The sequence below is a fragment of the Bufo bufo genome, chromosome 8, assembly GCF_905171765.1.
Source record: "Bufo bufo chromosome 8, aBufBuf1.1, whole genome shotgun sequence".
Taxonomy (NCBI): domain Eukaryota; kingdom Metazoa; phylum Chordata; class Amphibia; order Anura; family Bufonidae; genus Bufo; species Bufo bufo.
In genome coordinates, this window is record NC_053396.1 from 7,521,524 (window position 1) to 7,809,881 (window position 288,358).

The following is a 288,358-nucleotide window of genomic DNA, read 5'->3' on the forward strand; positions in this document are numbered from 1 at the left end:
ACAGTGAGGTCACACACCGAGGGGGGGGCCCGCGGATCTCCCATCGGTGAGGGGCCCCACCATCCTAAAGGAAACCATATAATTCTAACTCAGCATTCAATCCTGCTGGTAGGAGAGTATTAAATTCAAAAATATGCCTAGACTCAATTCTTGACACTCTTTTGATATGGTTTCCACCCCTCCAATCAATTTCGACCTTTTCTAGAGCTGTAAAGGTTAAACCTTTTGGGTCCTGATTGTGTGTGGATTTAAAGTGGTTAGATAGTGTGTGTTTTTCCTAACCCTTTTTAATATTGGAGACATGTTCCGCTATGCGTACCTTCAGTAGTCTTTTGGTCCTGCCCACATATTGCCTTTTACAGGGGCATTGTATTATATAGATTACGCTATTAGAATTGCATGTGAGGAAATCTTTTATCGTGTGTTGGTGAGCATTGGTGGCGGATTTAACTGATAGTGTTTTTTTAGGAAAAGAGGTGATTTTGCAACCCATACATTTCCCACATCTAAAAAAAAACAGTGGTGTTGGTCCATTTTTGTATTGATTGTGCTACGTTTTTCTTATTTTTAGGAATTGATGGTGCTACTAATAGGCCCAAATTTGGAGCCTTGGTGAACGTGAATTGGGGATAGTGCGGTATTAAGTGTCCTATTGTTTTGTCCTTACCAATATAGTGCCAGTGTTTGTTAATGATATATCTCACTTTTTTTGTGTTGTGTGTTAAACGGTAAGATTATCCTCATATTGTCGCCATTATTTGGTTTATCTATTTTTGTGTTAGTATCGAAAAAAGTTTTCCGATCTAGTTGGCGTACTGTATTCAATGCTGTATCTAAAAACTCTGTGGGATACTGTTTTTTGAGGAATTGGTCCTTCATTATTTTTGCTTTGAGCAGTTCCTCTTTATTCGTCTAAAGTGTCCTGTGGGTATATTTAGTAACCACTGTGGTAAATCACAGCTATTGTATAAAATATAACTATTTTTTGCGGTCGGTTTGTGGTATGTATTACAGATTAATTTATCGTTCTCTACTTTAATTTCTAGGTCCAGGAATTCTACCATCGTTTGGCTCGTCTTTGCTGTAAAACGTAAGTTAAATTTATTTTGATTAATCTCTTCCAGAAACTTGTCTAGGGATTCCTGGTTATTCTTCCATATAAATAGAATATCATCAATATACCTTTTCCAGAGCACCAGGTCTGTCCCCAGCTTGGGGTCAATGACCTCCTGTTCCCAATTTGCCATAAATAGGTTGGCATAGCTGGGGGCGAACCTGGTGCCCATCGCCGTACTGCATATCTGTAAGTATATATCAGAATTATACCAAAAATAATTATGATTCAAAATATATTGTTTCGCTGTCTGTAAATATTCTATCTGTTCCTCAGGTAGTTGGTTGGCTCTTTTCAATTGTTGTCCCATAGCTTCTATCCCCTGTCTGTGGTCTATTATAGTATATAAGGACTGTACGTCCAGTGTTCCTATAATCCACTTACAGTCATATTTAAGGTTTTCTACTATTTGTATTATCGCCGTTGTATCTTTTATATAAGATCTTATGATTTTGACTGTAGGTTGCAACAACTTATCTATATAGTGGGACAAGTTTGCGGTCAATGACCCTATTCCCGATATTATCGGTCATCCCGGTGGGTTAATAGGGTCCTTGTGTAGCTTTGGGAGACAGTAGAACACCGGTAGTCTACATTGACTCTCGGTGATATACTGGAATTCTTGGTTAGATAAGGTGCCTGTTTTTTGTCCTTCTTCCCATAGAGTAACTAACTCTCTGTGGTATTCTACTGTGGGGTCAGCACGTAATTTTTTATACGTAATTGTATCTGTTAGCAGCCTTATGCATTCCTTATTATAATTTTTGGTATCCCATACCACTATAGCTCCCCCTTTGTCCGCCGGACGTATTGTTATGTTCTGATCTTTCTGTAATTGTTTTATTGCTTGTATTTCTGCCCTGGACAAATTGTTGTCTCTATTATTGTTTACTTTTATTTTTCTAATGTCATATTCGACTGCTTGCCTAAAGGTACTGAGTTCTTCACTAATTTCCTGTCTTGGATATTTAGTTGATTTGGTTTTAACATCAGTATGGATGTATTTCCTTCCTCCTAATGGGTTAACTTCATTCATTACCGGATTTTTTTTTTTTAAAAATTTTTTTAGGCAGAGCTCCCTAATATATTTCTCTACACCTATCAGAGTATCAAATTTATTTAGTTGATTGGATGGTGCGAACTTAAGTCCTTTGTTTAATAGCTTTGTTTGTGGTGCAGTAAGGAGAGTAGTGCTTAAATTGACAATCGCATCCGGTTCTTCTAATTGTAATGCGTGTTGTGTTTTCTTTTGTTTACCTCCTCTACGTGGTTTCTTTTTTCGTGTCTTTGTGGCTTGTGTTGGTGTCTTTGCCCGTTTTGGGCTTCTCGATATCGTGCTGTGTCCCGTGATTGTGGTGTATTGTACTGTTGATGTGTCTTGTGATAGTGATGGTCCCGACTGCTGTCTCGGTGTCTTAAGTTGTATCGGTGACTCTCTCTGTGTTACATATGGTGATTTTCTCGGTGTTCTTTGTCGTGACCTCACTTTGTGGTAAGGAGGGGTCTGATCTAAAAAATGATTTTCAGTAAATATTTCAAATCTGTTGGAGGTTGGTATAATAAAGTCACTCTGATCCCTGCTGTGTGTCGGTTCTATTTCCACAGTCTCTAATGTTTGCAAGCTATTAGTCATCCTTTGTCTTTTAGGTTCTTTTTTGGTGTTTTGGATTTTTTTAACTTTTTTCGTAATTATGTCATACTCTAATTTGTCAATATTTTTACATATTCGTTCCTGCCATGTCTTATATTAATCATTTTTTGGTAAATTTCCGATAACTACTTTCATTTCCTCTATTTGAACTGTTACTTGATCCAAAATTTGGGATCTTCTTTTTATGATCATCTCCATTAAATTAATGGATTGTGCTCGTAAAAAGCTTTCCCATTCCTTTTCAAAATCTTCATTATACAGGTCACAAGCTGGGGTTTTAGATAGTAGCAGCCCTGTCGGTATTTTACCTTGTGCAATATATTGCCTCAGGGCTCTAATCTCCCAGCGTTGTTTTAATTGCTTGTGCAGCAAGCGTTCTAGATCTTTGAATACATCCGCCATTGACTTTTCATATGGCGGGTTTGAGTAACCTTCCCCATTATCATCAAATGTGAAGGATTCAACTTTAAGGCGTTTGTTCTCCATGTGGCTCCAAATGTCCATTGTTGTACAAGAGGGAGCTCGCTCTCAATGGGTGAAAAGGTTGTATTGGAAAATAGTGTTTAGAGAGGGCGCACTTCCTGGACAATGATAGGAGTGGGTGCACCTACAAGGAAGATTACACCCAATCTTCGGAAAAAAATGCATATATGAACGAGTAGTAGGGCAGACCTACACTTGGACACACATAACAGTATCCCACAGAGTTTTTAGATACAGCATTGAATACAGTACGCCAACTAGATCGGAAAACTTTTTTCGATACTAACACAAAAATAGATAAACCAAATAATGGCGACAATAGGAGGATAATCTTACCGTTTAACACACAACACAAAAAAAGTGAGATATATCATTAACAAACACTGGCACTATATTGGTAAGGACAAAACAATAGGACACTTAATACCGCACTATCCCCAATTCACGTTCACCAAGGCTCCAAATTTGGGCCTATTAGTAGCACCATCAATTCCTAAAAATAAGAAAGACGTAGCACAATCAATACAAAAATGGACCAACACCACTGTTTTTTTTAGATGTGGGAAATGTATGGGTTGCAAAATCACCTCTTTTCCTAAAAAAACACTATCAGTTAAATCCGCCACCAATGCTCACCAACACACGATAAAAGATTTCCTCACATGCAATTCTAATAGCGTAATCTATATAATACAATGCCCCTGTAAAAGGCAATATGTGGGCAGGACCAAAAGACTACTGAAGGTACGCATAGCGGAACATGTCTCCAATATTAAAAAGGGTTATGAAAAACACACACTATCTAACCACTTTAAATCCACACACAATCAGGACCCAAAAGGTTTAACCTTTACCGCTCTAGAAAAGGTCGAAATTGATTGGAGGGGTGGAAACCATATCAAAAGAGTGTCAAGAATTGAGTCTAGGCATATTTTTGAATTTAATACTCTCCTACCAGCAGGATTGAATGCTGAGTTAGAATTATATGGTTTCCTTTAGGATGGTGGGGCCCCTCACCGATGGGAGATCCGCGGGCCCCCCCTCTGTGTGTGACCTCACTGTCCTCCCTTTTCTACTTCACATAATTCAAGAAGGCGATGAAATTTATCTAAATGATCAAACAAAAGCAAAGAATATATTTATAATTTTAATAATTTTATAAAATTCTCAATTTTATAATTTTTTAGTATTATATGTACATCTATCTGTTCATCCTAATTAGATTCCATAATATTTACAAAGAATACAAACATTTTCTTGTCCTGATGTGTGTATATATATATATAGAAAAACGCAATATTACTGCAAGGGTTAAACCGCTTGGAATCAAAAATAACAGTAAAAACCACAATAATGATAGAGAATAATGATCATTAAACAGCTCAGCCAAATGCCCCTATGTACACATATAGCAAAATACAAGATTGTCTGTAGGGGTTAAAATTGTTTGGGATAAAAGGCGGACATAGATCCATATTCCTTACATGCTCTATTGACTCCATTTTTTGTTCACTCCGGTTATTCTTTATATTAATTAGCATATTACAAAATAAGATTGAATACGAGGTCAGACTAAGGCGGCTTTCACACCTGCGTTCGGGGCTCCGTTTGAAGGGGCTCGCGGGCGGCCCCGAACACATCCATCCTGCCCTAATGCATTCTGAGTGGACGCGGATCAGTCTGGCAGCGTTCGGCCTCCGCTCCGCTCAGCGGGCAAGCTGCGTTCGGGTGTCCGCCTGGCCGTGCGGAGGCAAGCGGATCCGTCCGGACTTGCAGTGTGAGTCGGCGGGGACGGATCCGTTTGAAGATGACACAATATGGCTCAATCTTCGGGCGGGTCCGTCCCCCGTTGGCTTTCGGTGTAAGGTCTGGACGGATCGGTCTGAAGCTACTTTCACACTTGGAATTTTTTCTACGATATAATACAGACGGATCCGCTCTGAACGGATCCCAAGTCTGCATTATAGGAGCGGATCCGTCTGAGCAGACATCAGACGGACCCGCTCCGAGCGCTAGTGTGAAAGTAGCCTGATCCATATTCTCTTTACATGATCTAATACAAAGAAAACCGCATAGAGAGCACCGTTACTGTTTTTTAATTAGTAAGGGATAACAAGGATGAATGTATTCAGAACATTCAGCGGAGTATATTTCCGCCCATTTTATAGAGCGCATATAGACAGATAGAAATATGTTTGCTATAATAGCATTGCGAATGGTCAGAAAATTCCACTCCATGTTTGAATTACATCTGAATTAACTTGCACCTGGATAGCTGGATATAAAAGGGAACACTAGCCACCGAGGAAGGAGTCGTAGCCAACTCCGAAACGCGTTTGGTAAAAGAGGATCCCATGAAACTGAATATATAACCGGAGTATCGAAGCGCTTTATACCAACTATAAGGAGAGGGATCGCTATCTGACAACATCGGCAGGAGAAAATCTAAGACCGATGGCCGCAGTAAAAACCGGTCTGCTGTTTAATCCGAGCACCTGGGAGGAATCTCCACCTACAAACTCCTAACTGCAGCACTGACCAAAGATCCCTGGATCCATCACTGCCTGCAAGCGGAACATACGTGGGACGCCACGCTAACCGCAATCCAGCCGGCACAACCCTGAGTAAAAAACTATCGCTGAACTAGTGCATATATAAAGTGAGCCAAACAAAAGGAATATCAGTGACAAGACCATATACTCCTGTGAACTTTACCTTGTAATTCCTGAATACTACGAACTATCCTAAAGAGCTGAACATTCCTGACTGGCTATAATACAAGCATTATTTCATAGACAAACACAATTGGAAGGATCTATCCTTCTCTGTCTACATCAGGCTCCCTTTTTTCAGGACTACATTCAAGTGTGTGATTCAGTGGACATTTTTATAGATTTTATTCATTTTTATGAGAATTTATAGCATGCAAATATCTGTTTAATTATATTTTACGTCTTATTATACATATGTGTTATTGCACACAGTGCTTGTTTGAATAAATAGTATTTAGTAAATCTCCTATGTGTGTCCAAGTGTAGGTCTGCCCTACTACTCCTTCATATATACATTTTTTTTTTTGAAAATTGGGTGTAATCTTCCTTGTAGGTGCACCCACTCTTATCATTGTCCAGGAGGTGAGCCCTCTCTCTAAACACTATTTTTGAATGATCCTTAAACCTGACCATGTGACCGTGCCCTTAGGAACGAAAGTAAAAAATTACATTTAGAGTCCATTCACACGTCAGTATTTTTCTTTTTTAAATTTCCGTCCCGTTTTTTGTGGATCCGTGTTTCCGCAAATACCTTAATTTTTTACCAATTGTACATCCGAATCCGTTCAGTTTTTCTGCAAAAAGGAATACATGTTGTAGGGTACTAAAAAATAATTTTTTTTATATCCTGTTGCAAAACGGATTCACAATTGCGGATGACATATTGATGCATTCCGCATGTCATCCGCATTTTTGCGGACCCGTTGACTACAATGGGACCACGGACTGTATTTTGCGGACAAAAGTAGGACAAGCTCTATAGTTTTTTTGGCGAATCCGCATAACGGAACGAAACGGATGCGGACAGCACACTGCGTGCTGTCCACATGTTTTGGGGGGCCATTAAAATGAATGGGTCCGCATTCCGTTCCGCAAATTTGCGAATTACAAAATACTGACGTGTGAATGGGCCCTTAACATGAAATACGACCCTGAGAATGGGTTCTGCCTGCTCAGGCTGAGGGGACCTTGGAGTTGCCTTCTGACCAAATAAAAAATACATTTTTACTGCCCTGAATGAGGAGTTTTACAGGTTAAAGAGCAGGAGCTCTGATGATTGACAGGTTCTGCCACACCCCAGTTCTAACCTTAAGGAGTGGATCGTAAAAGGAGAGACTGTATTACGGACACATAACTCTTCTCCTCTTTTCCAAATCCACTCTTAGTTTTGGCTTCCGAAACTGCATCAGAAAACCCGAACGCGTGACCGTACCGTCCCGGCACTTCCAAAAGCTGTGTACTAAAGCGGAAACATCTAGACAAAAGAGCTGCCATGGCCGCGGAGAAACGTAAGTAATATAATAATCACAAGGAATGGATACAAAATAACCAAAACATGTGTAATGGCAATTCAAAAATATACGTTTGCTACTTTTACCTTCCCAGAAAAGTTTTGTCACCTATTACCATAAATGTGTGTATTTCTTAATATTTACAGTATATTCTTAGGAATCTAATTAATTACATTATTGCATTTTTGAATTTGCATATGGATTATTGTTATTTATTATAGTTCTTTTTTAATTGTTTATATGCTGTATGTCATTATTTTAGCTTAAAGGAAAAAAATAACTGCCCCCATTCATGAATCCTTAACCCCTTAACGTTTTATCTTTTTATTGGGCATAGCCGTATGACAGCTTGTTTTTTGCAGGACGAGTTGTATTTTTTATGGCGCCCTTTTATGCTTTTCAGTTAGGTCCATATATATTTGGACAGTGACAACATTTTTCTAATCTTTGTTCTGTACATCACCACAATGGATTTAGAACAAAACATTTCAGACGCAGGTGAAGTTCAGACTTTCAGCTTTAATTCAGTGGGGACAAAGTGATTGCATAAAAATGTGAGGAACTAAAGCATTTTCTAAACTCAATCCCTTCATTTCGGGGTCTCAAAAGTAATTGGCCAAATTAAATAATAAACAGTAGATTTTGCAGCTCCTAACAGTGCAGCAATTTCTCGGATGGGTTTTTTCTGTTTTCGCAGATGAAGGATGAGTTGTTTCACCTGCATGGAGACCTCCTGTGACCGCATGTTTACTTCTCCGCAAAATCTTTAAAATGCACGCACCACAAATCAACTCCAGGCCTTTTATGTCCTTAATTGAGAATTAAATAATGAAGGGATGGCCCGCTCCTGCCCATGAAACAGCCTTTGAGTCAATTGTCCGATTACTTTTGGTCCCTTTAAAAACAGGGTGCCCCATGTAAAGGAGCTGAAACACCCCAACCCTTCATCCAATTTTAATGTGGATACCCTTAGTGGCGTCGCTACAGGGGGGCGAGGGGGGGCAATTCTTTGCCTCCCCGCTGATTCCCCCCAAAGCAGGCCGGTGAATACTAATGAGCACTTCCATTTAGTGATGTCCGGTTCATGAACGAATCGTTCTTTTGAATCGATTCAGTTCACTAAACCGGAGGAGTCGATTCCTCTGACTGAGCTGATCCGTGTGAAATATCTCAGTCAGATAGCAGAGCAGAGAGACGCTGCAGCAGGGAGGGAGGAGTGTAATCTGATCCTAGAGTGGAAGCTGCTTCTGCCAGCCCCTCCCCTCCCCGCCCACCAACCAATCAGAGCTGAGGCAAGCACTAGCAGCCCTGAGTCACACTGTACAGGAGGGAGTCTAAGAATCGAATGAGTCTACAGGTTAAAAGAATCTAAAGCTCCGACTTAGGGCTCTTTCACACTTGCGTTCTTTTCTTCCGGCATAGAGTTCCGTCGTCGGGGCTCTATGCCGGAAGAATCCTGATCAGGATTATCCTAATGCATTCTGAATGGAGAGAAATCCGTTCAGGATGCATCAGGATGTCTTCAGTTCAGGACCGGAACGTTTTTTGGCCGGAGAAAATACTGCAGCATGCTGCGCTTTTTGCTCCAGTCAAAAATCCTGAACACTTGCCGCAAGGCCGGATCCGGAATTAATGCCCATTGAAAGGCATTAATCCGGATCTGGCCTTAAGCTAAACGTCGTTTCGGCGCATTACCGGATCCGACATTTAGCTTTTTCTGAATGGTTACCATGGCTGCCAGGACGCTAAAGTCCTGTTTGCCATGGTAAAGTGTAGTGGGGAGCGGGGGAGCAGTATACTTACCGTCCATGCGGCTCCCCGGGCGCTCCAGAGTGACATCAGGGCGCCCCACGCTCATGGATGACGTGATCACATGGATCACGTCATCCATGCGCATGGGGCGCTCTGACGTCATTCTGGAGCGCCCCGGGAGCCGGACGGTAAGTATACTGCTCCCCCGCGCCCCGCTCCTACTATGGCAACCAGGACTTTAATAGCGTCCTCGCTGCCATAGTAACACTGAAAGCATTTTGAAGACGGATCCGTCTTCAAATGCTTTCAGTTCACTTGCGGCGTTACGGATCCGGCGGGCACCTCCGGCAAATGGAGTACACGCCGGATCCGGACAACGCAAGTGTGAAAGAGGCCTTAGAGACTCATTCGATTCTTTGAGTTAAAAGAACCGTCAGTCACTCGAACAGTTTACACTGAGGCTGATGACCAGGCTGCAGCAGTGATAAGGTTAAGGGACAGACGGGCAGTCAGCAGAGAGATGAGAGAAGTGACAGGACACAGAGTTTAGATTACAGGTTGAATTAACCCTTTAGGATTCAGCAGCTATATAAATAAGGGTGGGTTCACACTAGTTATTTTCCTGTGTGGACTATTTTATTATCAGCCAGTGTTACTGTTCACTCAGCACATACAGTTTTCCCTGTGGATTCACTTCCCTTGGTTGTACTGTCAGACGGTCACTGTGGGTGACAATGCATTCTGTCCTGAGTCCTGTCCGCTTCCCTTCCTCACTCAGTCAGAGCTCAGACCAAGTGCCAAAAGCCGACTCAGCGAGTCAGCAAGTGAATTGAAGCATCCACGCATGCGCACCGCCTAAGCTCTTCGGCGCATGCGCACCGCGTCTCAGCTCAGCAGTCAGTAGACTCAGCGAGTGAACCGAAGATTCGATTCATGAACCGATTCATGTGAAAGACCCGAACTTCCCATCTCTACTTCCATTAAGGAAGCGCTCATTAGTACCGAAGGACCAGGAAGTGGTGAACGCTCTGTACTTACCACTTCCTGGTCCTCGGCTGTCGGCTGTGCAGGGCTGCGCTCTGTGACCTGTCGACTGAGGAGAGAGAAAATTGCAGGCGGGAGCAGGAGGAGAGGTAAGTGGTTTTTTATTTTATAAAAAATGTGGCTGCTGGGGGCATAATGGGGGCTAATTAGAGGCATATGGGGGCTAATTAGAGGCATATGGGGGCTAATGAGGCATATGGGGGCTAATGAGGCACATGGGGGCTAATTAGAGGCATATGGGGGCTAATGAGGCATATGGGGGTTAATTAGAGGCATATGGGGGCTAATTAGAGGCATATGGGGGCTAATTAGAGGCATATGGGGGCTAATTAGAGGCATATGGGGCTAATGAGGCATATGGGGGCTAATTAGAGGCATATGGGGCTAATGAGGCATATGGGGGCTAATGAGGCATATGGGGGCTAATGAGGCATATGGGGCTAATTAGAGGCATATGGGGGCTAATGAGGCATATGGGGACTAATGAGGCATATGGGGGCTAATTAGAGACACAATGGGGGCTAATTAGACATATGGGGGCTAATGAGGCATATGGGGGCTAATGAGGCATATGGGGCTAATTAGAGGCATATGGGGGCTAATGAGGCATATGGGGGCTAATGAGGCATATGGGGGCTAATGAGGCATATGGGGGCTAATGAGGCATATGGGGGCTAATTAGAGGCATATGGGGGCTAATGAGGCATATGGGGGCTAATGAGGCATATGGGGGCTAATGAGGCATATGGGGGCTAATTAGAGACATAATGTGAGCTAATGAGGCATAATGGCTTATAATGGGGGCTAATTAGGCATATGGGGGCTAATGAGGCATATGGGGGCTAATAAGAAGCATAATGGGGGCTAATGAGGCATAATGGCTTATAATGGGGGCTAATGAGGCATAATGGCTTATAATGGGGGCTAATGAGGCATAAGGGCTTATAATGGGGGCTAATGAGGCATAAGGGCTTATAATGGGGGCTGATATGGGAGTGACGAGAGGCATAATGAGGGCTAATGAGAGGCATAATAACAGTGTGTCTTCCACAGATGCCCCTAAAACAGTACGCCTGCGCACTGACGAGAGACAGAAAGAAGGGGAAAGAATCCGCGGAAGCAAGCAGACGACTGAACAGCTTCTTTGGTAAGGAAATTGTTTTATTATAAATGTAAACCTGCAGATCGCAATTCTCTCGTATTTTGTAATCTTATTTATATATACTTATTTTGTTTTTGCCCCCCCATTTGACTGTGGTATCTTTGTGCCCCCCCTATATATTGTTCCTCGAGTCGCCACTGGATACCCTCAAATGAAAGCTAAAAGTCGGGACTTTATGTCCATGTCCATTATATTTATATAATTATAACTTGAATATGTTTTAGTAAACAAGTAACAAAAATAAAAATAATTGTCAGTGTCCAAATATATATGGACATAACTGTATATAACGTTATTGATTAACTGTTTTTTGAAAGGGAGAGGGGTAAAAAAAATAGCAATACCGCCATAAGTTGTTAACTATGCAGTAGAAATGACCTGATTTCTTTATTCTCCGGATCAGTATGAGGACAGCAATAACAGTATTTTTTATGTTTTATATTTCCACAGTAAAAAAACTTTTGTGTGGGGGCTCGTTTTTTCTGGGACGACTTACAGTTTTTATTGGTGCCATTTTGTGTTACCGTTTTTAAGGAGGAACAAGAAAAACGATAAAACAGAACCCTTATTTTTCATGATAAGGCATTGTTCAAAGAAAAAAAAAGTTTTATGTTTTCACTTTAAGGTTTTTGGGTGCTGATGGAGAGACAGCCTCCTCCCTCTCTAAAACACTTGGGTGTCATTACGTTCTCAGACAACTGCCCCCCTCACTAAAGGGTTAAAGATAATGTTTCCTTAGCAAAGTCCCTTTATATTAAGAAACAAATGTAAAGCTGCTGTAACACTGCCCAATATTCAGGCCGATTATCGGGAATGAACATTCTTGCAAAAGCTCCTTCCGAATAATAATTAAAGGTGCCGCGGATCACCCGATGAACCAGCGAAACACTCAGGTGAACTCATCAGAAGCGCGGATGGTTCCTGGGCAGAACAGCGATCTGCTACCAAGGTGCAATCATTTTCTATGGAGATGAGTGAAAGCAGCAGCGATCCCTCGTCCTCATACTGTGCGGGTGATCACAGCATGTAATGAAGAGCAGACTGTCCGGAAGTGGGTGCCCCAAAAAAACGGAAGTTACTACATGTGCATTCCGTTTCCGTATGTCCGTATTTCTGTTCCGCAAAAAAAGATAGAACATGTCCTATTATTGTCCGCATTACGGACACGGATAGTACTGTTCTATTAGGGGCCAGCTGTTCCAGTCTGCTAAATACAGAATGCACAAGGATGTCATCCGTATTTTTTGCGGATACATTTTTTGCAGACCGCAAAATACATACGGTCGTGTGCAAGAGGCTTTAGTCTGACTTGGACCCGAACTCTGACTTCTCACATTTTATGACTAGTTCAATAGCATATTACACTGAAAATCTGTTATACTATACACAGGGACTAATATTTTATAGCTCAAGTGTGAAATGTCCTCCCAGTGTCCACATCATTGACATTTTATTCCATATTGTTCTCTTAGTAACAACCACAAGTCAGAAGAAGATTCTTATGTGTGTACTTTCTGTGATAACAATTGTATTAATCTTCACCATGACCAGGTGAGTGAAACCTGAAAAACCAGAGCAATCGCTTCACTGCTAATATTAATACAAATGCTATAGTTACATATATATAAGAATATAACTACTATAATACTGCTCCTATGTACAAGAATATAACTACTATAATACTGCTCCTATGTACAAGAATATAACTACTATAATACTGCTCCTATGTACAAGAATATAACTACTATAATACTGCTCCTATGTACAAGAATATAACTACTATAATACTGCTCCTATGTACAGGAATATAACTACTATAATACTGCTCCTATGTACAAGAATATAACTGCTATAATACTGCTCCTATGTACAAGAATATAACTACTATAATACTGCTCCTATGTACAAGAATATAACTACTATAATACTGCTCCTATGTACAAGAATATAACTACTATAATACTGCTCCTATGTACAAGAATATAACTACTATAATACTGCTCCTATGTACAAGAATATAACTACTATAATACTGCCTCCTATGTACAAGAATATAACTATTATAATACTGCCTCCTATGTACAAGAATATAACTACTATAATACTGCTCCTATGTACAAGAGTATAACTACTATAATACTGCTCCTATGTACAGGAAAATATCTGCTATAATACTGCTCCTATGTACAAGAATATAACTACTATAATACTACCTCCTATGTACAAGAATATAACTACTATAATACTGCTCCTATGTACAAGAATATAACTATTATAATACTGCTCCTATGTACAAGAATATAACTACTATAATACTGCTCCTATGTACAAGAATATAACTACTATATTACTGCTCCTATGTACAAGAATATAACTACTATAATACTGCTCCTATGTACAAGAATATAACTACTATAATACTGCTCCTATGTACAAGAATATAACTACTATAATAATGCTCCTATGTACAAGAATATAACTACTATAATACTGCTCCTATGTACAAGAATATAACTACTATAATACTGCCTCCTATGTACAAGAATATAACTACTATAATACTGGTCCTATGTACAGGAATATAACTACTATAATACTGCTCCTATGTACAAGAATATAACTACTATAATACTGCCTCCTATGTACAAGAATATAACTACTATAATACTGCTCCTATATACAAGAATATAACTACTATAATACTGCCTCCTATGTACAAGAATATAACTACTATAATACTGCTCCTATGTACAAGAAAATAAGTATTTCATTGTATAAGATGCAGTATGTATGGGACAACACATCATCTAGGGAGAAGTAATGACTCCACTGTTTCACCGTTTAGGGGACATATGGACATTAGGGATTGGCGCACAATCACTATATTTTCCTGCAATCAAAATGAGTGAGTACATTTGTATATAAATTCTTGCACTGCAAGCATTGTTTTTACACTATGATTTACACTGCAGCTGTGCTTTTTCAGAATGTCTGCTTTTTACAAGCTGAAGAGCTGGGGATTGTATTTTACAATGACTGAAGACCATAATTGTGGGATTTTACTTGTTTATGACGTAAAGTCATGATTTTATGAAGGACACGGAGGCGAGTGTTGCTTAACTCTTTCTTTACTGGAAAACAGCAGCAAAGAAGACAATCAGAAAACATTTCTTCAATACAGATAGTAGCCCCTCCCCCTAGTCCCCTCATATAGGGACCTCCTCCACATCTCAACTCCCTCTTTCTTTGGTAACGGAACTGCAAGCCGAAACTGGAACGCCAAAATTCAAGAAGATGAAAACCGGCGTGACTTCAACCGATCCAGAACACGGAATGATCCCCAAACGAAATCCTGGTAGGATGCAACAACACAGGGGAACGATCCTCCACAGATTGCTGGGACCTGAAATCAACCTGGAAAGAAAATAAATAAAAATAGCAAGGAGCCGAGGAAGAAAACTCCAAACAGTAGTACTGATACACTAAAATGCAAGGGTTAATGTAAAAATACAACAATATACATAGCATTCCGAAAACGCCAAAATCCACGGGGAGGGTGAAAAAAAAAAAGGGTGGGACAATACTCGCCTCCGTGTCCTTTATAAAATCATGACTTTACGTCATAAACTTGTAAAATCCCACAATTTTATTTCAGGACACGGAGGCTCCTATTGCTAGTTCAAAGCCGATTCACTATAGATGAAAATATATGCGGACTCGGTCTGAAATAGAACTCCCTGAAAGTAGACGCTCGAGACCAGTCTGCCAGTCTCATGACGTCCTCCAATTTAGCCCCCGACAATGTCAGGGACGTGGCCGAAGCTCCTCGAACCGAATGGGCCGTGAAAATGGAGGTGTCGATACCGGACAAGGAAAGGATCCATTTCACCCAACGTGACAAGGTGACACTGGTGCCCGGAAGGTGAGGACGGCGAAACGAAATGAACAATTGCGAGTGAGACGCAGGACGTAGAGGTGAGGTCTGAGCCTCGTATTCCTTGAGGCATGACACCGGACAAAGGATCAAAGATTCCGGAAAAGCCGGATAATCCACCGACCTAATATTGGTTTTAGTGCGACGTGAGATATTAAAGGTCAAGCCTTCCGGGGTGAACGTCGTAGTCCAACACCCTTTTACAGGAGACGAGACACAATAGGGTAACCAACTTGGCTGACAGCTGACGTAAGGACAGCTCCTGATTGACCGGCCAGGTTGACAGAAAAGATAAGACTGTAGAAACATCCCAAGAACTCGAGAAACGAGGACGGGTGAGGCGCGATCCCCTAAGCAGGCGACACACGAGGGGATGGCGCCCAGCCGGGCAGCCCTCAAACCCCCTATGGCCGGACGAGATGGCAGACCTAAAAACATTAATAGTACGATAGGCCTTACCATCCTTATACAAGGAAGAAAGAAAAAAGATAATGTTATTTACAGAAGTCGTAACGGGATCCAGGTTCCTAAGCATGCACCAATCAGACCATGATTGCCATGCAGACTTGTAAGCCCTTCTGGTTCCGGGGGCCCATGCGCTCTCCAGAAGGAATCTAGCCGTCTCCGAAACCTCTGAGAGTTGACCGGAACTCCCAAAATCCTGGAAAGGCATCAGGCGCAAAGAGTCGGAGACCACCAGAGGGTGTGGATGACCTAACGGTCCCTGTAACAGGGTCTCCAACTGAGGCAATAACAGGGGGCTGTCCACCAACAACTCCAGGAGTTGCGGGAACCAAGATTGTGTCCTCCAAAAAGGGATCACTAAAACCATGTCCGCCAACTGGTGACGCACCATGGCAAGAACCCGTGGTATCAGGGAAAAAGGTGGAAAAGCGTACGTCAGGTCCGTCGACCACTGTTGAAGGAACGCATCCACCGCCTCCGCGGATGGGTCCGGCCTCCAACTGAAGTACCTAGGTAGCTGGGCATTCCATCGAGACACGAAGAGGTCGATGGAGAATGGACCCCAAAGGGACAATACAGAGGCGAAGGCTCCCTCGTCCAATTTCCAGTCGCTGGAGTCGGACATGAAGCGAGAACTCCAATCGGCCTGAGTATTCTGGAGCCCTGGTAGGTATTCCGCCACCACCGACACGTTGTTGGAAAGGCAAAAATTCCAAAACTCCTTGGCCAGATGGGTTAACATCCTGAATCGGGGACCTCCCATGGAGTTGATATATCGCACAGCCGAAACGTTGTCCATCCGAAGACGAACACACGCCCTGGCCCTGCCCTTGGCGAAACTGCGGATCGCAAAGGATCCCGCCAGGAGCTCCAGTGCGTTGATGTGCAGACTTGATTCGGATGCTGCCCAAGGGCCTCCAGTGGATACCCCTTCGCAATGGGCACCCCATCCCAGGAGGCTGACTCCACCACCAGATCCGGACGAGGGCCGAAAATGGCTCTGCCATTCCAGGCCGAGAGATTGGCAATCCACCAAACCAACTCGTCTCGAATGTCCGAGTCCAAAAGAATCAAGTCCGCATAAGTTGCCCCCGCCTGCAGGTGGGCAATCTTTAGGCGCTGTAAGGCCCGATAATGCAGCGTCCATACAACGCCTGAATGGAGGATGATAAAAGACCTATCACCCTGGCCAGCTGGCGAAGAGACACCCGAGGCAAAGACAAAGTGCAGCGTAATTCCTTTCGAATCGCACGCACCTTCACTGGGGGAAGGCTGAGGGTCAAGGACTCTGAGTCCACCAGGAAACCCAGGAACTCCATGGTCCTGGACGGGACCAGGCAGGATTTTTCCCGGTTGATAATGAAACCCAAGTTGGTCAGGAGGGACATTGTCAGGCGGAGGTGATTCTGAATGGTGGAGTAATCCCTGGCCATGATCAAAATGTCGTCCAGATAGACTATGAGCCTCACCCCCCGACTGCGGAGCCAGGACATGACAGGTAGTAGTAGCTTGGTGAAGCACCATGGAGCGGATGGTAGGCCAAAGGGAAGACACGTGAAGCGCTATAGGGCGTCCCGCCAACGGAACTGTAATAGGTCCCTTGAGGCTGGAGCAATCGGAACCGTGAGGTATGCATCCTTCAGGTCTAGTTTCACTAGCCAGTCGTGAGGGAGGAGCATATCCCGAAGGAGGTGGATGCCCTCCATCTTGAAGTGACGGTATCTGACGAAGGAATTTAAGGCCTTTAGATTTATTACTGGCCTGAATTGACCCCCTTTTTTCTCTACGAGGAATATGTTGCTGATCACCCCCAGCGGGGGCTGGGAAGCTGGCTCTATGGCCCCTTTTTGGAACAGTTCGTTTAATTCCTCGTCTATGAGGGATTGGGCAGTCCGTGCCGTACAAGTGAGCGGCGGAGTCACCATGGAATACGGGGTCGACACTAGCTCTATGTGAAAACCCTGGATCGTGGACAGAATCCACGGATCCGAGGTGATTGAGGCCCACACATGCGAAAAGAACCAGAGTCTGCCCCCTACCCACCGATCCGAAAAAGGGGGAAACGGTTGACTTACCAAATGGACGTCGAAGGTTCGACTGTCCTCGATATGATCTACCCCGTCCAAAGGAGCCTCGTGATGGGAAGAAGGACGGAGGTTGTCTCGGATCCTGACCGGAGATCCGGAAGGATGAAGGGCCTCGTCCCGAACCTCGGAACTGGAAGGTCGCACGGCCGGCCAGACGGCCCCTAGTACTGCCGGCCCTGGAGGAAACCCGGCTATTAAAAACCCTGCGTATAGAGGTTCGCGCCTTATCAAGGGCAGTAAATGTCCCTACGAATTTCCCCAGCTCCTTAATAAAGGGGTCACCGAACAGGAGCCCCTGGGCGTCTCTGGCCGACTCAGTAAGGGCCATGTTGGCCAATTTGGGTTCCATCTTTATTAGGATGGCCTTCCTGCGTTCAATAGATGTGGAGGAGGTCCCTATATGAGGGGACTAAGGGGAGGGGCTACTATCTGTATTGAAGAAATGTTTTCTGATTGTCTTCTTTGCTGCTGTTTTCCAGTAAAGAAAGAGTTAAGCAATATGAGCCTCCGTGTCCTGAAATAAAATTTTAGGGTTTGACCCTTTGTGGTTCTCGTGATTTCTGATATTTGGGAGAAGGGGGGGGGGGGGTAGGCCACAATTTTTTTATTTCCTTCCATTCTCAAAATGTCTTATTTTTATGTCACAGGGAAAACAAATCATTGATCTCCAGTCACCTGCCGGAACCTATGATTGACAGGTGAGATGATGACTACTCCTAAGGTTGCATTCACACGATCGTATGTATTTTGCGGATCAGCAAAAAATATGGAAGACAGCTGTGTGACGTCTGTTTTTTTTTTCTTTTTTTTTTGCGGATCCATTATAACAATGCTATTTCCAGAACTGCAGAACAGGTATACGGATGCGCACAGCGCGCGGTGTGCTGTCCACATTTTTTGCTGACCCATGGAAATAAATAGGTCCACATCTAATCCGCAAAAACTGCGGATCAGATGCGGACCAAAAATATGGTCATGTAACTGAGGCCGATCTGCGTGGATGTAGAGTTACAGCAGCTCTGTCTGCTCCCTGCACTCATCTGTATGAGACATGCAGGAAGACAACAGAAAGTGACAGCCAGGATAACACTAAAGCCAATGGAGGAGCAGAAATTAAGAGAAAAATCACCACAAGGTGGCGCTGTCACTAAAACCAATCACGTAAGCACACGTTTTAGGCCAATGCTGGTCCCGTCCTCGATTAGAAACACACAAGTGGGAGCGTATATATACTGTATGTGTGTGTGTATATATATATATATATATATATATATATATATATATATACATACATACACTCACCTAAAGAATTATTAGTGCCCCCATACTAATACGGTGTTGGACCCCCTTTTGCCTTCAGAACTGCCTTAATTCTACGTGGCATTGATTCCACAAGGTGCTGATAGCATTCTTTAGAAATGTTGGCCCATATTGATAGGATAGCATCTTGCAGTTGATGGAGATTTGAGGGATGCACATCCAGGGCACAAAGCTCCCGTTCCACCACATCCCAAAGGTTGAGATCTGGTGACTGTGGGGCCATTTTAGTACAGTGAACTCATTGTCATGTTCAAGAAACCAATGTGAAATGATTGGAGCTTTGTGACATGGGGCATTATCCTGCTGGAAGTAGCCATCAGAGGATGGATACATGTTCTCATTCTGTTTACGCCAAATTCGGACTCTACCATTTGAAGGTCTCAACAGAAATCGCGACTCATCAGACCAGGCAACATTTTTCCAGTCTTCAACAGTCCAATTTTGGTGAGCTCGTGCAAATTGTAGCCTCTTTTTCCTATTTGTAGTGGAGATGAGTGGTACCCGGTGGGGTCTTCTGCTGTTGTAGCCCATCCGCCTCAAGGTTGTGCGTGTTGTGGCTTCACAAATGCTTTGCTGCAGACCTCGGTTGTAACGAGTGGTTATTTCAGTCAACGTTGCTCTTCTATCAGCTGGAATCAGTCGGCCCATTCTCCTCTGACCTCTAGCATCCACAAGGCATTTTTGCCCACAGGACGGCCGCATACTGGATGTTTTTCCCTTTTCACACCATTCTTTGTAAACCCTAGAAATGGTTGTGGGTGAAAATCCCAGTAACTGAGCAGATTGTGAAATACTCAGACCGGCCCGTCTGCCACCAACAACCATGCCACGCTCAGAATTGCTTAAATCACCTTTCTTTCCCATTCTGACATTCAGTTTGGAGTTCAGGAGATTGTCTTGACCAGGAACACCCCCCTAAATGCATTGAAGCAACTGCCATGTGATTGGTTGACTAGAGAATCGCATTAATGAGAAATAGAACAGGTGTTCCTAATAATTCTTTAGGTGAGTGTATATGTACAGACATTTCTCTTTTCTACATAAATATGACAAAATTGTTTTGTTTAATGGATGTAAATGTTCACAAGTATAAAAGCCATATCTAACCAGTAAGTGGCGCTGGTGTACATGATCCTGTAATATTATTTCCTGCAGTAGGTGGCGCTGGTGTACATGATCCTGTGATATTATTTCCAGCAGTAGGTGGCGCTGGTGTACATGATCCTGTGATATTATATCCAGCAGTAGGTGGCGCTGGTGTACATGATCCTGTGATATTATTTCCTGCAGTAGGTGGCGCTGGTGTACATGATCCTGTGATATTATTTCCAGTAGTAGGTGGTGCTGGTGTACATGATCCTGTGATATTATTTCCAGTAGTAGGTGGCGCTGGTGTACATGATCCTGTGATATTATTTCCAGTAGTAGGTGGCGCTGGTGTACATGATCCTGTGATATTATTTCCAGCACTAGGTGGCGCTGGTGCTCACTGGTAGGATAAGAATTAGTTTTCCTTTTGCTATAGGTCGGTATCCACCATGCAGTGAAGCTGTTCAGCCACAAGATGTCAGCAGTGAGCTGAATGGACCTTTCCATAGAGTTACTGTGCGGGGGAATATGGGGTCACTTCTCATGAACTTACCGCTCATTGGGGGTGATTTCGGAGACTGTCTATGGACAGATAATTGGTTTGAGTTACAGAAGAGAATATTTGGGGGGGGGGAGGGGTTAAAGTCTTATATCCGATAAACCTCTGTCTTTATGAGAACTTCACTTCTGTCGTTTGCTGAGGTTAAGATGTGATCGATCGGAGGGACGGTGATCGGATTTTACACAGATGTGTTTGAGGGATCGTCTTTAATCTGATGTCGAGGTAGAGTTTGGTTGACGACAACTTGTGATCCACAGCAAGCGTCTATGAGACAGAGGACGTAACTGGACCGAGCGAATGATGGGGTGTAATATGGACCTCCTCTCCTGCGGTGTTTACTGGATTCAATATACAGGCCCTGAGGATTGCTGACAGTCTCCAGATATCATGATGGTTTTCTCTGGGGAGGGGGGTGAAGAGATGTTTCAGAGTTGGGGCCTTTCTATAGGTGACGTTCAGTAGACTGTGGATCCCTTTAAGAATATTTCTGATGGTTCCCTGTGGATTTAAAGAGAAGGTTCTGCTGTTTGTTGGGTTCTCGTCCTTTTTTTTTTTTCTGTTTCCAATGGTTCTTTACTGAACCCATCCCTAATAAATGACTCCTAAGCTCATGACAAAGCATCACTTTCACTATTAAAGCAGACAAAATCCCCACACCAATACCAAGGCTAAAAGATTGTAGGGAAATACTGCGGTTATTGTCCAGAACTGCAGACAGCAAAACTCAAAAACTACCAGTGATCCTCACCCCTCTGGTTGGAAAGAAGCTAATGCCACCCCTAGGTGTTCACCAGAGCCTGCTGCATGGACTTGGCTTCTAGGGACCCAGGTTACATCTGTGGTATAAGATAGCAAAAAACTAGTGGGAGCTCGCTGGTAGTAGACTAACCAGACTGACCAGGAAGGTACAAAAAAGTATTGGACAATCAGGGTCAAAACCAAGAGAGACAGATACAACTGGACAAGTAGACAAGGAGTAAATCCAGAGACAAGCCAAAAGTCAGTTCACCAGGAGAATTAATAGAAGGCAAGTCAGCAGACTAAGGGTTATTCCAGAAACAAGTGAAAAGTCAGCTCAGCAGGAATTCTAATGCTGGAGCTGAGAGAGGCACAAATGACAGAAGCCAAGACACATACGTAATCACAGGCAATGACACAGAATGATTGCCTGGTGTAAATCCTCTGCCCAGCCTTATGATTGGACACCAAGTTGGAGCAATGTTTTACGTATAAAATCCGATCTCCGTCCTTCCAACGTTCTCATAGAGCGGTTTATCGGATATACGACTCCAAACTCTACGGCTCCAGGTCTGAATCCGATCTCAGAGAACATTCATACAACCATGTCCATAGCGGACACTGGAAATTGTGCGATAGTTCCATCCACAACCCACCAAATACAACTTTTATGTTTTGTCCATATAAAAAATTTTATATTTCAAAAAAACTACAATGAAATATATTCTCCATTTCAACCAAAACCAATGACCTGTCCATGCCCAGACAGTCTCCGGAATCGCCCCTCCCCCCAGTGAGCAATAAGTTAATGAGAAGTGACCCCATATTCCCCTGTGCTGTAACTCTATGGAAAGGTCCATTCAGCTCACAGCTGACATCTTGTGGCTGAACAGCTTCACTACATGGTGGATACAGACCTATAGCAAAAGGAAAACTAATTCTTATCCTACCAGTGAGCACCAGCGCCACCTACTACTGGAAATAATATCACAAGATCATGTACACCAGCGCCACCTACTGCTGGAAATAATATCACAAGATCATGTACACCAGCGCCACCTACTGCCACAAATAATATCACAGGATCATGTACACCAGTGCCACCTATTGCTGGAAATAATATCACAGGATCATGTACAGTCGTGGCCAAAAGTTTTGAGAATGACACAAATATTAGTTTTCACAAAGTTTGCTGCTAAACTGCTTTTAGATCTTTGTGTCAGTTGTTTCTGTGATGTAGTGAAATATAATTACACGCACTTCATACGTTTCAAAGGCTTTTATCGACAATTACATGACATTTATGCAAAGAGTCAGTATTTGCAGTTTTGGCCCTTCTTTTTCAGGACCTCTGCAATCCGACTGGGCATGCTCTCAATCACCTTCTGGACCAATTCCTGACTGATACAACCCATTCTTTCATCATCACTTCTTGGAGTTTGTCAGAATTAGAGGGTTTTTGTTTGTCCACCCGCCTCTTGAGGATTGACCACAAATTCTCAATGGGATTAAGATCTGGGGAGTTTCCAGGCTTAAGATCTGGGGAGTTTCCAGGCCATGGACCCAAAATGTCAACGTTTTGGTCCCCGAGCCACTTGGTTATCACTTTTGCCTTATGGCACGGTGCTCCATCGTGCTGGAAAATGCATTGTTCTTCACCAAACTGTTGTTGGATTGTTGGAAGAAGTTGCTGTTGGAGGGTGTTTTGGTGCCATTCTTTATTCATGGCTGTGTTTTTGGGCAAAATTGTGAGTGAGCCCACTCCCTTGGATGAGAAGCAACCCCACAGATGACTGGTCTCAGGATGCTTTACTGTTGGCATGACACAGGACTGATGGTAGCGCTCACCTTTTCTTCTCCGGACAAGCCTTTTTCCAGATGCCCCAAACAATCGGAAAGAGGCTTCATTGGAGAATATGACTTTGCCCCAGTCCTCAGCAGTCCATTCACCATACTTTCTGCAGAAGATCAATCTGTCCCTGATGGGTTTTTTTTTGGAGAGAAGTGGCTTCTTTGCTGCCCTTCTTGACACCAGGCCATCTTCCAAGTGGCTTCTTTTCTGCCCTTCTTGACACCAGGCCATCTTCCAGAAGTCTTGGCCTCACTGTGCGTGCAGATGCGCTCACACCTGCCTGCTGCCATTCCTGAGCAAGCTCTGCACTGGTGGCACTCCGATCCCGCAGCTGAATCCTCTTTAGGAGACGATCCTGGCGCTTGCTGGACTTTCTTGGACGCCCTGAAGCCTTCTTAACAAGAATTGAACCTCTTTCCTTGAAGTTCTTGATGATCCTATAAATTGTTGATGGAGGTGCAATCTTAGTAGCCACAATATCCTTGCCTGTGAAGCCATTTTTATGCAATGCAATGATGGCTGCACGCGTTTCTTTGCAGGTCACCATGGTTAACAATGGAAGAACAATGATTTCAAGCATCACCCTCCTTTTAACATGTCCAGTCTGCCATTTTAACCCAATCAGCCTGACATAATGATCTCCAGCCTTGTGCTCGTCAACATTCTCACCTGAGTTAACAAGACGATTACTGAAATGATCTCAGCAGGTCCTTTAATGACAGCAATGAAATGCAGTGGAAAGGTTTTTTTGGGATTAAGTTAATTTTCATGGCAAAGAAGGACTATGCAATTCATCTGATCACTCTTCATAACATTCTGGAGTATATGCAAATTGCTATTATAAAAACGTAAGCAGCAACTTTTCCAATTTCCAATATTTATGTAATTCTCAAAACTTTTGGCCACGACTGTACACCAGCGCCACCCACTGCTGGAAATAATATCACAGGATCATGTACACCAGCGCCACCTGCTGGTTAGATATGGCTTTTACATTTACATCTATTAATCTGCAGGCCAGCAGAAGAGATCTGAAAGACAAGCACAAGCCGTGGCCTGCAGCACGGAGTGAGCCTGAGCAACTGGCGCCCGGACTCGGAGCGCAGTTTTAACATGTAGACCGATCAAATACAATGAAATAATACTGCTGACGTCTTCTCTGTTACCAGGATGCTGTACGAGAAACCAGAAGCCATGAAGCCTCCGTAAGTTACTCCAAGGTGCTTAGAGCAGTGGCGTACATAGAGAAGTAAGGGCCCCATAGCAAGGATCAAACCAGGCCCCCACACACAGGACCACGTAAACCCCTTTCAATGACCCTTGGACCATTTTTTCCACTGCCTCATTTGCTAAAAGTTGTTCCTTTAGAGGGTAGAGTCCTGACCGAGATTTCACCTCCAGTAGAAGAGGAGATAATCCCAACTAAGACTGGGCCCTCTCTTGCATTTAGGCCCCATAGCAGTCGCATGGTCTGCCGCTATGGTAGTTACACCCCTGGCTGATAATCATAGTAATTGATTTCAGTGGGAACGGTGGATACAGGCATAAGAGGTTCATACAGGTCCCATAGGGGCAACAGGCTTAGTGGGTACAGTCCTTACAGTCGGCACCAGAAGAGGTAGAATTTAGTGCAGGTTCCTGTCCAAAGAGAACGCCTTGTCGTTGGTGGACAGGCACAAATACGTAATTTTGTACTAAATGTATTTGCCAAGAATCTCACAGTTACGGCTCGTGTACACGACCGTTGTTGGACTGTTTGTGCACCTTATCACGGATGCAGACCCGTTCACTTGAATCTACGGAGTGCTTCCGTGGTTTTCTGTCCGTGCCTCCATGTTCTATTTTTTTGTGCTGCGGACAGATCAAGGTTCCATTCAAGTTGAATCCGCATGGATGGTGCCAGTGCATTGGGGACTGCAATTTGTGGTCCCCAATGCACGGAATGGACGGCACACGTTAGTTTGCCGGAGCCCTTATAATGAAGCTGTAGCATTAGTACCTTTTCTCTAGTGGGTATGGCTATTGTATTTACTTTATTATTTGTCTTTTTATTACGTTATTCTATCAAAAAATTATAGTACAAAGCATTAAAAACATTAAAATCTTCAAAAAATGAAACAATGCGGCCCTCACTCCAAAGCCTGTGTATTTTATGGATTTATGGACAAAGTAAGGATTTTATGGTGAGCGACGCATTGTTTCATCGTTTGATGATTGGACTGTGAAGTATTTGAACCAGAGCACCACTTATCCACTGCTTGTCGTCTCTGAACAAGTGCCATAGAGTTCAATGGTATCACAGTGATCTGAGCAGAGGAAGGGAGTGCCGACATATGTAATTTATTGAACAAAAACCATAAAAAATTTGACATTTTTAGGATGAAACAATTTGGTACAACAAACTACTTTTGTAACATTTTGGTAACGGCGGGAGATTACATATTATTTCTAGATAAGAGTTTAGCTGCATTTCCCATGAAAATGTAAATCTGGAGGTTGAAAAGGGAAGAGGGAGCAATTGTCTAGAGAGCGAGACCACCCGATCTCCGGGCTTTATTACTTGTGGAAGACACGGCCAAACACAAACTGGAATAACACTTTCATCTACTTGGAAAAAAAGACCCACTGGGTGTAATGATTAATGCTCTTCTCTCTTCCAGACGGACAGATGTTCTCAGTCTGACTCCATGGCTAGCGCCGATTGTATGGAATAGACTCTACAATATAGACATACTCAACGCACAATTCCACAAGAGAGGAGTTCGCATTGGACTGACTGTGTTTGCTATTAGAAAGTAAGGAAATGCAGACAATTCACACTCATTCTATATAGTATAACTACTATAATACTGCTCCTATGTACAAGAATATAACTACTATAATACTGCTCCTATGTACAAGAATATAACTACTATAATACTGCTCCTATGTACAAGAATATAACTACTATAATACTGCTCCTATGTACAAGAATATAACTACTATAATACTGCTCCTATGTACAAGAATATAACTACTATAATACTGCTCCTATGTACAAGAATATAACTACTATAATACTGCTTCTATGTGCAAGAATATAACTACTATAATACTGCCTCTTATGTACAAGAATATAACTGCTATAATACTGCTCCTATGTACAAGAATATAACTACTATAATACTGCCTCCTATGTACAAGAATATAACTACTATAATACTGCCTCCTATGTACAAGAATATAACTACTATAATACTGCTCCTATGCACAAGAATATAACTACTATAATACTGCTCCTGTGTACAAGAATATAACTACTATAATACTGCTCCTATGTACAAGAATATGACTACTATACACTGCGTGCAGAATTATTAGGCAAATGAGTATTTTGACCACATCATCCTCTTTATGCATGTTGTCTTACTCTAAGCTGTATAGGCTCGAAAGCCTACTACCAATTAAGCATATTAGGTGATGTGCATCTCTGTAATGAGAAGGGGTGTGGTCTAATGACATCAACACCCTATATTAGGTGTGCATAATTATTAGGCAACTTCCTTTCCTTTGGCAAAATGGGTCAATAGAAGGACTTGACAGGCTCAGAAAAGTCTAAAATAGTGAGATATCTTGCAGAGGGATGCAGCACTCTTAAAATTGCAAAGCTTCTGAAGCGTGATCATCGAACAATCAAGCGTTTCATTCAAAATAGTCAACAGGGTCGCAAGAAGCGTGTGGAAAAACCAAGGCGCAAAATAACTGCCCATGAACTGAGAAAAGTCAAGCGTGCAGCTGCCAAGATGCCACTTGCCACCAGTTTGGCCATATTTCAGAGCTGCAACATCACTGGAGGGCCCAAAAGCACAAGGTGTGCAATACTCAGAGACATGGCCAAGGTAAGAAAGGCTGAAAGACGACCACCACTGAACAAGACACACAAGCTGAAACGTCAAGACTGGGCCAAGAAATATCTCAAGACTGATTTTTCTAAGGTTTTATGGACTGATGAAATGAGAGTGAGTCTTGATGGGCCAGATGGATGGGCCCGTGGCTGGATTGGTAAAGGGCAGAGAGCTCCAGTCCGACTCAGACGCCAGCAAGGTGGAGGTGGAGTACTGGTTTGGGCTGGTATCATCAAAGATGAGCTTGTGGGGCCTTTTCGGGTTGAGGATGGAGTCAAGCTCAACTTCCAGTCCTACTGCCAGTTTCTGGAAGACACCTTCTTCAAGCAGTGGTACAGGAAGAAGTCTGCATCCTTCAAGAAAAACATGATTTTCATGCAGGACAATGCTCCATCACACGCGTCCAAGTACTCCACAGCGTGGCTGGCAAGAAAGGGTATAAAAGAAGAAAATCTAATGACATGGCCTCCTTGTTCACCTGATCTGAACCCCATTGAGAACCTGTGGTCCATCATCAAATGTGAGATTTACAAGGAGGGAAAACAGTACACCTCTCTGAACAGTGTCTGGGAGGCTGTGGTTGCTGCTGCACGCAATGTTGATGGTGAACAGATCAAAACACTGACAGAATCCATGGATGGCAGGCTTTTGAGTGTCCTTGCAAAGAAAGGTGGCTATATTGGTCACTGATTTGTTTTTGTTTTGTTTTTGAATGTCAGAAATGTATATTTGTGAATGTTGAGATGTTATATTGGTTTCACTGGTAAAAATAAATAATTGAAATGGGTATATATTTGTTTTTTGTTAAGTTGCCTAATAATTATGCACAGTAATAGTCACCTGCACACACAGATATCCCCCTAAAATAGCTAAAACTAAAAACAAACTAAAAACTACTTCCAAAAATATTCAGCTTTGATATCAATGAGTTTTTTGGGTTCATTGAGAACATGGTTGTTGTTCAATAATAAAATTAATCCTCAAAAATACAACTTGCCTAATAATTCTGCACTCCCTGTAATACTGCTCCTATGTACAAGAATATAACTGCTATAATACTGCCTACTATGTACAAGAATATATCTACTATAATACTGCCTCCTATGTACAAGAATATAACTACTATAATACTGCCTCCTATGTACAAGAATATAACTACTATAATACTGCTCCTATATACAAGAATATAACTACTATAATACTGCTCCTATGTACAAGAATATAACTACTATAATACTGCTCCTATGTACAAGAATATAACTACTATTATACTGCCTCCTATGTACAAGAATATAACTACTATAATACTGCCTCCTATGTACAAGAATATAACTATTATAATACCGCCTCCTATGTACAAGAATATAACTACTATAATACTGCCTCCTATGTACAAGAATATAACTACTATAATACTGCCTCCTATGTACAAGAATATAACTACTATAATACTGCTCCTATGTACAAGGATATAACTACTATAATACTGCCTCCTATGTACAAGAATATAACTACTATAATACCGCCTCCTATGTACAAGAATATAACTACTATAATGCCGCCTCCTATGTACAAGAATATAACTACTATAATACTGCTCCCTATGTACAAGAATATAACTACTATAATACTGCTCCTATGTACAAGAATATAACTACTATAATACTGCCTCCTATGTACAAGAATATAACTACTATAATACTGCCTCCTATGTACAAGAATATAACTACTATAATACTGCCTCCTATGTACAAGAATATAACTATTATAATACCGCCTCCTATGTACAAGAATATAACTACTATAATACTGCCTCCTATGTACAAGAATATAACTACTATAATACTGCTTCCTATGTACAAGAATATAACTACTATAATACTGCTCCTATGTACAAGAATATAACTACTAAAATACTGCTCCTATGTACAGGAATATAACTGCTATAATACTGATTGGTTTTCTTTATAAACCACATGTTTTCTGACCATTTTTTCGGTTCTCTTTTTTAGATACACCCGGTATATTGAACATTTTCTGGACACATCTGAGAAGTTTTTCATGACTGGACATCGGGTCACTTATTATGTAATGACCGACCAGCCCGCTGCCATCCCCAACATTACACTGGGTGAAAAGAGAAATCTGGTTGTCCTGGAGGTCCCGGCCTACAAAAGATGGCAGGACATCACCATGAGGAGGATGCAGATTATTCGGGACTACATCCATGATCGGTTCGTCAATGAGGTGGACTATCTGGTGTGTTTAGATGTGGACATGGAGTTCAAAGACCAGGTTGGGGTTGAGATCCTCAGTGATGTTTATGGCGTCATCCATCCGGGTTTTTTCACATCGTCTCGCAAGGAGTTCACCAATGAAAGGCGACCTCAGTCTGCAGGTTACATCCCTGAAGATGAGGGCGATTTCTATTACACGGGGTGCCATTTTGGGGGCACAGTGGAAGAGATCTACAAGTTGACCAATCATTGCCACCACGCCATGCTGGCCGATAAAGATATAAACATAGAAGCTCGTTGGCATGATGAGAGTTATCTCAACAGATATTTCCTGTATTACAAACCCACCAAGGTCCTGTCTCCAGAGTATTCCTGGAACTACTACTACGGAAACCCAGCCGTGGTGGAGAAGAAGAGATTTATTGATTTGCCTAAGGATTATGCCAAAGTACGTGACAACCCATGACGCTCCACACAGCGGATTGGAGGTTGAGGTTTTTTATGCAATATCTCTAATTCTTCCATAGTTCTCATCCTCCCACATATTAGCTTAGACCTCTTTTTGTTCTTGAGTTCTCGTATCTCGAGAATCTTCCATGTTACTCCTCATGGATGATCCTTGAACCTGTCTGTACAGATCCTGCTGCCATTCCTATGAGGCTTATTACAATGTCCATGCTATGACTTGTAGAATAGTTTCTGAATTGAGACATTGTATTTACTATATTGACTTTCTGTTGTAAAATTTGTGTACATTTTTATATTTTTTTTTGCATGGCCACTCGTAATTTTTGTAAGTGTGATGCTGAGATATCACCCACACCAAGGAGCCCGAGCCAAAAAAGGGGTATTCTGACTAAACAGTAACATTCAACTGGTTTAATATGGTCAGTTTACCTTTACAATTTGGCGCCGAAGGTCAGCTGCGACCCTCTGCATTCACCGCTGTCATTTAAGAATCTTCTAGCAAAATGTGACTGCAGCAACCAAGCTGAGCCAGCACTATGACTATGGTGGCAAATGTAGAGAATACACAGCCTTTTTAATGTCTTCTCGCATCTTTAAGCACGCTCAGCCTGCAGGACCTGCCCCCATGAGCACGGCAAAGGGAGGGTGTTAAAAAAATATGGATCCCAGCCATGTATCGCCTTCATAAACTGCAATCAATAGCGATCGTGCTGTCGTCTAATGGACACTGGCTCCCTATAAATCACCAGCCCATCATTAGGTCTGGTTCTTAAAGGCATAGGTCTAAAAACTCTGTTTACTTCCAGGACTGATGGGCTTATACAAGTTGATTAAAATATGCACAATGTACTGTAGTGATAAGCTCCTCCCTCTGTCCTGTTCTGTAATGCAGTGATAATAAGCTCCTGCCTCTGGGCTGTCCTGTAGTGCAGTGATAATAAGCTCCTCCCTCTGTCCTGTTCTGTAATGCTGTGATAATAAGCTCCTCCGTCTGGGCTGTCCTGTAGTGCTGTGATAATAAGCTCCTCCCTCTGGGCAGTCCTATAGTGCAGTGATAATAAGCTCCTCCCTCTGTCCTGTTCTGTAATGCTGTGATAATAAGCTCCTCCGTCTGGGCTGTCCTGTAGTGCTGTGATAATAAGCTTACCAGGCACGCCCCGCTCTGAAGAGGGGAGGGTGTCTGGTTCATAGGAAAAAGTCAGACATTTATGGAAACACCACCGAAATGGTTCGGGAACAGCATGAGGAGGATGTCTGGATGCATCTTGGACTCCCAGGTCGCTATTGGGAACGATGTTGTCCGAGTAGTACGCCATATTTACAGACTGACAATAATACGTACAAAACCGAAGATGAAATCGATTTTAGAGGAAAAATTGTTAGGAAATATTCTTTCCTATATATTTACTTGTATATAAAGTGCAAGTGCTGCCAAAAATTACAAGGAACCGGCACTCCAATGCACCATTTATTACACATAACGGAGGGCATCATACACCCTTGAAAAATTATGATTGATGGCCTGCTGGTGACACTCTAAAACATTAGGAGCAAGGGCCTGCTGGTGACCCTCTAAAACGTTACAGGCGAGGGCCTGCTACTGATCTGACCATCTAAAACTTTAGGGGTGAGGGTCTGCTACAGAGCTGACTCTCTAAAACATTAGGGGCGAGTGCCTGCTGCTGAGCTGACCATTGAAAAAATTATGGGCGAGTCCCTGCTGCTTAGCTAACCATTGAAAAAATTATGAGCGAGGGCTTGCTGGTGAGCTGACCCTCAAAAACATTATATGCGAGGGCCTGCAGGGGAGCTGACCGTCTAAAAGATTGTAGGTGAGGGCCTACTGGTGAGCTGACCGTCTAAAAGATTGTAGGTGAGGGCCTGCTGGTGAGCTGACCCTGTAAAACATTATGGCTGAGGGCCTGCTGGTGAGCTGACCCTGTAAAACATTATATGCGAGGTCCTGCAGGTGAGCTGACCCTCGAAAAGATTGTAGGTGAGGGCCTACTGGTGAGCTGACCCTGTAAAACATTATGGTTGAGGGCCTGCTAGTGCGCTGACCCTCAAAAACATTACATGCGAGGGCCTGCAGGTGAGCTGACCCTCTAACAGATTGTAGTTGAGGGCCTGCTCGTGAGCTGACCCTCTAAAACAGAGGTGGCCAACCTTATGGACACAAAGCCAGAAAAAAAAAAAGGAGCCACAAGCTATACATCGCGCAGTTGTGATTTTTTTTTTCTGTTATGGCTTTCACCGCATATGAAATATTTTTTAATATTTAAATAGTTGACACTTTTGTGGGCATGGCGATATGTAATATGTATATTTTTTATTGTTTGTAAATTTTATATGTAAAATTGGGAAAGGGAGCGATTTAAACTTTTAGTATTTTTTTTTTTTTTTTTTTTTTTTTTTTTTTTTTACTATTAGCCCCCTTAGGGGCTAGAACCCTTGTCCTATTCACCCTAATAGAGCTCTATTAGGTTGAATAGGACTTTACACTCTCCCTGCTGCTCTGTGCATAGTGCACACAGCAGCAGAAGCTTATTATGGCAGCCAGGACTTTAGTAGCGTCCTGGCTGCCATGGTAACAGATCGGAGCCCCAGGATTGCACTGCTGGGGCTCTGATCGAAACTGCCACCAATGAAGAGGGGGGAGGGGACCCTGTGGCCACTGCCACCAATGATACTAATACTTGGGGGGGCACTGCGCCACCAATAGTTAGAATTTATAATAGGGGGGGGGGGGGGCACTGCGCCACCAATGAATGTAATTAACACATTAATTCAAGTATAGGAAGCAGCGTGTGTCGGCGGCGATATCACATACCCGGCACCCGGCCTAAATAAAAGGGTACACCTGAGGGGTTAATTTCCGCAGTTCGGCGGATCACATGCCCTGTTATTGAGGCCGGGTGCCGGGTATGTGATACCGCTGCCGGCACACGCTGCTTCCTATACTTGAATTGTGGTCGGATCGGCTATCAGAAAGGTGAACCTATCTAACCCTATCTACAACAAGCAGTAGAGTTATGCCATGACTGCCGTGGTAGGGCAGCCTAAAGTGGGCCACCCAAATGTGAAGTGACTGTAAGATGGTGTGGGTGGGTGAAATCAGCTGAATCAGCGTCAGCCTGGGCCCACAGGTGCCTATAAATAGCCTAGTAATCAGCCAGCCTGGGCCCACAGGTACGTGTAATTAGCCTAGTAATCAGCCAGCCTGGGCCCACAGGTACCTATAAATAGCTAAGTAATCAGCCAGCCTGGGCCCACAGGTACGTATGAATAGCCTTGTAATCAGCCTCCCCTCCCACAAATGCAGCAATATCTTGCTTATACTTAATTACATTCATTGGTGGTGCAGTGGCCACAGCCGCTCCCCTTCTCCTCCCTGTGTAACAGTCCTACAGGCTCACCTGAGTCAGAGGACCGCTGGCTGGAGGTAGGAGTGGAGCCCAGTGGCAAGGACCGCAGGCAGGTAGTAGGTGCAGGAAGTCTGGCAGAGGCGTAGTCGGTAGGCAGGCGGTGGGTCAGGGCAGGCGGCAGTAAGCGTAGTCAGACAATCCGGATGGCAACGGTGGTAGCAGTTCAGTAGGTAGGGACAAGCAGAAGAGTAGTCGGTAGGCAATTCCTGGTCAGCAGTGGACTTTCAATAGTAACAAGAGCAGCAGATGAGGAGAAGCTTGATCAAGGCTCAGGAGCTCAATAATCAGCAAACTGGAGTGCAAGGGGCTGGACTTATATAGAGAAGTACCAGGTGTGGGGAATCAAGGGTAATGAGCAAGGCTTGGCAAGACTGAGGTTAACTAATAGGCTTCAGGGAGGAATGTCCGGAGAGGACGGTAGCCTAGTAAGCAGGGCTACCGCCTGGGATGTGGCTGGTCACGGGTTCGAATCCCGACAGTACTCCCCCCCCCCCCCTTCCAAGGTGACCTCTGGGCACCGCAGGGGCAGGCTTACTGGGGTGCCGTTGGTGGAACTCTTTTACCAGTCTGGGGGCGTGGACATTTTCTTCTCGCTCCCAGGAGTTATCCTCAGGAGGGTAACCCTCCCACCCAATTAGGTATCGTAGTCTTCCCCGGTGGATCCTGGAGTCGAGAATCTTTGCGACAACGTATTCTTCTTCACCCTGTACCCTCACGGGTGGTGGAGGGGGAGAGTGGCGGCCTGTGAAGGTGTTCTCCACGTATGGCTTGAGGAGAGAGCAATGGAAAACAGGGTGCACCCTAATGGAGTCCGGAAGGTCGAGCCGGAACGTGACCTCGTTGATTTGTGCGGTGACCCGAAACGGACCCATGTATCTTTGGGCCAACTTTTTGGAGGGGACCTTCAATCTGAGGTTCCTGGTGGACAGCCACACCTTGTCTCCCACATGGAAGCCCGGGGTGGGTTTGCGACGTCTGTCTGCTCCCTGTTTAAAACGCCTCTGGGCGAGCTGGAGGTTGTCTATAATGTTCTTTTGTGCCTCCTGTAGGGTTGTTAGGCGTTCGGCCACTGCTGGGAGGGTGGAGGCGACGGGCAGGTGGGGAATGAACACCGGGTGCGAGCCTGTGTTAGCAAAGAAAGGGCTGTGCTTGGTTGAGCTATGCTCAGCATTGTTGTAGGCGAACTCGGCCGTGGGGAGATGGTCAAGCCAGTCATCCTGCAGGTGGGAGCTGAAACAGCGTAGGTACTGCTCTAGGGTCTGATTAGTTCTCTCAGTCTGCCCGTTTGACTGAGGGTGGAAAGCGGAGGATAGGTTCACTTTAACCCCGAGCGCCAGGCAGAAGTTCTTCCAGAACTTTGATGCAAATTGTACGCCTCGGTCGGAGACCACGTCGTCCGGGATCCCATGCAGCCTGAAGACCTCTCTGAGAATTAGATCGGCCGTCTGTTTGGCTGTGGGTAGGCCTTTGTAGGGGATGAAATGGGCCATCTTGGTGAGACGGTCGACCACGACCAGGATGGTGTTCATCCCTTTTGAAGGAGGAAGGTCTACCACAAAGTCCATGGAGATCGAGCCCCAGGGGCGGGAGGGGTTGTAACAGACCCACGGGAGAGGAACGAGGAGTCTTATTGCGGGCACAGACCGTGCACGAGGAGATGTACCTCTTGATGTCCTCCTTGTATGTTGGCCACCAGAAAGAGCGGGAGAGAAGCTCCTGGGTCTTTCTTGTGCCAAAATGACCGGCCACCTTGGAGTCATGGTTGAGTTTGAGCACTTCGAGCCGTGCGATTTCTGGTACATATAGTTGTAGGTCCTGATGAAACCAATGACCGTTCTTAAACGTAAGGCTGACATTGCCTGTGGGGTGGGAGAGGAAGGGGCCATTTTCATATCCTTCTTTGATTGTGCCCAGGAGTTCTTTAGAGTAGGTGGCCCCTACGACCCTTCTCTCGGGTAAGATGTTATTTTGGCCCTTGTTACTCTGTGAGGGCTCGGAAAACATTCTGGAGAGGGCGTCAGCCTTGCCGTTTTTTGATCCAGGGCGATAGGTGATGAGATAGTTGAAGCGGGAAAAGAATAGGCTCCATCTGGCCTGTCTGGCTGAGAGTCTCTTAGCGCTGCGGATGAACTCGAGGTTCTTGTGGTCAGTTAGTACGATTATGGGGTTGGTGGCTCCCTCCAGCAGGTGTCTCCACTCGGAGAAGGCATCCTTGATCGCCAGTAGTTCTTTGTTCCCGATGTCATAGTTCTTCTCGGAGGGGGACATCTGGCGGGAGAAATATGCGCACGGGTGTAATAGCATGCTCTCCCCTGTCCGTTGTGACAAAACTGCCCCCACTGCAGAGTCTGATGCATCCACTTCGACTGTAAATGGGAGCTCGGGGTTCGGGTGGATTAGGATTGGGGCAGAAGTGAAGAGGAGTTTCAACTTGGTGAAGGCCTCCTGGGCCTCGGGTGTCCAGGAGAAGGGGACTGCCTTCTTGGTGAGTTGGGTGATTGGTGCTATGACCTTGGAGAAGTTCCGGATAAACTTCCGATAGAAGTTGGCGAAGCCAATGAATCTTTGTATCTCCTTCTCGTTTTTCGGAACGGGCCAGTTCATCACAGCTTGGACCTTCCCCGGGTCAATACTTAGGCCCTCTGGGGAGATGATGTATCCGAGGAACTGAGTGGTGGTTCGCTCAAACTCGCATTTCTCTAGCTTGATATAGAGAGAGTTCTGTCTAAGTCTCTGCAGTACCCTGCGGACGTGTTCGCGGTGCTGCTCGAGGTCTTCAGAGAAGATCAAGATGTCGTTCAGGTAAACGACTACAAACAGATCCAGCATGTCCCTGAGGACGTCGTTAATGAAGTGCTGGAAGGTGGCGGGAGCATTGCAGAGTCCGAAAGGCATGACCAGGTACTCGAAATGACCATAACGTGTCCGGAAGGCGGTCTTCCATTCGTCCCCAGGGTGGATTCGGACGAGGTTGTAGGCCCCTCGAAGGTCGAGTTTGGTGAAGATCTTCGCTTACCGGAGTCTCTCAAGGAGTTCGGAAATCAGTGGGAGCGGGTACCGTTTTTTTACGGTTATGTCATTAAGCTTTCTGTAGTCTATGCAGGGACGCAGGGAGGAGTCTTTTTTCTCTACGAAGAAAAAGGGGGCTCCCGCGGGGGAGGTGGAGGGCCGGATGAACCCCTTCCTCAGGTCCTCGTCCAGGTACTCTTTCAGAGCCTTGAGTTCAGGCTCTGAGAGGGAGTAGATACTGCCAAAGGGTATTTCGGCCCCGGGCAACAGTTCTATAGGGCAGTCGTAGGGTCGGTGTGGTGGCAGCTTGTCTGCGTTTTTCTTGTCGCAGACATCCTGGAACTCGCGGTATTGAGGGGGTAGCAGATCCTTGACGGATAGTTTAGAGATGGTGGTGTCTTCGGGTGGAAGGACGGGTTTGTGGGAGCAATTTAGCGTGCAGAACTCGGATGGGAATCGTATGCAGCGGGTTTCCCAGTCCACCAAGGGGTTGTGGGTGGCCAACCATGGGATGCCCAAGATCACTGGGAACTTCGGGGAAGCGATCAGAGAGAAGTGGATCTTTTCACGGTGATCTGGTTCTATGAGGAGTTGTAGTTCGGTGGTCTCGTGAGTGGCCGGCCCCGAGGAGAGTGGGGATCCGTCGACGGTTTCCAAGGTCAACGGGGGCTGCCTTGATTGTCCGTGGAATGTTCTTTTCGCGGGCGAAGGTTAGGTCCATGAAGTTGCCTCCCGCCCCGGAGTCTAACATCGCTGAACAGGGGAGTTGTCGCCCCTCAATGTCGATGAGGATGGGGATGATGAAGTGGGATCCATGAGCCGCCGTGTTGTTATTTTCAGGGGCTGCTGGCGGGGTTGGAGTTTGTGGTTGCTCCTTTAGCTCCGTGACGGCAATAGTCTTTCGGATCTTATGAGGACATTTGATGGCAAAATGACCCGGCTCCCCACAGTAGAGGCAGAGGTTTTCGGCCAGCCTTCTCTCCTTCTCAGCTGTGGATAGAGACCTACGTAGAGCGTCGACCTGCATAGGTTCAGTTACTGACTGGGGGTCACGCTGGGCGGTGGAAGAGAAGGAGTAACTGGGTCTGTGGTCTGAGGACCAGAGTCTTTCTTTCTTCCTCTCAGAGAGTCTTTGATCTATCCGGATGCATAACTGAATGAAGTCATCCAGATCGTCCGGGGCCTCAACTCTGGCGAGTTCGTCCTTTATTAATTCTGACAGGCCTCGCCGGAATTGGCTCCTCTGTGCCGCTGGCTTCTAGGTGGTGTCCGTGACCCAACGGCGAAACTCGGCGGTGTATTCGGCGACGGAGCGTCTCCCTTGCCGCAGACCATGTAGTCGCGCCTCGGCTGTCGCACAGCGGTTGGGGTCATCGAAGACTTGGCTCATGGCGGTGATGAAGTTGTTTAGGTTGTCCAGGAGCTGACTGTTAGTCTCCACGTATGGTGATGCCCATTCTAATGCTTCATCCGTCAGGAGATTGACCACGAATAGCACCTTCTTTTTCTCGGTGGTGAAGGGGGCCGGGTACATCTGAAAATAGATGCGGCATTGGTTTAGAAACCCCCGATACTGGCGTCTGTCGCCGCTGAATCTTGATGGGAGTGGCATGCGGGTGTCTACGGGCGCGCCGCGGACGTCCAGGAGTTGCCTCTGTAGTTCAATAATCTCCCTCTGTTGGCTTTGGACTACGCCTTGGAGCTGGGCAAATTTCTCCTGATATGTAGTACCAAATTCTTGAAGTTCGGAGACCTGCTTACGCAGAGTGGCCATTGCGGACTCCATAGTTTTGGCTGATTATTCTGTAACAGTCCTACAGGCTCACCTGAGTCAGAGGACCGCTGGCTGGAGGTAGGAGTGGAGCCCAGTGGCAAGGACCGCAGGCAGGTAGTAGGTGCAGGAAGTCTGGCAGAGGCGTAGTCGGTAGGCAGGCGGTGGGTCAGGGCAGGCGGCAGTAAGCGTAGTCAGACAATCCGGATGGCAACGGTGGTAGCAGTTCAGTAGGTAGGGACAAGCAGAAGAGTAGTCGGTAGGCAATTCCTGGTCAGCAGTGGACTTTCAATAGTAACAAGAGCAGCAGATGAGGAGAAGCTTGATCAAGGCTCAGGAGCTCAATAATCAGCAAACTGGAGTGCAAGGGGCTGGACTTATATAGGGAAGTACCAGGTGTGGGGAATCAAGGGTAATGAGCAAGGCTTGGCAAGACTGAGGTTAACTAATAGGCTTCAGGGAGGAATGTCCAGAGAGGACGGTAGCCTAGTAAGCAGGGCTACTGCCTGGGATGTGGCTGGTCACGGGTTCGAATCCCGACACCCTGCTATCCCTATTGGTGGCAGCGGCAGCTGCATCACAGTGGAGAGGGAGGGACTCCCTCCTTCTCCACTGTGCTAGTGAAGAGAACATGGTAGGCGCTGAGAGCGGCACATGCCATGTTCTCTATTAGGCTGCGCAGCTGCTTCCCATCTCCACTGCAAGAGCCGGACTTGAAGCGGCAAAGAGACGCATGAGGCTCTAGAGCCGTAGGTTGGCCACCCCTGATCTATAACGTTATATGCAAGGCCCAGCAGGTGAGCTGACCCTCTAGAACATTATATGCAAGGCCCTGCAGGTGAGCTGACCTTGTAAAAGATTGTAGGTGAGGGCCTGCTGGTGAGCTGACCCTCTAAAAGATTGTAGGCGAGGGCCTGCTTTTGAGCTGACCCCGTAAAACATTATGGTTGAGGGCCTGCTGGTGAGCTGACCTTCTAAAACATTAAATGCAAAGGCCTGCTGGTGAGCTGACACTCTAGAAAATTATATGCGAGGGCCTGCAGGTGAGCTGACACTCTGCAACATTAAGAGCGAGGGAAGACTAATAAGCATCATGTTGATATGATGGAAGAGGAGGAGGAGGATGAGAAAAGGAAGATAGAACCATATACCCTTTTTTTGTGCCCACAGAGGCACTAAATATCCGCTCTTTAGGTGAGTGTATATAGCTGGGTGTCATCAGCAGAGCAGTGGTATGTTTAGACCGTGTTTTTGGATGATTTTCCCAAGTGGCAGCATGTATATGGTAAGCAACAAAGGGGATAGGACTGAGCCCCTGGGCACACCATATTTTAGTGGTACAGGGTTGGACTGGAAAGGCCCCAAGGCTACCCTTTGAGTTCGGCCAGCCAGGAAGGAGGAGAACCATTGGAGGACTAAACCATCAATGCCACAGTACTCTTGCAGTTTGTTGAGCAAGATTTCATGATCAATTGTATCAAAAGCCGCTGAGAGATCAAGCAGTACCAGGATGGAACACTCGCCTCTGTCTCCGGCCATGAGCAGGTCGTTGCAAATCCGGACTTGAGCTGTTTCACAGCTGTGGTGCTTCTTGAAGCCAGATTGTAGGGGGTCAAAGATGTTGTTCATTGAGAGCCTGGCTTTAAGTTGGAGATATGCAGCCTTCTCAATAACTTTTCCCAAAAAGGGAAGGTTGGAGACCGGTCTGTAGTTGCTCGGAATATCCGGATCTAGGGATGGTTTCTGATGATTGCTTCTTTCAGACAGGTAGGAAACTTCCCCGCTTGCAAGGAGCAGTTGACTATCTTATGGAATGATGGCATGAACAGATCAGGGCATTTCAACATGAACTGTGTGGGGCCAGGGTCCAGGTCGCAGGTAGTCTGGCAAAGGTTTAGAAGGATGTTTTAGATGGCTTCTTCGGTAATTACCTTAAAGTCAGACCATGGCAGTAGGTTGTTGTGGCATCCATTATGAGGCTCTGCATAGGTTTTCGGTGTTGTAGATTTGATAGCAGACCGAATAGATGAGACTTTGTGAAGAAGAGGGCAAATTTCTCACATAGGTCCTTAGAGGATGTGATGTTGGGATTCCGGCACGATGGATTGCATAGACTGTCAACTATGCGGAATAGCTGGGCTGGTTTGTTGGCTGCTTTTGCAATTTCCTGTAATGGAAAAGAGGACTTTTTCTTGTTGATCATTGCCTGATAATTCTTTTGGTGACGAATTAGGGAGTGTTTATCCTTTGAGCGCTGGTGTTTGCGCCATTGTCGTTCTAGTCTGCGTCCCTCTTTCTTTAGCTCCTTTAAGGAGTTGTCGAACAATCGCACATGATGTAATGGGGTGGAGCGTTTGATGCGTAGGGGAGCAATAAAGTCAAAGGCAGATGATACAAGGCAGTTATATTTATGGACCATGGGGTCGAGGTCTAAGCTGTGTTCTATTAGTCCATCCAGGTTTAGGTTGTGCTGAAGATGTTGGGGAGATAGACCTTTCAAAGAACGGTATTTTGTGAGATCTTTTACTTGGCATTTTACAGCTGGTTCTGCAAGGGAAAAGTGGATAGTGTGACGGTCTGACCAAACTACAGGATTTATTTCCATCTTGGATATAGATAGTCCTGAATGAAATATGAGGTCCAAGGCATGGCCTCTCTTGTGTGTAGGGAGGTGAACGGCTTGAGAGAAGCCCAGTTCATTCATGGTGAGAAGTAGATCACTCCCTACACTATCTTTCCCTTCCTAAGCACAGCTCTCCCTGACTAACACTGAGCCGAACACGTTTCATCGGCATCCGATGACACGTTCCGGCCAGCCAATCACTTTAATATCAGTAACCAAAATGGCTACGGCATTACAGTGAGGGCAGTACTTACCTGCATGTTTATTGGCTGCTTAGCAGCCAACAAACGTGCGGGGAGGAGACTCGAGCATATCGCTCGAGCACCGCTATGTGCCGAGCATCGAGATGCTCGAGCTGAACTGGTGTTCGGCCGAGCATGCTCAATCAACATTATTAATAAGCTCCTCCCTCTGGGCTGCTCTGTAGTACAGTAATAAATGCCTGCCTCTGGGCTGTTAGGGAGTACAGTAATGAGCTCCCCCCTCTGGGCTGTCCTGTTGTACATTGATAATAAGCTCCTCCCTCTGGGCCATTCTGTAGTGCAGTAATTAGAACAGTCCAGAGGGAGGAGCTTATCACTGCACTACAGAATGGCCCAGAGGGGGAAGCTTATTACTGTACTCCACAACAGCCCAGAGGGAAGAACTTATTATCACTACACTTTAGAACAGTCCAGAGGGAGGAGCTTAAGTGTAGTGATAATAAGCTCTTCCCTCTGGGCTGATGTGGAGTACAGTAATAAGCTTCCCCCTCTGGGCTGTCCTGTAGTACACTAATAATAAGCTCCTCCCTCTGGGCAGTTCTGTAGTGCAGTGATAAGCTCCCCCCTCTGGACTATTCTATAGTGCAGTGATAATAAGCTCCTCCCTCTGGGCTGTCATGAAGTGCAGTGATAATAAGCTCCTCCTCTCCTTCCTGTAATTTGATCCTGGCCTCTGCAGCTCTCTCTCTCCTTTGGCTTAGTGTTGCGTCTCTTCTTCTTTGCTGGGGGGTCGGGGGTGTTGTGTGGGTCTTGTGTATTTCTTCTGCCAATGTTACAGGTGTCCATGCGTAATAATCAATAAGAAGTCGTGATGAGGGCAGACATAATTGAAACGATCTAGAATTGCCTGCTGTCACGGAGGTATTGGAGGAAGGTTCTGGACCTGATCCACTTATTTGTCTGCATATCTACCAAGAAGCAATGTACTAAAGTGCAGACTCTTGTGTATTGCATCTGTGTCCAAACTTGTTAAGGGGAAGACATGAGTGATAATTTATCACCATTTCATCTGGGTCCAAAATCCACCTTGAAATGTCAATTTTTGTCCTTTTAACTGCATAGGGTGAAATCTGTAGCAAAGTCCAAATGCTACAAAAGTGAAGCTTAGTCGACCTCTGACCCCATGAAGCTCAGACTGTCATGCCCCACTCTGACGATGTGCGGAGGTCAGCCAGGATTGCAGCACGAGTCTAGTATTTGTTTTGATGCTGTGCTGGATCCGCCTCGCATCAGGTGCACTGGGTGGAGTCATTAGTTTAAATAGTCTCCAGCTAAAGTGCTCTGAGCGGATTATACTCATCATTGTGGTCTTGGAAGCTAGGAAGGAAGGTTGGCTGTTTGTTCCTGCTCTCAGCAGATAAGTGTCTTTTCTTGTTTGGTTGTTTATGTCATCTTACCCGTCCAGGTTCTGTGCGAGCTGGCAGCTCCTTTCTCCCCACTTCACCATCTCAGGGAGTTCAGGGTTCTGTTAGTATATGCTGGTGGACACAGAAAATCTACCATCAAGATTTGTCTGTGGGCTGAGCATTGTAGGGAAAGAGGTCAGGGATAAATTAGGAGGTGACCCTTTCCCTGTCTCTCGTCCAGAGCCTGGTTGGTGTGTTATCTGTTAACTGTGCACGTCCGCCGTGACATTATAATCCGCCATACTGTGACTGCCATTGCTCAGCGCTTTTGTGATGGCGTCAATTGATGCACTGGTTGACCGCATGCAGGGTTTGTCCCTGGAGGTTGCGGATCTACGTAGTACGGTCACACAGTGTCAGAGGGTGTTGGCTTCAGGTACAAGTCAAATTGTTGGGGAGCCTAAAGTCGCTCTTCCGGAGAAATTTGCAGGGGGTACTGATGATTTTTTTCGTTTCAAGGAATCATGTAAGTTGTACTTTCGTTTGTGCCCATTTTTATCAGGTAATGAGGATCAGAGGGTGGGTATCGTCATGTCTTTGCTGAAAGGGGACGCGCAATCCTGGGCTTTTTCCCTGCCGCCCGGTTCTCTGGCTCTCCGGTCGGTGGAGGAATTTTTTAAAGCCCTGGGATTGATTTACGATGACCCAGATCGAGTTTCGATGGCAGAGTCAAAATTACGTAACTTACTACAGGGTAAACATACTGCTGAGGTTTACTGCACAGAGTTTAGGAGGTGGGCTACTGAGTCGGGGTGGAACGATCCCGCGTTACGTAGCCAGTTTTGTCAGGGGTTATCTAAAAGGTTGAAGGATGCTCTGGCTTTTCATGAATACCCTGATACTTTGGAAAATGCAATGTCTTTGGCGATACGTTTGGATAGACGTATCAGAGAGAGGGGTAAGGGTCACTCTGTGCAGGGGATTCCTCCCGCGTGTAGTTTTGTTCCACCAGCTGCCCAGGGAGATATTGCTTGTTATTCTGGCCTAGGAGAGGAACCCATGCAGTTAGGTCAGATATCTTTCCATTCGGATAGTAGAGACTTTCTTAAAGCGCACAATTTATGTTTCTTTTGTGGAAAGAGGGGTCATTTTGTTTTTTCTTGTCCGTATGTTGAACCACAGGGGAAAGTGATAAAGAAAAAAGAAAAAGAAAAAAAAAAACTCCCTCACACTTGGTAGTATGAATGGTGTGGTAGAGCAGACTGGTATGCAAGTTCCCTGCAGTTCCCGTTTTCTCCTTTCAGCTATGGTGGCGCTAGAGTCTCGAAATGTGTTTGTTGAGGTTTTTCTTGATTGTGGTGCTGGGGTAAATTTAATTGACTTTCTGTTTCTTGAGGGTTTGGGACTAAGTATTTGCACGTTAGAGAACGAGATACGTGTTTTTGCCATTGATTCTTCCCCTCTTTCTCAAGGGAGCCTTACTCACGTTGTTCATGATATTCATTTAAGGGTGGGTGATTCACATGCTGAGATTATTTCCTGTTTCGTCATGAAGGATTTGCCAGCTCCAATAGTTTTGGGGTTGCCATGGTTGTATAAACATAACCCAACTATAGACTGGCAGGCGAGACAAATCATTGGTTGGAGCAAGTTTTGTTCGGATAATTGTCTTGTCACATCTATTTCTGAAGTGTCCGTTACGGCCTTGCCTCAGTATCTCTCAGATTTTTCGGACGTGAGGGTGGGGCTCAGGAATTGCCCCCTCATCGTGACTAAGATTGTCCTGTGAATCGCATTCCGGGGGCTAAGTTGCCTAAGTCTCGGATCTACAACCTCTCTCAACCCGAGAGAGAGGTCATGCGAAAGTATGTCGCCGAGAGTTTGGCAAAGGGTCATATTAGACCATCTAAGTCTCCAGTGGCTGTAGGTTTGTTCTTCGTGAAGAAGAAAGATGGATCACTGAGACCGTGTTTGGATTTCCGGGAGCTGAATCGTATTACAGTCCGGGATCCATATCCCCTGCCTTTGATCTCTGATCTTTTTGATCAGATTGTTGGAGCCAAGGTGTTCTCCAAGTTGGATTTGAGAGGAGCATACAATCTGATCAGGATCAAGGAGGGGGATGAGTGGAAAACGGCCTTCAATACGCACGAGGGTCATTTTGAGAACCTGGTAATGCCTTTTGGGTTGACGAATGCGCCAGCGGTATTTCAGCGATTCGTCAATGATATTTTTCATCATTTGGTGGGGAGGTTCGTAGTAGTCTACCTTGATAACATTTTAATTTATTCTCCTGATCTGAAGACCCATCAGGATCATGTGAGACAGGTTTTGACGATCCTGCGGGAGAATAAGTTATACGCCAAATTGGAGAAATGTTTATTTGCAGTGCAAGAGCTTCCATTTTTGGGATACATGCTTTCTGATTCTGGTTTTCGTATGGACCCCGAAAAGGTCCGGGCGGTTCTGGAGTGGGACCGACCGGAGAATCAGAAAGCTTTGATGCGATTTTTGGGGTTTACGAACTATTATAGAAAATTTATTTTGAATTATTCCACGCTAGTCAAACCTCTTACTGATATGACCAAGAAGGGCGCTGATGTCTCTGTCTGGTCGGATGAGGCATTGCAGGCCTTTTCGGCTATTAAAGGAGCGTTTTGCGTCTGCTCCCATTCTGGTGCAGCCAGATGTATCTCAGCCATTCGTGGTCGAGGTCGATGCATCAGAGGTGGGGGTTGGGGCGGTGCTTTCGCAGGGTCCTTCTCCTGGCAAGTGGGTCCCGTGTGCCTTCTTCTCCAGGAAGCTCTCGGTCGCTGAGAGGAATTATGATGTTGGAGATAGGGAGTTGTTGGCGATCAAGTTGACCTTTGAAGAATGGCGTCACTGGTTAGAGGGGGCTTCTCACCCCGTTACTGTGTATACAGACCATAAGAATTTGGCTTACCTGCAATCTGCCAAGCGTCTGAGCCCTAGACAGGCCAGATGGTCATTGTTTTTTACCAGGTTCAATTTCGTGGTTATCTTTCGCCCAGGGGTCAAGAACGTCAAGGCAGATGCCTTATCTCGCAGCTTCCCTGGGGGAGGTGATTCAGAAGATCCAGCGCCGATTTTGGAGGATGGAGTGGTGGTCTCTGCTCTGTACCCTGAATTGGAGATGGAGGTGTTGGGAGCTCAGGAGGGGGCTCCTGGTTCGTGTCCCCCAGGGAGGTTGTTTGTTCCTAAGGGCCTACGATACAAGGTGTTCAAGGAACATCACGATACTGTTCTCGCTGGACATCCTGATGGTAAGTCCACCTGTGATCTGGTGTCCCGGAGGTTCTGGTGGCCAGGTTTGCGTAAGTGTATTGAGAATTACGTGGCAGCTTGTGAAACCTGCGCTCGGTCTAAGGTTGCTCATACTCGACCGCCTGGTTCACTTCTTCCATTGTCTATTCCATCTCGTCCTTGGACACATTTGTCCATGGACTTTATTACGGACCTACCGAGTTCCTCCGGGAGAACAGTGATTTTGGTGGTAGTCGATCGTTTCAGTAAAATGGCTCACTTTATACCACTAACAAGTCTGCCTAACGCTAAGACTCTTGCGCAGATTTTTGTGGATAATATTGTTAAATTGCACGGTATTCCTTCAGGTATCGTCTCTGATAGGGGCACGCAGTTTGTCTCCAGGTTTTGGAGGGCGTTCTGCTCTCGACTTGGCATTCAACTTTCTTTCTCGTCGGCTTTTCATCCACAGTCGAATGGTCAGACGGAGCGTACCAATCAAAACCTGGAGACCTACTTGAGGTGCTTTGTAGCTGAGAATCAGGAGGACTGGTCCTCATTCTTGCCCTTAGCAGAATTTGCATTGAATAACCGTAGGCAGGAGTCCACGGGTAAGTCGCCATTTTTTGGCGCATACGGTTTCCATCCTCAGTTTGGTACCTTTTCTGGGTCTGGTTCCTCCGGGATGCCAGAGGAGGAGAGATTCTCTTCTGCCTTATCCTCTATCTGGCGGGGGATTCAAGGGAATTTGGAGAGGATGGGTGAGAGGTATAAACGAATGGCTGACAGGAGACGTGTGACTGGTCCGGACCTGTGTGTGGGTGATTTGGTGTGGTTGTCCACTAGGAATATCAAGTTGAGAATGCCATCTTGGAAACTGGGTCCAAGATTTGTTGGTCCATATAAGATTTCTGCTGTGATCAATCCTGTGGCATTTCGACTTGATCTGCCGCAGACTTGGAGGATCCACAATGTCTTCCACAAGTCTTTACTAAAAAAATATGTTAAACCGGTGGTACCATTGCCTCCTCCTCCTGTTCTGGTCTAGGCAAACTTGGAGTTCAAGATCTCCAGGATTCTCAACTCAAGAGTTCTGCGGGGTTCCCTCCAGTACCTGGTTCACTGGAGGGGGTACGGTCCTGAGGAGAGGATGTGGGTTCCGGCATCAGATGTCAACGCCAGCCGTCTGGTGAGGGCCTTTCATAGGTCCCATCCGGAGAAGGTTGGTCCGGGGTGTCCGGAGGTCACCCGTAGAAGGGGGGGGGTAATGTCATGCCCCACTCTGACGATGTGCGGAGGTCAGCCAGGATTGCAGCACGAGTCTAGTTTTTGTTTTGATGCTGTGCTGGATCCGCCTCGCATCAGGTGCACTGGGTGGAGTCATTAGTTTAAATAGTCTCCAGCTAAAGTGCTCTGAGCGGATTATACTCATCATTGTGGTCTTGGAAGCTAGGAAGGAAGGTTGGCTGTTTGTTCCTGCTCTCAGCAGATAAGTGTCTTTTCTTGTTTGGTTGTTTATGTCATCTTACCCGTCCAGGTTCTGTGCGAGCTGGCAGCTCCTTTCTCCCCACTTCACCATCTCAGGGAGTTCAGGGTTCTGTTAGTATATGCTGGTGGACAAAGCAAATCTACCATCAAGATTTGTCTGTGGGCTGAGCATTGTAGGGAAAGAGGTCAGGGATAAATTAGGAGGTGACCCTTTCCCTGTCTCTCGTCCAGAGCCTGGTTGGTGTGTTATCTGTTAACTGTGCATGTCCGCCGTGACACAGACAAAGTCACATATCTTTATAATTTAAATGTGCATCAAAAAATCTAAATCTTGCTTCATCCTGTATCAAGACCCCTCATGGAGTCGTCTTCAGAGGCAAAGTCCATCAACTTTTCCACTGAGTGGAATAAAATAATCATGTACACTGAGTTATTAAACTTCTTATTAAGTGATATTTTAATCTGATTTTCCTAAATGTTCGATGCAAGTGACAGTATAAGGTTCAAGTCATCAACCATCAGAGTATAAATCACATTTTATTGAACAAACTTCCCAATGATAACAGGATGTTTTTCACAAATTAAAAAGCACAAAATGCACTGTTCCTAATTATTCTGCACAACAAGAGTTTCGAGACATTTTATAGGTTGTAAAGAACTGAAAATAGTAATTTCTTGAATTTGCAGCTTTAAGAGGTCACATTTACTTAAATCAAAAGGCATTTCATTCAAAAACATCTTTACAGGCCAAGTTCCATACTCACATAGGACCCTTCTCTGATATCACCTTCGCAATTCTTACATCCATTGACCTTGTAAGTTTTTGGAGAGTTTCTGCTTGAGAATAGCCTCCATGTGGTTTTGATGTGAACTGCCTCCTACCCTCGTAGATATTTTGCTTGAGGAAACTCCAAAGGTTCTCAATAGGGCTGAGGTCAGGGATGATGGCCACACCATGGGTTTCTCTCCTTTTATGCCCATAGCAGCCAGTGTGTCGCGGATGGTGTTGCAGAAAGCTGGAACTTATAAATAAACATCCGACTGCCTTGATCACAAACTAAGGAGCATATGGGTGAGCCCTATAAAACCCCTAGAGCTCTCCCTGACTGCTATGCCCATGCAAAGGTCTTTATGGTAGACGATTGCATGCCCACGTACCTTATACTGTGTGACACCTGAAAACCCTATAATAGTGAGGGGACACGACCACCGGCTCCCTGCAATTAATACGGACGGAGTCAGGGTCACCTAGAATCAAGCCAGCAAGGAAACACAAATAAAGTAAAAGGACTTATCTGAGCAATCAGCAGTAGCAGCCTCCAGCAGTGAGCAACTCATCCAGGAAGAAGTATAAACCGCAAAGTGAGGCAGTATGGGAGGGAATATAAAGGGAGACAATTAGTGTAAATAGGTGACAGCTGGGAGAAGGAAAGGAGATGACAAAGTGAAACCAAAACAAAGAACCTCATGCAAGAGGTAGAGAAGAACGTCTAACAGACCTTCTCACAGAACTGGCGGTGACAGTACCCCTCCCTCTACGGGTGGACTCTGGACACTCAGAGCCCACCTTCTCAGGATGAGTCCTATGGAAAGCCCTGATGAGACGAGTGACCTTAATTTATGCCACTGGGACCCACATCCTCTCCTCAGGACCATAACCCTCCCAATGAACGAGGTACTGGAGAGAACCGCGGATAATGCGAGAATCCACAATCCTAGAGACCTGAAATTCAAGATTACCATCCACAACAATCGGAGGAGGAGGCAAAGAGGAAGGTACAGTGGGTTGGACATAAGGTTTTAATAGGGACCTGTGAAAAACATTATGGATCTTCCAAGTCTGAGGAAGATCAAGAGGGAAGGCAAAGGGATTGATGACGGACAAGATCTTGTAAGGCCCAATAAACTTAGGACCCAACTTCCAGGAGGGAACCTTCAGTTTGATATTCTTTGTAGACAACCACACCAGATCACCCACATTCAGGTCCGGACCAGGCACACGTCTCTTTTCCGCCACACGCTTATATATCTCTCACTCATCCTCTTCAGATTACCCTGAATCTTTTGCCAAATAAATGACAAAGACGAGGAAAATCTCTCCTCATCAGGTAAACCAGAAGACCCCTCTCCAGAGAATGTCCCAAACTGCGGATGAAACCCATATGCACCAAAAAATGGTGACTTATCAGAGGACTCCTGGCGACGGTTATTTAAAGCAAACTCTGCAAGGGACAAAAAAGAACACCAATCCTCCTGATTCTCCGCCACAAAACAGCGCAGATATGTCTCCAGATTCTGATTGATGCGTTCGGTCTGACCATTCGACTGCGGGTGAAAAGCAGAAGAGAACGACAACCGAACCCCCAAGCGAGAACAGAAGGCCTTCCAGAATCTGGAAACAAATTGCGTTCCCCTATCAGAAATGATGTCTGAAGGAATGCCATGCAATTTAACAATGTGATCAACAAACGCTTGCGCCAGCGTCTTAGCATTGGGAAACCCAGGAAAGGGAATGAAATGCGCCATTTTGCTAAAACGGTCCACTACTACCAGAATCACAGTCTTCCCCCCCCCGTTATAAAGTCCATGGACAGATGCGTCCAAGGACGGGAAGGAATGGGTAACGGGAGGAGAGAACCCGATGGCCGTGAATGAGGGACCTTGGCACGAGCACAGGTCTCGCAGGCTGCCACAAAACCCTCAACCGTCTTACGAAGAGCCGGCCACCAGAATCTCCAAGCAATGAGATCCACTGTGGCTCTACTCCCCGGGTGCCCAGCAAGGACAGTATCGTGGTGCTCCTTAAAAACCTTGTGTCGTAAAGCGAGAGGCACAAACCACCTCCCAGGGGGACAAAGATCAGGAGCCTCTGCCTGGGCTGCCTGAACCTCTGCCTCCAAATCAGGATAAAGAGCGGTGACGACCACCCTTTCAGCCAAAATGGGACCCGGGTCTTCAAAGTTCCCCCCTCCCGGAAAACAACGTGACAGGGCATCCGCCTTCACATTTTTAACCCCAGGGCGGAATGTAACAACAAAATTAAACCTAGAAAAGAACAAAGACCATCTGGCCTGTCTCGGGTTCAGGCGCTTGGCCGATTCCAAGTAGGCCAGATTCTTATTGTCTGTAAACACGGTAATAGGGTGTCTGGCTCCCTCTAACCAATGGCGCCATTCCTCAAAAGCTAATTTGATGGCCAACAACTCCCTATCTCCCACATCGTAATTTCTCTCTGCAGAGGAGAGTTTCCTTGAGAAAAAGGCACACGGTCGCCATTTGGCCGGAGAGGGACCCTGAGATAAGACCGCACCCACACCCACCTCAGAAGCGTCCACCTCAACAATAAAAGGTAGAGAGACATCAGGTTGTACCAAAATGGGAGCGGAAGCAAAACTCTCTTTGATACTAGAAAAGGCTTTAAGAGCATCTACCGACCACAAAGAAAAATCCACCCCCTTTTTAGTCATATCAGTGAGTGGCTTAACAACAGAGGAATAATTCAAAATTAACTTTCTGTAATAATTGGCAAAACCCCAAAACCGCATCAGCGCCTTCTGATTCTCAGGAAGCTCCCAATCAAGCACAGCGCGGACCTTCTCAGGGTCCATGCGGAAATCAGAAGCGGAGAGAAGAAAACCAAGAAATTGAATCTCCGGAACCGCAAACACACATTTCTCCAGTTTAGCGTACAATTTATTATCCCGCAGAATCAGCAAGACCTGACATAGGTGGTCCCGATGAGTCTTGAAATCATGAGAAAAAGACTAAATGTCATCTAGATACACCAGTATAAACTTCCCCATTAAATGATAAAAAATGCTGTTCACAAAATGTTGGAAGACGAACCAAAGGGCATAACCAAATTCTCGAAATGACCCTCAGGGGTATTGAAGGCCGTCTTCCATTCGTCCCCTTCCCTGACCCTGACCAGGTTGTATGCCCCTCTTAAATCCAACTTAGAAAAAACCTTAGCCCCAACAATCTGGTTAAACAGGTGCGGGATCAGAGGAAGCGGATATGGGTCACAAATCGTGATACGGTTCAGCTCCCTGAAATCCAGACAAGGTCTTATGGGGGCTCTAAAGGGGCCTTTATTCTTATTGGCACATTATGGGGGCATTATGGCATCTGGTGGCACTAAGGGGGCATTTTTTTACTGGCACATTATGGTAGGCACTATAGGGGAGAGCGGCACTATGTGGGAGTGGAGCACTATTGGGGCATATGGTGGCACTTAGAAGGGGCATTTTTTACTGGCATATTATGGGGGACACTATGGGGAAGGGGGAGAGGAGCACTATGAGGGCATTTACTGTGGCACTATATAGGGGTATTTTATACTGGCATACATTATGGGGACATTAGCTCAGCAGCTGGCACTAAGCGGGGGTATTTCATGTACTGTCATATTGTAGGGAGAATTATTAGTACTAGGAGGTATTATGCGGAGCTTTGCTAATACTGGGGGGCTATGAGGAACATGATTACTAGTATGGGCACTATAGGGGCATTATTACTACTAAGTGTGCTCTGGCAGAGAATTATTTCTATTTTGGGGAGCCCTGTTACTTTGGGGGGCACCCTGCCACAGTATCAGCTTAGCACAATAATTTTTGGGGGACATTATCTTTATACTAATAGTGTCTGGGCGCAGTTATTCTTTTAGAGCACTGTGTGCCAATAATTGTTGAGGGGGGCACTATCTGTGTGGTAGTAGTATTTCCAGGGGGACTGTTTCTGCAGTATAGTATTGGGGGTACTATCTGTGTGGTAGTAGTATTTCCAGGGGGACTGTTTCTGCAGTATAGTATTGGGGGTGGCAGGAAAGAGTGTTCAGAAGATGTGAAGATGATGGAAATGTGGGAAACTAATGTCTGTTTGTCAATCTCTGCAGAGACGAGAGATGGCTGAAAAATCATCATGGCGGTCTGGTCTGAATGGAGAAGATGAGGAAAGAGAACGTCTACAACAAAGGTGACATCACTGGATGTAAGAGGTATGTGGCGCTATGTAGGAGAGGAGATGCTCCGTCTCCTCCTCCTGCCATTTGCAGAAGGAGGATTCAGAGCTGGGTGAGGACGGTCAAGGGGGGCAGCAGGCCACGGGCGGGTGGCAGATGGTGGGGGGAACCACAGGCCTTGGGCAGGATCTGGGGAGGGAGGAGAGCGGAGGAGCTTCCTGGCTGTCGCCGGCTGTCTATTGTATAATGTGAAGCAGGCAGTGCAGCCAGGACAGACCCCCCCCCCCTCTCCGTATGATGTGTAGAGACAGGCCGCAACTATAGAATGTCAGCTGTACAGTGTTTGTTGGGAGTGGCCTATTATATGTAGGAGGGGCTTTTAATAATGGGCGGGGCCAATTTTCCTGCAGAGCTTTTAGAATCGCCAAGTAAAAGAATCAGCGCAACACACTACACCCCTTCCCTGCATTTTTAAATATAAAGGGGGCTTTGAAAAATTGAAATAGCACAGCGCACTACACATGCCACATTTTTTTGCCTTTCGGACCCCCCCTAAACAAAATTCCTGGGTGCTCCCCTGATGACATGAAGACTGATTCTCTGCTGACATGAAGCCTGAATCTCTGCTATGGGACCTCTCTCCTCTGTCTGGGTGCCTGGGCCTAAATATGTTCCAGTTTTGGCTGATGTCAAGCCTGATTCTCTGCTATGGGACCTCTCTCCAATTGATATTGGTTAATTTTTATTTATTTTATTTTTATTTTAATTCATTTCCCTATCCACATTTGTTTGCAGGGGATTTAACTACATTTTGCTGCCTTTTGCAGCCCTCTAGCCCTTTCCTGGGCTGTTTTACAGCCTTTTTAGTGCCGAAAAGTTCGGGTCCCTATTGACTTCAATGGGGTTCGGGTTCAGGACGAAGTTCGGGTCGGGTTCGGATCCCGAACCCTAACATTTCCGGGAAGTTCGGCCGAACTTCTCGAACCCGAACATCCAGGTGTTCGCTCAACTCTAAATATAACTACTATAATACTGCCTCCTATGTACAAGACTATAACTACTATAATACTGCCTCCTATGTACAAGAATATAACTACTATAATACTGCTCCTATGTACAAGAATATAACTACTATAATACTGCTCCTATATACAAGAATATAACTACTATAATACTGCCTCCTATGTACAAGATAATAACTACTATAATACTGCTCCTCTGTACAAGAATATAACTACTATAATACTGCCTCCTATGTACAAGAATATAACTACTATAATACTGCTCCTATGTACAAGAATATAACTACTATAATACTGCTCCTATGTACATGAATATAACTACTATAATACTGCTCCTATGTACAAGAATATAACTACTATAATACTGCTCCTATGTACAAGAATATAACTACTATAATACTGCTCCTGTGTACAAGAATATAATACTGCTCCTATGTACAAGAATATAACTACTATAATACTGCCTCCTATGTACAAGAATATAACTACTATAATACTGCTCCTATGTACAAGAATATAACTACTATAATACTGCCTCCTATGTTCAAGAATATAACTGCTATAATACTGCTCCTATGTACAAGAATATAACTACTATAATACTGCTCCTATGTACAAGAATATAACTATTATAATACTGCCTCCTATGTACAAGAATATAACTACTATAATACTGCCTCCTATGTACAAGAATATAACTACTATAATACTGCCTCCTATGTACAAGAATATAACTGCTATAATACTGCCCCTATGTACAAGAATATAACTACTATAATACTGCTCCTATGTACAAGAATATAACTGCTATAATACTGCTCCTATGTACAAGAATATAACTACTATAATACTGCCTCCTATGTACAAGAATATAACTGCTATAATACTGCTCCTATGTACAAGAATATAACTACTATAATACTGCTCCTATGTACAAGAATATAACTATTATAATACTGCCTCCTATGTACAAGAATATAACTACTATAATACTGCCTCCTATGTACAAGAATATAACTACTATAATACTGCCTCCTATGTACAAGAATATAACTGCTATAATACTGCCCCTATGTACAAGAATATAACTACTATAATACTGCTCCTATGTACAAGAATATAACTGCTATAATACTGCCCCTATGTACAAGAATATAACTACTATAATACTGCTCCTATGTACAAGAATATAACTACTATAATACTGCTCCTATGTACAAGAATATAACTACTATAATACTGCTCCTATGTACAAGAATATAACTACTATAATACTGCTCCTATGTACAAGAATATAACTACTATTAAACTGCTCCTATGTGCAAGAATATAACTACTATAATACTGCTCCTATGTACAAGAATATAACTACTATAATACTGCTCCTATGTACAAGAATATAACTACTATAATACTGCTCCTATGTACAAGAATATAACTGCTATAATACTGCTCCTATGTACAAGAATATAACTACTATAATACTGCTCCTATGTACAAGAATATAACTACTATAATACTGCTCCTGTGTACAAGAATATAATACTGCTCCTATGTACAAGAATATAACTACTATAATACTGCCTCCTATGTACAAGAATATAACTACTATAATACTGCTCCTATGTACAAGAATATAACTACTATAATACTGCCTCCTATGTACAAGAATATAACTGCTATAATACTGCTCCTATGTACAAGAATATAACTACTATAATACTGCTCCTATGTACAAGAATATAACTATTATAATACTGCCTCCTATGTACAAGAATATAACTACTATAATACTGCCTCCTATGTACAAGAATATAACTACTATAATACTGCCTCCTATGTACAAGAATATAACTGCTATAATACTGCCCCTATGTACAAGAATATAACTACTATAATACTGCTCCTATGTACAAGAATATAACTGCTATAATACTGCCCCTATGTACAAGAATATAACTACTATAATACTGCTCCTATGTACAAGAATATAACTGCTATAATACTGCCCCCTATGTACAAGAATATAACTACTATAATACTGCTTCTATGTACAAGACTATAACTGCTATAATACTGCTCCTATGTACAAGAATATAACTACTATAATACTGCTCCTATGTACAAGAATATAACTACTATAATACTGCTCCTATGTACAAGAATATAACTACTATAATACTGCTCCCTATGTACAAGAATATAACTACTATAATACTGCCTCCTATGTACAAGAATATAACTACTATAATACTGCTCCTATGTACAAGAATATAACTACTATAATACTGCTCCTATGTACAAGAATATAACTACTATAATACTGCTCCTATGTACAAGACTATAACTGCTATAATACTGCTCCTATGTACAAGAATATAACTACTATAATACTGCTCCTATGTACAAGAATATAACTACTATAATACTGCTCCTATGTACAAGAATATAACTACTATAATACTGCTCCTATGTACAAGAATATAACTACTATAATACTGCTCCTATGTACAAGAATATAACTACTATAATACTGCTCCTATGTACAAGTATATAACTACTATAATACTGCTCCTATGTACAAGAATATAACTACTATAATACTGCTCCTATGTACAAGAATATAACTACTATAATACTGCTCCTATGTACAAGAATATAACTACTATAATACTGCCCCCTATGTACAAGAATATAACTACTATAATACTGCCCCCTATGTACAAGAATATAACTACTATAATACTGCTCCTATGTACAAGAATATAACTACTATAATACTGCTCCTATGTACAAGAATATAACTACTATAATACTGCTCCTATGTACAAGAATATAACTGCTATAATACTGCTCCTATGTACAAGAATATAACTACTATAATACTGCTCCTATGTACAAGAATATAACTACTATAATACTGCTCCTATGTACAAGAATATAACTACTATAATACTGCTCCTATGTACAAGAATATAACTGCTATAATACTGCCCCCTATGTACAAGAATATAACTACTATGGGGGCGGAGCCTGGCTGTGTAGCTGAATGGCTGCTAGTTTCTGAGCTCCTCAACCTTGCTGGTGTTTTAACCCCTATAATCAGCTTACAGCACCGCTCTAATGGGCAAAGTGGGTAAAGATAGATCCAAGGATCCAGCAGATCCCACTCCAGTTCGGTCCAGACAACCAGATATGGACCAATTTCTAAGTAAACAGCCGAAGCTCCGGTCGGCTGAGACACCTAAGATGGCTCCGGCTCAGCTATCTGACATGGAGGAGGATTCAGATGCCGGGAGTGTCTCTGATGCTTCAACCTGCAAATCGCGCAGACAGGGGAGATCCTTCACTAAAGCTGCACTTCTTGAAGTGCTTAATTCAGCATTAGCCCCTATAAAAAAGGATCTTTCTGAAATCAAGGAAGACCTGAGGAATATGGGGTGTCGGGTGTCTGACCTGGAGAGCACACAGGAAGCTGCTCTGCAGAGAGAGGAGAAGTCATACAATGTAATCCGATCCCACACCGACCTGCTAAATGAGGCTCTCCTAAGAATTGAGGATCAGGAGAATCGCAGCCGCAGGAGGAACCTGAGGATTCGCGGCCTCCCGGAATCGATTGCCAGTGAGGCGCTTGATAAAGTTGCTCGCAAAATATTCGCGAATATTCTGGGTGCCGAAAAATCGGATTTGGATAATAATCGAGCGCATACATAGAGCGCTTAGGCCCAAACCAAAAGCTTCAGATTCTCCTCGCGATGTAATTTGCGGCCTCCTCAGCTATGTCGATACAGCCGCACTGATGAGAGCCAGCAGAGAAGCGGAGCAGCTACAGCATGAAGGTACGCCAGTCCTGTTTTTCCAAGATCTGGCCCCATCCACACTGGCTAAAAGGCGTATTCTTCGCCCACTCCTGGACGCCCTTAAAGCTGCTGCCACTCCATTCAGATGGCTGTACCCTTTTGGCATTGCGGTCCTTAAAAACGGACGCCAAATCACTATCCGCTCGCCGACGGATCTACAGGCTAGCTGGTCCCAGCTTGGGTTAACCCCTATCAAGATACCCTCGTGGATGCCGGCGGATCTAGAAGACCCACCCTTACCGCCACCCCATGCGGGTGAATGGCGCTCCGTCCGCACAAGAAAAGGGCCCAAAACCAGGGCTGAAAATTCTGCTCAAGCTCCGACCTGAATATAGGACCGTGAAGAGGTTCTCTGCGTTTCCTGTTCCAGTTCCACTCTGAGTATACGGGACTCTGTGCCTTATTGTCTGTTTATTGTTTAGTAATGGATCCCTCTTCTTCCAGGCTTTTATGGTTATTACCATGGTCTGGTCATTTCCCACTCCCTGCTCTCACCTTAGTTTGCAGGGGTTAACCCGGCTTTACCTACGGGTCACCCTTCCCCTTTTGATGGTCAGTCATTGGCCCTCTTTAGCTCTGCGGGACCCCCCACCTGACAGACCCCGGCTGGTAGCCGTGATGAGAAAGGGTCGCCTCACAGTCAGGTGCTCAGTGGAGCTTCTGTTACAAGCTTTGTTTGCACTATTGTTATGTTCATTAACCGTTTGTCTCCCCTCCTTCCCTCTTGTGTCTCCCCCTCCCCATTGTAGTCAGATGTCATTTAGAGTCTACGTAGATGCTGATTGTTTTCTCTCACTTACAGAATGTCGTCCGTTGTGATATCTTCCCTGAACGCCCGGGGAATGAACGAGCCTTGCAAACGGTCCCAAATCCTGGCCCTTTTACAAAGGGATAAAGTGTCTATAGCATTCTTCCAGGAAACCCACTTCAGAGAGGGTAAGACCCCCAAATTGCCCCCCAAAAGGTTTTCCCAATGGTTCCACAGCACGTATAGTTCGGCTAGCAGGGGTGTCAGCATAGCGATCCACAAGCAGCTCCCCTTCAAGCATTCTGCCGTCTCCTCGGACCCTGAGGGTCGTTACCTGTTTGTTAAGGGCACTATCGCTGACACTCCTGTTACCCTGGCAACTGTATATGCTCCCAACAGAGGGCAGGTTGCTTGGCTCGTTCAGACCCTTGGCTTGTTATCCACCTTTAAGGAAGGTATGGTGATTCTAGGCGGCGACTTCAATGTCACCCTGGAGCCTTCCATAGATTCCTCAAATGGGAAGTCCGCCATTACACATGTGAAGCTACGACGTCTCAAACTCGCCTTACATAGGCTTGGTGTAATAGATATTTGGCGCACCACAAACCCCTCTAGTAAGGATTACACCTTCTACTCAGCTGCTAAATCCTCCTACCATAGACTTGACTATCTATTCCTGTCTAAAACCCATGCTAATAGGGCTACCCGATCCCACATAGGGAACATCACCCTGTCTGACCATGCCCCTGTATTCCTGAGTGTTTCTCTGCGGGACCTCCCAAAGAGGGAATGGAATTGGCGTATTAATGACACCATTATCTCTGACCCCTCCCATGTTGTCCTCTACCATAACTGAATTTTTCACACTTAACCCCCTAGGCCCGGACGCGCCCTCCCCCTCCATCACTTGGGAGACCCACAAGGCGGTTCTGAGAGGTGAGCTGATAGCTCTAGGGGCTCATATTAAAAAGCAGCAGAACCAAGCAGTGGCGGCCCTCCTCTCCCAGATACAGGCGCTAGAAATAACGCACAAAAACTCGCAGGCCCTTAGACGTGCCTCGGACCTCTCGGAGGCTCGCACAAAGCTTAAGAATTTGCTGAATGTCACGTCAGCCAAACTACTTTTACGGGCCAAATTTCGGTCATATGCCCATGGAGATAAAGGGAATAGGCTAATGTCCGCCTTAGTTAAAAAACAGAAAGCCGATTCCTTTATCGCAGCTGTAAAGGATGCCAAAGGTACGTTACATAAAAGCACCCCAGACATAGCAGATTCCTTCTGTGCCTTCTATAGGGACCTATATAACTTAGAGCCACCAAACCAACTCTCGCCAGCCCAAATAGGGGAAGCGACTGAGAAATTCCTCTCCTCCCTCCTGCTGCCTACTATCACCCCATCACAGTCGGCCCAGCTCCTATCCCCTATCACAGACTCTGAATTCAGCAAGGTCCTCTCCTCCATACCTTCCGGGAAAAGCCCAGGCCCTGACGGCTTTACCATCTCCTACTACAAAACCTTTAAGCACATCCTGATCCCACATTTTAACATCCTTTGTAATTACTTGCTCCAAGGGGGCTCCCTCCCCCCACAATCGCTATCGGCCCATATCACAGTAATTCACAAAGAAAATAAGGACCCCCTAAACTGCGGGAGCTACCGCCCTATTTCGCTGATGTGAAATGGTGGGCTAAGATTTTGGCCCATCGGATCCAGTCGGTTCTCCCTGACATTATTAATAGGGAACAGGTGGGATTCGTCACTGGCAGACAGGGGAGTGAAAACACGGTCCGCGTCATACACTTAATCACGCATGCTCGGCGGAATTCTATACCGCTAGCCCTTCTCAGTACAGATGCAGAGAAGGCCTTTGACAGGATCAACTGGCATTTTATGTCTCAGGCACTGTCAAAATTTGGCCTTCCGGACCAGTTCATCCAGTCCATCTTCTCACTCTATTCGCTCCCCTCTGCCAGGATTCGGATCAATGGCACACTCTCTCCAACCTTCCCCATTACCAATGGGACGAGACAAGGCTGCCCACTATCACCGGCCCTCTTTGTTATTGTTATGGAGACACTGCTGGCTAAAATTAGGCAAGATCCGGACATACAAGGGATCACCTTGGGATCTCATACTCACTTGACAGCTGCCTTCGCAGACGATCTCTTAGTCATCACGTCCAATCCCACGACCTCATTTCCCAGGCTCCAAGCTCTTTTTGAGGAATATGGTTTGGTCTCTAATTTCAAGATCAATTATGGTAAGTCACAGGCCCTAAATATTTCCTGCTCAGCCACTTCCATAGAAATGATCAAACGCTCCACGGCATTCTCGTGGGCCCCCAAGTCAATCCCATTTTTGGGCACCCATATATCAGCGAATCCTGAGGACCTTTACGAGCTTAATCAAGCCCCTTTACTTAGATCCATTAGAGCACACCTGCAATCCCTAAAACTCCCGTTCATTTCGTGGATTGGAAGGAAGAATTATATTAAAGCCTTCATTGTCCCTAGACTACTTTACTTCATTCAAACACTACCTATTTGGCTACCCCATTCCTTCTTTGTGGAGGTCCGCAGAATCTTCTCAGCATTTGTATGGTCGGGTAAGTCCCCCAGAATAGCATACACCACCCTCACTCGGGAGAAAAGATTGGGAGGTTTCGGCCTGCCAGACATATACCTTTACTATAAAGCGTCAATGCTAAGCAGAGCTCTAAGCCTCCTCTCCTGGCGCCCTCTCAACCTTGTCTCCCAATTGGAGTGTGATATGCTCACCTATAAAGATAAGCTGGTCTTATGGGGTTTGCGGAAAAGTACTGCTAATAACATTTATGCCTCGCCTTTGTGGAAGGGCTTACTGTTAGAGTGGTCCAAACTATATCAGGCCTCAGTCCTTAAGTTCCCTAGTATGAATATCCCCCTGCACCTGCTTCAGGCCCATATCCACTCCACCACCACTGCACCATCAGGAATTTGGGCCCTACTATCTAGCTTAAGGTTACAAGATATTATATCTGAGTCTGGTGCTTTAAATTGGAGTGATGTTTTCGCTCTTCCAAAGGTCCAAAAGGCTTCCTTTTTGGCAGTTATGGCCTTTAAAAAGGACCTAAAGCTTATTGAAAAGGTCCCACGACCCACAAATGATCCCTCATGGATGGAGGGGAAGATTTCAGTAGGCCAACGCCCGCGGAAGCCTCTCTCCACATTATACAAGGAGCTGCTCTCCTCCGCCCCTCCAGATCTGTGGTTTCTCTCAGCTTGGGAGAAGGAGTTATCCATAACTTTGTCAGAACCTGAGAAAGCTTTTATCCTCACACACTCACACGGATTCAACCGTTGCATTAAGATACAAGCTAACTCCTACAAATTGCTCACAAGATGGTATAAAACACCAGAATATCTTCATAAGATCAATTCTGATATCCCCGACCGTTGCTGGAGGTGCGGGGGAGATGTTGGTTCTCTTTCTCATATATGGTGGAATTGTGAAAAGATCCGGCCTTTCTGGATAGAGATCGAAACTATTATAAATAAGACCTGTAAAAACCAGGTTAGAATAGACGCAAAACTCCTAATGTTATGGTGTCCTAATGACACGCTGACCCCCTCAAGGTTAAATCTACCGACTATGCTTATAACAGCAGCTCGCCTATTGATTCCATTGTTATGGAGAAATGATTCTCCTCCATCCCTCTTGATGTGGACCGAGAAGGTGGATCAGCTTTACCGGTTTGAAGAGCTTGCACACTGGGAGACTCACTCTAGAGCAAAGTTTATCAAAACATGGTCCCCTTGGAAGCATTATCGTAACTTCTAGATTCACACGAAGCATATGATAGACATCTATTACCCCCCCCCCTTACCTCCTTTTCCCCCTCCCCTCTTCCCATGTCTTGTCTTTACTTTTCCGTATTAATTACTTTTATGCACATGTTAATGTGTTATTGAGTCATGTCGCCACTGCACTTGAATTGATGCGCTTAGTGAATAAGCATTTGTCCAGCTGCGCCTGGTATTTAAGTGATTGAATTGTCACATGACTATTTGCGTTTTCTTCAATAAAAAGAAATTTGATTAAGAATATAACTACTATAATACTGCTCCTATGTACAAGAATATAACTACTATAATACTGCTCCTATGTACAAGAATATAACTACTATAATACTGCTCCTATGTACAAGAATATAACTACTATAATACTGCCTCCTATGTACAAGATAATAACTACTATAATACTGCTTCTCTGTACAAGAATATAACTACTATAATACTGCCTCCTATGTACAAGAATATAACTACTATAATACTGCTCCTCTGTACAAGAATATAACTACTATAATACTGCTCCTATGTACAAGAATATAACTACTATAATACTGCCTCCTATGTACAAGACTATAACTACTATAATACTGCTCCTATGTACAAGAATATAACTACTATAATACTGCTCCTATGTACAAGAATATAACTATATAACGATTTAAATTTACAAATTATATATTTTTTTTCTCTCCTCTTTAAAATGGCAAACTTGGTTCAGTGCAGGAATTGTTGTGCATTTATTTCATGTTCCACTCTTTGGAGATTCGGATGCTGTCAGATCTGTAGACAGTTCTCCTTACTGCAGCAGGAAATTGCATTTTTGCAATCTGAGATATTTAAATTATCTGTTAAACAAACTACAGCTAGGACTGCTGCAATGCCACTGCCACAGAGGACCCCCAGAAATGGCAGATGGGTTACTGTAGGTTCTGGAAGACTAGTGGTGGATAGAAGACATGTCCCACAGTCGGTGGTTCTCCATAATTCATTTGCAGCACTCTCAGAATGTAAGGACAACATGGATATGGACTCAAGCACAGAGGGTGAGAAACCATCGACTCCTATGTCTAATGTATGCAAGACTGCAGCCAAGGACAAAAAAGATAAAGTGAAGTCTCAAAGGAAGCAGCTGTTGCTGGGTGATTCAATCATAAGAAGTGTGGAGCTTAAAGAAAATGGTTTTGTGAGATGTCTCCCTGGGGCTACTGCTAGAAGAGATAGAAGACGTATTATTAATATTGTTAAACAAGCAAAGCAGGAAGGGGACGTGGATGTTCTTGTCCATCTAGGGACAAATGACCTGGCTTGCAATGAAGTGTCAGAGGTGAAAAAATCTTTTATCACACTTGGTAATGACGTACAGGATTTTGCATCCACCATTTCATTTTCTGAAGTTCTGCCTGTGCATAATGTTCAGAATGATAGGCAGAGGCGCATAAAGGAGTTCAACATATGGCTTGGTAAATGGTGTCAAGAGCAAGGATTTGGCTTTGTTTCTCATGATAGCTCTACTTGGAATAGAAAGGAACTGTACAAAAAAGATGGTTTGCATCTTTCTCTCAAAGGAACAAATGTACTTAGTGAACAACTCCAAGAATTTGCGAAAGAGTATTTAAACTAGGAAGGGGGGGGGCAAAAGAGTGAAAATAAAAGAGTCCAATTGCCCCCCGAAACAATGCCAGAACAGGTCAGAAGCACAGAGGTTAAGAAATGATAAGCTCAGAGTCCTGTCTACAAATGCTCGCAGTTTAGGTAAAAAAATCAATGAACTTGGGTCAATAATGGCATCTGAAAATGTAGATTTAGTGGCTGTTACGGAGACATGGTTTAATGAAAGAAATGACTGGGACATAACCATACCAGGGTACTCTTTATACAGAAGAGACAGAGAAGGCAAGAAAGGAGGAGGAGTGGCCCTGTATGTGAAAGATAGCATTAAATCTAACCTAATACAAGTTGGTGAGGCCAACATAGAGTCAGTTTGGGTTACGTTGCAGTTTGCTAATCATGCAGTAACACGTGTAGGTGTGATATATAGACCACCTGGTCAAGTTAAAGAACTAGATGATCTACTAGTTGAAGAAATAGCTAAAATGACAATGAAAGGAGAAGTTATCATTATGGGAGATTTCAATCTTCCAGATATAAACTGGAAAACCAAAATAGCAAGTTCTACCAGGAGTACAGATATTCTAAATTCCCTACTGGGGTTATCTCTACAACAAGTGGTTGAGGAGCCAACCCAGAGGGAGGCCATTTTGGATTTGGTATTCACAAATGGGGATTCGGTATATGATGTCATTGTAGGCGAAACCTTGGGATCTAGTGATCACCAGTCAGTGTGGTTTAATATAAGAACTGTGAAAGAGTCCCACCACACAAAAACAAAAGTTTTAGATTTTAGAAAAACAGACTTTTCAAAAATGAAATTAGTCATAAATGAGTCCTTATCAGACTGGAACAGATTACATGGAGTCCAGGAGAAATGGGACTACTTAAAAGGTGCATTATTAAAGGCAACAGAAAATTGCATTAGACTTGTCAGTAAAAGCAAAAAAAGGAAGAGACCACTGTGGTACTCAGCAGAAGTGGCCCAAAGCATTAAAAATAAAAAGCTAGCATTTTGTAATTATAAAAAAACCCAGAGCATTGAAGATAAGGAAATCTACAAGATTAGGCAGAAAGAGGCCAAGCAAGTTATAAGAACTTCTAAAGCGCAGGCAGAAGAAAAACTAGCTCAGTCTATGAAAAAAGGGGATAAGACATTCTTCAGATATATAAATGAAAAAAGGAAATTAAAACAAGGAATAACTAAATTAAAAACAAAGGACGGAAGGTATGTAGAAGAGAATAAAGGGCTAGCCGACTGCCTTAATGAATACTTCTGTTCAGTTTTTACAAAAGAAAAAGAAGGAGAAGGACCTCCACTAGAAAGGATGACTAATAAATCGTTTGATGCATGTGTCTTTACAGAGGAAGATGTTCTAAGTTTGCTGTCTAAAGTGAAGACAAATAAGTCACAGGGGCCTGATGAGATACACCCAAAATTATTAAAAGAGCTTAGTGGTGAGCTGGCAAAACCGTTAACAGATTTATTTAACCAATCATTAGTAACAGGAGTCGTCCCTGAAGATTGGAAATTGGCAAATGTCGTGCCCATTCACAAGAAAGGTAGTAGGGAGGAATCGAGCAACTATAGACCAGTGAGTCTGACATCAATAGTAGGCAAATTAATGGAAACCCTATTAAAGGATAGGATTGTGGAACATCTAAAATCCCATGGATTGCAAGATAAAAAACAACATGGGTTTACTTCAGGGAGATCGTGTCAAACAAATCTTATAGATTTTTTTGACTGGGTGACTAAAATAATAGACGGTGGAGGTGCAGTAGACATCGCATATCTAGATTTTAGGAAGGCTTTTGACACTGTCCCACATAGAAGACTTATCAATAAACTGCAGTCATTGAGCATGGACTCCCATATTGTTGAGTGGATTAGGCAGTGGCTGAGTGACAGACAGCAGAGGGTGGTAGTCAATGGAGAACATTCAAAACAAGGTCAGGTTACCAGTGGGGTTCCACAGGGATCTGTACTGGGACCAATTTTGTTTAATATCTTCATAAGTGATATTGCAAAAGGCCTCGATAGTAAGGTTTGTCTTTTTGCTGATGACACAAAGATAGGTAACCGGGTTGATGTTCCTAGAGGGAAACGCCAAATGGAAAAGGATTTAGGAAAACTAGAAGAATGGTCAGAACTCTGGCAACTGAAATTTAATGTGGATAAGTGCAAGATAATGCACCTGGGGCGTAAAAACCCAAGGGCAGAATATAGAATATTTGACACAGTCCTGACCTCAGTATCTGAGGAAAGGGATTTAGGAGTAATTATTTCAGAAGACTTAAAGGTGGGAAGACAATGTAATAGAGCTGCACGAAATGCCAGCACAATGCTTGGATGTATAGGGAGCGGTATAAGCAGTAGAAAGAGTGAAGTGCTTATGCCGCTGTACAGAACACTGGTGAGACCTCACTTGGAGTATTGTGCGCAGTACTGGAGGCCATATCTCCAGAAGGATACAGATACTCTGGAGAGAGTTCAGAGAAGAGCTACTAAACTAGTACACGGATTGCAGGATAAAACTTACCAGGAAAGGTTAAAAGGACCTTAATATGTATAGCTTGGAAGAAAGAAGAGACAGAGGGGATATGATAGAAACTTTTAAATACATAAAGGGAATCAACTCGGTAAAGGAGGAGAGCATATTTATAAGAAGAAAAACTACCACAAGAGGACACAGTTTTAAATTAGAGGGGCAAAGGTTTAAAAGTAATAAAAGGAAGTAATACTTTACTGTGAGAGTAGTGGATGCATGGAATAGCCTTCCTGCAGAAGTGGTAGCTGCAAATACAGTGAAGGAGTTTAAGCATGCATGGGATAGGCATAAGGCTATCATTCATATAAGATAGGGCCAGGGACTATTCATAGGATTCAGATATATTGGGCAGACCAGATGGGCCAAATGGTTCTTATCTGCCGACACATTCTATGTTTCTATGTTTCTAACTACTATATAACTGCTGCTATGTACAAGAATATAACTACTATAACACATGGTCAAAAAACATATATATTTTTTTAGATACACCCAGTTTTTTTGAACATTTTCTGGACACAGCTGAGAAGTTTTTCATGACTGGACACCGGGTCACTTATTATGTAATGACTGACCAGCCCGCTGCCGTCCTCAACATTACACTGGGTGAAAAGAGAAATCTGGTTGTCCTGGAGGTCCCCGCCTACAAAAGATGGCAGGACATCACCATGAGGAGGATACAGATCATTCGAGACTACATGCATGATCGGTTCAATGAAAGGAGACCTCAGTCTGCAGGTTACATCCCTGAAGACGAGGGCGATTTCTATTACACGGGGTGCCATTTTGGAGGCACAGTGGAAGAGATCTACAAGTTGACCAATCATTGCCACCACGCCATGCTGGCCGATAAAGATATAAACATAGAAGCTCTTTGGCATGATGAGAGTTATCTCAACAGGTATTTCCTGTATTACAAACCCACCAAAGTCTTGTCTCCAGAGTATTCCTGGAACTACTACTACGGAGACCCAGCCGTGGTGGAGAAGAAGAGATTTATTGTTTTCCCTAAAGATTATGCCAAAGTACGTGACAACTCTTGACGCTCCACACAGCTGATTGAAGATTGAGGGCTTTTACGTAATATCTGTATTTCTGAATTGAGACATTGTATTTACTATGTTGACATTTTTTGTGATGTTTATGTAAAATATTTATATTTTTTTTTGTAACGGCTGCTTGTAATTTTTGTAAGTATGATGCTGGGATATCGCCCACACCATGGAGCCCGAGCCGAGTAACATTCAACTGGTTAAAAATGGTCAATCTACCTTTAAAATGTGGCTCCATTTGTCAGCGGCGCCCTTTGACCTCCCCCTTGATTATTTAAGCGTCTACGCGACGAAGGTTCGCCGAAACGCGCGTTGGGGTTGACGCCATTCTGGAGGGAGCACAGCATGGGTAATTATTTGTCGTCCATTTGATTATTATGGAATATGTTTTCTGCACTTGCACATTATTGTTAATCATGTTTGTATAGATGGACAGATCCATGAACGCAGTATCCGTTGTGTTCATCCTCCTGATGATGTCACCTTTTCCCTGCACCTATGTTCTTTTAATCATGTTTGTAATATAGTTTTTTGTAATTATGTAATAAAATGACATTAATTCATAAGCGGTCTGGTAGTTGTTTGTAGGTTTCAAGTATGAACTCAGCCTTACAGGTCGATGTTAGCGTCAAGAAGAAGCGCACTCCTTTTACACCGTCGTCAGCTGATTCCACATAGATGTCTACAGAACCTGTTCTATTAAACGCTTATACAAGTAGAGCACCCCCGACAGAGTGGAGAGGGTGTCAGCAGTAAGTTTGTGTTGACGTCACTGATTAATTTGCCCTTCCTCTGATCCGTCAGAACAATAACCCACAAAAAACGGATTCTGTCTAGGGAGCATCCGCCTTCACTCGGTCAGCATTTGCTCAGTAATTTATGAGTATTGGTAATGCCAAAAAAAACAGGGGTGGAAGTAAAACAGAGATGACACGTGAAGGTAATATTTGCATGTCTTCTGTGTTTTGTACCCTGTGACAGATACCACCCCTCGTGCCCGCTTGACGTCAACTACGTCAAGCTCACGAGACGCGGTATGGTCCCTGGTTACCAAGACGTGACGTTACGCCCTCCTGGAGGAGCATGTAAGGTCAGCTTGGTACAGTTTACACCTCCTGTCCACGTGGGCACAGAGAGGCAACAAGCTGAGAGAGCCTTTTCACTGCTGCAGCGAAACAGCGCCTTCTCAGCCCGGGAAATCTGCCACCAGCTTCTCATTTGATATTAACCCGGTCCGCTAACGGGATTATATAGGGTAGAAACCAACCTGCGGTAGCTTATAACTAGGCCAAAACACGGACGTGGGTATTCGTGATCGAAATACAAGACAGCACAAGATTAAATGATAAATTTAATCGCCTTAAGGGCACACTAGATAACACAATATACACTAAGAATATACAGTGGTCTGAGGTTACAAATACAGGTAATATGGTACACATAGGATTACGCAGAGTGCAAGTCAGTTACCAGGTAGATGAATGTTCCTTTGCTGTATTTACATGGAGAGCAGTGATGTCAGCTGGTTTCCCCCTTTCAGATAAAGACCCGCCCGCTTGCTGGCACAAGCCTTTTAACCTGTAGCCGTTCCCTCCCCTCCCCGCCTTTGGGAGGGGTCCACCCCCCCTGCTGGGCTGGCAGCAAAAGACCCACAAAACCCTTTAGGGTTCATAGCTCCAGGCCAGAAGGTCACAGGGAGATGGTTCTGGGACCAACGGATCCGCCTGGGTTCTGGCTACAAGTAGAGTCCAAGCATGGTACCATTATTGGGTTTCTGTGGGGAGATATGTATATCTCCCTTCCCTGGCATCCTAGCATCAAGCCAGGACCACGTGTATGTTCGGCTTTGCCCCAGGATCTCAAAAAGATAACCGAATTATGCCTGGGATGGACGGACGATTCATAACTCCTTATGAAATGTCAGTGCCAACATGTCTGTGGGAAAGTGATAGATCTGGTCCAGGGCTGAGGCCTCCTCCCGGCAGTTTTCCTGCTATATCCTCTTTGTGCCTTTCAGCTGGAAGAAGTGTGACTTTATCCACCTGGGGCCTCCTTGAAGCCTGGACCCCTGGAGGGTTTTCTCCCTTGCTATCTGACAGCAGATGGCTGGGGGGTGAGAACATATTTTGCATGTACACTGACTATGTACATGCAAAAGGTGAATCAAATGAAAATCAGGGCTGCCAGTGAATGATAATCCATATTCCTCACATACCCACTCCTGCTTTTGGCTACCAAATCTTAAGCCATTTCTGATGCGACCATACAGGCCTTACAGCTGCTACACAGACAGGATCCGTTGTGCGTCTAATTTTTCCATTCTTCTGACCGATCAGAAGAAAGGTCAAATAAATGGTGATTTCAATAAGGCCAAACAAGGACAATACCGACCCCGTCATAGAGTGGGGAGGGTGGTAACAGCATGAGAAGTCCACAGTGATCCTATGACATAGTGGTGAGGTGGAAGCAGCATGAGACCACCAAGTGGCACAATGACAGGGTCTGGAGGTGGTGTCAGCATCAGGAGGCCACAGAGTGGCACAATGACAAAGTGTGGAGATGGCAGACCAGGAGGCGACAAAGTGGCAAGGTGACATTGTGTGGTGCTGTCAGCAACAACATGATACCACAACATGGCATATTGACATAGTGTGGACATGGCTACATCAGGAGGCTACAGATTGGCAAGGTGACATAGTGTGGAGATGGCAGCAACAGCAGCATGATACCACAGAGTGGCAAGGTGACATAGTCTGGACATGGCAGCATCAGGAGGCCACAGAGTGGTAAGGTGACATAGTCTGGACATGGCAGCATCAGGAGGCCACAAAGTGGCAAGGTGACATAGTGTGGAGATGGCAGAAACAGCAGCAGCATGATACCACAGAGTGTCAAGATGACATAGTGTGGACATAGCAGCATCAGGAGGCCACAAAGTAGCAAGGTGACATAGTGTGGAGATGGATGATTTAATCTGATGCTACAGGCATTGGTGGGTGGAAATCCTGGCTGATCCACGCCTGATTTATCTTGACAAAAGTAAGTCTCTACAAATTTTGGGTGGACAGGCGAGTTCTTCTTGGGGTAACTATGGCCCCCCCCCCCGCCACACTAAACACCCGCTCTGATGCCACACTACTGGCCGGGCAGGACAGCTTTTCCAGGGCAAACTTGGCCAGTTGCGACCACAAATCCAGTTTGGCTGCCCAGTAGCCCAGCAGATCTTCTATGACGAATAGCAGGGTGCTGTCAAAGTATGCCACCACCTGCTGGTCCAGGTCCTGCTCCAGGTCTACCTGCTGCTGGTGAGTAGTTTCTTCACTATGTATTTTCCCTTTTAGCGCAAATAAGACCAAATGTGAACTAAGTCTGTTTTTCTCTAGAAATATGGCAATAAACGCTTTTAGCGCAAATAACACCAAGCGTCTATTTTTCTCGTATTGTAGTGAAATATGACAAGAAACGCTTTTAGCGTGAACAGCAAATATGAACTTAGTCTATTTTTCTCTAGACATATGGCAATAAACGCTTTTAGCGCAAATATTTCTCGTATTGTATTGAAATAGGCCACTAAATGATATCAGCGCAATTAACAGCAAAAGGGACCTGCGTATATATTTCTCTTTTTCCACAGATAAAAGCCACTAAAGGCTTTTCAACATAGCACTTGCACCCTGATAACTACCGTATTTTTTGCTTTATAAGACGCATCTGATGATAAGACGCACCTAGGTTTTTGAGGAGGAAAATAATAAAAAAATATTTTGAACCAAAAGGTGTGCTGGTAGGTTTTGAACTAATGGTGATCTGTGGATGACGCACTGTTATGGGGGGGGGGGGGGTCTGTGGATGACGCACTGTTATGGGGGGGATCTGTGGATGACGCGCTGTTATGGGGGGGATCTGTGGATGACGCACTGTTATGGGGGGGATCTGTGGATGACGCACTGTTATGGGGGGGGATCTGTGGATGACGCACTGTTATGGGGGGATCTGTGGATGACGCACTGTTATGGGGGGGATCTGTGGATGATGCACTGTTATGGGGGAGATCTGTGGATGACGCACTGTTATGGGGGGATTTGTGGATGACGCACTGTTATGGGGGGGATCTGTGGATGACACTGATGGGGGATCTGTGGATGACACTGATGGGGGATCTGTGGATGACACTGATGGGGGATCTGTGGATGACACTGATGGGGGATCTGTGGATGACACTGATGGGGGGGATCTGTGGATGACACTGATGGGGGGGATCTGTGGATGACACTGATGGGGGATCTGTGGATGACACCGATCTTAGGGACAGTCACAATCAAGCTTCTATTCTAGTGTCAGGGACCCGGAAGGGAAAAGCTAGGAAGAAGTACTGTGTAGAATAGGAAATTTGAGCAGGAAAGGCTTTCGGGGAGCGAGGAGCTGAGGCTTGGTGTGCCTGGAACAGGCAGTGCTTTCTAGCTAACAATTTAAACAGACACAGAGTAAATTTTGCTCAAAAAAGGGTCCTAAAATCTCCTGTGATCAAGACACATGCATAAAATACATAAAAAGTCTGGAGCAAACGTCAATAAGTGTGTTTACTATGTATTTTTGTCTCCTCACACTCCTACGTTGCAGTTTACTCTCTCTTTCCTCCTGATTAGTCTTTTAACAGTGCCACAGATTTGGCTGAATCCTATATGAATTGATTCCACTAGGATCTTGATTTTCCTTACTCCTTAGATGTTGCAGTTGTCTGCTTTCTCTGCGATTTATACTGCCATACCACGCTCAGCATAGCCCCATCTGCCATAGATGACTTTCAGTTAGTGATCCAGGGGATACCTAATAGGTAATCAGGAGGGAAGGAACAGACTGTGTGGGACCTGAGTGAGATTTTAACTTTGCATTTATTGGTTATACTCACAACATAAAAACTTCATAAAATGACTTCAAAACAATATTTCAATCACCCAACCAGTTTCACCATGCGGCTTTCTCAAGAGCTTCTCCTTGTGCCTTCTGGCTGCAGTTACTGCCTTATAATACAGCTGAAGCTTCTGCAGAACCTCAACACAGCCACCTGCAAGAACATATCTTTTCTCATTTGAACAGAAAGACAGCATTTTTATTACCAAACTTGAAGTTTCTACATAGGCTTATTACAGTAATTATTGTACTTTTTTTTTTTCAGTGCATCATGTTCATATCTGTCTGGGTTAAATGCAAAAGTGTTTTACAGCAATAACGCCATCTGCTGCTGCAATTGTTTATTTTTTTTTTCAGTGCACCATATCTGTGTTGTAAAACACACTGCATTGTAGCACACGCAATAAGGCAATTTTTCTACCAACGAAATTAAACGCAAATTACATCGTACACTGAAATCAAATTGACGTCCCTGCACAGTTCCATTTTTGGTGTGTCGAGGGAGAGAGGAATAATTGCAATACAAGTGTGTAACACGTGTTTTACATCCCAGAGAGTACTGCACACACCAAACATGAGGCCCAGATCTGTTACAAGACTTCTCTAGACAGTTCAAGTGTTGGTGTAGGGGGGAATAATCTCATAGTAGATTGAAAGTTTATGATTTACACTAGAGAAAGCTTTTTTTTTCTTAATCTGTGTATTTGAACGCACATAAGACATTAGGCCCAAATCTGTTACTGCATTATTCCAACAGTAAAACTGGCAATAGTAGTGTCTTTGTAGAAAGGTAATTTATTGTGCCTCAAACCGTTCCATGCTTTGTGGGACTGTGTACATTAGTAAATCACTGGAAACGTGATAAAACTAAACTTTTAAATATTTATTTTAAAACAAATATTTGCCCTATAATTACTTAAACGTTGGGGGAGCGATACAACCGAGCACTAGTGATAGGTCGCATACAGTAAACACAGATTGCCCAAGTGGGAACTTTAACCCCTTTAATAACTCTATCAAGGTCCAGATTCTTAAGCTGTTGGGCTGGTGCTTGCCTGTGACATGGGAAATGTCCGATGTTTTCTAGATCCGCCGGTGCGCCTTAAGTAGTCCGGCTTTTTTTGATCCACAGGTGTGATATTTCTGGTTGATTATGGTTACTATAAGTAAAATCAACTACAATAGAATCAGCTACCTAGCCCTACAGAGCGAGTCCCTACACTTTCCCTTCTGCAGAGTACCCGCCCTGAAAAGAGCGACCCCATTCAGTGGGCCTATTATGCCCTTACTATCCCTACGCTAAACATGTGAGCCAGAACGATTTTAACATTTTTAAAATAATTAAGTTTATCTTTATGGGGTACTTTTCCAGTGATTTAGGTCTATATTTTGGTACCCTAATCTGTTACGTGAATAACCCTCAAACAGTGATAACTGTGTACATCAGGCCAAATGTCTAGAATACGGAAGGGTTCCAAACAAAAGACCCTGGGCCAGGCCTTGTCCTTCCAGATCCAGAATGTGGGTGGTAGCAGCACCAGCTCTCTGGCCAGAGGTAGTGGTAGTAGTAGTAGTGGTAGTAGTAGTAGTGGTAGTAGTAGTAGTAGTAGTAGTAGTAGTAGTAGTGGTAGTAGTAGTGGTAGTAGTAGTAGTAGTAGTGGTAGTAGTAGTGGTAGTAGTAGTGGTAGTGGTAGTAGTAGTAGTGGTGGTAGTAGTGGTAGTAGTGGTAGTAATAGTAGTGGTAGTAGTAGTTGTTCTGCTTCGCGTTATTGAACTGTTGTATAACTGTCATCAATTACATCCTCCTCCTTAGCAGAATCCAGGACCGTCCGAATCTTTCTCAAGAATTCAAACTTAGGATCACCTGGTAATTTATGATATACCTCTCCATCATTAAATTGGCGATTAATTTCACCCACATAGTCAGTCATATCCATGACGACCACTGCCCCACCCTTGTCTGCTGGTTCAATGGTCAGACAAGGGTTGTTGGAAAGCTCCTTCAGGCCATTGGTCTCACTGGATGTCATATTTCTTTTCAAACACATCCCATCATATCCAGACACCTTCAAGGCATCTAAGTCTAGTCTAACTGCATTAATAAAAGTGTCAAGAGCAACATGGTTAACAGAAGGTGTAAAATCACTTTTCAAATGTAGCTGAACATTATTGAGTGTGAGCTCTGAGCCCCTCACAGGCCCTGCAGAAAGGACCTCAGTGGATTGCTTATCAAACCATAGTTTTAATCTTATTGCTCTAAAAAACTTATGTAAGTCAAGCTCAAGTTGGAACCAATCAATATTCCTAAATGGACAAAAAGACAGTCCTCTTTCTAAGACAGACAGTTGTACAGGAGTTAATATAGTGGCTGAGATATTTACCACTATGGTCTCTTCCGCATGGTTCTTTGTGGTTTCATCTGTTTTCCTCTTTCGCCATTTCGGTTGCCTCCTGCCGCCTCGTCTGGTCCGGTGGGATCCGGATCCTGACCTAAAAAATGAGTTGTAGGGGTGGAAACATTATCATTAGATGTCGTGGCTACATCTGAAGGGGCGTCCATTGTTGGAGTGGCCAAACTGTCCCTTTGATTTGACAGTCCCATTCTTTTATTCTTCGGGGGGGGGGGGGACCCGTTCCATTTTCTCAAAACCCTTTCTAATGTTCTCCTTGCCAGCAGTATATAAACCCAGTAGTGTCATCCTCCATGTACCTCTGCCATTTCTTCCTTTTTGTGGACTTCAGGTCATGTTTAAGTTTCTCCAAATGGGTGTTACAATTAGTGAGGTACTTTTACATATCATCTTGTGTTAACAATGACCTGAGCTCCCCTTCTGTTTGTTCCAAGCTCAGCTTTAGATGATAGATCTCTTTTTGCAAATACTCCACATTCAATAAGCTGATATCTAGGGAATATTTATTTGATATCTGCGCGAACCGCGCAGATATCAAATAAACAACTGAAAATATGTCATATTCTAGGTTCTTCAAAGTAGCCACCTTTTGCTTTGATTACTGCTTTGCACACTCTTGGCATTCTCTTGATGAGCTTCAAGAGGTAGTCCCCTGAAATGGTCTTCCAACAGTCTTGAAGGAGTTCCCAGAGATGCTTAGCACTTGTTGGCCCTTTTGCCTTCACTCTGCGGTCCAGCTCACCCCAAACCATCTCGATTGGGTTCAGGTCCGGTGACTGTGGAGGCCAGGTCATCTGGCGCAGCACCTCATCACTCTCCTTCATGGTCAAATAGCCCTTACTTTCAAAGTTTTCCCAATTTTTCGGCTGACTGACTGACCTTGATTTCTTAAAGTAATGATGGCCACTCGTTTTTCTTTACTTAGCTGCTTTTTTCTTGCCATAATACAAATTCTAACAGTCTATTCAGTAGGACTATCAGCTGTGTATCCACCTGACTTCTCCTCAACGCAACTGATGGTCCCAACCCCATTTATAAGGCAAGAAATCCCACTTATTAAGCCTGACAGGGCACACCTGTGAAGTGAAGACCATTTCAGGGGACTACCTCTTGAAGCTCATCAAGAGAATGCCAAGAGTGTGCAAAGCAGTAATCCAAGCAAAAGGTGGCTACTTTGAAGAACCTAGAATATGACATATTTTCAGTTGTTTCACATTCGTTTGTTATGTATATAATTCCACATGTGTTAATTCATAGTTTTGATGCCTTCAGTGTGAATCTACAATTTTCATAGTCATGAAAATAAAGAAAACTCTTTGAATGAGAAGGTGTGTCCAAACTTTTGGCCTGTACTGTATGTATTACCGAAAATCCACAAGTCACTTGTGTCGCCACCAGGCCGCCCCATAGTGTCGGGCATTGGTTCCCCTTTTTCCCAGATTGCCATCTTTTTGGACAGAATTCTGTCACCGTATGTACAGAGGGCAAAGTCATACATAAGGGATACCACACATTTCCTTAATGAAGTCAGCAAAATACACCTTCCAGCGCATGTCATTTTGGCATCCTTTGATGTAGTCAGTTTATATACGTTGATTTCGCATGTCAGGGGCATTGATGCGGTGAGAGGATGTCTACTTGATTCATCTTACTCCATACAATGTAGGGAGTTTTTGATTACACTCCTACAGACTGTGCTCACTTGTAGTTATTTTATGTTCCAGGATGAGTATTTTATTAAATTACGCGGGACCGCAATGGGTTCAAATGTAGCGCCAAATTATGCTAATATCTTTATGACACATTTGGAGGAGAAGTACGTCTATGTTAGCCACCACTTCAGACTTTTTCTGGGGTGGTGGCGCTACATAGATGACGTCTTCCTCCTATGGACAGGCACTATGGGGGAACTGCACCAATTTGGTGACTTCCTCAATAGTATTGACCCAGAAGTTAAGTTTACACTTGTTGCTTCAGAGACAGATATTCAATTTTTGGATGTGACAGTGAGTCGGTCAGGTGATCACCTATATACTGATCTATTCACTAAGGTGACTGATAAAAAAGACTCTGCTCTGGTATGACAGCTGCCACCTCAGGAGTATGGTCAGGTCATTACCATATAGACAGTTGCTCAGAGTCAAGAGGATAGTACAAGGGGAGGAGGATGTTGTGGATAGACTGACAGAGATGTAGATGGTATTAAACGCATTCCCTTTGTTACACGGTTTTCACCTCTAAGTAACAGGATCAGTGGTATCCTGAGGAGACACTGGCCCATTTTGGGCAGTAATTTTAAACAATCCTCCTATGATGTCTTATAGGCGCACATGTAACATCAAGGATCAGTTGGTACGAGCGGACATTGGCACGAACAAGGTATCGGTTAGTTCTTATTGTGGTGCTTTGAGGAAAGGTTGCTTTCCCTGTCATGGATGTGTGAACTGCCCATCGATGTTAAAGGGTGCTACTTTTTCACATCCACGGACAGGAATTGAATATGTATACATTATTTGACTCGTGACTCCTCATACGTTGTGTATTTACTGGAATGCCCGTGTCTTCTTCTCTACGTGGGTGAAACTACATGGGTTGTCAAAACAAGATAGAATCAGCATCGATACTCAGGAAAAAGAAACTAGATTTACCAGTGTCTAAGCAAAACATACTGAGAGGAATTTACGTTTCGGAATCATTGACCAAGTCGCAATGCCACGCCGGGGTGGTGAGTGGTGACAGGTCAATCATGCTGAAACAGCGTGAACTTTACAGGATTTATCAGTTGCAGACTCTAAAACGGATTCAATGTTGAGTTCAGGGTGGTGGGATCATATGCGCGTGGGGTCCCTGTCTTCTATCTGAATGTATATGTTAAGATTGGTGCTCTTAATTTATTGTTTCTTCTTTTTATTTCAGGATATCTGGATGGAAACTATTGTCTTGAGCTTGAGGACATCGCCCAATATGAAACCTCCATGTGATTATGACCCGTACAAGGGGTTGTTTAACCCGTTCCTCGTTTTGTTTTTTTTTTGTTTATTTTAAAATGGCGCGATTAACCAGAGAATAGGGGGATTTGACACTGATATATAACTTACCATTGTGTGTTATGGCAATGATATGTATACATGGTTGGGGAGTTGTGTATTGGCTGTTGGATGAGGGAGCGGGGGAGAGGTGACGGTGAAGCGCCCCTCTCCTCTGTTCCGCACGTGGGGCTCGCATCCTTGATTGGTTTGTGCGCGTCGGTGGGGAGCATTTGCGGACCTTGCACCCCCCCCCCCCCAATTTATTCCACACGACATCGGGGATGTAGTGGCTGGGGACGGGGTCAATGACTTGCTCCTGATCCCTGATCACGACGGAATTATATACACTCAAGTTGACGCTTAGTGTTGATTCCGCTATAGACATCCTCCGCTCTCGTATTATTCTTGTTTTTCTCTGCCACACACGTTAATGGTCATTATGGTTACTTGGATGATAGCAATGTCAGATCTCGTTCTGCTGGACATGCGCAGTGGTTGATCACCACACAAGCCGACATATTCAGTGTAGGCGGATAAGGTCATATGCGTGGGACGTGAGGAAATCTCGCGTTCCTAGGATAGATGCCGGCGCCTGCGCAGTACTCAATATGGGACGCTGAAGCTACGGTGCACATGTGAGGATTCATGACGTGGGTTTGTCCTCTTTTAATTGATATATGTTTTTGTTTTTTTTTGTAAATTCTTTATTTTGAGAGAATTTTCATAGATAAAGTAACATTGATACATAAAGTAACAGTGATACATATTTTCTTGGAAAAATAAAATCAGATACAAAAGAATATTTCCGGCGTCTCCTATTAAGGCACATGTTGCAATTACAAGTAATTTGTGTACGTATAGCCTATTCATACGAGCATAAAAATAAAGTTCAGTACTTATAAAATCAGTACAGATATAATAATCAGCAAAGTAATTGATATATGTTTAAGCACAGATGCACTTTATATATTGATTATTGGCAATTATGAATTTAATACGAAATCATGGATATAGAAGAATTATTTACTGTAATCACGATCACTATGCAATAACGCTGTATTTTGTGCACATGTAACACATGGAAATTATGTTTTTAATCATGTTTTTCACTGTATATTTATATTTATTCATTGACGATCAATTATGTAACACTGATGAGACCTACCTGTTTAAATACGTTGAGGGCACTGTGTTCACTAGCTTGACTAAGGCTCCATTGAGAGAGCTGGAATACCGCATTGCTGTTGGGTGTAATAAAATCCATCTTTTTCCATCATAAGACCGGAGTGCTGCCCTCATTTCATGGTGCGTTTATTCGCCAAATAACAGCGACGTTTCGCTCCGCTCTATGGGACATTTCTTAAGCAGTGACAACAGCAAAATGGTGCTCCATACAAATATAAATGTGTACATGGTAATGAGTAATTCCAGACAATCAATTAATGTGAATAATAAATACATTATTATAAAAAAGTGATAAATTTAAGCTTCATATGTCTCATAAATATATAAAGTGTTTAATACAGTCATAATTAAAATTCATGAATAAAGAGTATAGTGAAATTCAAATCTAATCCCGATGAATTAAATGACTACACCTATGAAGTGACAAGAAAACATGATTGTATAATTAAAACCACAGGCGATAGATAAAAAAAGCATGATTAATCAAAGAGGAGAAGAGGGGTCTGTACTGACCAGCGCGGTATCGCACGTGTGGATCGCGGCTCCAATTACAGAGAGCGCATGTCAGGTCCAAGATAAAAGCAGAAGAGCGCGCTGGGTCACGTGATACAAAAAGATCACGTGACCGCATATTGCTGTGAAGCGCAAAGCTGGAACGCAAACAGCATGAAAGAACCTTCCCACGTGAACATTCAGCATCATGTGATACCGAACAGTCACATGATCGGGCTCAATGAGTGCACATAGGGAGAATACTAGCATCTGCCAGCAAAATCATGCTATCAAAACGAATACAATATATCGACCAGGCCACTATTTCAATGTGTAACATAATCCACATATTAAATAACCTCAATCATCCATGTGGGTCTAACCATTATCCTATATGTTTATAAAGCATGTCTATAAGCAAATTTAATAAAGAGGGAAGGGATGCAAGATAAAACACAAGATCATGAATAATGTAGAAAGCGGGACCCTATACCGTCACCGCAATATATAGGAGAGCGGACCCCAGTGTCAAACCCCCCGCCAGAGGTGTAAGGCACATACACTCACCTAAAGAATTATTAGGAACACCTGTTCTATTTCTCATTAATGCAATTATCTAGTCAACCAATCACATGGCAGTTGCTTCGATGCATTTAGGGGGGTGCTCCTGGTCAAGACAATCTCCTGAACTCCAAACTGAATGTCAGAATGGGAAAGAAAGGTGATTTAAACAATTTTGAGCGTGGCATGGTTGTTGGTGCCAGACGGGCTGGTCTGAGTATTTCACAATCTGCTCAGTTACTGGGATTTTCACGCACAACCATTTCTAGGGTTTACAAAGAATGGTGTGAAAAGGGAAAAACATCCAGTATGCGGCAGTCCTGTGGGTAAAAATGCCTTGTGGATGCTAGAGGTCAGAGGAGAATGGGCCGACTGATTCAAGGTGATAGAAGAGCAACGTTGGCTGAAATAACCACTCGTTACAACCGAGGTATGCAGCAAAGCATTTGTGAAGCCACAACACGCACAACCTTGAGGCGGATGGGCTACAACAGCAGAAGACCCCACCGGGTACCACTCATCTCCACTACAAAAAGGGAAAAGAGGCTACAATTTGCACGAGCTCACCAAAATTGGACTGTTGAAGACTGAAAAAATGTTGCCTGGTCTGATGAGTCTCGATTTCTGTTGAGACATTCAAATGGTAGAGTCCGAATTTGGCGTAAACAGAATGAGAACATGTCTCCATCCTCTGATGGCGACTTCCAGCAGGATAATGCACCATGTCACAAAGCTCCAATCATCTCACATTGGTTTCTTGAACATGACAATGAGTTCACTGCACTAAAATGGCCCCACAGTCACCAGATCTCAACCCAATAGAGCATCTTTGGGATGTGGTGGAACGGGAGCTTCTGCCCTGGATGTGCATCCCTCAAATCTCCATCAACTGCAAGATGCTATCCTATCAATATGGGCCAACATTTCTAAAGAATGCTATCAGCACCTTGTGGAATCAATGCCACGTAGAATTAAGGCAGTTCTGTAGGCAAAGGGGGTCCAACACCGTATTAGTATGGGGGCACTAATAATTCTTTAGGTGAGTGTATGTAAACACAGTAATATTTACCGGCCATGATAGAAAAAGAGGTGCCCCCCCCCACCCAGAGGTTATTCTACAGGGAGAGGCATTCTGGATTTTTAGGATGAACACCACATCTCCAATGGGATTAAACATGAGAAAAGAGCTTATGTATCATTATTAAGTTATATTAAAATCAAGTAATAATATCAGTGTATATGTAGAAGAATAAAAAAAAGATATATATTTTTTTGCAAACACAAAGCAAATTCCATTATATGTTGTTAAAAGAGTATTAATACTTTTTATTATTTTAATTTTGACAATGTAAACTAAAGAAATTAATTATACAATTTTTCCTTTTTATTTCGTTCACGTTGTGCGTTTTTTCATGTTGTGACCTAATTTTTGGTAGGGATTCTATATTGGTTGTTACCTCACAGCATGAAATCTCACATCTGATGTAATTTTTTTTATGTGGATTCTATTTGTTATATGTGACAAGTTAGTGAGCATTCCTTAGCAAGGGGTTTGTGTATCCCCACCCCTGACTTGATTGTGGGGTGTGAAGTGTATTTAAAGCCCAGGAAGGATAGTCTCATTAGGTCACGACTAAGAACACACCTGTGTTCGAAACGCGTCAACCACGCTGGGGTGAAAGTTTGTGTCCATTGGAGTTATAAACTACAAGAAGAAATAAAGTGCAACTGAGATTTTTTTCAAGTGCTGGAATTATTTTCTTCTATTCTCAGAAAGAGGAAAAAGAACGGCAAAACAAGGACTGGATCAGAATCTGAAATCTGACGCAAATACACCGATACATAAGACAAGACATTATTGTCATTGCGATTCATGTTGTAATTCCGAAATTGTTTTTCTAGCAGCAAAGTGAAACCAGCAGATTCCATCAGGCAGAGGTCAGGGCACAAACTACCAAGGAGGCACCATGGATAATGAGAGCACATGCGCCTGAATTTTTTTAAATAAAATTAACTGTCCGATGCAGGATGCGAATTCGCCGAGCCGTCATCGCGGAGGTTTCAATTTTAGCCTCAGGCAGCACCAAGGCTATGTGCTTTCCTGCCCCTAGCCACAAAGTAAGGAAGGGGCCCCCTTCTTGCACCAGGGCCCATGAGCTCTTGCCTCAGAGATGAAACATCTGGCGCATGCGCACCACCTCTGACGAGAGTGGATAACTGGGGCAGGACGTGCTTATCAGATCTGTCGGGCTCTGACACAGATCAGCTGTTGGGGGCGGCCGCCAGCACCAAAAACAATATTGTGGACCTGATATCGGTCGCAAAAATTTTCTGTAATGAAATCTGCCTTGTGTGAAGGAAACCTGACCAAAGGGCACCTTAGGTCAGGTTTCCTAATGCAGGTTTGGAAGCCAAAACCAGGAGTGAATTAAAAAAAAGAGGAGACGTCGTATCTGTCCTTTATACTTTCCTTCCTTTATGATCCACTCCTAAATTTTGACTTACAAAATTGCATCCAGAAACCTGATTGTGCGGCCGTACCTTAGGAAGGAAAGTGCAAAATTACATTTAGCATAAAATTCCTGAGATTCCAAGGATGAGAAGACCTTGGAGATGGTTGTCGTTTTCCCTCTGAACGTATTACAAGTAATCAAAGTAGAGGTTGAATTAACTAAGCCAGAACCAGCCAAATCACAATGTGCTGACTTGAAAGAGTAGTTTTACAGGTTGTGGAGCAGGACAGGTGCTTTCATGATTTGTAGATGCTAAAAGTCACCACGTCGTAGTTCTCATCCTTCAAAGCCACAAGTTCAGGTTTCCTGATGCGGTTTTGGAAACCAAAATCAGGAGTGGATCCTACAAGGAGAGACTGTATTACGGACGGACAGATACGACGACTTCTCCTCTTTTCAAAATCCACTGCTGGTTTTGGCTTCCAAAGATGCATCAGAAAACCTGAACGTGTGACAGCGCCCTCACAGAACTGGAATCTCCAAGAGCGGAGACATCTACTATATACAGAAGAGCCACCATGATCACGGAGAAATGTAAGTAATATGATGATATCATGACAGATAAATACATTCAGCTACAAGATTAGAAAAACTTTTTTTTAATAAATACAGATTTGCTTTTTTTTACTATGTAATTACCTTCCAAGAATATTTTTCGATTTCCATAAATGTGTCTATTTCTTGTATATGGTTTTATAATATTTATATTATGTTGCATTTTTAAACTTGTATATGGATTATTGTATTATTTATTAAAGGGGGGGTTACTGTTTCTATAAGAAATAAAAAAAAAAAACTGCCCAAAAACAAAAGAAACAGAAGCTTTAACCCCCTAGTGAGCAACTTTATCTGCTTCCGTAGGCATGGCTGTATGACGGCTTGTTTTTTGCAGGAAGATTTGTATTTTTTTACGGAACATTAAACTTTACTGATAGCTCTTTTTTAAATTTTTTTTAGGAGAGGGGGTAAAAAAACAGCAATACTCCTTAAGTTTCGATTGATGCTGTTGACTGTACGGTACAAACAACCTGTTTTTTTTCCTTTATTCTCTGGGTCCGTATGAGTACAGCAATATGAAATGTATGTTTGTTTTTTGTTTTTTTTAATGCTTTACTACGTTTGCACAATAAAAACTCCCCTTTTAATCGCATATACCAAGAGCTGTATTTTTTTTTTTCTATAGACAGGATTGCTTTTCTCTTAGACGACTTGTAGATTTTATTGGTGCCACTTTGACTTATCATATTTTTTATTTTTTTATAATTGTATTTTTATTGAAATAAAACGAAACAATTCTGATTCAACCGTATACACAAATGTACAAGGTAAAGTGAGCTAAGCAGTACTCACGACATACGCAACGAATCAACATGTACTATAACTTCCCACTTTATGTGCAATGTAAAGCAAACAAAAACCCACAAAAGTTACACGAGAAACCTGTGTCTTGTGGTCTTCATTTCTTAGATAAACATAGATATATGAGAAGCAAAAAGAAAAAAAGAGAAGTGAAGAAAAAGAAAGCTATTACCAATGGCACCCCAACATATGAGGAACTCTAAAACTGGGTTCACACATGAGCGCTTTACAGCGCGTTCCTACGCGCTGTAAAAACGCTCAACAGGCAAGAACCAATGATCCCCTATGGGCATGGTTCTCGCCTGAGGGTTTTACAGCGCGTACGAACGCGCTGTAAAACGCCCTACGCCCCAAGAAGTACGGGAGCTTCTTTGGGGTGTATGGTCGCGCGTTCCCGTACATAGACTTCCGGGAACGCGCGACAATGGGCGTTTGCTTGTTGCTGGCCGCGAATAGGAACACCCGATAAAATCGCGCATACAGAGCGCTCCATACAGTACGCTCAGGTGTGAACCCAGCGTTATGAAGAAGTAGCTACATTGATCTAATATTAGTGTGTGTGTAATCTAAACTGAGACCTATCTGAATAACGCTATAGTAATAGAACAAAGATAGACATAGATAATACAGACGACTCATCAGGGGGCGAGGAGGGGGGATTACACCATTCCCTCGGGCTCTTCTCATTGTACAACCCTCATTGTGCAACCCCTCACAGTAGTTATGTACAGATGTGTGCCCCCTCACAGTAGTTATGCCCACATTGTGCCCTCTCACAGTAGTTATGCCCACATTGTGCCCTCTCACAGTAGTTATGCCCACATTGTGACCCCTCACAGTAGTTATGCCCACATTGTGCCCCCTTTATAGTAATAATGCGCACTGTGCCCCCTTCATAGTAATAATGCCCACTGTGCCCCCTTCATAGTAATAATGCCAATTTTTCCCCCTTCACAGTAATAATGCCCACTGTGCCCCCTTCATTGTAGTAATGCCCTCTGGCTCTGTGCCCCCTCCATAGTAGAAATGCCCATTGTACCCCCATCACATTAGTAATGCCCTCTGTGCCCCCAGTTGTTTGCAGAGAGGGCAGCGCTCATATGAGAGCTGCTTTCTCGGCTCTGTTCACCTGCTCGCCGTAGCATTTGCAGTGATGAGCAGGTAAACAGAGCAGAGAAGGCGGCGCTTATACAAAAAAAAACGGACAACCCCTTTTAAGACATACTTGGAAAACATTACATACAGCGCTACATAGCATACAGGGTCATACAGCGCCACATATGTACCTCTTACATCTTACCTCTCACATCTTACCTCTTTCCTCTTCTTCTCCTGTCAGACCAGACCACCATAGTGACTTCTTTCAGCCGCGCCTCGTCTCTGCAGAGTTTAACAGACATCTTGCTTTCCTACTTTTCCATCCTCCTCCTCACCTTCTCAACACCCCATCCAGCCACCCCCAATACTGTGCCCACTGTGCTCCCCAATACTTTCCTGCAGAAACAGTCCCTCTGAATATACTAGTACCACACAGATAGTGCGTCAGTACAAAAACTCCCCTTTATATTGTGCGCTAGTAATAAAAAAACACCTTCCTTTCAGATAAGCCCCCAATATAAAACCCTAAATGAGATCCCCCCATCTGAGACCAAACCGCCTTTGAACCTCTATGTCAGACCCCAGAAAAGACCCCTGTTTTAAACCTCAGATCAGACCCCCATTAGACCTCCATGTAAGACCCTGGCCCAATATCAGACCTCAGATAAGACCCCCATTAGATCTCCAGACCCACATATCAGACCTCAGACCAGACCCCCATTAGACCTCCAGACTTCCACTAGACCTCCAGACCACCATTAGACCTCCAGACCGCCATATCTGACCCCCAATAGACCTCCAGACCCCCAGTCAGACCTCTAGAACCCAATCACGCCCCCATTAGACCTCTAGACCCCCCAGTCAGACCTCCAGACCCCCAATCAGACCCCCATTAGACCTCTAGACCCCCCAATCAGACCTCCAGACCCCCAATCAGACCCCCATTAGACCTCCAGACCCCACAGTCAGACCTCCAGACCCCCATTAGACCTCCAGACCCCCAATCATACCCCCATTAGACCTCTAGACCCCCCAGTCAGACCTCCAGACCCCCAATCAGACCCCCATTAGACCTCCAGACCCCACAGTCAGACCTCCAGACCCCCATTAGACCTCCAGACCCCCCAGTCAGACCTCCAGACCCCCAATCAGACCCCCATTAGACCTCCAGACCCCCCAATCAGACCATTAGACCTTCAGACCCCCCAATCAGACCCCCAATCAGACCCCTATTAGACCTCCAGCCCCCCAGTCAGACCTCCAGCCCCCCATAGACCACTCCAGACCCCTATTAGACCTTTCCAGACCCCCATTAGACCCCCATATAAGACCCCCATAAGACCCCCATTAGACCTCCAGGCCCCACAGTCAGACCTCCAGACCCCCCAGTCAGACCTTCAGACCTCCAGACCCCCAATCAGACCCCCATTAGACCTCCAGACCCCCCAATCAGACCACCATTAGACCTTCAGACCCCCCAATCAGACCCCTATTAGACCTCCAGCCCCCCAGTCAGACCTCCAGCCCCCCATAGACCCCCATTAGACCCCCCAATCAGACCACCATTAGACCTTCAGACCCCCCAATCAGACCCCCAATCAGACCCCTATTAGACCTTTCCAGACCATTCCAGTCATTAGACCCCCATATAAGACCCCCATAAGACCTCCAGACCCACATATCAGACCTCAGACCAGATCCCCATATCAGACCTCCAGACCCCCATTAGACCTCCAGACCCCCATATCTGACCCCTATTAGACCTCCAGACCCCCCAGTCAGACCTCCAGACCCCCAATCAGACCCCCATTAGACCTCCAATCATACCACCATTAGACCTCTAGACCCCCAGTCAGACCCCCATTAGACCTCTAGACCCCCCAGTCAGACCTTCAGAACCTTATTACACCTCCAGACCCCCAATCAGACCCCCGTTTGACCACCTGACCCCCCAGTCAGACCTCCAGACCGCCAATCAGACCCCCATTAGACCTCCAGACCCCCAATCAGACCGCCATTAGACCTCCAGACCCCCCAATCAGACCCCCATTAGACCTCCAAACCCCCAATCAGACCTCCAGACCCCCAATCAGACCCCCATTAGACCTCCAAACCCCCAGTCAGACCTCCAGACCGCCAATCAGACCCCCATTAGACCTCCAGACCCCCAATCAGACTGCCATTAGACCTCCAGACCCCCCAATCAGACCCCCATTAGACCTTCAAACCCCCAATCAGACCTCCAGACCCCCAATCAGACCTCCAGACCGCTCAGTCAGACCTTCTGACCCCCCCAGTCAGACCTCCTGACCCCCTATAGACCACTCCAGACCCCCATTAGACCTTTCAAGACCCCCCATTAGACCTCCATATCAGACCTCAGATCAGACTGTAAAATAATAGAGTAACTAACCTCCCCTGCCGCCCCTCTCCCTGTGCGGTCTTCTCTTCTCAGGGCCCGCGCTGCAGTCACCTGACCTCCTGCAGCATCAGGTCAGAGTGCGCTCTGTACGTCCTGACGCTGCAGGCAGCCAGGACACAGCAGCGCGGGCCCTGAGAAGAGCGAGCAGGAGGAGGGGTAAGTACTGTACAGCACTTCTCTCCCCCTCCTCCTTCTATTATGGAAGCGCTCGCTAGTATTCCCTTTATAAGAAGCACTGCATCTTATAAAGGGAAAAGTAATGAGCGCTTCCATCTGTATTGATTGAAGCACTCATTGCTTCTGTCCTGGCACCCCCCTGAGAGCCGGCTCAGTTGGCACCCGGGGCGGACCGCTCGCCCCCCCCTCCCCCCCTCAGGCACGCCACTGATCCCAACCATCTTAAATAGCATGAAACAGGTCTATTTTGTCCTGAAACATTGCAGTCGTATATTCCAGAGTCCAGATTTCCGACACCCTGGTATATAGGTCAGAGACCTTTGGGGGGTCAGGGCGTTTCCAGAAGCGGAAAATAAGACGGCGGGCTGCAGTCAGTACTTGTATTGGCAGTTTAAGTGAATGTTTCCTTATATGTGCCGGTGTGACATTGAGTAGAAAGGATATGGTTCAGGTGGTATACTGCAGGCGAAAAGGTCACTCAGGAGAGTTCTGACTCTAGAGGGCAGTCCCAGATTATATGGTGTAACGTGCCCCCATGTGTCCCGCATCTCCAACAGACATTCGCAATTGCCGGGTTCCGTCTATGGAGCAGATCAGGAGTATGGTACCAGTACATCAGGATCTTATACTGGTTCTCTTGGCAGAGGATTGACAATGAGGATTTCGCTGCTCTCCTTCATATAAGGCCCCACAGTGCGTCTGACAGAACTCTCCCCAAGTTTTCCTCCCATCGGACCATGTAAGAGTGTCTTTGAATCCGTTCCGGGAAGGGGGTCAGCAAGATGGAGTATAGCTCAGATATCAGCCCTTTCATATGCACCCATCCTCTACAAAGGCGTTCAAATGCTGTCGGAAGGGAAACATTGAGTCCCGAGAAGATAGATCGGGCAAAATGTCTAATTTGAATGTAGAAATAGTTGGTCGACGGGGGAAGGTTATATTTGTTCTGAATAGATGTAAAGGTAGAAGGTCCCTAGTGAATGGGTCTACAATGTCCGCATAACGGAAAACACCACGTTGAATCCATAGTCTCGTCACTGAAGTGGTCAAACTCGCCGGGAGTAGAGGATGGTATAGAAAGGAGGTCATAGAAGAATGGCAAGACACTAGAGGAAACCTACTACTACAGGTCCGCCAAATGGATTTAGTGGAGGGCATGGGCCCCAAAAGATCCCTAGTTGATGATGTATTATATGGATTAGACCATAGCAAAGAATTAGGGTGTATAGGAGCCAGAAAATAAACAACGTAATAGAGATGCAAGTATAGCCCTCTGAGACTCCCAGGACAATTATAACTACGAGAACCCCCAGAAAACGGAGGCAAAAGGGAGATAAAACGTAACTTTTACTTATGTTAAGATAAAACCACAAACTGCACCAAAAAGACATACAAAACACAACTATGCATAAGTAGATGTAGTAAAGGTTCGCCCAGAATGTTGCACAGCCATAGTAAAGGGCCCAGAGAAAACAATGGAAGGAGAAAAAATTGGAATGATCTCACCAATCCAGACGTAGTTGGTCTTCTTGAGGATGTGAATCACTTGCAGACCCCCAATCTGAGATGGTCCCCCTATGATGGGGGAAGGGACTAGGAATACCCTGCCTATCTATACAGAGCGCTCACCCCGAAAGGGGTGACCCAGTTTCGATACCTGACCCTAGAACCAGACAGTATCCCTAATAGACCCTAAAAGACGTTCCCGACATGCCACGTTTCGTTGAATAACTCATCAGGGGAAACGGACAAAGTTAGGGTGCACTGAATACCTAGTTTGCTGAATACACTAATTAAACAAAAAATTGGCCCCAAAGAAAGGGTAAAAAATACACGGATGATGTGGGGGGAATAGGAAGCATTATCCCATAATACTCACTCAAGATCGGTAGATCAATTGAGGGAGAACAAAAAAAGCCCCTGAATAAACATGCCCTCCAGTGGACGTGGGCTAGCAAAATACATATACATACATATCCTACCAGTGGGTAGGGGCTGTAGGTCTAAACGCAATGTGTGGTGTGCGGTGTTGTCAATTTAAAGGCCGTGTCCAGCGCGCCTAAACCCGGGGACCGCCCACCTGGTCAGGCCCTCGGAACACATGACCCGCATGGCGCGCAACAAGGGACGCAAGCCTAGAAGGCAGAGCATCCCATGGAACACAGCGCCGGTCACATGGGGTGGAACCAACACAGTGGGGAGGTGGAGCGGATGCCTGGCAACAAGGTCCAAGACCCGTCGAGTGCTGCAGGAAGGCACAAATCATTAGTGCCCGCTTGTATACTACTAGAGCTATAAGTAGGGGAGCATTCAAGGCAAAAATGAAGCCACATACAATTGCCCATAGGGCTGGAGGAGGCCAAAGTCACAGGACAATTAAGCAGAAATAATAAACTGAAGAGAAATTAAATAAATAATAAATTAATGATAAATTAAAAAGGCAGAAAAAATCAAGAGGGAAAATAAGCGGAAAGGGAACTATATGCGCTGTTCATCAAAATATGAGAGGTTATACACTGTTGATAAGAGGTGGCTATCGGCCGAGAGGGCCTAAATAGACTTTTTAAACGAAGCAACCGAAGTTGAGTTGCTCGTTTAAACCCATTGGGGTTGTGGTCCTCAGATAATAAATACAGCGAGTCTCTCTCTGAAGGATTACTCTGTCCCAATTGCCAACCTTTTTGGTGGAACACCTTTATCAATGCCCATAAAGGACACACGGGCCTTGCCATTATGATGGCAGTGGACATGTTGGGCTATCGGTGCGTCCCTTATGTTGGCAATGTCATTAAGGTGTTCCCCTACTTCAGATATAAGAATCCGAAAGTCCTCTTTTGTAGGGAATTCACTAAGGTAATTCGCTCAGGGGCAGCATGAGTTGACATAGCAGCCAGCGGGGGAGGGCTTGGTGAGCTAGCCCAGGCATCCGTGGGGAATGGGGAGCTGCTGTGTACATTAGCCAGGGCAGGAGGGGCAGACCAGGAGTCCCCAGAAAAGGCCATGGGTGGTCTCTATGAGGAGGGTGGGGGAGTTGTGTTCTCAGACCCTTGCTGAGCGCCGTCCTCTAGTGCCACCATATTAACCCCCAACCTCCTGGATGCGGCTGGTGAGAAGTCCCGCGCTGCGGGGGAGAGATCTTGTCTAGTCCTCGGGGGTGCTGATTTCCCAGATGGTAAAGCCGCCTCGGTGGTGGTGAGTGGCACGTCCCCCTGTTCTTGTGGATCTTTCCGCGTTCCCGCTCAAGCGCCTTGTCTGGGCGGTGTGAGGGAGAAATGGCGGGAGGCTCTTTGCAGTGTGGAGCGCCTCGCGGGGAGCGCCGTCTGGGAAGCCCGTGTCCAGCACTCTTCGATTGTCCTGGGCGGCGAGGAAGATCGGGAAGGAGGAGAGGACCTTCGGGCACCACTTTTTTCCCCAGCAAAACTGAGGGTGTCGCTGGCCAGAATGCGGAGGTGCAGGCGGGAGCTGAGCACTCAGACGGCCATCTTAGTTGGCGCCCGGACACAGCCCCCCGACTTACCATTTTTAAAGATGAACGAAAAAGAAAACACTGCAATTCTGAACATATTTTCACAATGTTTTTTTTTTTTAAATAGTTCATCATGCGGAAGAAATATCCCAATCAAAGTTATCGCATACAATTATTAAGGATGTGGAAATACTAATTACTTTTTTATTTTTTTCTTTCCATAATAAGGCTACTTTCACACTTGCGTTTGGGGTTCCACTTGCGAGATCCGTTTGAGGGCTCTCACAAGCGGCCCCGAACGGATCCGTACTGCCCCAATGCATTCTGAGTAGATGCGGATCCGCTCAGAATGCATCCGTTTGGAACCGTTTGGCCTCCGCTCCGCTCAGCAGGCGGACACCCGAACGCAGCTTGCAGTGTTCGGGTGTCCGCCTGGCCGTGCGGAGCCAAACGGATCCGTCCTGACTTACAATGCAAGTCAATGGGGACGGATCCGTTTGATGTTGACACAATATGGTGCAATTTCAAACGGATCCGTCCCCCATTGACTTTCAATGTAAAGTCAGGAGTCCCCTATTAATATACCATCAGATCGGAGTTTTCTCCAATCCGATGGTATATTTTAACTTGAAGCGTCCCCATCACCATGGGAACGCCTCTATGTTAGAATATACCATCGGATTTGAGTTAGATCGTGAAACTCAGATCCGACAGTATATTCTAACACAGAGGCGTTCCCATGGTGATGGGGACGCTTCAAGTTAGAATATACTGAGAACTGTGTACATGACTCATTGGTGGCCAGTGCGGCCCCCCCTCCCTCCCTCCCCAGTATTAAATGTGACCAGTGCGGCCCCCTTCCCTCTATATTCATTGGTGGCCAGTGCGGATTCCCAGTATTAAATGTGACCAGTGCGGCCGGCCGCCCCCTCCCCTCTTCCTCCCCCTAATTAAAATCACCCATCATTGGTGGCAGCGGAGAGTACCGATCGGAGTCCCAGTTTAATCGCTGGGGCTCCGATCGGTAACCATGGCAACCAGGACGCTACTGCAGTCCTGGTTGCCATGGTTACTTAGCAATTTTTAGAAGCATTATACTTACCTGCAAGCTGCGATGTCTGTGACCGGCCGGGTGCTCCTCCTACTGGTAAGTGACAGGTCTGTGCTATAAGAATGCGCCGCACAGACCTGTCACTTACCAGTAGGAGGAGCTCCCGGCCGGTCACAGACATCGCAGGTAAGTATAATGCTTCTATTTATTGCTAAGTAACCATGGCAGCCAAGACTGCAATAGTCTTGGCTGCCATGGTAACCGATCGGAGCCCCAGCGATTAAACTGGGACTCCGATCGGAACTCTCCGCTGCCACCAATGATGGGGGGGGGGTGTGATTTTAATTAGGGGGGGGGGAGAGGGGTGGCCGCACTGGTCACATTTAATACTGGGAATCCGCACTGGCCACCAATGAATATAGAGGGAGGGGGGCCGCACTGGTCACATTTAATACTGGGGAGGGAGGGGGGGCCGCACTGGCCACCAATGAATATAGAGGGAGGGGGGCCGCACTGGTCACATTTAATACAGGGGAGGGAGGGGGTCTGCCCCCTCCTGCCTGGCAGCACCTGATCTCTTACAGGGGGCTATGATTCGCACAATAATTGTGCGGATCACAGCCCCCTGTAAGAGATCGGGTGCTGCCAAGCAGGAAGGGGCAGTCACGTACACAGTTCTTTTAGTATTTTCTAACTTGAAGCGTCCCCATCACCATGGGAACGCCTCTGTGTTAGAATATACTGTCGGATCTGAGTTTTCACAAAGTGAAAAATCAGATCTGTAAAAACCAGTTATGCAGACGGATCCGTTGTGAACGGATGCAAGCGTTTGCATTATAGGAGCGGATCCGTCTGTGCAGACACCAGACGGATCCGCACCTAACGCAAGTGTGAAAGTAGCCTTTAGCATTGTCAAAAAGGAAAAGGCATTTTAGATGCTGATGGGGTGACAGCCTCCTCCTTCTCTAATCCACTTAGAGGAGAGCAGGAGCTTGGGTGTCATTAGGTACCTGCTACCCCTCAATAAAGGGTTAAAGCTAATGTTTCCTCAACTCCCGTTATGTCTGAGGTGGACGTGGACTCTGACTTCTTACCATTTATGACTAGTTCCGAATACTCTTAGGTCGGCAGCATTTAACTACCAACAACCCCTGGGTCACCTGTAATATTTTACTATACATATAGTCTAAAATTAAAGTGTGAAATGTCCTCCCAGTGTCCACATCACAGACATTTTATTCCATATTTTTCTTTTAGTAAAAATCGCAAGTCAGAAGAAGATTCTTATGTGTGTACTTTTTGTGATAACAATTATATTAATCTTCACCATGAAAAGGTAAGTGAAATCTGAAAAACCAAACAGAACAATCACTTTACTATTAATATTAACACAAATGCTACAGTAATAAACTCAAATTACATCGAAAGACATTTTATATAAAAGAAAATAACTACTATAATACTGCCCTCTATGTATAAGAATATAACTACTATAATACTGCCCTCTATGTATAAGAATATAACTACTATAATACTGCTCATATGTACAAGAATATAACTACTATAATACTGCCTCCTATGTACAAGAATATAACTACTATAATACTGCCTCCTATGTACAGGAATATAACTACTATAATACTGCTCCTATATACAAGAATATAACTACTATAATACCGCCTCCTATGTACAAGAATATAACTACTATAATACCGCCTCCTATGTACAAGAATATAACTACTATAATACTGCTCCTATGTACAAGAATATAACTACTATAATACTGCTCCTATATACAAGAATATAACTACTATAATACCGCCTCCTATGTACAAGAATATAACTACTATAATACCGCCTCCTATGTACAAGAATATAACTACTATAATACTGCTCCTATGTACTAGAATATAACTACTATAATACTGCCTCCTATGTACTAGAATATAACTACTATAATACTGCTCCTATGTACAAGAATATAACTACTATAATACTGCCTCCTATATACAAGAATATAACTACTGTAATACTGCTCCTATGTACAAGAGTATAACTACTATAATACTGCCTCCTATGTACAAGAATAGAACTACTATAATACTGCCTCCTATGTACAAGAATATAACTGCTATAATACTGCTCCTATGTACAAGAATATAACTGCTATAATACTGCTCCTATGTACAAGAATATAACTACTATAATACTGCTCCTATGTACAAGAATATAACTACTATAATACTGCTCATATGTACAAGAATATAACTACTATAATACTGCTCCTATATACAAGAATATAACTACTATAATACCGCCTCCTATGTACAAGAATATAACTACTATAATACCGCCTCCTATGTACAAGAATATAACTACTATAATACCGCCTCCTATGTACAAGAATATAACTACTATAATACTGCTCCTATGTACTAGAATATAACTACTATAATACTGCCTCCTATGTACTAGAATATAACTACTATAATACTGCTCCTATGTACAAGAATATAACTACTATAATACTGCCTCCTATATACAAGAATATAACTACTGTAATACTGCTCCTATGTACAAGAGTATAACTACTATAATACTGCCTCCTATGTACAAGAATAGAACTACTATAATACTGCCTCCTATGTACAAGAATATAACTGCTATAATACTGCTCCTATGTACAAGAATATAACTGCTATAATACTGCTCCTATGTACAAGAATATAACTACTATAATACTGCTCCTATGTACAATAATATAACTACTATAATACTGCCTCCTATGTACTAGAATATAACTACTATAATACTGCCTCCTATGTACTAGAATATAACTACTATAATACTGCTCCTATGTACAAGAATATAACTACTATAATACTGCCTCCTATATACAAGAATATAACTACTGTAATACTGCTCCTATGTACAAGAGTATAACTACTATAATACTGCCTCCTATGTACAAGAATAGAACTACTATAATACTGCCTCCTATGTACAAGAATATAACTGCTATAATACTGCTTCTATGTACAAGAATATAACTGCTATAATACTGCCTCCTATATACAAGAATATAACTGCTATAATACTTCTCCTATGTACAAGAATATAACTACTATAATACTACCTCCTATGTACAAGAATATAACTACTATAATACTGCTCCTATGTACAAGAATATAACTGCTATAATACTGCTCCTATGTACAAGACTATAACTACTATAATACTGCTCCTATGTACAAGACTATAACTGCTATAATACTGCTCCTATATACAAGACTATAACTACTATAATACTGCCTCCTATGTACAAGAATATAACTACTATAATACTGCTCCTATATACAAGACTATAACTACTATAATACTGCCTCCTATGTACAAGAATATAGCTACTATAATACTGCCTCCTATGTACAAGAATATAACTACTATAATACTGCCCCTATGTACAAGAATATAACTACTATAATACTGCTCCTGTGTACAATAATATAACTACTATAATACTGCCTCCTATGTACAAGAATATAACATCTATAATACTGCCTCCTATGTACAAGAATATAACTACTATAATACTGCTCCTATGTACAAGAATATAACTACTATAATACTACCTCCTATGTACAAGAATATAACTGCTATAATACTGCTCCTATGTACAAGAATATAACTACTATAATACTGCCTCCTATATACAAGAATATAACTACTATAATAATGCCTCCTATGTACAGAATATAACTACTATAATACTGCCTCCTATGTACAAGAATATAACTACTATAATACTGCCTCCTATGTACAAGAATATAACTACTATAATACTGCCTCCTATGTACAAGAATATAACTACTATAATAATGCCTCCTATGTACAGAATATAACTACTATAATACTGCCTCCTATGTACAAGAATATAACTACTATAATACTGCCTCCTATGTACAGAATATAACTACTATAATACTGCCTCCTATGTACAAGAATATAACTACTATAATACTGCCTCCTATGTACAAGAATATAACTACTATAATACTGCCTCCTATGTACAAGAATATAACTACTATAATACTGCCTCCTATGTACAAGAATATAACTACTATAATACTGCCTCCTATGTACAAGTATATAACTACTATAATACTGCCTCCTAGCTGTGAGGACGTGTGTGAGTAGCTCTCCTGAGCCTGTGGATGTCTGTCCAGAGCCCAGGGTGTGGCCAGCCCGGGCGGGGAACTTCCCTCAGCAAGGCCCAGGCTTCCAGGCCTACACTGGGAGAAAACTCCCAAACCCTTCCTAAAGTGGATACTAATCCCAAAGTTTCCAGTCAGCAGCAGAATGAAGGAAATATTGTTGTTCTGAAGAAAGAAGAAGAGAAGAAAGTGAGTGCAGTGAAGATGCAAGCGGATCCCAAGTCCAGCCAGCAAGGTGCAGAGGTGATGAGCGCAGGTCGTGCAGCAGGTGAGCAGCTCCCCTCTCCTGCACACAGACAGAGACGGACGTCACTGGAGAAACAAACATTGCAAGAAAACCTGAAACAGCAAGTTGTGGCTTCCAGCATGGCCTGCCAAGGCCGCACCAGATCTGCAGCAATGCCTCTACAGGTAACCAGGAATGCCATGTCTACAAACACTGCAAAGTGTGAACAGGCCTCAGCAGATGCAACTGCAAGTACTAGCAGTAAAGCTGGAAAGGCAAAGCTGCAGGAGACCGGTGAATCCAAACAGCCTGGACCCCTGCCCCGACCAGGACAGCAGGTGAAGGAGACCACGCGAGCACCTGAGCTGCAGATGGCGGAGGAGATCCCGGCTCTGGTAAGGAGAATGGGGGAGTTAAAGCACCACAAACAACTGCTGCAGATGCAGATAGACTGTGTATATAACCTGAAAACTGCGCACCCCGATAGTAACACATTGTACGATACCAAGCTGCACTCACTGAGCATAGAGCTGGCACAGGTGGTGAAGGAGATGGACTGTGTCCTGGAGAGGATGGGGCCCCTGGCCGAGTCCTACGGGAACCAGGAACGCTTCTCACAGCAGAGACAGAACAGTGACTCTGGATCCCGCTCCTCTAGAGCACAATCAGGGTCCATGTCCCCAGATGAGCCCCGGCGAGTGATACAACAAATACTGAAGCCTGCAAGTTTCTCTTTCCAGAAGGGAGGTGGGCAAGTGCAGCCGCAAGAACCTTCAGCTGTCCCTGAGCAACATCCTGGATATGTGGCACCACAAGTCCCAGCAGAGCCAGCCCAACAGCAGGACAGTGGACATGTATCCATGGGTCAGGGTGATGCGGAGACGCAGGAGAGCTCTGTTACTAGGGCACAGACCGGGGACATTGATATTGTACCTGAGGGGTCGGGGGCTGGGGATACTGTACAGTCTGTGTGGGATATAGAGGTGGATGGTGGTCAGGAAGGTGTACAGAATGATGTCTGTAATTTCCCCCCCTTAACACAACCCACATCGGATGAGACTGTCCCCTCTAGTGCAGACGCGCACCCCAATATTCAGGGTAGTGCCCCCCCGTCAGGCCCCTCTAGTGGAGACACTCGCCCCAATACTCAGGGTAGTGAGGCCCGTCAGGATCCTCCCAGAAATGCCTGGAGCCGCGGCGCTCCATCCTTCACCTCCAGTGCAGGCTATACAGGCCAGGCGTTTAAGAGGAGGAACGTGGTGAGGTTTAAACACCGAGGCACCAAAGAAGACCTCCCCGATAGGAGGTTTGTGGTGAGGGAACTCCTGTGCCACCAGATGGGGTTTGCTCCAGAGGACATCCTGGCGGTGATAAATCTACCAGACAGGCAGGGCTATGATGTCAGCTTTAAGCTTATGTCTAGTCTGGATAGGTTCTGGGCAAACTTTGCCAGGGTTAGAGACACCGAGGGCTGGAATAAGTTCATTTTCATTCCCATTTCCAAGCCAGACACTGTTATTGTGAATGTTATTTTCTGGAATGAATCTGTTCCTCCCCAGGACATTGTGGTGTGGCTCCGGAGGCACTGTGACCTCGTGTCCGACCTCACTAAGAACAGGGACGATGATGGTGTCTGGACTGGAGGGTGGAAGGTGCTGGTGAAGCTGCGCCAGCACAATAACATCTCCTTACATCTCCCTAACTCCTTCTTTATCGGTAGAGAGAAGGGCGTCTGTTTCTATCCTGGGCAACCTAGAAAGTGCTTCAAGTGTGGCAAGGTCGGTCATGTGGCAAATGTGTGCACAGTGGTCAAGTGCAACCTGTGTGGTGAGCTCGGCCATCTGAGTGCCACGTGTAAGAACGTTAGATGCAATCTCTGCGGACAGATAGGCCACTCACATAAGGATTGCCCAGATGCCTGGCATAACGTATGCAGGGAGCTTCCAGATGAGGAGTTAGTGGAGGCCGCAGACGCTATAGAGGAGGAGGCTTTGATGTCAGGGACCATACTGGCGAGGCACGAGGTACAACAGGGGTCAGGTGAGACAACACCCGAACCTCAGCCTTCAGAGAACACACAGGGCACCATGGAGGTGGTCACTCAGGACCAGTCTCAGGCAGCCGCCTCTGTATCACCTTCTGTATATGAAGAGGCCAAGAGGAACAAAAGGAGGAAAAAAGATAAGTCTTCCCGTAAGTCTGAGGAGGAACATAACCTGGGCCAAAACACCAGGAAAAAAGTCAGTACCGGTGCAGGCGTCATGGTCCTATCAAACAGATATGAGGCGTTATCAGAGTCTGATGGGGATTATGAGGAAGAGCAACAGAGAATAGATAATGAGTGTGAGGCAGACACAGGGGACCCCCCAACAAAGAAGAAGCCCCCTCCTGTAGAAGCCCCTGTAGAGTCAGATATGGAGACCGGTGGTAGGCAGGAAGCCTCTGATCCTGACCTATGATGATGGGAGTCACTTATCTGCTCTTTCTCTGTTGTCTTGTGATGGCTGGGTTTTTTCTAAAAGTTGCTTCGAGCAATGTGAACAGCATCAAAGTAAGAAGGACCAGACACGCGGTATACGATCACCTCAGATACCTGGATGCAGATGTCATCTTTCTGCAGGAGACACGTTTGAACACCTTGGGGCATCTACGTGAGGCTGAGAGTGAATGGCGGTCCGGTCCTTCTTACTGGTCGCTGGCTGTGGAGCCTTATGCCGGGGTGGCCATATTGTTTAACACTAATGACGTGACTGTGCACAGGTTAACGGAGGTAGCTATGGGAAGGTGCCTGGTGCTGGAAGTGACCATCCATGGTAGACGGCTCCGCTTTATTAACATCTACGGCCCACAGACAGTGGCTGAGAGAATCCAGCTGTTTAATGATGTGAAGCAGTATCTTTTTACCTCTATACCTGTGGTAATGGCGGGGGACTTTAATGTCACTTTGTCATCAGGTGACCGGTCCTCAGGCAGAGCGGTGGTCAGAGACTCCAGAGTCTTAAGTAACATAATATCGCAGGCTGGCCTAAGTGATGTCTTCACATGGGGTGGCAGAAAGCCAAACTTCACATATTCTTGTGCTGACAGAAGCAGTAGAATCGACATGGCGTTTGTGAACCCCACAGAGACTGTTAGCGGGATAAGTGAGAAGGTCGTCCCCTACTCTGACCACCTGGCTTTGTTTTTTTGCTTGGGAGCCACTAGACGCTCTGATATTGGTAGAGGGCTATGGAGGCTTAATTCCAGCCTCCTGGATGATGTCTATGTCCAGGATTGTGTCCACTCTCTTTTCCAGGTTCAGCTACAGAGAGTGGACTTTTATAACGACGTGGCCGACTGGTGGGAGGATGTAAAGGTGGAGATCAGATCCCTCTTACAGAGACTGTCAGTTAAAAGAGGGAAGAGTAAGTATAGCCAGTATCTCAGGCTGCGGAAAGAATTGGAGTCACTGTATTCGGCGGGTGGGGATGAAAAACAAAAGATCGACCGACTGAAATCTGAGATAAGGCAGTATCAGTACAGCAGGTACACCTCCCTGGTTCTGGAACGGGATTATGGGACCTTAGGGGCTCCTGATCCCTTTGAGAATTGCAGGGAACGTGTGGCTAATAAATCGGTGGCAGGTCTCACTGACTCCCAAGGTGTTTTGCAGGAATCTCGGGAGGGTATCCTGGGGGTGGTGAGATCTTACTATGCTGACTTATTTCAGAAGAAGGTTTTGGATAAAGAGAAGATGACGCAATTCTTGGAGGCAACTCCAGGCCCTGATACTAATGATGTGGACTTTTCTCCTTTGACAGCAGAATTAACGGTGGAGGAAGTTAAAGTGGCCATTGATCAGTTACATCTGAAGAAGGCACCAGGTCCAGATGGTATAACAGCAGAATTCTATAAGAAGTTCAGAGACCACTTGGCCCCAATCCTCGTGGACGTGTACAAAAATTGTCTAGAAAATCACCTGATGCCTCCGTCCATGAGGGTGTCCTCGCTAATTCTGCTGTCTAAAGGTAAGGAGCCTAGTGACATCAAGAACTGGAGGCCGATTGCCCTCTTGAATGTCGACAGGAAGATTCTGGCAAAAATCCTGTTCTCTAGGTTAGTCTGTTTGTCCCGGGCACTGTTGGCAGGCTGTCAGTTTGGCACAGTAAAAGGGCGGAACATCTCTGGAGCAGTCATCTCGATAAGGGAGATGTTTGAGAGATGTAAAGCTCTGAGGTGTGGGAGATATGTTGTAGGTCTGGACCAGGCTAAAGCCTTTGACAGAGTGGATCACGAGTATCTATGGGCCACTTTGTCAAAGTACGGTATTCCAGGACAATTTGTAGATTGGCTGAAAACTTTATATTGTGAGGCGAAGAGCTTTCCTCTAATCAATGGTTGGCAAGGGGACACTTTTGAAGTAGAGGCAGGGGTGAGACAGGGTTGCCCTTTGAGTCCACTGCTGTATGTGTTTGCCTTGGACCCGTTCCTGAGGTCACTACAGGAGTGTGATTTTCAGGGGGTGCTGGTCCCCCACTGCTTGCCTTTGAAAGTAGTTGCCTATGCGGATGATGTGACTGTGGTGATATCTGAGCCTCGAGAGGTGGAGATGTTGTCTGCAGCCATCAGAAGCTACTCGGAGGCCTCAGGGTCTCTAGTCAACCTTGAGAAGAGTCAAGCTCTCTGGACTTTAAGTACTGATCCAGACTTTGATCTGCCACAATTTGCAAAGGCCTCCACCTATATTAAAATCCTTGGGGTCAAATTTGGGAGGGAAGATAATGCCAAACTAAATTGGGAAGAAAAGTTGGATTCCGGAAATGCAAAGGTTCAGCGATGGAAGAACTGGAGGCTGACCTATAGAGAAAGGGTTACTATGTTGAAGACTTACCTGGTCCCCATCTTCTTGTACGTCTCTGTTGTCTTTCCTTTGCCAGAACCTTTCTCGGCTAGGCTCTTTAGCCTGTTCTTCCAACTTTTGTGGGGGAACAGGTTGAACCCAATAAAAAGAGGGATCACCTACCTACAGAGGAGAGAGGGTGGGCTGGATATGTTAAATCCAAGGGTGTTCTTTGACTCCATGTTTCTGAAAGTTAATTTTGGTTGCCTGGACTCAAACAGCAGCTCCCTGTGGGTGAACAGTGTCAGGGACTGGATATTGCCTTTTGCAGAGTCTTGGGTGCGAGGCGGCAGTCTCAAGAGGGGTCGGTTTACTCGTGGCTTCCTCCCCCAGTACCTGGAATATGGTCTAAAGTGTGTGAAGAAATGGGGAATAGACAAGGTGTATCTGGAGACTAAGACCAGGAAGGATCTCTATATAAGGATCTGTAGGACCTTCTATAACTTGCAGCCAGCACTGAGAGACTGCACAACAGCCACCTTGCAGAAAAGTCTTAGGTTCCTCAACGGACCAAGGCTTCCTGCAAAGTTGTTTGACATTGCCTGGCTGTCATTCCATGGGAAGCTTTTTGTCAGAGGCAATTTAAAGTTCCTGAGTGTTCTAGATCGCATGTGTCCCTTGGGCTGTCAGCAGGAGGAGACTATGGAACATTTTATAACCGAGTGCTGGGGAGGGCGACAGATATGGCAGGAGATAACCAGCAAGCTAAAAATCCCAAGACTGCAGTCTCTGACCTACCCAGACATTGTATATGGTGTGACATCACAGGTAGCTGACATTGACCGGGGGACCATGCATCTGATTATTACCATCGTTAAATACTATCACTGGCATACAAGAACAAGAGTGTCCATCCACAGTGAGCCCTTCAATCATGAGAAAGCCGTAAACCTCATCCTGTCGGAGCTAAGGTGGATCAGATCTATAGAAGTTAGGAGAAAGGGCGAGAATGAAAAATTATGGAGAAATGTATATTTGGAGTAATTTTTGGTTCATGTATCCTGAAATTATGTTATTTATTCATCTTTTCTCCCATTTATTTGCAATGGACTCTTAAGTTAAAGTTATTATAAATTTATTATTTTGATGATATGTATGATTTCAGTTTAATAATTGTTTGTTCATTCTTATTTTGAAATGTATTATTGTATTTATGCTTGTTTATACTAATAAAAATTGCCTCCTATGTACAAGAATATAACTACTATAATACTGCCTCCTATGTACAAGAATATAACTACTATAATACTGCCTCCTATGTACAAGAATATAACTACTATAATACTGCCTCCTATGTACAAGAATATAACTACTATAATACTGCCCCTATGTACAAGGATATAACTACTATAATACTGCCTCCTATGTACAGAATATAACTACTATAATACTGCCTCCTATGTACAAGAATATAACTACTATAATACTGCCTCCTATGTACAAGAATATAACTACTATAATACTGCTCATATGTACAAGAATATAACTACTATAATACTGCTCCTATGTACAAGAATATAACTACTATAATACTGCTCCTATGTACAAGAATATAACTACTATAATACTGCTTCCTATGTACAAGAATATAACTACTATAATACTGCTTCCTATGTACAAGAATATAACTACTATAATACTGCTCCTATGTACAGGAATATAACTACTATAATACTGCTCCTATGTACAAGAATATAACTACTATAATACTGCTCCTATGTACAGGAATATAACTACTATAATACTGCTCCTATGTACAAGAATATAACTACTATAATACTGCTCCTATGTACAAGAATATAACTACTATAATACTGCTCCTATGTACTAGAATATAACTACTATAATACTGCTCCTATGTACAAGAATATAACTACTATAATACTGCTCCTATATACAAGAATATAACTACTATAATACTGCTCCTATGTACAAGAATATAACTGCTATAATACTGCTCCTATGTACAAGAATATAACTACTATAATACTGCTCCTATGTACAAGAATATAACTACTATAATACTGCTCCTATGTACAAGAATATAACTACTATAATACTGTTCCTATGTACACTGCGTGCAGAATTATTAGGCAAATGAGTATTTTGACCACATCATCCTCTTTATGCATGTTGTCTTACTCCAAGCTGTATAGGCTCGAAAGCCTACTACCTATTAAGCATATTAAGTGATGTGCATCTCTGTAATGAGAAGGGGTGTGGTCTAATGACATCAACACCCTATATTAGGTGTACATAATTATTAGGCAACTTCCTTTCCTTTGGCAAAATGGGTCAAAAGAAGGACTTGACAGGCTCAGAAAAGTCTAAAATAGTGAGATATCTTGCAGAGGGATGCAGCACTCTTAAAATTGCAAAGCTTCTGAAGCGTGATCATCGAACAATCAAGCGTTTCATTCAAAATAGTCAACAGGGTCGCAAGAAGCGTGTGGAAAAACCAAGGCGCAAAATAACTGCCCATGAACTGAGAAAAGTCAAGCATGCAGCTGCCAAGATGCCACTTGCCACCAGTTTGGCCATATTTCAGAGCTGCAACATCACTGGAGTGCCCAAAAGCACAAGGTGTGCAATACTCAGAGACATGGCCAAGGTAAGAAAGGCTGAAAGACGACCACCACTGAACAAGACACACAAGCTGAAACGTCAAGACTGATTTTTCTAAGGTTTTATGGACTGATGAAATGAGAGTGAGTCTTGATGGGCCAGATGGATGGGCCCGTGGCTGGATTGGTAAAGGGCAGAGAGCTCCAGTCCGACTCAGACGCCAGCAAGGTGGAGGTGGAGTACTGGTTTGGGCTGGTATCATCAAAGATGAGCTTGTGGGGCCTTTTCGGGTTGAGGATGGAGTCAAGCTCAACTCCCAGTCCTACTGCCAGTTTCTGGAAGACACCTTTTTCAAGCAGTGGTACAGGAAGAAGTCTGCATCCTTCAAGAAAAACATGATTTTCATGCAGGACAATGCTCCATCACACGCGTCCAAGTACTCCACAGCGTGGCTGGCAAGAAAGGGTATAAAAGAAGAAAATCTAATGACATGGCCTCCTTGTTCACCTGATCTGAACCCCATTGAGAACCTGTGGTCCATCATCAAATGTGAGATTTACAAGGAGGGAAAACAGTACACCTCTCTGAACAGTGTCTGGGAGGCTGTGGTTGCTGCTGCACGCAATGTTGATGGTGAACAGATCAAAACACTGACAGAATCCATGGATGGCAGGCTTTTGAGTGTCCTTGCAAAGAAAGGTGGCTATATTGGTCACTGATTTGTTTTTGTTTTGTTTTTGAATGTCAGAAATGTATATTTGTGAATGTTGAGATGTTATATTGGTTTCACTGGTAAAAATAAATAATTGAAATGGGTATATATTTGTTTTTTGTTAAGTTGCCTAATAATCATGCACAGTAATAGTCACCTGCACACACAGATATCCCCCTAAAATAGCTAAAACTAAAAACAAACTAAAAACTACTTCCAAAAATATTCAGCTTTGATATTAATGAGTTTTTTGGGTTCATTGAGAACATGGTTGTTGTTCAATAATAAAATTAATCCTCAAAAATACAACTTGCCTAATAATTCTGCACTCCCTGTACAAGAATATAACTACTATAATACTGCTCCCATGTACAAGAATATAACTACTATAATACTGCCTCCTATGTACTAGAATATAACTACTATAATACTGCTCCTATGTACAAGAATATAACTACTATAATACTGCTCCTATATACAAGAATATAACTACTATAATACTGCTCCTATGTACAAGAATATAACTGCTATAATACTGCTCCTATGTACAAGAATATAACTACTATAATACTGCTCCTATGTACAAGAATATAACTACTATAATACTGCTCCTATGTACAAGAATATAACTACTATAATACTGTTCCTATGTACACTGCGTGCAGAATTATTAGGCAAATGAGTATTTTGACCACATCATCCTCTTTATGCATGTTGTCTTACTCCAAGCTGTATAGGCTCGAAAGCCTACTACCAATTAAGCATATTAGGTGATGTGCATCTCTGTAATGAGAAGGGGTGTGGTCTAATGACATCAACACCCTATATTAGGTGTACATAATTATTAGGCAACTTCCTTTCCTTTGGCAAAATGGGTCAAAAGAAGGACTTGACAGGCTCAGAAAAGTCTAAAATAGTGAGATATCTTGCAGAGGGATGCAGCACTCTTAAAATTGCAAAGCTTCTGAAGCGTGATCATCGAACAATCAAGCGTTTCATTCAAAATAGTCAACAGGGTCGCAAGAAGCGTGTGGAAAAACCAAGGCGCAAAATAACTGCCCATGAACTGAGAAAAGTCAAGCGTGCAGCTGCCAAGATGCCACTTGCCACCAGTTTGGCCATATTTCAGAGCTGCAACATCACTGGAGTGCCCAAAAGCACAAGGTGTGCAATACTCAGAGACATGGCCAAGGTAAGAAAGGCTGAAAGACGACCACCACTGAACAAGACACACAAGCTGAAACGTCAAGACTGATTTTTCTAAGGTTTTATGGACTGATGAAATGAGAGTGAGTCTTGATGGGCCAGATGGATGGGCCCGTGGCTGGATTGGTAAAGGGCAGAGAGCTCCAGTCCGACTCAGACGCCAGCAAGGTGGAGGTGGAGTACTGGTTTGGGCTGGTATCATCAAAGATGAGCTTGTGGGGCCTTTTCGGGTTGAGGATGGAGTCAAGCTCAACTCCCAGTCCTACTGCCAGTTTCTGGAAGACACCTTTTTCAAGCAGTGGTACAGGAAGAAGTCTGCATCCTTCAAGAAAAACATGATTTTCATGCAGGACAATGCTCCATCACACGCGTCCAAGTACTCCACAGCGTGGCTGGCAAGAAAGGGTATAAAAGAAGAAAATCTAATGACATGGCCTCCTTGTTCACCTGATCTGAACCCCATTGAGAACCTGTGGTCCATCATCAAATGTGAGATTTACAAGGAGGGAAAACAGTACACCTCTCTGAACAGTGTCTGGGAGGCTGTGGTTGCTGCTGCACGCAATGTTGATGGTGAACAGATCAAAACACTGACAGAATCCATGGATGGCAGGCTTTTGAGTGTCCTTGCAAAGAAAGGTGGCTATATTGGTCACTGATTTGTTTTTGTTTTGTTTTTGAATGTCAGAAATGTATATTTGTGAATGTTGAGATGTTATATTGGTTTCACTGGTAAAAATAAATAATTGAAATGGGTATATATTTGTTTTTTGTTAAGTTGCCTAATAATCATGCACAGTAATAGTCACCTGCACACACAGATATCCCCCTAAAATAGCTAAAACTAAAAACAAACTAAAAACTACTTCCAAAAATATTCAGCTTTGATATTAATGAGTTTTTTGGGTTCATTGAGAACATGGTTGTTGTTCAATAATAAAATTAATCCTCAAAAATACAACTTGCCTAATAATTCTGCACTCCCTGTACAAGAATATAACTACTATAATACTGCTCCCATGTACAAGAATATAACTACTATAATACTGCCTCCTATGTACTAGAATATAACTACTATAATACTGCTCCTATGTACAAGAATATAACTACTATAATACTGCTCCTATATACAAGAATATAACTACTATAATACTGCTCCTATGTACAAGAATATAACTGCTATAATACTGCTCCTATGTACAAGAATATAACTACTATAATACTGCTCCTATGTACAAGAATATAACTACTATAATACTGCTCCCATGTACAAGAATATAACTACTATAATACTGCCTCCTATGTACTAGAATATAACTACTATAATACTGCTCCTATGTACAAGAATATAACTACTATAATACTGCCTCCTATATACAAGAATATAACTACTGTAATACTGCTCCTATGTACAAGAGTATAACTACTATAATACTGCCTCCTATGTACAAGAATATAACTGCTATAATACTGCTTCTATGTACAAGAATATAACTACTATAATACTGCCTCCTATATACAAGAATATAACTACTATAATACTTCTCCTATGTACAAGAATATAACTACTATAATACTACCTCCCATGTACAAGAATATAACTACTATAATACTGCTCCTATGTACAAGAATATAACTGCTATAATACTGCTCCTATGTACAAGACTATAACTACTATAATACTGCTCCTATGTACAAGACTATAACTGCTATAATACTGCTCCTATGTACAAGACTATAACTACTATAATACTGCTCCTATGTACAAGAATATAACTACTATAATACTGCTCCTATTTACAAGAATATAACTGCTATAATACTGCTCCTATATACAAGAATATATCTACTATAATACTGCCTCCTTGCTGAGAGGTTGTGTGTCAGGAGCTCTCCTGAGGCTTTTGATGTCTGGAGAAAGTCCAGGGAGTGGCCACCCCCGGGGGGGAAGCTCCCCAAGCAAGGCCCAGGCTTCTAGGCCAAATCTGGGAAGCACCCAGACAACTCCGTCAGGGGATGTAAATCCCAAAGTTTCTATGGACAGAAAGTATGTCAGCAGAGCCAGTTCCAGCGTAAGAGAAGAAGAAGGAAAAAGTAAGTGTCCGGTGAAACCACCTGCCAGTGTGAATGAAGGGTCACCTGTGTGCAAGACCAAAGTGTTGGAGAGTCCAGAAGTAAGAACCGTGCAGAGTGTGCAGGAGCTGAGACAATCTCCATTGCCGGCCTCAGGTGGACAATCCACCTCCACCCCGGGGAGGCAGAGGAGGACATCTCTGGAAAAGCAAACCATCCAGGAGAATCTGCAGCAGCGTGTGGTGATAGGTTCTGAGCGCAGAAAGTCTGGGGGCATGCAAGCTGTGAAGGAGATCAAAGGCAGTAATGGAGGAAGACCTCAAGGTGCTACCAGTACCGTCTCTGCTACACAGCCGGGATCCAGTCGCCCACCAGGAGATTGTGACCCAAGAGCAGTGACAGCAGCCGCAAAACTCCAGGGACTGCGAGGCTCTGCACCAAAAATGCAGATTCTTGTTCCAGGACAGACAGAAACCTGTACTGCAAACAAACAGCCTGCAAAACTCCCCAGCAGCAATCAGAGGCCTCCAGAGCAGCCACCTGAGCTCCACCTGGCTGAGCAGATCCCAGCACTGGTGAGGAGAATGGAGACGCTGAAGAAACATAAGCTGCACCTGCAGAAACAGATAAACTGCACATACAAACTAAAGGCTGCAAACCCAGGGAAGCAGGCCTTACTGGACAAGAAGCTGGACTCACTGGCCAAGGAACTCGCTGACAATGCGCAGGAGATCGACTCTGTCTTGGAGAAAATGGGACCAGTGGGAGAGACATACCAGAACCAGCAGAGGTTTGAGAAGGACAAAAACTCTGGGACCAAATCAACATCTAGGTCTGAAACCCTGCAGTCCCACGTAAGACCCATATTACAGCCAGCAACTCTTCCCTTTGAGGAGAGAGAGTTGTACAAGAAAAGTACATCTAAGAAACAAGAGCCAAGTCCTGCATCAGCCCCCGGTGAGGTACTACAAGTCCCAGCAGTAAGTACTGCACAAAATGAAAACTGTGGACTCTTACCTGATGACAGCAATGAAGTGGCAGTGCAGACACCACAAGTCCCAGGAGGCAGTGCACTGCAGGAGGACTGTGGACTGACACCTACAGGTAACACTGTAGCAGCACCTCAGGGTGTGTCTGAGCAGGACGCTCAGGACTGTGGGGTGCAGGGGGTTAATACTGAGGACTGTAATGCTGCTGAGATGTCTGATGTCTCTGTGGATGATAATGTCCCAGCTGAGGAGTCCTCTATGGCTGCTGAGATGTCTGATGTCGCTGATATTTCTGTGTGTGATAATGTCCCAGTGGAGGAGTCCTCTATGGCTGCCATGTCTGATGTTGCTGATGTTTCTGTGGGTGATAATGTTCCAGCGGAGGAGTCATCTATGGCTGCTGGGAACATAGAGAACCCTGGTATTGATGGTGGGGATGGGGCAGTGCAGTCTCAGGCTGAGGAGTTCCCCCCTTTAGTTACACCACAGGCAGCAGAGTCCCACAGTACGGGCGGTCAGCAGCCCACACGTCGCCCCCCGCAGGATACTGGTACTGGTCAGACATCTGGGAATGCTTGGAGTCGGGGTTCTCCATCATTTCCCTCTAACGCCAGATACACAGGCCAGGCCTTCAAGAGAAGGAACGTTGTCAGGTTTAGACATAAAGGGGCAAAAGAAGATCTCCCTGACAGAAGGTGTGTGGTCAGAGACATGTTGTGCACCCAGATGGGCTTCCTGCCAGCCAACATCCTGGCAGTAATAAACCTCCCAGACAGACAGGGCTATGATATTAGCTTCAAGCTCATGTCTGATCTGGACCGGTTCTGGGCTCTCTACACCCGGGTCAGAGATACTGAGGGGTGGAACAAGTTCAGCTTCATTCCCATCTCTAAGCCTGACACTGTAAATGTCACCATCATTTTCTGGAACGAGTCTGTCCCCCCTCAGGATATTATTATCTGGCTCAGGAGGCATTGCGACCTCAAGTCAAACCTGACCAAGACCAGGGATGAGGATGGAATCTGGACTGGGGGATGGAGGGTCCTGGTTACATTACACCAGCACCAGAACATCACCCATCACCTTCCCAATTCCTTCTTCATTGGCCGGGAGAAAGGGGTTTGTTTCTATGCTGGTCAGCCCAGGCTATGCTTCAAGTGTGGGAAATCAGGTCACGTGGCGAGTGTCTGCACCATGATGAAGTGCAGCCTGTGCGGGGACATCGGCCATGTGAGCGCCACCTGCCAGAACATAAGGTGTAACCTGTGCGGTAACATCGGTCACCCCCATAGAGACTGTCCTGAAGCGTGGCATAACATCTGTAGAAATCTCCCTGATGAGGACTTGGTGGAAGGGGCAGATGTCCCAGATGAGGAGCAGGAGGAGGAGGCGCTATTGTCAGGGTCATTATACACAGTGCCAGAGACCCCACACATGAATGATACTGTGCCGGACCACCCGCAGGCAGGTAACACCGAGGGGGACATGGAGGTTGTGGAGCAGCCTGTAGAGCATCCAGTGTCTGTCTCCTCCCCTGCCCCAGCACCCACCACTGGGGAAAATAAAATCCTTAAACGGAAAAAAGATAAGTCCAGCCGCAGGCCTGAGGGTGAATGGACCACCGTCCAAAAACCCACTAAAATGAGAGTGGACAGGCAGGCTGATGGAACTGTAACAACCAACAGATACGGTGTGCTCTCCGAGTCAGATGGAGAGGCAGAAATAGAGAGAGAGCTGAAGCGTATGATGGCGGAATGTGATGACGACCCAGGAGGGGATCCTCCCACAAAAAGGAGACCTCTTCATGCCAAGTCACAGTCTGTATGGGATATGGAAACTGGTAGTCAGCAAGAAAACTCTGACCCTGATTTATGATGATGGGGGTTATCTTTCTTCTTCTTCTCCTGATGGCAGACTTCCATCTTAAAGTGGTCACCAGCAATGTGAATAGTATTAGAGCTAGAAAGACCAGACATGCCGTCTACGAACACCTGAGATACCTCAAGGCCGATGTGTTTTTCTTGCAAGAGACACGCTTAAACACCTCAGGTCTCATACGAGAGGCAGAGCGAGAGTGGCAGTCTGGTCCGTCCTTTTGGTCGATGTCTGTGGAGCCTTATGCCGGGGTCTCTATCTTGTTTAACACCCATGATGTAATTGTACATAGACTAACGGAGATCTCGATGGGAAGGTGCCTTCTGCTAGAGATTACCATCCGAGGTAGAAGACTCCGGCTTATTAACGTCTATGGGCCACAGACAGTGAGCGAAAGGACTCAGCTTTTTAATGATGTTAAGCCATACTTATTCACATCTATTCCTATTATCATGGCTGGAGACTTTAATGCCACCACTACAACCAGTGACAGGCCTAGTGGTAGACCCCTTACTAGGGACTGTAAGGTCCTAAACAACATTATTCTGCATGCCGGCCTGTCTGATGTTTTTGTACAGGGTGGTAGGCGTCCAAAGTTCACTTACACCTGTGCAGGACGCAGTAGTAGGATAGATCTGGCTCTGGTGAGTCCTACTGAAGCCATCAGTGAAAGAGGGGAAAAGACAGTCCCTTATTCTGACCATTTGGCCTTGTACTTTTGTTTGGGCGCCACTAAGCATCCAGATCTTGGTAGAGGGCTATGGAAACTGAACGCTAGTCTTTTAGATGATAGCTCTGTCCAGGAATACATTTACTCTTTCTTTCAGAACCAACTTGACAGAGTGGATTTCTATGAGAACATGGCTGACTGGTGGGAGGATGTCAAGGAGGAGATCAGGTCCCTCTTACAGAGACTGTCAGTTAAGAAGGGGAAGAGTAAGTATGGCCAGTATCTGAGACTGCGCAAAGAATTGGAGTCACTCTATTCGATGGGTGGGGATGACCAACAAAGGATTGACCGGCTGAAATCTGAGATAAGGCAGTATCAGTACAGCAGGTACACCTCCCTGGTAGCTGAACGGGATTATGGGTCCTTAGGGGCTCCTGATCCCTTTGAGAACTGCCGGGAGCGCGTAGCTAAAAAACTGATCACAGGTCTCACTGACTCCCAGGGTGTTTTACAAGAATCTCGGGAGGGTATCCTGGGGGTGGTGGGATGCTACTATGCTGACTTGTTTCAGAGGAAGGCTTTGGATAAGGAAAAAGTAACCCAATTTTTGGAGGCAACTCCAGGGCCTGATACTAGAGATTTGGACTTTTCTCCTTTAACAGCAGAAATAACGGTGGAGGAGGTTAAAGTGGCCATTGATAAATTACATCTGAAGAAGGCACCAGGTCCAGACGGTATTACTGCAGAATTTTATAAGAAGTTCAGAGACCACTTAGCTCCAATCCTTGTGGATGTGTACAAAAATTGTCTAGAAAATCACCTGATGCCTCCGTCCATGAGGGTGTCCTCGTTAATTCTGCTGTCTAAAGGGAAAGAGCCTAGTGACATCAAGAACTGGAGGCCAATTGCCCTCTTGAATGTCGACAGGAAGATTTTGGCAAAAATTCTGTTCTCTAGGTTAGTTTGTTTGTCCCGGGCACTGTTGGCAGGCTGTCAGTTCGGCACAGTAAAAGGGCGGAACATCTCTGGAGCAGTCATTTCGATAAGGGAGATGTTTGAGAGATGTAAAGCTCTGAGGTGTGGGAGATATGTTGTAGGTCTGGACCAGGCTAAAGCCTTTGACAGAGTAGACCACGAGTATCTATGGGCCACTTTATCAAAGTACGGCATTCCGGGACAATTTGTAGATTGGCTGAGAACTTTGTACAGAGAGGCTGAGAGCTTTCCTCTAATCAATGGTTGGCAGGGTGACACGTTCAGGGTTGAGGCTGGGGTGAGACAGGGTTGCCCGCTGAGTCCACTGCTGTATGTGTTTGCCTTGGACCCGTTCCTGAGGTCACTGCAGGAGTGTGATTTTCAGGGGGTGCCAGTCCCCCATTGCCTGCCCCTGAGTATTGTTGCCTACGCGGATGATGTGACTGTGGTGATATCTGAGCCTCGTGAGGTGGAGATGTTGTCGGCAGCCATCAGAAGCTACTCGGAGGCCTCAGGGTCTCTGGTCAACCTTGAGAAGAGTCAAGCTTTCTGGACATCGGATACTGACCCTGATTTTGATCTGCCACAGTTTGCGAAGGCCTCCACCCATATTAAAATCCTTGGGGTTAAATTTGGTAGGGAAGATAATGCCAAACTAAATTGGGAGGAAAAGTTGGATGCCGGAAATATAAAGGTTCAGCGATGGAAGAACTGGAGGCTGACCTATAGAGAAAGGGTTACTATGCTGAAGACTTACCTGGTCCCTGTCTTCTTGTACATCTCTGTCGTCTTTCCTTTGCCAGAATCTTTCTCGGCTAGGCTCTTTAGCCTGTTCTTCCAGCTGTTATGGGGGAACAGGTTGAACCCAGTAAAAAGAGGGATCACCTACCTACAGAGGAGAGAGGGTGGGCTGGATATGTTAAATCCAAGGGTTTTCTATGACTCCATGTTTCTTAAAGTTAATTTTGGTGACCTGGACTCAAACAACAGCTCCCTGTGGGTGAATAGTATCAGGGATTGGATATTGCCTTTTGCAGAACCTTGGATGCGAGGCGGCAGTCTCAAGAGGGGCCGATTGACTCGTGACTTCCTCCCCCAGTACCTGGACTATGGTGTAAGATGTCTGAAGAAATGGGGTATAGACAAGTCTTTCATTGAGAGTAAAACCAGGAAAGATCTATACTCCAGAGTATGTAGGACCTTCTACTGTTTACAGCTAGCACTTCCAGACTGTCCAACCTCAACCTTACAGGATAGTCTGAGGCTTCTGAATGGACCAAGGCTGCCCCCTAAGTTCTGTGATATTGGCTGGCTCTCATTGCAGGGAAAACTCTTTGTCAGGGGGAATCTAAAATTCCTCAGTGTGTCAGATCGCATGTGTCCCTTAGGTTGTCAGCAGGAGGAGACTATGCTCCATTTTATATCAGAGTGCTGGGGTGGGCGGACAATCTGGCATGACATATCCGCCAAGCTAAAAATCCCATCATTACAGTCCCTAAAATACCCAGAAATTATTTATGGTGTCACATCTAATGTGAATAACATCGACCGGGGGACCATGTATCTGATAATCACCGTCATCAAATATTACCACTGGCAAACCAGAACCCGAGTGTCCATCCATAACGAACCATTCCATCATACCACAGCTATAACCCTCATCATGTCAGAACTCAGGTGGATCCGGTCATTAGAGGTCAGGAAAAAAGGGGAAAATATAAAACTATGGAGGAACGTCCATCTAGACTGACGGTTCAAGTGTACGATGTAACTGTGTTTGTTTTCTTATTTTATTTTACTTTTCTTCTTTTTCTGCTTTAGCTAAAATGTGCTTTTAAGTTACAGTTAATATGCATTTTATTTCCTGATGAACATGTATAATTTATACTGAATGATGAAAAAGTCTGATTTATTATGATGAAAAAGTATTTCTGCATTTATGTTTGTTTTATACCAATAAAAATTGCCTCCTATATACAAGAATATAACTACTATAATACTTCTCCTATGTACAAGAATATAACTACTATAATACTGCTCCTATGTACAAGAATATAACTGCTATAATACTGCTCCTATGTACAAGACTATAACTACTATAATACTGCTCCTATGTACAAGACTATAACTGCTATAATACTGCTCCTATGTACAAGACTATAACTACTATAATACTGCTCCTATGTACAAGAATATAACTACTATAATACTGCTCCTATGTACAAGAATATAACTACTATAATACTGCTCCTATATACAAGACTATAACTACTATTATACTGCCTCCTATGTACAAGAATATAGCTACTATAATACTGCCTCCTATGTACAAGAATATAACTACTATAATACTGCCGCCATTTACAAGAATATAACTACTATAATACTGCTCCTGTGTACAATAATATAACTACTATAATACTGCCTCCTATGTACAAGAATATAACTTCTATAATACTGCCTCCTATGTACAAGAATATAACTACTATAATACTGCTCCTATGTACAAGAATATAACTACTATAATACTGCCTCCTATGTACAAGAATATAACTACTATAATACTGCTCCTATGTACAAGAATATAACTACTATAATACTGCTCCTATGTACAAGAATATAACTACTATAATACTGCTCCTATGTACAAGAATATAACTACTATAATACTACCTCCTATGTACAAGAATATAACTGCTATAATACTGCTCCTATGTACAAGAATATAACTACTATAATACTGCCTCCTATATACAAGAATATAACTTCTATAATACTGCATCCTATGTACAAGAATATAACTACTATAATAATGCCTCCTAAGTACAGAATATAACTACTATAATACTGCCTTCTATGTACAAGAATATAACTACTATAATACTGCTACTACGTACAAGAATATAACTACTGTAATACTGCTGCTATGTACAAGAATATAACTACTATAATAATGCCTCCTAAGTACAGAATATAACTACTATAATACTGCCTTCTATGTACAAGAATATAACTACTATAATACTGCTACTACGTACAAGAATATAACTACTGTAATACTGCTGCTATGTACAAGAATATAACTACTATAATACTGCCTCCTATATACAAGAATATAACTTCTATAATACTGCCTCCTATGTACAAGAATATAACTACTATAATAATGCCTCCTATGTACAGAATATAACTACTATAATACTGCCTCCTATGTACAAGAATATAACTACTATAATACTGCTTCCTATGTACAAGAATATAACTACTATAATACTGCTCCTATGTACAAGAATATAACTGCTATAATACTGCTCCTATGTACAAGAATATAACTGCTATAATACTGCTCCTATGTACAAGAATATAACTGCTATAATACTGCTCCTATGTACAAGAATATAACTACTATAATACTGCTCCTATGTACAAGAATATAACTACTTTAATACTGCTCCTATGTACAAGAATATAACTACTATAATACTGCTCCTATGTACAGGAATATAACTACTATAATACTGCTCCTATGTACAAGAATATAACTACTATAATACTGCTCCTATGTACAAGAATATAACTACTATAATACTGCTTCCTATGTACAAGAATATAACTACTATAATACTGCTTCCTATGTACAAGAATATAACTACTATAATACTGCTCCTATATACAAGAATATAACTGCTATAATACTGCTCCTATGTACAAGAATATAACTGCTATAATACTGCTCCTATGTACAAGAATATAACTACTATAATACTGCTCCTATGTACAAGAATATAACTACTATAATACTGCTCCTATGTACAAGAATATAACTACTTTAATACTGCTCCTATGTACAAGAATATAACTGCTATAATACTGCTCCTATGTACAGGAATATAACTGCTATAATACTGCTCCTATGTACAAGAATATAACTACTATAATACTGCTCCTATGTACAAGAATATAACTACTATAATACTGCTTCCTATGTACAAGAATATAACTACTATAATACTGCTTCCTATGTACAAGAATATAACTACTATAATACTGCTTCCTATGTACAAGAATATAACTACTATAATACTGCTCCTATATACAAGAATATAACTACTATAATACTACCTCCTATGTACAAGAATATAACTACTATAATACTGCTCCTATGTACAAGAATATAACTACTATAATACTACCTCCTATGTACAAGAATATAACTGCTATAATACTGCTCCTATGTACAAGAATATAACTGCTATAATACTGCCTCCTATATACAAGAATATAACTTCTATAATACTGCCTCCTATGTACAAGAATATAACTACTATAATAATGCCTCCTATGTACAGAATATAACTACTATAATACTGCCTCCTATGTACAGAATATAACTACTATAATACTGCCTCCTATGTACAAGAATATAACTACTATAATACTGCCTCCTATGTACAAGAATATAACTACTATAATACTGCCTCCTATGTACAAGAATATAACTACTATAATACTGCCCCTATGTACAAGAATATAACTACTATAATACTGCTCCTGTGTACAATAATATAACTACTATAATACTGCCTCCTATGTACAAGAATATAACTACTATAATACTACCTCCTATGTACAAGAATATAACTACTATAATACTGCTCCTATGTACAAGAATATAACTACTATAATACTGCTCCTATGTACAGAATATAACTACTATAATACTGCTCCTATGTACAAGAATATAACTACTATAATACTGCTCCTATGTACAAGAATATAACTACTATAATACTGCCTCCTATATACAAGAATATAACTTCTATAATACTGCCTCCTATGTACAAGAATATAACTACTATAATAATGCCTCCTATGTACAGAATATAACTACTATAATACTGCCTCCTATGTACAAGAATATAACTACTATAATACTGCCTCCTATGTACAAGAATATAACTACTATAATACTGCCTCCTATGTACAAGAATATAACTACTATAATACTGCCTCCTATGTACAAGAATATAACTACTATAATACTGCCCCTATGTACAAGAATATAACTACTATAATACTGCTCCTGTGTACAATAATATAACTACTATAATACTGCCTCCTATGTACAAGAATATAACTACTATAATACTACCTCCTATGTACAAGAATATAACTACTATAATACTGCTCCTATGTACAAGAATATAACTACTATAATACTGCTCCTATGTACAAGAATATAACTACTATAATACTGCTCCTATGTACAAGAATATAACTACTATAATACTGCTCCTATGTACAGGAATATAACTACTATAATACTGCTCCTATGTACAAGAATATAACTACTATAATACTGCTCCTATGTACAAGAATATAACTGCTATAATACTGCTTCCTATGTACAAGAATATAACTACTATAATACTGCCTCCTATGTACAAGAATATAACTGCTATAATACTGCTCCTATGTACAAGAATATAACTGCTATAATACTGCTCCTATGTACAAGAATATAACTACTATAATACTGCTCCTATGTACAAGAATATAACTACTATAATACTGCCTCCTATGTACAAGAATATAACTGCTATAATACTGCTCCTATGTACAAGAATATAACTACTATAATACTGCTCCTATGTACAAGAATATAACTACTATAATACTGCTCCTATGTACAAGAATATAACTACTATAATACTGCCTCCTATGTACAAGAATATAACTACTATAATACTGCTCCTATGTACAAGAATATAACTACTATAATACTGCTCCTATATACAAGAATATAACTACTATAATACTGCTCCTATGTACAAGAATATAACTACTATAATACTGCCCCTATGTACAGGAATATAACTACTATAATACTGCCTCCTATGTATAAGAATATAACTACTATAATACTGCTCCTATGTACAAGAATATAACTACTATAATACTGCCTCCTATGTACAAGAATATAACTGCTATAATACTGCTCCTATGTACAAGAATATAACTACTATAATACTGCTCCTATGTACAAGAATATAACTACTATAATACTGCTCCTATGTACAAGAATATAACTACTATAATACTGCTCCTATGTACAAGAATATAACTACTATAATACTGCTCCTATGTACAAGAATATAACTACTATAATACTGCTCCTATGTACAGGAATATAACTACTATAATACTGCTCCTATGTACAAGAATATAACTACTATAATACTGCTCCTATATACAAGAATATAACTACTATAATACTGCTCCTATGTACAAGAATATAACTACTATAATACTGCTCCTATGTACAAGAATATAACTACTATAATACTGCTCCTATGTACAAGAATATAACTACTATAATACTGCCTCCTATATACAAGAATATAACTACTATAATACTGCTCCTATGTACAAGAATATAACTACTATAATACTGCCCCTATGTACAGGAATATAACTACTATAATACTGCCTCCTATGTACAAGAATATAACTACTATAATACTGCCTCCTATGTACAAGAATATAAGTATTTCATTGTATAAGATGCAGTATATATGGAACAACACATCATCTAGGGAGAAGTAATGACTCCACTGTTTCACCGTTTAGGGGACATATGGACATTAGGGACTGGCGCACAATAACTATATTTTCCTGCAATCAAAATGGGTGAGAACATTTGTATATAAATTCAGCTGTGCTTGCTCAGAATGTCTGCTTTGTACAAGCTGAAGAGCTGGGGATTGTATTTTACAATGACTGAAGACCATAATTTTAGGGTTTGACCCTTTGTGGTTCTCGTGATTTCTGATATTTGGGAGGGGGGGCAGGCCACAATTTTTTATTTCCTTCCATTCTCCAAATGTCTTATTTTTGTGTCACAGGGAAAACAAATCATTGATCTCCAGTCACCTGCAGGAACCTGTGATTGACAGGTGAGATGATGACTACTCCTAAGGTTGCATTCACAGGACCGTATGTATTTTGCGGATCAGAGACCATACAGAGTGCCATAAAACCTATCCTCATGGGCATCACTAAATAGCTGCTATTTAATAAATTATCTTGCTATATGAGAGCTGTGTGAAGACGCCCAGGTCAGCATATAATTATCGCAGCTGGCTCTGGATGTGCTCACAGCTATCTAAGCTTAAAGTGCATAGCATGAATATGTTACAGGTCTCCTGATGAAGCAATAAAGCGAAACGTGCGTCGAGGAGCACGCCAAACAGAACCTATCCACATTGACTCACCACTCTATACAGGGTAAGAACTAAGAAACTTTGACTGGCCTGCGAGATAGATAGGGTAGCACCTGGTGATACATCTCATTATTATCCCATGTCGGCCGCAGCACCCCAACACCACCTAGACCTGTAACATATTCATGCTATGCACTTTAAGCTTAGATAGCTGTGAGCACATCCAGAGCCAGCTGCGATAATTATATGCTGACCTGGGCGTCTTCACACAGCTCTCATATAGCAAGATAATTTATTAAATAGCAGCTATTTAGTGATGCCCATGAGGATAGGTTTTATGGCACTCTGTATGGTCTCTGCCTTCATGTTTGTGTAAATGTGTTTTATGTACATGTCTTTTATGTCATTTAATAAAATAACAAATTATTTTAAGGATATTATAGAGTACCGCTTCTCTTTCAAGTTGAATCATCTGTATGAGAAATGCAGGAAGCACACATTTTAGGCCAATGCTGGTCCCGTCCTCGATTAGAAACACACAAGTGGGAGCGTATATATACTGTATATATACACACACATATACATTTCTCTTTTCTACATAAATATGACATAATTGTTTTGTTTAATGGATGTAAATGTTCACAAGTGTAAAAGCCATATCTAACCAGTAGGTGGCGCTGGTGTACATGATCCTGTGATATTATTTGTGGCAAAAAATAGACGAGATACCAACAAACAGCAGAACCTTCTCTTTAAAACCACAGGGAACCATCAGAAATGTTCTTAAAGGGATCCACAGTCTACTGAACGTCACCTATAGAAAGGCCCCAACTCTGAAACATCTCTTCACCCCCCTCCCCAGAGGAAACCATCATGATATCTGGAGACTGTCAGCAATCCTCAGGGCCTGTATATTAAATCCAGTAAACACCGCCGGAGAGGAGGTCCATATTACACCCCATCAATCGCTCGGTCCTGTTACGTCCTCTGTCTCATAGACGCTTGCTGTGGATCACAAGATGTCACCAACCAAACTCTACCTCGCCATCAGATTAAAGATGATCCCTCAAACGCATCCGTGTAAAATCCGATCACCGTCCCTCCGATCGATCACATTGTAACCTCAGCAAACGACAGAAGTGAAGTTCTCATAAAGACAGAGATTTATCGGATAGAAGACTTTAACCCCCCTCCCCCCTCAAATAATCTCCTCTGTAACTCAAACCAATTATCTGTCCATAGACAGTCTCTGAAATCACCCCCAATGAGCGGTAAATTCATGAGAAGTGACCCCATATTCCCCCGCCCTGTAACTCTATGGAAAGGTCCATGCAGCTCACTGCTGACATCTTGTGGCTGAACAGCTTCACTACATGATGGATACCGACCTATAGCAAAAGGAAAACTAATTCTTATCCTACCAGTGAGCACCAGCGCCACCTACTACTGGAAATAATATCACAGGATCATGTACACCAGCGCCACCTACTGTCACAAATAATATCACAGGATCATGTACACCAGCGCCACCTACTGCCACAAATAATATCACAGGATCATGTACACCAGCGCCACCTACTGCCACAAATAATATCACAAGATCATGTAACATAGAAACATAGAAACATAGAATGTGTCGGCAGATAAAAACCATTTGGCCCATCTAGTCTGCCCAATATACTGAATACTATGGATAGCCCCCGGCCCTATCTTATATGAAGGATGGCCTTGTGCCTATCCCATGCATGCTTAAACCCCTTCACTGTATTTGCAGCTACCACTTCTGCAGGAAGGCTATTCCATGCATCCACTACTCTCTCAGTAAAGTAATACTTCCTTATATTACTTTTAAACCTTTGCCCCTCTAATTTAAAACTGTGTCCTCTTGTGGTAGTTTTTCTTCTTTTAAATATGCTCTCTTCCTTTACCGAGTTGATTCCCTTTATGTATTTAAAAGTTTCTATCATATCCCCTCTGTCTCTTCTTTCTTCCAAGCTATACATATTAAGGTCCTTTAACCTTTCCTGGTAAGTTTTATCCTGCAATCCGTGTACTAGTTTAGTAGCTCTTCTCTGAACTCTCTCTAGAGTATCTATATCCTTCTGGAGATATGGCCTCCAGTACTGCGCACAATACTCCAAGTGAGGTCTCACCAGTGTTCTGTACAGCGGCATAAGCACTTCACTCTTTCTACTGCTTATACCTCTCCCTATACATCCAAGCATTCTGCTGGCATTTCGTGCTGCTCTATTACATTGTCTTCCCACCTTTAAGTCTTCTGAAATAATTACTCCTAAATCCCTTTCCTCAGATACTGAGGTCAGGACTGTGTCAAATATTCTATATTCTGCCCTTGGGTTTTTACGCCCCAGGTGCATTATCTTGCACTTATCCACATTAAATTTCAGTTGCCAGAGTTCTGACCATTCTTCTAGTTTTCCTAAATCCTTTTCCATTTGGCGTTTCCCTCCAGGAACATCAACCCTGTTACATATCTTTGTGTCATCAGCAAAAAGACAAACCTTACCAGCGAGGCCTTTTGCAATATCACTTATGAAGATATTAAACAAAATCGGTCCCAGTACAGATCCCTGTGGAACCCCACTGGTAACATGACCTTGTTTTGAATGTTCTCCATTGACTACCACCCTCTGTTGTCTGTCACTCAGCCACTGCCTAATCCACTCAACAATATGGGAGTCCATGCTCAATGACTGCAGTTTATTGATAAGTCTTCTATGTGGGACAGTGTCAAAAGCCTTCCTAAAATCTAGATATGCGATGTCTACTGCACCTCCACCGTCTATTATTTTATTCACCCAGTCAAAAAAATCTATAAGATTTGTTTGACATGATCTCCCTGAAGTAAACCCATGTTGTTTTTCATCTTGCAATCCATGGGATTTTAGATGTTCTACAATCCTATCCTTTAATAGGGTTTCCATTAATTTGACTACTATTGATGTCAGACTCACTGGTCTATAGTTGCTAGATTCCTCCCTACTACCTTTCTTGTGAATGGGCACGACATTAGCCAATTTCCAATCTTCCGGGACGACTCCTGTTACTAATGATTGGTTAAATAAATCTGTTAACGGTTTTGCCAGCTCACCACTAAGCTCTTTTAATAATTTTGGGTGTATCTCATCAGGCCCCTGTGACTTATTTGTCTTCACCTTAGACAGCAAACTTAGAACATCTTCCTCTGTAAAGATACATGCATCAAACGATTTATTAGTCATTCTTTCTAGTGGAGGTCCTTCTCCTTTTTCTTTTGTAAAAACTGAACAGAAGTATTCATTAAGGCAGTCGGCTAGCCCTTTATTCTCTTCTACATACCTTCCGTCCTTTGTTTTTAATTTAGTTATTCCTTGTTTTAATTTCCTTTTTTCATTTATATATCTGAAGAATGTCTTATCCCCTTTTTTCATAGACTGAGCTAGTTTTTCTTCTGCCTGCGCTTTAGAAGTTCTTATAACTTGCTTGGCCTCTCTCTGCCTAATCTTGTAGATTTCCTTATCTTCATTGCTCTGGGTTTTTTTATAATTACAAAATGCTAGCTTTTTATTTTTAATGATTTGGGCCACTTCTGCTGAGTACCACATTGGTCTCCTCCTTTTTTTGCTTTTACTGACAAGTCTAATGCAATTTTCTGTTGCCTTCAATAATGCACCTTTTAAGTAGTCCCATTTCTCCTGGACTCCATGTAATCCGTTCCAGTCTGATAAGGACTCATTTATGACTAATTTCATTTTTGAAAAGTCTGTTTTTCTAAAATCTAAAACTTTTGTTTTTGTGTGGTGGGACTCTTTCACAGTTCTTATATTAAACCACACTGACTGGTGATCACTAGTTCCCAAGGTTTCGCCTACAATGACATCATATACCGAATCCCCGTTTGTACACCAGTGCCACCTACTACTGGAAATAATATCACAGGATCATGTACACCACCGCCACCTACTACTGGAAATAATATCACAGGATCATGTACACCAGCGCCACCTACTACTGGAAATAATATCACAGGATCATGTACATCAGCGCCACCTACTGCTGGATATAATATCACAGGATTATGTACACCAGCGCCACCTACTGCTGGAAATAATATCACAGGATCATGTACACCAGCGCCACCTACTGCTGGATATAATATCACAGGATTATGTACACCAGCGCCACCTACTGCTGGAAATAATATCACAGGATCATGTACACCAGCGCCACCTAGATATGGCTTTTACATTTACATCTATTAATCTGCAGGCCAGCAGAAGAGATCTGAAAGACAAGCACAAGCCGTGGCCTGCAGCACGGAGTGAGCCTGAGGCATCTGGCTCCCGGACTCGGAGCGCAGTTTTAACATGTAGACCGATCAAATACAATGAAATAATACTGCTGACGTCTTCTCTGTTTCCAGGATGCTGTACGAGAAACCAGAAGCCCTGAAGCCTCCGTAAGTTACTCCAAGGTGCTTAGAGCAGTGGCGTACATAGAGAAGTAAGGGCCCCATAGCAAGGATCAAACCAGCCCCCCCACACACAGGACCACCTAAACCCCTTTCAATGACCCTTGGACCATTTTTTCCACTACCTCATTTGCTAAAAGTTGTTCCTTTAGAGGGTAGAGTCCTGACCGAGATTTCACCTCCAGTAGAAGAGGAGATAATCCCAACTAAGACTGGGCCCCTGCTTGCATTTAGGCTCCATAGCAGTCGCATGGTCTGCCGCTATGGTAGTTACACCCCTGGCTGATAATCATAGTAATTGATACAGGCGTAAGAGGTTCATACAGGTCCCATAGGGGCAACAGGCTTAGTGGGTACAGTCCTTACAGTCGGCACCAGAAGAGGTAGAATTTAGTGCAGGTTCCTGTCCAAAGAGATCGCCTTGTCGTTGGTAGACAGGCACAAATACGTAATTTTGTATAAAATGTATTTGCCAAGAATCTCACATTTACGGCTCGTGTACACGATCGTTGTGATTGTTTGTGCACCTCATCACGGATGCCGACCCGTTCACTTGAATCTACGGAGTGCTTCCGTGGTTTTCTGTCCGTGCCTCCATGTTCTATTTTTTTGTGCTGCGGACGGATCAAGGTTCCATTCAAGTTGAATCCGCATGGATGGTGCCAGTGCATTGGGGATTGCAATTTGTGGTCCCCAATGCACGGAATAGATAGCACACGTTCGTTTGCCGGAGCCCTTATAACGTAGCTGTAGCATTAGTACCTTTTCTCTAGTGAGTATGGCTATTGTATTTACTTTATTATTTGTCTTTTTATTACGTTATTCTATCAAAAAATTATAGTACAAAGCAGAAAAAACATCAAAATCTTAAAAAAATGAAACAATGCAGCCCTCACCCCAAAGCCTGTGTATTTTATGGATTTATGAACAAAGTAAGGATTTTATGGTGAGCGACGCATTGTTTCATCGTTTGATGATTGGACTGTGAAATATTTGATGCAGAGCACCACTTATCCACTGCTTGTCGTCTCTGAACAAGTGCCATAGAGTTCAATGGTATCACAGTGATCTGAGCAGAGGAAGGTAGTGCCGACATGTAATTTATTGAACGAAAAACATTAAAATTTGACATTTTTAAGATGAAACAATTTGGTACAACAAACTGCTTTTGTAACATTTTGGTAACGGCGGGAGATTATATATTATTTCTAGATAAGAGTTTAGCTGCATTTCCCATGAAAATGTAAATCTCGAGGTTGAAAAGGGAAGAGGGAGCAATTGTCTAGAGAGTGAGACCACCCGATCTCCGGGCTTTATTACTTGTGGAAAACACGGCCAAACACAAACTGGAATAACACTTTCATCTACTTGGAAAAAATGACCCACTGGGTGTAATGATTAATGCTCTTCTCTCTTCCAGACGGACAGATGTTCTCATGGTGACTCCATGGCTAGCGCCGATTGTATGGAATAGACTCTACAATATAGACATACTCAACGCACAATTCCACAAGAGAGGAGTTCGCATTGGACTGACTGTGTTTGCTATTAGAAAGTAAGGAAATCCAGACAATTCACACTCATTCTATATAGTATAACTACTATAATACTGCTCCTATGTACAAGAATATAACTACTATAACACTGCCTCCTATGTACAAGAATATAACTACTATAATACTGCTCCTATGTACAAGAATATAACTACTATAACACTGCCTCCTATGTACAAGAATATAACTACTATAATACTGCTCCTATGTACAAGAATATAACTACTATAATACTGCCTCCTATGTACAAGAATATAACTACTATAATACTGCTCCTATGTACAAGAATATAACTACTATAATACTGCTTCTATGTGCAAGAATATAACTACTATAATACTGCTCCTATGTACAAGAATATAACTACTATAATACTGCTCCTATGTACAAGAATATAACTACTATAATACTGCCTCCTATGTACAAGAATATAACTGCTATAATACTGCCTCCTATGTACAAGAATATAACTACTATAACACTGCCTCCTATGTACAAGAATATAACTACTATAATACTGCTCCTATGTACAAGAATATAACTACTATAATACTGCCTCCTATGTACAAGAATATAACTACTATAATACTGCCTCCTATGTACAAGAATATAACTACTATAACACTGCCTCCTATGTACAAGAATATAACTACTATAATACTGCTCCTATGTACAAGAATATAACTACTATAATACTGCTCCTATGTACAAGAATATAACTACTATAATACTGCCTCCTATGTACAAGAATATAACTACTATAATACTGCTCCTATGTACAAGAATATAACTACTATAATACTGCTCCTATGTACAAGAATATAACTACTATAATACTGCTCCTATGTACAAGAATATAACTACTATAATACTGCTCCTATGTACAAGAATATAACTACTCTAATACTGCTCCTATGTACAAGAATATAACTACTATAATACTGCTCCTATGTACAAGAATATAACTACTATAATACTGCCTCCTATGTACAAGAATATAACTACTATAATACTGCCTCCTATGTACAAGAATATAACTGCTATAATACTGCTCCTATATACAAGAATATATCTACTATAATACTGCTCCTATGTACAAGAATATAACTACTGTAATACTGCTCCTATGTACAAGAATATAACTACTATAATACTGCTCCTATGTACAAGAATATAACTACTATAATACTGCTCCTATGTACAAGAATATAACTACTCTAATACTGCTCCTATGTACAAGAATATAACTACTATAATACTGCTCCTATGTACAAGAATATAACTACTATAATACTGCCTCCTATGTACAAGAATATAACTACTATAATACTGCCTCCTATGTACAAGAATATAACTGCTATAATACTGCTCCTATATACAAGAATATATCTACTATAATACTGCTCCTATGTACAAGAATATAACTACTGTAATACTGCTCCTATGTACAAGAATATAACTACTATAATACTGCTCCTATGTACAAGAATATAACTACTATACTAAAAGACCATTTAAACATTCAAAACGCAAAGGCCTATCAATATGCCCAATTTAAACACTACTCACACGGGGATAAAGGTTCTAAACTGACGTCCTCCCTTATTAAACAAAGGAAAGAGTCCATGTTCATACCCAATATCAAATCCAGTACTGGAAATATGCTGCATAAAACAGCTGACATTGCAGAAGAATTTCAAAAATTCTATAAGCAACTATACGGCCTGTCAGACCCTAATCACCCAGATCCATCAATACCAGAAGCAACAGACTTGTTTTTGAAAGGCCTCAATCTACCCCAGATAACCTCCCAAGAAAGTGACACCTTATTAGAGCCAGTCACCGAACTAGAAGTGAAAAAGTTACTAGCCTCTATGCCCATGGGTAAAAGTCCTGGCCCAGATGGCTTTCCAGTGGGCTATTATAAAAAATTCTCAGATATATTAATACCCCACCTGGTAACGTGGTGCAATGCACTCCTAAATGGTGAAACCCTTCATAAACAATCACTGGAGGCCACGGTAACCATCCTCCCCAAACCGGGGAAAGATCCCCTTCTCTGCGGTAGTTTTAGGCCAATCTCGTTACTTAACGTAGATATAAAAATATGGGCCAAACTTCTGGCGACACGTCTGGGAAATCTACTTCCTAAACTTATCCACCCTGACCAATCTGGCTTTGTTCCAGGGAGGGAAGGGAATCATAATTCCTGTAGGTTAATCACAGCAATACAGTGGGCCAAAAAGAAAAACCTCCCCTTGGCGCTGCTCAGTGTGGATGCGGAGAAGGCCTTCGACCGGGTGAGCTGGGACTTTATGAGGAGGACTCTACTGAGGTTTGGAATCCCGACGAGATTTCAGGAGGCAGTCATGTCGTTGTACAAGGATCCGAGTGCTAGAATCAGGGTCAATGGCACATTGTCCCCATCCTTCCCTATTCGCAACGGGACACGTCAGGGCTGCCCCCTATCTCCTGCCTTATATATATTGGTCATGGAGACCCTTCTTCAGGCCATTAGAGACCATGTAAATATACGTGGTGTGAAAACAGAAAATGACGCCATAGAATACATTAACGTGGCATATGCTGACGATCTACTGATCATGGTTTCTAACCCGGTCGAGGCCTTCCCGCATCTTTTGACATTGTTTAAAGAGTATGGTAGGCTATCAAACTACAAAATGAATTATACCAAGTCAGAAGCTTTAAACGTTAATGCTCCGGCGAGCTCCATAGCCATTTTGAAATCAAATACACCATTTAAATGGCAGTCCTCCTGTGTTTCCTACCTAGGAGTTAAGATTTCCGCCTGCACGGAAGATTTATTCCGGCTTAATTATACTCCCCTAATATCAGAGGTCCAAAACCTGCTCCAATCGCTACACCTCCCTTATTCCTCTTGGATGGGAAGGAAGAATATACTAAAAGCGTTTGTCCTCCCAAAAATTATGTACGTACTACAGATGTTGCCAATATTTTTACCTAACTCATATTTTACAAGGATTCGCAGGCTTTTTATGACTTACCTATGGGGCGGTAAGAAGGCTAGGGCTCCTCACCAGAGGCTGATACTGGGGCGTGGTCATGGAGGTATAGCACTGCCGGATGTCCAAACATATTACAGGGCTATTCACCTGAGGAGGTGGTTGCAGCTTTATTCCCCTGTCTACCGCACATTGGGCACGGAACTGGAACTAATGCAGCTCACCCAACCACAGAAAGCAGCACTATGGGGTCAGGCAAATGCATCACTCCATTCACATGTCCTCTTAAAGGGCACTAGCCTGGTCATTAAACAGCTCAACAAGACACATGGGCTCCTACAGAACCCCCCTAGTATAATGCCAGCAGATCTCATACCACACTCGATTCAGCCTCCAGGATCTCAGGTCTCGCAGATTTGGCACAGATTAAGAGATTTCTCCACAGCTGACTTTATAGGAAAGGTAAACGGCACTTTACCGGATCAACATCCCCTTAGCTTAGCCTGGAGTACATTTAACTTTCTAGACCTAATAACTATAAAATCTGCTGGGAAACAACTAACTACTCAGAAGTCATGTGTAATGACCCCGACATGGTTTGAAAAGTTAGCAACCCCCCCTTCCCCTCAACGCAAATTGATATCCACTATATATTTGGCCTTGATCTCACCACAACGTCGCATTACTCCACAATATGTCCACACCTGGGCTAATGACCTTAAGGTTACCTTTTCGGAGACAGATATTCTCCGTATGCACGCACACTCGCATGGCTTCTCCCGCTGCGTGAAGATCCAAGAGCACTCATATAAGGTCCTCACACAGTGGTACCTCACCCCTAAACAACTATTTCTTAGTGGTCTGAGTGATCATGACAGGTGTTGGAGGTGTGGGGAGGAGAGTGGCACTCTTCTACACATTTTTTGGTCCTGTTCTAAAATAAGAGGATACTGGGATGACGTCTCTCGGACCATTAATGAAATTCTAAACACTAACCTGACATTAACCCCAGAGTTGGTTCTTTTATGGCTTCCAACAAAAGAACTATCGCCATCAAGGAACAAACTTGTTATACACTTGATTCAAGCTGCCCGTCTACTTATCCCCCAAAATTGGCTGAGTAAAGAACCCCCCACCACCTCTCAGTGGTTAAGCAAACTAGATCACGTTCATCGTATGGAAGAGCTAGCGGGCTGGGAACTTAGGGCACATGAGAAGCACAAAAAGCTATGGGCCCCATGGATTACATATAGATATGCGAATGGTACACCAACATCTTAAACAATTTTCAACAGACAAACAACTTTGAAAATGTCCCCCCAGACAGGAACGACACATTAGTGAGAATGGAGGGTGCTAAACCTTCTTCCTCCCTTTGGAATCATCAAAGGTTATCTTAACAGCCTCAGACCGTATCTGTCCAGTTCTAAGGACACCCCCCCCCATCCCCCATCCTCCCCCCCCCTTTTTATATGTTTGTTTGACCTACCTACATCAGGTCACACACCAAATGTCAATTAGTTGGTTCTAGATGACCTTGCTCTGAAGACATGCACTTTGTATATGTCATATGTATACTATGCACTATACTGTCAAAGTACGCTTTAGACTTGTCTGTAATAACTCTGATTTGTGCATCAATGTATGTAAACATCTCTTTTGATATGCTTTTCAATAAAAAGACAATTGACAAAGAATATAACTACTATAATACTGCCTCCTATGTACAAGAATATAACTACTATAATACTGCTCCTATGTACAAGAATATAACTACTATAATACTGCTCCTATGTACAAGAATATAACTACTATAATACTGCTCCTATGTACAAGAATATAACTACTATAATACTGCTCCTATGTACAAGAATATAACTGCTATAATACTGCTCCTATGTACAAGAATATAACTACTATAATACTGCTCCTATGTACAAGAATATAACTACTGTAATACTGCTCCTATGTACAAGAATATAACTACTATAATACTGCTCCTATGTACAAGAATATAACTACTATAATACTGCTCCTATGTACAAGAATATAACTACTATAATACTGCTCCTATATACAAGAATATAACTACTATAATACTGCTCCTATGTTCAAGAATATAACTACTATAAAACTGCTCCTATGTACAAAAATATAACTACTATAATACTGCCTCCTATGTACAAGAATATAACTACTATAATACTGCTCCTATGTACAAGAATATAACTACTATAATACTGCCTCCTATGTACAAGAATATATCTACTATAATACTGCTTTTATGTACAAGAATATAACTACTATAATACTGCCTCCTATGTACAAGAATATCTACTATAATACAGCTCCTATGTACAAGAATATAACTACTATAATACTGCCTCCTATGTACAATAATATAACTACTATAATACTGCCTCCTATGTACAGGAATATAACTACTATAATACTGCCTCCTATGTACAATAATATAACTACTATAATACTGCCTCCTATGTACAAGAATATAACTACTATAATACTGCCTCCCATGTACAAGAATATAACTACTATAATACTGCTTTTATGTACAAGAATCTAACTATTATAGTACTGCCTCCTATGTACAAGAATATAACTACTATAATACTGCCTCCCCATGTACAAGAATATAACTACTATAATACTGCCTCCTATGTACAAGAATATAACTACTATAATACTGCCCCCTATGTACAAGGATATAACTACTATAATACTGCCTCCTATGTACAAGAATATATCTACTATAATACAGCTCCTATGTACAAGAATATAACTACTATAATACTGCCTCCTATGTACAATAATATAACTACTATAATACTGCCTCCTATGTACAGGAATATAACTACTATAATACTGCCTCCTATGTACAATAATATAACTACTATAATACTGCCTCCTATGTACAAGAATATTACTACTATAATACTGCTTTTATGTACAAGAATCTAACTATTATAGTACTGCCTCCTATGTACAAGAATATAACTACTATAATACTGCCTCCCCATGTACAAGAATATAACTACTATAATACTGCCTCCTATGTACAAGAATATAACTACTATAATACTGCCCCCTATGTACAAGGATATAACTACTATAATACTGCCTCCTATGTACAAGGATATAACTACTATAATACTGCTCCTATGTACAAGAATATAACTGCTATAATACTGCTCCTATGTCCAAGAATATAACTGCTATAATACTGCCTCCTATGTACAGGAATATAACTACTATAATACTGCTCCTATGTACAAGAATATAACTACTATAATACTGCTCCTATGTACAAGAATATAACTACTATAATACTGCTCCTATGTACAAGAATATAACTGCTATAATACTGCCCCCTATGTACAGGAATATAACTACTATAATACTGCTCCTATGTACAAGAATATAACTACTATAATACTGCTCCTATGTACAAGAATATAACTACTATAATACTGCTCCTATGTACAAGAATATAATTACTATAATACTGCTCCTATGTACAAGAATATAACTGCTATAATACTGCCTCCTATGTACAAGAATATAACTACTATAATACTGCTCCTATGTACAAGAATATAACTACTATAATACTGCTCCTATGTACAAGAATATAACTGCTATAATACTGCCTCCTATGTACAAGAATATAACTACTATAATACTGCCTCCTATGTACAAGAATATAACTACTATAATACTGCCTCCTATGTACAAGAATATAACTACTATAATACTGCCTCCTATGTACAAGAATATAACTACTATAATACTGCCCCTATGTACAAGTATATAACTACTATAATACTGCTCCCATGTACAAGAATATAACTACTATAATACTGCTCCTATGTACAAGAATATAACTACTATAATACTGCCTCCTATGTACAAGAATATAACTACTATAATACTGTTCCTATGTACAAGAATATAACTACTATAATACTGCCCCTATGTACAAGTATATAACTACTATAATACTGCTCCCATGTACAAGAATATAACTACTATAATACTGCTCCTATGTACAAGAATATAACTACTATAATACTGCTCCTATGTACAAGAATATAACAACTATAATACTGCTCCTATGTACAAGAATATAACTACTGTAATACTGCTACTATGTACAAGAATATAACTGCTATAATACTGCCTCCTATGTACAAGAAAATAACTACTATAATACTGCTCCTATGTACAAGAATATAACTACTATAATACTGCCTCCTATGTACAAGAATATAACTACTATAATACTGCTCCTATATACAAGAATATAACTACTATAATACTGCTACTATGTACAAGAATATAACTACTATAATACTGCTCCTATGTACAAGAATATAACTACTATAGGGGGGCGGAGCCTAGCCACGCTGCTGAATGGCCGCACGAGCTTGAGCTCCTCCAGCATTCCGGCTCATTTGCCCTATTTAAGCTTACAACTTGCTTGATTATGGGGAAACCTGGCAGAGAAAAGAACAGAGGAAGTTCAGAGTCCACCCCACTGCGCTCCAAACAACCTGAGATGGAGAAGTTTCTTCGGAAAACGTCGAGGTTTACCGCGCAGAAAGGCCCCAATATGGCGACGTCTGCTGCACAAGATTCCGACGCCTGGGAACTATCAGATGCAGGCAGCGGCTCCGATATCTCGGATAAGAGGCCCAGAGATGCACCTCTCTCAGAGCGGACCCTGCGCCGGGTCCTTGAATCTGCCCTCTCGCCTCTGAAACAAGATTTGTCTGATATTAAGGACGACATGAAGCATCTGGGGCAGAGAGTGGTCGCGCTAGAAGCCACTCAGGAGGCCATTATGACCTACGAAGGTAAAACGTCGGAGGTACTGGCGTCTCATAAGGCTTTACTAAATGATGCCTTCCTGAAGTTGGAAGACAAAGAAAACCGTAGCCGCCGGCGCAATATCCGCATCCGCGGCCTACCTGAGTCATTTGCAGCGGAGGCCTTACCGAGAGTGGCGCGCGAATTGTTCTCTATGCTGCTTGATCCTGACAGAGCGGCGGGAATCGTGGTGGAACGCATACACAGGGCGCTGCGCCCTAGGCCTAAACCGCAAGAACCGTCACGTGATGTAATCTGTGGCTTATTGAGCTATGTTGATACCGCAGCCATCCTGAAAAGACAACGAGAGATGGAGGTACTGGAGTACGAAAACACCCCGATCCAGATGTTCCAGGACATCGCGCCATCCACCTTGGCCAAGCGGCGCCTATTCAAGCCTCTCCTGGAAGTCCTGAGGAAAACCTCGACCCCTTTCCGCTGGTTATACCCCTTTGGGTTGGCAATCTCCAGGAATGGTAAGCTACTCACCGTGCGCTCGCCTGCTGACCTAGATTCTGTCTGGCGGTCCCTGGACTTTCCCCCGATGGAAATCCCCTCATGGTTACCGGCTGACCAAGATGGCGCCCTTCCCGCACCACCTCGTGTGACCGCCTGGCAGACGGCGTCCACGGGCATGTCGGATCGTTCGGGACGCGGCAGGATGGATAGAGCTCCCACCTGATGATCGTAAGCACACCTTGCTGCTATTTCTACCTCCCCAGAATAGGAGATGACTGTCTCTCACCTCCATGTTCTACAGGTTACCAAAGGCGGACTTGGCCTTTCTACATTTTCAATGTTTTATTTTTCCGGCCTATCTCTTATTTAGGCTTAATGTTCTCATATGATGTTTAAACGGATCTGTGTCGTCTCACTGTTGTTACTGGACGCTGCCTCTAGGACAACGAATTCTGATCCTCATTTGCAGGGCGATGTCCGGACGGATTAAGATGCTGGACGCATTTTTTGTTTTTGGTCTCTTTTGTTAAGACCATAGGTGCTTTACTTGCCCCCTCGCCAGTCCAATCCTGTCTTGGCTGGTGATAAGTAGAGTACCAACCCCTCCTCGGACGGGTGTCTTGTCTGAGATATTCACTTGTCAGTTTGACATGTTTAATGTTCTCTCCTTAATTTTTTGTTCTTTTGTGTTTCCCTCACCTCCTTTCCCTTCTCCTGCTCATATCATCTGTGTGCTTTTCCATACTTCCATGGATGTATTATGCATTTATTCACCTGACAGTATGCAGAAATGTCCTCTATAGTAGTCGCCTCACTAAATACACATGGGCTGAACGAGCCTTGTAAAAGGTCTCAAATACTATCTCTCCTTCTGAAAGATAAAGTCTCGGTTGCTTTTTTGCAAGAGACTCATTTCAGAACGGGCAAAATTCCCAACTTTCCCCCTAAGAAATTTGTCCAGTGGTTTCACAGTACTCACGACTCCGCCAGTAGAGGGGTTAGTATAGCTGTGCATAAATGCCTCCCCTTTAAACATGCGGCTATTACAGCAGACCCTGAGGGCAGGTACATTTTTGTAAGGGGCTTATTGGGTGAGTCCCCAGTGACCTTTGCCAACTTGTATGCTCCCAATAAAGGCCAAGTACCATGGCTCGTTCAGACCCTTGCTGTGTTATCTTCTTTCTCAGAGGGATTACTGGTATTGGGGGGCGACTTCAATGTTGCCCTGGAGCCAGCGGTGGACACCTCGGCGGGTAGACATTCTGTATCTTATAGGCTCTTGAAAAGGCTGAAAATCTCTCTGAGGAAACTTAAAGTATTGGATGTTTGGCGGGCCTTGAACCCCAATGGCCGGGATTATACATTTTACTCACATGCTAAGCTGTCTTTCCACAGACTGGATTATATTTTCCTGTCTGGTTCGCATATACGTAATGTCTCTGGAGCCCGGATAGGTAATATCACATTATCTGACCATGCCCCTGTTATTGTTAGCTTTTCCCTGTCCGGACCACAGAGAAAGGAGCGCTTATGGCGTCTCAATGATACCCTGATTTTAGACCCTAGGCACGCCTGTAAACTTAAGGCCTCAATATCTGAGTTTTTCATGCTTAATGATACTCCAGACTCACCTCCTTCCCCTTCTATACTTTGGGAATCCCATAAGGTGGTCCTGAGGGGGGAACTTATAGCTTTGGGGGCTTTTGTGAAAAAGCAAAGGACACAAGCCTTGGATGCCTTATTGGCGACCATAACCCGTCTAGAATCATCCCACAAGGAATCATGAGCTATAAGCACCCTAGCAGAACTAACTGAAGCCAGAACAAGCTTAAAAAATGTATTGAATGTCACCTCTGCGAAGTTGGTCCTGCGTTCCCGATTCAAGGCCTATGCTCATGGGGATAGAGGAAACAGACTGATGTCGGCAATTGCCAAGAAGCAGTTTTCTGACTCCTTTGTTTCCTCTATTAAAGACTCCAAGGGTAAAATACATAAGTCTACCCCAGATGTCGCCAAGGCATTTAGCGCCTTTTATGAGGCCTTATATAATATACCCTCCCCTAATGGGACTACCCCCGGAGATTTATCTGAGGCCACTGACAAATTTTTGCAGTCTCTAAACCTTCCCTCTGTATCCTCTTCCAAAGCCTCCCTTTTAACTAAGCCTATATCTGACTCAGAGGTTCGCAAGGTCCTCATGTCTATCCCGTCAGGTAAAAGCCCCGGCCCTGATGGATTTTCCATTGCATATTATAAATCCTTTCAGGAAGTTTTAATCCCACGGTTCAGGAACTTGTGCAACTACCTTCTGACAGGGGGTTCTCTCGCCCCTCATTCCTTATTGGCGCACATTACTGTCCTCCATAAGGAAAACAAGGATCCAACATGCTGCAGTAACTATAGGCCAATATCTTTACTTAATAATGATGTGAAGTGGTGGGCGAAGATTTTGGCTACCAGGCTTCAGGATGTTCTTCCTGACATTGTACATGAGGAACAAGTAGGTTTTGTCCATGGCAGACAGGGGTCTGAAAACACGGTACGGCTTCTCCATCTGGTGAATTGGGCCAAGAGATCTTCTAAGCCTTTAGTCCTGGTGAGCACGGACGCGGAAAAAGCCTTCGACAGGGTCAGCTGGCTCTTTATGTCGCGGACCCTGTCGAAGTTTGGCCTCTTGGACCAGTTTATCAGTGCCGTCAACACCCTATATTCGGCCCCCTCTGCCATGGTCAAAGTCAATGGAGCATTATCCCCTTCATTTCGCATCACCAATGGGACAAGACAGGGGTGCCCCCTCTCTCCAGCACTATTCGTACTGGTTATGGAGACTCTTTTGTAAAATCAGATCGGAACCGGTTATTAGAGGCCTTCAGATTGGCCCACAAACTCATGTTACTGCAGCATTCGCGGATGACCTTTTAGTCATGACCTCCAACCCTACAGAGGCCTTGCCCAAATTGTTGAACACTTTTGAGGATTTTGGATTTGCATCCAATTTCAAAATAAATTATGGAAAATCCATGGCACTTAATATCTCTTGCCCCCAATCTGTAGTCAATAATCTTAAACGTACCACCCCATTTGCCTGGGCCTCCAGAGACATTACGTTTTTGGGGACGCATGTTTCGGCCAATATTCAAGACCTAGCTTCCCTTAACTATGTGCCGCTCTTGCAAAGTGTTCGCACCCATTTACAGAATTTGAAACTCCCGTTTGTTTCATGGATAGGAAGAAAGAATTATCTTAAAACTTTCATCCTCCTCAAATTTCTATACTTGCTGCAAGCCATACCTATATGGCTACCAAACTCATACTTTTCAGAGGTCCGCCGAGTGTTCACGCGCTTTCTCTGGAATGGCAAGTCACCACGCATTGCCTATTCTGTCCTTACAAGAGATTGGAAGTTCGGAGGCTTTGGGATGCCTAATGTAAAGTCATATTACACTGCTGTTCAGTTATGTAGATGTGTAGCTGCCCTGACCCGCAAATCTAGCTCCCTCTGCTCACGTCTCGAATCTGTACTGCTCACCAACCAAGACCAGCTTGCTTTATGGGGTGTTAGGCCCTTCTCAGCCAATCATTACGCCTCCTCCCCGGTTTGGAAGGGAATGCTACTAGAATGGTCTAAAATGGTCAAATCTCAGCTGTTTAGCTTTCCTAACCCATGTATGCCTCTCAAATTGTTGCAAAGCTATATTCATCCTTCTGTGTCAAGCCCCTCTGGGATTTGGTCTAGGCTCGCTGGCTTGTCCCTGCGGGATGTCCTTCTCCCAGATGGTAGTTTGCAATGGGACTTAATAATGGACCGCCCTGAAATTAAGACAGCTCCCTTTTTCCATCTGGCGGATTTTAAAAGGGATACCAAGTTGTGCGTTGGACCCTTAGCTAGTAGCGGCTCCCCTTCTTGGCTTGAGAAGAAGGTCCTGGCTCCTAGGCCCCCTCTTAGACCACTATCCCAGATGTATAAGGAAATGCTTTCCTCCTTACCACCGGAGCTCGGCTATGTGACTTCATGGGAACGAGAGCTTTCTGTGTCCCTGATGGAACCGGAGAGGGCCTTTGTTTTGGCCCATTCTCACGGCTTCGGTCGCTGTGTGAGAGTTCAGGAGAATTCTTTTAAGCTGCTAAGTAGATGGTATAAAACTCCTGAATTCTTACACAAACTGAACCCTGAAATACCTGAAACGTGCTGGAGGTGTGGCATAGAAACTGGTTCATTATCACATATTTGGTGGTTCTGCCATAAGATCCAGCCGTTTTGGAAGCTGATAGAATCAATGATCAATAGTGTTTGCAAAACCAAAGTTGTCTTGGACGCCAAACGTATCTTACTGTGGTGCCCTAATAGCACGCTAATTCCCGCCAAGAATAATCTCCCTACAATGCTGATCACAGCAGCTAGATTACTGGTCCCCTTTTTGTGGAAAACTGATTCCCCTCCAAATCTCAATATGTGGTCGGACAAGGTAGATCAAATCTACCGCTTTGAGGAACTGGCGCATTGGGAAACAAACTCACGCCACTGCTTCCTAAAGATATGGTCCCCGTGGAAGTTACATAGGAATTTTACATGATAGAGCAGGAATCCTCCCCTTCTCTGGTTTTCCCCCCCCTACCTACCCTACTGTCTCCCCCCTTACCCTTTCTTTCCTTTTGATGTATTTTTCTGATGAAGATGATAATCGCTGGTATTGTTTACACATGACTTGTATGCTGGATAACTATTTTGACTCTTAATGTTATGATACTGATGTCATGTGTAGGCGTGTGGCCTTGATTTCTTACCTCAATAAAAAGAAATATGGTTAAGAATATAACTACCATAATACTGCTCCTATGTACAAGAATATAACTACTATAATACTGCCTCCTATGTACAAGAATATAACTACTATAATACTGCCTCCTATGTACAAGAATATAACTACTATAATACTGCTCCTATGTACAAGAATATAACTACTATAATACTGCTCCTATGTACAAGAATATAACTACTATAATACTGCTCCTATGTACAAGAATATAACTACTATAATACTGCTACTATGTACATGAATATAACTACTATAATACTGCTCCTATGTACAAGAATATAACTACTATAATACTGCTCCTATGTACAAGAATATAACTACTATAATACTGCTCCTATGTACAAGTATATAACTACTATAATACTGCTCCTATGTACAATAATATAACTACTATAATACTGCCTCCTATGAACAAGAATATAACTACTATAATACTGCTCCTATGTACAAGAATATAACTACTATAATACTGCTTCTATGTACAGGAATATAACTACTATAATACTGCCTCCTATGTACAAGAATATAACTGCTATAATACTGCCTCCTATGTACAAGAATATAACTACTATAATACTGCTCCTATGTACAAGAATATAACTACTATAATACTGCTCCTATGTACAAGAATATAACTACTATAATACTGCTCCTATGTACAAGAATATAACTATTATAATACTGCTCCTATGTACAAGAATATAACTGCTATAATACTGCCCCTATGTACAAGAATATAACTACTATAATACTGCTCCTATGTACAAGAATATAACTACTATAATACTGATTGGTTTTCTTCTTGGTTTATAAACCACATGTTTTCTGACCATTTTTTCTGTTATCTTTTTTAGATACACCCAGTTTATTGAACATTTTCTGGACACAGCTGAGAAGTTTTTCATGACTGGACACCGGGTCACTTATTATATAATGACCGACCAGCCCGCTGCCGTCCCCAACATTACACTGGGTGAAAAGAGAAATCTGGTTGTTCTGGAGGTCCCAGCCTACAAAAGATGGCAGGACATCACCATGAGGAGGATGCAGATCATTCGAGACTACATCCATGATCGGTTCGTCAATGAGGTGGACTATCTGGTGTGTTTAGATGTGGACATGGAGTTTAAAGACCAGGTTGGGGTTGAGATCCTCAGTGATGTTTATGGCGTCATCCATCCGGGTTTTTTCACATCGTCTCGCAAGGAGTTCACCAATGAAAGGCGACCTCAGTCTGCAGGTTACATCCCTGAAGACGAGGGCGATTTCTATTACACGGGGTCCCATTTTGGGGGCACAGTGGAAGAGATCTACAAGTTGACCAATCATTGCCACCACGCCATGCTGGCCGATAAAGACATAAACATAGAAGCTCGTTGGCATGATGAAAGTTATCTCAACAGGTATTTCCTGTATTACAAACCCACCAAAGTCCTGTCTCCAGAGTATTCCTGGAACTACTACTACGGAGACCCAGCCGTGGTGGAGAAGAAGAGATTTATTGTTTTCCCTAAGGATTATGCCAAAGTACGTGACAACCCGTGACGCTCCACACAGCGGATTGGAGGTTGAGGGTTTTTATGCAATATCTCAAATTTTTCCATAGTCCTCATCCTCCCGCAGATTAGCTTGGATCTCTTTGTTCTTGAGTTCTCGTATCTCGAGAATCTTCCATGTTACTCCCCATGGATGATACTTGAAACTGATTGTGCCTGTACAGATCCTGCTGCCATTCCTATGAAGCTTATTACAATGGCCATGCGATGACTTGTAGAATAGTTTCTGAATTGAGACATTGTATTTACTATATTGACTTTCTTTTGTAAAATTTGTGTACATTTATTATTATTTTTTTTGCATGGCCACTCGTAATTTTTGTAAGTGTGATGCTGAGATATCACCCACACCAAGGAGCCCGAGCCAAAAAAAAAGGGTTTTCTGACTCTAAACAGTAACATTCAACTGGTTAAAAATGGTCAGTCCACCTTTACAATTTGGCGCCCCAGGTCAGCTGCGATCCTCAGCATTCACCGCTGTCATTTAAGAATCTTCTAGCAAAAAGTGACTGCAGCAACCAAGCTGAGCCAGCACTATGACTATGGTGGCAAATGTAGAGAATACACAGCCTTTTTAATGTTTTCTCGCATCTTTAAGCACACTCAGCCTGCAGGACCTGCCCCCATGAGCACGGCAAGGGGAGGGTGTTAAAAAATATGGATCCCAGCCATGTATCGCCTTCATAAACTGCAATCAATAGCAATCGTGCTGTGGTCTAATGGACACTGGCTCCCTATAAATCACCAGCCCATCATTATGTCTGGTTCTTAAAGGCATAGGTCTAAAAACTCTGTTTACTTCCAGGACTGATGGGCTTATACAAGTTGATTAAAATATGCACAATGTGCTGTAGTGATAAGCTCCTCCCTCTGGCCTGTTCTGTAATGCATTGATAATAAGCTCCTCCCTCTGGGCTGCTCTGTAGTGCTGTACTAAAAAGCTCCTCCCTCTGGGCTGTCCTGTAGTGCTGTGATAATAAGCTCCTCCCTCTGGCCTGTTCTGTAATGCATTGATAATAAGCTCCTGCCTCTGGGCTGTCCTGTAGTGCTGTGATAAAAAGCTCCTCCCTCTGGGCTGTCCTGTAGTGCTGTGATAAAAAGCTCCTCCCTCTGGGCTTTTCTGTAGTGCTGTACTAAAAAGCTCCTCCCTCTGGGCTGTCCTGTAGTGCTGTGATAATAAGCTCCTCCCTCTGGCCTGTTTTGAAATGCATTGATAATAAGCTCCTCTCTCTGGGCTGTCCTGTAGTGCAGTGATAATAAGTAGTGTTGATCGAGCACCAAAGTGCTCTGGTGCTCCGGTCGAATACCTTGGGAAGTCAATGGGAGAACCCGAGCATTAAACCACTCTGAAGAGGGGAGGGTGTCTGGTTCATAGGAAAAGGTCAGACATTGATGGAAACACCACCGAAGTGGTTCGGGAACAGCATGGGGAGGATGTCTGGATGCATCTTGGACTCCCAGGTCGCTGCTGGGAACGATGTTGTCCGAGTAGTACGCCACTTTTACAGACTGACAATAATACGCACAAAACCGAAGATAAAATCGATTTTACAGGAAAAATTGTTAGGAAACATTCTTTCCTATATATTTACTTGTATATAAAGTACAAGTGCTGCTAAAAATTACAAGGAAGAGGCACTCCAATACACCCTTTATTACACATAAAGGAGGGCATCATACACCCTTGAAAAATTATGATTGATGGCCTGCTGGTGACCCTCTAAAACATTAGGAGCAAGGGCCTGCTGGTGACCCTCTAAAACGTTACAGGCGAGGGCCTGCTGGTGACCCTCTAAAACGTTACAGGCGAGGGCCTGCTACAGATCTGACCATCTAAAACATTAGGGGTGAGGATCTGCTGCAGAGCTGACTCTCTAAAACTTTAAGGGCGAGTGCCTGCTGCTGAGATGACCATTGAAAAAATTATGGGCGAGTGCCTGCTGCTTAGCTAACCATTAAAAAAATTATGGGCGAGGGCTTGCTGTTGAGCTGACCCTGTAAAACATTTAGGGGCGAGGGCCTGCTGGTGAGCTGACCCTCAAAAACATTAAATGCGAGGGTCTGCAGGGGAGCTGACCCTCTAAAAGATTGTAGGTGAGGGCCTGCTGATGAGCTGACCCAGTAAAACATTATGGGCGAGGGCCTGCTGATGAGCTGACCATCTAAAACATTATATGCGAGGGCCTGCTGGTGAGCTGACCCTCGAAAAGATTGTAGGTGAGGGCCTGCTGGTGAGCTGACCCTGTAAAACATTATGGTTGAGGGCCTGCTGGTGAGCTGATTCTCAAAAACATCATATGTGAGGGCCTGCTGGTGAGCTGACCCTCTGAAAGATTGTAGGTGAGGGCCTGCTGGTGAGCTGACCCTCTAAAAGATTGTAGACGAGGGCCTGCTTTTGAGCTGACCCTGTAAAACATTATGGTTGAGGGCCTGCTGGTGAGCTGATTCTCAAAAACATCATATGTGAGGGCCTGCTGGTGAGCTGACCCTCTGAAAGATTGTAGGTGAGGGCCTGCTGGTGAGCTGACCCTCTAAAAGATTGTAGACGAGGGCCTGCTTTTGAGCTGACCCTGTAAAACATTATAGTTGAGGGCCTGCTGGTGAGCTGACCCTCTAAAACAGGGGTGGCCAACCTTACAGACACAAAGAGTCAGAAAAAAAACAAAAAAACTTATGACTACCAGGAGCCACAAGCTATACATCGCGTGGTTGTGATTTTTTTTTTCTGTTATGGCTTTAAACGCATATGAAATATTTTTTAATATTTAAATACAAAGTAGTTTACACTTTTTTGGGCATAGCGATATGTAATATGTTTATTTTTTATTGTTTGTAAATTTTATATGTAAAATTGGGAAAGGGAGCTATTTAAACTTTTAGTATTTTGGTGTTGTTTTTTTTATTTTTTTATTTACTATTAACCCCCTTAGGGGCTAGAACCCTTGTCCTATTCACCCTAATAGAGCTCTGTTAGGTTGAATAGGACTTTACACTCTCCCTGCTGCTCTGTGCATAGTGTTACCATGGCAGCCAGGGCTTCAGTAGCGTCCTGGCTGCCATGGTAACAGATCGGAGCCCCAGGATTACACTGCTGGGGCTCCGATCGAAACTGCCACCAATGAAGAGGGGGGAGGGGACCCTGTGGCCACTGCCACCAATGATACTAATACTTGGGGGGGCACTGCGCCACCAATAGTTAGAATTTATAACACTAGGGGGGCACTGCGCCACCAATGAATGTAATTAACACATTAATTCAATTATAGGAAGCAGCGTGTGCCGGCGGCGGTATCAAATACCCGGCCTCAATAAAAGGGCATGCGATCCGCCGAACCGTGGCAATTAACCCCCCAGGTGCGGCACCTGAGGGGTTAATTGCCGCGGTTCGGCGGATGGCATGCCCTGTTATTAAGGCCGGGTATGTGATACCTCCACCGGCACACGCTGCTTCCTATACTTGAGTTAATTACATTCATTGGTGGTGCAGTGGCCACAGCCGCTCCCCTTCTCCTCCCTGCTATCTCCCCATTGGTGGCATCGGCATCACAGTGGAGAGGAAGGGACTCCCTCCTTCTCCACTGTGCTAGTGAAGAAAACATGGTAGGCGCTGAAAGCGGAACATGCCATGTTCTCTATTAGGCTGCGCAGCTGCTTCCCATCTCCACTGCAAGAGCCGCACTTGAAGCGGCAAAGAGCCGCATGTGGCTCGAGAGCCGTGGGTTGGCCACCCCTGCTCTATAACATTATATGCAAGGGCCTGCAGGTGAGTTGACTCTCTAAAACATATGCGAGGCCCTGCAGGTGAGCTGACCCTCTAAAAAATTGTAGGTGAGAGCCTGCAAGTGAGCTTACCATCTAAAACATTACATACGAGGGCCTGCAGGTGAGCTGGCCCTCTAAAAGATTGTAGGTGAGGGCCTGCTGGAGAGATGACTCTCCAAAAGATTGTAGGTGAGGGCCTGCTGGTGAGCTGACCCTCTAAAACATTATATGCTAGGGCCTGCAGGTGAGCTGACCCTCTAAAACATTACATGTGAGGGCCTGCAGGTGAGTTGGTCCTCTAAAAGATTGTAGGTGAGGGCCTGCTGGTGAGCTGACCCTATAAAACATTATATGCGAGGGCCTTTAGGTGAACTGACCCTCGAAAAGATTGTAGGTGAGGGCCTGATGGTGAGCTGACCCTCTACAACATTAGGAGCGAGAGAAGACTAATAAGTATGTTGATATGATGTACAAGAATATAACTTCTATAATACTGCTCCTATGTAGAAAAATATACCTACTCTAATACTACCTCTTATGTACAAGAATATACTATAATACTGCTCCTATGTACAAGAATATAACTACTGTAACCGAGCACCCAAGCACAATGGAAGTCATTGGGAGAACCCGAGCATTAAACCAGGCACCCCCCGCTCTGAAGAGGGGAGGGTGTCTGGTTCATAGGAAAAGGTCAGACGTTGATGGAAACACCACCGAAATGGTTCGGGAACAGCATGGGGAGGATGTCTGGATGCATCTTGGACTCCCAGGTCGCTGCTGGGAACGATGTTGTCCGAGTAGTACGCCACTTTTACATACGCCACTTTTACAGACTGACAATAATACGTACAAAACCGAAGATAACATCGATTTTAGAGGAAAAATTGTTAGAAAACATTCTTTCTTGTATATTTACTTGTATATAAAGTGCAAGGGCTGCCAAAAATTACAAGGAAGAGGCACTCCAATACACCCTTTATTACACTTAAAGGAGGGCATTATACAGCCTTGAAAAATTATGATTGATGGCCTGCTGGTGACCCTCAAAAACATTAGGAGCAAGGGCCTGCTGGTGACCCTCTAAAACGTTACGGGCGAGGGCCTGCTACTGATCTGACCATCTAAAACATTAGGGGTGAGGCTCTGCTGCATAGCTGACTCTCTAAAACATTAGGGGTGAGTGCCTGCTTCTGAGCTGACCATTGAAAAAATTATGGGCGAGGGCTTGCTGGTGAGCTGACGCTGTAAAACATGGGCGAGGGCCTGCTGGTGAGCTGACCCTCAGAAACATTATATGCAAAAGCCTGCAGGGAAGCTGACCGTCTAAAAGATTGTAGGTGAAGGCCTGCTGGTGAGCTGACCCTGTAAAACATTATGGTTGAGGGCCTGCAGGTGAGCTGACCCTCAAAAACATTATATGCGAGAGCCTGCAGGTGAGCTGACCCTCTGAAAGATTGTAGGTGAGGGCCTGCTGGTGAGCTGACCCTCTAAAAGATTGTAGGTGAGGGCCTGCAGGTGAGCTGACCCTCTGAAAGATTGTAAGTGAGGGCCTGCTGGTGAGCTGACCCTGTAAAACATTATGGTTGAGGGCCTGCTGGTGAGCTGACCCTCCACAAGATTGTAGGTGAGAGCCTGCTGGTGAGCTGACCCTGTAAAAAATTACGGTTGAGGGCCTGCTGGTGAGCTGATCCTCAAAAAAATTATATGCGAGGGCCTGCTGGTAAGCTGACCCTCTAAAACATTATATGCGAGGGTCTGCAGGTGAGCTGGCCCTTTAAATGATTGTAGGTGAGGGTTTGCTGGTGAGCTGACCCTCTAAAACATTATATGCGAGGGCCTGCAGGTGAGATGACCCTCGAAAAGATTGTAGGTGAGGGCCTGCTGGTGAGCTGACCATCTAAAACATTAAATACGATGGCCTGCAGGTGAGCTGGCCCTCTAAAAGATTGTAGGTGAGGGCCTGCTGGTGAGCTGACCCTCTAAATGATTGTAGGTGAGGGCCTGCTTTTAAGCTGACCCTGTAAAACATTATGGTTGAGCTCCTGCTGGTGAGCTGACCTTCTAAAACATTACATGCGAGGGCCTGCAGGTGAGCTGGCCCTTTAAAAGATTGTAGGTGAGGGCCTGCTGGTGAGCTGACCCTCTAAAACATTATATGCGAGGGCCTGCAGGTGAGCTGACCCTCTACAACATTAGGAGCGAGGGAAGACTAATAAGCATGTTGATATGACTAAAGAGGAGGAGGAGATCGAGAAAAGAGTATTACACTCACCGGTAATCCGGTTTCCTGGAAGTCTCCATGACACCAAGTCCTGAGATTGACTTCCTTCTGATTGGACAGGAAAAACACAGAGAGGTTAAAAACCCCACCCCCTCCTCACATCACCAGTGTATTTTAACGAAGAACCCCAGGATGAAAGGATAATAGCTAATAGCAGAAAAAGGGTGGGATGTATGTGGTGTCATGGAGACTTCCAGGAAACCGGATTACCGGTGAGTGTAATACTCTTTTCCCCAGTCGTCTCCATGACACCAAGTCCTAAGAAATATCAAAGATACTATTAGGGGGGGACAACAGCAGAAAGGACTTTATGTCCAAATCTTAGGTCATCATTGGCAAAAATATCTAATCTGTAGTGTTTCGTAAAGGTATGGACTCTTTTCCAGGTCGCTGCCCTGCAAATTTGTTGTAATGAGGCTGAAGCTTTTTCCGCCCAGGAGGCTGCCATGCCTCTTGTTGAATGTGCTTTTAGAGAAGCAGGGGTATCTTTCCCTTGGGCTTTATATGCTGCGGAGATGGCGAGTCTTATCCATCTAGAGATGGAACTTTTTGCTGCTTTTTTCCCCTTGTTGGGACCTGAAAACTGGACAAAAAGATTTTTGTCTACTCTCCATTGTCTAGTAACTTCCAGGTATTTTAGGACCGCTCTCCGAACATCTAATGTGTGGTAGGAGATTTCTTGTTCATTTTTTGGATTGTCACAAAACGAAGGAAGAACAATGTCTTGTGACCTATGGAAGGTCGAAACCACCTTTGGGAGAAATGCCGGATCCAATTTGAGAACTAATTTGTCCTGGAACACTGAAAAAAACGGTTCTTGGATGGACAAGGCCTGTAGCTCACAGACTCTTCTGGCAGATGTTATTGCCACCAGGAAAATAGTTTTGACAGTAAGCCATTTGATGTTGATAGTGTCCAAAGGTTCAAACGGATCGGAGGTTAGGCCTGCCAGTACCGTATTGAGATTCCATGGGGCTACCATGTTTTTAATCGTAGGTCTGATCCTATCTGCTGCCTTAAGGAATCTAGTTATCCAAGAATGCTCTGTTAGCTTGGTATTATATAGGGCTCCTAGAGCAGATACCTGGACCCTAAGGGTATTAGGGGATAGCCCTAAATCTAGGCCTTCCAGAAGGAATTCCAGTATTAGTGGGATTTTGTCCGTGATCTGGTCGAAGGAGTTTCCTGACCATTCGGCAAATTTCCCCCATATTTTTAAGTACTTGTCGTTCGCGCTTTGTTTCCTACTCATGAGTAAAGTGTTCACTACTTTCTTGGATAACCCTAACATTAATAAGTTGGATTCTTCAGAATCCAGGCTGTTAATTTTAGTATTTTTAGCTCTGGGTGAGTAATAGGCCCCTGACTTAGAAGATCCGGCCTCAGCGGTAGAAGGAGAGGGGCTTCTATGCTGAGGGCTTTTAACAGCGAGAACCAACTTCTCTTGGGCCAAGAGGGAGTTATCAGAATTAGCGTGCAATTCTCTTTCTGAAATTTCTGCAGTACTCTGGGGATAAGTGGAAACGGAGGGAACGCGTAAACTAAATTTGTTGACCAATTTTGGTTGAAGGCGTCTACTGCCAGAGGATGATCCCTGGGGTTGAGGGAGAAGAATTGATTTAACTGACGATTCTTCCTGGATGCAAACAGGTCCACTGTCGGTCTGCCCCATTTCTTTGTAATTAGATGGAAGGTTTCAGGGCTAACCTCCATTCTTCAGGGTCTAATGTGTGGCGACTCAGGTAATCGGCCTGAATGTTTAAAGACCCCTTCAGGTGTACCGCTGCAAGAGACTGTATGTTCTCCTCTGCCCAGGAGAATATTTTGTTTGCTAGGTCCTGCAGTGGATGATATCTTGTGCCTCCCTGGTGCTGGAAGAAGGCCACTGCTGTAGCATTGTCCGAATATATTAGGACGTGACGACCCACTGACAACCGACTTGTGTGTTTTAGTGCCTCCCAAATTGCCCTCAGTTCTTTGAAATTTGAGGATTGACGTTTTACTTAGTTCTTCCATATTCTCTGGTAGGAGTTTCTCTGGACTACCGCTCCCCAACCCTGGAGGCTTGCGTCCGTCGTGATTACTAGGGGTAGTTCTTGTGCCCAAAATATCCCATTCTTTAGGTTGGTTTCGTTGAGCCACCAATTCAGTGACTTTTTTACTTTTGGATCTAAGAATATTAGTTTCTCTAGAGTCAATTGTGATCTGTTCCACTGGGCTAGAATGAATTTTTGGAGTGGCCTTAGATGAAACTGTGCCCAGGCCACTGCTGGGATGCATGCTGAAAGACTTTCTAATACTTTCATGGCTTGCCGGACGGAACAGAATTTCTCTTTCCTAAAATTCCTCAAAGTTATTTGAAGTTTCCTTATTTTTTGAGGTGGAAGAAAGGATCTTTGGGAAACTGTGTTTAAAGTTATACCCAAAAAAATCTTCTGTCTGTCCGGAATTAAATCTGATTTTTCCCAATTGATTATCCAACCTAGGCCCTGTAGATGGTCCAGGACTAACCTGAGATGGATTTCTAGGGTAGCTATGTTGTCTGCCACTACTAACAGGTCGTCCAGATAAGGGATCACACAGATTGCCTTTTGTCTCAGGTTTGCTATGGCTTCCGCCATTACCTTTGTAAACACTCTTGGGGCTGAAGAGAATTCCAAAGGGGAGACACTTGAACTGAAAGTGTTGAATGCGTCCCTTTAGTTCTATCGCAAACCTTAGGAACTTTCTTGATGACGTGTATTGGGACATGATAGCAGGCATCTCTTAGGTCTATAGTGGCCATCACTGCATCCTTTTTCAACAGCTTCACTGCCGACTTTAGGGTTTCCATTTTGAATTTTTGGTATCTCACATATTTGTTTAGGTATTTTAAATTTATTATCATGGTTTTTTTTATAATAAAGAGACGGGAATAGAATCCCATTCCTATCTGATTTTCTGGGACGGGTTCTATTGCGGCCAAGCTTAATAAGTTTTTGATGTCGTCTTTTAAGGTACCAACTTGACATGGGGGAAGGGTAGTGACGACAAATTTCTGTGGAGGGGGAGAAAGTAGTTCTATTATGTAGCCCTCTTCTATAATATTTAGTATCCATGCACTGCTTGTTATGTGCGCCCAAGATTTTTGGAAGGAGCTGAGTCTTCCCCCCACTGGTATGGCGTCATTGCTTGGTGTTGGAGGTGGAGGTTTCTGCTCTATTTGGGTTGAAGAGGAAATTCCTTCCCCTACCTCCCTTCGCATAGCTCCACCTACCGGTCTTTCCTTTATCTCTCTTATTTTCAGGCTGAAAATATCGGTCACGAAAAGGGCTGCCTTTTTTGTTTGTACCTTTCCTCTGGGAAACCCCTTTTTTCATTGGTCGCATTCTCTAGAATTTTATCTAGGTCTTCTCCAAAGACATACTGACCGTGGAAAGGGAGCGCGATTAATTTATTTTTAGACGTGATGTCTCCGGACCATGCTTTAGGCCATAACGCCCGTCTCGCTGTATTGGATAGAACAGCTGTTCGGGCAGACAGTTTAACTGTTTCTGCTGCTGCGTCTGCTAGAAAAGAAGTTCCCATCTTTAACAGAGGCAAGCTCTCCAAAATTTGGTCCAGAGGTGTCTTATTGACTAGATGTATCTCCAATTGTTCTAGCCATAAGTTTAGCGTTCTGGCTACACAAGTTGAGGCGACACCTGGTTTGAGAAGGGCCGCCGTTGTCTCCCAGGTCTTTCTTAAGAGACTCTCCGCTTTCCTATCTAGAGGATCTTTCAGCTGTGCTGAGTCCTCAAAGGGTAGAGCCGTATGTTTTGCCACCTTGGCTACTGGTGCGTCTACTTTAGGTATAGTCTCCCAGTCAGTGCAGTCCTCTGGGCTAAACGGGTAGCGCCTTTTAATTCCCCTTGGAATAAAGGATCCCTTGTCTGGTTTCTCCCACTCAGAACGTATCCATTTCTGGACACTATCTAGTACTGGAAAAACTGCTTTTCTCCTTTCTCCTAATCCCCCAAAAATTTATTGTTGGGTTGATTTAGGCGTTTTTGGCATCTCCATCTGAATGGTAGCCCTAATGGCCCTGATAAGCTCATCGATGTCTTCTGAATTAAACAAAAAAACGTTTGTATTCACCCTCCTCGTCCGAGTATGCGGGGTGTTTTTGTACCGACTCGGAGTCTGAAACCGCCAGTCCCTCAGAATCCGAATCCACATTAAGTGACCGATTACTGCGGGTGTCTTGAGGAGGAGTAATTATTGGGGGAGTTGGTTCCTTAGCCGATAAGGCCAGCTGAACCTCCTCTTTAACTACTTTCCTAATATCATCAATCAGGCTGGAAGATTCAGATTTGACGACACTGGCCGTACATTCTTTACACAGGGGTTTAGATCCTGTGTTAGACAGACGTTTACAGCAGATACCACATTTCCTATTCTTTTTAGTGGTAGTAGCCGAATCTTTTTCTCCCTGAAAGGTAAGGGAGGAAAGGATGAGCAGACCGAACCAGCAATACGTAACATGTGCCTGAGAGCAGGCTACTCACAGTCCCTGGATTTGATGCAGGCTCGGTTCCAGAGCCCGGCGTGAGGGGGGTACTCATCTCGACTCCCGACCGCTTCTAGGGGTGCACCTCGAAAAGAGGAAGCCGCGCTATGCAGGGCGCCATTCTACAGAACCTGTGGTGTTTTATAGTGTCCTACACCTTCCAGGACCTGTGGCGCATGATGATGACGTCAGGACACTTGCTCTGCCCCCGGCGTCTGACATCACCCGCCTGCCGGCCGGAAGGGACACGTCTCAGTGCCGATCTGCCGATCCGCCGTATCTTCATTTTCCCCCCTGCATTAAGCCCTCCTGGGCCGCCGCAGAGGGAATCTTCGCAGGGGGCATACCGTTATGCGCCCGAGCCCAGGCCTAACCATAGGGAGGAGGGAGAGCTGCCCTGCAGATCCGACCTCGGCCTGAAGGAAAAAGAACCAGGTGAGCCCCTTAGAGCTCCATGAAGCTCTCCTGCTTTCTATCCTGATGGGACAGGAAAAACACTGGTGATGTGAGGAGGGGGTGGGGGTTTTAACCTCTCTGTGTTTTTACTGTCCAATCAGAAGGAAGTCAATCTCAGCACTTGGTGTCATGGAGACAACTGGGGAAAAGGAAGAGGAAGATTGAACCATATACCCTTTTTTGTGGTGGAAGGGTACATGGGAATACAGTGTATTCAGTACATTTTACTAAAAAAACATTTAAAGTGCCTTTATGTTCAGCCGCTTTCCTCAGGCCTTTTTAATTTTGATAAGAGTCAACCTGTCAGCATTTTCAGTTGACAGGCGGATGCGCTTATCAGTTATTATGCCCCCAGCAGCACTAAAGATCCGCTCTGACAAAACGCTGGCTGCAGGACAGGCCAGCACCTCCAAGGCATAGAGCGCCAGTTCGTGCCACGTGTCCAGCTTGGACACCCAGTAGTTGTAAGGCACAGAGGGATCATTGAGGATGCTGATACGGTCTGCTACGTACTCCTTCACCATCTTCCAAAATGTTTCCCTCCTTGTGACACTAAGCTGCACATCAGGGTGAGGGTGCTGGCGGGGTGTCATGAAACTGTCCTAGGCTTTGGAGAGTGTTGCCCTGCCTCTGTTGGAACTGCTGTGTGTTCCCCTCGTCTCCCCTCCTCGGTTGCCCAAGGAACTACGAACTCTACCGCCAGCGTTGTCAGCTGGAAAATTTTGGAGCAATTTTTCGCCAAGGACCTTCTGGTATTGCACCATTTTGCTCGTTCTCTTCACCACAGGAATGAAAGATGAGAAGTTTCCTTTGTAGCGGAGGTCGAGAAGGGTGAACAACCAGTAATCAGTGTTGTCCAAAATGCGTAAAACGGGAAAGGCAGCCCAGCATAAAGTCAGCCATGTGTGCCATAGTCCCAACAGGCAAGACTTCGCTGTCGTCATAAGGAGGATGACTCTCAATCTCCTCATCCTCCCCTTCTGCCCATCCACGTGGAACAGCTGGAATTAAACTTCCATGGGTACCACCCTCTGTAGCGGAGGTAACCGTCTCCTGCTCCTCCTCCTCCTTCTCATCATCATCCAATTTGCGCTGAGAAGACGAACTGAGGGTGGTCTGGATATCAGCCTGTGTAATGTCTTCCCCCATTTCTACCTCTTCCAAATGCAAAGCGTCTGCCCTAATTGTGAGCAGCGAGCTTTTGAGTAGACACAGAAGTAGGTTGGTGACGCAGGACAGACATCCATGCCCATTCCTCGCTTGTGAAGAGTGGAAGCTGACTGGAAAGGCGACGACCATGTTGCAGCTGGTATTCCACTACTGCCCTCTGCTGCTCACAAAGTCTGGCCAACATGTGTAACATAGAGCTCAAGCGTGTGCTCACATCGCACAACAGTCGGTGAGCTGGCAATTGTAAGCGCTGCTGTAGCGTTGACAGACCGGCGGAAGCTGTCGATGACTTGCGGAAATGGGCACACGGCGCGCCTTCACTAGTAGCTCAGGCAAATTGGGGTAGGTTTTGAGAAACCGCTGAACCACCTAGTTGAAGACGTGGGCTAGGCATGGGATGTGTGTGAGCTTGCCGAGCTCCAAAGCCGCCACCAAGTTACGGCCATTATCAGACACAACCATGCCTGGTTGTAGGTTGAGTGGCGAGAGCCACAGCTCAGTCTGGTCTCTAATCCCCTGCCACAGCTCTGCGACGGTGTGCTGTTTGTCACCTAAGCAGATCAGCTTAAGCACAGCCTGTTGACGCACCCCCACTGCAGTGCTACACTGCTTCCAGCTACCGACTGATGGCTGACTAGTGCTGCAAGAGGATAATTCTGAGGTGGAAGTGGGGGAGGAGGAGAAGTGGTTGGAGCCACTAACGTAGGTGGTGGCGGAAACCCTGATGGAAGTAGGGCCCGCAATCTTTACGTCGGTAGCACCTGTGCCATCCCAGGGTACAACTCGCTCCCGGCCTCCACAACGTTCACCCAGTGTGCCTTCAGGGAAATGTAGCGTCCCTGGCCGAAAGCACTTGTCCATGTGTCAGTGGTTAATTGGACCTTCCCAGTAACTGCATTGGTCAGGGCACGGGTGATGTTACGGGACACATGCTGCGGTAAGGACATTTGTATGCTGCGCTGGGATATGGAAGTGGATGTGCTAGCTGATGGTGCTTGCGAAGGTCCAGGTGCAGGGCGGGAGGCATCCGGGCCTACGCCTTCGACAGGGGATTGGCCAGCACATAACACATGTTATTGTGGACCCAGGCGTTCGGCCCACCTATTACAGTGCTTTAATGCCATGTGGTGGATCATGCTGGTGTTGGTGAGGTTGCTAGTGTTCACACCCCTGCTCATTTTTGTATGGAACAGGTTTCAAATTACAATTCTTTTGTCGTCTGCACTTTCCTCAAAAAGCGCCATACTGCAGAACACCTACCCCTTACCAAGGGAGATTTCCGCAAGGATGTGCTCCGGGGAACAGTTGCAGGTCTGTTTGGTGTGGCCCGCCTTCTCCCTTTTGCCACCCCACTGCCTTTTCCAGCCTGTTGCGGTGCTGTGGTTCCCTCCTGCTCTGTACTGCTGTCCTCGCTCGGCTTGCCACCTTCCCAGGTTGGGTCAGTGATTTCATCGTCCACCACCTCCTCTTCCACTTCCTCACTCTGCTCATCCTCCTGCCTTGTTGACCTAACAACAACCTCAGTTATTGACAACTGTGTCTCATCCTCATTATCAACCTCTTGAGACACTAATTGCCGTTCCCCACTGTCTTCTTCTTGTGACTGTGGACAGCGGCGTACCGCCCATATAGGCAGATCACGCAGCTGCTATGGGGCCCGTGGCAGGGGGAAGCCCGAAGCACATGGAAGGCTCCGTCCCCTACATCTGTATTATAGTTATATCGGGCATTGAGGCGGCCCACTTGTCTTCCGTCCCGGGCCCTGCTTTCCCTCTGTTCAGGTAGGTGTGCAGGCCCCTTCATCCTTCCTCCCCTGAGGGGTTAAAAATAATAATAAAAACTCACCTCATCCACTTGATCGCAGCCGGCATCCTCTTCTTTCTTCTTTCTGCAGGACCTGCAAAAGGACCTGCGATGATGTCATCGCGCTCACCATGTGGTGAGCGCAGTGACGTCACCGCAGGTCCTGCTGAATGAACATATAAGGTCCTAACTCGCGTCCTGCTCTAAGCGTTTCTCTGCTGGACATAAGCCAGCAGTTCCTCAGGAGTCAAGCGCGGAGAAAAGAGCACCAAACAAACAATAATGGATGCTGCACACTGCTGATATTGAGCGTACAGCGAGACGGCCATCATAGTGCCGGAGGCTACGCATCGCTGTACACTCAATATCAGCAACGTGCAGCATCCATTGTTTGTTTGTTTGGTGCTCTTTTCCCCGCGCTTGACTCATGAGGAACTGTTGGCTTATGTCCAGCAGAAAAACGCGTCGAGCAGGACGCGAGTTAGGGAATCAGTTTATCTGTGGCCAGCCTCAAAGGGGGGTATACGGATTGTTAAGCAGGTGGCACCTCTTTGTGTAGCACACCTCAAAGCCGGGACCCCCGTGAGCCGTATGTTAGGCTCAGGGGATTACTGAATGCGAATAGCAGTGGTGCTATATCTCAATAAGGCGACCTGACATCCCCACCTCCAACAAATGGGGGACAGTGTCTGGATATATATCACTGAGCTATAGCGCTATAGCTGTATGCTGCACAGTATCCAGAGCTTGGTGAAAGGCCCCATCTAGATATAGTCACTATTGGCAGCTAGCCACATTTTAATTAGTAATAACTAGTAAAGTTTTTTGTTTTCATTTTATACCTGAGCTCTATAGATTTATAATAGTTAATTTGTCCTCAAGACTATAGATGCAAACCTTTATGTGACACACAGAGTTAATTATTATTTTTAACCCCTCAATGGCAATTTGTTTTAGCAGGCACAGTTCATAAGGGGGCCTGTTGGCACACAGAAGAGCAGACACAGTTCATAAGGCAAGGGGGGCTATGGTGGCACTGGTATACTATTGTGCTATCACCACCATATCCCCCTCCCTCCCCATGAGCTGTGCCTGTGTGCTGCTTATAGTGGACAGTGCCCTCAGACAATGAATGGGGCCAATCGGAAGCGTTTTTTCCCCAGGTATTGAGACCCTATGACGGATCTCAATACCGGAAAATAGAAACGCAAAAGTGTGAAAGTAGCCTAATACATACCCCGCTCCCCGGCACATGCGTCGCTCCTAATGCCTAGACGGCTGCCACTGCTGGGGGTATGGCAGGGGAGGAGGCAGGGCAGGTGGTGGGATTGGCCAGTGGTGCAGAGTTAGTGGGGCCCCATTGGGATTCTTGCTATGGCCCAATGATTTCTATGTACGTCCCTGACTGTGGATGCTCAAGAGTTTGGGAATCAGGGCACAAGATCTCCTAATGTACCTCTTCAAGCGGGATTAGCGAGAGGCCCAAATGAAGGAATGGAGATGAAAAGAGCTCCTCGGAATATCCGAGTGTGGGATCGCTTGTTTGCCAAGACTCTCCATGGTGGGAGGAAGGAGGATCAGGGTGAGGATTCTGTTGACCAGACTCTTGGCTACTGAGACTGGACTTTGTGGAAGACGGGGTGGTGCTTAACCAACTGGAAGCATTATCTGCTGCAATCCAACCGACCACCTGGTTGCACTGGTCTGACTTCGAGAGTGGTGTCCTGCGCCGCCCTGCAAACTGGGACATGAAACTAGGTATCGTGGATGAGTGTGTTTCTTGTGCTCTGGCAGCAGGCACAGTTTCACCGCGCCCAGGGCCACTGGATGTCACAGATATTTTTATGCTGCGCACATGTTACACAGGAGATGTGGCGCAGATAATGTCGTTGTCTGCAGTGGCCTAACTATTGCACGCTATTTAGCGCAATAGTTATATATTGCTGCCACACAGAACAATAGTCCTTAAAAGGACTTTTGGGTCTCTGACAAGTTTTTCAACTTCCAAAAAAAAAAGTTTTAACTCAACAACAACAACGAAACATTTGTAAAGCGCTTTTCTCCCGTAGGACTCAGAGCACATAAGCTTGTCTCAGATCGGTACATAGTGATGTGTACAGGGGGAAAAAGTTATGTGATGGTAAATGCCAGGCTAAACAGGTGGCTTTTTAGTTTTGATTTAAATGTGTCCAGGGTTGGAGCTGTCTTGATTGTGTTTGGCAAAGGTTTCTACTTGAATTCTGGATGTGGTCAAGTTATTGGATCCTTTTGATCTGAGGTTGTGTGAGGTGTGACGTGGATGCAACAACACCTTCAGGTATCCAGGGCCTAGGTCGTGTAGGGATTTGAATGTTAGCATGCCAATTTTGGAAAGGATTCTCTATTTTATGGGTAACCAGTGTAGTGAGCGGAGGATTGGTGTTATGTGACGGTGGCGGGTTTGTTTTTTAACAGTCTGGCGGCAGCATTCTGTACTAGCTGCAGGCGGTGTAGATCTTTATTAGGAAGGCCTACATAGAGGGCATTGCAATAGTTCAGCCGTGATGTGATGAAGGCGTGAACTAGGGTTGGAAGATCTTCTGAAGGAATGAGATGCTTAATTTTTGCAATATTGCTTAGGTGAAAAAAGGAGTGTTTCACCACAGCTGAAATTTGGCTCCTGAGATTTAACTCCTCATCCATCAGCAAACCCAAGCTGCGTGCAGTGTTGGAGCTAGGAAGGTCTGAGTTCCCTGCCCTCAGTGCTGTTGACTTTGTCTGGAGCGGTTTTGCTGTTAGACGCTGGCCTCCGATGACAAGAACCTCTGTTTTGTCAGCCTTTAGTTTAAGCCAGTTTCCATTCATCCACTCATGTGTTTATTTTTGGGATTGGGTCTGTCATATCGGGTTTGAATGACATATATAGCTGGGTGTCATCAGCAGAGCAGTGGTATGTTTAGACTGTGTTTTTGGATGATTTTCCCGAGTGGCAGCATGTATATGGTAAGCAACAAAGGGGATAGGACTGAGCCCTGGGGCACACCGTATTTTAGTGGTACAGGGTTGGACTGGAAAGGCCCCAAGGCTACCCTTTGAGTTCGGCCAGCCAGGAAGGAGGAGAACCATTGGAAGACTAAACCATCAATGCCACAGTAACTCTTGCAGTTTGTTGAGCAAGATTTCATGATCAATTGTATCAAAAGCCGCTGAGAGATCAAGCAGTACCAGGATGGAACACTCGCCTCTGTCTCCGGCCATGAGCAGGTCATTGCAAATCCGGACAAGAGCTGTTTCACAGCTGTGGTGCTTCTTGAAGCCAGATTGTAGGGGGTCAAAGATGTTGTTCATTGAGAGCCTGGCTTTAAGTTGGAGATATGCAGCCTTCTCAATAACTTTTCCCAAAAAGGGAAGGTTGGAGACCGGTCTGTAGTTGCTCGGAATATCCGGATCTAGGGATGGTTTCTGATGATTGCTTCTTTCAGACAGGTAGGAAACTTCCCCGCTTGCAAGGAGCAGTTGACTATCTTATGGAATGATGGCATGAACAGATCAGGGCATTTCAACATGAACTGTGTGGGGCCAGGGTCCAGGTCGCAGGTAGTCTGGCAAAGGTTTAGAAGGATGTTTGAGATGGCTTCTTCGGTAATTACCTTAAAGTCAGACCATGGCAGTAGGTTGTTGTGGCATCCATTATGAGGCTCTGCATAGGTTTTCGGTGTTGTAGATTTGATAGCAGACCGAATAGATGAGACTTTGTGAAGAAGAGGGCAAATTTCTCACATAGGTCCTTAGAGGATGTGATGTTGGGATTCCGGCACGATGGATTGCATAGACTGTCAACTATGCGGAATAGCTGGGCTGGTTTGTTGGCTGCTTTTGCAATTTCCTGTAATAGAAAAGAGGACTTTTTCTTGTTGATCATTGCCTGATAATTCTTTTGGTGACGAATTAGGGAGTGTTTATCCTTTGAGCGCTGGTGTTTGCGCCATTGTCGTTCTAGTCTGCGTCCCTCTTTCTTTAGCTCCTTTAAGGAGTTGTCGAACGATCGCACATGATGTAATGGTGTGGAGCGTTTGATGCGTAGGGGAGCAATAAAGTCAAAGGCAGATGATACAAGGCAGTTATATTTATGGACCATGGGGTCGAGGTCTAAGCTGTGTTCTGTTAGTCCATCCAGGTTTAGGTTGTGCTGAAGATGTTGGGGAGATAGAGCTTTCAGAGAACAGTATTTTGTGAGATCTTTTGCTTGGCATTTTAGAGCTGGTCCTGCAAGGGAAAAGTGGATAGTGTGACGGTCTGACCAAACTACAGGATTTATTTCCATCTTGGATATTGATAGTCCTGAATGAAATATGAGGTCCAAGGCATGGCCTCTCTTGTGTGTAGGGAGGTGAACGGCTTGAGAGAAGCCCAGTTCATTCATGGTGAGAAGTAGATCACTCCCTACACTATCTTTCCCTTCCTAAGCACAGCTCTCCCTGACTAACACTGAGCCGAACACGTTTCATCGGCACCCGTTGACGCGTTCCGGCCAGCCAATCACTGTAATATTAGTAACCAAAATTGCTACGGCATTACAGTGAGGGCAGTACTTACCTGCACGTTTCATTGGCTGCTTAGCAGCCAACAAACGTGCGGGGAGGAGACTCGAGCATATCGCTCGCGCACCGCTATGTGCCAAGCATCGAGATGCTCGAGCTGAACTGGTGTTCGGCCGAGCATGCTCGATCAACATTATTAATAAGCTCCTCCCTCTGGGCTGCTCTGTAGTACAGTAATAAATGCCTGCCTCTGGGCTGTTGTGGAGTACAGTAATGAGCTCCCCCCTCTGGGCTGTCCTGTAGTACACTAATAATAAGCTCCTCCCTCTGGGCAGTTCTGTAGTGCAGTGATAAGCTCCCCCCTCTGGACTGTTCTATAGTGCAGTAATAATAATAATAAAAAGCACAAAATGCACTGTTCCTAATTATTCTGCACAACAAGAGTTGAGACATTTTATAAGTTGTAAAGAACTGAAAATGGTAATTTCTTGAATTTGCAGCTTTAAGAGGTCACATTTACTTAACCGCCTCACGTCCGCCCATAGGATATAAACGTCCTATGGGTGGACGTCTATTTCTGACAGCACGTTTTAAAACGTCCTGTCAGAAATAGCAGCTGCACGCTAATCGTGCAGCTGCTAATCGGGTTGCCCGCTGTCAGTGACAGCAGGGCAACCCTAAGACAAGGCAGGGACAGTGCCCAGGTGTCCCTGCCTTCACGATCGCTGCAGACACAGCGCTCACCGAGCTGTGCGCTTCCTGTTCCGGCCCGGCGGTCATGTGACCGCCGTGACCGGAGAGTGCAGGAGCTGTGTGAGGTCTCTCAGAGACCTCGATCAGCCCTGCTGTGAGGCTGTACAGCGCAGGATTGCTGCTGTACAGCCTCTATAGGGGTGCATTTGTCCTGTAACTGGGGCTACTATGTCAGCCCCAGTTACAGGAGAAATCAACAGTGTAAAAAAAAAGAAAAAGTGAAGTAAATGTCCCCCAGAGGTCTTGTATGACCTTATGGGGGACGAAAAGTGTAAAAAAAAATAAAAAAAATAAAGGGTTGAAAAAATAAAATAAAATAAAGTTTCACATGTAAAAAAAAAAAAAAGTTCCCAAGTTAGGAATATAAAAAAAAAATTAAAAATAGAAAAAATAAAGTAAAATAGACATATTTAGTATTGCCGCGTCCGTAAAAACCAGCTCTATAAAAATATCACATGACCTAACCCCTCGGGTGAACACCGTAAAAAAAAAACAAAAAAAACTGTGTCAAAACAAGCAATTTTTGTCACCTTGCATCACAAAAGGTGCAACACCAAGTGATCAAAAACGCGTATGTCCCACAAAATGGTACCAATAAAACCGGCACCTCATCCCGCAAAAAATGAGCCCCTACATAAGAAAATCTCTCAAAAAATAAAAAAAACTATAGCTCTCAGAACATGGACACATTAAAACATAATTTTTTGGTTTCAAAAATGCTATTATTGTGTAAAACTTTAATAAATGAGAAAAAGTATACATATTAGGTATCGCCACGTCCGTAACAATCTGCTCTATAAAAATGTCACTTGACTGAACCCCTCAGATAAACGCTGTAAAAATAAATAAATAGAAACTGTGCTAAAACAACCAATTTTTTGGTCACCTTGCCCCATAAAGTGTTATATTGAATGATCAAAAAATCATATGTACCCAAAAATAGTACTAATAAAACTGGCACCTTATCCCCTAGTTTCCAAAATGGGGTCACTTCTTGGGAGTTTCTACTGTAAGGGTGCATCAGGGGGCTTCAAATGGGACATGGCATCTAAAAACCATGTGGAGTTCCTTTCCTTCTGCGCCCTGCCGTGTGCCCATACAGCAGTTTACGACCACATGTGGGGTGTTTCTGTAAACCGCAGAATCTGGGTAATAAATATTGAGTTTTGTTTGGCTGTTAACCATCGATGTGTTAGAGAAAAAAATTTATTAAAATGGAAAATCTGCCAAAAAAGTGAAATTTAAAAATTTGATCTCCATTTTCCTTTAATTCTTGTGGAACGCCTAAAGGGTTAACAAAGTTTGTAAAATCGGTTTTGAATACCTTGAGGGGTGTAGTTTCTACAATGGGGTCATTTATGGGGGTATCCACTATGTAGGCCCCACAAAGTGACTTCAGACCTGAACTGGTCCTTATAAAGTGGGTTTTGGCAATTTTCTTAAAAATTTGAAGAATTGCTTCTAAACTTCTAAGCCTTCTAACGTCCTAAAAAAATAAAATGACATTTCCAAAATGATGCCAACATAAAGTAGACATATGGGGAATGTTAAATAATAAATATTTTATGAGGTATCACTTTCTGTTTTAAAAGCAGAGAAATTGAAATTTAGAAAATTGCGATTTTTTTTTAAATTTTTGGGTAAATTTGGGATTTTTTCATAAATAAAGGTGAAATATTTTGACTCAAATTTATGACTATCATGAAGTACAATCTGTCACGAGAAAACAATCTCTGAATGACTTGAATAAATAAAGGCGTTCCAAAGTTATTACCACATAAAGTGAGATATGTCCGTTTTGCAAAATTTGGCCTGGTCAGGAAGGGGGCAAAGGGCCCAGATGGGAAGTGGTTAAATCAAAAGGTATTTCATTCAAAAACATCTTTACAGGCCAAGTTCCATACTCACATAGGACCCTTCTCTGATATCACCTTCACCATTCTTACATCCATTGACCTTGTACGTTTTTGGAGAGTTTTTGCTTGAGAATAGCCTCCATGTGGTTTTGATGTGAACTGCCTCCTACCCTCGTAGATATTTTGCTTGAGGAGACTCCAAAGGTTCTCAATAGGGCTGAGGTCAGGGATGATGGCCACACCATGGGTTTCTCTCCTTTTATGCCCATAGCAGCCAGTGTGTCGCGGATGGTGTTGCAGAAAGCTAGAACTTATAAATAAACATCCGACTGGCTTGATCACAAACTAAGGAGCATATGGGTGAGCCCTATAAAACCCCTACTGCTATGCCCATGCAAAGGTCTTTATGGTAGACGATTGCATGCCCAGTAATAGGGTGTCTGGCTCCCTCTAACCAATGGCGCCATTCCTTAAAAGCTAATTTGATGGCCAACAACTCCCTATCTCCCACATCGTAATTTCTCTCTGCAGAGGAGAGTTTCCTTGAGAAAAAGGCACACGGTCGCCATTTGGCCGGAGAGAGACCCTGAGATAAGACCGCACCCACCTCAGAAGCATCCACCTCAACAATAAAAGGTAGAGAGACATCAGGTTGTACCAAAATGGGAGCGGAAGCAAAACTTTTTGATAGTAAAAAAGGCTTTAAGCGCATCTACCGACCAAGAAGAAAAATCCACCCCCTTTTTAGTCATATCAGTGAGTGGCTTAACAACAGAGGAATAATTCAAAATTAACTTTCTGTAATAATTGGCAAAACCCCAAAACCGTATCAGCGCCTTCTGATTCTCAGGAAGCTCCCCAATCAAGCACAGCGCGGACCTTCTCAGGGTCCATGCGAAAACCAGAAGCGGTGAGAAGAAAACCAAGAAATTGAATCTCCGGAACCGCAAACACACATTTTTCCAGTTTAGCGTACAATTTATTATCCAGCAGAATCAGCAAGACCTGACGTAGGTGGTCCCGATGAGTCTTGAAATCAGGAGAAAAAAATCTAAATGTCATCTAGATACACCAGTACAAAATTCCCCATTAAATGATAAAAAATGCTGTTCACAAAATGTTGGAAGACGAACCAAAGGGCATAACCAAATTCTCGAAATGACCCTCAGGGGTATTGAAGGCCGTCTTCCATTCGTCCCCTTCCCTGACCCTGACTAGGTTGTATGCCCCTCTTAAATCCAACTTAGAAAAAACCTTAGCCCCAACAATCTGGTTAAACAGGTCCGGGATCAGAGGAAGCGGATATGGGTCACAAATCGCGATACGGTTCAGCTCCCTGAAATCCAGACAAGGTCTTAAAGAACCATCTTTTTTCTTAACAAAAAAAAACAAAACAGCGGCAGCAGGTGACTTCGAGGGTCGTATGTGTCCCTTTCTCAGGCTCTCAGAGATATAAGTACGCATAGCGACCCTTTCAGGTTGGGAGAGATTGTATAAACATGATTTTGGCAGTTTGGTGCCTGGGATGAGATTAATAGGGCAATCGTACTCCTGGTGAGGGGGCAACTCCTGGACACCACTCTCGGAAAACACATCCGAAAATTCAGAGAGAAAAGATGGCACAGTCTTGGTAGAAGCCTCTGAAAGAGACGCCGTGAGGCAATTCTCTCTGCAAAACTCACTCCAACCATTTATTTGCCTTGCTTGCCAATCAATGGTGGGGTTATGTTTAGTGAGCCAGGGTAGCCCCAACACTAGAGGAGTAGGTAATCCGCTTAAGACAAAACATGACATATCCTCAACATGAGCGTCACCCACAGTCAAACGGATATTGTGAACTATGCCCTTTAACGATCTTTGAGAACGTGGAGCGGAATAGATAGCAAAAACAGGTGTATCCTTTTCCAAAGTACATACCTGGAAACCATGCGTTATTGCAAATTGATTATCAATGAGATTGACAGCTGCTCCACTATCCACAAAAATCTCACAAACAATGTTCTTGCTGTCTAGCGCCACCCTGGCAGATAGGAGAAAACAGGAACTACAAGCAAACGGCAAACCTTCAATTTCCGCATCAACCTTGCCAATAGTAGCAAATGGAAAGTTTTTAGAGGTTTTTTTCTTTTTGTTTTTCTTTTATTACCCTCAGAAAACTCCATGAATCTCCTAGAGGGGCAAACATTAGCCAAATGATTTATACCCCCACAACAGAAGCAAACCTTCCTCTACTATCAGAGGCAAGCAAACCCAGCTGCATGGCCTCCTCCTCAGAGGGGATTGAGAGAGACTGAGACCCCTGCGCACTGAAAGAGACAGCCCCACAGTCCTTGGACTGAATATGACAGGAAGGAGTAGTCTCCTCTCTCTCTCTAAGATGCCTGTCAATACGAACAGCTAGAGACATGGCAGATTCTAACGAGGCTGATCTCTCATGAAAAGCAAATGCATCTTTCAATCTTTCCGAAAGACCATGGCAAAATTGACTTTGGAGTGCAGCATCATTCCAACCAGTATCAGCTGCCCATCTCCGAAATTCTGAACAATATATCTCTGCGGACTGTTTACCCTGGCATAAAAGACGCAGTTAAGATTCAGCCAGAGCAATACGATCCGGGTCATCATATATCTGCCCCAGGGCTACAAAAAAATTCATCCACCGATCGGAGGGGCCGTGCCCCTACCGGCAGCGAAAAGGCCTAAGACTGAGCGTTATCCCTGAGCAGCGAGATGATGATCCCCACCCTCTGCTCCTCATCACCAGAGGAATGGGAAAGTAGGCGAAAATGGAGTTTGGAAGCCTCTCTAAAGCGAACTAAATTCTCACTACCCCCGGAGAACGTATCCGGAAGCGAGATCTTAGGCTCGGAACAAACTTTATGAACGCCAGCAGAATCGGTCACCTGAAATTGAGACACAGTTTTACAGAGATCTGCTACCTCCAGCGAAAGACCTTGCATGCGGTCAATCAAGGCTGAAACCGGATCCATGCTTAAGACGGTTAAGGCGGTTTGTAATGTCGCGGATGGTGTTGCAGAAAGCTGGAACTTATAAATAAACATCCGACTGGCTTGATCACAAACTAAGGAGCATATGGGTGAGCCCTATAAAACCCCTAGAGCTCTCCCTGACTGCTATGCCCATGCAAAGGTCTTTATGGTAGACGATTGCATGCCCACGTACCTTATACTGTGTGACACCTGAAAACCCTATAATAGTGAGGGGACACGACCACCGGCTCCCTGCACTTAATACGGACAGAGTCAGGGTCACCTAGAATCAAGCCAGCAAGGAAACACAAATAAAGGAAAAGGACTTATCTGAGGAATCAGCAGTAGCAGCCTCCAACAGTGAGCAACTCATCCAGGAAGAAGTATAAACCGCAAAGTGAGGCAGTATGGGAGGGAATATAAAGGGAGACAATTAGTGTAAATAGGTGACAGCTGGGAGAAGGAAAGGAGATGACAAAGTGAAACCAAAACAAAGAACCTCATGCAAGAGGTAGAGAAGAACGTCTAACAGACATTCTCACAGAACTGGCGGTGACACAGTGACTTAGAGGTCTTCTTTGCAGTATGAGATGGGGCATTGTCAGGATGAAGATTAATTTTGAAGTGGTCAGTAAAAATCTCTATATACTTTGCCGAGGTCATTTTCACACTCTCAGGGACCCTAAAGGGCCTTACCAGCTCTATCCTCATGATTCCAGCCAAGACATGACTCCGCCACCTCTTTCCTGGCATCGCAGCCTTGTTGGGACATGGTGGCCATCCACCAACCATCCACTACTCCATCCATCTGGGCCATCCAGGGTTGCACGGCCCTCATCAGTAAACTAGACTGAAAATGAGTCTTCATGTATGTCTGGGCCCTCTGCAACCGTTCTGCTTGTGAGCACTAGAGGGTGGCTGAATAGTAGGTTTATGCACAACTGCAGCCTCTGGTGGGTCATACACCTTGAGGTCCACCGGACTCCAGAGGCTTCATGTACCTGTTTGCTGCTTTGTATTGGCATTTTAGCATCTGCTCTCTTAATACAATGAATTTGTTTGGCAGAAACCTTTTGCATAATAATTTGGAACGCGGTGTAAAAATATGGACATCACTAAACAAAACGCACCAGAACTCCATTGCGAATTGCATCAAATATCTGGATAACATGGCAAGCGCCATTTTTATACAAATTACTGGTATTACAGTAGGCTGGTACCAGTGACATCACTATATTACATGAGGCTGGTACCGGTGACATCACTATATTACAGGAGGCTGGTAACGGGGACATCACTATATTACAGAAGTCTGGAACCAGTGACATCACTAGATAACAGGAGGCTGGTACTGGTGACATCACTATATTACAGTAGGCCTGTACTGGTGACACCACTATATTACAAAAGGCTGGAACCAGTGACATCGCTACATTACAGGAGGCTGGTACTGGTGACATCACTACATTACAGGAGGTCGGTACTGGTGACATCACTACATTACAGGAGTCGGTACTGGTGACATCACTATATTACAGAAGGCTGAAATCAGTGACATCACTACATTACAGTAGGCTAGTACCAGTGACATCATTATATTACAGAAGGCTGGAACCAGTGACATCACTACATTACAGAAGGCCTGTATCGTGGTCCCATGTGGGATAGGAAAAGTAGGAGCGCACCATGTACCACAAATAAATATGGATACTGTGACTGCGAGCAATACTGTTTGGGTGATGGTAAATTGGAGGGGGGGGGGAATCGGGTACTGAATGTGGGGGGGGGGGGCTGTGGCCAGTTATTATTGGGGGTAAATGAAAGGATGTTAGGTGAGAAGAAAAACAGACTCTGATGTGAAGCTTAGAAGATACTGAGTATTTCTTGTGTGGATATTGGATCTGAATCATGAAGGTCGATGGTTTTGAGAAACAATTCCTCTCTGGGTGCAGAGACTGAAGCCGGTACACCCCAAACATCGCCCCTTTTTCTGAGAGCTTGTAATCAGGGCGGGATTCTTGTATTCTTGTTGTTATAGCACCTTTAGTGGAATCATTATTGTGTGCTTGCAGGACGTGTCTGGACACACTGGGGTCATGCATGAATAGATGTACGCCCATTTGTGGTCTATATCTGTCGTAGATACGGTCCCAAGGGGGATTTGCAGCAGAATATGCGACTTCTTCCCTATCCACACCACGTACACCAGTTCTAAAAAAGGGGACACATAGGCGCCTGTCTCATTTATTTTTTTTTCTACGTCTTTTTTAAGTGTAGAAAATGATCTAAATCTCCTCCACTAAGGGAGCTGGCGTAGATACAGGCCAGCGGGCGATGCGCCTCTACATAACTTAGACGCATCAAGCGCCGGACAGCGGTGTGCCGACGGCAGATGGCTATTAGACAGATCGATCTGCTGCCAGCATGCTGAAAGATCGGGACTGCCTGATGAACGGGCGTTTGCTCATTCATCGGGCATTTAGAGGCAGCATTAGACTGCCAGATTATCAGTGACCAGCGCTCATATACCCTTAAGGCCCCTTTATCATGAGCGTGACGGATTGGCTCCGGATGCGTTCAGTGAAACTCGCACCATTTTGCAAGCAAGTTCTGTCAGTTTTATCTGCGATTGCGTTTTTTTCCACGCGAGTGCAATGCGTTTTGATGCGTTCTTCACGCACGTGATAAAAAACGGAATGTTTACAAACAACATCTCCTAGCAACCATCAGTGAAAAACGCATCGTATCTGCACTTGCTTGCGGATGCGATGCGTTTTTCACTGAAGCCCCATTCACTTTTATGGGGCCAGGGCTGCGTGAAAAACGCAGAATATAGAACATGATGCGTTTTTCACGCAACGCAGAACTGATGCGTCAAGAAAAAAACGCTCATGTACACAGACCCATTGAAATAAATGGGTCAGGATTCAGTGCGGGTGCAATGCGTTCACGTCACGCTTTGCACTCGTTTGTGTGAAAGGGGCTAAGTGAGGGCCCATAGCTTAGCAGTTGCAATCTTCCAGAAGGCACATGCTCTTGGCGGTTTCACTCACAGAGAGTCAAGCTGCCGTATTAGGCACAACCGCCATACGGACGAGCCAGTGTGTCAGTGACTTGCAGGAATGCCTAGGCTCCTTTCATTGTCATGATCCCGGGGGACCTAGAGTTCAGGCCCCCACCATCAATAGAAATGGCTTGTCCTAACGAGGTATCTGGATGATTCCGCTTTCCCACTGAAAATGTAGGGTCAAACCGAGCATGCATGTTTATGGGGCGCTTCTTCGGCTGACATCTATTGAACCTGTATGTCCGGAAAATCTTTCTTTATCATTTATAGGGTCCTGGCAACCATAATACACAGGAGTTACCTACACATCCTATAGAGAGCTGCAAGGGGGAAAATCCACAGCAATTCTGCAACAAATCCCCATATTTTGTGTCAGATTAGATTGTGGTGTATACTTCCAGTCCATGTGGACTCGCCCTTTACAGCAGCTAATGCAGTGTCCTCCAGGATAGCCCCACTTGTAGATTTAGGCATTAAAGTGCAAATTACATTTAGCATAAAACAGTTGCCAGAGATTGGGAGGACCTTGGAGATGGTTGATGTTTGTCCTCTGCACACACAACAGATACTGGAAGAAGAGGCGGAAGGAACAAGGCCAGAACCAGCAAATTATTACTTACTTCCCTGAACGAGGCGTTTTACAGGTTGAACTTTCATGCTTTGGAAAAGCTAAATGTCACCACACCCTACTTCTCATCTGAAGGGCCAGATATTCAGGTTTCTTGATTTCGGGATGGAAGCCAAAATCAGGAGTGGATCATAAATGGTAAAAGGTTTTACGGGCAGATGTAAAGTCTCCATTTTTCCGAAACAAACTCACCAAACAGATCTGAAAGCTCCAAGAGCCGGTTACTACAGCGGACACATCCGTACATAAGAGCTGCCGTGATCATGAAGAAACGTAAGTATTATAATAAGTTCACGAGAGATGGATACATTCAGTTACAGAATGACAAAATAATTTCTATAAAAGCAATTAGAAAAATCTGTAATTTTTATCACTTACTGTATCTTCCTAGAATATCTTTTGTTATGTTTTACTGTAAATGTGTCTATTCCTTCCATGTGGTTTTATAATAATATTTATATTCATAAAATGGATTTGTATTTGGATTATTCTTATTTATTATAGGGTTTTTTTTCTACTCTGAGAATATTGTTTCTATCGGTCATTGATTGTCCTTAACCCTTTCATGACCAAGGGTCATTGATGCCCCAGTGTCCAGGTCAAAGTTTACAAATCTGACACATGCGTCCCTTTATGTGGTAATTGCGTTGGAACACTTTCATTTATCCGGGCCATTCTGAGTGACACATTGTACTTCATGATAGTCATAAATTTGAGTCAATATATTTAAATTTCTCTGCTTCTAAAACAGAAAGTCATACCTAATAAAATATTTATTACTTAACATTCCCCATATGTCTACTTAATGTTGGCATCATTTTGGAAATGTCATTTTATTTTTTTAGGACGTTAGAAGGCTTAGAAGTTTAGAAGCAATTCTTAAAATTTTTAAGAAAATTTCCAAAACCCACTTTTTAGGGACCAGTTCAGGTCTGAAGTCACTTTGTGGGGCTTACATAGTGAAAAAAAAACCCCATAAATGACCCCATTGTAGAAACTACACCCCTCAAGTTACTCAAAACTGATTTTACTAACTTTGTTAACCCTTTAGGTGTTCCACAAGAATTAAAGGAAATTGGAGATGAAATTTCTAAATTTCACTTTTTTGCCAGATTTTCCATTTTATAAAAAAATATTCTTCAACACATTAAGGGTTAACAGCCAAACAAAACTCAATATTTATTACCCTGATTCTGCGATTTGCAGAAACACCCCACATGTGGTCGTAAACTGATGTAAGGGCGCAGAAGGAAAGGAACGCCGTATGGTTTTTGGAAGGCAGATTTTGCTAAACTAGTTTTAGATGCCATGTCCCATTTAAAGCCCCCCTGATGCACCCATACAGTAGAAACTCCCAAAAAGTGACCCTATTTTGGAAACTAAGGGATAAGGCGCCAGTTTTATCTGTATTATTTTGGGGTACATATGATTTTTAATTGCTCTATATTAAGTTTTTTGTGAGGCAAGTTAACTGAAAAATGGCACCGTTTTTTATATTTATTTTTTTACAAGATTCATCTGACAGGGTAGATTATGTGCTATTTTTATAGAGCAGGTTGTTATGGACGCAATCATATCAAATATGTCTACTTTCTTTGTTTGTTTGTTTTAGTTTTACATAATAAAGCAATTTTGAAAAATAAATTATGTTTTGTGTGTCCATTTTCTGAACGCCATATGTTTTTTATTTTTCTGCCGATCGTCTTGTGCAGGGGCTCGTTTTTTGCAGAAAGAGTTGAGGTTTTTATTGGTACACATTTTTGGGTACATAGGATTTTTTGATCATACATTATTACACTTTATGGGGCAAGGTGACCAAAAAATTGGCTGTTTTGGAACAGTTTTTATTTATTTATTTTTACAGCGTTTATCTGAGGGGTTAGCTCATGTGACACTTTTATAGAGCAGATCGTTACGGACGTGGCAATACCTAATATGTATACTTTTTCTTATTTATTTAAGTTTTACACAATAATAGCATTTCTGAAACCAAAAAAATTATGTTTTAGTGTCTCCATAGTCTGAGAGCCATAGCTTTTTAATTTTTTGGGCGATTGTCTTAAATAGTGTATCAATTTTTGTGGGATGAGGCGACGGTTTGATTGGTACTATTTTGGGGGTCATAAGCCTTTTTTATCGCTTGCTGTTGCACTTTTTGTGATGTAAGGTGACAAAAATGGCTTTTTTGGCACTGTTGTTTTAAAAAAAAAAAATTTATGGTGTTCATCTGAGGGGTTAGGTCATGTGATATTTTTATCGAGCAGGTTATTACGGATGCGGTGATACCTAATATGTACACTTTTTTTATTTATTTTACTTTAACACAATAATAGCATATTTGAAATAAAAAAATTGTTTTAGTGTCTCAATGTTCTAAGAACTATAGTTTTTTTTATTTTTTTTTTGCGATTTTATTATGTAGGGTCTAATTTTTTGTGGGATCAGGTGACGGTTTTATTGGTACCATTTGGTTTGATATACACCTTTTTGATCGCTTGGTGTTGCACTTTTTGTGATGTAAGGTGACAAAAATGGCTTTTTTTACAGAGTTTTTTCTAATTTTTTTTATGGTGTTTATCGGTGTTTATTTTTTATTTTATTTTTTATAGGAAAAGGCAATTTTTTTTTTAAATTTAACATTTTTATTTATTTATTTATTTTTACTTTTATAATTTGCACTTTTTTTTATCAAGTCCCTCTTGGATCTTGAAGATCCAGTGGGGCTGATGGCTGTACTATACTTTGCAATGCTCTTGCATTGCAAAGTATAATACAATCAGATGCCCTGTAGGTGGCAACACTGGACGCTTTTGCAAAGCGTCCGGTTGCCATGGCAACCATCGGGCGCTGCCATCGCAGGGTGGCAGCCCCGATGGTGGAGAGAGGGAGCCCCCTCCCTTTATTAACCCCATGGATGCTGCTGCCGCGGCATCTATGGGGTGACAGCAGAGTGTCAGCATAGAGCTGACACTCTCTGCTGATGGCGGCAGCTCAGGAATGGAGCTGCCGCCATCACACACAGCAGGGGGACCGCATCGGAGGCAGCCTTGAAAAGGGGGGCGGGGGGGTTCGGGGGGTACGGCCAGCATTGAGGGGCAGCGCAAATGGGGGCAGGAGGAATGTATGGGGCGGGGAGGGGGCGGACTGCATTAAGGCACTGGGCAGGCTGCATGAATGTGGATGGTGTCACGGATGAACCGCGAGAAACCGCAAGATATCCTGAAATAAAACGCAGTCAATCGATTTTTTGATTGTCCCATCCAGGAATTACAGATTCAATTCCTGATGCCCAGCACATAACGCAATAAAGATAAATTGAATTCCTGTAATTACAAGCGTTCTCTTAACGTAATTACAGCTAGTCTCCTTAATTAACCCTACACAAAGAACCTCCTTGCTGCAGAAATCTCACAGCTAGGTGCGAACCGACACCTGACAAGAAAATTTGGGCTGTCACTGATAGAGGGCTTGTAAGCAGCCTGAGTCAGACTTTCTGGCACCAATGGAAAATGAAAATGTCATATGATTTTTACCCCTTTGTACGAATATCATAGGTAGGATAGATATGTAGCTTATATCATTTTGTTGGTCAGGATCCGCTGAGTATTCTGATATAAAACCTATACCGCTGGGATAAGCAACATCCAGGTTATTAAACTTCTCAGTAACCGAATATGATATAATTCTCATGTATAGTGTCAATGAGATCGATATTTTTGGAGGATTTGTCATTATTAGTTGTGTGCGACGGACGTGTGCTGAGATATGAAAATGTCATATTTTTGGGACTTGAACTTCCCTCCGAATAACAGCACCCAGCCCAGGGGCCGAGCCTGAGATCCCGCCCCAACAGCTGGACCCTTCATAAGGCCATGAGCGAAATCTAATGGGAGTCCTCCCTTGTGTAATATCACCACGAGGACCAAGGTGGGCTGGCAGCCATATTTACCGGACTTTTTATTCCAGAACAAACGGACTTTCTTGGACTTTCCACAAAGGACATTCTTCTTCTGACACTAAGTATTCCCTTTCATCTGTTTTCCCTTTTTATCCTTCCTTATAATTGTTATTTTTAATAATTTCTGTATATGTTAATCATTTGTATTGCATGTAAAATAAATGACGTTAAAGTCATTTTCTTCAGCCTCATACCTGCACTGAGCACCGCAGAACGAATCCTAGCCGTTTCTGAAGAGTCGCTACCCGGATAGTGTTTAGTTAAGGGTTTCCCTTGCCCTGTTACAAGGAATAGTGGCAGTCTACCTACATAGTGCGTAGTGGATGTTTTCTGTAGTCCGCACGCTCCCTCCTAGCCTGTCTGCTGCCCAAATTTCGGTGGTTTCAGTTCACGATCGCATCCCCACAGTGGACGATCTGCGGTCTGAAACGTATTGGAAGGCATTGAGCGGTCAGGCCACTAGGGGGCGTGTGATAGCAGGGGCAGCACGTGTAACAGTGCTGGCCGCTCTTTGTGACAGTGGTGGCAGCGGTGGGATCTGTGTTGTGCTCAAAGCATCTAGACAGTGTTGAACTAATTTAACCCTGTCAGAACCGAACAAATTTGGTTGTGTTGTGGCTGAGTGCAATACTTTTATTTACATATACAGAGGGACGGTGTAGCCCAGTAACCCTTCCCAAAACCTTGTTTTCTTTATCTGTCTTTTATTTGACGTGAAAATGTCCGTGGATTACAAGAAAATGAATGTATTAGATCTGGAAAATCTGTGTCAAATTCGACGCATTGAAATCGGCCGCAAGACAAGGGCCGACCTGATAAAAGACTTGTTCAGATGGGATACCCAGCAACTGCGGGGGCTGGATGTGTCCACTGTGGAGGGCGCAAACCCATCTGTCTTAAGTCCGGGGGAACCGGAGACTGCAACTCCTGACGACAGTGAGAGGGAACATCCTGCGGGCCCTGTTACACCCTCTGCGTGGGAGGACGTCAGTACGGACCCTGGTGTAAGAGTTTATCCAAGTACTTGCCTGGAACCAACCAGTACGGGACTGTCCACGTGTACGGATCCTATGATGCAGCAGGCCCTCCAAAAGTTAATGGACACTGACCCGGTAAAATACCTGCAGTACATGGCGGAGGAACGCCGAGCTGAGAGGGAGGCCGCTGCTGCAGAAAGCCAACGTCGGCATGAACTGAGCATGGCCAGAGTACACCAACCCAGCCGAAGCTCATCACCCAACTTTCCTGCGGAAGGAGCAGCATCACATGTGAGTGCAAAATTTAAATTTGCTCCCATTGAAAAGGACAGTGACATAGACTTGTTTTTGAGATCCTTTGAGAAAGCCTGCCGTCAGTACCGTCTGTCCCAAGACCAGTGGGCCAGACACCTGACACCCTTGCTGCGCTACAAAGCGCTTGATGCTTTTGCGGACTTACCTATGGAACAGGATAATGATTATACTGCAATCAAAAATGCCATCATTGCCAAGTATCAGATGACCCCTGAGGTCTATCGTAAAAAGTTTAGGTCCTTGCAGAAGAAGCATAGGGACTCTTATCCGGATGTGGTCAGCAGTTTACTCACCACATTCCGCCAGTGGACTCTAGGCCTCACGAACGGGTCTTATGACATCTTAGAGGACTTAATGGTACTAGACCAGTTTCTGTGTATTTGCCCTGCTGATGTAAGACAATTTGTGCTGGAAAGGAAGCCTGCCTCAGCGACCGCTGCAGCCGAGCTCGCCGAGACCTTTGTGACAACCCGTGTGCCCGATACGCGCAGATCTGCACCATCTAGCTGGAGAGGAGGTCAGCCGAATACACGGGCAGACCCTCCTGCGCCTGTGAGCCGTCAACCACAGAGGACACCAAGTGCAGCTGCTGCTTCCAGACCTGGGCCGCCGGAAGGGGTCACCTGTCACTACTGCCACAGAACCGGACACATGAAGTTCAACTGTCCTGAGCGGAGGCAGACATCATCAGCACATGGACCACCTGTACCTCGCCCACGGCAGACACAGCCAGGATCTACCTCAAATGCCTTTTTCGCCGGTGGGGAAGAGATCCACCCCATCTCTAGCAATCACCAGCTTGTCACCGGTTTCCGGGACACCGGAGCGGATGTCACTCTGGTGCAAGCGCACCTTGTCCCACCAGCGGACATCATTCCGGATAGATATCTTACCCTCACTGGAGTGGGGGGCACTCTTTCTCACATTCCCCAGGCCCGGGTGTCCCTCGACTGGGGGGTGGGGGTTCAAGAGAAGGTGGTTGGGATCCTGGACCAGCTACCGGCCCTGTTTTGTTGGGGACTGACTTGGGCAAGCTCGTGTCCTATTATGAACCTGCCACAAACCCCTCGGAATACCTGGAAGGAGTAGGACACCCTGCCCACACCCAGGTACTTTGCCCACGGGGCCAAGAGCAAGGGGGAGGGGGATTAAAGGTGCCCAGTCCAGGGGTACCCGAGGTTAATGTACAACCTGTTATGCATGATGTACCTGTTAATGTCACCCCTGCAGGGGAAGATGATGAAAATGCCAAAATGTGCCATTCTGAAATTGTACCTGTTTTAGCAGTGACTCGCAGCCGCGCTGCTCAGAACTTGAGCTCAGAACAGGTGGAGGAGGTTCCGGCCTTCTCCTCCTCTCCTCTGACCACCGGGATTGTAACTCTCAGCTGCAGACCTCATATGCCACAGGGCAGCTGGCTGAAGCAGATAGTGCTGCCTTCGTGCAAGCGCTACAGACCGACCCTAGCCTCGAGACACTCAGAAGACAGGATTCTGAGCCTCTCGCAGACGGGGCGGCCTTCAAGGTGTATTGGGATGGTGGGAAGTTGTACAGTGAGCCAGTACAACCCACCGAAAGTGAAACGAGTATGAGTACCAGGTTGCTTGTGGTCCCTAGTGCATTCCGGGGGCATGTACTGAAGTCCGCACATGACATCCCCCTGGCAGGGCACTTAGGGATTCGCAGGACACTTGATCGTATTCGGGGACAGTTCTACTGGCCTCGGATGCAGATAGATGTGACGAACTACTGCCGCTCATGTACTGTTTGCCAAAAAGTAAAAAGGGCTGGGAATCCCCTCAGGGCCCCGTTGTGTCCACTGCCAATCATAAGTGAGCCATTTCACCGAGTGGAGGTTGACATAATTGGACCGCTGCCAACTCCCAGCAGCAGTGGCAAAAGGTACATCCTGACGGTAGTGGATTTCGCCACACGCTACCCAGACACCGTGGCGCTCTCCTCCCTGAGAGCAAACAAGGTAGCGGATGCACTACTTACCATTTTCTCACGAGTAGGGTTCCCGGCGGAGATGCTCTCGGATCAGGGACCCCAATTTATGTCTGACCTCATGGAGGGTCTGTGTGCAAAGATACGGATGACGCACATTGCCTCCAGCCCATACCACCCGCAGACCAATGGCCTTTGTGAGCGATTTAACGGGGCGTTGAAGCAAATGCTGTCAACGTTCGCTGAATCGCAGGGTGGGGACTGGGAGCCATACCTGCCTCATCTGTTGTTTGCCTACCGAGAGGTGCCGCAGGAGTCCACCGGGTTCTCCCCGTTTGAACTCCTGTATGGTAGGAACGTCCGGGGACCCATACAATTGATGCGGGAGACGTGGGAAGGCAAGGGTGACCCCACAGATGTCTCCGTGGTCGAATATGTCCTCAAGTTCAGGGACAAAATGGAATCCCTCACTGCGATGGTGACAGAAAACATGGCCCAGGCTCAGGCCAAGCAAAAGAGGTGGTACGACCGCACTGCTGGAGAGCGGTCATTCGAGATAGGGGACAAGGTGTATGCCCTGCGTCCCGTAAGGCAGAACAAGTTACAGGCCGCTTGGGAGGGACCATACACCATAGTGCAGCGGTTAAACCCCCTGACGTACTTAGTGAACATGGGAGGTAGGAAACAGAAGAGCTTCCATGTCAACATGCTGAAGGCCCACCACGACCGGACCCAGTATGTGCTGCCAGTGTGCAGCCGGTTAGAGCCGGAAGAGGCAGACCCTCTTCTAGATTTGCTGGCTGACATTCAAGAGTCGAACATAAATGTCAACCCGCAACTCTCTCCGTCCCAGAACGAGCAGTTACAGGAGGTGTTGGGCCCGTACCGCCACATTTTCTCAAGTATCCCAGGGCGGACCAGTCTGACAGTTCACCGGGTAGATACCGGAACCCATCCCCCCATCAAGCAATCTGCTTATCGGGTCCCTCCAGAGGTGCAAGCCGACATGCAGAGAGAGGTGAGGGAGATGTTAGAGCTAGGGGTTGTTCAAAAGTCCTGTAGCGCATGGGCAGCGCCGGTTGTCCTGGTCCCCAAAAAGGACAAGACGACTCGGTTCTGCGTGGACTACAGGAAGTTGAACGCCATCACCACTACAGATGCCTACCCCATGCCTCGCATCGATGAGTTGCTAGACAAGCTGGCGGCCGCCAGCTATCTATCAATCATGGATCTGAGCCGGGGGTACTGGCAGATCCCTCTTGCACCTGACGCGAGGCAAAAGTCAGCCTTCATCACCCCATTCGGCCTCTTTGAGTTCACGATGATGCCGTTTGGGATAAAAAATGCACCTGCCACGTTCCAGCGGGCTGTAAACGATCTGCTGGAGGGAATGCAAGAGTTTGCTGCAGCGTACCTGGATGACATTGCGGTGTTCAGCCCCACCTGGGAAGAACATCTCAAACACCTGTCCCAGGTACTAGAGAGGCTGTCCGTGGCCAATTTGACAGTTAAGCCAAGTAAGTGTCAAATCGGCATGACGGAGGTGCAGTACCTAGGTCACCGAGTGGGAGGTCACACCCAAAAATATGACATTTTCATATCTCAGCACACGTCCGTCGCACACAACTAATAATGACAAATTTACGATCCTCCGAAAATATCGATCTCATTGACACTATACATGAGAATTATATCATATTCGGTTACTGAGAAGTTTAATAACCTGGATGTTGCTTATCCCAGCGGTATAGGTTTTATATCAGAATACTCAGCGGATCCTGACCAACAAAATGATATAAGCTACAAATCTATCCTACGTATGATATTCGTACAAAGGGGCTAGACATCTGTCACCAAGACGTGTGGCGTTGCCGCTAACCTGTGCTGACCGGTCTGGCTCCCCATCGCAACGGGATAGCCCGTCTGCATTTTGGTGTTGGCTACCTGCCTTGTGTTGGATAGTAAAGTCGTACTGTTGCAGAGACAGGCTCCATCGTAAGAGCTTGCCATTGGTCCCTGCGGTGCGGTTAAGCCAACTGAGGGGGTTATGGTCAGTAACGATCGTGAAGGAGCGGCCATACAGATATGACTGTAGCTTCTGTAGAGCCCACACAATCGCTAGACACTCCTTTTCAGTGGTGGAATAGGCGACCTCTCAGGGCAGGAGCTTTCGGCTCAGGTACAGAATAGGGTGTTCGCCCCCCTTTTCATCCACCTGGCTGAGGACTGCACCGAGACCGTAGTCTGAGGCATCGGTTTGTACAATAAACCGTCGACGGAAGTCTGGGGCTTGGAGCACAGGGGCACTAGCTAGCGCCTGCTTCAAGGCCCGGAAGGCGTTCTCGCACTCACGTGTCCAACTAAAGTTTTTTGGTTCCTTCTTCCTAGTGGCATCTGTCAGGGGCTTCGCGAGGGTACTGTAGGCTGGAACAAACTTCCTATAGTAGCCAGCAGTCCCCAGAAATGCCTGGACCTGGTTCTTCGTGATAGGCCGAGGCCATGCCAGGATGGCGTCCACCTTTCCCGTGTCAGGTTTCAGGGACTTGAACTTCCCCTCCGAATAACAGCACCCAGCCCAGGGACTGAGCCTGAGATCCCGCCCTAACAGCTGGACCCTTCATAAGGCCATGAGCGAAATCTAATGGGAGTCCTCCCCACCTGAAGAAGCCAGCCACGAGGACCAAGGTGGGCTGGCAGACATATTTACCAAACTTTTTATTCCAGAACAAACGGACTTTCTTGGACTTTCCACAAAGGACATTCTTCTTCTGAAACTAAGTATTCCCTTTCATCGGTTTTCCCTTTTTATTTTACACTGGACTATCCTTCCTTATAATTTTAGTTTTTAATAATTTCTGTATATGTTAATCATTTGTATTGTATGTAAAATAAATGACGTTAAAGTCATTTTCTTCAGCCTCATACCTGCACTGAGCACCGCAGAACGAATCCTAGCCGTTTCTGAAGAGTCGCTACCCGGATAGTGTTTAGTTAAGGGTTTCCCTTGCCCTGTTACAAGGGATGGTGGCAGTCTACCTACATAGTGCGTAGTGTATGTTTTCTGTAGTCCGCACGCTTCCTCCTAGCCTGTCTGCTGCCCAAATTCCGGTGGTCTCAGTTCACGATCGCATCCCCACAGTGGACGATCTGCGGTCTGAAACGTATTGGAAGGCATTGAGCGGTCAGGCCACTAGGGGACGTGTGATAGCAGGGGCAGCACGTGTAACAGTGCTGGCCGCTCTTTGTGACAGATGGGAGCGGGGGGCACTTCATAAGGGGCAGGCGGGGACAAGGGGGGGCTTGGAGACGCACAGATTGGGGGGGCACGAGGACACTATCTGATTTCAGGCTCTGATCTGCAGAGCGCAGATCAGACCCTGAAACCGGCATTTTTTCACTGCCGCGATCCGATTATTTACTCTGCACAGACTAACCAATCGGATCGATTGCCGGCAAGGGGCCACTCTGATTGGTCCCTTGGCATTACTGAACTGTATGCTGTCCGTGACAGCAGCAGGACAGGGGCAAAAGCTTTAATCCAAGCGCTTTGCAGCTCTTGGATTAAAGAGCTGGCTTGACGTTTATACACGTGGTAGCTACACGGGGCATGTGCAAATATCACGTATATAAACGGATTGCAGTCGGGAAGGGGTTAAAAAAAAATGCCCCACTTTCTGAACTGGCCTCGATTAGGTAAGAGCGGGTAATTTTAAGTGTCAACGGCAGTTAGAGCTGCCCTGGTGCGGCCTGCCAAGTATACTGGCCAGAAAGTAGACGTAGTGTGCATCTATGGAGACTTAAAGGACTATCCCATCGCCTGGTGTGACTATCCGCGGTGGCTGACATGTGGACTCATGAGGTGTCCGTCACCACAAAGTTGCACTATGAACTAATAATTGGGAAAAACTTCCCCGGTTTCCCGGCACTATGGCCTAACCTTTCAATAAGTTCGAAAGGTACTGATACCCAGGAGACAGATGTGACCCTAGCATAGTGGCCCGGCTCAGGGGGGAGACAAGAACCCTGGGAACCTGAGTTGGAAGGGCCAGCGGTAGGGGTGATCGCCACTTAGTGGGGTTGTCTCCCCCTCTTCCAACTAAGTGTGATGGTAGGAGATGTGGAGGACTTGCCGCCGGGTCCGGAGTTGGCAGACCTCAATGTCTCCGGGGATAATTTTGGTACCGCCCAACACCGGGACCCAACCCTATCCCGAGCCTGGAAAAATGTATTAATAGTAGATGGTGAACCACAACAACCAGGGGCAGAGTCGGTGTTCCCCCGTTTTGTGGTTCATCAGGAGATGTTGTACCGGGTAAACCAGCTGTGAGGTGAATCCATTGAACAGCTGGTGGTGCCCCAGGCTTATCGCAAACTCGTGTTAGAGTTAGCCCACCAACATGTTCTCGGGGGTCATCTGGGAATGCAGAAGACACAGGACCGGATACTACAACGGTTTTACTGACCCAGTGTGTTCAGAGAGGTTGAAGAATTCTGTAAATCTTGCCCGACCTGCCAGGCAACTAGCCCCCAACACCTTTTTCGTAGTTCCTTGGTACCTCTCCCGATCATTGAGGTGCCGTTTGAGCGAATCACTATGGACCTCGTAGGCCCAGTACCGAAGTCTGCTAGAGGACACCAACACATCTTCGTCAACCTGGACTATGCCACTCGGTACCCGGAGGCGGTGCCACTGCGACATACATCGGCGAAGCTAATAGCTAAGGAGCTAATGGAGATGTTTTCCCGAGGAGGACTACCTAAAGAGTTTCTGACCGTCCAGGGGACTCCTTTTATGTCCAAGGTCATGAGGGAACTCTGTAAGTTGCTGCATATCATACAGTTATGGATGTCTGTGTATCATCCGCAAACGGACGGTCTGGTAGAAAGGTTTAACAAAACTCTATTAAAAAGGGTGGTGTCTAAAGATGGGAAGGATTGGGACCTTCTGCTGCCCTATCTCATGTTCGCAGTGCGAGAGGTGCCCCAGGCCTCTACTGGGTTCTCGCCCTTCGTATTGCTTTATGGCAGACATCCAAAGAGGCATGGGAACAGCAACCCACTAGGCATAAAAGTGTCAAATAGGTTGTCAAGATGCAACAGCGGATAGAGACCGTTTTACCTCTTGTCAGGGAGCATATGGAGGCCGCTCAGCGAGCCCAGAGTCGGGTCTATAATCGGCAGGCTCGGGTCCGGAACTTTAACCCTGGTGACCGGGTTTTGGTTCTGGTACCGACCGTGCACAGTAAGTTCCTGGCTAGATGGCAGGGGCCCTACGAGGTACTCGAGAAAGTTGGAGAGGGAAATTACAAGGTACACCAGCCGGGGCGGCGGAAGCCGGAGCAGGTTTACCATGTTAATTTACTTAAACCTTGGAAAGACAGGGAGACCTGTACAGAAGACAGCCCGCGGCCGGGTTTTCTAGGGGAAGAGGTTCTTGTCTGATACAAGAGAGGCGGCTGCCACAGTAAAAATTGCTGACAGCCTCTCCTCTAAACAGGCTCAGGAGACCAGGGAGTTCGTTAGTCGGAACACGGATGTGTTCTCGGACCTCCCTGGACGCACTTCCATAATCCAGCATGACATTGTCACTGAGCCTCAGGCAAAAGTCCGATTAAAGCCATACCGGGTACACGAGGCTCGGCGACAAGCCATATCGGAGGAGGTGCCGCTAATGCTGCAGCTAGACTTCATCGAGGAGTCTAAAAGTGAGTGGGCCAGTCCGATAGTATTAATACCCAAGCCGGACGGGACGTTACGGTTTTGGAATGATTTTCGTAAGCTGAACGAAATATCTAAATTCGATGCATATCCCATACCTCGGGTGGATGAACTTATTGAAAGGTTAGGACAAGCCCGGTATTTTTCTGTTTTGGACCTCACCAAAGGGTACATAGGGAGAGTTATGTCCCTCTATACTGTGCCCCCAAATACTATCCTGCAGAGACAGTCCCCCTGAAAATACTGGTACCACACAGTGTGCCAGCTACACCACCCACTGCGCTGTGCATTATATAGAGAACAGCTCGGATACACCTCCTACTGCGCTGTGCATTATATAGAGAACAGCTCAGATACACTTGACACTGCGCTGTGCATTATATAGAGAACAGCTCGGATACACCTCCCACTGCACTGTGCATTATATAGAGAGCAGCTCGGATACACCTCCCACTGCGCTGTGCATTATATAGAGAACAGCTCGGATACACCACCCACTGCGCTGTGCATTATATAGAGAACAGCTCGGATACACCTCCCACTGCACTGTGCATTATATAGAGAGCAGCTCGGATACACCTCCCACTGCACTGTGCATTATATAGAGAACAGCTCGGATACACCACCCACTGCGCTGTGCATTATATAGAGAACAGCTCGGATACACCTCCCACTGCACTGTGTATTATATAGAGAACAGCTCGGATACACCTCCCACTGCACTGTGCATTATATAGAGAGCAGCTCGGATACACCTCCCACTGCGCTGTGCATTATATAGAGAACAGCTCGGATACACCACCCACTGCGCTGTGCATTATATAGAGAACAGCTCGGATACACCACCCACTGCGCTGTGCATTATATAGAGAACAGCTCGGATACACCTCCCACTGCGCTGTGCATTATATAGAGAACAGCTCGGATACACCACCCACTGCGCTGTGCATTATATAGAGAGCAGCTCGGATACACCACCCACTGCGCTGTGCATTATATAGAGAACAGTTCGGATACACCTCCCACTGCGCTGTGCATTATATAGAGAACAGCTCGGATACACCTCCCACTGCGCTGTGCATTATATAGAGAACAGCTCGGATACACCTCCCACTGCACTGCGCATTATACAGAGAACAGCTCGGATACACCTCCCACTGCGCTGTGCATTATACAGAGAACAGCTCGGATACACCTCCCACTGCACTGTGCATTATACAGAGAACAGCTCGGATACACCTCCCACTGCGCTGTGCATTATACAGAGAACAGCTCGGATACACCTCCCACTGCGCTGTGCATTATACAGAGAACAGCTCGGATACACCTCCCACTGCACTGTGCATTATACAGAGAACAGCTCGGATACACCTCCCACTGCACTGTGCATTATATAGAGAACAGCTCGGATACACCTCCCACTGCACTGTGCATTATATAGAGAACAGCTCGGATACACCACCCACTGCACTGTGCATTATATAGAGAACAGCTCGGATACACCACCCACTGCACTGTGCATTATATAGAGAGCAGCCCGGATACACCTCACACTGCACTGTGCATTATATAGAGAGCAGCCCGGATACACCTCCCACTGCGCTGTGCATTATATAGAGAACAGCTCGGATACACCTCCCACTGCGCTGTGCATTATATAGAGAACAGCTCAGATACACCTCCCACTGCGCTGTGCATTATATAGAGAACAGCTCGGATACACCTCCCACTGCGCTGTGCATTATATAGAGAACAGCTCGGATACACCACCCACTGCACTGTGCATTATATAGAGAACAGCTCGGATACACCTCCCACTGCACTGTGCATTATATAGAGAACAGCTCGGATATACCTCCCACTGCACTGTGCATTATATAGAGAGCAGCTCGGATACACCTCCCACTGCACTGTGCATTATATAGAGAACAGTTCAGATACACCTCCCTCTGCACTGTGCATTATATAGAGAGCAGATCGGATACACCACCCACTGCGCTGTGCATTATATAGAGAACAGCTCGGATACACCTCCCACTGCACTGCGCATTATACAGAGAACAGCTCGGATACACCTCCCACTGCGCTGTGCATTATATAGAGAGCAGCCCGGATACACCTCACACTGCACTGTGCATTATATAGAGAGCAGCCCGGATACACCTCCCACTGCGCTGTGCATTATATAGAGAACAGCTCGGATACACCTCCCACTGCGCTGTGCATTATATAGAGAACAGCTCAGATACACCTCCCACTGCGCTGTGCATTATATAGAGAACAGCTCGGATACACCTCCCACTGCGCTGTGCATTATATAGAGAACAGCTCGGATACACCACCCACTGCACTGTGCATTATATAGAGAACAGCTCGGATACACCTCCCACTGCACTGTGCATTATATAGAGAACAGCTCGGATATACCTCCCACTGCACTGTGCATTATATAGAGAGCAGCTCGGATACACCTCCCACTGCACTGTGCATTATATAGAGAACAGTTCAGATACACCTCCCTCTGCACTGTGCATTATATAGAGAGCAGATCGGATACACCACCCACTGCGCTGTGCATTATATAGAGAACAGCTCGGATACACCTCCCACTGCACTGCGCATTATACAGAGAACAGCTCGGATACACCTCCCACTGCACTGTGCATTATATAGAGAACAGCTCGGATACACCACCCACTGCGCTGTGCATTATATAGAGAACAGCTCGGATATACCTTACACTGCGCTCAGGGCCGGTGCAAGGATTTTTGCCAACACAAGCAAAGCTACATTTTGGCACCCCACCCCGCAGCTCACCTGGCCCTGGTCCCGTCTGCAGCAGCTGGCTTCTCCTCTGTGTCTTCCTGGTATCTTCGCTCTGCTTCAGACAATCGCTGGTTTGAGAACTGGATTTTTCGCCCTATATAGGTTTTAGAGGAGGATAATAATAAAAAAATATTTTCTATTACACCTCAGGTCAGACCAGCAATCAGACCTCAGATCAGCCCCCCATGTTAGCCATTATGCCCCTATGTCACATTTTACCCCCTCCATGTCAAATCACCTATGTCACATCAGCCCTCACATTTCTCCTCCCTCCATCCATGTTGTCACATCTCTCCCCCCTCCATCCATGTTGTCACATTTCTCCCCCTCCATCCATGTTGTCACATTCTCCCCCCTCCATCCATGTTGTCACATTTCCCCCCCTCCATCCATGTTGTCACATTTCCCCCCCACCAACAGTTCCACCTCCAGTCTCCAGACCTCCGCTCCCCAGTCTACACCAGTTGCTGCTGCCTGCCCCCCGCTGCCACAGCATCACTCGGCAGTCACCCCCCCCTGACCCCGTGACTGTCTGTGTTGCCGATGCCGTGCTGCTGCTGCTGAGCCTACGTGCCGCTCTGTGAGGAGGTGAGGGCCGGGGCCGCACGGCACACCTGCAGGCGGGGGCGGGGCAAGTCCGCAAGTTATGTATTTAAAAATATATATATAATTAAAATTTTAAAAAAAAATCCGCTCTGGCACCGCCCCCCCCCCCCCCCCCCCCTTCTCTGCGCCCTCAAGCAGCCGCTTGGTCTGCCTTATTATAGAGCCGGCCCTGAATGCTCTGTGCATTATATAGAGATCAGCTCAGGTTTATTCTCACACCGTCCTGAACGTTCCCTGCTCTGCAGACTCCAAGGTAATGGTGCCACACAGTGGTATCACAGAGACCAACTCCCCGCTCCTTTTGCACACAGTCATGAACAGGGGCGGGCTGGGACAGGGGGAAGGGAGGCAATTGCCCCCCAGGTCGCCCTAAAATAACAAATACATATTTTTTTTTTTTTTTTATTCCTCAGGGCCGCACTGCCGATCACCACAGGCGGCGCGGCCCTGGATGTAGTGGGGGGGCGGCGGGCAGTAGGAGATGAGCGCTTCCATTGTGGAAATGCTCATCTCCATATCCATATGTATCGCCGTCCTCAGGACAGCGATATAGATGGCAGTGCTGCGGCAGGGCAGGGGAGGGAGAGGCGTCTCCCTTCCCTGTTCTTCTGATAGGCCGCAGGCAGTAATACCTGCCACCTATCAGAGGCCGGCTCAGGCGGCGCGATGACATCATTATCATTGCGCCGCCTGAGCCGGGCAGCACACAGCAGGGACACAGGCCGGAAGAGGCTGCATCGTATCACTGCTGATGGAGGTAAGTATAAGGGTTTGTTTGTTTTTTTCTTTGCAGGGGGAGCTGGCACTAAGGGGGGAGCTGGCATTTTTTACAGCCCCATTTTTTTTGGGGTGGTATTCTGGGTGCATTTATTTCTTGCCCATTTTGGGGGGGCACTATGAGGGGGTTTCTTACTGGCACTGTGGCACATTATGGGGGGCACCATGGGGGAGAGGAGCACTATGGGGGCATCTGGGGGCTCTAAAGGGGCTTTTTTTATTGGCACATTATGGGGGGCACTATAGGGGAGAGCGGCACTATGGGGCATCTGTTGGCACTGTAGGGGCATTATCTGGGGGCACTGGGGAAGTGGGGGCTCTAAAGGGGCCATTTTTATTGCCACATTATGGGGGGCACTATGGCATCTGGTGGCACTAAGGGGGCATTTTTTACTGGCACAATATGGGAGGCGTTATAGAGGAGAGCGGCACTATGGGGCATTATTTGGGGGCACTATGAGGGAGTGGAGAACTATTGGGGCATCTGGTGGCACTAAGAAGGGGCATTTTTTACTGGCACATTATGTGGGAGTGGAGCACTATAGGGGCCTCTGCTGTGGGCACTAAGAAGGGGCATTTTTTTTTACTGGCATATTATGGGGGACACTATGGGGAAGGGGGAGAGGAGCACTATGAGGGCATTTACTGGGGCACTATATAGGGGTATTTTATACTGGCATACATTATGGGGACATTAGCTCAACTGCGGGCACTAAGCGGGGGTATTTCATGTACTGTCATATTATAGAGAGAATTATTACTACTAGGGGGTATTATGCGGAGCTTTACTACTACTGGGGGGCTATGAGGAACATGACTACTAGTATGGGCACTATAGGGGCATTATTACTATAAAGTGTGCTCTGGGAGAGAATTATTTCTATTGGTGGGATTTTGGGGAGCACTGTTACTTTGGGGGGCACCCTGGCATAGTATCAGCTTAGCACAATTATTTTTGGGGGACATTATCTTTATACTATTAGTGTCTGGGCGCAGTTATTTTTTAGAGCACTGTGTGCCAATAATTGTTGAAGGGGGCACTATCTGTGTGGTAGTAGTATTCCCAGGGGGATTGTTCCTGCAGTATAGTATTGAGGGCATAGCGGGTACAGTATTGGGGGTATATCTGTGTGGTAGTAGTATTTCCAGGGGGACTGTTCCTGCAGTATAGTATTGGGGGCACAGCGGGCACAGTATTGGGGGCACTATCTGTGTGGTAGTAGTATTTCCAGGGGGACTGTTCCTGCAGTATAGTATTGGGGGCTCCCCCTGCCATTTGCAGAAGGAGGATTCAGAGCTGGGTGAGGACGGCCAAAGGGGGCAGCAGGCCACGGGCGGGTGGCAGATGGTGGGGGAACCACAGGCCTTGAGCAGGATCTGGGGAGGGAGGAGAGCGGAGGAGCTTCCTGGCTGTAGCCGGCTGTCTATTGTATGATGTGTAGAGACAGGCCTCAACAATAGAATGTCAGCTGTACAGTGTTTGTTGGGAGTGGCCTATTATATGTAGGAGGGGCTTGTAATAATAGGCGGGGCTAAAATGGGCCACTTGACTGGATTTGCCCCCCAGTAGGGCTGTGTTATAGACCTTTTTATAATTCTAGACCTTTAATGAACATGTGTCTGGCGAGAACCTGGACTCTGACGTACTGCAGTTCATGACTAGTTCAGTACCCTGGATGATTGCCAGTAGTGTCGCAGTGTAAGAAGTGACAACCCGAAAATCACACAGAATCTTACACTATTGGATTTGTGGTCGCAGGCTGCACATGACCATGACCACAATACAAATGCCGTGTGACTATGTGAGAGCTTGTTTATTGTTCTGGGACGAGTTGTAGTTTTAATTAATTTTGAATTGTCATTTTTAGGGATGAACAAAACAAAATAACAGTATTTATAAAAATAAAACTGTAATATTTTAGAGTTCAAGTGTGAAATGTCCTCTCAGTGTCCACATAACCAACGTTTTGTTCCCTATTTTTCTCTTGGTAGGAAAAACAACAAGTCTGAGGAAGATTCTATTTTGTGCATCTTTTGCAATAACAATTATATTAATCTTCACCATGACCAGGTAAGTGAAACCTGAAAAATCCATAAAAAGCAATTACCACATTATTAATATTAACAGAAATACTACAACAACATATGCCAAGTTACATAGTGAAATATTACATAAGCAAGAATATAACTTCTGTAATACTGCTACTACGTATAATAATATAACTACTATAATACTGCTCCTATGTACAAGAATATAACTACTATAATACTGCTCCTATGTACAAGAATATAACTACTATAATACTGCCCCTATGTACAAGAATATAACTACTATAATAATGCCTCCTATGTACAAGAATATAACTACTATAATACTGCTCCTATGTACAAGAATATAACTGCTATAATACTGCCCCTATGTACAAGAATATAACTACTATAATACTGCCTCCTATGTACAAGAATATAACTACTATAATACTGTTCCTATGTACAGGAATATAACTACTATAATACTGCTCCTATGTACAAGAATATAAGTACTATAATACTACCTCCTATGTACAAGAATATAACTACTATAATACTGCTCCTATGTACAAGAATATAACTACTATAATACTGCTCCTATGTACAGGAATATAACTACTATAATACTGCTCCTATGTACAAGAATATAACTACTATAATACTGCCTTCTATGTACAAGAATATAACTGCTATAATACTGCCCCTATGTACAAGAATATAACTACTATAATACTGCCTCCTATGTACAAGAATATAACTACTATAATACTGCTCCTATGTACAGGAATATAACTACTATAATACTGCTCCTATGTACAAGAATATAACTACTATAATACTGCTCCTATGTACAAGAATATAACTACTATAATACTGCTCCTATGTACAAGACTATAACTACTATAATACTGCTCCTATGTACAAGAATATAACTACTATAATACTACCTCCTATGTACAAGAATATAACTACTATAATACTGCTCCTATGTACAGGAATATAACTACTATAATACTGCCTCCTATGTACAAGAATATAACTACTATAATACTGCTCCTATGTACAGGAATATAACTACTATAATACTGCTCCTATGTACAAGAATATAACTACTATAATACTGCTCCTATGTACAAGAATATAACTACTATAATACTGCTCCTATGTACAAGAATATAACTACTATAATACTGCCTCCTATGTACAAGAATATAACTGCTATAATACTGCTCCTATGTACAAGAATATAACTACTATAATACGGCTACTATGTACAAGAATATAACTACTATAATACTGCTCATATGTACAAGAATATAACTACTATAATACTGCTCATATGTACAAGAATATAACTGCTATAATACTGCCCCTATGTACAAGAATATAACTACTATAATACTGCTCATATGTACAAGAATATATCTACTATAATACCGCTCCTATATACCAGAATACAACTACTATAATACTGCCTCCTATGTACAAGAATATAACTACTATAATACTGCTCCTATATACAAGAATATAACTACTATAATACTGCCTCCTATGTACAAGAATATAACTACTATAATACTGCTCCTATGTACAGGAATATAACTACTATAATACTGCTCCTATATACAAGAATATAACTACTATAATACTGCCTCCTATGTACAAGAATATAACTACTATAATACTGCTCCTATGTACAGGGATATAACTACTATAATACTGCCTCCTATGTACAAGAATATAACTACTATAATACTGCTCCTATATACAAGAATATAGCTACTATAATACTGCTCCTCTGTACAAGAATATAACTACTATAATACTGCTCCTATATACAAGAATATAGCTACTATAATACTGCTCCTATGTACAAGAATATAACTACTATAATACTGCTCCTATGTACAAGAATATAACTACTATAATACTGCTCCTATATACAAGAATATAACTACTATAATACTGCTCCTATGTACAAGAATATAACTACTATAATACTGTCTCCTATGTACAAGAATATAGCTACTATAATACTGCTCCTATGTACAAGAATATAACTACTATAATACTGCTCCTATGTACAAGAATATAACTACTATAATACTGCTCCTATGTACAGGAATATAACTACTATAATACTGCTCCTATGTACAAGAATATAACTACTATAATACTGCCTCCTATGTAAAAGAATATAACTACTATAATACTGCTAATATGTACAAGAATATAACTATGCAAAAATGAAGATAGGCAAAAGGTCCAGCTTATAAAATTGATACTTTCTTCCAGCGGTAGAATTTCCATACACAGGACAGTAGGACACGATCTAAGCTTTTCGGACCTAAAAATGACGGTCCTGACTCATGACAAGTGCACCTTAAAATCCCACTCCAGATAAAGTCCCGCTAGACCAATCCAAACAGAGGATTAGATCCCGTGGTTCACCCGGGGTGGGAACAAAAGATCAAACTAACTTCCCAAAATAATATTAACCCCATATGTGCAAAAGACAAAATCTATAAAGAGACTAAAAGTAAACCTATACATAAATAGCAATAGATAAAAATGAGGGCAGAGTATTTCCCGCTAGTATTGTAGAATTAAGTTGTGCCTTTTATTTAAACCTATAGGAAAACAAGTTCCCAACTCATATATCCAAAAGGCTCTCCGACTAAGGAGCTTTCTCTGGTGATCAACTCCTCTCACAGGTGCAATGACTCTTTCTATTCCCTGCACGATCAAGCTCGAGGTACTACCGTGATGTACGACCGCAAAGTGTGTACTTGCTGCAGACACATTTCGCGTTTTTTGATGCGGTATATCCGATAGGTGTTTCCGTACCCTCGTTTTAATTGAGTTAGATGTAGACCCCACATATTGGAGGTTGCACGCTGTACATGTGATGAGATAGACCACGTGTTCTGTATTACAGTTTAGGTATGACTTGGCATTCTAAATCTTCTCACTAACCGTAGAGGTGTAAGTATTATCCATTAACATATCATTGCACCAAATACATTTATTATGACTGCATTTGTAGCTACCTTTATATTGTAACCAGGTAGGTTTTATAATAGGGCGTTCACGGAATAAACTTGGACTGAGTATTTGACCTAGAACAGTTCCGTCTCGCCCTAATTATTTCCCCCTTAGGTATATTGCGTGTCTCATGGGGTGGATGGCAAGATGTTGCCAGAAGTGTAGTATTACCTGCTGTCTCCTTCCTATACGTTATGGAGCATACTCTTGAGTTTGAATCATCACCTGTCATCCTAAGATCCAAAAAGGAGATGGAACCAACATCAGAATGTAGAGGGAACATAAACAACTCACATCTACATGGCGTGATGGGAAAAACTGTTCCTGTCTGTTGATTCTAATCCCTATTTCCATGCCAATAATGGTACGGAAGATATATTTACGACTTGTTGTTTGTCTGGGCAGATGATATTTCACATATATCGGGTTTTAAAAACCACCTTAACAGTTAAGTTCCCTCTCCTTTAACCTACATTCTGTAGCTGGTGTCACAGGACGCCGGCGGTATGTTTCTCTTCTCCTGCGCCGCCGGCGCTCTGGTGTGACACGGCGGAAGACACGCACGCCGTGTCCTGCTGTAGCGCCGAGCGGGGAGCCGCTCGGTGTCTTGGTTGCTGGGGTAACGGGGGGCGGAGCACGCCCGGCCGCATGCTTCCTCTCTGTACGGCCGGCGTCCCCCGTTCCCATAGTAATGTTCAAGGGGCTGAACGCCGAGCTGGCCACTCAGCGCTCGGCTTCAGACATGGGGGAGGTCATGTGGCGCTGGCCAAGTCACATGACCCCTGCCCTTCGGTATATAAACAGGCAACCTGCTAGCCACAGGTTGCCTGTGATTAATTGTCCTAGGCTTTTTGTAATTGTATTCCCTGTGCTGGCTGGATTTGGACCCGTGCCTGTTTTTTGACCCGCTACTGTCTTACTCCTAGTTCTTGACGTGACCTCTTGGCTTGACCTTCAGCTTGTGACCTGACCTGCTCTAGTTCGTTCCTGTGGTACTTTATTACTCTCCTGGTATTTGACCCCAGCTTCTTCTGACTAATCTCTGCTTACCCCATTGTACTTCGTCGCTCTCTTGGTATTGACTCGGTCCGTTCACTATCTGTTGTTTGTGCTGTCTGTCCTCCCAGCACGTATTCTAAGTTAGGGACTGCCGTCCAGTTGTCCCCTGTCATCAGGACTTGTGAGGCAAGTAGGCAGGGCCAGGGGTGAGGGTGGAGCGCAGTGGTCACTATCCTTCCTCTTGTGTTTGTGTGTATGAGACCGTGACATCTGGTACCATCTCCTTTTTGGATCTTAGGATGACAGGTGATGATTTAAACTCAAGAGTATGCTCAATAAAGTATAGAAAGGAGACAGCAGGTAATACTACACTTCTGGCAACATACTGCCTCTTATGTACAAGAATATAACTACTATAATACTGCTCCTATGTACAAGAATATAACTACTATAATACTGCTCCTATGTACAAGAATATAATTACTATAATACTGCCTCCTATGTACAAGAATATAACTACTATAATACTGCTCCTATGTACAAGAATATAACTACTATAATACTGACTCCTATGTACAAGAATATAACTACTATAATACTGCCTCCTATGTACAAGAATATAACTACTATAATAATGCCCCTATGTACAAGAATATAACTACTATAATACTGCTCCTATGTACAAGAATATAACTACTATAATACTGCTCCTATGTACAAGAATATAACTACTATAATACTGCTCCTATGTACATAAATATAACTACTATAATACTGCTCCTATGTACAAGAATATAACTACTATAATACTGCTCCCATGTACAAGAATATAACTACTATAATACTGCCTCCTATGTACAAGAATATAACTACTATAATACTGCTCCTATGTGCAAGAATATAACTACTATAATACTGCTCCTATGTACAAGAATATAACTACTATAATACTGCTCCTATGTACAGAAATATAACTACTATAATACTGCTCCTATGTACAAGAATATAACTACTATAATACTGCCTCCTATATACAAGAATATAACTACTATAATACTGCTCCTATGTACAAGAATACAACTACTATAATACTGCTCCTATGTACAAGAATACAACTGCTATAATACTGCTCTTATGTACAAGAATACAACTACTATAATACTGCTCCTATGTACAAGAATATAACTACTATAATACTGCTCCTATGTACAAGAATATAACTACTATAATACTGCCTCCTATGTACAAGAATATAACTACTATAATACTGCTCCTATGTACAAGAATATAACTACTATAATACTGCCTCCTATGTACAAGAATATAACTACTATAATACTGCTCCTATGTACAAGAATATAACTACTATAATACTGCCTCCTATATACAAGAATATAACTACTATAATACTGCCTCCTATGTACAAGAATATAACTACTATAATACTGCCCTATGTACAGGTATATAACCACTATAATACTGCTCCTATGTACAAGACTATAACTACTATAATACTGATCCTATGTACAGGAATATAACTACTATTATACTGCCTCCTATGTACAAGAATATAACTACTATAATACTGCTCCTATGTACAAGAATATAACTACTATAATACTGCTCCTATGTACAAGAATATAACTACTATAATACTGCCTCCTATATACAAGAATATAACTACTATAATACTGCCTCCTATGTACAAGAATATAACTACTATAATACTGCCCTATGTACAGGTATATAACCACTATAATACTGCTCCTATGTACAAGACTATAACTACTATAATACTGATCCTATGTACAGGAATATAACTACTATTATACTGCCTCCTATGTACAAGAATATAACTAATATAATACTGCTCCTATGTACAAGAATATAACTACTATAATACTGCTCCTATGTACAAGAATATAACTACTATAATACTGCCTCCTATATACAAGAATATAACTACTATAATACTGCCTCCTATGTACAAGAATATAACTACTATAATACTGCTCCTATGTACAAGAGTAGAACTACTATAATACTGCTCCTATGTACAATTATATAACTACTATAATACTGCTCCTATGTACAAGAATATAACTACTATAATACTGCTCTTATGTACAAGTATATAACTACTATAATACATCCTCCTATGTACAAGAATATAACTACTATAATACTGCTCCTATGTACAGGAATATAACTACTATAATACTTCCTCCTATGTACAAGAGTAGAACTACTATAATACTGCCCCTATGTGCAAGAATATAACTACTATAATACTGCCTCCTATGTACAAGAATATAACTTCTATAATACTGCTCCTCTGTACAAGAATATAACTACTATAATACTGCTCCTATGTACAAGAATATAACTACTATAATACTGCCTCCTATGTACAAGAATATAACTACTATAATACTGCTCCTATGTACAAGAATATAACTACTATAATACTGCTCCTATGTACAAGAATATAACTACTATAATACTGCTCCTATGTACAAGAATATAACTACTATAATACTGCCTCCTATGTACAAGAATATAACTACTATAATACTGCCTCCTATGTACAAGAATATAACTACTATAATACTGCCTCCTACTGTATGTACAAGAATATAACTACTATAATACTGCTCCTATGTACAAGAATATAACTACTATAATACTGCCTCCTATGTACAAGAATATAACTACTATAATACTGCTTCTATGTACAAGAATATAACTACTATAATACTGCTCCTATGTACAAGAATATAACTACTATAATACTGCTCCTATGTACAAGAATATAACTACTATAATACTGCTCCTATGTACAAGAATATAACTACTATAATACTGCTCCTATGTACAGGAATATAAGTATTTAATTGTATAAGATGCGGTATGTGTCGGACAATACATAATATAAGGAGAAGTAATGACTCCACTGTTTCACCGTTTAGGAGACATATGGACATTAGGGACTGGCGCATAATCACCATAATGTCCAGCAAACAAAATGGGTGAGTACATTTGTATATAAATTCTTGCACTGTATTTTACAATGACTGAAGACCAAAATTTTAGGGTTTGAACCTTGGTGGTTCTCATGATTTCTGATATTTTTTGGGGGGGAGGGGTGAATAGGCAACTATTTTTTAATTTCCTTCCATTCTCAAAATGTCTTATTTTTGTGTCACAGGGAAAACAAATCATTGATCTTCAGTCACCTGCAGAAATCTATGATTGACAGGTGAGATGATGACTACGCCAAAGGTTGCATTCACACGACCGTATGTATTTTGCGGATCTGCAACAAATAGTGATGACAGCTGTGTGACGTCTGTGTTGCGTCCGTCTTTATTTGCGGATCCATTATAACAATGCTATTCCCGTCTGCAAAAAAGACAAGAACAGGACATGTTCTATCTTGTTTTTCAGAACTGCAGAACAGGTATACGGATGCGCAAATTTTTTGCGGACCCATTGAAATAAATAGGTCCACATCCAATCCGCAAAAACTGCGGATCAGATGCGGACCAAAAATATTGTCATTAGCGTTCGGCGATGCTCGAGTCTCCTCCCCACGCGTTTGTTGGCTGCTACGCAGTCAATAGACGTGCAGGGAAGTACTGGCACTCACTGCAATGCTGTAGCCATGTTGGTTACTGGCATTACAGTGATTGGCTGGCCGAAACGGGTCACCGGGTGCTATACACTGCGTGCAGAATTATTAGGCAAATGAGTATTTTGACCACATCATCCTCTTTATGCATGTTGTCTTACTCCAAGCTGTATAGGCTCGAAAGCCTACTACCAATTAAGCATATTAGGTGATGTGCATCTCTGTAATGAGAAGGGGTGTGGTCTAATGACATCAACACCCTATATTAGGTGTGCATAATTATTAGGCAACTTCCTTTCCTTTGGCAAAATGGGTCAAAAGAAGGACTTGACTGGTTCAGAAAAGTCAAAAATAGTGAGATATCTTGCAGAGGGATGCAGCACTCTTAAAATTGCAAAGCTTCTGAAGCGTGATCATCGAACAATCAAGCGTTTCATTCAAAATAGTCAACAGGGTCGCAAGAAGCGTGTGGAAAAACCAAGGCGCAAAATAACTGCCCATGAACTGAGAAAAGTCAAGCGTGCAGCTGCCAAGATGCCACTTGCCACCAGTTTGGCCATATTTCAGAGCTACAACATCACTGGAGTGCCCAAAAGCACAAGGTGTGCAATACTCAGAGACATGGCCAAGGTAAGAAAGGCTGAAAGACGACCACCACTGAACAAGACACACAAGCTGAAACGTCAAGACTGGGCCAAGAAATATCTCAAGACTGATTTTTCTAAGGTTTTATGGACTGATGAAATGAGAGTGAGTCTTGATGGGCCAGATGGATGGGCCCGTGGCTGGATTGGTAAAGGGCAGAGAGCTCCAGTCCGACTCAGACGCCAGCAAGGTGGAGGTGGAGTACTGGTTTGGGCTGGTATCATCAAAGATGAGCTTGTGGGGCCTTTTCGGGTTGAGGATGGAGTCAAGCTCAACTCCCAGTCCTACTGCCAGTTTCTGGAAGACACCTTCTTCAAGCAGTGGTACAGGAAGAAGTCTGCATCCTTCAAGAAAAACATGATTTTCATGCAGGACAATGCTCCATCACACGCGTCCAAGTACTCCACAGCGTGGCTGGCAAGAAAGGGTATAAAAGAAGAAAATCTAATGACATGGCCTCCTTGTTCACCTGATCTGAACCCCATTGAGAACCTGTGGTCCATCATCAAATGTGAGATTTACAAGGAGGGAAAACAGTACACCTCTCTGAACAGTGTCTGGGAGGCTGTGGTTGCTGCTGCACGCAATGTTGATGGTGAACAGATCAAAACACTGACAGAATCCATGGATGGCAGGCTTTTGAGTGTCCTTGCAAAGAAAGGTGGCTATATTGGTCACTGATTTGTTTTTGTTTTGTTTTTGAATGTCAGAAATGTATATTTGTGAATGTTGAGATGTTATATTGGTTTCACTGGTAAAAATAAATAATTGAAATGGGTATATATTTGTTTTTTGTTAAGTTGCCTAATAATTATGCACAGTAATAGTCACCTGCACACACAGATATCCCCCTAAAATAGCTAAAACTAAAAACAAACTAAAAACTACTTCCAAAAATATTCAGCTTTGATATTAATGAGTTTTTTGGGTTCATTGAGAACATGGTTGTTGTTCAATAATAAAATTAATCCTCAAAAATACAACTTGCCTAATAATTCTGCACTCCCTGTATAGCAACCAATGACACATGGTTCGGCTCAGTCTTATTCAGGGAGAGCTGCAGCAGAAGGACAGAGATGGTAGGGACAGGAATTGTTTTTTTTTTTAGGCAGGGTTTAGTGTTGAAAGGTGTTAGAGACCCAGAAGTCCTTTTTAGGACTATTGTTTTATCTGGCTGCACTAAACTGCGTGCAATTGTTTGGCCGCTGCTGACAGTGACACAACCTCTGCTACATCTGTTGTTACATTTGCACATCCTAAATATCTGTGACAATCAGTGCAATTGTTTGGCCGCTGCTGACAGAAAGATTACCTGCGCTACATCTCCTGTATAATGTTTGTGCATGATAAATATCTGTGACATTCAGCGCAATTGTTTGGCCGCTGCTGACAGAAAGATTACCTGCGCTACATCTCCTGTATAATGTTTGCCCATGATAAATATCTGTGACATTCAGTGTAATTTATTTGCGCATACACTTAGAAAATATGCGCTACTGTACATGTGACATACTTGCAAGCATATATATCATTTAATATGCTGAAGGCGAGCAGTAAGGGACGGGGAAGTGGCCGTGCTGCTGATGATGCACACAGAGGCCGTGGCCCAGGGCGCGGTGAAACTGTGCCTGCTGCCAGAGCACAAGAAACACACTCATCCACGATACCTAGCTTCATGTCCCAGTTTGCAGGGCGGCACAGGACACCACTTTCGAAGTCAGACCAGTGCGACCAGGTGGTCGGTTGGATTGCAGCAGATAATGCTTCCAGTCGGTTAAACACCACTCAGTAGCCAAGAGTCTGGTCAACAGAATCCTCACCCTGATCCTTCTTACTCCCACCATGGAGAGTCTTGCCAAACAAGTGATCCCACACTCTGATATTCCAAGGAGCTCTTCTCATCGCCATTCCTTGATTTGGGCCTCTCGCTAATCCCGCTTGAAGAGGGACATTAGGACATCTCGTGCACTGATTCCCAAACTCTTGAGCATCCACAGTCAGAAAAAGATGACGGTGGGGAACGGCAATGATGATTAGACACAGTTGCCAATAAGTCAACGGCAATTAGTGTCTGAAGAGGTTCATGATGAGGATGAGACACAGTTGTCAATAAGTGAGGTTCTTGTTAGGTCAACAAGTCAGGAGGATGAGCAGAGTGAGGAAGTTAAAGAGGAGGTGGTGGACGATGAAATCACTGACCCAACCTGGGAAGGTGGCAAGCTAAGCGAGGACAGCAGAACAGAGCAGGAGGGATCCACAGCACCGCAACAGGCTGGAAAAGGCAGTAGGGTGGCAAAAGGGAGAAGGCGGGCCACACCAAACACGCCTGCAACTGTTCCCTGGAGCACCCCCTTATGGCAATCTCCCTTTCCAAGAGGTAGGTGTTCCGCAGTCTGGCACTTTTTTCAGGAAAGTGCGGTCGATAAAAGAATTGTCATTTGCAACCCGTGCCGTACCAAAATGAGCCGGGGTGTGAACACTAGCAACCTCACCACCACCAGCATGATCCGCTACATGGCATCAAAGCACTCTAATAGGTGGGCCGAACGCCTGGGTCCACAATCAGTGTCTGCGGGTCACACCACTGCCTCCTCTTCCCCTGTGTTACGTGCTGGCCAATCCCTTGTCCAAGATGCAGGCCCAGATGCCTCCCGCCCTGCACCTGGACCTTCGCGGGCACCATCAGCTAGCACATCCACTTCTGTGTCCGCAGCGTACAGATGTCCATACTCGAGGCCTTTGAACAAAAGCGCAAATACCCAGCCACCCACAGGCCATAGCACTAAATGCGCACCTTCCCAAATTGCTGGCCCTGGAAATGTTGCCATTTAGGCTTGTGGACACTAAGGCTTTCCGTAGCCTGATGGCGGCGGCCGTTCCTCGTTACTCAGTCCCCGGCCGCCACTATTTTTCCCGGTGTGCCATTCCCGCCTTACACTAGCATGTGTCCCGTAACATCTCCCGTGCCCTGACCAACGCAGTTATTGGGAATGTCCACTTAACGACTGACACATGGACAAGTGCTTTTGGCCAGGGACGCTACATTTCCCTGATGGCACACTGGGTGAACTTTGTGGAGGCCGGGAGCGAGTTGTACCCTGAGATGGCACAGGTGTTACCGACGCCAAGGATTTCCGCCACCACCTACATTAGTGGATTCAACCCCCCCCTTCTCCTCCTCCACTTCCACCTCTGAATTCTCATCTTGCAGCACCAGTCAGACATCAGTCGGTAGCTGGAAGCAGTGTAGCACTGCAGTGGGGAAGCGGCAACAGGCAGTGCTGAGCTGTGGCAGGGGATAAGGGACCAGACTGAGCTGTGGCTCTCGCCACTCAACCTAGAACCAGGCATGGTTGTGTCTGATAATGGCCATAACTTGGTGGCGGCTCTGGAGCTCGGCAAGCTCACACACATACCACAAAACCTACCCCAATTTGCCTGAGCTACTGGTGAAGGTGCGCCGTGTGTGTGCCCTTTTCCGAAAGTCATCTACAGCTGCCGCCGGTCTGACAACGCTGCAGCAGGGCTTGCAATTGCCAGCTCACCGACTGTTGTGCGACATGACCACGCGCTGGAACTCCACGTTCCACATGTTGGCCAGGTTTTGTGAGCAGCAGAGGGCAGTAGTGGAATACCAGCTGCAATATGGTTGTCGCCTTTCCAGTCAGCTTCTGCTCTTCACAAGCGAGGAGTGGGCATGGATGTCTGACCTCTGTAAGGTTTTACGCAACTTTGAGGAATCAACACAGATGGTGAGCGGCGATGCCGCTAATATCAGCGTCACCAACCTACTTCTGTGTCTACTGAAACACTCGCTGCTCACAATGAAAGCGGACGCTTTGCATGTGGAAGAGGTGGAAATGGGGGAAGACAGTACACAGGGTGATAGCCAGACCACCCTCAGTTCATCTTCTCAGCGCAAATTGGATGATGATGAGGAAGAGGAGCAGGAGACGATTGCCTCCGCTACAGAGGGTAGTACCCTTAGCAGGTTTATTCCATCTGTTCAGCGTGGATGGGCCGAAGAGGATGAGGAGATTGAGAGTCATCCTCCTGATGAGGACAGCGAAGTCTTGTCTGTTAGGACTCTGGCACACATGGCTGACTTTATATCAGGCTGCCTTTCCCGTGACCCTCGTGTTGTACGCATTTTGGCCAACAGCGATTACTGGTTGTTCACCCTTCTCGACCCCCACTACAAAGAGAACTTCTCATCTCTCATTCCTGTGGTGGAGAGGACGAGCAAAATGGTGCAATACCAGAAGGTCCTTGTGGAAAAATTGCTCCAAAAATTTCCAGCTGACAACGCTGGCGGCAGAGTCCGTAGTTCCTTGGCCAACCGAAGAGGGGAGACGAGGGGAACACACAGCAGTTCCTGGGACAGTTTTATGATACCCCGCCAGCACCCTCACCCTGATGCGCGGCCTAGTGTCACAAGGCGGGAAAAGTTTTGGAAGATGGTGAAGGAGTACGTAGCAGACCGTGTCCCTCTGTGCCTTACAACTACTGGGTGTCCAAGCTGGACACGTGGCACGAACTGGCGCTCTATGCCTTGGAGGTGCTGGGGGCATAATAACTGATAAGCGCATCCGCCTGTCAACTGAAAATGCTGACCGGTTGACTCTTATCAAAATGAACAAGGCCTGGATTGCCCCCGACTTCTCTACTCCACCAGAGGAAAGCGGCCGAAAATAAAGGCACTTTAAATGTTTTTTGTATAATGTACTGAATACACTGTATTCCCATGTACCCCTTCCACCACAAACAAGGGTATGTGGTTAAATCTCCCTTTTCTCGGCCTCCTCCTCCATCATATCAACATGCTTATTAGGCTGCCCTCGCTCCTAATGTTTTATATGGTCAGATCAGCAGCAGACCCTCACCCTTATTGTTTTTAGAGTCACCAGCAGCAGGCCCTCGCCCCTGATGTTTTAGAGGGTCACCAGCAGGCCATCAATCTTAATTTTTCAAGGCTGCGTATGATGCCTCCCTTTACAGGGAGTGCAGAATTATTAGGCAAGTTGTATTTTTGAGGATTAATTTTATTATTGAACAACAACCATGTTCTCAATGAACCCAAAAAACTTAATATCAAAGCTGAATATTTTTGGAAGTAGTTTTTAGTTTGTTTTTAGTTTTAGCTATTTTAGGGGGATATCTGTGTGTGCAGGTGACTATTACTGTGCATAATTATTAGGCAACTTAACAAAAAACAAATATATACCCATTTCAATTATTTATTTTTACCAGTGAAACCAATATAACATCTCAACATTCACAAATATACATTTCTGACATTCAAAAACAAAACAAAAACAAATCAGTGACCAATATAGCCACCTTTCTTTGCAAGGACACTCAAAAGCCTGCCATCCATGGATTCTGTCAGTGTTTTGATCTGTTCACCATCAACATTGCGTGCAGCAGCAACCACAGCCTCCCAGACACTGTTCAGAGAGGTGTACTGTTTTCCCTCCTTGTAAATCTCACATTTGATGATGGACCACAGGTTCTCAATGGGGTTCAGATCAGGTGAACAAGGAGGCCATGTCATTAGATTTTCTTCTTTTATACCCTTTCTTGCCAGCCACGCTGTGGAGTACTTGGACGCGTGTGATGGAGCATTGTCCTGCATGAAAATCATGTTTTTCTTGAAGGATGCAGACTTCTTCCTGTACCACTGCTTGAAGAAGGTGTCTTCCAGAAACTGGCAGTAGGACTGGGAGTTGAGCTTGACTCCATCCTCAACCCGAAAAGGGCCCACAAGCTCATCTTTGATGATACCAGCCCAAACCAGTACTCCACCTCCACCTTGCTGGCGTCTGAGTCGGACTGGAGCTCTCTGCCCTTTACCAATCCAGCCACGGGCCCATCCATCTGGCCCATCAAGACTCACTCTCATTTCATCAGTCCATAAAACCTTAGAAAAATCAGTCTTGAGATATTTCTTGACCCAGTCTTGACGTTTCAGCTTGTGGTTCTTGTTCAGTGGTGGTCGTCTTTCAGCCTTTCTTACCTTGGCCATGTCTCTGAGTATTGCACGCCTTGTGCTTTTGGGCACTCCAGTGATGTTGCAGCTCTGAAATATGGCCAAACTGGTGGCAAGTGGCATCTTGGCAGCTGCACGCTTGACTTTTCTCAGTTCATGGGCAGTTATTTTGCTCCTTGGTTTTTCCACACGCTTCTTGCGACCCTGTTGACTATTTTGAATGAAACGCTTGATTGTTCGATGATCACGCTTCAGAAGCTTTGCAATTTTAAGAGTGCTGCATCCTTCTGCAAGATATCTCACTATTTTTGACTTTTCTGAACCAGTCAAGTCCTTCTTTTGACCCATTTTGCCAAAGGAAAGGAAGTTGCCTAATAATTATGCACACCTGATATAGGGTGTTGATGTCATTAGACCACACCCCTTCTCATTACAGAGATGCACATCACCTAATATGCTTAATTGGTAGTAGGCTTTCGAGCCTATACAGCTTGGAGTAAGACAACATGCATAAAGAGGATGATGTGGTCAAAATACTCATTTGCCTAATAATTCTGCACTCCCTGTATGTGTAATAAAGGGTGTATTGGAGCGCCAGTTCCTTGTAATTTTTGGCAGCCCTTTCCCTTAGTACATAGGCTTTATGAGTGCAGGAGTCCCACTACCTGAACTATTGTAGCACAATGTGAATGAGCCCCTCCTTTATGTGATATACAGGTTGTATCGGAGTGCCTCCTCCTTGTCATTTTTGGCAGCACTTGCACTTTATATACAAGTAAATATACAGGAAAGAATGTTTCCTAACAATTTTTCCTCTAAAATCGATGTTCTCTTCGGTTTTGTGCGTATTAGTGTCAGTCAGTAATAGTGGCGTACTACTCAGACAACATCGTTCCCAGCAGCGACCTGGGAGTCCAAGATGCGTCCAGACATCCTCCCCATGCTGTCCCCGAACCATTTCGTTGGTGTTTCCATCAATGTCTGACCTTTTCGTGTAAACCAGACGCCCTCCCCTCCTCAGAGCAGGGGCTGCTTGGTTTAGTGCTCGGGTTCTCCCATTGACTTCCATTGTGCTCTGTAGAGCCCCCGATGTGTTCTACCCGAGCAGCAGAGCACTTTGGTGCTCGATCAACACTAAGGCCTCTTTCACACGGGTGAGAATTCTGTGCGGGTGCAATGCGTGAGGTAAACGCATTGCACCCGCACTGAATCCGGACCCATTCACTTAAATGGGGCTGTGCAGATGAGCGGTTATTTTCACGCATCACTTGTGCTTTGCGTGAAAATCGCAGCATGTTCTATATTGTGTGTTTTTCACGCAACGCAGGCCTCATAGAAGTGAATGGGGGTGCGGTGCGATTTTCACGCTTGGTTGCTAGGTGACGATCGGGATGGGGACCCCATCTTTATTATTCTCCCTGGGTACCAAAAATGAAGATTTTTCTCACGCGCGTGCAAAATGCATTAGAATGCTTTGCAATCGTGCGGAAAAATCGCCCGTGTGAACCCAGCCTAACGGTCATGTGACTGAGGCCGATCTGCGTGGATGTAGAGTTACAGCAGCTCTCTCTCTGCTCCCTGCACTCATCTGTATGAGACATGCAGGAAGAAAACAGAACGTGACAGCCAGGATAACACTAAAGCCAATGGAGGAGCAGAAATTAAGAGAAAAATCACCACAAGGTGGCGCTGTCACTAAAACTCCTCAGGGAAGCTCACTGTTTGGGTAAATGCTGGTCCCGTCCTCGGTTGGAAACACAAAAGTGGGAGCGTATATACAGTGCTGCCCATATTAATTCACAATCCTGGCAAATTTTGACTTAAAGTTACTTTTATTCAACCAGCAAGTAATTTTTTGACGGGAAATGACATCGGTGTCTCCCAAAAGATAATAAGACGATGTGCAAGAGGCATTATTGTGGGGAAAAAACATTTTTCAGCTTTTTTTTTTACATTTGAGCAAAAAGTATCCAGTCCAAAATTATTCATCCCCTTCTCAATAATCAATAGAAAAGCCTTTGTTGGCTATTACAGCAATCAGACGCTTCCTATAATTGCAGACCAGCTTCTTGCAGGTCTCCACAGGTATTTTTGCTCATTCATCTTTAGCAATGAGCTCCAAATCTTTCCGGTCGGAGGGTCTTCTTGCCGTCACCCTGATCTTTAGCTCCATCCACAGATTCTCCATTGGATCCAAGTCTGGACTCTGGCTGGGCCGCTCCAAAACGTTAATGTTGTTGTCTGCCGACCATTTCTTCACCACTTTTGCTGTGTGTTTTGGGTCATTGTCACGCTGAAATGTCCACTGGTGCCCAAGGCCACGTTTCTCTGCAGACTGCCTGATGTTGTCGTTGATAATCCTCATGTATTGCTCTTTTTTCATGGTGCTGTTTACTGTGATTAGGTTCCCTGGTCCATTGGCTGAAAAACACCCCCAAAGCATTAGGTTCCCACCACCATGTCTGACAGTGGGGATGGTGTTCTTTGGCTTCTCCTTTTTTACGCCAAACATCTTTGTGACCAAACAATTCAATCTTTGTTTCATCTGACCATAACACAGAAGACCAGAAGTCTTCTTCTTTGTCCAGATGAGCTTTTGCAAAGGCCAACGAGCTTTTGTTGCCTTACCTGGAGAAGTGGCGTCCTCCTTGGTCTGCGGTGTCCGTTGGATTGTCCGCCTTGAGACATTGCCACCAGCAGAGCCCAGATTCACCAGGACGGCCTTGGTGGTGATCCTTGGATTCTTTTTCACCTCTCTAACTCTCCTCCTGGCAGCACAGGGGTCACTTTTGGCTTCCGACCGCGTCCTCTGAGATTTTCCACAGTGCGGAACATCTTGGATTTCTTACTTAAAGGGATTCTGTCACCAGGTTTGACCCCTGTCAGCTAAACATATGCTGATGTTCAGGGCCTCATCAGGATTCCTAATGTGGGCTTCTAAATGTCATCCGTAGCCTTATTTTGCTAAAAAACAGGTTTTACTAACCTGTCACTCAAAGAAATAAGGTGCCCAAGGGGATGTTAATGGGTGTAAGGTGCCGGCCGCACCCGCCGCCGTTCGTGCCCAGCGCCGCCTCCTAATCCTCTGTGCCGCCTCTCGCTCGCCCTCCCTCCCCCCTCCTCCTGCTGTAAGATATTACGCGTGCGCACAGGGCTCTGAGAGGCTGGCGCCAGAGTGCAGGTCATACCTGGGTTGAGCAAAGTGCCGGCGCATGCGCACTTTGCTTTAAGAAGCCAAATCGAGAAGTCCGCACGGGCGCATCAGGCAGAGCCCTGTGCGCACGCGCGAGATCTTACAGCGGGAGGAGGGAGGAGGGAGGGAGAGCGAGAGGCGGCACAGAGGATTAAAAGGCGGCGCAGAAGTCTGGAAAGGCGGCGCTGGGCACGGCACCTTGCACCCATTAACATCCCCTTGGGCACCTTATTTCTTTGAGTGACAGGTTAGTAATAGCTGTTTTTTAGCAAAATAAGGCTACGGATCACATTTAAAAGCCCACATTAGGAATCCTGATGAGGCCCTGAACATCAGCCTATGTTTAGCTGACAGGGGTCAAACCTGGTGACGGATTCCCTTTAAATGTAAATAAAAGCTGAGAAATATTTTTTTTTTCCACAATAAAGCCTCTTGTACATCGTCTTATTATCTTTTGGGAGACACCGATGTCATTTCCCGTCAAAAAATTACTTGCTGGTTGAATAAAAGTAACTTTAAGTCAAAATTTGCCCGGGGTATGAATAATTATAGGCAGCACTGTATATATATATATCTAATATATACAGCTGAGTGTATGTAAAGATGTAGCAGGGTTATTAAGGCCTCTTTCACACTTGCGTTGTCCGGATCCGGCGTGTACTCCATTTGCCGGAATTACACGCCGGATCCGGAAAAACGCAAGTGAACTGAAAGCATTTGAAGACGGATCCGTCTTCAAAATGCGTTCAGTGTTACTATGGCAGCCAGGACGCTATTAAAGTCCTGGTTGCCATAGTAGTAGTGGGGAGCAGTATACTTACAGTCCGTGCGGCTCCCGGGGCGCTCCAGAATGACGTCAGAGCGCCCCATGCGCATGGATGACGTGATCCATGCGATCACGTGATCCATGCGCTTGGGGTGCCCTGACGTCACTCTGGAGCGCCCGGGGAGCCGCACGGACGGTAAGTATGCTGCTCCCCCGCTCCCCACTACACTTTACCATGGCTGCCAGGACTTTAGCGTCCTGGCAGCCATGGTAACCATTCAGAAAAAGCTAAACGTCGGATCCGGCGATGCGCCGAAACGACGTTTAGCTTAAGGCCGGATCCGGATCAATGCCTTTCAATGGACATTAATTCCGGATCCCACCTTGCGGCAAGTGTTCAGGATTTTTGGCCGGAGCAAAAAGCGCAGCATGCTGCGGTATTTTCTCCGGCCAAAAAACGTTCCGTTCCGGAACTGAAGACATCCTGATGCATCCTGAACGGATTTCTCTCCATTCAGAATGCATGGGGATAATCCTGATCAGGATTCTTCCGGCATAGAGCCCCGACGACGGAACTCTATGCCGGAAGAAAAGAACGCAGGTGTGAAAGAGCCCTAAGACACAAACTCTTAGCTCAAATTTCTTAACTCATCGCGTTATCTTGAAACAAGCGCCATTGAAGGTGTTTGCTTAATGCATTTAGTTTAGATAACACGTCTCATAAAGCATGTGTGTTAACCCTACTACATCCGTATGTTCGCTAAAGGAATCCGCACCGTCGCATTTACAATCACGAAATTTGGCACACAGGTACATCAGATGTCCGGGAAGGTTTTAGACCAGGTCTCAGTTCTCTAGGACGTACCGTTCCTGAGATATTCCCCAAAAAAATGCATTAGCCAATAGAAGCTTGGTCACATGACCCTTATCAGCCACATACACAGTTTTACTCCAGGTTTCCATAACAACCCAGCCATTTTTCTTCACTGCTGTTGGAGAGCTTTAAAGGAAATCTGTCACCAGGATAATTACTATGGCAGTAAAGCCCTGGCCTAATAGCCCTTAGTGCCTTATTTCCAGATGTGCCTTTGTTTCAGCAATAGATGTTTTCATCCTCTGAAAATCCAGTTTATTTGGTATGCAAATGAGCCAGTAAGGTGCCCAGAGGGGCGTCACTCATGCAGGAAGGAGGCCAGACACGCCCCCTGCCCAGGGGCGTAGCTAAAGGCTCATGGGCCCTGGTGCAAGAGTTTATCTTGGGCCCCCCTACCCCCTCAATACCCCTTCCTAACACCACCAGATCCCTGTGCCCCCATGCCCGCCCGCCCGCCGGCAGAGCTAAAATCTCACCAATACATTTTATATTCTGACCCCCATAACTTTTTATTTTTGTGTGCACGGAGCTGCTTGGGGGCTCATTTTTTGCGGGCGACCTGTACTTTTCATTGATACCATTTTGGGGTGTGTATGACTTTCTGTTAAATTTTTGGGTGGGAAGTAAAGAGACCAAAAATGGTAGAATCAGCCATTTTAACAGTTTTCTTCCATCTTGCCGTTTATATTGGATAAATATTTTTATATTTTAACAGTACAGGTGTCTTCACATGTAGCGAAACCCTTAATCAGTGATGGTCAGTTCGCAGTGTTCGCCAGCGTACACATCCGGGCTGCCATCTTTAGTAAGGTAGACTCACCTGTCCGGCGATGCACAGGTAAGCCCTTACCTGTGCCGGGAGCCGGTCTGAAATCAAATGCAGTTAATGGGAGCAGGCAGTTCCGAGAACAGCCCGATGAAGGCCCCCGGCGGCTGTTCTCTGAACTGCCTGCTCCCATTAACTGCATTTGATTTCAGACCGGCTCCCGGCACAGGATCAGGTAAGGGCTTACCTGTGCATCGCCGGACGGGTGAGTCTACCTTACTAAAGATGGCAGCCCGCTGGCGAACACTGCGAACTGACCATCACTGCCCTTAATGTTAATTTTTAAATTGGTTTATGTATTTTTAAGAAAGGGGGTGAATTGCATTTTCATATATTTTTTTAAATATTTTTTCTTTTTTTTTACTCTTTTTAAGAGTAAATATAGTACAGAATAGTTCTGCTGCATGCACCTACACACACACAGCCCCACTGTACTTACTACATATGCAGAATAGCTCTGCTGCATGCACCTTAGGGTACGCTTTTCTTTTCCGGCACTGAGTTCCATCCTAGGGGCTCAATACCGGAAAAGAACGGATCAGCTTTAGGCTACTTTCACACTAGCGTTCGGGGCTCCGCTTGTGAGTTCCGTTTGAAGGCTCTCACAAGCGGCCCCGAACGGATCCGTCCAGCCCTAATGCATTCTGAATGGATGCGGATCCGCTCAGAATGCATCAGTCTGGCTCCGTTCAGCCTCCGCTCCGCTCAGCAGGCGGACACCTGAACGCAGCTTGCAGCGTTCGGGTGTCCGCCTGGCCGTGCGGAGGCAAACGGATCCGTCCAGACTTACAATGTAAGTCAATGGGGACGGATCCGTTTGAAGTTGACACAATATGGCTCAATTTTCAAACGGATCCGTCCCCCATTGACTTTCAATGTAAAGTCAAAACTGATCCGTTTGCATTATCATGAACAAAAAAAAACAAAAAATTTTTTTTTTCTTTTTTTTTGTTCATGGTAATGCAAACGGATCCGTTCTGAACGGATCTAAGCGTTTGCATATAGGTGCGGATCCGTCTGGGCACATACCAGACGGATCCGACCTAAACGCAGGTGTGAAAGTAGCCTTACGATTCTGAATGAAGAGCAATCTGTTCAGGATGTCTTCAGTTCAGTCACTGAACAGGGTTTTGGACGGAGGAAATACCGCAGCATGCTGCGGTATTATCTCCGTTCAAAATTCTGGATCAGTTGCTGGAATATTAGTGTGGATCCAGCATTAAAAATACAGCAATGCTGGATCTGTCCTTCCGATCTGCGCATGCCCAGATCGGTAAAAATGTGATAAAAATTTAAACACGGATGCGTTCTTTCAATGCATTTGTAAGACGTATCCACATCCGGATCCGTCTACAAAGGCTGTCCATTTGCATGCAGATTGCTGGATCACTCTGCCACAAGTGTGAAAGTAGCCTTACCCACACACAGCTCTGTTGTACACATTACACATATAGCTCTGCTGCATGCACATTTCCCACACACAGCTCTGCTGTACACATTACACATATAGCTCTGCTGCATGCACATTTCCCACACACAGCTCTGCTCTACACATTACACATATAGCTCTGCTGCATGCACATTTCCCACACACAGCTCTGCTCTACACATTACACATATAGCTCTGCTGCATGCACATTTCCCACACACAGCTCTGCTCTACACATTACACATATAGCTCTGCTGCATGCACATTTCCCACACACAGCTCTGCTCTACACATTACACATATAGCTCTGCTGCATGCACATTTCCCACACACAGCTCTGCTCTACACATTACACATATAGCTCTGCTGCATGCACATTACACATATAGCTCTGCTGCATGCACATTTCCCACACACAGCTCTGCTCTACACATTACACATATAGCTCTGCTGCATGCACATTTCCCACACACAGCTCTGCTCTACACATTACACATATAGCTCTGCTGCATGCACATTACACATATAGCTCTGCTGCATGCACATTTCCCACACACAGCTCTGCTGTACACATTACACATATAGCTCTGCTGCATGCACATTCCCCACACACAGCTCTGCTCTACACATTACACATATAGCTCTGCTGCATGCACATTACACATATAGCTCTGCTGCATGCACATTTCCCACACACAGCTCTGCTGTACACATTACACATATAGCTCTGCTGCATGCACATTACACATATAGCTCTGCTGCATGCACATTACACATATAGCTCTGCTGTACACATTACACATATAGCTCTGCTGTACACATTACACATATAGCTCTGCTGCATGCACATTTCCCACACACAGCTCTGCTGTACACATTACACATATAGCTCTGCTGCATGCACATTCCCCACACACAGCTCTGCTCTACACATTACACATATAGCTCTGCTGCATGCACATTTCCCACACACAGCTCTGCTGTACACATTACACATATAGCTCTTCTGCATGCACATTCCCCACACACAGCTCTGCTGTACACATTACACATATAGCTCTGCTGCATGCACATTACACATATAGCTCTGCTGCATGCACATTTCCCACACACAGCTCTGCTGTACACATTACACATATAGCTCTGCTGCATGCACATTTCCCACACACAGCTCTGCTCTACACATTACACATATAGCTCTGCTGCATGCACATTACACATATAGCTCTGCTGCATGCACATTTCCCACACACAGCTCTGCTGTACACATTACACATATAGCTCTGCTGCATGCACATTTCCCACACACAGCTCTGCTCTACACATTACACATTTAGCTCTGCTGCATGCACATTTCCCACACACAGCTCTGCTCTACACATTACACATATAGCTCTGCTGCATGCACATTACACATATAGCTCTGCTGCATGCACATTTCCCACACACAGCTCTGCTGTACACATTACACATATAGCTCTGCTGCATGCACATTCCCCACACACAGCTCTGCTCTACACATTACACATATAGCTCTGCTGCATGCACATTACACATATAGCTCTGCTGCATGCACATTTCCCACACACAGCTCTGCTGTACACATTACACATATAGCTCTGCTGCATGCACATTTCCCACACACAGCTCTGCTGTACACATATAGCTCTGCTGCATGCACATTTCCCAAACACACCTCTGCTGTACACATTACATATCTAGCTCTGCTGCATGCACATTTCCCACACACAGCTTCACCATACACATTACACATATAGCTCTGCTGTACACATTATATATCTAGCTCTGCTGCATGCACATTTCCCACACACAGCTCTGCTCTACACATTACACATATAGCTCTGCTGCATGCACATTACACATATAGCTCTGCTGCATGCACATTCCCCACACACAGCTTTGCTCTACACATTACACATATAGCTCTGCTGCATGCACATTTCCCACACACAGCTCTGCTGTACACATTACACATATAGCTCTTCTGCATGCACATTCCCCACACACAGCTCTGCTCTACACATTACACATATAGCTCTGCTGCATGCACATTACACATATAGCTCTGCTGCATGCACATTTCCCACACACAGCTCTGCTGTACACATTACACATATAGCTCTGCTGCATGCACATTCCCCACACACAGCTCTGCTCTACACATTACACATATAGCTCTGCTGCATGCACATTTCCCACACACAGCTCTGCTGTACACATTACACATATAGCTCTTCTGCATGCACATTCCCCACACACAGCTCTGCTCTACACATTACACATATAGCTCTGCTGCATGCACATTACACATATAGCTCTGCTGCATGCACATTTCCCACACACAGCTCTGCTGTACACATTACACATATAGCTCTGCTGCATGCACATTTCCCACACACAGCTCTGCTGTACACATTACACATATAGCTCTGCTGCATGCACATTTCACACACACAGCTCTGCTCTACACATTACACATATAGCTCTGCTGCATGCACATTTCCCACACACAGCTCTGCTCTACACATTACACATATAGCTCTGCTGCATGCACATTACACATATAGCTCTGCTGCATGCACATTACACATATAGCTCTGCTGCATGCACATTACACATATAGCTCTGCTGCATGCACATTTCCCACACATAGCTCTGCTGTACACATTACACATATAGCTCTGCTGCATGCACATTTCCCACACACAGCTCTGCTGTACACATTACACATATAGCTCTGCTGCATGCACATTTCCCACACACAGCTCTGCTCACCACATTACACATATAGCTCTGCTGCATGCACATTTCCCACACACAGCTCTGCTGTACACATTACACATATAGCTCTGCTGCATGCACATTTCCCACACACAGCTCTGCTGTACACATTACACATATAGCTCTGCTGCATGCACATTTCCCACACACAGCTCTGCTGTACACATTACACATACAGCTCTGCTCTACACATTACACATATAGCTCTGCTGCATGCACATTACACATATAGCTCTGCTGCATGCACATTACACATATAGCTCTGCTGCATGCACATTACACATATAGCTCTGCTGCATGCACATTACACATATAGCTCTGCTGCATGCACATTACACATATAGCTCTGCTGCATGCACATTACACATATAGCTCTGCTGTACACATTACACATATAGCTCTGCTGCATGCACATTCCCCACACACAGCTCTGCTGTACACATATAGCTCTGCTGCATGCACATTTCCCACACACAGCTCTGCTCTACACATTACACATATAGCTCTGCTGCATGCACATTTCCCACACACAGCTCTGCTCTACACATTACACATATAGCTCTGCTGCATGCACATTTCCCACACACAGCTCTGCTCTACACATTACACATATAGCTCTGCTGCATGCACATTTCCCACACACAGCTCTGCTCTACACATTACACATATAGCTCTGCTGCATGCACATTACACATATAGCTCTGCTGCATGCACATTTCCCACACACAGCTCTGCTCTACACATTACACATATAGCTCTGCTGCATGCACATTACACATATAGCTCTGCTGCATGCACATTTCCCACACACAGCTCTGCTGTACACATTACACATATAGCTCTGCTGCATGCACATTCCCCACACACAGCTCTGCTCTACACATTACACATATAGCTCTGCTGCATGCACATTACACATATAGCTCTGCTGCATGCACATTTCCCACACACAGCTCTGCTGTACACATTACACATATAGCTCTGCTGCATGCACATTACACATATAGCTCTGCTGCATGCACATTACACATATAGCTCTGCTGTACACATTACACATATAGCTCTGCTGTACACATTACACATATAGCTCTGCTGCATGCACATTTCCCACACACAGCTCTGCTGTACACATTACACATATAGCTCTGCTGCATGCACATTCCCCACACACAGCTCTGCTCTACACATTACACATATAGCTCTGCTGCATGCACATTTCCCACACACAGCTCTGCTGTACACATTACACATATAGCTCTTCTGCATGCACATTCCCCACACACAGCTCTGCTGTACACATTACACATATAGCTCTGCTGCATGCACATTACACATATAGCTCTGCTGCATGCACATTTCCCACACACAGCTCTGCTGTACACATTACACATATAGCTCTGCTGCATGCACATTTCCCACACACAGCTCTGCTCTACACATTACACATATAGCTCTGCTGCATGCACATTACACATATAGCTCTGCTGCATGCACATTTCCCACACACAGCTCTGCTGTACACATTACACATATAGCTCTGCTGCATGCACATTTCCCACACACAGCTCTGCTCTACACATTACACATTTAGCTCTGCTGCATGCACATTTCCACACAGCTCTGCTTGCTCTACACATTACACATATAGCTCTGCTGCATGCACATTACACATATAGCTCTGCTGCATGCACATTTCCCACACACAGCTCTGCTGTACACATTACACATATAGCTCTGCTGCATGCACATTCCCCACACACAGCTCTGCTCTACACATTACACATATAGCTCTGCTGCATGCACATTACACATATAGCTCTGCTGCATGCACATTTCCCACACACAGCTCTGCTGTACACATTACACATATAGCTCTGCTGCATGCACATTTCCCACACACAGCTCTGCTGTACACATATAGCTCTGCTGCATGCACATTTCCCAAACACACCTCTGCTGTACACATTACATATCTAGCTCTGCTGCATGCACATTTCCCACACACAGCTTCACCATACACATTACACATATAGCTCTGCTGTACACATTATATATCTAGCTCTGCTGCATGCACATTTCCCACACACAGCTCTGCTCTACACATTACACATATAGCTCTGCTGCATGCACATTACACATATAGCTCTGCTGCATGCACATTCCCCACACACAGCTCTGCTCTACACATTACACATATAGCTCTGCTGCATGCACATTTCCCACACACAGCTCTGCTGTACACATTACACATATAGCTCTTCTGCATGCACATTCCCCACACACAGCTCTGCTCTACACATTACACATATAGCTCTGCTGCATGCACATTACACATATAGCTCTGCTGCATGCACATTTCCCACACACAGCTCTGCTGTACACATTACACATATAGCTCTGCTGCATGCACATTCCCCACACACAGCTCTGCTCTACACATTACACATATAGCTCTGCTGCATGCACATTTCCCACACACAGCTCTGCTGTACACATTACACATATAGCTCTTCTGCATGCACATTCCCCACACACAGCTCTGCTGTACACATTACACATATAGCTCTGCTGCATGCACATTACACATATAGCTCTGCTGCATGCACATTTCCCACACACAGCTCTGCTGTACACATTACACATATAGCTCTGCTGCATGCACATTTCCCACACACAGCTCTGCTGTACACATTACACATATAGCTCTGCTGCATGCACATTTCACACACACAGCTCTGCTCTACACATTACACATATAGCTCTGCTGCATGCACATTTCCCACACACAGCTCTGCTCTACACATTACACATATAGCTCTGCTGCATGCACATTACACATATAGCTCTGCTGCATGCACATTACACATATAGCTCTGCTGCATGCACATTACACATATAGCTCTGCTGCATGCACATTTCCCACACATAGCTCTGCTGTACACATTACACATATAGCTCTGCTGCATGCACATTTCCCACACACAGCTCTGCTGTACACATTACACATATAGCTCTGCTGCATGCACATTTCCCACACACAGCTCTGCTCACCACATTACACATATAGCTCTGCTGCATGCACATTTCCCACACACAGCTCTGCTGTACACATTACACATATAGCTCTGCTGCATGCACATTTCCCACACACAGCTCTGCTGTACACATTACACATATAGCTCTGCTGCATGCACATTTCCCACACACAGCTCTGCTGTACACATTACACATACAGCTCTGCTGCATGCACATTACACATATAGCTCTGCTGCATGCACATTACACATATAGCTCTGCTGCATGCACATTACACATATAGCTCTGCTGCATGCACATTACACATATAGCTCTGCTGCATGCACATTACACATATAGCTCTGCTGCATGCACATTACACATATAGCTCTGCTGCATGCACATTACACATATAGCTCTGCTGTACACATTACACATATAGCTCTGCTGCATGCACATTTCCCACACATAGCTCTGCTGTACACATTACACATATAGCTCTGCTGCATGCACATTTCCCACACATAGCTCTGCTGTACACATTACACATATAGCTCTGCTGCATGCACATTTCCCACACACAGCTCTGCTGTACACATTACACATATAGCTCTGCTGCATGCACATTTCCCACACACAGCTCTGCTCTACACATTACACATATAGCTCTGCTGCATGCACATTTCCCACACACAGCTCTGCTGTACACATTACACATATAGCTCTGCTGCATGCACATTTCCCACACACAGCTCTGCTGTACACATTACACATATAGCTCTGCTGCATGCACATTTCCCACACACAGCTCTGCTGTACACATTACACATATAGCTCTGCTGCATGCACATTTCCCACACACAGCTCTGCTGTACACATTACACATATAGCTCTGCTGCATGCACATTCCCCACACACAGCTCTGCTCTACACATTACACATATAGCTCTGCTGCATGCACATTTCCCACACACAGCTCTGCTGTACACATTACACATATAGCTCTTCTGCATGCACATTCCCCACACACAGCTCTGCTGTACACATTACACATATAGCTCTGCTGCATGCACATTACACATATAGCTCTGCTGCATGCACATTTCCCACACACAGCTCTGCTGTACACATTACACATATAGCTCTGCTGCATGCACATTTCCCACACACAGCTCTGCTCTACACATTACACATATAGCTCTGCTGCATGCACATTACACATATAGCTCTGCTGCATGCACATTTCCCACACACAGCTCTGCTGTACACATTACACATATAGCTCTGCTGCATGCACATTTCCCACACACAGCTCTGCTCTACACATTACACATTTAGCTCTGCTGCATGCACATTTCCCACACACAGCTCTGCTCTACACATTACACATATAGCTCTGCTGCATGCACATTACACATATAGCTCTGCTGCATGCACATTTCCCACACACAGCTCTGCTGTACACATTACACATATAGCTCTGCTGCATGCACATTCCCCACACACAGCTCTGCTCTACACATTACACATATAGCTCTGCTGCATGCACATTTCCCACACACAGCTCTGCTGTACACATATAGCTCTGCTGCATGCACATTTCCCAAACACACCTCTGCTGTACACATTACATATCTAGCTCTGCTGCATGCACATTTCCCACACACAGCTTCACCATACACATTACACATATAGCTCTGCTGTACACATTATATATCTAGCTCTGCTGCATGCACATTTCCCACACACAGCTCTGCTCTACACATTACACATATAGCTCTGCTGCATGCACATTACACATATAGCTCTGCTGCATGCACATTCCCCACACACAGCTCTGCTCTACACATTACACATATAGCTCTGCTGCATGCACATTTCCCACACACAGCTCTGCTGTACACATTACACATATAGCTCTTCTGCATGCACATTCCCCACACACAGCTCTGCTCTACACATTACACATATAGCTCTGCTGCATGCACATTACACATATAGCTCTGCTGCATGCACATTTCCCACACACAGCTCTGCTGTACACATTACACATATAGCTCTGCTGCATGCACATTCCCCACACACAGCTCTGCTCTACACATTACACATATAGCTCTGCTGCATGCACATTTCCCACACACAGCTCTGCTCTACACATTACACATATAGCTCTTCTGCATGCACATTCCCCACACACAGCTCTGCTCTACACATTACACATATAGCTCTGCTGCATGCACATTACACATATAGCTCTGCTGCATGCACATTTCCCACACACAGCTCTGCTGTACACATTACACATATAGCTCTGCTGCATGCACATTTCCCACACACAGCTCTGCTGTACACATTACACATATAGCTCTGCTGCATGCACATTTCCCACACACAGCTCTGCTCTACACATTACACATATAGCTCTGCTGCATGCACATTTCCCACACACAGCTCTGCTCTACACATTACACATATAGCTCTGCTGCATGCACATTACACATATAGCTCTGCTGCATGCACATTACACATATAGCTCTGCTGCATGCACATTACACATATAGCTCTGCTGCATGCACATTTCCCACACATAGCTCTGCTGTACACATTACACATATAGCTCTGCTGCATGCACATTTCCCACACACAGCTCTGCTGTACACATTACACATATAGCTCTGCTGCATGCACATTTCCCACACACAGCTCTGCTCACCACATTACACATATAGCTCTGCTGCATGCACATTTCCCACACACAGCTCTGCTGTACACATTACACATATAGCTCTGCTGCATGCACATTTCCCACACACAGCTCTGCTGTACACATTACACATATAGCTCTGCTGCATGCACATTTCCCACACACAGCTCTGCTGTACACATTACACATACAGCTCTGCTCTACACATTACACATATAGCTCTGCTGCATGCACATTACACATATAGCTCTGCTGCATGCACATTACACATATAGCTCTGCTGCATGCACATTACACATATAGCTCTGCTGCATGCACATTACACATATAGCTCTGCTGCATGCACATTACACATATAGCTCTGCTGCATGCACATTACACATATAGCTCTGCTGTACACATTACACATATAGCTCTGCTGCATGCACATTTCCCACACATAGCTCTGCTGTACACATTACACATATAGCTCTGCTGCATGCACATTTCCCACACATAGCTCTGCTGTACACATTACACATATAGCTCTGCTGCATGCACATTTCCCACACACAGCTCTGCTGTACACATTACACATATAGCTCTGCTGCATGCACATTTCCCACACACAGCTCTGCTCTACACATTACACATATAGCTCTGCTGCATGCACATTTCCCACACACAGCTCTGCTCTACACATTACACATATAGCTCTGCTGCATGCACATTACACATATAGCTCTGCTGCATGCACATTACACATATAGCTCTGCTGCATGCACAATACACATATAGCTCTGCTGCATGCACATTTCCCACACATAGCTCTGCTGTACACATTACACATATAGCTCTGCTGCATGCACATTTCCCACACATAGCTCTGCTGTACACATTACACATATAGCTCTGCTGCATGCACATTTCCCACACACAGCTCTGCTGTACACATTACACATATAGCTCTGCTGCATGCACATTTCCCACACACAGCTCTGCTGTACACATTACACATATAGCTCTGCTGCATGCACATTTCCCACACACAGCTCTGCTGTACACATTACACATATAGCTCTGCTGCATGCACATTTCACACACACAGCTCTGCTCTACACATTACACATATAGCTCTGCTGCATGCACATTTCCCACACACAGCTCTGCTCTACACATTACACATATAGCTCTGCTGCATGCACATTACACATATAGCTCTGCTGCATGCACATTACACATATAGCTCTGCTGCATGCACATTACACATATAGCTCTGCTGCATGCACATTACACATATAGCTCTGCTGCATGCACATTACACATATAGCTCTGCTGCATGCACATTACACATATAGCTCTGCTGCATGCACATTTCCCACACATAGCTCTGCTGTACACATTACACATATAGCTCTGCTGCATGCACATTTCCCACACACAGCTCTGCTGTACACATTACACATATAGCTCTGCTGCATGCACATTTCCCACACACAGCTCTGCTCACCACATTACACATATAGCTCTGCTGCATGCACATTTCCCACACACAGCTCTGCTGTACACATTACACATATAGCTCTGCTGCATGCACATTTCCCACACACAGCTCTGCTGTACACATTACACATATAGCTCTGCTGCATGCACATTTCCCACACACAGCTCTGCTGTACACATTACACATATAGCTCTGCTGCATGCACATTTCCCACACACAGCTCTGCTGTACACATTACACATATAGCTCTGCTGCATGCACATTTCCCACACACAGCTCTGCTGTACACATTACACATATAGCTCTGCTGCATGCACATTTCCCACACACAGCTCTGCTGTACACATTACACATATAGCTCTGCTGCATGCACATTTCCCACACACAGCTCTGCTGTACACATTACACATATAGCTCTGCTGCATGTAAATTTTCCACACACAGCTCTGCTCTACACATTACACATACAGCTCTGCTGCACACACATCACCACCGTACACATTGCATACACTGCTCTGCAGCAGTTTATACAGACAGTTCTTCTGACCAAGTGCTGACTCTTCCTACACACGTGATCATGACATCATCAAAGGTCCTTTATACTACGGTCAGGTCCTGTAGCTCTGTAGGGTCTACCATAACATCTGCCTTTCAGGGGTGTGATTACCGACAGTCCTCACGAGTCCCACTGCCTGCACCTCTGTAAGTGACTCACTGTGGGAGCGCGGTAGGTGTGCAGCGCTGAAGCACTCCTTCTCTTCTGGGGGGCCCGGTCGCAAATTGCAACCGCTGCGACCCCTATAGCTACGCCAGGGCCCCTGCCACAATCTGTCCACCCTCTAAGGACGAACTTAAAACCCCGCCCCCGGTTAGGCCACGCCCCTCTTCCACTCCTCAGCCGACAGGGATTGAAAAAATGAAGTTAAAAATCAACTTCCAGGTCCGCTAAGCCACGCCCCCGATTCAGTTAGGCCACATAGGTGTGTAGAAAAGGACACTTTAAATCTCTGCCTATGTATTTGTAATGTATGGTAATTCCTATTATCAGGCTGGCAATGTAGTTGCACCCATTCGCCCCTAGGTGGTGCTGGCACTCAGGGGCGTACAAAGAAATCACTGGGCCCCATAGCAAGAATCTAAATTGGGCCCCCATTCCCCTTTTATAGCCCCTCCCACTACCCATTCCAGGCCTCTCTCTTTGTTCCATGAACTATTCTTGCTGCTGCGTTTTATAATTGATGCCATCAGGGCCGAATTGGGATTACAAAACAGCCCTGGCACACAAAAGAGCTATAATAGAGACAGTGTGTACAGATATATAGTATATACAGCAGTGTACTGATATGTGAGGTACGAGGTTTAATAGATGCAGTGTGTACAGATATATAGTATATACAGCGGTGTACTGACATGTGAGGTACGAGGTAAAATAGATGCAGTGTACAGATATATAGTATATACAGCAGAGTACCGATATGTGAGGTACGAGGTACAATAGATGCAGTGTACAGATATATAGTATATACAGCAGAGTACTGATATGTGAGGTACGAGGTATAATAGATGAAGTGTACAGATATATAGTATATACAGCAGTGTATTGACAGCTCGTACCTCACATATCAGTACACTGCTGTATATACTATATATCTGTACACACTGCATCTATTATACCTCATACCTCACATAGCCGTACACTGCTGTATACACTATATATCTGTATATATTGCATCTATAATACTGTGTAATATATGCAGTGTGTATATATATATATATATATATATATATATATATATATATATATACAGAGCAGTGTATTGATGTGAGACATACAAGGTATAATACTGTAGATGCAGTGTGTACAGATTCATGTGGTCAGTTATGCATTATGGTCACTGTGAGGTAGATGAGGTAGTGGTCACTGTGAGGTAGATGAGGTAGTGGTCACTGTGAGGTACATGAGGTAGTGGTCACTGTGTGTGAGGTACATGAGGTAGTGGTCACTGTGAGGTACATGAGGTGGTGGTCACTGTGAGGTACATGAGGTGGTGGTCACTGTGAGGTACATGAGGTAGTGGTCACTGTGAGGTACATGAGGTAGTGGTCACTGTGAGGTACATGAGGTAGTGGTCACTGTGAGGTACATGAGGTAGTGGTCACTGTGAGGTACATGAGGTAGTGGTCACTGTGAGGTACATGAGGTAGTGGTCACTGTGAGGTACATGAGGTAGTGGTCACTGTGAGGTACATGAGGTAGTGGTCACTGTGAGGTACATGAGGTAGTGGTCACTGTGAGGTACATGAGGTAGTGGTCACTGTGTGTGAGGTAGTGGTCACTGTGTGTGAGGTACATGAGGTGGTGGTCACTGTGAGGTACATGAGGTGGTGGTCACTGTGAGGTACATGAGGTAGTGGTCACTGTGAGGTACATGAGGTAGTGGTCACTGTGAGGTACATGAGGTAGTGGTCACTGTGAGGTACATGAGGTAGTGGTCACTGTGAGGTACATGAGGTAGTGGTCACTGTGAGGTACATGAGGTAGTGGTCACTGTGAGGTACATGAGGTAGTGGTCACTGTGAGGTACATGAGGTAGTGGTCACTGTGAGGTACATGAGGTAGTGGTCACTGTGAGGTACATGAGGTAGTGGTCACTGTGTGGTACATGAGGTAGTGGTCACTGTGAGGTACATGAGGTAGTGGTCACTGTGAGGTGCATGAGGTAGTGGTCACTGTGAGGTACATGAGGTATTGGTCACTGTGAGGTACATGAGGTAGTGGTCACTGTGAGGTACATGAGGTAGTGGTCACTGTGTGGTACATGAGGTAGTGGTCACTGTGAGGTACATGAGGTAGTGGTCACTGTGAGGTACATGAGGTAGTGGTCACTGTGAGGTGCATGAGGTAGTGGTCCCTGTGTGTGAGGTACATGAGGTAGTGGTCACTGTGAGGTACATGAGGTAGTGGTCACTGTGAGGTACATGAGGTAGTGGTCACTGTGTGTGAGGTACATGAGGTAGTGGTCACTGTGAGGTACATGAGGTAGTGGTCACTGTGAGGTACATGAGGTAGTGGTCCCTGTGTGTGAGGTACATGAGGTAGTGGTCACTGTGAGGTACATGAGGTAGTGGTCACTGTGAGGTACATGAGGTAGTGGTCACTGTGAGGTACATGAGGTAGTGGTCACTGTGAGGTACATGAGGTAGTGGTCACTGTGAGGTACATGAGGTAGTGGTCACTGTGAGGTACATGAGGTAGTGGTCACTGTAACGGTCTGAAGTATTATACATGAGTGAGCAATGAGTAAAAACAGGGCATGGTGGGGGGTAAATGACAAGAAATGGAGGACCTCCTCTTACCACTCCGTTCCAGTCCGTATGGATCCATGCAGAGCTGATTGTGAACTACTTGCTGTTAGGGGCTGAAGGACCTGTGATGATGTCATCACAGGTCCTGGCAGATGCACTGTTCTAACCTGGGAACTACACTTTACACTGTGCAGTTCCCTTACAGGACCTGTGATGACATCATCAAAGGTCTTTTAGCTTTAGAAAGATAGACAGGAGCAATTAGGGGGCGGGTCCTCTCCTCCTCTTCGGGCCCCTCTTTCTTACGGGCCCCATAGCAGCTGCGTGATCTGCCTATATGGTAGGTACGCCACTTAGGGTTGCTACCCCTACGGGAATGACCCGAACGGTCCGGGTTTGTAATCCTGTGCCCGGTTACAAGCCTTTCTCAGACCCGGGCACAGGATTCAAACTGCAGACTTGCACACCTGACAGCTGGCGGTGAGCGGCGGCGGCCGATGAGGTGTCAGCAGCGGGGACGATCGGCTGTGAGGCTATCGCAGGGAGGCGCTGTCTTCAGACACTCCCTCCTTTAAATGTTTTCTTTTACTATTGTTCCTCCTTGCGTCTCCTTTTACCCCACTCTCCTCTCTGATATCCTGTCTGCTTGGCCCGTTCCTCAGTTACAGTTTGCGCTCCACAGCTGGACCCACCTCCGGCCTGTGGAACGCAACTTCCGGTCCCGATGCGTTCCACCCGTGTTCGGGTTTGGCTTGAAGAAAAGGCGGCAACCCTAACGCCACTGCTGGCGCCATATAGCTTGGGGTGTATTAATAAAGTTAGTTGGAGTTGAGTAGTGTGTTGTAGAGACAAGCTCAGTCCAAGATGTAGCTGCCTTGCTTCCCTCTGGACCCTGGAGATGACAGACCAAGTAGTTACTGCAGCCAAGCACAGGACTATAAGTCTATGTCTAAATATGAAGCAAGCCTAGTGAGGGTTACAGCTGAATCTGGACCTCACCAGCACAAGTGCCTGAGAGCAACTTTAGAAGTGTCGGGACACGAATGGATAATTGATCTGCAGAATTGTCCTTCTGAACCTGAATACTTCAGGGGAGCATCCTGCAAATAATGTAGCAGAGAGTTTGCCTGCCACGAGGGAGAACGCCCTTATCGGATCGCTCAAGATAAGTAGAAAACAGCATATTTAGTACCAGAGTGCTATAGTTTGGACTTAGAATTACAGAAGTCTTACCTGTAAAGTGGCAGCCTTAAAGAGAACTCCTCAACTGACAATTGCCAAAACCTGATAAAAGAAATACTATTGAACTTATTTCTGAGTTCATCACTCATGCCATACAAATGAACTGTATCTGTACTGACTACCTGAAGACAATTGATTCAGTAAATGTTCAACTGTTTGATTACAACCATGACACACACAAACATGAAATAAAATAGATTAAATCTACTCGAGTGAAGACGAGTCCTTCAGCTAGTATATTACATTAAATATGACATAATTGTTTTGTTTAATGGATGTAAATGTTCACGAGTGTAAAAGCCATATCTAACCAGTAGGTGGCGCTGTTGTACATGATCCTGTGATATTATTTGTGACAGTAGGTGGCGCTGGTGTACATGATCCTGTGATATTATTTGTGACAGTAGGTGGCGCTGGTGTACATGATCCTGTGATATTATTTGTGACAGTAGGTGGCGCTGGTGTACATGATCCTGTGATATTATTTGTGACAGTAGGTGGCGCTGGTGTACATGATCCTGTGATATTATTTCCAGCAGTAGGTGGCGCTGGTGTACATGATCCTGTGATATTATTTGCAGCAGTAGGTGGCGCTGGTGTACATGATCCTGTGATATTATTTCCAGCATTAGGTGGCGCTGGTGCTCACTAGTAGGATAAGAATTAGTTTTCCTTTTGCTATAGGTCGGTATCCACCATGTAGTGAAGCTGTTCAGCCACAAGATGTCAGCAGTGAGCTGCATGGACCTTTCCATAGAGTTACAGCGCGGGGGAATATGGGGTCACTTCTCATGAACTTACCGCTCATTGGGGGTGATTTCGGAGACTGTCTATAGACAGATAGTTGGTTTGAGTTACAGAGGAGAATATTTGGGAGGGGGGGGGTTAAAGTCTTATATCCGATAAATCTCTGTCTTTATGAGAACTTCACTTCTGTCATTTGCTGAGGTTACGATGTGATCGATCGGAGGGATCGGATTTTACACAGTTGTGTTTGAGGGATCGTCTTTAATCTGATGGCGAGGTAGAGTTTGGTTGGTGACATCTTGTGATCCACAGCAAGCGTCTATGAGACAGAGGACGTAACGGGACCGAGCGATTGATGGGGTGTAATATGGACCTCCTCTCCTGCGGTGTTTACTGGATTCAATATACAGGCCCTGAGGATTGCTGACAGTCTCCAGATATCATGATGGTTTCCTCTGGGGAGGGGGGTGAAGAGATGTTTCAGAGTTGGGGCCTTTCTATAGGTGATGTTCAGTAGACTGTGGATCCCTTTAAGAACATTTCTGATGGTTCCCTGTGGTTTTAAAGAGAAGGTTCTGCTGTTTGTTCGGTTCTCGTCTATTTTCTTTATTTTTTTTCTGTTTCCAATGGTTCTTTACTGAACCCATCCCTAATATATGATTCCTAAGCTCATGACAAAGCGTCACGTTCGCTATATACCCAAACTGCCAAATATGACTGTATTGTATATATATAAATCTATCAAATAATCTACAGTAAAATATATTTTTGAATTCAACCAAAACCAATGACCTGTCCATGCCCAAAGTCTCCGAAATCACCCCCCAGCGACCAATAAATTCATGAGAAGTGACCCCATATTCCCCCGCTCTGTAACTCTATGGAAAGGTCCATGCAGCTCACTGCTGACATCTTGTGGCTGAACAGCTTCACTACACGGTGGATACCGACCTATAGCAAAAGAAAAACAAATTCTTATCCTACCAGTGAGCACCAGCGCCACCTACTGCTGGAAATAATATCACAGGATCATGTACACCAGCACCACCTACTGCCACAAATAATATCACAGGATCATGTACACCAGCGCCACCTACTGCTGGAAATAATATCACAGAATCATGTATACCAGCACCACCTACTGCTGGAAATAATATCACAGGATCATGTACACCAGCGCCACCTACTGCTGGAAATAATATCACAGGATCATGTACACCAGCGCCACCTACTGCCACAAATAATATCACAGGATCATGTACACCAGCGCCACCTACTGCTGGAAATAATATCACAGGATCATGTACACCAGCGCCACCTACTGCCACAAATAATATCACAGGATCATGTACACCAGCGCCACCTACTGCTGGAAATAATAGCTCAGGATCATGTACACCAGCGCAACCTACTGCCACAAATAATATCACAGGATCATGTACACCAGCGCCACCTACTGCCACAAATAATATCACAGGATCATGTACACCAGCGCCACCTACTGCTGGAAATAATAGCTCAGGATCATGTACACCAGCGCAACCTACTGCCACAAATAATATCACAGGATCATGTACACCAGCGCCACCTACTGGTTAGATATGGCTTTTTCATTGACATCCATTAATCTGCAGGCCAGCAGAAGAGATCTGAAAGACAAGCACAAGCCGTGGCCTGCAGCAGGGAGTGAGCCTGAGTCATCTGGCTCCCGGACACGGAGCGCCGCTTTAACATGTAGACCTATCAAATACAATGAAATAACGCTGCTGTCCTCTTCTCTGTTTCCAGGATGCTGTACAAGACACCAGAATCCCTGAAGCCTCCGTAAGTTACTCCAAGTGCTTAGAGTCTGATAATCATAATAATTGATATAAGTAAGAACGGTGTAATACTTAGAGTCACCTGTGGGGGCGCTGCAGTAAACCAGAGCTCTTCTTACTAAGTTACATCACCGAATAAAGTTACACACTGTGGAGATCAGCCTTGGGTTACCACTGTAAGGGGGTCAGATCTCACGTAAGGGTCTGTGTGGCTCCATACTGTAGGATGGTGGAAGGAATAAGGCGGACACAAGCGTAAGAGGTTCATACAGGTCCCGTAGGGGGCCACAGGCTTAGTGGGCACAGTCTTTACCAGAGGCTTGGTGGTTACGGTCTCTAATGAGGCACCCGGCTTGGTGGATACAGAGCCTCTCAGACATGCACTGTCTTTAGGTGGTAACCGCTCACTCTTGGCATCGACACTCTAGATCAGGGATGCCCAACCTGCGGCCCTCCAGCTCTTGTAAAACTACAACTCCCAGCATACCTGGACAGCCTACAGCTATCATACTACAGCAGGGCATGGTGGGAGTTGTAGTTTTACAACAGCTGAGGGGCCGCAGGTTGAGCATCCCTGCTGTAGATGGAGTCTCCTCTGGTTGCAGCAATAAAGATGGAAATAGTGACTGTGCAGACTATTGCACCCTCTCTCTTTCTCAGGGCACTAAGGGGTCATAGTATTCCTCTCTTCACGACACGCAGCATTGCACATAGTCTGTACCCCCGGGCGTGGCATTTCTAGGTGGCACCTTTCAGAAGGCAGGGGCTCGGTGTCTTTTTCTACCCTTAGGCCTCTTTCACACGGGCGAGATTTCCACGCGGGTGCGATGCGGGAGGTGAACGCATTGCACCCGCACTGAATCCGGACCCATTCACTTCAATGGGGCTGTGCAGATGAGCGGTTATTTTCACGCATCACTTGTGCTTTGCGTGAAAATCGCAGCATGCTCTGTATTGTGCGTTTTCCACGCAACGCAGGCCCCATAGAAGTGAATGGGGCGGCGTGAAAATCGCAAGCAAGTGCGGATGCGGTGCGATTTTTACGCACGGTTGCTAGGAGACGATCGGGATGGAGACCCGATCATTATTATTTTCCCTTATAACATGATTATAAGGGAAAATAATAGCATTCTTAATACAGAATGCATAGTACAATAGCGCTGGAGGGGTTAAAATAAAAAATAATATAACTCACCTTAATCCACTTGCTCGCGCAGCCGGCATCTCTTCTGTCTTCTTCTTTGCTGTGCACAGGAAAAGGACCTGTGGTGACGTCACTACGCTCATCACATGGTCTGTCACATGATCCATCGCCATGGTAAAAAGAACATGTGACGGACCATGTGATGAGCGCAGTGACATCATCAAAGGTCCTATTCCTCAAAGAAGAAAACAGAAAAGAAGCCGGGCTGCGCGAACAAGTGGATTAAGGTGAGTTCAATAAAAAAAAAATTAACCCCTCCAGCCCTATTGTACTATGCATTCTGTATTAAGAATGCTATTATTTTCCCTTATAACCATGTTATAAGGGAAAATAATACAATCTACACAACACCGATCCCAAACCCGAACTTCTGTGAAGAAGTACGGGTCTGGGTACCAAACATGCTGATTTTTCTTAAGCGCGTGCAAAACGCATTACAATGTTTTGTACTCGCGAGGAAAAATCGCGCATGTTCCCGCAACGCACCCACATCTTTTTCCGCAACGCCCGCGTGAAAGAGGCCTTATACTCTGGACCTCAGCTCCTCTCTGCTGCCCGGCTGCATTCTCGCCCCATCAGGGCCCTGAGGTGGTGCATCTTCACGGCTGGTGCCACTCACCTTCCCTGCAGGAACTTGCATCGTCCAGCGCACGCTCTGTATGCTGTACTGCAGAAGGACACATTCCTCCTAAGACCGAGTTCACATCATCGTTTAGCTTTCCGTTCTTCTGATCCGTCAGATAAAAATAAAATAAAAAATAATGATCCTGTTGCAAGCGTTTGAGCCATTTCCGTCTGAGATCCATTTTATTTACATGGGAATAAAAGTCCTGCATGCAGCGCTTTTTTCCTTTAAAAAAAAATTACGGATCTCGGGGCGGAGCCTAACCGCCGAACAAGACGGAGGTCTGAGAGAGAGAGCTTCATAGCTGCCACACGCCAGAGACAGCTTCACAACGGTTAAAATAGGCAAAGACAGACCCAGGGAGACTCCGGGTACCCCAAAACAAAAAGGAGAACCAAGCAGAAATGGATAGATTTCTCAAGAAGAAACTTACAGCGTCACCAGCGCACCCAGACAAGATGGCGCATCAGGCCTATGGGCGGGACTTTGAAGGAGGGGAAGAAGAAGACAGAGACTCCACGCTGGACGCCAGTGAACTCACACAAGCTGCAGATAGCGGTGCGTTCACAAAATCTTTCTTTAAAGCCACCTTGTCTCAATCCTTAGCCCGCTGATACAAGAGATACAAGCCATAGCCCCGCTGATACAAGAGATACAAGCCTTAGCCCCGCTGATACTAGAGATACAAGCCTTAGCCCCGCTGATACAAGAGATACGAGCCATAGCCCCGCTGATACAAGAGATACAAGCCATAGCCCCGCTGATACAAGAGATACAAGCCTTAGCCCCGCTGATACAAGAGATACAAGCCTTAGCCCCGCTGATACAAGAGATACAAGCCTTAGCCCCGCTGATACAAGAGATACAAGCCTTAGCCCCGCTGATACAAGAGATACAAGCCTTAGCCCCGCTGATACAAGAGATACAAGCCATAGCCCCGCTGATACAAGAGATACAAGCCATAGCCCCGCTGATACAAGAGATACAAGCCATAGCCCCGCTGATACAAGAGATACAAGCCATAGCCCCGCTGATACAAGAGATACAAGCCATAGCCCCGCTGATACAAAAGATACAAGCCTTAGCCCCGCTGATACAAGAGATACAAGCCTTAGCCCCGCTGATACAAGAGATACAAGCCTTAGCCCCGCTGATACAAGAGATACAAGCCTTAGCCCCGCTGATACAAGAGATACAAGCCTTAGCCACGCTGATACAAGAGATACAAGCCTTAGCCCCGCTGATACAAGAGATACAGGCCTTAGCCCCGCTGATACAAGAGATACGAGCCATAGCCCCGCTGATACAAGAGATACGAGCCATAGCCCCGCTGATACAAAAGATACAAGCCTTAGCCCCGCTGATACAAGAGATACAAGCCTTAGCCCCGCTGATACAAGAGATACAAGCCTTAGCCCCGCTGATACAAGAGATACAAGCCTTAGCCCCGCTGATACAAGAGATACAAGCCATAGCCCCGCTGATACAAGAGATACAAGCCATAGCCCCGCTGATACAAGAGATACAAGCCATAGCCCCGCTGATACAAGAGATACAAGCCATAGCCCCGCTGATACAAGAGATACAAGCCATAGCCCCGCTGATACAAGAGATACAAGCCATAGCCCCGCTGATACAAGAGATACAAGCCTTAGCCCCGCTGATACAAGAGATACAAGCCTTAGCCACGCTGATACAAGAGATACAAGCCTTAGCCACGCTGATACAAGAGATACAAGCCTTAGCCCCGCTGATACAAGCCTTAGCCCCGCTGATACAAGAGATACAAGCCTTAGCCCCGCTGATACAAGAGATACAAGCCTTAGCCCCGCTGATACAAGAGATACAAGCCTTAGCCACGCTGATACAAGAGATACAAGCCTTAGCCCCGCTGATACAAGCCTTAGCCCCGCTGATACAAGAGATACAAGCCTTAGCCCCACTGATACAAGAGATACAAGCCTTAGCCCCGCTGATACAAGAGATACAAGCCTTAGCCCCGCTGATACAAGCCTTAGCCCCGCTGATACAAGAGATACAAGCCTTAGCCCCGCTGATACAAGAGATACAAGCCTTAGCCCCTCTGATACAAGCCTTAGCCCCGCTGATACAAGAGCTGAGACATGATGTGAGGTCTCTGGGGCATCGCGTGGAGAAACTAGATGAACAGGGTCAGGTGGTGGCGCACAGTACGGTATTCGCACAATCACCAGAAGCGCAAATCTCCTTGCCTAATACAGCATACCTCATGATTGAAGATCAAGAGAATAGAAGCGGGAGGAAAAAGATCAGGATGAAAGGCTCATCAGAAGCAGTGGGGCACGAAGAGCTAGATACTGCGGCACAAAAGATGTTTGTCGACCTTCTGGGAGAAGACAAAGCTGAAAACACCATTATTGAGAGAATCCACAGATCTCTGCGCCCAGCTCCAAGACAAGGGGAGCCGCCAAGAGATGTGGTGTGCGGATTACTATGCGGCCATCTTGCAAGCTTCTATGGAGAATCAACAGTTTCGTTTTTTCAAGATGTGGCCTTGAAACCACTAACGGACCAGCTGAGAAGCCAGAAACTGTTGTGCAGGTGGCTATATCCTTTCGGCCTCACTTTCACAAAAACATGGCCGCCACTGCATTATCCGCGGGCCACAGGACTTGGACGCTGCATGGAGCGCTTTAGAGAGTTACCCATCGAGTCCTGGCTCCCAGCAGATACTACTCTGCCCAATCTACCAAAGCTGCCTACTAACGTAATACCCAAGCAGAGCGCCTCTAACAGCAAAGACGCCTTGAGTAAAGACATATAGTTCTTACAGGCTATCTGATCGTCTTTGAACACTTGCAAGCCCCAAGATTCAAGTAACTTCAAGCAAACTAGGCAATCTAGAAGTAATACCATCACCGCTCTACTATATAGGTTCAGAGACGATCCATCTCAAGTCCTCTTCTATTTCTCCACTTCATCACCTATAAAGATGTATGGACTAGACTAGACAAGAAGTAACGAGGATCCACATAGAAGCGCAGATATACACTCCATTAGGAGATGAGGATGTATTACCGATTATCACCACTAGAGGACTCATCAGAGACATGAGTAAGAGATATATAACCATCTAAACCTCTGGCATCCTCTTCTTCCTACTGTTTAATATATTCCTTCTCTTTCTTCTTTCCCATACTGTCTAATATGCAATAACTTTGTTTTATTCTGGCGAGAAGGTACACTAGTTATAAGAAGCACGGGTGTGAGGGTACGGGTTGGGATGCTTAGCCAACAATGCCTGCCCCCGCACACCCCTAAACAGTGGCTCAGCTATAAGACCACTCAGGTTTTATTGCCTCTTGTGCCAATGACCCTGTGTTCAGTCAGGGGACCTGGCATATCCAGCAATGAACAAGTACGAAAAAGTTTGTGTTTTAATTTATGTTTGGTTTTTGACACGGGCCTGGACAACTTGTTGGAAGCTTGAGTGGCACATGAAAACTGGCACCATATGGCAGCGGTGAAAGTATTCACCTTCAATGTTGGAGGCCTCAACACACCTCAAAAACTGTCGCAAATACTTACCTTATTGAAGAGAGATAGGTGTGATATTTGTTTCCTACAAGAAACTCACCTCGAAGTAGGTAGGGTGCCTAATTTTTCTCGTACACACGGGATGGGATGTGGAAACAACACACAGGAGATATACCACAGATAATGTCAATGCTGTCACCAGCGGCTAATAAAAAAATTATAGGGAATGTCATAGGTATTTGGGATATGGAAATGTTACACAGGTAGAAATACCGCAGATAATTTCGCTGATGTCAGCAGCGGCTAATAGAAAATTATAGGGAATGTCACAGGTATTTTGGATGTGGAGACGTTACACAGGAGAAATACCACAGATAATGTCGCTGATTTCATGCAGCTAATATAAAATTATAGGGAATGTCTTAGGTATTTGGGATGTGGAAACGTTACACAGGATAAATACCGCAGATAATGTCGCAGATATCTCCAGCGGCTAATATCAAATTACAGGGAATGCCATAGGTATTTGGGATGTGGAAACGTAACCTAGGAGAAATACCGCAGATAATGTCGCAGATATCTCCAGCGGCTAATATCAAATTACAGGGAATGCCATAGGTATTTGGGATGTGGAAACGTAACCTAGGAGAAATACAGCAGATAATGTCACTGTCCGCAGCGGACACCGTCTACGGAAAAAGTACGCTGGTTGTCACTTATATTTTTGGATGTGCACATGTTACACAGGAGATGTAGCGCAGCTATTGTCACTGTCCATTGCGGACACTGTCTATGAAAAAAGTACACTGGATGTCACAGATTTTTTGTGATGCACACACGTTACACAGAAGATGTAGCGGAGATAATGTCGCTGTCTGCAGCGGCCTAACTATTGCACGCTATTTAGCGCAGGATGCGCTAAAATAGATATTGCTGCCACACACAATAGTCCTTAAAAGGAATTTGGGGTCTGTAAAGTTTTAGCAATTTAGCGCAGGTTGCGCTAAAAATATATATTGCTGCTACCACACACAACAATAGTCCTTAAAAGGACTTTTGGGTCTCAAGTTTTTCTAATGAAAAAAAAAATATTTCACTCCCTAAACTATCTTTCCCTTCTTCAGCACAGCTCTCCCTGACTAAGGCCTCATGCACACCACCGTGCCGTTTTCTGCTGTCCGCAAACCGCGGATCTGCAAAAAACGGAAGGCACCCGTGTTGCCTTCCGCAATTTGCGGAACGGAACGGGCTCCGGCAATATAAATGCCTATTCTTGTCCGCAAAGCGCGGACAAGAATGGTACATGTTATATTTTTTTAGCGGGGCCGCGGAACGGAGCCACGGATGCGGACAGCACACCTGGGTGTAATGATTAATGCTCTTCTCTCTTCTAGACGGACAGATGTTCTCACTCTGACTCCATGGCTAGCGCCGATTGTATGGAATGGACTCTACAATATAGACATACTCAACGCACAATTCCACAAGAGAGGAGTTCGCATTGGACTGACTGTGTTTGCTATTAGAAAGTAAGGAAATGCAGACAATTCACACTCATTCTATATAGTATAACTACTATAATACTGCTCCTATGTACAAGAATATAACTACTATAATACTGCTCCTATGTACAAGAATATAACTACTATAATACTGCTCCTATGTACAAGAATATAACTACTATAATACTGCTCCTATGTACAAGAATATAACTACTATAATACTGCTCCTATGTACAAGAATATAACTACTATAATACAGCTCCTATGTACAAGAATATAACTACTATAATACTGCTCCTATGTACAGTAATATAACTACTATAATACTGCTCCTATGTACAAGAATATAACTACTATAATACTGCTCCTATGTACAAGAATATAACTACTATAATACTGCTCCTATGTACAAGAATATAACTACTCTAATACTGCTCCTATGTACAAGAATATAACTGCTATAATACTGCTCCTATGTACAAGAATATAACTAATATAATACTGCCTCCTATGTACAAGAATATAACTACTATAATACTGCCTCCTATGTACAAGAATATAACTACTATAATACTGCTCCTATGTACAAGGATATAACTACTATAATACTGCTCCTATGTACAAGAATATAACTACTATAATACTGCTCCTATGTACAAGAATATAACTACTACAATACTGCTCCTATGTACAGGAATATAACTGCTATAATACTGCTCCTATGTACAAGAATATAACTACTATAATACTGCTCCTATGTACAGGAATATAACTACTATAATACTGCTCCTATGTACAAGAATATAACTACTATAATACTGCTCCTATGTACAAGAATATATCTACTATAATACTGCTCCTATGTACAAGAATATAACTACTATAATACTGCTCCTATGTACAAGAATATAACTACTATAATACTGCCTCCTATGTACAAGAATGTAACTGCTATAATACTGCCTCCTATGTACTAGAATATAACTACTATAATACTGCTCCTATATACAGGAATATAACTACTATAATACTGCTCCTATGTACAAGAATATAACTACTATAATACTGCTCCTATGTACAAGAATATATCTACTATAATACTGCTCCTATGTACAAGAATATAACTACTATAATACTGCTCCTATGTACAAGAATATAACTACTATAATACTGCCTCCTATGTACAAGAATGTAACTGCTATAATACTGCCTCCTATGTACTAGAATATAACTACTATAATACTGCTCCTATATACAAGAATATAACTACTATAATACTGCTCCTATGTACAAGAATATAACTACTATAATACTGCTCCTATGTACAAGAATATAACTACTATAATACTGCCCCCTATGTACAAGAATATAACTACTATAATACTGCTCCTATGTACAAGAATATAACTACTATAATACTGCTCCTATGTACAAGAATATAACTACTATAATACTGCTCCTATGTACAAGAATATAACTACTATAATACTGCTCCTATGTACAAGAATATAACTACTATAATACTGCCCCTATGTACAGGACTATAACTACTATAATACTGCTCCTATGTACAAGAATATAACTACTATAATGCTGCCTCCTATGTACAAGAATATAACTACTATAATACTGCTCCTATGTACAAGAATATAACTACTATAATACTGCCTCCTATGTACAAGAATATAACTACTATAATACTGCTCCTATATACAAGAATATAACTACTATAATACTGCCCCCTGTGTACAGGAATAGAACTACTATAATGCTGCCTCCTATGTACAAGAATATAACTACTATAATACTGCTCCTATGTACAAGAATATAACTACTATAATACTGCCTCCTATGTACAAGAATATAACTACTATAATACTGCTCTTATGTACTAGAATATAACTACTATAATACTGCCTCCTATGTACAAGAATATAAGTACTATAATACTGCTCCTATGTACAAGAATATAACTACTATAATACTGCTTCTATGTACAAGAATATAACTACTATAATACTGCTCCTATGTACAAGAATATAACTACTATAATACTGCTCCTATGTACAAGAATATAACTACTATAATACTGCTCCTATGTACAAGAATATAACTACTATAATACTGCTCCTATGTACAAGAATATAACTACTATAATACTGCCTCCTATGTACAAGAATATAACTACTATAATACTGCTCTTATGTACTAGAATATAACTACTATAATACTGCCTCCTATGTACAAGAATATAAGTACTATAATACTGCTCCTATGTACAAGAATATAACTACTATAATACTGCTTCTATGTACAAGAATATAACTACTATAATACTGCTCCTATGTACAAGAATATAACTACTATAATACTGCTCCTATGTACAAGAATATAACTACTATAATACTGCTCCTATGTACAAGAATATAACTACTATAATACTTCTCCTATGTACAAGAATATAACTACTATAATACTGCTCCTATGTACAAGAATATAACTACTATAATACTGCTCCTATGTACAAGAATATAACTACTATAATACTGCTCCTATGTACAAGAATATAACTACTATAATACTGCCTCCTATGTACAAGAATATAACTACTATAGGGGGGCGGAGCCTAGCCACGCAGCTGAATGGCCGCACGAGCTTGAGCTCCTCCAGCATTCCGGCTCATTTACCCTATAAAAGCCTATATTTTGCCTGATTATGGGGAAACCTGGCAAAGAAAAGAACAGAGGAAGCTCAGAGTCTACCCCACTGCGCTCCAGACAGCCTGAGATGGAGAAGTTTCTACGAAAAGCACCGAGAGCTGCCGCGCAGAAAGGCGCCAATATGGCGGCGTCTATTGCCCAGGACTCTGACGCCGGAGAACTATCCGATGCGGGCAGCGGCTCTGATGTTTCAGACAGGAGGCCCAGAGATCCGCCTTTATCAGAGCGGACCCTTCGCCGGGTCCTTGAATCGGCCCTTACACCTCTCAAACAAGATCTGGCGGACATCAAAGATGATATGAAGCACTTAGGCCAGAGAGTGGTCACGCTGGAGGGCACGCAAGACGCCATTATAACCTATGAAGGCAAAGCATCAGAAGTATTGGCATCCCACAAAGCCCTACTGAATGAGGCCTTCCTGAAACTGGAAGACCAGGAGAACCGTAGTCGCCGGCGCAACATACGCATACGCGGCCTACCTGAGTCGATTGCGACGGAGGCCTTACCGACTGTGGCGCGTGAGCTGTTCTCCACAATGCTTGGGCCAGACAGAGCGGAGGGGATCGTGGTGGAGCGCATACACAGGGCGCTGCGCCCTAGGCCTAAACCACAAGAGCCACCACGTGACGTAATTTGCGGCCTACTGAGCTATGTAGACACCGCGGCCCTCTTAAAAAGGCAACGAGAGATGGAGGTGTTGGAGTATGAAAACACCCCGATACAGATGTTTCAGGACATTGCGCCATCCACCCTGACCAAAAGACGTCTTCTCAGACCTCTCCTGGAAATCCTAAGGAAAACCTCGACCCCATTCCGCTGGCTATACCCTTTTGGGTTGGCAATTTCCAGAAATGGCAAGCTACTCACCGTGCGTTCACCTGCTGACCTGGATTCTGTCTGGCGGTCCCTGGACGTTCCTCCGATGGAAATTCCCTCATGGCTGCCAGCTGACCAAGATGGCGCTCTTCCCACACCACCTCGCGTAGCCGCATGGCAGACGGCGTCTACGGGCAAGTCGGATCGCTCGGGCCGCAGCAGGATTGACAGAGATCCCACCTGATTAGAGGCACTTGCAAGCATTCCTTGCTGATATTTCTACCTTCCCAGAATTGGAGATGACTGTTGCTTATCTCTTCGCTATACAGGTTCTAAAGGCAGACTTAGCCTCTTTACATTTTCTATGTTTTCGGCATTTTTACTGTTTTATTTTTATGGCCTACCTTTTAATTGGGCTTAATGTTATGTCATGTTTAAATGTTTTTGCACCGTTCCACTGTCGCTAAAGGACGCTACCTCTAGAACATTACACTTCGTTCCTCACTGCAGGGTGATGACCGGACGGATTAAGATGCTGGACACTTTTTCTGTTTTTGGTCTCTTTTGTTTAGACCATAGGTGCTTTACTTGCCCCCTCGCCAGTCCAATCCTGTCTTGGCTGGTGATAGGTAGAGTGCCTAACCCTCCTCGGACGGGTGTCATGTCTGAGTTACTCACTTGTCAACTTGACATGTTTAATGTTCTCTTACTCACTTTTTGTTCTTTTGTACTTCCCTTACCTTTTTTCCCTTCCCCTGCTCATATCATCTGTGTGCTCTTCCATACTTCCATGGATGTATTATGCATTTACTCACCTGAATGTATGCAGAAATGTCTTCTATAATAGTCGCCTCACTAAACGCGCACGGGCTGAACGAGCCATGTAAAAGGTCTCAAACTCTATCTCTCCTTCTGAAAGATAGGGTCTCTGTGGCCTTTTTGCAAGAGACCCATTTCAGAACAGGCAAAGTTCCTAAACTTCCCCCCAAGAAATTTGTCCAGTGGTTTCACAGTACTCATGATTCCACCAGTAGAGGGGTTAGTATAGCTGTGCATAAATGCCTCCCCTTTAAACACTCGGCTATCTCAGCAGACCCAGAGGGTAGGTACATCTTTGTAAAGGGTTTACAGGGTGAATCTCCAGTGACCTTTGCCAACGTGTACGCTCCCAATAAAGGCCAAGTGCCATGGCTCGTTCAGACCCTTACTGCGTTATCCTCCTTCTCTGAGGGCTTATTAGTACTGGGGGGCGACTTCAATGTTGCTCTGGAGCCAGCGGTGGACACCTCGGCGGGCAGACCTTCTGTATCTTACAGGCTCTTGAAAAGATTAAAAATTTCCCTGAGGAAACTTAAAGTATTAGATGTCTGGCGGGCCCTAAACCCCAATGGCCGAGATTATACTTTTTACTCACATGCTAAACTGTCTTTCCACAGATTGGATTACATTTTCCTGTCCAGTTCACATGTGCGTAATGTCTCTGGAGCCCGGATAGGTAATATAACATTATCCGACCATGCCCCTGTCATTGTTAAATTTTCCCTGTCTGGACCACAGAGAAGGGAGCGCTTGTGGCGTCTTAATGATACCCTGATTCTAGACCCTAGACATGCAGATAAAATTAAAGCCTCAATATCTGAATTTTTCATTCTCAATGATACCCCAGATTCACCTCCTTCTCCTTCTATACTATGGGAATCCCATAAGGTGGTCCTCAGGGGGGAACTTATAGCTTTGGGAGCTTTTGTGAAAAAACAAAGGACACTAGCCCTGGACGCCTTATTGGCGACCATATCCCGTCTAGAATCTTCCCACAAGGAATCTCGTGCTATAAGCACCCTAGCAGAACTAACTGAAGCCAGAACAAAACTAAAAAATCTATTGAATGTCACCTCAGCAAAGTTGGTCCTCCATTCCCGATTCAAGGCCTATGCACATGGGGATAGAGGAAACAGACTGATGTCGGCAATTGCCAAGAAGCAGTTTTCTGACTCCTTTGTTTCCTCTATTAAAGACTCCAAGGGCAAAATACATAAGTCCACCCCAGATGTCGCTAAGGCGTTTTGTGCCTTCTATGAGGCCTTATATAATTTGCCACCCCCTAATGGGACTACACCAGGAGATTTATCCGAGGCTACTGATAAATTCTTGCAGTCTCTAGACCTTCCCTCTGTATCCCCATTAAAAACTTCCCTCCTGACTAAGCCTATTTCTGACTCAGAGGTCCACAAGGTGCTTATGTCTATCCCATCGGGCAAAAGCCCCGGCCCTGATGGATTTTCCATTGCATACTATAAAGCCTTTCAGGATGTGTTAATCCCACGTTTCAGGAACTTGTGCAACTACCTTCTGACAGGGGGCTCTCTCGCTCCTCATTCCTTATTGGCGCACATCACTGTCCTCCATAAGGAAAACAAAGATCCAACATGCTGCAGTAACTATAGGCCAATATCTTTACTTAATAATGATGTGAAGTGGTGGGCGAAGATTCTGGCTACCAGGCTTCAAGATGTTCTCCCTGACATTGTGCATGAAGAACAAGTAGGTTTTGTCCATGGCAGACAGGGGTCGGAGAACACGGTGCGGCTTCTACATCTAGTGAATTGGGCCAAGAGATCCTCTAAGCCTTTAGTTCTGGTGAGTACGGATGCGGAAAAAGCCTTCGACAGGGTCAGCTGGCTCTTTATGTCGCGGACCCTGTCGAAGTTTGGCCTCCCGGACCAGTTTATTAGTGCTGTTAACACCCTGTATTCGGCCCCCTCTGCCATGGTCAAAGTCAATGGAGCATTGTCCCCACCATTTCGCATCACCAATGGGACAAGACAGGGGTGCCCCCTTTCCCCGGCACTGTTTGTACTGGTCATGGAGACTCTTTTGTGTAAAATTAGGTCGGACCCTGCTATCAGAGGCCTTCAGATTGGCCCACAAACCCATGTTACTGCAGCATTCGCGGATGACCTCTTAATCATGACCTCCAACCCTGCAGAGGCCTTGCCCAAGTTGTTGAATACTTTTGAGGATTTTGGATTTGTATCCAACTTCAAAATAAATTATAGGAAATCCATGGCACTTAATATTTCATGCCCCCAATCTGTAGTCAATGGTCTAAAACGCGCCACCCCATTTACCTGGGCCTCCAGAGACATTACATTTTTAGGAACGCATGTTTCGGCCAATATTCAAGACCTAGCATCCCTTAACTATGCTCCACTCCTACAAGAGGTTCGCACTCACTTACAGAATCTGAAACTCCCTTTTGTTTCATGGATAGGGAGGAAAAACTATCTGAAAACTTTCATTCTCCCCAAATTTCTTTATTTGCTGCAAGCCATTCCCATATGGCTGCCAAACTCATACTTCTCAGAAGTCCGCCGAGTGTTCACGCGCTTTCTCTGGAATGGTAAGTCTCCACGCATTGCCTACTCTGTCCTTACAAGGGACAAGAAGTTTGGAGGCTTTGGGATGCCTGATGTAAAGTCATATTACACTGCTGTTCAGTTATGTAGATGTATATCTGCCCTGACCCACAAATCTAACTCTCTTTGCTCAAGGCTCGAATCTGTACTACTCACCAGCCAAGATCAGCTCACTCTGTGGGGTGTTAGGCCCTTTTCAGCCAATCACTACGCCTCCTCCCCGGTTTGGAAAGGAATGCTAGTAGAATGGTCTAAAATGGTCCATTCCCAGCAGTTTAGCTTTCCTAATCCTTGTATGCCTCTTAAATTGTTACAGAGCTATATCCATCCTTCTGTGTCAAGCCCCTCCGGGATTTGGTCAAGGCTCGCTGGCTTGTCCCTGCGGGATGTCCTTCTCCCAGACGGTAGTTTGCAATGGGATTTAATAATGGATCGCCCCGAAATCAAGTCAGCCCCTTTTTTCCACTTAGCAGATTTTAAGAGAGATACTAAGTTATGCGTAGGGAACTTGGCCCCTAGGCCTCCTCTTAGGCCATTATCCCAGATGTATAAGGAATTGCTTTCCTCCTTACCTCCAGAGCTCGGTTATGTGACTTCATGGGAGCGAGAGCTTTCTAGGATCCTGACGGAACCAGAGAGAGCCTTTGTTTTAGCCCATTCACATGGCTTCAGTCGTTGTGTAAGAGTTCAGGAGAATTCTTTTAAGCTACTAAGTAGATGGTATAAAACTCCTGAATTCTTGCACAAACTTAATCCTGAGGTACCTGAGGTGTGCTGGAGATGTGGCATAGAAACCAGTTCATTATCACACATCTGGTGGTTCTGCCATAAGATTCAACCGTTTTGGAAATTGATAGAATCAATGATCAATAGCGTCTGCAAAACCAAAGTCGTATTAGATGCTAAACTTATCTTACTGTGGTGCCCTAATACCACGCTAACTCCTGCTAAGAATAACCTCCCTACAATGCTGATCACAGCTGCGAGATTACTGGTTCCCCTTTTGTGGAAAACTGATTCCCCTCCAAATCTAGATATGTGGACGGACAAGGTAGATCACATCTATCGCTTTGAGGAACTGGCGCATTGGGAAACGAACTCTCGCCATTGTTTTCTAAAGCTATGGTCCCCATGGAAATCACAGGAATTTTACATGATAGAGCAGGATTCCCTCACTTCTCTGATCCCTTTCCCCACCTAACCTATTGTCTCTCCCTCCCCCTTTTTCCTCCTTTTGTTTCTTTTGATGTATGTTTTATGGTGATGTTGATAATCTCTGGTATTGTCTACACATGACTTGTATGCCGGATAACTATTTTGACTCTTAATGTTATGATACTGATGTCATGTGTAGGCGTGTGGCCTTGTTTTCTTACCTCAATAAAAAGAAATTTGGTTAAGAATATAACTACTATAATACTGCTCCCTATGTACAAGAATATAACTACTATAATACTGCCTCCTATGTACAAGAATATAACTACTATAATACTGCTCCTATATACAAGAATATAACTACTATAATACTGCTCCTATGTACAAGAATATAACTACTATAAAACTGCTCCTATGTACAAGAATATAACTACTATAATACTGCTCCAATGTACAAGAATATAACTACTATAATACTGCCTGCTATGTACAAGAATATAACTACTATAATACTGCTCCTATGTACAGGAATATAACTACTATAATACTGCCTCCTATGTACAAGAATATAACTACTATAATACTGCTCCTATATACAAGAATATAACTACTATAATACTGCTCCTATGTACAAGAATATAACTACTATAAAACTGCTCCTATGTACAAGAATATAACTACTATAATACTGCTCCAATGTACAAGAATATAACTACTATAATACTGCCTGCTATGTACAAGAATATAACTACTATAATACTACTCCTATGTACAAGAATATAACTACTATAATACTGCTCCTATGTACAGGAATATAACTACTATAATACTGCCCTGATGTACAAGAATATAACTACTATAATACTGCTCCTATGTACAAGAATATAACTACTATAATACTGCTCCTATGTACAAGAATATAACTACTATAATACTGCTCCTATGTACAAGAATATAACTACTATAATACTGCTCCTATGTACAAGAATATAACTACTATAATACTGCTCCTATGTACAAGAATATAACTACTATAATACTGCTCCTATGTACAAGAATATAACTACTATAATACTGCCTCCTATATACAAGAATATAACTACTATAATACTGCTCCTGTGTACAAGAATATAACTACTATAATACTGCCTCCTATGTACAAGAATATAACTACTATAATACTGCTCCTATGTACAAGAATATAACTACTATAATACTGCCTCCTATGTACAGGAATATAACTACTATAATACTGCTCCTATGTACTAGAATATAACTACTATAATACTGCTCCTATGTACAAGAATATAACTACTATAATACTGCCTCCTATGTACAAGAATATAACTACTATAATACTGCTCCTATGTACAAGAATATAACTACTATAATACTGCTCCTATGTACAAGAATATAACTACTATAATACTGCCTCCTATGTACAGGAATATAACTACTATAATACTGCTCCTATGTACTAGAATATAACTACTATAATACTGCCTCCTATGTACAAGAATATAACTACTATAATACTGCTCCTATGTACAAGAATATAACTACTATAATACTGCCTCCTATGTGTAAGAATATAACTACTATAATACTGCTCCTATGTACAAGAATATAACTACTATAATACTGCTCCTATGTACAAGAATATAACTGCTATAATACTGCTCCTATGTACAAGAATATAGCTACTATAATACTGCCTCCTATGTACAAGAATATAACTACTATAATACTGCCTTCTATGTACAAGAATATAACTACTATAATACTGCTCCTATGTACAAGAATATAACTACTATAATACTGCTTCCTATGTACAAGAATATAACTACTATAATACTGCCTCCTATATACAAGAATATAACTACTATAATACTGCTCCTGTGTACAAGAATATAACTACTATAATACTGCCTCCTATGTACAAGAATATAACTACTATAATACTGCTCCTATGTACAAGAATATAACTACTATAATACTGCCTCCTATGTGCAAGAATATAACTACTATAATACTGCTCCTATGTACAAGAATATAACTACTATAATACTGCTCCTATGTACAAGAATATAACTGCTATAATACTGCTCCTATGTACAAGAATATAGCTACTATAATACTGCCTCCTATGTACAAGAATATAACTACTATAATACTGCCTTCTATGTACAAGAATATAACTACTATAATACTGCTCCTATGTACAAGAATATAACTACTATAATACTGCCTCCTATGTACAGGAATATAACTACTATAATACTGATTGGTTTTCTTTATAAACCACATGTTTTCTGACCATTTTTTCTGTTCTCTTTTTTAGATACACCCGGTATATTGAACATTTTCTGGACACAGCTGAGAAGTTTTTCATGACTGGACACCTGGTCACTTATTATGTAATGACCGACCAGCCCGCTGCCGTCCCCAACATTACACTGGGTGAAAAGAGAAATCTGGTTGTCCTGGAGGTCCCGGCCTACAAAAGATGGCAGGACATCACCATGAGGAGGATGCAGATCATTCGAGACTACATCCATGATCGGTTCGTCAATGAGGTGGACTATCTGGTGTGTCTAGATGTGGACATGGAGTTCAAAGACCAGGTTGGGGTTGAGATCCTCAGTGATGTTTATGGCGTCATGCATTCGTGTTATTTCACATCATCTCGCAAGGAGTTCACCAATGAAAGGAGACCTCAGTCTGCAGGTTACATCCCTGAAGACGAGGGCGATTTCTATTACACGGGGTGCCATTTTGGAGGCACAGTGGAAGAGATCTACAAGTTGACCAACCATTGCCACCACGCCATGCTGGCCGATAAAGACATAAACATAGAAGCTCTTTGGCATGATGAAAGTTATCTCAACAGATATTTCCTGTATTACAAACCTACCAAGGTCCTGTCTCCAGAGTATTCCTGGACCTACGTCTGTGGAAACCCGGCCGTGGTGGAGAAGAAGAGATTTGTTGTTTTACCTAAAGAATATGAGACAGTACGTGACAACCCGTGACGCTCCACACAGCGGATTGGAGAGTGAGGGGTTTTATGTAATATCTCTAATACTTCCTTAGTCCTCATCCTCCCCCATATTAGCTTAGACCTCTTTGGTCTTGAGTTCTCATATCTCAAGAGGTTTCTGTGTTACTCCTCATGGATGATACATGAAGCTGATTGTGCCTGTACAGATCCTGCTGCCATTCTGGTGAAGTGTATTACAATGGCGATGAGATGTACAATACTTTGAGTTGATACCCTGATACACAGTAACATTTAACTAGTTAAAGATGGTCAGTCTACCTTTTAACTTTGGCTCCGTTATTCAGCAGCGCCCCTCGACATTCCTCACCTGTTATTTAAGTGTCTATGATCTTTGGTGGCAAATGTAGACAATACACATGTATTGTTTTTGAATAATATTTAAATTTTTTTAAAAATAGGAAATGGGCTAGGCTGCCGAACGAGATGGCTGCTTGAGTGAGGAGCTCCTGCACCTCAGCAACTATAATCTAGCCTGCTCGTTTCTATCCACTACAAAAGCTTCAACCTCCTACCTTCCCAGATGCTTTACTCATCTGCAGTCACAATGGGGAAAACGAGGAAGCACCTGCAGAAGCTGCAGGATGGAAATCTTGAGAATTACTTTGACTGGGGACGCTCTAAAGATGGCGCTGAGGGTACAGACAGGCCGGCACTGGGATTCCCCCATTAGCGCGATGTCACCAGCGCTCACAGCCCGCTCACCCTCACCACCGATTTTACCAGGTAGTACTGACCTGTCGCATGTGTCTCCCCCGTCGCTTCCACCGACTCCAGAGGAAGCCAGAGTCCTGCAGCACAGCATACAGGGGATCCAAGATGGCGCCTGTTCTCTGGCGCAGCAGGAGCAGCCGCCCAGCCTCCATCGCCAGCATACGAGTCAACGGCAACTGAGTGAGTACACCCCGCATATTACTGCGCCCCTGGATCCATTCCAATCACTCCCTACCTCAGATAAGCCAGTCACAGAGGACTCGCTCAAGAACATGCTTCTTGCCCTGAAATCTTCCCTGCAGGCAGACATAGCAGGGCTGATTAACCCTCTATCCGCCAGACTGCAATCCACAGAAGATAAAGTGCAGCATGTGGAGGTGAAAATGGGCGAATTTGCCGAATCACAAAATGCCATAATCGATGCCCACAACGCCATGGCTGATGAGTTGGAGGCTATTAAATGGAAAATGGCAGATCTGGAGGATCGTTCTAGAAGGAACAATGTTAAATTTAGGGGTATTCCCGAGGATGTAGCCCCACAAGATCTGCAAACGTATCTCAAAGGGCTAATAAAAGCATTATTGCCACAAATCCCAATCCCGGATATGATCATTGATAGAGCACACAGGCTACCCAAACCTCCTCATCTGGGCTCTAATATACCGCGGGATACTTTGGCGCGTATTCATTTCTTCCATACCAAAGAAGCAATTATGGCTGCAGCAAGAAATAAAACTGCACTACCTGCGCCGTATCAAAAGATTAAACTATTCACAGACCTGTCTATGGTCACCCTCCGTCGACGCAGAACACTTCAACCTATCACGACAGCCCTCAGGGATAATGACTTTCCATACAAATGGGGCTATCCTCTAAAGATCCTCGTCCGTAAAAATGGGCAAACGCACGCCATCAAAACCCTGGAAGAAGGAAAGCAATTACTTCATCTCTGGCAGATTCCACTGTCCTCCAGCAATGTGGGAATTGACCCCACCACCAAAGCTTCTGAGGATCCACTTATAATGGAGAGCTGAACCCTGGAGCCCAGTGAATAAGAACTTTTCAATAGAGCTGAACAGTTTCGCCTCTCACCATATTGGGACTCCCTGTGTTTTTATGTTCGGGCGCTAAACCAGCTGAGTCCACATAAATGGGTGCAGGTCCCTTAGTCACCATCACCCTTTTGAATTTTTCTCAATCTAGTATTGAACTTTCGCCCTGTCTGCACCTAGACGGTTATATTTGTCTTGATCAATACCTACTAAGCCTTAGACGAATACTTAAGCTACATTCGTTGTTTGTTACTCTCTCCTTCCCCCCTCTTTCCTCCCTCTCTTCCCCTTGTTTTTGCACCACAAGTGCCAGCAGTCCCTGCCTCACTGTTATTAAATTCTAGTACGGTGTTCTTACACCAAAATCTGAATTGGTAGCTTCCTTTTGACATCATGGGTCTTAAAATCATGTCCCTTAATGTTAAAAGCTTGAACTGCCCGCAGAAAAGGTCTTATATGTGGAAAGAAGCTTTAACAGCTAATGTTGATGTTTTGTGTATTCAGGAGACTCACCTACTGCAAGCAGATGCTGACAGAGTGCGCCACCGCCTATTTCCAGAGGTCCTGCATTCACATTGCAACAAGAAAAAGAGAGGTACCCTGATTGCGATAAAAAACACTGTCGCCTATACCCACATCAAATCTAAAATTGACCCACAAGGTCGATATATTATCCTAGTCTGCTCCATCAACAACATTACATATACGCTTGTTAACCTATATGCCCCCAATTCACATCAGCTGGCTTTTTTACATAAACTGGTGCGCAACGTGAACAGGCTTAAACAAGGGAAATTGATTGTATGCGGGGATTTCAATACTGTTCTGCATCCCAATATTGACTCCTCATTTTCCGCCAGACGCTCTGACGCAGGAGTTGCCACTTTTCTGCAATCGGAAGGTCTCACGGATGTGTGGAGAGCGCAACACAGCCTTGAGAGAGACTATACCTTTTTCTCTCCAATACACATGTCTTACTCAAGAATAGACATGTTTATGGTAGACCACACAACCTTACTCCATACTACTTCAACTGATATTGGCCTCATTAAATGATCTGACCATGCCCCGATTACTATCACTCTAGAAGAGCAATTTCAATCCGCTAGACCCCCTATTTGGAGGAATAATACATTTCTCTTCAATAACCCAACCCATATCTCTGAGCTTTCTACACAGTTAAATGAATACTTCCAATTTAATAATGGTTCGGTTTCTAATAAATTTATCTTATGGCAAGCCCATAAAGCTTATATACGAGGCTCTCTAATTAAACTGAACTCTATTGTGAGAAAGCGCAGAGAACAGGACATTACACAAACCTTAGAATGTATCGCCAGACTGGAGGCAACTAATAAACCGGCCCCAACATATCAGTGCTCCAATGAGCTTAGAGAAGCACGTAACAAGCTTAGTAGCCTACTTCTTCAAAACTATCACAAATCTCTTTTGAGGCTCCGCTCTAAATACCATCACCAAAGCAATAAAGCTGGAAGGCTTCTAGCACAACAACTAAAATCTCAACAATCAAAATCTAAAATCCCATATCTGTTACATCCCGAGAATAAAGCAAAACTGGTTGACCCCCGAGAGATTGCTAACCAATTTAAATTGTATTATCAGTCACTTTATAACTTGAAAGAGACCACTCCTCTCCCCGGCGACTACTCTTCTTTGGTGGAGAACTTCCTCACCCACGCATCTCTCCCGACTCTCTCTCAAACACAATTGCATTCCCTCAACGCAAAAATTTCGCTAGCTGAAATGAATAAAGTTATCAATTCCCTTAAAATAGGTAAGTCCCCAGGCCCGGATGGACTCTCTAATGAATATTTTCGCCACTTCCAGAGCACTCTTGCTCCTTACATGCTTGAAATATTTCAATTAGTGCAAGAAGGTCATCCTTTTCCTTCAGATATGTTAGAAGCGCTAATAGTCACTATCCCGAAACCAGGAAAATCCCCAGATGTTCCTCAGAACTTCCGCCCCATCTCGCTGCTTAATTCAGACATAAAGATTTTCGCTAAAATTATTGCCAATAGGTTAGCTCCTCCCCTCTCTGATTCACCCCGACCAAACTGGGTTTGTGAATGGCCGACTAGCGTCTGACAACACTAGAAGGATCGTTGATTTATTTAATTATGCTGAAATACATAGCCTCCCAATGCTCGCGATTACATTAGATGCGGAAAAGGCATTTGACCGCCTGCATTGGGACTACACATTTTCTGCTCTCCGCCAAATGGGTTTCACAGGACATATTCTGCAGACTATCTCGAGCTTATACTCATCTCCATCCGCGAAAGTCTGGGTTAATGGTGTAGTGTCAGATCCGTTTAAAATTGCTAATGGAACCAGACAGGGATGCCCCCTATCCCCCTTATTGTTTATCTTGGCATTGGAACCCCTAGCTCAATCCATAAGAAACTCACCTTCAATAGCCGGAATGGAAATAGGAGGCAGATCCCATAAGATCACACTATATGCGGATGACATCATCCTTACGTTAACCAACCCTAGTAACTCGTTGGACGCTGCTCTAGATATCATTTCACAGTATGGGTCCTTTTCCTACTATAAAATAAATAACGCCAAATCTCAAGCCTTACCTATCAATATTCCGCCAGGTGAAGTCACCTCCCTGAAATCCTCCCAAGACTTAGACTGGCAAACTTCTGAAATCCCATACCTAGGAGTCAAAATAACCTTTCCTTGCTCCTTACTTTATAGTAGAAATTATCTCCCTCTTCTTGATACCATGATAAAAGACCTTAACAGCTTTTCTATGAAGGCTGTATCCTGGGTAGGTAGAGTGGCAGCTTTTCAAATGATGACACTCCCCAAATTTATTTATATATTTCGAGCCCTCCCGATCCCAATACCTATGACATTCTTTAAAAAAGCGCAGATGACCTTGGGTAAATACATTTGGGGTCCGACCAAGCCGAGAGTAGCACGGACTCTATTATCCAAAAAGAAGCAAGTGGGCGGATTAGGCCTCCCAGATATTAGAGATTATTTTCAAGCAGTGGCGCTCTCCTTTGCCCGTGAATGGTGGTCCCCGAACGACAATAAGGCCTGGATCCAGATTGAACAACACACCATAAAAAGAGCTTCACTGAAAGATTACTTGATCCATCTATTGTGGAGTTCAACAGGACCCAGTAGAGGGCTATTGACGATGAGACTAGTTAGCAGCCTGTGGTCCTCCATACATAAAATACAAAGGGATAAGGTGGCCACTCTCCTCCCACATGCCACTTTAGAAACAATAGAACTGACTATCCCTGACATCAACTTGACAGTCTGGCGAGAGAGGGGAATTACTTCTGTCTCTCAGATTATGTCAAATGACTGTCTTCTCCCCTTTGAATCCATCCATCGCCTGTTCACGTTGCCGCATACAGAATTCTACAACTTTCTTAGAATCAGACATTTCATTGCCAAGATCATACAAAGCCCACCCTCCATAAATTCCGACATATGGAGACTGTTCCAGTATCCGTCTCTTTTTAAAAAGCATACTACGCGTTATGTGTATGATGTTCTAGGGGATAAAACTACTTTCACCAAATCTTTACCTATCAAAAAATGGGAAACAGAGTTGGGGGAAACCTTTCTAGATACACATTGGTCTCAAGCTATTAGATTCCTAACATCTAATTTCAAATGTGTTTCCCACTACGAAGCAGGGCTGAAGACCCTCTTGCATTGGTACTTCACTCCACAGAGACTAAGCAGAATTTATCCTTCATCCTCCCCGCAATGCTGGAGGGAATGTGGAGCTAAAGGCTCATTACTCCATATATTATGGACATGCCCCACACTTACCCCATACTGGCGCAGTGTTTTTGATCTGATCACGGAGATAACCTCCCAGGTTGTTGACCCCTGTCCTGAATTGGCTCTCTTATTTTTAGGCATACACAATATCCCCCCTGAAAGCAGGAATCTAGTTGGACACATCCTACTTAGTGCTAAATTGGTTATCACACGTTATTGGAAGCAAACAGTTTCGCCAAATATAGCAGAGGTTATTCTAGAGATTAACAAATCCTGTAGGTATGAAAGTCTAGTACCATATACGATTATACCCCTAAAATCTAGGCTACTCACGTGGAGCCCATGGCTCAAGAACTCTAACTACTCAACCTGAACCACAGAAGATCCCTAGACCTGAATTGAAACTAGAACATAGCAACATAAAGAGGATAGAAGGGCCCTGTGAATCAAGACAAACTGAGATTAGACTTCATCACTTACCCCTCTTTCCCTCCCGGTCTTCCCTCCCCCCTCTTTACCCTTTTATACTTTATATTTTGATATTAAGGTCCAAATGTTGAGGACCCTATTCTTATACTACTATGCAAACTGCAAACCAGTGTTGTATACAAATGTTTTATTATCAGCAAGCCTATTGTTTAGGCGTTCATTGTTATGTTTTCTAATTTTGCAAATTATGGCTCAACTTGCCAACCATTGAAAATCACTAATAAAAAAGATTTACTCTAAAAATAGGAAATGTTTTTTTTATCCCTTCCTGCATCTTCGAGTACATAGTTGTGACCGCCGGCTTACAGAAACTGTGACTATGAGCAGGGGTCAAGAAAACTCAGATCCCAGCCATGTACCGCTATCACCAACTGCAATCAATAGCGATCACACTGTGGTGTAATGGATTGTAGTGCAGTGATAAGCTCCTCCCTCTGGACTGCTCTGTAGTGTACTGATAATAAGCTCCTCCCTCTGGGCTGTCCTGTCATGATAAGCTCCTCCCTCCATGCTGTCCTGCTGTGCAGGAATAATAAGCTCCTCCTCTCCTTCCTGTAGTTTGCTCCTGGCCTCTGCAGCTCTATCTCCCCTATGGTTTAATGTTGCGTTTCTTCCCCTTTGCTGGGGGGGGGGGGGGGGGGTCGGGGGTGTTGTGTGGGTCTTGTGTATTTCTTCCGGCAGTGTTACAGGTGTCCATGGGTCATGGTCAATAAGAAGTGGTGATGGGGGGGGTGTAACGTTACATTACCCTACTTCGTGAGATTTCCCTACCTCCTAACTTCCGGTCGCACGGCTAATGACGTGAGGAGGCGTTCCTGAGTTTTGCATGCGCAAAAGGACAGTTTAGTGAAAATCTCACAGCGGAGTTCAGCTGCACACTGGGACACTGCGCATGTGCCGGAGAGCCTCAGTAGGGAAATATTACGGCCCAGTGGCCATTTAACAGAAAATATGGCCATGGGATCTCCCTACCCACACACTGCGCAGGTGCCGAGATCGGATGGATGTTCTGGAGTTAGCCGCTTTTGCGCACTGGGCCGTAATATTTCCCTATTGAGGCTCTCCGGCGCATGCGCAGTGTCCCGGTGTGCAGCTGAACTCTGCTGTGAGATTTTCACTAAACTGTCCTTTTGCGCATGCAAAACTCAGGAACGCCTCCTCACGTCATTATCCGTGCGACCGGAAGTTAGGAGGTAGGGAAATCTCACAAAGTAGGGTAATGTAACGTTACAGGGGACCTAATCGAAACGATCTGGAATTGCCCGCTGTTGAGGAGGTATTGGAGGAAGGTTCTGGACCTGATCCACTTATTTTTCTGCATATCTACCTTGAAGCAACGTCGTAAAGCGCAGACTCCTGTGTATTGCATCTGTGTCCAAATACGTTAAGGGGAAGACGTGAGTGATCCTTTATCACCATTTCATCTGGGTCCAAAGTTCTGTGCTGATTGGAGCAGTAACTGCATGTGTTGTACACACAAAGTCTGCAGCCACCACTCTGGGGAGCACACTGCACATGAATTTAATAACCCTTTAAGGACCTATGACATACAAAGTACTTCATGGGGATCGGGCCGGTGCAGGAACTGCGCCCGCCCCATTCAGCTGTAGGGGTCCGGCTGTCACCGATAGCTGGACCCATGCTGCATGTGCCACGGTCAGAACCGACCGCGGCCTGTGTGATGTCGGGCGGGGATCGGAGCTGCCATCGGGTCCCCGTGCTGCTGTGACGTGGACCTGAGGACATGGAAGGCAGTGCAACGCCTTCCTTAAGCATCGGGGCTGCCTTCCAGTGGAGAGCCTGTGAGTGCCAATCAACCGCAAAGTAGTGCCAATCAAACCATCATCTCATCCTGCAAAAATCATACCCTACCTAAGATAATTACCCAAAAACTGAAAAAACTATGACTCTCAGACTATGGAGAGCCATGTTTAAAAAATGAAATCATTGTGTAAAACTTACATAAATTAATAAAAATGTAGACATATTAGGTATCGCCGTGTCCGTAATAACCTTCTCTATAAAAATATCACATGTCCTAACCCCTCAGGTGAATACCGTAAAAAAAGAAAAAAAAGCCATTTTGTCACCTTACATCACAAAAAAGTGTATTAGCAAGCGAACAAAAAGTCATATCTACCCTATAATAGTACCAATCAGTCATCTCATCCCCAAAAAAATGAGCCTCTACACAAGAGTCGCCCCAAAAAAAAAAAAAAAAAAAAAAAAAAAAAAAAAAAAGCTTTCAGAATGTGGAGACACTAAAAAAAAAATCTTTTTTTTTCAAAAATGCTTTGTGTAACACTGAAACAAACAACTAGGCCTGTATGATATATCGCCAAAGCAATCGTATCGCGATAATCGACGATTGCAATATGGCGATTTGGCAGACCCAAAAATGCTGCGATTACTTATACACAGAGGGAGGAGGGGCTGGGGGCCGGCGTCTGTATTAGGAATGACAGCGGGGATCGGTGCAGTCCCTGTATTCTAATGCATCGGCCCCGCTCACTGTTGTATAATATTATCTAACATGTAGGCATTGTTAAAATATAATATTCCTGTATAATCCAGCTTTATTACTTACAGCTAAGTTCCGTAGAAGACAGGAGGGAGGAGGCAGGCCATGAATAAAGCGGGCGCGTGACGTAGTGAGTGAGTGACATGTCGCCCACCCGTCCTCCAGGCCTGCCTCCTCCCTCCTACAGAATTAGCTGTAAGTAATACAGCTGGATTATACAGGATTATTATATTTTAACAATGCCTACATGTTAGATAATATTATACACCAGTGAGCGGGGCCGATCCATTAGAATACAGGGACTGCACAGGTCCCCGCTGTCATTCCTAATACAGATGCCGGCCCCCAGCCCCTTCACACTGCAGGGACACTATTATGGGGGGGGGGAAATCTGTGGATGCCCCCATAACAGTGTGCCATCCACAGATGCCCCCATAACAGTGTGCCATCCACAGATGCCCCCATAACAGTGTGCCATCCACAGATGCCCCCATAACAGTGTGCCATCCACAGATGCCCCCATAACAGTGTGCCATCCACAGATGCCCCCATAACAGTGTGCCATCCACAGATGCCCCCATAACAGTGTGCCATCCACAGATGCCCCCATAACAGTGTGCCATCCACAGATGCCCCCATAACAGTGTGCCATCCACAGATGCCCCCATAACAGTGTGCCATCCACAGATCCCCTCATTACAGTGCAAACAGACCTCTAGCACAATTCCCTTAAAATATCGCATCGCATATCGTTATCGCAATTTTTAAGGCCCTAATCGCACACAATTCCCGTATCGTGCAGCCCTACAAACAACCATATTTGGTATTGTCGTGTCCGTGACAACCTGCTCTATAAAAATACCACATGATCTAACCTGTCAGATGAACATTGTAAATAACAAAAAATAAAAACTGTGCCAAAACTATTATTTCTTGTTACCTTGCCTCACAAAAAGTGTAATATAGAGCAACCAAAAATCATATGTACCCTAAACTAGTACCAACTAAACTGCCACCCTATCCCAAAGTTTCCAAAATGGGGTCACTTTTTGGGAGTTTCTACTCTAGGGGTGCATCAGGGGGGCTTCAAATGGGACATGGTGTCAAAAAAACAGTCCAGCAAAATCTGCCTTCTAAAAACCGTATGGCATTCCTTTCCTTCTGTGCCCTGCCGTGTGCCCGTACAGCGGTTTACAACCACATATGGGGTGTTTCTGTAAACTACAGAATCAGAGCCATAAATATGGAGTTTTTATTTTTTTTTATATATACTTTATTTTCAAAATATATAAACATTACAATATTACTTGCAAGTACAATCTTTTCCAATTTTTCATAAGGCAGTACACATAACAGACAAAAATAATATTTGGAATTGTAGCTCATAGCGGTAGCTACATGCCTAAGTGAAAATCTATGATGCACTTTTATCACATTGGTCACACGATGACATTTGCCTATTCAGCGCATTCTGACTCTGTAGACTAACTCGACCATTGGTACATGTGGCCAACAGGACCACCAAAATTAACTAGATGTGAAGAGGAAATGGAAGAGGGGGGGGGGGGAGGTTGATGAATTCTAAACCTCCTTGGATTTCCTTAAAGCTAGTATCCAGCCATGAGTATTAGGGTCCATTCACACGTCCGTTGTTTCTTTCCTGATCTGTTCCGTTTTTTGCTGAACAGATCTGGACCCATTCATTTTCAATGGGTCCTGAAAAAAAAATCAGACATTGAGCTGTCCGTTTTGTTCCAGGACCCATTGAAAATGAATGGGTCCAGATCTGGTCCAGCAAAAAACGGAACAGATCAGGAAAGAAAAAACGGACGTGTGAATGGACCCTTAAGTTGGTTAGGCCATCCTGCTTAACATATATTTTGCAGGTATTCCTATTGTCCTATTATCACAAACGCCCTATCCATCTGTTTTCACCAGATCCCAAAGTTTCCATATCTTTAGGAACCTATCATGACTCCTGTTTATCCAACTGGTCATCTCCTCAAAATTGTAGATTTGGTCAGCTTTGGCTTTCCATTCTTGAATTGTGGGAGGTTTTGTGTCTAGCCAATGTAGTGGTATGAGTGATTTAGCTATTGCTAATAAATGTGTTATTACATTTTTCTTTGAAGGGGTGTAAAGTGAGGAAGATTTCGAGAGAACTATCATCTCAGTTATTTCAAAATCAGGAAGCGCTATTTTTTTTAATTGCTTCATTTACTTCTTCTCAGTATTTTCTAATCTGGGGACATGACCACCATATATGTGATAAAGAACCTTCCCCTCCCTCACATCTCCAGCACCGCTGGGAATCAGAAAGACCTCTCCTTTGTTTGGCTGTTAACCCTTGCTTTGTAACTGGAAAAAAAAATTATTAAAATGGAAAATCTGCAAAAAAGGTGAAATTCCATCTCTAGGTGTTCCACAAGAATTTATGGAAAATAAAAGGTTAACAAAGTTAGTAAAATCAGTTTTGAATACCTTGAGGGGTGTAGTAAAATGGGGTCATTTTTGGGTGGTTTCTATTATGTAAGCCTCACAAAGTGACTTCAGACCTGAACTGGTCCTTAAAAAGTGGGTTTTAGATTTGCTTCTAAACTTCTAAGCCTTGTAACGCCCCCCAAAAAATAAAATGGCATTCACAAAATGATCCAAACATGAAGTAGACATATGGGGAATGTAAAGTAATAAGTATTTTTGGAGGTATTACTATGTATTATAGAAGTAGAGAAATTGAAATTCGCGAAATTTTTCCAAATTTGTGGTAAATTTGGCTATTTTTTTAATAAATAAAAAAAAAAAAAATTAAAAATTTTGACTCAATTTTACCACTTTCATGAAGTACAATACGTGCCGAGAAAATCTCAGAATGGCCTGGATAAGTAGAAGCGTTTTAAAGTTATCACAACATAGTGACATGTCAAAATTGCAAAAAATGGCCTGGTCCTTAAGGTGAAAAATGGCAGGGTCCGTAAGGGGTTAATAGTGAACGCTAAAACTACATGCTGGGAGCACCCCCTAGTGGTGACTGCAGGCAAAAAAAAAAAGAGAATATGGAATAAGTTTATATAAAGTACATTGCACAGTGACATAAAAGCTACAGTAGCGACACACAATGCATAAAATAACCTAAAAAGGGTTTTCCCGGATTCACATATTGATGGCCTATCCCCAGCATAGGTCAATATCTGATCGGTGGCGGTCTGACTCCTGGCTCCCCTGACGATCAGCAGGTCATGTGATGTCCCGTTCATCGGTCACATGGCCTATGTGCAGCTTGGTCCCATTCAACTGAATGGTGCTGCTATACTAAGCATCGCCACTACACGACATACGGCGCTGTGTTTGGCGAGCTGCGAGGAGGCCACAATGTCTGCAAACTGCTGATCGGTAGGGGTGCCAGGTGTCAGAACCCCACCAATCAGATATTGATGACCTATCCCGAGGACAGGTTATCAGTATAGGCGTCCAGGAAAAGCCCTTTAAGTGCAGTATTCTCCGACAGAAGTGGAGAAAAGTGCTGCCTTCTGTCCAGGGTCCCTGTCTGTCTGACTCATCACTCAGGCAGCAGCCTTACAGGGGTTGGCCACCTTGAGGGGAGGTTTGGCATCCCGACAGTCCTGCGAATTGGAAATATACTGACCTGCTCCGCGCTCCTGGGCTCACCGTCCACCTCGCTTGGGTCCCCCACTGCAAACATCTGCTGCGGCCAATGACCCCTTTGCGTCATGTCATTTGGTCACAAGATGCAAGGGGGACAAAGGAGATGTTCAGAGTGGGAAGACCTGAAGAATTTTTTTTTTTTTTTAAAGAGAGGTGGCCCCATTATTGTAAGCTGCACAAGCAAAGTCAGGAAACTCCAGAAAAACCTGCACAGTCAGGGGCGGACAGGGAACTTAAAGGGGCCCTGGAAAAATACTAAAAGGTGGCCCTGTTTTGTAGTTGGGTCCAAATTGCTGGAAGGCAGGGCCAGCAATACCATATTGTGGCACATTATACCGTCCAAACACCACAGTCCATCACAAAATACATCCCCAAAAACTTCCACTGGATGGCTGTGAGGGGGGCCCAGGCGGACTCCTGGAAGAAATTTCCCTGTAAGGTCTCTGGGCAATGCGCCCCTGCGCACAATGTGCATTAAAAAAATATCTAAAATCAAGAGATCCAGAGCTGCAGCCAGAACCCGGCCTGGAGTCGTCTTCAGAGGTAGTGTCCATCAACTCCTGCTCTGGTCCCCGAGATTTCCAGGTGATTTATGCAACGTCGCAAGGAAGAACTGAAGGGGAAAAAAAAAAAAAAAAAAAGAGATCATATAAGAAATGGGGATGTCACTAAGGAAAAAGCACCAGAACTCCACTGCTAATTGCATCAGATATCTGGAGAAGATGGAGAGCACCATTTTTATACAATTAACTGGTATGACATATACACTAGACATGAGGAGGTGCAAGGAGAAGAGTGTGAAATTATAAGCGGTTGTGATATTTTAATCCATTTGGTGCAGTTTAGGACATCTTCTCCATTCTTTTGTAAATTCAAGCTTCTATCTACAGTATAAATCTCCCTCAGTAGGTCTGCTCCTTGGGTCATATTCATACTGTGTTCTTGTCACTACATGCAGTCCTGCTGTGATCCCAGTAAAGCGTTTGTGTCGCATCCGACCACAAAACGCAGAAACCCAGTGATCCCATTACCTGGAAAACATTCAAGCAGCAAATGAAGAGGAGCCCGAGACCAAAGACAGGAGCAATGATAAGAGCAGCCGATATAATGTGTCCTAAAAGACAAAATATATCATACAAGCGTTACAATATCAACATGTCTACATTATTAGCTTAAAGTGTTTCATTCAGTGCCATTACCACAGTGTATAACATCCAGCCTCTAGCCATGCAGTCTACCATTACCACAGTGTATGACATCCAGCCTCTAGCCATGCAGTCTACCATTACCACAGTGTATAACATCCAGCCTATAGCCATGCAGTCTACCATTACCACAGTGTATAACATCCAGCCTCTAGCCCTGCAGTCTACCATTACCACAGTGTATAACATCCAGCCTCTAGCCATGCAGTCTGCCATTACCAGTGTATGACATCCAGCCTCTAGCCATGCAGTCTACCATTACCACAGTGTATAACATCCAGCCTATAGCCATTCAGTCTACCATTACCACAATGTATAACATCCAGCCCCTAGCCATGCAGTCTGCCATTACCAGTGTATAACATCCAGCCTCTAGCCATGCAGTCTGCCATTACCACAGTGTATAACATCGGGCCTCTAGCCATGCAGTCTACCATTACCAGTGTATGACATCCAGCCTCTAGCCATACAGTCTACCATTACCACAGTGTATAACATCCAGCCTCTAGCCATGCAGTCTACCATTACCACAGTGTATAACATCCAGCCTATAGCCAGTCTACCATTACCACAGTGTATAACATCCAGCCTCCAGCCATGTAGTCTGCCATTACCAGTGTATAACATCCAGCCCCTAGCCATGCAGTCTGCCATTACCACAGTGTATGACATCCAGCCTCTAGCCAAGCAGTCTACCATTACCACAGTGTATGACATCCAGCCTCTAGCCATGCAGTCTACCATTACCACAGTGTATAACATCCAGCCTCTAGCCATGCAGTCTACCATTACCAGTGTATGACATCCAGCCTCTAGCCATGCAGTCTGCCATTACCACTGGTGTATAACATCCAGCCTCTAGCCATGCAGTCTGCCATTACCAGTGTATAACATCCAGCCCCTAGCCATGCAGTCTGCCATTACCACAGTGTATGACATCCAGCCTCTAGCCAAGCAGTCTACCATTACCACAGTGTATAACATCCAGCCTCTAGCCATGCAGTCTGCCATTACCACAGTGTATAACATCCAGCCTCCAGCCATGCAGTCTACCATTACCACAGTGTATAACATCCAGCCTCTAGCCATGCAGTCTGCCATTACCAGTGTATGACATCCAGCCTCTAGCCATGCAGTCTACCATTACCACAGTGTATAACATCCAGCCTCTAGCCATGCAGTCTACCATTACCACAGTGTATAACATCCAGCCTATAGCCATTCAGTCTGCCATTACCACAGGTGTATAACATCCAGCCTCTAGCCCTGCAGTCTACCATTACCACAGTGTATAACATCCAGGCCATAAACGCTCCTGTAGATGTCATGGGGAGATGGCCAATACTTTTCTCCCTATGCTGCAGGAGGGCTACTAAACCTGTATTATATTAATAGGGACTGTAAACCTAAATCCATTAGCTTAATGCAGCAGCGTTGTAAGAGGTGCAGTGCCCCCCCCCCCCCCCCCCTCATCGGACTTACCTTTGAAGTCATTAGCACTGGGTGCAGTAGACGGTGTGGTCAGGTCTGGTCCTTTGGGAACCAGGGCTCGAGTGGTCAATGGGTCAGAGGCTGAAAGCAAAGAGGTTTGAGATTGTGTCATAAAATTAGTTCCCACCAATCTGAGCTGCGGATTCTGCGCCACTTTTCAGACAGGTAGTTTACCCCTTAAATTATCAAGCCAATTATGAAGGAAATATGTGTTTGTTTTTCCCTCCCTGCATTCTACGTGCTGTGAAATTTTCATTTTCATAGCCTTACGAGGAATTATTATTGCAGCACGAGTCGTGTTTGTTAATGAAGCCATTTACCCCTTCATGACAGTAATTCTTAACCTTCCTGACACGGTCAAATTTTGCAAATCTAACATCACTTTGTGTTATTATTATTATTAATATTAACCACCTCAGCCCCCAGTGCTTAAACACCCTGAAAGACCAGGCCACTTTTTACACTTCTGACCTACACTACTTTCACCGTTTATTGCTCGGTCATGCAACTTACCACCCAAATGAATTTTACCTCCTTTTCTTCTCACTAATAGAGCTTTCATTTGGTGGTATTTCATTGCTGCTGACATTTTTACTTTTTTTGTTATTAATCGAAATTTAACGATTTTTTTGCAAAAAAATGACATTTTTCACTTTCAGTAGTAAAATTTTGCAAAAAAAACGACATCCATATAGAAATTTTGCTCTAAATTTATAGTTCTACATGTCTTTGATAAAAAAAAAAATGTTTGGGTAAAAAAAAAATGGTTTGGGTAAAAGTTATAGCGTTTACAAACTATGGTACAAAAATGTGAATTTCCGCTTTTTGAAGCAGCTCTGACTTTCTGAGCACCTGTCATGTTTCCTGAGGTTCTACAATGCCCAGACAGTACAAACACCCCACAAATGACCCCATTTCTGAAAGTACACACCCTAAGGTATTCGCTGATGGGCATAGTGAGTTCATAGAACTTTTTATTTTTTGTCACAAGTTAGCGGAAAATTATGATTTTTTTTTTTTTTTTTTTCTTACAAAGTCTCATATTCCACTAACTTGTGACAAAAAATAAAAAGTTTTATGAACTCACTATGCCCATCAGCGAATACCTTGGGGTCTCTTCTTTCCAAAATGGGGTCACTTGTGGGGTAGTTATACTGCCCTGGCATTCTAGGGGCCCAAATGTGTGGTAAGGAGTTTGAAATCAAATTCTGTAAAAAATGACCTGTGAAATCCGAAAGGTGCTCTTTGGAATATGGGCCCCTTTGCCCACCTAGGCTGCAAAAAAGTGTCACACATCTGGTATCTCCGTACTCAGGAGAAGGTGGGGAATGTGTTTTGGGGTGTCATTTTATATATACCCATGCTGGGTGAGAGAAATATCTTGGCAAAAGACAACTTTTCCCATTTTTTTATACAAAGTTGTCATTTGACCAAGATATTTATCTCACCCAGCATGGGTATATGTAAAAAGACACCCCAAAACACATTCCTCAACTTCTCCTGAGTACGGGGATACCAGATGTGTGACACTTTTTTGCAGCCTAGGTGGGCAAAGGGGCCCATATTCCAAAGAGCACCTTTCGGATTTCACTCCTCATTTTTTCCTGAATTTGATTTCAAACTCCTTACCACACATTTGGGCCCCTAGAATACCAGGGCAGTATAACTACCCCACAAGTGACCCCATTTTGGAAAGAAGACACCCCAAGGTATTCCGTGAGGGGCATGGCGAGTTCCTAGAATTTTTTATTTTTTGTCACAAGTTAGTGGAAAATGATGATTTGTTTTTTAATTTTTTTTTTCATACAAAGTCTCATATTCCACAAACTTGTGACAAAAAATAAAAACTTCCATGAACTCACTATGCCCATCAGCGAATACCTTGGGGTCTCTTCTTTCCAAAATGGGGTCACTTGTGGGGTAGTTATACTGCCCTGGCATTCTAGGGGCCCAAATGTGTGGTAAGTAGGTAAATGACCTGTGAAATCCGAAAGGTGCTCTTTGGAATGTGGGCCCCTTTGCCCACCTAGGCTGCAAAAAAGTGTCACACATCTGGTATCTCTGTATTCAGGAGAAGTTGAGGAATGTGTTTTGGGGTGTCTTTTTACATATACCCATGCTGGGTGAGATAAATATCTTAGTCAAATGCCAACTTTGTATAAAAAAAATGGGAAAAGTTGTCTTTTGCCAAGATATTTCTCTCACCCAGCATGGGTATATGTAAAATGACACCCCAAAACACATTCCCCAACTTCTCCCGATTACGGAGATACCAGATGTGTGACACTTTTTTGCAGCCTAGGTGGGCAAAGGGGCCCATATTCAAAAGAGCACCTTTCGGATTTCACAGGTCATTTTTTACAGAATTTGATTTCAAACTCCTTACCACACATTTGGGCCCCTAGAATGCCAGGGCAGTATAACTACCCCACAAGTGACCCCATTTTGGAAAGAAGAGACCCCAAGGTATTCGCTGATGGGCATAGTGAGTTCATGGAACTTTTTATTTTTTGTCACAAGTTAGTGGAATATGAGACTTTGTATGAAAAAAAAAATAAAAAAAAAAATAAGCATTTTCCACTAACTTGTGACAAAAAATAAAAAATTCTAGGAACTCGCCATGCCCCTCACGGAATACCTTGGGGTGTCTTCTTTCCAAAATGGGGTCACTTGTGGGGTAGTTATACTGCCCTGGCATTTTCCAGGGGCCCTAATGTGTGGTAAGTAGGTAAATGACCTGTGAAATCCTAAAGGTGCTCTTTGGAATATGGGCCCCTTTGCCCACCTAGGCTGCAAAAAAGTGTCACACATGTGGTATCGCCGTATTCAGGAGAAGTTGGGGAATGTGTTTTGGGGTGTCATTTTACATATACCCATGCTGGGTGAGAGAAATATCTTGGCAAAAGACAACTTTTCCCATTTTTTTATACAAAGTTGGCATTTGACCAAGATATTTCTCTCACCCAGCATGGGTATATGTAAAATGACACCCCAAAACACATTCCCCAACTTCTCCTGAGTACGGCGATACCAGATGTGTGACACTTTTTTGCAGCCTAGATGCGCAAAGGTGCCCAAATTCCTTTTAGGAGGGCATTTTTAGACATTTGGATACCAGACTTCTTCTCACGCTTTGGGGCCCCTAGAATGCCAGAGCAGTATAAATACCCCACATGTGACCCCATTTTGGAAAGAAGACACCCCAAGGTATTCAATGAGGGGCATGGCGAGTTCATAGAAATTTTTTTTTTTTGGCACAAGTTAGCGGAAATTGATATTTTTAATTTTTTTCTCACAAAGTCTCCCGTTCCGCTAACTTGGGACAAAAAATTCAATCTTTCATGGACTCAATATGCCCCTCACGGAATACCTGGGGGTGTCTTCTTTCCGAAATGGGGTCACATGTGGGGTATTTATACTGCCCTGGCATTCTAGGGGCCCTAAAGCGTGAGAAGAAGTCTGAAATATAAATGTCTAAAAAATTTAACGCATTTGGATTCCGTGAGGGGTATGGTGAGTTCATGTGAGATTTTATTTTTTGACACAAGTTAGTGGAATATGAGACTTTGTAAGAAAAAAAATAAAAAATTCTGCTAACTTGGGCCAAAAAAATATCTGAATGGAGCCTTACAGAGGGGGGGATCAATGACAGGGGGGTGATCAATGACAGGGGGGGTGATCAATGACAGGGGGGTTGATCAATGACAGGGGGGTTGATCAATGACAGGGGGGTGATCAGGGAGTCTATATGGGGTGATCACCACAGTCATTGATCATGCCCCTGTAAGGCTTCATTCAGACGTCCGGATGCGTTTTGCGGATCCATCTATCAGTGCATCCGTAAAAATCATGCGGACATCTGAATGGAGCTTTACAGCGGGGTGATCAATGACAGGGGGGTGATCAGGGAGTCTATATGGGGTGATCACCACAGTCATTGATCATGCCCCTGTAAGGCTTCATTCAGACGTCCGGATGCGTTTTGCGGATCGGATCCATCTATCAGTGCATCCGTAAAAATCATGCGGACATCTGAATGGAGCTTTACAGGGGGGTGATCAGGGAGTCTATATGGGGTGATCACCACAGTCATTGATCATGCCCCTGTAAGGCTTCATTCAGACGTCCGGATGCGTTTTGAGGATCGGATCCATCTATCAGTGCATCCGTAAAAATCATGCGGACATCTGAATGGAGCTTTACAGGGGGGTGATCAGGGAGTCTATATGGGGTGATCACCACAGTCATTGATCATGCCCCTGTAAGGCTTCATTCAGACGTCCGGATGCGTTTTGAGGATCGGATCCATCTATCAGTGCATCCGTAAAAATCATGCGGACGTCTGAATGGAGCTTTACAGGGGGTTGATCAATGACAGGGGTGTAATCAATGACAGGGGGGGTGATCAGGGAGTCTATATGGGGTGATAACCACAGTCATTGATCACGCCCCTGTAAGGCTTCATTCAGACGTCCGGATGCGTTTTGCGGATCTGATCCATCTATCAGTGGATCCGTAAAAATCATGCGGACATCTGAATGGAGCTTTACAGGGGGGTAATCAATGACAGGGGGGTGATCAGGGAGTCTATATGGGGTGATCAGGGGTGATCAGGGGCTAATAAGGGGTTAATAAGTGACGGGGGGGGGTGTGTAGTGTAGTGTAGTGGTGCTTGGTGGGACTTTACTGAGCTACCTGTGTCCTCTGGTGGTCGATCCAAACAAAGGGGACCACCAGAGGACCAGGTAGCAGGTATATTAGACGCTGTTATCAAAACAGCGTCTAATATACCTGTTAGGGGTTAAAAAAAACACATCTCCAGCCTGCCAGCGAACGATCGCCGCTGGCAGGCTGGAGATCAACTCTCTTACCTTCCGTTCCTGTGAGCGCGCGCGCCTGTGTGCGCGCGTTCACAGGAAATCTCGCCCATCGCGAGATGACGCATATATGCGTGACTCTGCGCAGGGCTGCCACCTCCGGAACGCGATCCTGCGTTAGGCGGTCCGGAGGTGGTTAATGAGGTTGTTTTCTAATGACACATACTTTATGTTAGAGGTAAAATATATATATTATATATATATTTTATTTTTTATTATGGAAAACGTTGAAAAAAAAAAATCACTATTTTCTACATTAGCATTTCTTTGCTTTTAAGACAGATAGTAATGCCTCATAGAATATTTATTACTTAACATTCCCCATATGTCTACTTCATGTTGGAATAATTTTGTAAATGTCATTTTATTTTTTAGGACGTTACAAGGCTTAGACTTTTAGAAGAAATTTTTAAAATTTAAGAAAATTTCTAAAACACACAAATTCAGTTATGAAGTCACTTTGTGCGGCTCACGTACTAGAAACCACCCAATTAGCCCATTTTAGAAAACTACACCAATCAAATTATTCAATACAGATTTTACAAACTTTGTTAACCCCTTTTCATGTTTCACAAGAATTAAGTGAAAAAAATGGACGCAAAATTTTAATTTTATTTTTGCAGATTTTTTAAATTAATTTTTCCCTGAGACAGCAAGGGTTAACAGCAAACCATACTTAAATATCTATACTAAAAACTGCTTGAGGTCTGTGATATACCTTCCTCCACAAAATACTGATTGAGGGGTGCTATACAGGTGAAACTCAAAAAAAAATTTAATATCGTGCAAAAGTCCATTTATTTCAGTAATGCAAATTAAAAGGAATTGTATTAATGCAGCTTAAAATTAGAATTTTGTGAAAAGGTTGAATATTCTAGGCTCAAAGTGTCAGCTAATTAATCCGTACCCCCTGAGCAAAGGGGACCTGAGATTGTGACTTTGGGGTTTCCATAAGCTGTAAGCCAGAATCATCCAAATTATAACAAATAAAGGCTTGGAATATCTTGCTGCCTGTAATGATTCTCATATGTTAGTATCACCTTTTAAGTTGCATTACAGAAATAAATGAACTTTGCACAATATTCAGATTTTTCGAGTTTCACCTGTATACCTTCTTCCACAAAATCCTTATTGAGGGGTGCTATTCAACAGATTCTGCCAAATACTGATTGAGGGGCGCTATATACCTTCTTCCACAAAATACTACTCTTCTCTAGGGACTTACGCAGGGGGTCGGGCAGGTGCACCAGGCCGGAGCCTAAGTGGGAAGTTGGAGAAGGCGCGTGCGATAACATCAAAGGGCGCACCAGAGTTGGTTGAGGGGCTCACTCAGCCTTCTGCACCCTCCTCATCCTTTCTATCTGCACCCTCCTCACTCAGCCTTCTGCACCCTCCTCACTCTCTGCTGTGTGCACCCCCAAAGACACCACCACCACCATAGCCCCTCCACTCGAGTCAGAGGAATTATTTTCCCATCCATTCCCAATGCACAGCCATTCTTGACATCAGAAGAGGAGGTAGCAACGGCCGCCACCCAGCGGTCTGACGACATTACCCAGATCAGCCCAAGGAGGGTGGTCCCCGCTGTTGCTGCCTACTCCGAGATCTCAAATGTCAGTGGTGGTGAAGGTGTCGATGATGACGTGTCGATGGACGTCACGTGGGTGCCCACAAGAGAGGAAGAGGAGGGGAGTTCAGAGGGAGAGACGGAGCAGCAGAGAGGGAGGAGAAGCAGGCAGAGCTCGCAGGGCACAGTAGGCAAAAAGCAGACTGCAAATGTATCTGGAGCGAGCCATACACGGTCACATCTGGCGCTCCCAGGACGCCGGCACATGGCTCCGCAGTGTGGGCTTTTTTTTTTTTTAACGTGTCAGCTGCTGATAATAGTGTTGCCATCTCCAGTCTGTGCTGTCAACGCATAAGTCGCGGTAAGCCCAACACTCACCTAGGGACGACCACCTTAAGAAGGCACCTGGCCTCCCATCACCGAGCCCAGTGGGAGCAACGCCGTCAGAACCCACAAAGCCACACTCCGGCGCTCCATGTCCTGCCTCTTTTCCTTCTCCTCCCATTTGTCCTCCACTTCACCTTCCACCGCGCCGTCATCACGTTCATCTGGCAGAAGGCAGGCTTCCGTGGCCCAAATGTTAGAGCGTAAAAAAATGATGATGCCGGATAACCCTCTTGCCCAACGGCTGACCCCCGGCTTGTCGGAACTGCTAGCCCGCCAACTACTGCCATATAAACTGGTGAAAGCTTATAGCCATTGGCACACCGCAATGGAAGGTCCCTGGAAGGAAATATTTCTCCCAGAAGGGCATCCCGGAGCTATATGGCCACGTTCAGCGGAAAGTGAATATATCTCTGGCACACAGTGTCGGTGCCAAGTTATATCTGACCACAGACACGTGGTCTAGCAAACACGGGCAGGGAAGGTACATAACTTTTACTGCCAGCTGGGTGAACCTTCTTCAAGCATGTAACCCGTGGCACCCGTGTGGATTTGGTGTTACCGCCACTGATTGCATGCCGGCCTGCCTCTTCTCCTCCTCCTTTCCCACTTCTACCGCCTCTTCCGCTGCGCCCCCCCAGAACCTATTCAACGTGCCAGATGAGACGTTGCCATGCTGTGCTGCGGCTGTTGTGCCTGGAAGCCAAGAGCCACACCGGTCCTGCACTGCTTTCAGCTCTGCGGTCACAGGCCGATCAGTGGCTAACCCCGCTCAAATTGACAGTTGGTAAAGTGGTGTGCGACAACGGTGCCAATCTGCTGAGCGCGCTGAAACAGGGCAAAACGACACACGAGCCGTGCATGGCACACGTCCTGAACTTAGTCGTGCAGCGATTCGTTGCCAAATACCCCGGGGTCCAGGACGTCTTGCGGCAGGCCAGGAAAATCTCTGGCCATTTTAGAAGATCTTACACGGCCATGGCTCTACCTGCTGACGTTCAGCGGCGACACCACCTGCCGGTCAGACGTCTGATTTGTGACAGCCCGATGCAATGGACCTCCACCTTGTATATGCTTGATAGGCGGCTCCAGTAGAAACGTGCCGTTAACGACTACCTGTACGAACTCTGCGGCAGGACAGGTTCTGGGAGCTTGTAATCGCACCCGGTCTCACTCCTCTGCCTCTCATTATGGTGGCGTATGAACCGCATTCACCATAAGGACCTTCTAATGTCACAGGGTCATGTGACTGTGCCCCCCATCCAGTACTGTGCCCCTCATGCCATAACTGTGTCCATTTCCCTGCCCACGCCATCATGGCATGAGTAGGAAAAATATGCAGATTGCGGTGCCAAGAACCTTTCCGCCACAATCTGTGTCAGAAAAACGCCTAACAAAAGACGTATTTCTATATAATAAATGACCACCTAATTGGAGAGGACTCCAGCATAACGTAAACGGGACGGATCCGTTTTGCAGCCCATAGACTTCTATTATGACAAAGAATAACGGAATGCCTCTAAAGGCGTTCCGTCATAGAATTTCCTTATGGTCCGTGGTAACGGAATTCATAACGCAGTTCAGTAAATACCACAACTGAAATGTCAAAATATGAAATTCGCTCATCCTTATTCAAGTTTAGAAAATAAGTAATTTTTTCACATTTTCTGTTAATTTTTTTTTTTCTTTCAGAAATAAGAGGTAAAACATTTTGACTCAAATTTACCACTAACATGAAGACTGACGCATCACAAAAAAAACTAACTCTGAATTGCTTGGATAACAAAGTATTCCACAGTTATTACTGTGTTGGGCTGGGTCCTTAACCGCCTCACGTCCGCCCATAGACTATAAACGTCCTATGGGTGGACGTCTATTTCTGACAGCACGTTTTAGAACGTCCTGTCAGAAATAGCAGCTGCACGCTAATCGTGCAGCTGCTAATCGGGTTGCCCGCTGTCAGTGACAGCAGGGCAACCCTAAGACAAGGCAGGGACAGTTCCCAGGTGTCCCTGCCTTCACGATCGCTGCAGACACAGCGCTCACCGAGTCTGCAGAGAAGGAAGCGCTGTGCGACCGGAGTGTGCAGGAGCTGTGTGAGGTCTCTCAGAGACCTCGATCAGCCCTGCTGTGAGGCTGTACAGCGCAGGATTGCTGCTGTACAGCCTCTCTAGGGGTGCATTTCTTCTGTAACTGGGGCTACTATGTCAGCCCCAGTTACAGGAGAAATCAACAGTGAAAAAAAAAAGAAAAAGTGAAGTAAATGTCCCCCAGAGGTCTTGTATGACCTTATGGGGGACGAAAAGTGTAAAAAAAAATAAAAAAAATAAAGGGTTGAAAAAATAAAATAAAATAAAGTTTCACATGTAAAAAAAAAAAGTTTCCAAGTAAGGAATAAAAAAAAAAAAATTAAAAATAGAATAAAATAAAATAGACATATTAGGTATCGCCGCGTCCGTAAAAACCAGCTCTATAAAAGTATCACATGACCTAACCCCTCGGGTGAACACCATAAAAAAAAAAAAAAAAAAAACCTGTCAAAACAAGCAATTTTTGTCACCTTGCATCACAAAAGGTGCAACACCAAGTGATCAAAAATGCGTATGTCCCACAAAATAGTACCAATAAAACAGTCACCTCATCCCGCAAAAAATGAGCCCCTACATAAGAAAATCTCTCAAAAAATAAAAAAACTATAGCTCTCAGAACATGGACACATTAAAACATAATTTTTTTGTTTCAAAAATGCTATTATTGTGTAAAACTTTAATAAATGAGAAAAAGTATACATATTAGGTATCGCCACGTCCGTAACAATCTGCTCTATAAAAATGTCACTTGACTGAACCCCTCAGGTGAACGCTGTAAAAATAAATAAATAGAAACTGTGCTAAAACAACCAATTTTTTGGTCACCTTGCCCCATAAAGTGTTATAATGAATGATCAAAAAATCATATGTACCCAAAAATAGTACTAATAAAACTGGCACCTTATCCCCTAGTTTCCAAAATGGGGTCACTTCTTGGGAGTTTCTACTGTAAGGGTGCATCAGGGGGGCTTCAAATGGGACACGGCATCTAAAAACCATGTGGAGTTCCTTTTCTTCTGCGCCCTGCCGTGTGCCCATACAGCAGTTTATGACCACATGTGGGGGGTTTCTGTAAACCGCATTATCTGGGTAATAAATATTGAGTTTTGTTTGGCTGTTAACCATCGATGTGTTAAAGAAAAAAATTGATTAAAATGGAAAATCTGCCAAAAAAAGTGAAATTTAAAAATTTGATCTCCATTTTCCTTTAATTCTTGTGGAACGCCTAAAGGGTTAACAAAGTTTGTAAAATCGGTTTTGAATACCTTGAGGGGTGTAGTTTCTACAATGGGGTCATTTATGGGGGTATCCACTATGTAGGCCCCACAAAGTGACTTCAGACCTGAACTGGTCCTTATAAAGTGGATTTTGGCAATTTTCTTAAAAATTTGAAGAATTGCTTCTAAACTTCTAAGCCTTCTAACGTCCTAAAAAAATAAAATGACATTTCCAAAATGATGCCAACATAAAGTAGACATATGGGGAATGTTAAATAATAAATATTTTATGAGGTATCACTTTCTGTTTTAAAAGCAGAGAAATTGAAATTTAGAAAATTGCGAATTTTTCTGATTTTTGGGTAAATTTGGGATTTTTTTCATAAATAAAGGTGAAATATTTTGACTCAAATTTATGACTATCATGAAGTACAATGTGTCACGAGAAAACAATCTCTGAATGACTTGGATAAATAAAGGCGTTCCAAAGTTATTACCACATAAATTGAGATATGTCAGTTTTGCAAAATTTGGCCTGGTCAGGAAGGGGGCAAAGGGCCCAGATGGGAAGTGGTTAAGGTAAAAAAACAGCTTGGTTGTGAAGGGGTTAATCAAAGTTCAGACGAGACAAATACATCCCATTTCTACTTCAATCTACCGGTCGCTGCTGCGCAGGTTTGAACATGTTACCTCAGTGCGGCTGTGGGGAGGGAGACAGAGACAGACAGAGAGAGAGACTCAAGACATTGAAAGTGCCGCTATTTGTAGGAGGGACGGCGCCTGTCGTCACCAATTGTGGTCACATGACTGCAAACACACTAAAAATAAATAAAAAAGCCACACCTTTGAACAGCACTTGTCATGAGAAAGAAAGGAAAAAAAACAACAACATGCAATAAACAATAAAAGAGCCTATGCAAAAATACATGAGATATATAATGGCTGTAGGAGATGATAAAATAAAGGAAAAAGTTTTTTTAATAAATTGGGAAGCTGCGGGGACTCTGAGGGTACGGGTTATTGTTGGAAAATTTAATCTGGGCGTTTGTTCAATGCGAAAATCCAAAAGGATTCTCCATTTAATATTTTTCTTCTGTGGTCTCCTCTCTTGGGCAATAAAACCCTTTCTATGCCCTGTACCACCAGATCCGAGGTGTCACCACCACGGCAAACAGCAAAATGCAGACTAGCTGCAGATATATTGCGGCTGCCATGGTGGGGCACATCGGAAATGGGTTCGCCTATTCTGGCTTTGATGGCATTAGTGGTGCAGCCCACATATTGCAGTTTGCATTTTTTACATGTAATTAAATAAACTGCAAAAGTTGTGTTACAATTGAGGTAGGTTTTCATTAGAAAAATCCTGCCATTTGAAGCTGAAACAAAGGTATTGGAAATCGACATGTGGGTGCGACAGATGCATCCGTGATGTCCGCACCTGGAGCTCCCTTTAGTCGTAAGCCAGACAGACATGATCGAGGCTGGAAATATCGCCCATAGATTATATAAAAGATCTAATGCCACAAAACAAGTTGAGGATGCAATACGGCAGGTGATTGACATTGAAAGAGGGTCTTCGATTTATCCAAAACAGGACAGTATGTCCAAGGGGGGTGAACTCCGCAGTATAGTTGCAAGGTGTGGCATTTTTTTGAGGGTGTTTGCAGTCATGTGACCACAATTGGTGACGACAGGCGCCGTCCCTCCTACAAATAGTGCCACTTTTAATGTCTTGCTGTGTCTTGAGTAAGGGCTTGAATTGTCTCTGGCAGCCCGAAACGCGTAGACAAGACTTTTGTAACTGGATGTGATTTTACAGAAGTGGAGCTGGGTTCCTTGAAGCTTTTTGCACTGTGTTACCCGGGCCTGACACGGGTCCTCCGTGCTCGCAGGTGAGAGCTGCTGAACTTTCCTTTTTTCCCCATAACCTCACATAGACGATACGTGGCTGAAACGCATCAGATTCCTTCCAAGACGGATGTTGCCGCTTACCTGGTGTGCAGTTATAGGTGAAGGACACAGCGGTTTTCTTCCCGCTGTCGAGAGTTTCCGTCACCTTACAGTCTGACAGACTCCCAGGGCTCCAGGTGACGCAGCCAGTGCCAGGAATAAATGTAACGTTCTGCTCAAGTACATCGCCTTCCATGGTCAGGTCCGTGGTCACCAGAGCGCATCCGATCCGGAGACGGTGGAAAGTCTTATTGGTAAAACCTTCCAGACATACGTCCTGCTTGCAAGGAACAGGGAACCCACCTGGAAAACAGAAAAAACATTGGATCATCTCCAAAAATGCAGCCCCCGGCATCTAATGTGTATGAGGACCTGAAGAGGGGCGTCACCCGATACAGCGACCGGGGTCAGAGGGCAGCTCCGGCTGGACTATCAGACGGGGACAGAGGGCGGCTCCAGCCGCGACCGGACTATCAGACGGGGACAGAGGGCGGCTCCAGCCGCGACCGGACTATCAGACGGGGACAGAGGGCGGCTCCGGCCGCGACCGGACTATCAGACGGGGACAGAGGGCGGCTCCGGCCGCGACCGGACCATCAGACGGGGACAGAGGGCGGCTCCGGCCGCGACCGGACCATCAGACGGGGTCAGAGGGCGGCTCAGGCCGCGACCGGACCATCAGACGGGGTCAGAGGGCAGCTCCGGCCGCGACTGGACCATCAGACAGGGTCAGAGGGCAGCTCCGGCTGCGACCGGACTATAAGACGGGGTCAGAGGGCGGCTGTCACTAGGTCCCCAAACACAGTGGACACTCCTGACCCGACGCTGCACTGGAATGTCACCTCAGTGTTAGGGTACTTTCAGAATAACGTTAAAGTTTTCCGGTATTGAGTTCCGTCCCAGGGACTCAATACCAGGGTAAAAAAAAAACGCATCAGTTTTATCCCCATGCATTCTGAATGGAGAGCACTTCGTTCAGTGGGCATCAGGACGTCTTCCGTTCCGTCCCTTTTACAGTATTTTCTCCGGCCAAAATTCCAGAACACTCGCCAGAATGCTGGATCCGGCATTAATTTCCATTGAAATGTATTTAGTGCCGGATCCGGCATTAAAAGTGCCATATTGACGGATCCAGTGTGAAAAAAAAAATACCGGATCCGTTTTTTCTGATGAGACCGGAGAGACGGATCTGGGTCTGTAAACAAATGACATACGGATTTCCGGATACGGCAAGCAGTTCTGGCAACAGAAATACCTGCCGGAATCCAGCAATGCAAGTGAGAAAGGGGCCTAAAAAAGACACTTTATAAGCGCAATCACATACATACAAAAAAATAAAAAAGCGCCTGATAATCAAAGGGTTAACAACCCCATAGAAGTCCGTCCATCTACAACCCCCCCCCCCCCCCACCCCCACCCCCAGGGACTCCCGGAGTACCTGATCCCGCGGCCAGGACGATCACGGAGCAGATCTGACACAGGACAGACGACATGTCTGACACCGGAATCTCACGAGGTAGGATTGAAATCTAACGCAACACCGGCTGCTGCTCCAGCTCTGCGAATCAGCTGAGGATGGAAAGCTCCGCCCACTACCAGATCGGCGGATTGTGATTCACTGGTTAGCACAGGCGGCCAATGGCGAATGACGTGGGCGGGGCTTTATCCTGACGCCGGAGCGCGCGAAATTCAGGTAAGTGACACAAGCCATAAGGGTGGCGGGTCACGTGATGGCTGCTGTGGAAATATCCCTATGCTGGCGGCGTCCCCATAGCAACCATGACAAGCGGGTAACCTGCAGCCGGATGGAAGGGTTCTCCGGGGGTCCTAGCTGAGACACACACACACTCTGGGGGTCTCTACTGGAGTCCCCTTGTACACCCCTCCCCGTGTGTGGAACCCCCTGTAGACGCCCCCCTCCCCCACGGCTGTGTGTGGGACCCCCTGTACACCCCTCCCCCCACGGCTGTGTGTGGGACCCCCTGTACACCCCTCCCCCCACGGCTGTGTGTGGGACCCCCTGTACACCCCTCCCCCCACGGCTGTGTGTGGGACCCCCTGTACACCCCCCCCCCCACGGCTGTGTGTGGGACCCCCTGTACACCCCTCCCCCCACGGCTGTGTGTGGGACCCCCTGTACACCCCTCCCCCCACGGCTGTGTGTGGGACCCCCTGTAGACGCCCCCCTGAAACAGTAATAACCTGAAGAATTTCATCAGGATATTTCACCTGAAACAAAAACAATAAATAAATAAAATCTACCGTACTGCTCATTGACTGGTTGCTACGGGCAACTGCTCTGCTTCTCATTTGCATATTTTTACACAATGTTAATTATAGCCCCGCCCTCAGCTGCTGCAGAACCTCCCAACATGAGGGGGCCCTCAGCTGCTGCAGAACCTCCCAACATGAGGGGGGCCTCAGCTGCTGCAGAACCTTCCAACATGAGGGGGGCCTCAGCTGCTGCAGAACCTCCCAACATGAGGGGGCCCTCAGCTGCTGCAGAACCTCCCAACATGAGGGGGCCTCAGCTGCTGCAGAACCTTCCAACATGAGGGGGGCCTCAGCTGCTGCAGAACCTTCCAACATGAGGGGGGCCTCAGCTGCTGCAGAACCTTCCAACATGAGGGGGGCCTCAGCTGCTGCAGAACCTTCCAACATGAGGGGGGCCTCAGCTGCTGCAGAACCTTCCAACACGAGGGGGGCCTCAGCTGCTGCAGAACCTTCCAACATGAGGGGGGCCTCAGCTGCTGCAGAACCTTCCAACATGAGGGGGGCCTCAGCTGCTGCAGAACCTCCCAACATGAGGGGGCCCTCAGCTGCTGCAGAACCTCCCTGTTAAAGAAGAGCTCCAGGCTGAAGCCATGATACAACCTGATTAGCTCTATCAGATCAGTTCCTGACCCCCGCACTCACCTCCCCGCACAGGCCTCCTCCTCCTCCTCCTCCTCCTCCTCCTCCCGCACTCCCCTCCATGGTCCCCGCACGATCCCGCAGCAGGACTTCTCTCCTCCACATGATGCCGCTAGCAGATATTGGCGCCAAACGTGGAGGCGTCACGTGACCTGGAGGTTCCCGCGCTGATGATTTGTGACAGCCTTCATCCTGACAGGAAGCGGGTGAGTCTGACTGCAGGGGGCGCAGTACTGGGGACGTACTCTCATCATGTGTGTCCTGTGAGGACAGACGACCGAGACGGATCGATCTTCCTCCATCTTACCCTATGTATTAATCCTCTGGAGGGGGGTTATTAACTTCACCTATGTGACTGATTTTTTTTAAATTTTTTGTGGAGTATCCCTTTAAAGGGGTTCTCTGAGTTCATGATAGTGATGACTGACGTCTGATTGATGGGAAGGGGGTATCGGACCCCCACTGATCTGATATTACCTGTCATGACATCACTGATTTATAGGACAGAAGACTGGTACCGGTGACATCACTATATTACAGGAGGCTGGTACCGGTGACATCACTATATTACATGAGGCCGGTACCGGTGACATCACTATATTACAGGAGGCCGGTACCGGTGACATCACTATATAGTACCGGTGACATCACTATATTACAGGAGGCTGGTACCGGTGACATCACTATATTACATGAGGCCGGTACCGGTGACATCACTATATTACAGGAGGCCGGTACCGGTGACATCACTACATTACAGGAGGCTGGTACCGGTGACATCACTATATTACAGGAGGCTGGTACCGGTGACATCACTACATTACAGGAGGCCGGTACCGGTGACATCACTACATTACAGGAGGCTGGTACCAGTGACATCACTACATTACAGGAGGCCGGTACCGGTGACATCACTATATTGCAGGAGGCCGGTACCGGTGACATCACTACATTACAGGAGGCCGGTACCGGTGACATCACTACATTACAGGAGGCCGGTACCGGTGACATCACTATATTGCAGGAGGCTAGTACCGGTGACATCACTATATTACAGGAGGCTGGTACCGGTGACATCACTACATTACAGGAGGCCGGTACCGGTGACATCACTACATTACAGGAGGCCGGTACCGGTGACATCACTACATTACAGGAGGCCGGTACCGGTGACATCACTATATTGCAGGAGGCCGGTACCGGTGACATCACTACATTACAGGAGGCCGGTACCGGTGACATCACTACATTACAGGAGGCCGGTACCGGTGACATCACTATATTGCAGGAGGCTAGTACCGGTGACATCACTATATTACAGGAGGCTGGTACCGGTGACATCACTACATTACAGGAGGCCGGTACCGGTGACATCACTACATTACAGGAGGCCGGTACCGGTGACATCACTATATTGCAGGAGGCTGGTACCGGTGACATCACTATATTACAGGAGGCTGGTACCGGTGACATCACTATATTACATGAGGCCGGTACCGGTGACATCACTATATTACAGGAGGCCGGTACCGGTGACATCACTATATTACATGAGGCCGTTACCGGTGACATCACTATATTACATGAGGCCGGTACCGGTGACATCACTATATTACAGGAGGCCGGTACCGGTGACATCACTACATTACAGGAGGCTGGTACCGGTGACATCACTATATTACAGGAGGCTGGTACCGGTGATATCACTATATTACAGGAGGCTGGTACCGGTGACATCACTACATTACAGGAGGCCGGTACCGGTGACATCACTATATTGCAGGAGGCTAGTACCGGTGACATCACTACATTACAGGAGGCCGGTATGGTGACATCACTATATTACAGGAGGCTGGTACCGGTGACATCACTATATTGCAGGAGGTCGGTACCGGTGACATCACTACATTATAGGAGGCTGGTACCAGTGACATCACTACATTACAGGAGGCTGGTACCGGTGGCATCACTACATTACAGGAGGCTGGTACCGGTGGCATCACTATATTACATGAGGCCGGTACCGGTGACATCACTATATTACAGGAGGCCGGTACCGGTGACATCACTACATTACAGGAGGCTGGTACCGGTGACATCACTATATTACAGGAGGCTGGTACCGGTGACATCACTATATTACAGGAGGCTGGTACCGGTGACATCACTACATTACAGGAGGCCGGTACCGGTGACATCACTATATTGCAGGAGGCTAGTACCGGTGACATCACTACATTACAGGAGGCCGGTACCGGTGACATCACTATATTACAGGAGGCCGGTACCGGTGACATCACTATATTACAGGAGGCTGGTACCGGTGACATCACTATATTGCAGGAGGTCGGTACCGGTGACATCACTACATTATAGGAGGCTGGTACCAGTGACATCACTACATTACAGGAGGCCGCTACCGGTGACATCACTACATTACAGGAGGCCGATACCATGACCCTACATGACGGGCTCTATCACCTCCTCCTTGCTGCTCTGTATTGATCACATTTTCTATTAGGATTTGTGGGACTCATCAGAGGAGGCTGCACGGGGGATAAATAGATGATGGGAGTGATCTCTGTACTGACCCCTGATATATTTATACATAGTAATTAGATCTCCCCTCAGTCGTCTTTTTTCTAAAGTGAATAACCCTAATGTTGATAATCTTTCAGGGTACTGTACTCCCCCCATTCCAGTTATTACTTTAGTTGCCCTCCTCTGGACCCTCTCCAGCTCTGCTATGTCTGCCTTGTTCACAGGAGCCCAGAACTGTACACAGTACTCCATGTGTGGTCTGACCAGTGATTTGTAAAGTAGTAGGAATATGTTCTCATCACGGGAATCTATGCCCCTTTTGATGCAACCCATTATCTTATTGGCCTTGGCAGCAGCTGCCTGACACGGGTTTCTGCAGCTTAGTTTGCTGTTTATTAAAATTCCTAGATCCTTTTCCATGTCAGTGTTACCGAGTGTTTTACCATTTAGTATGTACGGGTGACTTGCATTATTCCTTCCCATGTGCATAACCTTACATTTGTCAGTGTTAAACCTCATCTGCCACTTATCTGCCCAAGAGTCCAGTCTATCCAGATCCCTCTGTAGTAGTATACTGTCCTCTGTAGTATGTATACAGTATACTGTCCTCTGTAGTATATATATACAGTATACTGTCCTCTGTAGTATGTATACAGTATACTGTCCTCTGTAGTATATATATACAGTATACTGCCCTCTGTAGTATATATATATACAGTATACTGTCCTCTGTAGTATGTATACAGTATACTGTCCTCTGTAGTATATATATACAGTATACTGCCCTCTGTAGTATATATATACACAGTATACTGTCCTCTGTAGTATATATATATATACAGTATACTGTCCTCTGTAGTATATATATACAGTATACTGTCCTCTGTAGTATTTATATACAGTATACTGTCCTCTGTAGTTTATATACAGTATACTGTCCTCTGTAGTATATATACAGTATACTGTCCTTCTGTTTTAATTACTTTACACAGTTTAGTGTCATCTGCGAAAATTTACTATACAAGCCTTTTACAAGATCATTAATAAATATATTGAAGAGAATAGGGCCCAATACTGACCCCTGAGGTACCCCACTAATGACAGTGACCCCTCCAGTACTGACCCCTGAGGTACTCCACTAGTGACAGTGACCCCTCTAGTACTGACCTCTGAGGTACCCCACTAGTGACAGTGACCCCTCTAGTACTGACCCCTGAGGTACTCCACTAGTGACAGTGACCCCTCTAGTACTGACCCCTGAGGTACCCCACTAGTGACAGTGACCCCTCCAATACTGACCCCTGAGGTACTCCACTAGTGACAGTGACCCCTCCAATACTGACCCCTGAGGTACCCCACTAGTGACAGTGACCCCTCTAGTACTGACCCCTGAGGTACTCCACTAGTGACAGTGACCCCTTGTCACGGAACCATGAACCAGACGTACAACAAGAGATAAGTGAAAATAAGAAGGCTTTATTGAAAATAAAGCTGTAAAGCAAAAGTCCAAACGGATGGTGGAACCGAGCAGAGTCTTTGCGAAGCCAGAGGTCAGGAACCAGAAGGGTAGTCAGACGAAGCCAGGAACAGGAACCAGCAGGGTAGTCAGACGAAGCCAGGATCAGGAACCAGCAGGGTAGTCAGACGAAGCCAGGATCAGGAACCAGCAGGGTAGTCAGACGAAGCCAGGATCAGGAACCAGAAGCAGCAGCAGTCTTAGAAGCATGTGAACACAAGAGGACCAAGCAAGGAACTGAAGCCACAGACCTCCTATATATATGAGCTAGGCATCCAGCTCCTCCCAGGGGAAGGAGGAGCCGCAGGGTGGAAGGCTACAAGAAACCCAGGACCCAAGATGGCCGCCAGCACATGTCAAACGAAGGAGAGCAGCAAGCAGGTAAGACCATGACAGTACCTCCCCCTCAAGGGCCCCTCCTCCGCGGAGCACAAAACGGTTTCTGAGGGAAGCGTGCGTGGAAGGCTCGGAGCAAGGCAGGAGCATGGACATCTGCGGAGGGAACCCAGGAACGCTCCTCTGGACCATAACCACGCCAATGGACCAAAAACTGCAACCGACCGCGGACCAGGCGTGAGTCCAGGATATTGCTCACCTCATATTCCTCACGATTGCCCACTTGGACCGGACGAGGCCGAGGAACCGAGGAAGTGAAACGATTACACACCAGTGGCTTCAACAGGGAGACATGAAACACGTTGGAGATCCGCATGCCAGAAGGAAGCGCAAGGGCATAGGCTACCGGGTTTACCCTGCGAAGCACTCGGAAGGGACCAACAAAGCGAGGCGCCAGCTTGGGAGTGGGCACTCGAAGGTTGAGGTTGCGGGTGGACAACCATACACGGTCTCCGACCTGGTAGGAAGGAGCAGGCGCTCGTCTGCGATCAGCCTGGAATCTCTGGCGCTGCGCAGAGACCTCAAGGGACTTCTGGATCTGTACCCAAGAAGCACGTAGGACGGAAAGGTGATCCTCCACAGCCGGAATATCCTGGGGAGAGAATACCTCCGGTAACACGGCAGGTTGGAACCCATAATTGGCCATGAAGGGAGACGTCCCAGAGGAAGAGTTCACCGCCGTGTTCCTGGCAAACTCAGCCCAAGGCAGGAGGTCAACCCAATTGTCTTGGTGATCGGAGACATAGCAACGAAGGAATTGCTCCAAGACCTGATTGGATCGTTCTGCGGCCCCATTGGACTGAGGGTGGTAGGCCGAGGAGAAGGAGAGATGAATCCCCAACTGGGAGCAAAAGGCGCGCCAGAACCTGGACACAAACTGACTCCCCCGATCCGACACAATCTCCTTAGGCAAACCGTGCAACCGGAAGACCTCCCTGGCAAAAATCGTGGCCAACTCTTGTGCAGAGGGTAACTTCTTGAGAGGAACACAGTGGCACATTTTGGAAAACCGATCCACAATCATGAGAATGACCGTATGGCCTCGGGATGCAGGGAGGTCCACAATGAAATCCATCCCCAGGTGTGACCATGGGCGCTCCCCGGTGGCTATGGGTTGCAGAAGGCCCAACGGAAGGTGCCGAGGGGACTTACTCTGGGCACAAACGGAGCATGCCGCTACATATGCGGCGATGTCGGAACGTAGGGAAGGCCACCAGAACAGACGTGAAACAGCCCAGGACAGCTGATTCTTTCCAGGATGCCCCGCGGTCTTGGAGTTATGGTAGGTTCGCAACAACCGAGTGCGCAACTCCTCAGGCACAAAACATCTGCCGTTGGGTCTCCCAGAGGGAGCACCAGATTGAGCCGCCAAAATCTGCTCACCCAGGGGAGAGGTCAGGCTGGTGCGAATGGCGGCCAGGATCTGATTCGGAGGTATGACCGAAGTCGGAATCGACTCCTCCCTGGACAGCTCGGAGTACTGCCGTGATAAGGCATCCGCCCTGATGTTCTTGGAACCGGGTAGGTAGGAGACCACGTAATTAAAACGTGACAAGAACAGAGCCCATCTGGCCTGACGTGGTGTCAATCTCTTGGCCTCAGAAAGGTAGGTCAGATTCTTGTGGTCCGTCAGGATGAGAACCGGAACCACCGAACCCTCGAGCAAGTGCCTCCATTCTTTAAGGGCCTGCACGATGGCCAATAACTCCCTGTCACCAATCTGATAGTTGCACTCCGCGGAAGACAGTTTCCGGGAGTAAAACCCACAAGGAAGCAGAGGACCCTCTGGTGTTCTACGCTGAGACAGAAGGGCGCCTACTCCCGTCTCAGACGCGTCCACCTCGAGGACAAAGGGCAACCCAGGGTTGGGATGCGACAGAATCGGAGCCGACACAAAGGCGGACTTTAGGGCCTCAAAAGCTCGGATGGCCTCGAGCGGCCAGACCTGGGAATTACTGCCCTTCCTGGTCAGATCCGTGAGAGGCTTGGCCAGCATGGAAAAGTCCCTGATGAACTTCCGATAATAATTGGCGAAGCCCAAAAAGCGCTGCAGGGAACGAAGACCACTGGGCTGGGGCCACTGTAAGACAGCCGAAACCTTCTCAGGATCCATGGAGAACCCCTCAGCGGAAATGATGTAACCTAAGAAGGTTACCTGGGATCGGTGAAATTCACATTTCTCAAGCTTACCGAACAGCTTGTTCTCTCGTAACCGTTGCAACACTCGTCTGACATCCAGAATGTGGGCCTCCATGGATTCAGAATATACCAAGATGTCATCCAAATAGACTACCACACACTGCTGCAACAGGTCACGGAAAACATCGTTGATGAATTCCTGAAAGACTGCGGGCGCATTGCACAACCCAAAGGGCATAACCAAGGATTCGTAATGACCGGTCCTGGTGTTAAACGCGGTCTTCCACTCATCGCCCGCCTTGATCCTTACCAGGTTATATGCCGCCCTCAGGTCGAGTTTGGTAAAGACCGTGGCCCCTTTAAGGCGATCGAACAGCTCGGAAATCAAGGGTATCGGGTAAGCGTTCTTGATCGTGATGCGATTGAGACCCCTGTAATCGATGCAAGGCCTCAACTCACCGCCCTTCTTTTTCACAAAGAAAAATCCAGCCCCTGCCGGGGACGAAGATTTGCGAATGTGTCCGCGTGAAAGCGCCTCCCTCACGTACTCCTCCATGGCCTCATTCTCCGCTACCGACAGTGGATAGACTTTGCCACGAGGAGGAACGGCACCAGATTGTAACTCTATGGCACAATCGTATGGGCGGTGCGGAGGTAGGGCAACCGCGCGCACCTTATCGAATACATCCCGGTACTCCTCGTATTCAGGAGGCAACAGAGAGTCCGAGGAAGTACACAGCAACTTGACAGACCCATGGATGCAACTAGCCCCACACTGCGGTGACCACGAGAGGATCTCGACCGATCTCCAATCGAAAGTCGGATTATGCTTCTGGAGCCAGGGGTACCCCAAGACCACCGAGTAGTGTGGAGACGAAATAACCTGGAGGCAGACCGACTCTCTGTGAACGGCACCAATGGCTATCCCCACTGGAAGGGTCTCATGAGTCACGTGTGGCGGCAGAAGGGGTCTGCCGTCTATCGCCTCAAGAGCCAGTGGGGAACCTCGAGCCTGCAGAGGAATGGAATTGGCGGCAGCGAACACACTATCAATGAACAAACCACCAGCACCAGAGTCCACCAACGCCTGGGTCGTCACCGAGCCCCCGACCCAGGAGAGGACAACAGTGATCAGTGGTTTGTCAACACGGGAAACCGGGGACGAGGAGACTCCACCCAAGATCTGCCCCCGACAGGATCTCAGGGTACGAGCGTTTCCCGGACGGTTCGGACATGCCAACCGAAAATGCCCACCGAGACCACAGTACATGCATCGGCCCTCGCGTCTCCGGAGTGCCCTCTCCCCCTCGGACAGGCGAGCAAACCCCAGCTGCATGGGTACACCCCCAGACAAGTCATCCCCAGGAGGCGTGGGAGGAGAGGGAGGCACGGGTGGGACAGCAAACGTAGGCACCAATCTGTTAGAAGACCTCCGCAGGTTCTCCTTAAAGGAAGGTCTCTCCCTGAGTCTGGTGTCAATCAAAATCAGGAAAGAAATAAGAGACTCGAGCTCAACTGGTAGGTCCTTAGCTGCAACCTCATCCTTCAAGGCATCCGAGAGACCATGAGAGAAAGCAGCGACCAGAGCCTCATTATTCCAGCCCACCTCTGCTGCCAGGGTACGAAACTCAATGGCGTATTCAGCTACGGATCGTGAACCCTGTCTGATGGACATAAGGAGCTTCGCAGCAGAGGCAGCACGAGCCGGCACATCGAATACCTTCCGAAGAGAAGCAACAAAACCGGAAAACTCGGCAACCACCGGATTGTTGTTCTCCCATAAAGGGCTGGCCCAGGCCAAGGCCTTGTCCGAGAGCAGCGAGATCAAGAAGCCCACCTTTGATCTCTCAGTAGGAAAGGCATGTGGCAGCAACTCAAAATAAATGCCCACCTGGTTAAGGAAACCTCGGCACTGAGTTGGCTCTCCCCCAAAGCGCTGTGGAAGAGGGGCAGAACCGGTCATACCCCGAAACACCGCAGGCGCAACAACAGGTGTCGGGGTAGACTCTGGCGCAACAACCGGAGCGGCAGTAGGAGCGAGCCCAGGAGCGACAACCGACCCATCGGCAACGGGAGCGAAATGAGCCGTGCGTTCAAGCAGGGTTTGCAACGCCACAGCGAACCGACCCAACAGGTGATCCTGCTGATCAAGTCTGGCAACCAGCATGGGTAGCGAGGATGGCCCTGTACCGTCAGAATTCATGGCTTGGTCCTAATGCCACGGAACCATGAACCAGACGTACAACAAGAGATAAGTGAAAATAAGAAGGCTTTATTGAAAATAAAGCTGTAAAGCAAAAGTCCAAACGGATGGTGGAACCGAGCAGAGTCTTTGCGAAGCCAGAGGTCAGGAACCAGAAGGGTAGTCAGACGAAGCCAGGAACAGGAACCAGCAGGGTAGTCAGACGAAGCCAGGATCAGGAACCAGCAGGGTAGTCAGACGAAGCCAGGATCAGGAACCAGCAGGGTAGTCAGACGAAGCCAGGATCAGGAACCAGAAGCAGCAGCAGTCTTAGAAGCATGTGAACACAAGAGGACCAAGCAAGGAACTGAAGCCACAGACCTCCTATATATATGAGCTAGGCATCCAGCTCCTCCCAGGGGAAGGAGGAGCCGCAGGGTGGAAGGCTACAAGAAACCCAGGACCCAAGATGGCCGCCAGCACATGTCAAACGAAGGAGAGCAGCAAGCAGGTAAGACCATGACACCCCTCCAGTACTGACCCCTGAGGTACCCCACTAGTGACAGTGACCCCTCCAGTACTGACCCCTGAGGTACCCCACTAGTGACAGTGACCCCTCCAGTACTGACCCCTGAGGTACCCCACTAGTGACAGTGACCCCTCCAATACTGACCCCTGAGGTACCCCACTAGTGACAGTGACCTCTCCAATACTGACCCCTGAGGTACCCCACTAGTGACAGTGACCCCTCCAGTACTGACCCCTGAGGTACTCCACTAGTGACAGTGACCCCTCCAGTACTGACCCCTGAGGTACCCCACTAGTGACAGTGACCCCTCCAGTACTGACCCCTGAGGTACCCCACTAGTGACAGTGACCCAATCTGAGTGTGTACCGGTAATAACCACCCTCTGTTTTTTATCATTGAGCCAGTTACTTACCCACATACAGACGTTTTCTCCCAGTCCGAGCATTCTCATTTTCTATACTAACCTTTTATGCGGTTCAGTGTCAGATGCTTTGGAGAAGTCCAGATATACGACATCCATTGATTCGCCGCTGTCAAGTCTAGAACTTACCTCCTCATAGAAACTGATTAACTTAGTCTGACATGACCGATCCCTCATGAAGCCATGCTGATATGGCGTTATTTGCTTATTTCCGTTAAGATGCTCTAATATAGCATCTCTTAGAAAACCTTCAAACAGTTTACCCACAACAGATGTTAAACTTACCGGCCTATAGTTTCCAGGCTCTGTTTTTGGATCCTTTTTGAATATTGGCACCACATTTGCCATGCGCCAATCCTGTGGGACATTCCCTGTCAGTATAGAGTCCGCAAATATCAGAAAAAAGGGTCTGGCTATGACATTACTTAATTCCCTTAGGATACGGGGGTGTATGCCATCTGGTCCTGGCGATTTGTCTATTTTAATCTTTTTAAGTCGCTGTTGTACTTCTTCCTGGGTCAGAAAGGACACTTTTAATGGGGAATCTACTTTTACATTCAGCATTTCATCTGACAGTTTATTTTCCTCAGTGAATACATTGGAGAATTTTTTTTTTTAACAGCTTTGCTTTCTCCTCGTCGCTCTCTCCGACTCCCCCCTCATTACTCTTTAAAGGGCCGACACCTTCAGATTTATACTTTTTAACATTTATATAATTGAAGAACATTTTAGGGTTAGTCTTCTCTCTTTGGCAATTAATCTCTCGGTCTCTAGTTTAGCGGCTTTTATTTGTTTTTTACATGTTCTGTTTTTTTCCTTTTAGTTTTTCAGTGCTTCCGTGCAACCCTCCTGTTTTAGTGATTTAAATGCTTTCTTTTTGTCATTTATTGCTTTCTTTACAGTTCTGTTTATCCACATTGGTTTCTTTTTGTTCCTTAACCCTTTATTCCCATACGGTATGTACCTCTCACAATGAGATTTTAGGATGCTTTTAAAGATATCCCATTTTGTGGCTGTATTTTTATTTTTGAGGACTTTGTCCCAGTTAGTTAGGCCTATGGCCTCTCTTAGTTGGATAAATTTAGCTTTTTTGAAGTTTAGTATTTTTGTTCCTCCCTGTAGAAACTCTCTTTTGAATGATAATTGGAAGGTTATTACTTTATGGTCACTATTTCCCAGGTGTCCCCCAACCTGCACGTCTGTTGTTCTGTCAGGTCTATTGGTTAATACTAAGTCCAGTATGGCCGTCCCTCTAGTCGGGTCCTGGACCAGTTGGGAGAGGTAATTGTCTTTGGTTATTGCCACGAACCTGTTTCCTTATGAGATGTACAGGTCTCAGTTTCCCAGTCTATATCTGCGGAGTTCCCCCATAATAACCACCTCATTATGATCTGCCGCCTCGTCTATCTCGTTTAGTAGTAGATTTCCTGTGGACTCCGGTATATTAGGGGGTTTATAGTAAACTCCTATTAGTAATTTATTATAGTTTTTAGCTCCATGTATCTCTCCCCACAGAGACTCCACGTGTTCATGTCCCTCACTTATATCTTCTCGGGCGGTGGGCTTTAGACAAGACTTTACATAAAGGCAGACCCCACCCCTCACCTCTCCGGTTTTGACGATCCTTCGATCACGGAAATTCATTTAATCTGGCATCGAGTGATCCAGAAAATTCTATAATCTGACACTAAACTAAGAAGACGCCATAGCTCTGTGGCCCCTCAAACAGCTGATAGGGGGGTGTGCCATGAACTGGACCCCCACTGATCAGATATTGGTGACCTATCCTATGCCATTCCCCAAATATCTCCTTAACCCCTTAAGGACGCAGGGCGTACCGGTACGCCCTATTTCCCGAGTCCTTAAGGACCAAGGGCGTACCGGTACGTCCTGACTTAAATTCGGAATTCCGGCGCCGCAGGGGTTAATCGGAACGGGACGCCGGCTGAAATCATTCAGCCGGCATCCCGTAACAACGCAGGGGGGGGTCATTTAACCCCCCCGTATCGGCGATCGCAGCAAACCGCAGGTCAATTCAGACCTGCGGTTTGCTGCGCTTTTTGCAGTTTCTGATCGCCGCGGTCCCTGACCGCGGGGATCAGAAACTTTAGAGTGGCTAAAATCATTATTTTTCACCCCCCCCTGCACCCCTGCACGATTTTATGCCGGAGGGTGGTGCGGGGGGGGGGTGTCGCAGGCGGTGGGGGCGTTGCGGGAGGCGGGCGGTGCGGCAGGCGGGATCGCGATCCCCCGCCCGCCTCCCCATGAACGATCGTTGGCTTCTAGTGGGTATACCAGGGTGCCAGCACATTGCTGGCACCCTGGTATAAACGGCTGACATCTGTGAAGATGTCAGCCGTTTAACCCTTTCCATACCGCGGTCCGTACGGACCGCTGTATGGAAAAAATTAACTGTCATTGGTCAGGGAGCTCCCTCCCTCTCCATCGGGGGGCTGCTGTGGCTTTGCAGCCCCCCGATGGAGAGGGAGAGAGCCCCCAGAGAGCCCCCCTCAGCCCCGTCCTTACCCTTCCCCGTCTGCGAAGTTCTGAGCAGACGGGGAGGGTTCCCATGGCAACAGGACGCCTGCTCAGGCGTCCTGCTGTCCATGGTGCTGAACAGATCTGTGCTAAAAGCACAGATCTGTTCAGTGTAAGTAAAATACAGTACAGAACAATATATATTGTACTGTACTGTATTATACAGACATCAGACCCACTGGATCTTCAAGAACCAAGTGGGTCTGGGTCACAAAAATGTAAAAAAAAGTGAAAAAAGTTAAGATAAAAAAAAAAACATTTATCACTGAATAAAAATTAAAAAAATAAAATAAACTACACATATTAGGTATCGCCGCGTCCGTAACGACCTGATCTATAAAATGGTCATGTTACTTTCCCCGCACGGTGAACGCCATAAAAATAAAAAAATAAAAACTATGAGAAAATTGAAATTTTGCCCACCTTACTTCCCAAAAAAGGTAATAAAAGTGATCAAAAAAGTCGCATGTACGCCAAAATAGTACCAATCAAACCGTCATCTCATCCCGCAAAAAATGAGACCCTACTCAAGATAATCGCCCAAAAGCTGAAAAAACTATGGCTCTTAGACTATGGAGACACTAAAACATGATTTTTTTTTTTTCAAAAATGAACTCATTCTGTAAAACTTACATAAATAAAAAAAAAGTATACATATTAGGTATCGCCGCGTCCGTATCGACCGGCTCTATAAAAATATCACATGACCTAACCCCTCAGATGACCACCGTAAAAAAATAAAAATAAAAACAGTGTAAAAAAAGCCATTTTTTGCCATCTTACGTCACAAAAAGTGTAATAGCAAGCGATCAAAAAATCATATGCACCCCAAAATAGTGCCAATCAAACCGTCATCTCATCCCGCAAAAAATGAGACCCTACTCAAGATAATCGCCCAAAAACTGAAAAAACTATGGCTCTTAGAATATGGAGACACTAAAACATTTTTTTGGTTTTAAAAATGAAGTTATTGTATAAAACTTACATAAATTAAAAAAAATGTATACATATTAGGTATCGCCGCGTCCGCGACAACCTGCTCTATAAAATGACCACATGATCTAACCTGTCAGATGAATGTTGTAAATAACAAAAAAAAAAACGTGCCAAAAAAGCTATTTCTTGTTACCTTGCTGCACAAAAAGTGTAATATAGAGCAACCAAAAATCATATGTACCCTAAAATAGTACCAACTAAACTGCCACCCTATCCCGTAGTTTCTAAAATGGGGTCACTTTTTTGGAGTTTCTACTCTAGGGGTGCATCAGGGGGGCTTCAAATGGGACATGGTGTCAAAAAAAACAGTCCAGCAAAACCTGCCTTCCAAAAACCGTATGGAATTCCTTTCCTTCTGCGCCCTGCCGTGTGCCCGTACAGCGGTTTACGACCACATATGGGGTGTTTCTGTAAACTACAGAATTAGGGCCATAAATAATGAGTTTTGTTTGGCTGTTAACCCTTGCTTTGTAACTGGAAAAAAAATATTAAATTGGAAAATCTGCCAAAAATGTGAAATTTTGAAATTGTGTCTCTATTTTCCATTAAATCTTGTGCAACACCTAAAGGGTTAACAAAGTTTGTAAAATCAGTTTTGAATAGCTTGAGGGGTGTAGTTTCTTAGATGGGGTCACTTTTATGGAGTTTCTACTCTAGGGGTGCATCAGGGGGGCTTCAAATGGGACATGGTGTCAAAAAACCAGTCCAGCAAAATCTGGCTTCCAAAAACCAAACCGCGCACCTTTCACTCTACGCCCTACTGTGTGCCCGTACAGTAGTTTACGGCCACATATGGGGTGTTTCTGTAAACGGCAGAGTCAGGGCAATAAAGATACAATCTTGTTTGGCTGTTAACCCTTGCTTTGTTAGTGGAAAAAATGGGTTAAAATTGAAAATTAGGCAAAAAAATGAAATTCTCAAATTTCATCCCCATTTGCCAATAACTCTTGTGCAACACCTAAAGGGTTAACGACGTATGTAAAATCAGTTTTGAATACCTTGAGGGGTGTAGTTTCTTAGATGGGGTCACTTTTAGGGAGTTTCTCCTCTTGGGGTGCATCAGGGGGCTTCAAATGGGACATGGTGTCAAAAAACCAGTCCATAAAAATCAGCCTTCCAAAAACCATATGGTGCACCTTTCACTCTACGCCCCGCTGTGTGGCCGTACAGTAGTTTACGGCCACATATTGGGTGTTTCTGTAAACGGCAGAGTCAGGGCAATAAAGATACAATCTTGTTTGGCTGTTAACCCTTGCTTTGTTAGTGGAAAAAATGGGTTAAAATGAAAAATTTGACAAAAATATGAAATTCTCAAATTTCCTCCCCATTTGCCAATAACTCTTGTGCAACACCTAAAGGGTTAACAATGTATGCAAAATCAGTTTTGAATACCTTGAGGGGTGTAGTTTCTTAGATGGGGTCATTTTTGGGTGGTTTCTATTATGTAAGCCTCGCAAAGTGACTTCAGACCTGAACTGGTCGCTAAAAATTGAGTTTTTGTAAATTTCTGAAAAATTTCAAGATTTGCTTCTAAACTTCTAAGCCTTATAACATCCCCAAAAAATAAAATATCATTCCCAAAACAATTCAAACATGAAGTAGACATATGGGGAATGTAAAGTCATCACAATTTTTTGGGGTATTACTATGTATTACAGAAGTAGAGAAACTGAAACTTTGAAATTTGCTAATTTTTTTCAAATTTTTGGTAAATTAGGTATTTTTTTGTGCAAAAAAAATAATTTTTTTGACTTCATTTTACCAGTGTCATGAAGTACAATATGTGACGAAAAAACAATCTCAGAATGGCCTGGATAAGTCAAAGCGTTTTAAAGTTATGAGCACTTAAAGTGACACTGGTCAGATTTGCAAAAAATGGCCTGGTCCTTAAGGTGAAAATGAGCCCGGTCCTTAAGGGGTTAAGGCCTCATGCACACGGCCATGGCCG

At 44.5% G+C, this 288,358-nt stretch overlaps 1 protein-coding gene, 1 long non-coding RNA gene and 1 pseudogene across 2 annotated transcripts; 2 read left to right on the forward strand and 1 right to left on the reverse strand.

The window, feature by feature from the left end:
• Positions 1–12,787: 12,787 nt before the first annotated feature.
• LOC120977361 (histo-blood group ABO system transferase-like) lies at positions 12,788–140,023 on the forward strand. The gene is made up of 6 exons (XM_040405286.1): positions 12,788–12,820; positions 14,115–14,174; positions 18,403–18,453; positions 123,433–123,468; positions 124,901–125,035; positions 139,035–140,023. Exons 1-6 carry the CDS (start codon positions 12,813–12,815, stop codon positions 139,723–139,725), a joined length of 981 nt encoding a protein of 326 aa, XP_040261220.1. The 5' UTR covers positions 12,788–12,812; the 3' UTR covers positions 139,726–140,023.
• On the reverse strand, positions 123,130–225,186 carry LOC120977365. Its single transcript, XR_005773884.1, has 3 exons — positions 224,993–225,186; positions 224,408–224,722; positions 123,130–123,239 (listed from the first exon to the last, which is right to left on the reverse strand). It is a non-coding gene; the product is annotated as an uncharacterized LOC120977365 (long non-coding RNA).
• On the forward strand, positions 167,622–243,241 carry LOC120977360 (annotated as a pseudogene).
• The last annotated feature ends 45,117 nt before the right edge of the window (positions 243,242–288,358 follow it).

Coding starts and splice junctions, on each gene's coding strand:
- LOC120977361 (XM_040405286.1), top strand. Junction 123,469..124,900: donor CCAGAAGCCCTGAAGCCTCC/GTAAGTTACTCC, acceptor TCTCTCTTCCAG/ACGGACAGATGTTCTCATGG. Junction 125,036..139,034: donor ACTGTGTTTGCTATTAGAAA/GTAAGGAAATCC, acceptor TATCTTTTTTAG/ATACACCCAGTTTATTGAAC.